At 45.7% G+C, this 288,358-nt stretch overlaps 2 protein-coding genes across 2 annotated transcripts in view; one reads left to right on the forward strand and one right to left on the reverse strand.

The window, feature by feature from the left end:
* Positions 1–35,997: 35,997 nt before the first annotated feature.
* fndc4a (fibronectin type III domain containing 4a) lies at positions 35,998–235,304 on the forward strand (the record flags this gene model as incomplete). Its single annotated transcript, XM_084314153.1, has 6 exons — positions 35,998–36,113; positions 84,207–84,322; positions 102,117–102,321; positions 203,990–204,079; positions 230,842–230,981; positions 235,263–235,304. Exons 1-6 carry the CDS (start codon positions 36,035–36,037, stop codon positions 235,302–235,304), a joined length of 672 nt encoding a protein of 223 aa, XP_084170279.1. The 5' UTR covers positions 35,998–36,034.
* A 25,191-nt stretch (positions 235,305–260,495) lies between these two features.
* Positions 260,496–288,358, reverse strand: part of LOC311229059 (low density lipoprotein receptor adapter protein 1) — a 262,157-nt gene continuing 234,294 nt past the window's right edge. The window contains exons 7-10 of the mRNA XM_084315069.1: positions 284,139–284,266; positions 275,457–275,491; positions 268,770–268,807; positions 260,496–260,606 (exon numbers count right to left, since the gene is read on the reverse strand). Coding sequence (XP_084171195.1) covers positions 268,771–268,807; positions 275,457–275,491; positions 284,139–284,266 — 200 coding nt within the window. The 3' untranslated portion in view covers positions 260,496–260,606; position 268,770. The remainder of the gene's footprint in view (positions 260,607–268,769; positions 268,808–275,456; positions 275,492–284,138; positions 284,267–288,358) is intronic.

Here is a 288,358-nt window from a genome sequence, read left to right on the forward strand (position 1 = left end):
ATATTTGAATACCGCTTATGTCACAAATGTATCAGTACTAAATACCTATATGTCCCTATGCCATAAATGTCATGTATGTTGTGTATGTCATAAATGTCTATATGAATTGAAAATGGGGGACCCTGATGGAAACAAGACAAACGTCTTTCTCAGGTCTGCATCCCCTTAACAATTGTATGTATTGAGCCGTACTGTATTGTACCCATTCTGCAATCTGTTAAATAAAGTTTTCATTAATTCATTCATTCATCCATTCATTAATTCATTCATAACCATCTTGCAGCGTTGTTTAAGATATCAATCAAAGCATTGCAACGTTAGAATAGTTAGGATATCAATTGTGCATGAAAGGACTATATTTATATTGTTTGATTAGTATTATGAGATTCCCTGGCAGATTTCGTACAGTCAAAATCCGTTGATCTTGAGTTTCAGTGAACACATTGCACTCACCGTCACCAGTCTGCGGTGGTCGAGATGTAACGTTAGTCCAGTTGACTCCAGCAGCCCTTCAAACATGTTCTTTATCTCGTTTCCATGTTGTATATTAATTATCTCTCCAAGTAGTTGCTAAATGGTTTGTTAGTTCGTTATTATTACTGCGTTCTTATTATGTAGATTCATAGCGAGCGTCCTCTTGTTGTTTACTGTAGAGAGCGTCTATTTCTTTCAGAACGTCAGTGGCCAATCAGAAGTGCGAAAACCAGAATGAGGCTACGGAAAGAAATAATAATAATAATAATACTTCGTTTTATATAGCGCCTTTCAGTCTACAGTAAACAAAACAAACGCAGGCGAAATAAGGACGCTCGCTATGAATCTACATAAAAAGAACGCAGTAACGAACTAACAAACCATTCAGTAACGTAAGTAGCGTTACTGAATTTCAAAAGTAATGCGTTAGAGTACTAGTTGCGGCAAAAAGTAACTTCGTTTCTGTAACGCGTTACTTTGTAACGCGTTAGTCCCAACACTGATTCTCTCATTATGAACCGTTCCTCTGTAGAGTGTTTTGGGAGTTTCCTGGTCCCACGGCCTGGAATATTGGGCGTGTGCACCGCAGAAATTCCCCCGCCATAGAGTACGTCACCGTGCGCGTCTCTGTTGGTAGGACTTCCGTGTGCTGTTCAGGTCCATGTGATGGATCTGTTTCGGGGGGGTGGTCAGGGCTCCTCCTCACCAAGCGCCTATTCGGGCCTTCTGTGAGTTCGGACTCCTCCTTCCATGTGAGGGAGCCTCCACCAGAGTACAGAGCCTTCCTCCTCAGATTGTCAAAGTGAGTGGACCCTCTAGAAGGAGTCCTTTTCTATTGTGTATGTATTCCATTCAATTCGATTATTGAGTGTGTATGGGTTCAGTGCCTCTTCCCCGGAGAGCCCTAAAAACAAATTTTTTACATGGCTCAAGGTGCAATATATTCTTTTCAATCTGTACAGCTCGCGTGGGAAGTCTCTCTGGGGATTCCCGTCTCCTTCCTATGGGAGGGTGGTGGGAGGTAAAAATGTGAAAAATGTTTCCCCCCGGCTGTGTAGACTGGGATACATACTGTTGGTGCTTCCTTCTTTTCTATTCGAAAAGTGTTGGAGTTAGCAAGCATCACACCCCTCTTGTCGTTCCCCTGGGCGCCTTGGGGATTCAATGACAGGTCTAAATAGCCTGTTCATTGATGGGGGTGTGTCCCGACGCACGTATAGTGCTAGCTCGCTGTAAATAGGCGACTGACTGGCACGCCTTGGTTGCTTGAGGTTAAAACGGCGTTTTTATAGAGCAACTGAGATGGAGGTTTTTCCTCTTCCGACGACCACATCCCACGACCTGGGTTGGTTGTCGACGGATTCTCGTTCATGTCTGGGGGATGATGACGGAATGGATCTGAACATATGTAGAGGGGTCTCCTCCTCTGGTGACCCTGTGCTTCCCGTATCGCCAGGCCCGGTCCGAAGTAATGTTTCATCGACCCGTAGGCCTGGGTTAACCCTTTTTGAAAACTGAAACACTTGTACTGCGGTATAGCCGGTGTATACCCGCAGGTGTGTTTTGGAGTTTTTTCTTGAGGGGTTATAGGAACAACCACCGCATTGGGTAACACCAAGGTGGTTGATTCCCTGGTGTGTTGGAGCAGTGTCAACTCCCGGGTTCACCGGTTGAGGGTGCCCCTGCACGTTCATGACGTCTGCCAATCGTGTCAGCCCTCTCTGCCTCAACCCCTCTGGGTGGGGGTTTTTAAATGGAGGCTTGGTCATACAACAACGCCAGCATACGCCCCTTCCGCCGGGGCGGCTGTGTTCAGCTGTCCCCTCTGGCGCCTGTCTCGTCCGCAGTCTCCAGGCTAGGGTTAACAGCCTGTTGCCTGGTTTTTCCCCGGTGCGCTGCCTGCTTCCGTTGGTTAACCTTTTTTGTGTGCTTACGGCCATGCTGACTGCCTGTTCTGCAGGGTCAGTGTGCCAGGCGGTGTACTATTGGGGGGACAGGGCCCGCTCGGCTGAGGGGCCTTTGTCCGAATACGCTGGCGATGTGGGGGGCGGGGTCACTAAGTGCCCACCTGGTGGGGTCTTGATGCTGGCATCATGGACTTCTCCGGGCCCCAGTTCCAGGGGGTCCAGTCCCTTTGGTGGGTCTGGGTCTTCCTTCGCGATCCGCTGCTGCGGCCTTGCCACAGGGTTGGGTTTGCCCTTGACCCCGTGATTCTGGGGGCAGTAACAAGGTTGTTTCCTCCGTTCGTTCCCGGGTGGCATGCGGGTTGTGCGTGTGTGTAGTCGTGGGGTCAAGCCACGGTCTGCTCACCCTGTGCGTTGAGTTACTTGAGTGCCTCTTCGCACGGTCGGGTCCGTCACCCTCCCGTGAAGCCACCAATAGGGGGGGTGCCCTCCATTAGGGTGGGTTGGGGGGGCTCGGCCCTCCCTGATCTGATGGCTGTGGGGGGCCTCAGCGGGGTGTATTTGTCGAGCTTCTAGCTCCCGCTCAGCTCCTATTATGCAACAGACGCAGAGCGGGAGCTAGTGTGATACAGAACGTTAGGTTATGAATATAACAAAGTTCTGTTAACACTAGTGGACGCTCTGCGTCTAGACGCCGCTGCGGCCCTTGATTTTTCATTGTGGTGAAATTTGTTGGGAAGGAGATGAGTGTGTGGCACCATCCCTGCTTATATAGGTAAGCGGATGGGGGTGTGGCCAGATGAATGCTGGCATTTTAAAGGTACATTTGTGAAATTATTCAGTGTATATATGCTGAAGCGAGATATATGCAACAGACGCAGAGCGTCCACTAGTGTTAACAGAACTTGGTTATATTCATAACCTAACGATCTCACCTCTGACTCCAGTGTCCCTGGGGAGGGCTCTAAGTTAATTACTTATTGTTATTTATTATGCCCCAGATGGAGAAGGGAAATAGAAAAATCCTCCATCACTATTGTTTCATTACTTCACTCCTTCTCTTACTAAAAAGTATTGTGGTAGTTAATTTGATGGTCATTTCTATCTTACCATGGTACTTGCCCATTGTTTGAATCATTTACCATGATACTGCCATGGTAAATGTCATAATACCATGGTGCAATCCAATTCAAACCGCGATACCAATCGTAATGATATCGTTTATTTCCATCTTTCTTTTTGGTCACTACCATCATCATAGTGACCATACCGGGGTCTTATTTATCAATAATTGTATTCGCTCCATATCAACCCTAACATACACTGTGCTACTAAATATTTTGAGTGGTCTCTCCCTAGTGAAACATTGCAAAACCTTAAAGGGGCATTTTGCCTTGACCTGAATCCTATTGTTCTGTTGCGAGGAGGGCATGCGATAATTGGACATTTATTTAAACTTACCAACATGTCCTGTGTTGCGAGAACTTGTTCAACCCCCCAAACCAGCTGTCAGACTAAAAACCCATATCTCCAAATGGCTAAACCTTTCAGAAACTTCCGAAAATATAACCTCATGAGCGGCTAAGTGGCGCAGTGGGCAAGGCGCTCGCCACTAACGCAGGAGATGCTAGGTTCGAGCCCAGCTCTCGGCGTTGCTACCGGCTTGGCTGGTCGTTCATATAACACAATTGGCAGTGTTAGGGGTGGGTAAGCCGGTGGGTGGGGATTGGACGTTGTGGACAGCGACTCCTACAGGTCGGTTGGTGCGCCTGTACAGCAGAATCAGGAAGTATCGGGTGCAGCGTGAGCCTCCCATGCGTTACTCCTCGCCACTGAGAGATTGCGCTGTACAGGTGAAAAAAATGCAACAGCTGCCTCCTTGTGTACCGGAGGGGACACGTGATGCAAGGCTTGGTCTTCACTGCAGCCGACCAGTGGGAGGCATGGTCTAGCAACGTTCGAGACAGGGGGGGGGGAATTGAAGGGAGAATTGGCGAGGCGAAAATTGGGATGGGAGAAAAATAAGGAGAAAAAGTGGATAAAAAAAATATATAACCTCATTTTAAGATTGACACTTGCGTATCTTTGACATTGGGGTTTTGACATTTGAACATCAGGATTCGAATGGGTTTCAAAGGGTAAGCAGACTTTCATTTCAAGTAAAAACGACAACAACAACAACATGAAAATCACCTAAACCAGAGATACGAGGTCCTTGGCAGACAGCAGTGATATATGAATCCCACAGCCAGACGCCAGTGTCCTTGAGGAGGGCTCTCTCTAGAGAGTATGTAATATTTCACTCCCAGGTGGAGCTTTTAAAAAGAAATCCACCATCACAATTACTTACTATTCCGTGGAGGCCTTGAACTATTTTCTCCAAGTCATCAGCACTGAGTGAGTGAAGTGAATGTCAAGTAGGGACCAAATGGAAAAAAGAAAATCACTGGAGAACAGACCTTCCCCCATACTGTACAGACACATATACATGTATACATCATCCGTCCACTTGACCAAAACATGAGGGGGGGGGGGGGGGGGGGCACTAATGGAGTTTCCTTTAATGAAGCCAAAACATAAGGATAAGTATATAGGGGGGGGGGGGGGGCGGGGGGGGGGGGGGGCTGTCACGATTTATGGGTGACCAGCAACCGTCTCCTATTTCTTGGGTTCTCGGTTGGGAGGGGGGAGGGGGGGGGGTTGTATTCATGAATCCATCTGCTGGATTAACGCTTACTCTTGATATACGAGTGTGACATATCAGTTAATTTACTGTGCCTTACAATGTACAGTACTGTATGTGTAACTGAGGGGTACAATTCCCTGACTGTATTACTAGATATGATACTTACTACCACTACCTTTGTACTTAATATTCGGCCACCCAGTACTCGGCATAAATATATTATGATGAACACTGTCACGTAGATGAAACGGATCCAACACAAATGTACGAATTAGAAATAGGTCTTTATTTCTACACAGCGATGGTGTGTAGAGCAAGCACTTAATCAAATCAATCACATTTATGAATGGGAATTAGTATGCACTTTTATGGCAAGTGAGTATTCGTCGGTATATCAATAGAGAATGTCCAATCTCTGATGGCGCAGGTGGTAAATATATGACCTGGAATAGTTAAGGAATAACAGCAATGATACTTTAATGATTATAAGACTGGATACACTAGGGGGGTTAATCCGGTCGCTTGTAAGACAACTGGAGAAGGGGGGGGGTGGTAGAGTCTGGCTGTATCCGTCTGGCCGAGGGTATCCTGGGAGAACCCACGGTTGTGCGGCTCGGTGCCTCAGCGATCCTCGATCCACAGATGAAAGCAGTTGGACTCTCTGTGGGCCGGCTTCCTTCGGTCCACGAAGGAGAGACGTGAAGCGACCTCGTCTTGCAGAGCGCCTCCTCACCTTGCGTCCTCTCCAGGGGGGGGGGTTCCAACACACGGCAGTGTCGGGGGTCTTTATCCATGGAATAATCACTGTACACAAAGCATAATCCGTGCCTGGGAAGGCGGGCTGTCGTCGGTAGAATAATCCGGTATACAGGTCCACTCGCTCGTCGGCTCTGGGGCTCCTCGGGTGCAGCCTCACATGGGGTCGGCCACCCTGGATAAGCAGCCAGTTCTCTGCCCGAAACGATGGGGTACTGACTACGATAGTATTCTCACCGCACGAAGCACTACATATGAATAGACTATTATTAGCTTAATAGACTACGTCCAACTCGACGATATAGTGCCAAATATGACTATTCAAATATTAATATACACGATGTCTCAATACCGATGGTAGGCCGAACTTGGCCTTACTCCCACACGTGGCGTCGCGGGGAGGCTTTACGTCTGTCACTCTATTGGAGGGTAAGAAACTGGACTAAAAAGGGAAGTCCTACTTTCGTAGCGCAGTATATATACGCACTATGAACAAATAGTACCGTTAGTGGTGCGGTAGCCAGATTCCTACGCGGAACTAGGACTTGTTCGTACATGTTGAGCGGTACGTTTGAACTGGGTCTGGGGGGTATGGCAGCCTGGCACCAAGGTCTCGACCAATAGTAGAATGGAGACTATTATGGGATGTTCAGTAGGCTAGAATGGATATTCAATGCATATTGTATAAGGAATATACAAGGGATATCAAGGAATATTAGAGAATATACAAATACAATTAAATATATATATATAATAAATATATATATTCGGTTTAATCTGGCCCTTCACAACAGCCACCCCCTGATTGGTCCCAGACCTAATCAGTTAAGCAGAGACAGATTAATCGCGTTGTCTATTTACACATAAGGGTTTGCTGTAGGGGTCAGTCAACTTCACAAAGTCATAGGGTTATAGGGTCATGGTCATCATCGATTGTGTCTGGGAGTCGGGGCAGTTCTATGAGCCTCGCCACGGGACGGGTGTAAGTGCGACCCTGGACAAGCACTTCAGCTGCTCGGACCTTGCCGTCGGCACCGGTGATCACTTTGCTTACGCGGCCGGCCGGCCACATAGCTCTGGGCAGTGATTGATCAATAATCATGACGACTGTTCCTTCTGTCAAATTGTCTCTCTCCTTTACCTACTTCTGGCGGGTCTGTAGAGACGGTAGGTAGTGCAGTAGGAATGTCCTTTGTTGTGCACTCTCTATGGTAGTGCAATCATCTATGTTGGGGTCTGCGGAGATAACAGTGCTCAATCCACAGAACACAGGCTTCTTATTCTCAGCCTCCTCCTGACTGGCCTCCCTCGGGATAGGCGTGGGCCACTCTCCTTCCGGGAGCTTTAGGAATGCTGGGCCGTCACTGTAGACATTGCGACGGGTGAGGTCATCTAGGGGCATTCCCCGGGTGATGACGTCAGCTGGGTTCTGTTTTGTATCAACGTAGCGCCACTCTGTTTCTCCGGTTAACTCTTCGGTTAAGTCTTGAATCTCGGTGACTCTGACTCCCACGAAGACTTTGTACTTGCATGAGTCCGATTTGATCCAGGCGAGTACTGTCGTGGAATCTGACCACAGGATTGTTCTAGACACCGGTATGGTGAGCTCACGTTGGATGAGCGTGGCTAGGTGCGCTCCGGCTAGGGCTGCGCAGAGCTCTAGGCGTGGGATAGATTGTTGCTTACGTGGGGCTATTCTCGAGCGGGCGAGGACAAATGCTGTGTAGATCTCTCCCCCCTCTTCTTGGGCCCGCAAGTAGGCTACTGATCCGTATGCGACCTCTGAGGCGTCACTGAAGACGTGTAAGTCCATTTTACATGTCTCTGGCCTCACCGTGGGTGGGAAGTAGCTTCGGCGCATATTAACGCCTGGGAGTGAGTGGAGCTCCATCTCCCACTCTCTCCAGGTGGATGCAAGGTGTGCGGGAATGGGGTCGTCCCAGCCCTGGTCCTTGTCCCACAATGCTCGTACAATCATTTTTGCCCTGGTGGTGTACGGTAGAATACATCCTAGCGGGTCATATTGTCGGGCGAGTGTTGTGTACACACTCCGTCTGGTGGTCGGCGCCGCCGCCGGCCTTCCCTGCTCCGTAGTCAGGGGCTTGTGTCTGTAGTGAAGCGAATCTGTTTTGAATCGCCACACCAATCCCAGGGTCATCTCCTGGGCTTCTCCCGGGATTGTAGCCATCCAGGTCTCGCTGCTGGCTGCCTTGTCCTCGGAGGAGAGGCTGCGCAGTACTTGCGGATCGCTGCTGGCCCACTGCCTGAGATCAAAGCCCCCTTTGATCAATGAGGCGCGGAGTTTAATCAGGAGAGCCTCGGCTTCTTCCTGGGTTGAAAGGCTTTGTAGACAGTTGTCTACGTAGAAGCTGTTCTTTACGCTGTGTCGGACCTCTTCGTCCGCTGCTGGGTCCTCTGCTACATGTTTCTGTAGTGCAAATGTAGCACAGCAGGGGCTGCACGTCGTTCCGAAGGGGAGGACTTCCCATTGGTAGATGGCTGGGTGCTCATCTCCTGGCTTCTCTCTCCATAGGAACCGTAACAGGGGCTTGTCCTCCTCTACTAATCTCACCTGCAGGAACATTCCTTTAATGTCCCCGCTGATGGCCACCTTTTCCTGGCGGAAGCGGAGTAGAACGCCGAGTAGGGAGGGGCCGAGTGTGGGACCGGGCAGTAACTCTTTATTCAGATTTTGGGATCCGATCTGGTAGCTGCAGTTAAATACTATGCGGTCTTTACCGTTGTGATGGACCTTGTGGTGAGGCACGTACCACGATTCAGTGGTCTGGTCAGCCTCTTTAATGTCCATCTTTGTGACGTGTCCCGCTGTGATGAGCTTCTCAATCTCAGCGCGGTATACACTCTCTTGGGCGGGGTTCTTGGCTAAGCGCCGCTCCGTGTTCAGCAGGTACCGTTCTGTGGCGTCTGTCTTGGCGTGGAAAGTAGGCATTCCTTCTCGCCGCAGGAGTGGCGTGGCGTATCTCAACACGCCGTTGACCGGGACTCTCTTGGTCCCTGTCTCGAGGAGGTGAATGGCGTAAATGTCATCTTTAGAGCGAATGTCTTTCTTTCCGTTCTTAAAGGGCATTTGTTCCAAGGTCCATAGCCGCTCTACGTGTTGCAGGAGTGCGGTTTCTCCCTCTGTGACTCGGGAGTGGAGACATCTAGTGGCTGTACTTCGGTTGAGAGATTTGGCGAGCGGGCCTTGGAGAGTCCATCCCAAACGGGTCTCGACTGCTGCAGGACAGCCTCGGGGTCCGGTATGAACCCGGTCTATCGGGACAATGAGGTCTGCATGGTCGGAGCCTATCAACAGGGTCGGCATAGCATTGTCTATGAGCGGGATCGGTAACTTGCGCAGATGTGCATATTTCTCCATCAGCTTGGCAACGGGGTATGTGTACCGCGACAGTCCTATTTCTTGGCTGGTGAAAGCGTCTGTAATCTGGTACCGTCGCTCAGGCTGGCCGCTTGCTGCGATAGAGAATGAGACATTCTCGCCCTTTATCGTCTTCAAATCTCGTCTTATTGTCCGAATTGTCATTTGGGTTTCGCTTCCCCGCAGCCCTAGCTGGGCCGCAGCGGAGGCGAGCAGAAGGGTCTTCTCTGACCCGTCATCGAGGACGGCGTAAGTGTCCAGGACTTTATTCTGGTAGCTTAGTGTCACACGCACTACTTTTAGGAGTACTCGGGCTCCACTGCTGCTGGCGGGATCGATGTACATGACGCTCGCTTTGCTGCTGGATGGTGCGGGTGAAGGGCGCCGTCTGTTACTGTCGTGAAGTATGTCCAGATGGGCTCCATCGCACTTGGTGCACCTTTTCTTTAAGCGGCATTCGACTGCCATGTGTGAGCGCGCACAGCGAAAACAGCGCTTGTTGGACTTTATCCATTGACTTGCTTCCTCCGCGTTCAGCTTGGGGAAGGAGTCACATTGCGCTAGCCAGTGTTCTTTCTCACAGTAGGGGCACACTATCTTCCACTTCTCCGTTCTGGAGGGGGTACTGTGGCTCCTGCTGCTCGGTACTGACTCCGATTGGTGCATCACAGTCACCGATCTTCTTCCATCATTTAGTCGTCTGGTTCCTTCTCTGGAGCCAGGGGTGCTCCGTCCGAATGTATCTAGCCGTAGGCTGCTGACTTCTCTCGCCAGGAAGTCTGCTAGATCGAGGAGGTTCGGTTCGGGGCCATTCGGGTCTCGGTGGTCTCTCTGCCGCCTAAAACGCTCCTGTCGAGCGGGCGGCAGCTTCTCCAAGATCCTTTCCACATTTGAGTTGGCGTAAAGTTCATGCCTCCCCTTCTCTCTCTGCGCTCCCAACATCCCTACCAGGGACTGCACTCTGATGGACAGGTCGTCCAGTGCTCGATTGTCTATTGCTGGGGGTAAGCGGTCGATGTGTCGGATCTCCTGGATCACGTAATCCCATATACGCCCATACCTCTGGTCCAATGCTACCAGCGCTGCTGTGTATGGGGTGGTGGAAGTCGCGTAGGCGAGCGCTATATTATGTGCGCGGGATACCTTTAAGTGCTTCAGTAGGATGGCGTATTTATGGCGTTCATCCAATACATCCACCAACATGGTCTCCAGACACATGCGGAGTTCTGTATACTGGGCCCGGTTCTCTTGGGTGAAGTCGGGTACCATAGGCGTGCCAATGTATGACGCTGACTGTGGATACATCGGCGAGCGTTGGGGGAGAGGCCTCCTAGGCGAGTCTCCTCCCGCTCCTTGGTATGGGCTGGTACCGGCAGTGTACCATGGCCCGCTTGTCCAGGTGCTGTTCCTCGGTGCGGGTCGTGCGTCGTGCTCACCCGGGTATAGAGTCGGGGGTCTGTAGCGCAGCTCCGTGGGAGTATAGCCTGGGCTGTACCGGACCTCCTGGTCCGGTAGAGTACTGTGCTGTCGTCGGGCGTGGTTCTCCTCCTCTTCCTCTTCGTCTTCAGTTAGGTCATCCAGTGCTTGTAGTCTCTGGTTTAGCCTCTCCACAGGATATGCTGCTCCTTCCCGGTTGCTAGGTCTCGCTTGGACCGGTGGGGGGAGGTGGTCTGTGGGGGGTATAGACCTCGTCTGTTGGTCAAGTTCAGGGTTGTTTACTCGGCTAGGGGATGCCGCCCTGGAGGTGTGTCTAGACGAGTTCCTGGAGCCTCTGGCGGAGGGAGAGGGTGTTGTCCGTCTGATCAGCTGTTCTATTAGTTGCGCTTGCTGTCTGTCGCGCTCTGCGTCCCGTAGAGCACCAGCAGCTGCTCGCTGGCTGTCTGCTCGGTCTCGGGCCACATTCTCTTCCCTCTGAATGCGTCTTATTTCTAGACGTATATGCTCTTCTTCGCTCCGCTGCTGGATCTGCAGTCGGTCGCGTTCAGCAGCGGCGTTCAGGCTGATGAGGAAGGCCTGCTGTAGGGTCCTCTCTGCCTCGCTGGGAGAAGGCGGTTGTATAGGGGAGCCTTCCCTCGGGGTACTCCTTGCGGAGCCTTGGAGCTCTATCTCCACGGTGCTCTCCCCGTCTTCTTCCGTGCCGAGTTCTCTCTCGGTAGCGTTGTATTCCTCCCGGGACTCATCGGGGACTACTTCTTCAGTACTGGCGGGGTGTGAAGTCATGTCTGGTTCCCACTGGTCCCCACTGTGAACTTGGTCAGTTACATTAGAACCCGTAGGGGCCTCTATGGTCGGGGTAGTCTGGGCGTTGGGGTTAGACATACTTTTACTTTCTAGTTTTACCGCGTTTACTGTTAGTAGAAGACTAGGTTGTTGACTGACAGCGTAAGCCTCTAAGTACTGAGGGAGCCGTCGTTCGCGCTGCGGGCGTTGGTTAGGAGGATCGTTTCGTGGAGTGTTCATCATAGGCCATTTCAATATTAATAACACTATATTAATATTACACTAATTACCATCCGGCTCGAAGGACCAATTGTAACTGAGGGGTACAATTCCCTGACTGTATTACTAGATATGATACTTACTACCACTACCTTTGTACTTAATATTCGGCCACCCAGTACTCGGCATAAATATATTATGATGAACACTCTCACGTAGATGAAACGGATCCAACACAAATGTACGAATTAGAAATAGGTCTTTATTTCTACACAGCGATGGTGTGTAGAGCAAGCACTTAATCAAATCAATCACATTTATGAATGGGAATTAGTATGCACTTTTATGGCAAGTGAGTATTCGTCGGTATATCAATAGAGAATGTCCAATCTCTGATGGCGCAGGTGGTAAATATACGACCTGGAATAGTTAAGGAATAACAGCAATGATACTTTAATGATTATAAGACTGGATACACTAGGGGGGTTAATCCGGTCGCTTGTAAGACAACTGGAGAAGGGGGGGGGGGTAGAGTCTGGCTGTATCCGTCTGGCCGAGGGTATCCTGGGAGAACCCACGGTTGTGCGGCTCGGTGCCTCAGCGATCCTCGATCCACAGATGAAAGCAGTTGGACTCTCTGTGGGCCGGCTTCCTTCGGTCCACGAAGGAGAGACGTGAAGCGACCTCGTCTTGCAGAGCGCCTCCTCACCTTGCGTCCTCTCCAGGGGGGGGGGTTCCAACACACGGCAGTGTCGGGGGTCTTTATCCATGGAATAATCACTGTACACAAAGCATAATCCGTGCCTGGGAAGGCGGGCTGTCGTCGGTAGAATAATCCGGTATACAGGTCCACTCGCTCGTCGGCTCTGGGGCTCCTCGGGTGCAGCCTCACATGGGGTCGGCCACCCTGGATAAGCAGCCAGTTCTCTGCCCGAAACGATGGGGTACTGACTACGATAGTATTCTCACCGCACGAAGCACTACATATGAATAGACTATTATTAGCTTAATAGACTACGTCCAACTCGACGATATAGTGCCAAATATGACTATTCAAATATTAATATACACGATGTCTCAATACCGATGGTAGGCCGAACTTGGCCTTACTCCCACACGTGGCGTCGCGGGGAGGCTTTACGTCTGTCACTCTATTGGAGGGTAAGAAACTGGACTAAAAAGGGAAGTCCTACTTTCGTAGCGCAGTATATATACGCACTATGAACAAATAGTACCGTTAGTGGTGCGGTAGCCAGATTCCTACGCGGAACTAGGACTTGTTCGTACATGTTGAGCGGTACGTTTGAACTGGGTCTGGGGGGTATGGCAGCCTGGCACCAAGGTCTCGACCAATAGTAGAATGGAGACTATTATGGGATGTTCAGTAGGCTAGAATGGATATTCCATGCATATTGTACAAGGAATATACAAGGGATATCAAGGAATATTAGAGAATATACAAATACAATTAAATATATATATATAATAAATATATATATTCGGTTTAATCTGGCCCTTCACAACAGTATGTATGTATGGCAGTCCAGGTGCATCTCATAATTGACTGCCCACGTTGGACTCAATGATGAGTCAAGGGCACCGGTAACTATGGGAACATTTCATTACATGTTGTGCACCGGAGCAGTTCAGAGTATTGTGGGATGTTGCTGTGAGACGTTGGCTGAAATGTGACCACTCAAGGCATGTGTGAATGAAGGCGAGAGAGTGGTCGCTCCTTGATGGCTTCATACTGTGAAGAGGAAAGCGTCCATCTGTCCACTCTGGCAGTCAAATGGAAGACCATCTTCCCTATCGCTGCTATGAAAACAGGAGAACATCTAATTGGGAAAACTACATTTCTCAGACATATATATATCACAACGAAAAACCTATTTAACACTTTAATCGCCGATGACGTGTTTAGACGTCATTCCTAGCCATGCTCATTCTGCCGAAGACGCCGTAACTCGTCTTTGGTGCAAAAAAAAAAAAAATCTGTGATCGAAATCATATTTCTCCTCCGGAGCCATGAGATGTACTGGTGAGCTCCACTCAACTGTCTAACGGTTCGAGAGCGCCATCTGGTGGCCGATCGGCAGATCGGCCAAGAGGGAGGGGCGCGCCAAACAGGAAGTGCTCATCCATATGTCGTCCGGGCACTCGCGATCGGTAGCCGGACTCCATCTCAACACACTGGATGATCAATCACTCGCCCTAACTCAATAAACAACGTTATTTGGACGTATATAGTATTATACAACCTGGAAATGGTTCATCAGGATCAACATCCCATAATCGAAAACGGTCTACTCCACGCTGATCGTCCAACGGCGCGAGGAACATACGGTAAGATCCAGCGTTATTTTCTAACGTATTCCATATAAACTGCTCTGATGACCATATGACACACACTAGACGAATGGTATAATGTTGCCCACGGAATTATAAACGCCCCCTCGCCCATCCGGTCAATATCAGATGATACGTAGTAACTTCTAGAACCACGTCCAGTTGAAATGTTTTATCTCGCGCCGATTGCTATCAAACTGTATTTCATCATCAATATAATTTATAGCATTTGGAGCTATAAATCAAGTTCTGGAGAAAGCTGCAGAAAACGATAAAAACATACTTATACTTTAGACCATATTTTAGTATGAATATGTGAATGAAAAAGTATATCGTTGCCACACCCTGAACAATGGATATAGGACATTGAATGGGCCATAATAATGGCAATCTAGCAATAGAATTTAAAAAGTTATAGCCCTGCAAAGAAGGGGAACTTCTCCATAGAATAAAATGTCAAGTTAGACCGCGCTCTCAAGATACGACACTGGGTGCTGAAATCCCATTAAGTATTATATAAAAGAAGCAGTGAAGCCAGAGCCCTGTTCCCCGTACCTGGTTCAACTAAGTCGATCAAGATGTCATTATCCAGATTCAGTTAACCCGATGTTTGAAGCCGGGATTTTCCTGTTCCTCGAAGGTGGATTCAGTCTCGTTAACTCAAACCAGACTTGAGACCCAGGATTAGTGCGCGCGGCCGCTCCAGTTGAAAAGCCAGCACGTATCGATAGCAGAGATCCTGATTCTCTAGCGGCATTGATTGATTAATTGATTTAAAACTTTATTAACATATTGCAGTACGGCTCAATCGCCTCGCCGACAAGTTAAATGCGTTATCTATAGGCTAATTTTAAGTCCCTCATAACCTCAATCAATCAGATTATATTTCTTTAAACTTGCCTGCTGGATTGAATAATCAAATGAGATCTTGCTAGCGAAAATAATTAGTTAAACTGTTATACAGAATAACGATACGGCTCTCTTACCCATTGATTGATGTAAGGTCGATCTTTTACTTATCTCCACTGTGGTGTAACGGGTTCTTCTTTTGACTTTCACGCAGACGACCGGGGTTCGAAACCTAGTCTTTCCCTTCTTTTTGCGATGTAGGAATAATTCAATTTGGTGCACGTTGAGAGCTATATAAAGAATGACATCCTCAATGCATGTAGATTTATAATATTTTAACTTAAAACTAGGCTACTTTGGCGTATAATCATTAATATTATATTCCAAAAAATTATATTGGAAACACAGGGTTTCGAACACCGGTCGCCGGGTTGCCAGGATTGAGCACTACCGCTGCGCCACTGTGCCAGATGGGATAAATTCATTGTTTATACATTAATGAACGAGAGACCCGTGTTTAGAATATTCTTTATTTTGAATGAAGTTTTATCTCTTTATGCTCATTCATTAATGTGACGTCAACGGCTCATTCAATTTCTCAAATCCGTCAAACAGCGCATCTCATCAGACATCTTAATCCCAGTTACAATTAGAATAACCACATAATGTGTACATCGCACCGAGCGAGCGCCACGGTATATAACGTGCATTATTTAGGACAAAGTGAATTTAGTATCAGCATTTTGGGTCTATTTTACATTTCAAAAGACCCCTCTGGAAGAATGGAGCACAAAAACGTAATTCAGAATGGTATAACGCAGATCCTAGACTGTGGGAATAATTTCAGGAAACGCGCTGTCACTTCTTTGCGGGGGCGTGGCGATGGTTCATCCGGCTAACTTGAACTTAAACCCTGCTTTCGACCAGGCTCAAACTTTTGGATCTGTTGTCATGGTGATTTGGACAATCCAGGTTCGGGGAACCGGAAAGTCCGGCTTAAGTCAGACTTCACCGAAAGTTATCCGGCTAACTCAGTTATCCAGGTACGGGGAACGGGGCCCAGCACTCTCAGGTTCAAAATTTAATGGCAGCCTGAAACAAACATGTTTCGGAATTACATATTCCTTCGTCAGTGTTATAGCTTGCCTTCTCCATAGACAAATAGAGCTGGCTAGGGATGGTAAATTATGAATTTAACCCATGGCGATCAAAGTGTTAACAGCTTAAAGCTATTAGCTTTCAGCGACTTTGGGATACTGAGAAGTGCTTTATAAATTAAATGAATTATTATTATTATTATTTAAAGGCCCAATCCTCATCGAAATGTAAACAAATGGGGTAAACGTTTTTTTTTTTTTTTTTTTTTACTGCATTTAAAGGTGCTATAGATCAAATGTGTAATCATTAAAAAGATTAAATACATCCACAGAGCTTATATAAAGGTGCCAAAATAAATGTATTGCTTTTCCCCCAAAAAAGTATTGATTAATGAATTTATTATTTAAAAGATATAATCCAAAATGAATGTTCTTGTTTAATTAAGAGACCATGAATCTCATAACTGTAATGTGTAAATTGGTGACAATTTAGAGTATGTTTGGCAACAGTGACAGGCCTGTAAACAAACGTCATGATGATTGATAATCCTGTCATATCAACAACGTGAACATAAAGTACAGTAGTCTTTTACTAAAACGTGAAGCAAAGACTATATTATTTGGATTATATAGCACCTGCACAGGCTTTTCTCCCCCCACAGTGTTGTAAAAACATGGCCAATAAATAAACAATAGATTTCTCACATTTTGTACCCATTGGTCTAAGTCTGTGTGATGCAATTGAGTACATCAGATGAAAAACCATGTAACTCCATTTTAAGTATTCAGAGGAGCAACGTTTTCAAACTTAATTATCTAAAGAAATAATAAATAAATAAATAAAATAATAATGTTAAGTTAGAGTGATGTGTTCACTCATAGTTAAAGACAGTAAAGGTTGAGTACTTTATTATCTAAAGAGGGTGAGTTAGTGTTGTGTTCATTCATAGTTAAAGACAGTAGAGGTTGAGTACTTTATTATCTAAAGATGTTAAGTTAGATTGTTGTGTTCACTCATAGTTCAAGACAGTAGAGGTTGAGTACTTTATCATCCAAAGATGGTAAGTTAATGTTGTGTCCATTCATAGTTAAATACAGTAGAGGTTGAGTACTTTATTGTCTACAGGTGGTTAGTTAGAGTGTTGTATTAACTCATAGTTAGAGACAGTAGAGGTTGAGTAGTTTATTATCTAAAAATGGTAAGTTAAGAGTGTTGTGTTCATTCATAGTTACTGTAAAGTTGACAAAATGGCGCTGCACCGAACGGCTGCCTTTCTGATCGCTCCGTCGAGACTGTGCTTTCTTTTGTTAATTTTTATAGTATTAAGAGTTTTATTTGCACCTACTGTTGGTGCATTATATGTGTATGACCGTCAGTCAATCATTGACATTGGATTAAGGAAAATTTACCGATTGGATTGCTCTCTGGATCGGATTGCTGAACAGCAGCAGTGGCCCGCTGAGATCCTTTGTTGTGGCCGTGGCCAAAGCCAGGAGAGGCCGCGACGACGTGGAAGAGCAGCCGGGGTCCGGAACAGACTAAGGTCCAAACGACACAGAACCACATTGCCCAGCATATTGTTGGCCAATGTGCAATCGATAGGAAATAAACTGGACAACATCAGAGCACGGATCCAATTCCAGAGGGACATTCGGGACTGTAATGTCCTCTGTTTCACAGAAACTTGGCTGTCTCCAGATGTCCCGAATCATGCAATAGAACCGGCAGACCACTTCTTTGTCCTCCGCAAGGACCGGACGGCGGAGTCACTAAGGACGAAGGGAGGCGGCATTGCCTTCATGATAAACAAGGAGTGGTGCGATATAGGCAACGCAAAGGAATTGTCTAACCACTGCTCCCCAGACCTGGAGTTTATCGCGATCAAATGTCGACCCTTCTTTCTTCCGAGAGAGTTGACGTCCATCATCCTCATCGGAGTGTACATCCCACCACACGCGAACACTGGGACCGCACTTTCAAAACTTCACGACGAGGTAAACAAACAACAGATAGCTAGCGTTGACGCTGCCATTGTGGTTCTGGGCGATTTCAACAGCGCGCGTCTTAAAAAGGTGTTGCCGAATTTCTATCAGCATGTGACCTGTCCCACCAGAGGCGAGAACATATTAGACCATGTATACTCGCAATTTAAGAATGGGTACAAGTCACGGGCTCTTAGTCCATTCGGTAAGTCCGATCACGCCGCCATCTTTCTTTTGCCAAAGTATAAACAAAGTCTCAAGCGAACGCCGGTGGTCTCGCGAGAGGTTAAGCGTTGGACCGTGACGTCAAAGGAGACACTCCAAGCTGCACTTGAATGCACAGACTGGAGTGTATTCCGTGATAACACAGCCAATATTAACGAATACACTGAAACGGTGCTTGACTTTGTCTGTACTCTGGTAGAAGAAACAATCCCCTCTACGACAATTAGAATCTACCCAAATCAAAAGCCCTGGGTAGATAAATCCGTCCGTGAGGCTCTGAAAGTGCGCACATCAGCATACAACACCGGGCTGGTGACAGGCAACATGGAAGAACACAAGACGGCAAGATACAACGTCAGGAGAGCAGTAATAGAGGCAAAACGGCGTACAGGGATAAAGTTGAACTTCAGTTTGAACAGGCTGACTCTAGAGGCATGTGGCAGGGCCTCAGAACAATGACAGATTACAAAGGCACCTCCCTCAAACTGAACAGTGACATCTCCTTAGCAAATGATCTCAATTCCTTCTATGCGAGGTTTGAGGCTGTGAATAACAACACCAGCCTACAAACCACGGCAATGGGGGGGGGGGGTCTGCTGATGGAGACTCAGTGTTCAGGGTAACAGAGCATGAGGTGAGACGGATCTTTAAAAAAGTGAATATCAGGAAGGCAGCAGGACCGGACGGCATCCCCGGCCGCGTCCTAAAAGTCTGTGCCGACCAACTGGCCCCGGTATTCACTGACATCTTCAACCTGTCCTTGGAACAGGCTGTCATCCCCACCTGTCTGAAGAAGTCCACCATCATCCCTGTACCCAAAAAATCTATGCCCGCTTGCCTCAACGACTACCGCCCTGTAGCCCTCACCTCCATAGCCATGAAGTGCTTTGAGAAGCTAGTGAAGGGCTACATCTGTTCCTCCCTCCCCATCAACCTGGACCCCCTGCAATTTGCATATCGCCCCAACAGGTCCACGGAGGACGCCATAGCCCATGTGCTGCACACAGCAGCATCACACCTGGACAAGAGGCAGGGGAACTATGTGAGAATGCTGTTCATCGACTACAGCTCAGCATTCAATACCATAGTCCCCTCCAAACTCATAGCCAAGCTCAGGGACCTGGGCTTGAACTATGACCTCTGCCAGTGGGTCTTGGACTTCCTGACGGGCAGACCCCAGGTGGTAAGAGCAGGCAACTGCACCTCCTCATCCATCACGCTCAACATAGAGGCCCCCCAGGGCTGTGTTCTGAGCCCCCTCCTCTACTCCCTGTACACACATGACTGCGTAGCACAGCGGAACAACAACACAATCATCAAATTTGCTGATGACACAGTAGTGGTGGGCCTGATCTCTGCCAACGACGAGAGGGCCTACCTGGAAGAGGTAGAGAATCTGTCACAGTGGTGTCAGGAGAACTGCCTCTCCCTGAACGTCAGCAAAACAAAAGAGATGATTGTGGACTTCAGGAGGTCGGGGGTCAAGGACTACAGCCCCCTCAGCATCGACGGGGCACCGGTTGAGAGAGTGAACAGTTTCAAGTACCTCGGAGCCCACATATCCGAGGATTTGACATGGACCACACACATTGACAGTGTTGTGAAGAAGGCACGACAACGCCTCTACTTCCTCAGGCGCCTAAGGAAGTTCCAAGTCAGTCAGAAGATCCTTAGGAACTTCTACTCATGTACAATAGAGAGCATCCTGACTGGCAACATCACCTCCTGGTTTGGGAATAGCACTGCACAAGACCGTAGCAGACTACAAAGAGTGACACGTTCAGCCGAACGCACAATTGGAGGGGGGCTTCCCACCCTCCAGAACATTTACAACAAGCGGTGCAGGGGGAAGGCTAAGAGAATTATTAAGGACTCGAGCCACCCGAACAACTGCCTCTTTGAACTGCTGCGGTCAGGCAAGCGATACCGGAGTCTTAAGGCGAGCACAGAAAGACTCAGAAGAAGCTTCTATCCCCAAGCCATCAGGCTGCTAAACGAACAATAAACACTATGCAACAACCATCAAATGCACACAGCACACACACCCACACGCACACACTCACTTAAACAAACAACACACTGCAGCACCCACTCTCCACACTTATATATATATAGTATTGTATATTATATGGTAACTCAGTTACGTCTATTCTGCATCGAACATTGTACATATGTCTATACTGAACACTGTGACCTCATTTTCTTACTTCTAATTTACATGCTATACTATGTTATTTTATTTTATTTTATTTTATTTCATACTTATCTTGTCTTGCACAGTCTCTGGAGCGTAACAGTAAGAAGCATTTTGTATAAAAGTATTCTGTACTTCTGTATGACAACTATTAAAGAAACTTGAACTTGAACTTAAAGACAGTAGAGGTTGAGTACTTTATTATCTAAAGATGGTAAGTTAGTGTTCTGTTCACTCATAGTTAAAGACAGTAGAGGTTGAGTACTTTATTATCTAAATATGGTAAGTTAGTGTTGTGTTCATTCATAGTTAAAAACAGCAGAGGTTGAGTACTTTATTATCTAAAGATGGTAAGTTAAGAGTGTTGTGTTAATTTATAGTTAAAGACAGTAGAGGTAGCAATAGAACTCAAACAGTCAAGGTAAACAATAAATCACCCCGCCCTCTGACACTCAGCACTGGGGCCCCCCAGGGCGGCTCCCTTTCCCCCTGGCTCTTCTCCCTCTACACCAACCAGTTCACCCCCCTGGACAGTTCAGTCAAGGCCTTCAAATACGCTGACGACACCACCATCCTGGGCCTCATCTCCAACAACGACGAGTCCATTTACCGGCAGGAGGTGGACAGAGCAGTGAGGTGGTGCTCATCCAACAACCTCCTGCTCAACACCTCCAAAACCATGGAAATTGCCATAGACTTCAGGACTTCAAAAAAAACACCCATACTCCCAATAACCATCTCAGACCAACCCATAACCCTAACTGAATCATTCAAGTTCCTCGGCACCCACATCAGCAATAAACTTAAATGGGACATTAACACCACTGCCATCATCAAAAAGGCCCAGCAGCGCCTGTACCCACAACCACAATCAATGTTAGTTCGACTCCCAGTCACGCTGTTTGTTTTGGACTTTCGCCAATACAAAATGTAAATATATTGCTTATATAATAAGTAAACATGTTACTTGGCTATAACATAACGTACATTATGTAGCCTACTATTATGTAGCATGGTCGATTAGTACTTTATTTATGTTTTTTGATGATACCGTGTTGGTCTGTCTGTCTGTCTATCTGCCTGTATGTATTTGTGTGTCTGTCTGCCTCCACACAGTATGTGTATGTGTGTGTGTGTGTATGTGTCTATGCGTGCGTGTGTGTGTGTGTGTGTGTGTGTGTGTGTGTGTGTGTGTGTGTGTGTGTGTGTGTGTTCGTGTGTGTGTGTGTGTGTTCGTGTGTGTGTGTTCGTGTGTGTGTGTTCGTGTGTGTGTTCGTGTGTGTGTGTTCGTGTGTGTGTGTGTTCGTGTGTGTTTGTGTGTGTGTGTGTGTGTGTGTCTGTGTCTGTGTCTGTGTCTGTGTCTGTGTGTGTGTGTGTGTGTGTGTGTGTGTGTGTGTGTGTGTGTGTGTGTGTGTGTGTGTGTGTGTGTGTGTGTGTGTGTGTGTGTGTGTGTGTGTGCATATGTCCCTCAGCCACAAGCCTAATGAACTGTGAACAAGCCGACAGGCCAGGACCTATTAAGCCTCTCTGTTGTTGCTCTAGCGAACACTTGTGAGTTTACAGGGCTTTACAATGATTTGCTGTCCCCCACCCCCACCCCCACCACTACTACTACGCCACAACCCCACACACATACTGTATTTCTGTCTTCTTCTCCTGCCAAGTAGCCACTCCCTTCTTCTGCATTGTAATACAGTAGCAGGACTAGATAAATAGGGACAAACAAGAAACAAACATATTGTTCACCTGAAACATGCATGGAGGATTGGGATGATGGAAGCACCGAGGGAGGGCCCATCCGAGGACGACCTAGATGATGCAATGTCACAGAGGTGCATGTTGTTAAAACTCTGAGAAGAAAGATGATCAGTCACAGGACCAGCTGTGCTCCAGAGTCACTAAAACATACTGTACAGAGCCTGGATGAGGTAATTTGATAAAAAGGTGACTTGTAAACATGTAAACTGCGATACTTGATCAAAGAGCATTCTAACGTCTTTGTGTCTGTTTGTTGTTTCTACACCCACTGTTTTTCCTGTGGCGTGGTTACTTTAGACCGTTTTGTATAACATAAAGTCATAAGTATTATATGTATGTGTTGTACCATTGTAACATTTTGTACCGAAACTGTCTCATATTTGTACTGTAGCTTAACTCTCATTTTGTTATCTGCCAGGAAATGCTAAGAAAAGTCATGAAATGGTACCTATCTGGATTCAAACTAGGGATGCTCGATATTGGCTTTTTTTACCGATACCGATATTCCGATATTGTCCAACTCTTAATTTCCGATACCGATATATGCAGGGTTTCACCCCAAAGAAACTGAATAATTTCAGGTAACTAATAATTTCACTGGATGCATTCAAAAGGCTTTCTAAATGTAAGCATTATCTGTGCAAAATATGATCATTAAAAAAGTAAAGATTAACATTACATATCTCTTGTTGTTGAATTAAACCAACATGCATAATTTTGACAATAAATTAAATAAGAATTGGTTCTTACTTGCTTGCCTGGGTAAATAAAGGTTAAATAAATGTAAAAAAAAAAGAAAAAAAATTATTGTTTTTTTTGTTTTTTTTACAGATACCGATATTTTCCGATATCACATTTTACTGCCGATATCGGCCGATAATATCGGTCGGCCGATAATATCGGACATCCCTCATTCAAACCCATCATTTGTGGATTGTGAGACTGCTTTAAGAAGCCTGTAGGTAGACACTTGACTAGCTGAGCTTGATAGCTTATATGGATGTTTTCTTATATTTAAAGTTGAAATACATGGAACCTGAAATTCTAAAATGTATCCCATCAAATCTCTTATTGACATCAATATTGTGCTGTAAAACTGTCTCTTGTTTGGAGCTTAACTTAATCTTGTTATCTGCCAGGAAATGCTAAGAAAAGTCATGAAAGACATGGTACCTGTCCGGATTCAATTTCAAACCCAGAATCTTTGGATTGTGAGACTGTTTTATAGCGCTTTTATAGACACTCAATGGCTGCCATACACTGGCACCAGGCACACATCACACTACGCAATGGCTGAACGGCTCAGGAGATGTCACAGGTGTGTGTGTGTGTGTGTGTGTGTGTGTGTGTGTGTGTGTGTGTGTGTGTGTGTGTGTGTGTGTGTGTGTGTGTGTGTGTGTGTGTGTGTGTGTGTGTGTGTGTGTGTGTGTGTGTGTGTGTGTGTGTGTGCGTGCGTGCGTGCGTGCGTGCGTGCGTGCGTGCGTGTGTGTGTGTGTGTGTGTGTGTGTGTGTCTGTCTGGTGTGTGTGTCTGTCTGGTGTGTGTGCTGATGTACCTGCGGGACCCTGAGAGGAGGACACGCCCAGCGATGGTCCTGATGAGGACCTAGATGCTTACCTGGCCGTTTTAACAGGCAAGTGAATGAATGAATGAAAACTTTATTTAACAGATTGCAGAATGGGTACAATACAGTACGGCTCAATACACACAATTGTTAAGGGGATGCAGACCAGAGAAAGACGTTTGTCTTGTTTACATCAGGGTCCCCCATTTTCAATTCATATCGACATTTATGACATACACAACATACATGACATTTATGGCATAGGGACATACAGGTATTTAGTACTGATACATTTGTGACATAAACGGTATTCAAATATACAGTACAGTTACCCATAGATCCTGACAGAGTATATACATATGATGGGGAGGGGACTGTACATTAGGAGGGGGTGGGTGGGTGGGAGAGAAATATACATACGGTGGGGTGGAGACTGTACATTTGGAGGGGGTGGGTGGGTGGGAGAGAAATATACATACGGCGGGGAGAGAATATATACATGCGGTGGGGAGGAGACTGTCCATTAGGAGGTGGTGCATATCCGACTGTTATATGTATTGGAATCTCCTATTGCAGTACTGCGCCATGCTGTCCCTTCTTCCCTGCTTAGATGAGGTCCATGGAGTCCCGGTGAGAGCGTGGGGAGCCGTCCTGTGGGGATGGTGATATGTGCTGGGGCCAGTGACAGCAGGCGAGTGCGGGCCCGCCAGATCTATTTCAGTCTATTTCAGTCTTGAAGTCTACACATGAAGTCCCTCTTTCTTACGCAGCCGGGATGTGCCGCTGGAGGGAGCAGGAGATTGATTGGCTGGCTGGCCTCACATTTATGGCATAGGGACATACATGACATACAGGTATATAGTACTGTTACATTTGTGACATATACGATATGCAAATATACAGTACTGTTACCCATAGATCCTAACAGAGAATATATACATATAATGGGGAGGAGACTGTACATTAGGAGGGGGTGGGAGAGAAATATACATACGGTGGGGAGAGAATATATACATACGGTGGGGAGGAGACTGTACATTAGGAGGGGGTGGGAGAGAAATATACATACGGTGGGGAGAGAATATATACATACGGTGGGGAGGAGACTGTCTATTAGGAGGGGGTGGGGGTGGGGGGGGTTGGACATTAAGGTGGCCAGTTTCGAATTGCAGCCTCCCGTAGGTGCTCTTTAAGAGCGGTTTTGAATGTGGGTAGGGATTCACATTCCTTTACAGCTTTGGGTAGGGCGTTCCACATTGATGTGGCATAATTGCGAAACGTGTTTAGTCCCTTGTTTGAGTCGAATCTGGGTTTAACATGATTTGTTGAGCTCCCTCTGGTGTTGTGGTCGTGGTATTCACTGACCTTTGGGAAGTATTTTGACATGTACAAGGGTACCTTAGTCGTATAGTGTATCTTGTAGACCAGGCCCATTGCAAGTTGCTGTACTCTGTTGTCTACTCTAAGCCATCCTAGGTTGTCAAAGTGGGCACGGGTGAGGTGGGTTCTAGGAGTAAGGTCAAGTAGTAGTCTGACCAGTTTGTTTTGTTTGTAATTTTGTTTTTAGCGCCTTTGAGGTGCTTTGGTACCATGAGGTGCAAGCATAGTCGTAGTACCCTTGAATGAGTGCTCCTGCCAGAGTCTTCAGGGTTTACCAGAGAGGAGATCCGGTACAAGAATCTAGTTCGTTGGTTGACTTTTTTTTATTACATTGGATGCCATTTTGTCACAGGAAAGATTTGCCTCTAGGATGGAACCTAGGTATATATATATACATGCAGTAGCTTTAGCTAACGCTATCATAGCCATCATGATATGTAATGTCAACTGGACAACGCCAGCCCCATATTTGAGATATTTGCGATTGGCACTTGAAGTTCTCGTTAACAGAAATACAGATAATCTATTTCAAGCTTTTACATTTTCCAGAGCCATAGAGCTTTTACCCCTCTTTCCCGAGCTTGGAGGTTCTCTGAATAGGACCCCTCTTTTCCCGAGCTTGGAGGTTCTCTGAATAGGACCCCTCTTTTCCCGAGCTTGGAGGTTCTCTGAATAGGACACCTCTTTTCTAGACTTGGAGGTTCTCTGAATGGGACCCCTCTTTTCTAGACTTGGAGGTTCTCTGAATAGGACCCCTCTTTCCTGAGCTTGGAGGTACTCTGAATATAACCCCTCTTTTCTGGTCTTGGAAGCTCTCTGCTGCAGCAAACTCTCTTGAACTAAATTAACTAAATGTCAGAAAACTGTCTTTCTACAAATAGACAGCGATCATGGTAACTCAATAATCGAATAGCATGGTGTCTCGTTTCTTTTACAAAAGGTTCTCAAACTGCTCCAATATGAAGATGGCTGATGAGCCCATAAAAACCCATAGCAACTGGGTGCCAGGGTGGCGCACCATGTAGCTGCGCTGCAGTGCAACACAGACGTCTCGGGTTCGACTCCCCGACCCGGCGACCTTTGCCGCATGTCTTCTCCCAACCTTCCTCTCTTTCTGGCCTGTCCGGAATAAAGCAGTAACAATGCCAAAAAACGAATCTAAAAAAATTGAAAATAAAAAACCATAGCAACGCAACCAGATGGTGGGGAACAATTTACTTGACTGCTAAATTATTCTGTATAGGCTCAAATAAATCCTATTAATACGAGTGACCTAGATACGCACACCTACACCACTTTCCATCAATGGAATTGATCGGACTGCTTCAGAACACACCAGTTACACTCTAAACAAACAATCTTCCTGCCACAGGCTGTAGGTACACCTTGTCGGAGAGTAAGGATCGCAATACCCGGTTCTGAAGACAATGGAGATGATCACAGTGTGCCAGACAAAGGGTAGATGAGAGCAGGTCACATGTCAATGTCCTTGATCTTGCGGAAAGTTATGGAGCGCTTGGTTCGAGACGCTGGCGGAGGAATAATGGTGTCCACCAGCACCACCTGGTGGTCAGAGATGCCGAGCTCTTGAACCTGGGTGTTAGCAACAGTAACATCTCCAGTGATGGCGAGATCGAGGGTGTGTCCGCGATAATGCATTGGTCCTTTAACATGTTGAATAAGCGGAAGGCAGTCCAGAAGGTTAAGGAAGTCGACATCCAGTGTGGACTTTGGGGCATCGACGTGGATGTTAAAGTCACCAAGGACTACCCGTTTGGAGAAGGTGGGGCACAGGGTTGAGAGGAGGTTTGAGAAGTCAGGTCAGGTATGAAGGTTGACTTGGCCTTGGGGGGTTTCTGTAGATGGAAATGATTAGGAGGGGCTCAGGCGTTTGGCGCCTAGCTGCAAGGCATTTGAATGATGGAAGATTTGGAACCTGCAGCTCAACCAAACTGAACGCGTCCCGATAAAACATATTGATTAATCATATTGGATGCCTTAATTTGAACAGTTAATTTGCACTATATATTAAATGAGTTGGGCTCGCTGTAGTAGCCTAGTGGGTGTGCATTGTATGAATTCAGAACCATGGACAGCACCGTTTGTAGGTGCACGCAGCATGCGCAAGCAAAAAAGAAAAGAACTACCAGTCGACTATCTGCACATTTTGGCCAATCAAAGTCGACTATACAAATCCTTAGTAGGGGACAGGCCTATAGCATGTACAATAATGCTGTATATATATTTACTGTATATATTTGTCCACATCTGTCTGTATATAACTGCATGTATAATCCTTTTTACATACCTGTAGAGATACTATATATATATATATACATATCTTTTACCTAATCTTACTAGTTATACCACTGGCCAGTATGACTTACACTGGCTCCCCATCAACTACCGAATCCCCTACAAGATCCTCCTCCTCACCTACAAATCCCTGCACGGGTTGGCCCCTCCCTATCTGACCAACCTACTCCACCCCTACACTCCAGCACGAGGCCTCCGATCCTCCAACTCCGACCTCCTCACCATCCCCCGCACCAGGCGTTCCACACTGGGAGACCGAGCTTTCGCTGCAGCTGCCCCCAGACTGTGGAACTCCCTCTCCCCCCTCATCCGAGGCTCTGACATCATCAACCTCTTCAAAACCAAGCTAAAAACCCACCTGTTCACACTTGCCTTCACGCAACACGGCCCCGCTCCCAAGTAGCCCACCCCTGACTTTTTTTTAAAGCCACAGATTCCGTTGTTTTGTTTTGTTGTTTGTTTGTTTGTTAATTTCAACCACTTCATCCAATTGGACAGAACTTGCCTCCTTTTTTATTTTTTTGTATCTCTTTTATCTTATTTGTTTTTTCTTGTTGTTACTATACACAGATCTTTTATGTATTTTATTATATTTTTTCAATTTTATTTCTTGTTTTTTCCATCCTTTCCTTGTACAGTGTCCTTGAGTCTGAGAAAGGCGCTTCTCTCTTAAAATCCAATCTATTATTATTATTATTATTATTATTATTATTATTATTATTATTATTATTATTATTATTATTATTATTATTATTATTATTATTATTATTATTATTATTATTATTATTATTATTATTATTATTATTATTACCACCATAGTGTATTTATACCAATAATACTATAACACTGTACATACTGTACATCTTATTAGCAGTAGTACTCATTTATATATCTTATTTTATATCCAGTTTAATCACCTGTACATTGTCTATTGCACTTTACTGTTACATTTATGTTTTTAATCATTTGTTCTTATTATTTTCTTAACTGTGACAAGCTGAAGATGGTAATGATGCCCTTTACAGGCAAGGAGTAGCTCTTCATCTTTCATGTGCAATATTGTTTTTTTCTTTCTTTTGTATGATATCTTTTTTTGGATTGTAATAAGTTAAGTTGTTGTATTGTGTACTGAATGTGTGTGTGTGTGTGCATGTGTATGTGTATATGTATATAGTGTGTGTGTATATGTGTATGTATGTGTATGTATTAGGGCTGTCCCCGACTAAGGATTTGGATGGTCGACTAGGATTGGCCAAAATTTGCCGTTAGTCGACTATTGGTCGACTTAAAAAAAAATAAAAAAAAATAAAGTATAATATTTAATTTAATTTTATTTAATAAATTTTTTTTAAATGTTTTATCATTCCATTTGGGCTGTGGGGGTGCTTAATGTCTGAAGGAGTCGACTGAAGGCTTCTTGTCCTCTGCAAAAGCATGCAATGGGTCCACTGATGGACACATCTTGATATTTGTCTAGTCTAGTGTGTTCATTAGACGGGTGAAATCCTCTTTCAGTGCCTCTGTGCCTGTTTTCGTAGGCAGTTAGCCTCTGGTATGCATGCCATTAGCGTTAGCCACGCTTCTATGCCTCTTTTCTTTTGGAAAGAATGATTTTTTTTTAATTTTTAATTTTAATTTAATTTTTTTTAAATTATATTCGACTAAGAGGTTGGCCAGTCGACTACGGCTCCTTTCGACCGATTAGTCGACTAATCGATTAATAGGGGTCAGCCCTATGTATGTATACGTGTATATGTATGTGTGTGTATGTGTATACAGTACATGTATATATGTGCGTGTGCGTGTGTGTGTGCGTGTGTATGTATATTTGTATGTGTATATATTGATATGTGGGACTTCGTTCGGACCCCAGGGAGACTAGCTGGTGCCATTGGCATCAGCTAATGGGCCTCCTTTTTAATAAACAATAAACTGTTACATTTGCACTCTGGTTGGATGCCAAACCTCTTTTCATTGTACTGTAGGCCTATGCTGTATGATGACAATACATTTGAATCTAATCTAATCTAATAAATAGGTCTCTTACTGTTATCTCCTCAACTCTGAACTCAATAATTTCAAACAACCGGTATCTTCTCAGATGGGGGTCTCTAGAATAATTTGTTATCGGTTTGGTGGTCCTTGACAGAATCTTTTTTGGGAACCAGCGATCATGTAGGCCAGATTAGAAGGACGTCATCCATACCAAGCAGCAGCCTGGAATGCGCCCATGTGTTTTATGTGATTTATTCATTTAGCTGACGCTTCTATCCAGAGCGACTTACAAATTGTGTACAACAAGTCAGCAGGAGGGGTCCATCTCTGGCAGCTAAGCTTTGTTTGGCTAGCAGTTCCGAACTTGAATGATTCACTCTGAATACACAGTAGACACACATTAGCATGGTAGTAGCATAATAGCGTAGTATTAGTAGATATAGTAGTATAGACAGAATATAGTAGGCAGTAATATAGGCATAGTAGCATAATACATAGTAGATATTAGTATAGACATAATAGCATAGAAAAAGACAGTAAGAATTTTCTTTTCAGATATTGATTGAGTTGCCAGCAGTAAATTGGGAAGGTTTTCTGCTGTCCTGTGGTGCAGTCCCGTTTTATTTTCAAATGTAGCCAAGAGTAAAGACCCTAACCCAGTCAAAACCGCAGTCAAAATGTATAATTTTCAGCACTACGTTTGTTTACCAATGATTTTTAAGTGTTATTACTAGTGAAATATGAGTATAGAAATCACGCCAGCCCCTGTCAATCATCTGACTTCTAGCGTGTCTTTCTTCTTTCTCATATATACATTTATAAAAAAGTAACTGTACTTACAGTAGATTTCATTCACGGTTTTTGCTGCACAGGGGCGCCTTGTGATACTAAATCCAGATTGAACTTTGCCATTAATTGGAAAGGAGAGATTTGGCCCGATCTATAGATGTGTGCCATAATAAGGTTATTTATAGGCCTGCTATTCTATATTCTATAATCATATCGATAACGATATCATATCACTCGATATCGCTAATTATCGATATTGTTATAAGTATTAACAACAGATGTATGTTTATTTTGCAGCAATTCTTTGTCGTTGCCACCATCTTTAGTGTTACAGCCCCTCACACTCCAGTTCTCAGGCTGCAGCTGGTTTAAAAGCGAAAGTAAACAGACTTCTCTGCTGGCTGTGGCTCCAGGGGAGTTGAACAGTTCTGGCTCTGCTAGTTTCTTTTCTATCTTTTGGTGCTTTTTTGGTGGACAAACCACCGCACATGTGCACCGTGACTCGTGACTGGAGACTAGCTCTGCTAGCACACAGTTTACTGTGTACAGACTGTTTCAAACTGTATTTTAAATTAGAAAGCAAACAAAATAAATGGACAAGAGAAAAATAAATCTCAATTTGGTCAGTATTGTCATTTGGACAAGCAAAGCCATTGCAGGCAAGAAAGACAAGGCTGTCCACTGTCTCTGGTTTTAAAACTGCCCTGTTGCAGGTCACAAAAAATAAAAGAATAATAATAATTTCGATTTTTTTTTTTATATATATATATTTTCCGATATCGATTCATATGAAAATATGGCTAGAGAGAAATTCGATTTTTCAGTTGCCTCCCTGCTGTTTAGTTCAGCACCGTGGGCAGCGCCAAGCAAGCCACAGCGCCGCTGTCCCAGCTGAAACAGTGCCCCCCCCCCCCTTCAGAACATTTAATGCCCCCCCCCCCCCCACTTGTTTCTGCAGGCGGGCCGCGTGTATATTTTCCCCAACAGAGTTTCACTTCCGCGTTCGGTTTGCGCGATCTGATTGGCCACTGACGTTTTTTCAGCGCCAATCGCGTTACTGTATATCTGTATGTCATGTGTGTCATATATGTCCTGATGAATTGAAAATGGGGGACCCTGATGTAAACAAGACGAAAGTCTCTCTGGTCTGCATCCCCTTAACAAAAGTTGTATTGAGCCGTACTGTATTGTACCCATTCTGCAATCTGTTAATAAAGTTTTCAATCAATCAATCAAAAAACTCCTAACAATCGCGCCAGCAGGCTGTTACCCTAACCCTAACCTTAACCAACTAACCCTAACTTAACAAACTTCGAAAGAGAGCGACTTCGAAAGAGTCGCCAAGCTTAACCAGTTTGTTAGGAGTAACGCGATTGGCGCTGAGAGAAACGTCAGTGGCCAATCAGATCGCGCAAACCGAACGCGGAAGTGAAACTCCGTTGGGGAAAATATACAGGCAGCCGGGTCTGCTTCACTCACATGTCAGGATTTCGTTCTTTATGTCTTTTGAGGGGGTGAGCTGCATGGCCACGAGCCACGAGCCACGAGCCACGAGCAGTGTTAGAGCCACGAGCAGTGTTAGAGCCACGCTGTATACACTATAGGCGTTAAACCGATTGGACATCCAATGATGACCCACCCAACCCCCCCCCCCACCTACCCAACATCCTCCAATGTACAGTTTCTACCTCAAATGTACTCTCTTTTCTGGACTCTTTTTGTATCACAAACAGTACTGTATTTGTAAATCTGGTATGTCATAAATGTATAGATGTAGCAGTACTGTCTATCTGTATGTCATGTATGTCATATATGTTATGATGAATTGAAAATGGGGGACCCTGATGTAAACAAGACGAAAGTCTTTCTCTGGTCTGCATCTCCTTAACAATTGTATGTATTGAGCTGTACTGTACTGTACCCATTCTGCAATCTGTTAATAAAGTTTTCAATCAATCAATCAATCAAACAGAACTTGTGCCAAAAACCTGGGGAGACAATAAGGAGCTTGTGGTCGTTTTGGGGCACAGACACGCGGGACGCCTATTCTTTATTCCCAGCGGAAGAGTGCTGCCGAGTGCTTCCGCGTTTTCCCTGATTGGCTGCGCGTCTGCGACACGCCCCGCGGAGCGGCAGAGCTTGCGGCCTTATGTAGCCGTAATCCCAGATGTTTTTCATTTGACGCTTAGCTCAACTGGTATGCCGCCGTGCTGTGGAGCCTGCGGTGCGGTTGGTCACAAGTTTGAATCACTTCAATTAAATTTTTTTTTCATCTCTCGCTATAAACGTGCATTATAAACGTGCATTCTTCCGCTGGTTAAGTTTAGGCATTCTTTCGGAGTTGGTTAAGGTTAGGGTTAAGTTAAGGTTAGGCATTATTTCGGAGTTGGTTAAGGTTAGGGTTAAGTTAAGGTTAGGGAGGGTTAAGGTTAGGCATTATTTCGGAGTTGGTTAAGGTTAGGGTTAGTCACAGAGAATGCCTGTCTGCATAGGCGGCGCGTATATTAAGGCTAGGGGGGGCTATGCCTACCCAGCATATTATGCTCGGAATCTTGAAATGTATATAATATATATGCGCAGGCTGCTGGCTATTGTGTGTGTCTTGTGCTGCAGCCGGCTGGCCGAGGTGTCAACGACGAAGGTGTCAATCGGTGGCAGCGTTTAACATTCCAGGTACAGGCAGTAACCAATCACGCATAGGCTCAGGTTAAATAATGTGGCCAATCACATCATTCACATGATCATCCTGATCCCGCAGGCAGAGTAAAGCAAACATCTGTGTTCTGAATTTCAGCCCGCCGATCGCTTTGTAGAGAAGCAAGGAGAGGCATACCGATCACCTGAAGCTGTATGTTGTTTTATCTTGGCAAACAAGGGCTTGCTCTAAGAGGACATGATGAGAGTCCGAGTTCATCAAATCGTGGAAACTTTTTAGAGCTACTGTATGTACATTGTTTTCAAAGCATGATCAGATCTAAATTACGAAAAACGTTCACTTCATTGCAACTTGTGATTCAATTCTCACCAAGACGAAACGTCGCATTTATCTGCATTAAGGTAAGACAATGGTTCATATATTATTGGATGCCTTCATTTGAACACTTCATTTGCACTATATATAAATGAGTGGGGCTCGCTGTAGTATAGCCTAGTAGTGTGTGTGTATATGAAATCAGAACCTGGACAGTTTGCGTGCAACCAAAAATAAAAGGTCACATTTTTCGCGCTGCGCGCGAGGGGCCTTCCCTATACAGTCTACCTAGACCTGAAGCCCATCCGCCGCCTATGGCCTGTCTGTCTTTCTTGACGTGGAGGATGCAGCCTATTTCCGCACTGCCGCCCTCTCGCGCTGCCGCGGTCACATGGGCGTCATGGCGGACAACACGCTCATCACAGACAAGCTGGATGTAGCCAATTACTTAAACATCTTCTTCACAAACATAGCCACAACACTGGTAAACAAACTACCCTCCCACTCAGGGCATTATGGGGTAGAACACATAGTAGCATACTACAAAAACCTAGGGGTCCACAAAGACGACTTCAAACTTGAAATGGTAACAACCGATGAGGTACTCAAAAAACTGAGCGCCCTCCAACCGAACAAGGCCACTGGCCATGACAACATCCCCTCCAAATTCCTCAGAGACGCAGCAGCCGCCATCACCCCAGTCATCACACACATAATAAACCTCTCTATAAAACAGGGGCACGTCCCCAAGGACTTCGAAATTGCGAGAGTGACCCCTCTACACAAAAAGGGCAGCAAATTAGACCCAGGCAACTACCGCCCTGTTTCTATTCTTACCTCCATCTCGAAAGTCATGGAGAAAATAGTCTATGAACAGGTCGAAAAGTACTTGGCGGAAAAAAATCTAATCTACGAATTCCAATCTGGCTTCAGAACGTCCCACTCCACTGACACATGCCTCCTCTATTTGAACGACCACATCAAACAAGAGGTGGACGCGGGCAAATACTGCGGCATGGTCATGCTGGACCTACAAAAGGCCTTCGACACTGTCAATCACTCCATTCTAATGGACAAGCTAAAAGCAATTGGTTTTGATAGCTTATCAGTGAGCTGGATGCAATCCTACCTGGAGGGGAGAGAACAGATGGTAGAGGTAAACGGTACTCTATCCCCCCCCCCTCACAGTGAGCTGTGGTGTTCCACAAGGAAGCATACTAGGACCGCTACTCTTCCTAATTTATGCAAATGACATGTCGTCAGCCTGTGACTGCAACTTGTTCCTGTTTGCGGACGACTCAGCCCTGCTGGTCTCTGACAAGAACAAATTGCAGGTTGAAAAAACCCTCAGCAAGGAACTAGGCAAAATCTGCATATGGCTCGCTGATAACAAACTATCATTACACATGGGCAAAACAGAGTCCATTCTCTTCGGTTCAAATAACAAACTCAGCAAGACCGACGGATTCTCAGTTACAGTGGGTGACAATATTGTCACAAGGAAAGACGAAATTACCTACCTGGGTTCCATCCTAGAGGCAAATCTTTCCTGTGACAAAATGGCATCCAATGTAATAAAAAAAGTCAACCAACGAACTAGATTCTTGTACCGGATCTCCTCTCTGGTAAACAAGAATACCCTGAAGACTCTGGCAGGAGCACTCATTCAAGGGTACTATGACTATGCATGCACCTCATGGTACCAAAGCACCTCAAAGGCGCTTAAAACAAAATTACAAACATCACAAAACAAACTGGTCAGACTACTACTTGACCTGAACCCCAGAACCCACCTCACCCCTGCCCACTTTGCCAACCTAGGATGGCTTAGAGTAGACGACAGAGTACAGCAACTTGCAATGGGCCTGGTCTACAAGATACACTATACGACCGGGGTGCCCATGTACATGTCAAAATACTTCCCAAAGGTCAGTGAATACCACAACCACTACACCAGAGGAAGCTCAACAAATCATGTTAAACCCAGATTCGGCTCAAACAAGGGACTAATTATGTCACAAATGTATCAGTACTAAATACCTATATGTCCCTATGCCATAAATGTCATGTATGTTGTGTATGTCATAAATGTCTATATGAATTGAAAATGGGGGACCCTGATGGAAACAAGACAAACGTCTTTCTCAGGTCTGCATCCCCTTAACAATTGTATGTATTGAGCCGTACTGTATTGTACCCATTCTGCAATCTATTAAATAAAGTTTTCATTCATTCATGGCCAATCAGAGAAACGCGACGCACTCTTCCGCTGGGAATAAGCTACACGCAGACGGGACTCTCTCGGGGCTGCACTGCGGAACGACAAGTCTGCTCGAGTGAAGAAATAAAGAAAGAAATAGGCAGCAGCCGCGAGAGTCCCGCTGATAAAAAAAAAAGGCACACTGGAAATTCCCTGCTACTGTACCTGTGAGTGTGACACCACGAGCACGCGCGCACGCACCAGTTCCTTGCTACCTGTATGCACGCGCACACCGCACGAGCACGCGGAGTTTTGAGGATGGCACTCGTTTGCGATTAAACCAACTTTCAGTCGGTGGCTGGATGAGTTGCGCACCGTGCCAGCGCACCGATGATGACCGAGATGGCGCTTATTATATAGTTGGTCATTGATTTGAACGAAGGACACATAATGGAATTAGTATCGAAACGAAGAAACCTCATAATGGACACGTTGGCGAAATGCTTATAAGATTTTGTCACATACCGATACATGCATAATTGACCGACTCTCTATACATTTAAATAAATAGGCTATACCTGGATTCGGTCACACTTCGTCGCTCGATAATGATTATTGGAAAAGGATTGATTTCACCATGCTATAAAAACGACGAGCTGGGTACCATTTTTACGGGATTCACGTTTTAATCTTTGGAAGAGAAGAGGAACAGAAGAGGAACACGACGATGGCTCGCCCGCTTGTGTTAGTTAATAACTCCGTGGTCCTGATGCTGTTCGGCAGCGGCATGTTCTTGGTCGGAGCAAGTGAGTATAAACACCAAGTCGAATATTTTGTACTTTTAGATTCCATGTCCTTCTGTATTTAGTCACATTAGGAGTTTTCAGAACTTTCATGAAACATGTTCTGAACATGAATTGAAAATGGGGGACCCTGATGTAAACAAGACGGAAGTCTTTCTCTGGTCTGCATCCCCTTAACAATTGTGTGTATTGAGCAGTACTGTACTGTAGTCTGTAGTCTGTAGTCTGTAGCCATTCTGCAATCTGTTAAATAAAGTTTTCATGCATTCATGCATTCATTCATTCATTCATTCATTCAAACATGTAAAGAAGATCACCGCTTACTTTTGAAAGCTTTATGTAGTTTTATTTATGATGGTGATGCTGGTTATGATGATGATATTGATGATGGTGGTGGTGCTGATGGTTATTATTATTATTATTATTATTGTTGTTATTATTGTTGTTGTTATTTGAAGCTCATGCTCTATTTTGTGCCTCAACTTTACACCCATAACCTTACTTTAGAATCGTACTGTCTCTCTCATCGGGTCTACTCAACTTAAACATGCTTATTTAGTGAGGATCAAGTTACAGCTATATTTCATGTCTTATGTCGCTCATAACACCGCAGGTATTATCGGCTGTAATTCTACCAAGGTAGTAGCCCATATTGTAGAGATCATATCATATTTGAATTTAGAACTCATAGCCGTCTTGTCTTACCTGTACATTCGATTATTATGTAATGCCGTTGCTGTATGTCCTAATCATTAATGCTATAGCAAATTACTAGATGAGAATAATTGATATGTCCACAGGGCCGCCTCAGGGGGTGTGCGAGCAGTGCGGTCGCACAGGGCCTCGCGGGAAGGGGGGCCTCGCAAAAAAAAAAAAAAAAAAAAAAAAAAAAAAAAAAATTATTTTTTTTTATTATTTTTTATAATTTTTTTTTATTTTTTTTTTATTTTTTTGCGAGGCCCCCCTTCCCGCGAGGCCCTTTTTCATCACAGACCTAAAATCTAGTTTTGCTTATATGCTTATATATTTCACATTAGACACGTTTGTAGAATGACATGTTCCTGGGTCTGCACCTGGGTCACTATTGGAGCTCTGGTGCTCTGCAGCAGGCATTGGTTTCAATGAGGGGAGGGGTTACACTATTCTAAAGCGTCTGACTATTCCGCGCGGCGCGCGTGCAGCATTGTAGTTTATCCGAGCCAAGGTGAAGAGGACATCGTTCGGCAGATGGACTGAAGATGAAAGTTGTTGCATGTTAGACAGTTCAGTCAGGCTAGCCATCCCGGCTAAAGACAGGGACAGCTAGTTAGCTTTAGCTACGTTATAATATTGAGTGCTATCCCGTGTGGTTCAGTCGGGATAGCCATGATGCGGCGAGGCGAGTGGATGTCTTTTCAAAAGAAGCAATACGCCGAAAGGTGTCCAGTCTGCCGGAAAGTACTCGAAGAAGAAGAAGAAGAAATTACACCGTGGGGCCAAGAAAGTTTCCTTCCACGTTGATACTGCGTTATGGTGAGTGACCGTGAGTCAACATATGATTATATACCCGCCGTGGATCTGTCTTTCTCTATCTGGAGCCAAACTGGTCGACGAGCTAATACTACTAGTAGCTAACGCTAACGGTGTGTGCCTGGTGCTGGTGGTGAAAGCACCTGGCTGTATGCAGCTACATAGAGCCACGTGCCTGATTGAGCTAACTGTTAGCCAGACGCCATGTGTGGGCTGGCTGGCTGGCTGTCGGCCCACCACGTCCTCCCCACACCCAGTCTCCTCGGCCGGAGCCGTGGCCCCCCGTACTATACCAGGAGGGAGGGGTGGGGAGCGAAGGTGGAGGGAGGCGCGCTGAGGCCTTTCGTCAACGTGGAGACCTGTGTTGCGGCCTTTCGACCTGCGCCCTCGTGCAGGTAACTAAGATTAATGAAAATGTCATGACATTACCCCACTCTTACTTCCTTCCCCTCCCGAATGTTTTGTTAATAACGATGTTTTTTTCCAGGCAAAACATATGCTACTTCACAACATTTGGAGATACGACATGTGCTGTGTGTGAATGGTGTAGCTTGTGTAGCTTGTGTAGCTTGTGTAGCGTTGGGCCATTGGCCAAAGCTGTGTGTGGCCTGGTGTCACAGAGTACCTGGCTAGCCTATTTAGCTGATGTCGGCCATTGGCTCCTTGCTTTGGTTTCTCTGGTATACCCTGCTCTTCTTGTTGGATTTAAGTGTTGATCTTTGTCCTTTTGAATCTGTCATACATGCTCTAGTCTCTAACACACACACACATGACAAACACACATGTTCTCTCTCTCTCTTTCTAACACACACAGTCTGCCTATGGCGGCCTTTCTCGATGGCTAGGCTGTGCTCAAGGATCTTCAGTCACAGTGCTCAGGTATTCTGCCACTGTGTACTCTCTGTTTAGGGCCAAATAGCATTTCAATTTCTTTCCAATGTGTCTCTCTCTCTCTCTCTCTCTCTCTTTTGATCTTTGTCCTTTTGAATCTGTCATACATGCTCTAGTCTCTCTCTAACACACACACACATGACAAACACATGTTCTCTCTCTCTCTCTCTCTGTACACTGTATATTGACTGTAGAACGGGAGCTCTCTTTCGCTCTCTCTTTTGCTATATGTTGACTGTATCATGCCCCGCCTCGGGCAGCGCTATTATTTAAGAATATGTTGACTGTATATATAAAAAAAAAAAAAAAAAAAAAAAAATATATATATATATATATATATAATTTTTTTTTTTTTTTTTTTTTTTTTACCTTTGGGGGGGGGGGGGGCCTCGCATTAAATCTCGCACAGGGCCTCGCATTTCTCCCAGGCGGCCCTGTATGTCCATGTCCTACCCCTTATGTTATTGTTAAAAACAAATGTTTACTGCGTTGTGCTGTGCGGTCTTTGAATCAGGAGACCCGGACGCCTGTATCAGTTCCGCAACCGTTCCTATTTCCGGGGTAGGCCTGATTGGCCGCGACAGGCACGTGACCCGCCGCGGCCACGCCCCGCGGCAGCCCCAGGACGCGCAACGAGGCTGCTGTGTTTCACCGCCGCTTTCCGCCTTCAACGCCGCCCGCAGCAGCAAATTTGCGCGAGCGCAGGATTATTTCAGTGTGTATCATGCAATCATTTATCATTTAAAATTTGAAAGGCATACATTGTTGTATGAAATAAAATAGTATAGAGACATATGTACAGCGTTCGATGCAGAATAGAAGTAACTGAGTTACCATACAATATACAATACGCTATAGTGCAAAGCAGAAATGGGATGAGGTACAATTTACAGTAAGGTGATACTATGCAATGTACTAATATACAATACGGCTCACTTTTCCCACTTCAATGACAGAGCCGCTGTTTAATAATATTGTCGCGGCGGAGCTCCGTCGCGGCAGCATTATGTAGCAGTAATCCCCCCTTTTTTTTTACTATCGACAACTAGCTCAACTGGCAGCGCTGCCTTGCTGTGGATCCTCCGGTCCGTTGGTCACAAGTTCGATTCCCTTAAACTTTTTTTTATTTTTTTTAACGTGCATTCTTTCGCCGGTTAAGTTTAGGCATGTTAACTTTAAGCATAGTATATTGTATGGTACAGTAACAGTCTCTGGAGTGCAACAGTAAGAAGCATTTGCACTGCAACGCATACACCTTACTGTAAATTGTACCTCATCCCATTTCTGCTTTGCACTATAGCGTATTGTATATTGGTACATTGCATTGTATATTGTATGGTACAGTAACAGTCTCTGGAGCGCAACAGTAAGAAGCATTTGCACTGCAACTCCGAAACAATGCTTAAAGTTAACATGCCTAAACTTAACCGGCGAAAGAATGCACGTTAAAAAAAATAAAAAAAGTTTAAGGGAATCGAACTTGTGACCAACGGACCGGAGGATCCACAGCAAGGCAGCGCTGCCAGTTGAGCTAGTTGTCGATAGTAAAAAAAGGGGGGATTACTGCTACATAATGCTGCCGCGACGGAGCTCCGCCGCGACAATATTATTAAACAGCGGCTCTGTCATTGAAGTGGGAAAAGTGAGCCGTATTGTATATTAGTACATTGCATAGTATCACCTTACTGTAAATTGTACCTCATCCCATTTCTGCTTTGCACTATAGCGTATTGTATATTGTATGGTAACTCAGTTACTTCTATTCTGCATCGAACGCTGTACATATGTCTCTATACTATTTTATTTCATACAACAATGTATGCCTTTCAAATGTTAAATGATAAATGATTGCATGATACACACTGAAATAATCCTGCGCTCGCGCAAATTTGCTGCTGCGGGCGGCGTTGAAGGCGGAAAGCGGCGCTGAAACACAGCAGCCTCGTTGCCGCATCCTGGGGCTGCCGCGGGGGGTGACCGCGGCGGGTCACGTGCCTGTCGCGGCCAATCAGGCCTACCCCGGAAATAGGAACGGTTGCGGAACTGATACAGGCGACCCGGACTCATCTGTACATCTGGCTCATTGTAGCACTGCTTGCTGTTTGAAGGTGTCCTTGTGGACAGAACCCGGTAAAACTCTGCCCGTTAACCTTTTCACTACCAGACTACTACAGAAGGTTAACCCTTTCACTACCACACTACTACAGAAGATTAACCCTTTCACTACCACACTACTACAGAAGATTAACCTTTTCACTACCACACTACTACAGAAGGTTAACCCTTTCACTACCACACTACTACAGAAGATTAACCTTTTCACTACCACACTACTACAGAAGATTAACCCTTTCACTACCACACATACAGAAGATTAACCTTTTCACTACCACACTACTACAGAAGATGAACCCTTTCACTACCACACTACTACAGAAGATTAACCTTTTCACTACCACACTACTACAGAAGATTAACCTTTTCACTACCACACTACTACAGAAGGTTAACCTTTTCACTACCACACTACTACAGAAGGTTAACCCTTTCACTACCATACTACTACAGAGGATTAACCCTTTCACTACCACACTACTACAGAAGATTAACCTTTTCACTACCACACTACTACAGAAGGTTAACCCTTTCACTACCACACTACTACAGAAGGTTAACCTTTTCACTACCACACTACTACAGAATGTTAACCTTTTCTCTACCACACTACTACAGAAGATTAACCCTTTCACTACCACACTACTACAGAAGATTAACCGTTTCACTACCACACTACTACAGAAGGTTAACCCTTTCACTACCATACTACTACAGAGGATTAACCCTTTCACTACCACACTACTACAGAAGATTAACCTTTTCACTACCACACTACTACAGAAGGTTAACCCTTTCACTACCACACTACTACAGAAGGTTAACCTTTTCACTACCACACTACTACAGAATGTTAACCTTTTCTCTACCACACTACTACAGAAGATTAACATTTTCACTACCACACTACTACAGAAGGTTAACCCTTTCACTACCACACTACTACAGAAGATTAACCTTTTCACTACCACACTACTACAGAAGATTAACCCTTTCACTACCACACATACAGAAGATTAACCTTTTCACTACCACACTACTACAGAAGATTAACCCTTTCACTACCACACTACTACAGAAGATTAACCCTTTCACTACCACACTACTACAGAAGATTAACCTTTTCACTACCACACTACTACAGAAGGTTAACCTTTTCACTACCACACTACTACAGAAGGTTAACCCTTTCACTACCACACTACTACAGAAGATTAACCCTTTCACTACCACACTACTACAGAAGGTTAACCTTTTCACTACCACACTACTACAGAAGGTTAACCCTTTCACTACCACACTACTACAGAAGATTAACCCGTTCACTACCACACTACTACAGAAGGTTAACCTTTTCACTACCACACTACTACAGAAGATTAACCCTTTCACTACCACACTACTACAGAAGGTTAACCCGTTCACTACCACACTACTACAGAAGGTTAACCCTTTCACTACCACACTACTACAGAAGGTTAACCCTTTCACTACCACACTACTACAGAAGGTTAACCCTTTCACTACCACACTACTACAGAAGGTTTTGATTGATTGATTGATTGATTGAAAACTTTATTAACAGATTGCAGAATGGGTACAGTGCAGTACAGCTCAATACATAGAATTGATAAGGAGATGCAGACCAGAGAAATACTTTCATCTTGTTTACATCAGGGTCCCCCATTTTCAATTCATCATAACATATATGACATACATGACATACAGATAGACAGTACTGCTACATCTATACATTTATGACATACCAGATTTGCAAATACAGTACATTATATTATTAGTATTCCTATATCATTCCTTTTAGTCCATTGATTGATAGTAAGTGTATTCATGCTTTTTAACAGACATTGAAGGTATACGACTAAAGACACCTACTGATACTTAAGCCTTTCACAACCACACTAGAGACGGTTAACCGTCTAGTGTGGTAGTGAAAGGGTTAACCTTCTGTAGTGTGGTTGTGAAAGGGTTAACCATTTGACGCGTGGCAGTGAAAGGGTTAACCATTTGGTAGTGTGGTAGTGAAAGGGTTGACCTTCTGTATTGTTGCAGTGACAGGGTTAACCATTTGGTAGTGTGGTAGTGAAAGGGTTAACGTCCTATGAGCATATGGATGGACGATTAGGAGGTGACTATAATGCACAATGGGTATAAAACCGATTAGGAGGTGACTATACTATATGCATGATGAGTGTACAACTGCCAAATATGACACTCTCTTATCTGTGTAGGAGTTAATGGTGCACCTAATTTCTCTTCTGGGATCAATATAGTCAATCAATCAATCAATCGGCGTACATCAGGGATGCAATGGAGGGTAAACTCACCTTAACTCAGTTGATCTTTTCCATCCATAGCATATATACTACCGGTAACTAGATTATAGTAATGACATTGATGCAAGATATATGAACATTTTATTTTATCAGGAAATGGAGCAAATCAATGTAACTATGAAAAAACAGTATTGTGTACAGTCTCCAGTCTCCATGGCGACATTATCAAACTATAGAGCCATTTTGAGGTGTATCAAATCAAATGACCATAATACACAAATGGCCCTTTTCTAATTATTCATTGAACTTCCGCACTGCCAACCTGTTGTTTTACCACTCCATCACTGATTGACCGACTCCCATAAGCAATTGCCAATGCCCATGTATTTCCCCCCACAAAAACCAGAACTGCAATTCATTCTCTCTCTCCTTCTCTCTCTCTCTCTCTCTCTCACTCAAGGGAATTCAATCCCTTTATTGATAGCACCTTGAGAGGAATGAGATCGGTGCTCTGTGTTGCTGTGTCGTCTGTCTTGAGGGAGAGATGTTCTCTCTGTTCTGAATCCTGCGACTGCATCTGTCTTATCAGTGGCAAAAAGGAATTACTTTCAGAGGCTGACTCACAACAATGAAAACACGATTAAAATAGTAATTAGGATTATATATTATATCCATAAATATGAATTTGCCCACCGTGTTAAGCCTAAACGGTGAAATGAATGTGGAATTAATGAGAGCTATTCCCATGCATAGAGTCTCTGGGATTTACAGCAACACATAATTCGGAGGCAAATGGAGCCTAATTTAATTGGAAGCCTCCTTGGTTTTATTGTAATGTGGTCCGCATTACATTTTTCACAATGACACACAATGAGACATGGGAGAAGGGGATTTCAACTGTTAGGCAGACGGATTAATACAGGCCTGGAAACCGAGCTAATGTCATATGAGAACAGTGAAGGAATGGATAGATATACTGTCATGTAGGACTGAAACCGTGTAGGTCTGTCTGGTAGACTGTCAGTCTGTCACGTATGACTGGGAAACAGTGTAAGTCTGGCTGATAGACTGTCAGTCTGTCACGTATGACTGGGAAACAGTGTAAGTCTGGCTGATAGACTGTCAGTCTGTCACGTTACGTATGACTGGGAAACAGTGTAGGTCTGTGATAGACTGTCAAACCTGACACTGGGAAACGGCAAGGGCCTGGCTGTTGCTGTAACTGGCCGCCATCGCTGTGTATAAAGTCACATCACAAATCACATCCTATTTATCTAGTATGCAAAACACCCTTTCAGAGCTGTGTCACATGGTACGCTTGTCCCCCAATGAAGCAGGTCTCAGGAACACAGGCCAATTTTACATTATTGTAAAATACAGATGCATACAGTAAGATCCAAATCAAATCAAATACAATTTATTTGTAAGGCCCGACAACACACGTTAATGTCGCCATGGGCCGGACACGTCCCGTTGCAATGTCTGCTAATATAACAACCGACAGGAAATACACTTGTGTCCAAACTGTTCCCCTAGCAACAGTGTCCAAACTGTTCCCATAGCAACAGCATTCCTGTCCAAAACTTCTATATCTAAATCAAATCAAATTAATTTGTAAGGCCCGACAACACACGTTAATGTCCCATGGGCCGGACACATCTTCTTTAATTAGTCAAGAAGAAACATCACAATAAATCAAGAACAAAGACAATAACACCAGGAAATCCAAAATAAAATGTAAAATAAATAAATGAATGCAACACTCCCAGACATACCCCACGCGAAGGTAAGGAAAAACTCACTAAAAACCTAGCAATAGGAAAAAAGCACGACAGGCAATGTGGAGGGGAGAAACCTTAGAAGGGCCGTTCAAAGGGGGATCTCCCTTCTTAGATGTCGGTGATAGTAGTGTTGCAATAAAACAGGCGAAACAGTTGATAAGCATGTACATATACGTGTAATGAAACACAAATAAGTGCATGCAATAGCAACTGAACATGACATCCAGTTCAAAGGGTCATCTGATAAGGTCAGCATCAAGTCAGGGGCTAACATACCTAACTCAGCCAGCAACGCCTGCAATTAGGCCTGCCACGATAACACATTTTGCTGGGCGATTAATTGCCCCCGAAAATATCGCGATAAGCGATATTATTGCGACCGGTTAGAGAATTTTTTTGAGAAATTTATTTCCCAAAACTTTTATTTTGAAGCCCACCGCTCCGTCTTTTCCGGTGTTTAAGACTTTTATTTTGAAGCCCACCGACCGGACCGGAAGTATTGTTGTGATTATCCTAGCCGACAACTTGTCTCGTCCGGTTGTGTTTTTTAGTTTTAACGTTAGCTACTAACGTTAGATGCAGCTACTACATGCAATCAACGATGAGGAGGAAGCGTCAAAGCAGTATTATAATAGAATAGCTGTGGTGCGTAGGCACTGCAGCACGACTCGAAAACGACCCGTTATAATAAATTAATTCATGTTTAACTTGTCCCCGTCTCCAGTCCTTTGACTAGCCCCACCCGTTCATTGTAAACAATGATGCATGTAATTGTATTAACGTTATTCTGTGTTATTCTAACGTTACACTACAAATAACGCTACTTGGTTAAAAGGAGCAACACTATTGAGAAATGTAGTTAAGCTATGTGGCGTTGCTACTGCCCCACGGAGCTCCCGTGCTGTGCTCTGTAGTAACGCCAGCTGCCAACCCACACGGAGAGAGACTGCAAGGGGCACTGGTTCCGCCTCATTAAAACAAACGCGCAAATAGCAATTAATCGCGCCCGTCAAAATCATTGCATTCATTTTAATTATCACGGCAATTAATCGATTTATTGCTTATCGCGGCAGGCCTACCTGCAATGCTACCCCCCCAACAGAGAGGATTCCTGTGTAGCATACTAAACGAGCATACTAAACTAGCATAGGAGGATACAATTTAACCTTGACTCGATCCTCATCCACTCTGCGCAAAATGGGGAGAAATTGGGTGTATTGGCTCATATTCATTTACCCTCGTCTGAAAACAAGCATAATAACGTGTGAGCTGCAACACTTGGCTCCAGGAAATCAACAAATGTGTATTGCAATTTACTGCAGTGCCAGGTTCATATTGGTCCACTAAAATTGGCAATTTGATATTCATAAACATACTTCGAAGCTTTGTTCGATGGGCATGGGATTCGAATATGAAAATAAAATTCGATTATAAAAAATTTAAATAAAATAAATATGATTCTTTTATTATTTTTTTGCAAAATCAACTCTGCCTCTCTTTGTTAACTACAACAAGCAATGCTGTTTGTTATTTAAGATGAGGTCGGACTCGGCACTGACAGATTTGTGTTCATTGTGCTGCTTTTATAAAGCCTCAAATGATGGCTTACAATATTTCATGAAAGCAAAGTGTTTTGTTTGTCTAAGATTTAAAAAGGTTTAAACTTTACAGCACCGACAAAGTTGAACAAAGTGCTGTACAAGTCCCACAACATAATTATTTTTTTAATTAATAATTTTTTTTTTTTTATCTCAAAGCTTCGAATTACAATCGAATCTCGGCCCCCGAAGCTTGACCCTTAGGTGAACCCCTTGTACGCAATTTGTAAGTCACTTTAGATAAGATAAGATATTCCTAGCAGCATGGGGGAGGGGGGAGGGGAGGTACAGGTAGTAAAAGACATAAAGGTACAGGTCACATAATTATAGTACAGTGGAGAAGTAAAACAAGGTGCAAGATGAGGGTATGTATGCCCTCTCAGTTATATTGCCCTACAATAAATATAGTTACAATATATAATCTAAATCTAATCTAACATAATAATCTAAAAATTAAAAAATAAAAGCTAAATATATGCAATATATGTAAGGGATAATGTATAGCTACGAGGTCATTGTCGCAAAATAATTGACCGACACAGAGTTTAAAATACCGAGCCGCCTCGGCGAGGTGTTTTAAACGTCAGTGAAGGTCAATTATTTTGCGACAATGACCGAGTATAGCTATACATTATCCCGCTTATTACATGGCTAACTTACTAACAATATACCCAATTAATTTTACATCGACTCGCAACACTGGTTCTGGCTGCGTTCTGGCTCCGCTCGTCGCTCCGCCCCCTGTCATCGCCGGCAGCAGAACACCGGCAGTGTCTAATTGCACTGAAACAGTGTGTGTCAGTGGGCTTGATTGCGAACAGCTGCGCACAGCGGTCATTATTGTCCCACAGCGGTCATTATTGTCCCACAGCGGTCATTATTGTCTAATAATGACCGCTGTCGGGGGGCTATTGACCAATCACAAGCAAGCATTTCGGCGAATATGAAAACGCCATGTAATAAAATCTAATAATCCAATAGTCTAAATCTAATCTAATATATAATCTAAAAATGCTAAATGCTAAATATATGCTCTGATGAAGTATACAAGTATTTGGATAAAAGCATCAGCTAAATTACTAAATGTAAATGTCAGTCCTCACCTAGTGTCTCTCACCTAGTGTCTCTCACCTAGTGTCTCTCACCTAGTGTCTCTCACCTAGTGTCTCTCACCTAGTGTCTCTCAGTCCTCTAGTGTCTCTCAGTCCTCACCTAGTGTCTCCCACCTAGTGTCTCTCACCTAGTGTCTCTCACCTAGTGTCTCTAAGTCCTCTAGTGTCTCTAAGTCCTCACCTAGTGTCTCTCACCTAGTGTCTCTCACCTAGTGTCTCTCTGTCCTCACCTAGTGTCTCTCACCTAGTGTCTCTCTGTCTCTCACCTAGTGTCTCTCACCTAGTGTCTCTCACCTAGTGTCTCTCTGTCTCTCACCTAGTGTCTCTCACCTAGTGTCTCTCTGTCCTCACCTAGTGTCTCTCACCTAGTGTCTCTCTGTCCTCACCTAGTGTCTCTTACCTAGTGTCTCTCTGTCCTCACCTAGTGTCTCTCTGTCCTCACCTAGTGTCTCTCTGTCCTCACCTAGTGTCTCTCAGTCCTCACCTAGTGTCTCTCACCTAGTGTCTCTCACCTAGTGTCTCTCACCTAGTGTCTCTCAGTCCTCTAGTGTCTCTCTGTCCTCCTCACCTAGTGTCTCTCACCTAGTGTCTCTCTGTCCTCTAGTGTCTCTCTGTCCTCCTCACCTAGTGTCTCTCACCTATGTCTCTCCAGGGTAGATGGCAAATAAGCGAATTTCCCAAAATGTTGGAGTTTTCCTTTAATACAATTCAATTGGATTGGTCCTTGGCTGACACAATGTACACACACAATATACAGGACTATGTAACGTTTGGGGTTTTGCTCTCAGGGAGAAAAGCCCTAGTGTTATCTGGTGGTAATTGACCTGTCTATCTGCCCTGATTGCATTCATTGGCACCCGGTGTGTCTAGTTAAGGTGGCTTTATATGCTCTTCCGTGTTCCCGTAACACTGTCAGTCGAACACTGAACCTTGCCGTGAATAGTACTATGCATTCTTGTTAAAACCTTATCGCTCCTTGCCACGGAGGATACGTTTGTTCACTATCGTGCCACTTTGACTGTTGTGTCAACCTGTTATGAGAATATAATATATCGCTGTGAGTATATGCAGTATCGCCGTCAGACGTGTATTCAGTTTGTCGTGTTTATCATTTCGTGTATCCCGTTTTGGAGACAGTGTTTTCTCCCCTTTGTTTTCCCTCTTTATTATATAGTTCAGTTTATGTGATTGTGCTATAGCGTGTTTTGGAGACTTGTTTTCTCCCCTTTATTTTGGTCCACTGTGACGTGCGTGTCCTTATGCTTCTCCAATTAAAAGGAGCAGTGCTCAAACTCGAAGATCAACAACGGTCTCTCGTCGTTTCTTTTCTGCACTGCACCTGGGTCCAACAGGTAACCCAAACCGTAACAGGACTATATATACATTATAAACAGTAGCTAACATTTTTATAAATGGGCGAAATAAATATAGACTCTGACTTGCAACAAATAGCAAGTCATTTGGTCCTCTGTCTGTTCCACATCACTGTGATGTTCACAGATCAGACTAGGAGTAGATAACAAGGAGAAATCAATGCAGCATCATTAGTAGCGGAAGCCTTTCAGTATGTGTTTGACAAATCCATGGGACCGGTGAGGTCATCTGCCAGGGGGGAGTAACGCTGACGCCTTATGCTAGCAGGTGATACATCAAGCATCAAGGTGACTTTAGATAGATAGGCTAGAACTATGACGGTTATTTACTGCCAAAACCCACACACAGAAAAACCCAGGCCACATGCACTAAGGCTAAGACCACTTATCGATAATTATCGATAACTGCATGAAATCGATAAGTGGCGTCACTTATAGATTTGTTTGCATGTGTAAACAAAATATTTATAATAATAACGTTTTTCAAATACTTTTCTTAAAAAAGAAAAAAAAACATTATTTAATGTTAGTTTGTGTGTGTGTCGGGGTCCAACTACAGCATCGCAAAAACTACAGTGAGTGCACGTGACACACATACTAACATACAAACTAACGTTAAATAAGTAATTTAAATTTTTTACATGCAAAATAATAACCATAACCATAACCATAGTTATATGAGTATAGCGAGCGCTCTGCTCATAGTGGAACCTTATCCCTTTCAATCTAATTCTGAATAAAATTTCTCCACATGTACACACCCATCTGCCTGGCCACACCCACATCCGCTCCTCTACATAAGTGGGGACGTGGCCATACTAACAGCTCCTTCCCAAGTCTTTCACCACCGAAGGCGAAGACCACGGGGTCCTCAGTGAGTCCGAGCAGAGCGCTCGCTATACTCATATAACTATGGTCATAGGATAACCGTATGTTATATTATCGTATAGCTTACCAGCGGCGGCTGGTCAATAGGGGCGCTAGAGCGCCGCCCTCCCTGGTTAAAAGAGAGAAGAAGAAGATTTTAATTATTTTTTTTTTATTTAAGAGCCCTAGAAATCAAATAAACATGTTTAAAATGAATAATATTTACTCGTTTTAAGTGTTTGTGTTTCCAATGCACAATATAACGTTAATATATCAAATATAAATAATTGTTTTCATTAACAGGAAGTGACTGTCTGCTAGAGAATAATACCGCCTCTATACTTTCCATAGCCGCATTTCTCCTGGGCTAGACGCATAGCGCTTACAGTGGGCGTGCACTGGTTTCATCGCTGTACTGTCGCAGCCAATCAGTGCGTAATTCGCTGTGCGTTGAAATATGATGTATTATGATGGAAACCGGGCGCGTTTTAAAGCGATCTATTATCATCTAAATGTAGCAGGGTCACAAGGTAGCAGAGTCACAAGGTAGCTGGACACAGCAGAGCTCCGTCTGACTGCACCCTCGTCTTTGGGCCTGGAGCGTCAAACTGGGGCCCAGTAGTGGGAGTGAATGGGGCCCGGGATTTACCAACCTGGTTTGGTACTCTGGTCTTCCTCGCCTCTCCGGAGCGGTCAGCAGTACTCCCCAACTCGCTCTCACTTCCCTGAATACCTCCGTTAACCCCCCCACACCTAGTGACTGACATGCATAGATAGATTCGTTACTCCCGCAAGCAGTACCCTCCCTTGATGACCACTAGAAACCTTATAATGAAAAGGGGAGAGTTGGATAGGAAGGGGTTAATTGCATTAACGTTACCCACACCAAAAGAGTTGTTTATAGGCTCAGGAAGGGACACGCACACAGACCCCCTTTTCTTAATGTTAATTGTACTGTTCAGTTACAAAGATTTAATAGGAATGGGTCAAATAGAATGAAGTCCTACTATTACTCAATTTGTAACTCAATACCTTATAGACACTTATATTATACACCCACCTCTGGGTTAGTACCAGGGATAATATACTTCAATGTGCTTGACTCATCACCCACGTCTGGGTTAGTACCATGAATAATACCTTTCTCAGGCTTTAATTATATGGTATGGATAATACCTCTCTAAGGCTTTACTTATGATTCTACAGGTCTGTAACCTCCCCACAGGGAAAGGGTTAATTAGATGGGAAAATATTATTAAAGAACAAACACGTTATCACACTCAAAGAAACTGAAAAGGTGGGCCCACTTTACCAAAACAAAAGTCCTATGCTAATGCCGGCATGTAATGTTTATGGGGTACCCCTATGAACTGTAGTTAGCAACGTTAGCTTCACCTGCAGGCCGCATCACACTGTGTACTGTGCAATAAGATCCTGAGCATCGAAGCTCTATTGTACTCAACCAAGATGGCGGCCTCGCCGCGCCACCCCTGTCCGGGTAGCAAGATGGCGTCGAACGCTCTCGTCACAGGCGCCAGCCAGCGGGGCTGGAGCAGAGGGAGCAGTAGCGGGCTGAGAGAGCGCGCTGGGTGATGGCGACCTCTGCTGGTCGGGGCGAACTCCCGTGTTGGCTGAAGACAGCCGGTGCAGAGCAGCTGTCGAACGCCGGCGAAGACTGGTTGTTGACAGCCGGCGCTGGGTCGACGCGCGACGATACTGTGGGTCCCAGACAGCCCTCCTGCTATTCGGTTATACTGTTACGCAACGTGGCTGGCTACACCACCGGTCTCTTCAGCGCCTCGCGCCCGGTGTATACTGGAGTCAATATAGCCGTTAGCAGCATGCTAAATATACCGCACACACTGCTACTATAACACGTTTCTATGGACGTTAGTCCTTGGGTTCGGTTTCTCTTACTCACACACTATCACGGATACTTCTAGAATAACCCGTCATATACTCAAGTTCAATACGTTCGCCCGTGTGGTCCACAACGGGGGCTCTGTCAAGACACGACCGACCAGGTCCAAGTCCACACTCGAAGAGGGGGAGCATGTCTATGTTCCCCGGGTCCTATGTTCCCCGGGTTCTATGTTCCCCGCTTTGATTGATTGATAGATTGAACATTTTAGACCACCAGCCCTGATTCCAAACTCTAACCTTAACCAGTTCGAACAAGGGCCTAAGCTTAACCGTTCAAAACAAGGCGGACATTAATAATTAATAAAATAATAAAAATTTATAAAACGTTCAATCTATTAATCAATCAAAGCGGGGAACATAGAACCCGGGGAACATAGGACCCGGGGAACATAGGGATGATCCCAGAAGAGGCTGGCTCGCCTCACTTCCGTTCCCGTTTACTTGCTTCTCCTGCTCTCTCTCTCTCGTGCGCTCTTGCCTGCCACAGCCGCCCCCTGCTGGTACCGCCAACTAGCCCCACAGGAAGCACTGGGGTGAAAAGAATATGATCCAATTTACTGTTTATAATCCATATTCCAGCCGGTGAAAGAAGGAGAAGCCCGCGTCATTGTTCGAGGGAATATCAATGGAAACTAGTTAATATGTCTTGGTGCACCAAGGGGAGATAAAAGGCAAGTCAGCACTTCTGAATATATTCAGGGTGCTACATAAGCAAGCAGCGTCAATAATTTCCGTAGCCACATTTCTCGGAGACGCTCTCCGATTGGCCGACGCCAGTTTCTACACTGGGAAAGCTTAGCCACTCTTCGTTCGAAGTAGGTTAAGGTAACGTTAGAGTTTGTCTTAGAGCGTGACGGCAAGTTCTTTCGACGGTTAAGCTTAGGCACTCTTTCAAAGTTGGTTAAGGTTAGAGTTTGTCTTAGAGCAGGGCGATAGAACGCCAGGTAGTTTGCAGGCTGTTAGACACAGCTCGTCACTCACAGTACTTGTTGCCTAACTTGGCTAACAAGAAGCTATATATGGATGCAGTGAACATGGATGGACATCAACACAGTCTGGAAAGTGGATATACTTTAACAAGCCCTTCTGCCTGCTGGACAGTGGTGCGTTTCAACTTAACAAGTGAGAGTTGCGATATCTCTCTCTCTCTCTCTCTCTCTCTCTCTCTCTCTCTCTCTCTCTCTCTCTCTCTCTCTCTCTCTCTCTCTCACTCTCTCACTCTCTCTCTCACTCTCTCACTCTCTCTCTCGCTCTCGCTCTCTCTCTCGCTCTCTCTCTCTCTCTCTCCCTGTTAGAGCGATGCTGTGTTGTTGTTGAACTAATTAATTTCGCTAATTAATTAATGACCTGGACGATGAATGGTAACTTGTTAAAAAGGACAAGATATACATAAGTGATTATTTTTGCATTTTGCATGGATCAGAGAGAGAGTGAGAGAGAGAGAGAGGGGGGGATAGGGAATAGAGAGAGAGAGAGAGAGAGAGAGAGAGAGAGAGAGAGAGAGAGAGAGAGAGAGAGAGAGAGAGATGTGCGCGTGTTTGTGTAGGGCATATTGGAAGCGTGGCTGCATTTGACTGACTGTGATCATATATTGATTGATGGCAATGGTGATAGTTGTACCTACTTAAATATTCGCCAGTGCGTGGTACATGTTTGCAAAATGTTTGGTATAGCGCCCCTCATGGAGAAGAATGCACCGGCCGCCACTGTAGCTTACGCTCTGCTCGTAGTGGAACACAGGAGCTGAGCAGAGCGGAAGCTCGACAAATGTACCCGCTGAGGCCCCCCACAACCATCAGAACCGGGGAGGACCCGAGCCCCCGGACCCCCCTAGAGGGGGACGGGAGGGAATCAGATCCGACTGTGCGAAGAGGGTTTAGCAACTCAAACGCACAGGGTGAGCAGATCGTGGGACTTACCTTCACACAGAAGAACCTGCGACTCCCTCCCACCCCCCCCCCCCCCCCCCTCTCCCTACCCTGTGACGCGCTGACCCAACAGCGTGACAGGAAGCCCGAAGGACAGGAGGTCCAACCCCCTGACCAATCAGAAAAAAAGGGGAGGAAGGGTTTATCAGATCACCCCCTCATGACCCCACACCCCGGATACGATGAAAAACAATAAGCAGCGATGATACCCGTGTACCTAGCATGCTACATGAAAAGCGTATATCCACTAGGATAAGCTAAACCAAATGCACGCCAGCCACAGACGACAACTTGTTTGCGAACAGGTTTTATATACAAGGCTTTAGGCTCATGTGCGAAACACGTCACCCGTGTTTATGTCTAAAGAAAAACACAGACGTTTAAAGAGAGGGACAAAGACCTCGGTACAAGCTACATATATACTTCTGTAGGCAACACTCTAACCAAGTTGTGGACTCGATGCCATGTTTCCAACGTAACAGAATACACACAACCCCCTCAGATAAAAAACGGTAAAGTTTACCATTGCAAGAAGAACACATTCATGATGAGGGAAGACAAGTCTTTCGACCGAGTGCTAGCCACAGGCCTTGCCAAGCACACATATATATAGCCACCAGAACGATTTACAAGAAACTGTCCTACTCTCAACACACAACCCCACAGCTAGGTGAGGGTTTACACATCGTATCCCCAATATATAACAGTGAATAAACACAGTTTGTAACAAAAAAACAGTCCCCCACCAGGAGGGACCTTTTATTTAGTAACAAAATTATATGTTGGGGAGGGGAAGGGGACAGGGGTAAACGGGGAGAGTCACTAGCGGTGCCTGCCGCGTGCAGCGTGGTGCTTGCCCCCACGGGGAGCCGGCCCGGGCGGCTGGCTGCGGCGGACGAGGCACTCCCTCCACTCCTGGCCTTCTTTGATGAAGGCCCAGCAGCGGTGGTACCAGAGGCAACGGTCGCGGTCCTCTGCCGGCGTTGTTTTCATCGGCCATCACCGGCGGCATCGGATCGTCAGGCTGCCGTCATCTGTTGCATGGCCGACCCGAACAGCCCAGCATCGGAGAGGGGGGCCGTGAGCAGGGGAATCCTCTTCTGTTCCGGCACCCGCGCCTGCTCCAGCCAAAGGTGGCGCTGGGATAGAGTGGCCAGGGCGCGCCCCTTCCCGGTGGCTATCGCCTGCAGCTGGGTAAGGTGCAGGATGGCTCCAGCCGCCTGGGCGTGAAGGTACTGTTGATGGTCATCCAATACCGACCCGCCCGCCATCATCCCCGACATGTAGCGCGCTAGCTGCGCGATATTAGACGTCGCAGCTAGGCTCTGAGTCGCGGCGATGTACGCCTGGTCACTCCAATTAGCCATCTGCCTAGCCGATTTCCCTTGGGGAACCGGCTTCCGCAACGGCTCCCACACCACTTCGGGACATGAGCTCGGGGGAACAAGGCAAGCAACTCCCCTTGCGTACCTCCCTCCACGTCACTCGTGTCCCTCACGTACTGGAGGCTGCCATGTCGGGCGCCACCATCCGACGCGGCAGATAGCTGGGCATCTTGTCTCACGGTCGGAGGTTCTAACCCAACACCGGAGAACAAGGGACCCCAAGGAGACGCAACACTCCCTGCCACACCCCGAGGGGGAGAATGATACGACTCCATTGGGGCATCAAACAAGAGCGCTCTCGCCCCCTCTATGTGATCCTCAGTTTTCATCAGAAACGGAGACAGGGCAAGAGCACTCTCGTCCGGCTCCAGCACAACCCCAAAGCCAGGCCGTTCGCCCCTGCAGCTCGTCGCCCTACGACGGGAGCAAGCAGAGGCGAAGAGTCTGCGGCTCAACGGCCCCTCGGAGAGGCAGACTCACCACCGGGTGCCGCCCGGGCGTATCTGACTGCCACGACCGTGGAGTCAGAGCAGCCCCACGACGCACGGCGGACGCGGCAATGGAGAAGCGCTGGTGAAGGGTGACGTTGTGAGCGCTCACAGAATATTAATCTGCTTCTTTCTTCAACAATGTCATTCACTTTCATGAAACTCACAGCACTGACGAAGCCTCTTTCGCTCTCAGTCGAATGTTACTTTTCAGAAACGAACGCCGCCATTGTCGTGGTTAGCATGATATTCTCTCAGACACGAGGGTACTTGTCGCATAACACTCACGTTACGATAACAATGCGACCACACACGGTTATTAGACTGTCCGTTCTAATGTCCGTTACTTCTTTTTAGAAGTCGTGTTGGCTTAACGTCAACTTCTAGTAGTTTCGTGAAGAGACAGTATTTTCCGTGCTTCTCTCATGGGCAACGTCTTGTTCCAACATCCCGTCTTGTTCCAACATGCCTGGACACGCCCGTCACTGTGGGACTCCACTCAGGTACTCCATTCTGATAGGCTGGTTCTGAAAACTCCCGCCCCGCTTGTGATAGGACCATGTACCTGTTCATAATGATTCCACTATGTGTAGAATTACGATGGTAGGATAACCTAACCATCTATTTGCATCCCCTACAATACCTCGGCTATTTTCCACAACTGACAACGGTCCAGAGCGATGTACTGGGTAAGTGTTGCTCCACCGCACACCGCGCCCACCTGCTCCCAATTGATCTAACGTTACGTTGCACATGGCACGTCGCCGTGAAGTGGTATCAGCCAGCTGTCGTGAGATGTATCGGGCAAGTACGAGTACAGCAACATAGGGCGGCACCCGATACTAGGGACATCCCTAGAGATAACAGAGGAAAGTGAAACCTACGATGAGAATAGTCATTTCTAGACACTTTCTTTCACTTCTAGAAATTATTAGTGATGGTAAAATCCCCCATTTTTCTGGGTACCCCCTGGAACTCCGCCAAGATCCCCGCTTTGTGAACCAATGCGGTTATAGCATCAAAGGAGAAGGAGAGGCAGACTCTGGTTTGCCTCCTGATACTAAGCTGAAGCGGGAACTCTTTGTAGGGATGTTGACGGAGCAGCTGGCTTTTCCAAGATAGGACGGGGAGAGGCTGAGACATTGCTGAGGCTGAGATAAAAGCATGATATTGCTAGGGCTGTACCGAATAGTTTGAAGCTTTGAAGCTTCATTCTTAACATGCAAAGTCTAAATCAACATTCGAAATTTTTTTATTGTTATTTTATTTTATAATTTTTTTTTTTTTATTCATTCTGTTTAAACCAATGGGGGTTTTCTTCACAGTTGCAGATAAAGATTAGGCTACACTAATATTATAGTATTATACTATTATAGTATATGACTCTTTAATCAGATTAGTCACTTTATTCAAATAATTTTTTTATTATGATTAAAATTAGGGATGTCCGATATTATCGGCCGACCGATATTATCGGCCGATATCGGCAGTAAAATGTGATATCGGAAAATATCGGTATCGGTTTAAAAAAGAAAAAAAACAATAACAATATTTGTTATATATATATCCAGTGAAATTATTAGTTACCTGAAATTATTCAGTTTTTTGGACGGGGAAACCCTGCATATATCGGTATCGGTTGATATCGGTTGATATCGGTATCGGAAAATTAAGAGTTGGACAATATCAGAATATCGGTATCGGTAAAAAAGCCAATATCGAGCATCCCTAATTAAAATATAAAATATGACGAAAGACATTCGAAGCTTCATCCGAAAACTTCAATAGAAGCTTTGAATGTAATTTACATTTTTAAAAAGACATTCGGTACAGCCCTAGATATTGCTTAAAGATCCATTGCCACACAATTTGCTATTATGGGGCCTCACAGCAGCGATATCACAATCCCCTGCTCTGCAGAGGCATAGATATGGACTTCCCAGAGCGCATGTTAACAAAGATCAGGCTGTCTGAAAGGGTGAATACATTTAAATTGGCTACATCAATTAAAGCCTACAAAAAGAGCTGACTTGAGAGCACTGCTCGAGATTAGCAAGGTGTCTGCGTGTGTGTGACTGCTGTGTTTTTATATTACAAATGGCAGACTGACCTTCAAATCGTCACACGCCTCAAAAGATCACACAGAGGGTGATTGGGGTTGATATGCGCTCGACGACGCGGCCATCACCTCTGTGAAGCCATGGCGCTGTGGCCTCTGGCGCCGTAGGAAGCGAGAGGAATTATGTGCCCGAGGGACTTCGCTTACGACAATGTTGGTGAGCCGATCAATCACTTGCAACTTTTACGCCCTGAATAAAGTCCTGAGTACCCAATTCACGACAGGTTTGACACTGGAGTTGGTCAATTCTAGCGACAGCAGCCATCTCCGCCCCTCTATCTATTCTAGGGTGTTTGCTGTGGGCGGAAAGCATTTGACAGTGTTTTACATCTCATGTGCGTATTAGAGGTAAAACGTACATTACATTTTCAAAGTTAAGGTATCAGAGAGTTTTATATTCTCATAAACAACAAACAATGGTTCCATTAGGGCTTGTTAACTTTCAACACACACCAACGTCTCCATCTGTTAGGTGGTAACATACGCGTATATATATACAAAAAAAGATTAACATTTTTCAATAAAGTTTCATAAAAATCTTAGTCAAACCTTTAGTATTATGATATTAAACATGCTGGCAGAGTACATGCATCCATGTTGTTGTGAACATTTTAATTAAATAAAGAAATTCCCTATCCATAGTCGCCGTGGGATTTTTTTTAATAAAAAATAAAATAAAATAAATTCCCTACCTACCCATGGCCTTAACTGACAACCAACAGGAACCAAACAATATTTTCTTTTATGCCTAGGCGATACAATTAGATCTGAATATAAACAACAGTGTAAACAATATAATTAACTGTTAACTGTATTTATCAGTTTCAACTTATTCAGGTGAATCTTCTGAGTTGTATAAGGTGCAGTTAGAGGTTGTCACTGTCAACACACCTGGGTGTCAGGTTGAGGAGACTCAGCATTTTAAAATCACAAATGCATCAGTACAGAGAATATAATTAAATATAATATTTTTTTTCAATAGCTTTCAATGCTGAGTTTCAGTTACTGAGAGCCTGGAGCCCATTCCATTCATACCACTATGATTTCTGTTGGGCATCCAACAATTCATCTACAATGCTCTTTAAAGCCACAATAATATTTTTACCATATCGATGTGGGGTATATTCACTAGGGGTGTGAATCACCAGAGACCGTGCAACATGATATTATTACGATGATAACGTCACAATATTAATAATATATATATAATATTAATATCACAATATAGCGTTATATTGCGATTTTCAATTTTTTCTTTTAACAGAAATCCATGTCAACATCTGCATCATCTGTTTTTTCTAATAAGATAATGTTTTCAGTCTGTTCACCTCATTCTAATCATTGCAGTAAAATGGGATTGTCAAGCAAAACAAAACAAAAAACACTGTACCGTGATATATTGCCTTATGGCTCTTCCCCCCACCCTTAATATTCACATACATTCTTCAATAATTTGATTTGTAGTTGAAAATAACTTTCTTAACAAATGGCAAATTCAACTTCACTTCAAGTTCAAACTACTTTATTTTCCTTTCGGAACTTCATTTGTGCAGTGGTTAAAAGACAAACATACAGTCACAATACATAGACACTCACCACTATAAAAAACACCAACTACATTACAACTACAGTAAAAAACTGCACTATAAAAACACCAACTACATTAAAACTACAGTACTTAAAAACATGATATATTAAAATCCAGTCCGGCCTCCACCAGACCTAGGTGTTCAGCAGTCTGATGGAGGTAGGCATGAAGCTAACTAAGCCCCTTTTATTCAGTGTTGAAGCTCTGTATCGATGGCCTGAGGGCATTCGTTTGTAATGGGTGTGAAGGGTGTGTGTGTTGTCCTCAACTATTTGAGAGGCCTTTTTAACTGTCCGTTTCTTGTGGATGCTGCTGAGTGGCTGCTGGTCCTTCCCAATGATCTTGCCGCTGATCTTAACGACCCTGTCGAGAGGTTTCCAGTTGATGGCACGCATCACCCCAAACCATGATGTGATGTTAAGACATTATTGATTCCACAAAGGACTTGTAGAAAGCCTGCAGGATTAATGGTCGGACCTGTAGCTTCCTCATCTTCCTGAGGAAGAACAGTCGCTGTTGGCTGTTGGAGTGAATATTCTCTGTGTTGGTCTTAAAGGTGAGCTTGTGGTCGATGGTAGTGCCAAGGTATTTATACTCCTCAACACGCTCTATTGTCTGGCCATTTATCTCCAGAGCCGGAGATAATTGGAATTTACTGCAGTGTTTAAAAATTACACCAATGTAGACAAAATACAGCAAATATAATTAAAAACTCATATTTGCCTCTGTATTCTTAGTTATTTTAATGAAAAGCTCAGTCAATCGACAAAAGAATGAAATCATGTCTGGATCACGACTGGGCCTTGAAGAAATCCTTGAAGAACTATGAAGGCCTGGTATGATGCTGCTCTGAACCTAAAGTCTGCACACTTGTGGTTACCATGGAAATAGTATCCATAGTGTTCTCACAATGTGTCATGCCTTTCCTTTTTATTTTTAAATTATTATTATTTTTTTTATTTGGACAAAATTAATGGACACAGTGAACATAAAGCAAATACAGTCACCTGGGACATGGTAAAAGTGTAAAAATGGCCGGATTTAGCACAAGGCAAATTTCCATCCGTTGTCCCCAAACATAAAGACAGGATATATAAAACAATAAGAAATGTACATAAGTGACAGAAGCACTCAATGATGCATAAGTAGCAGCAATGCACTCAGAAATGCCAATATGGCACAATGCCATAAACACAACTCATTGGCCACGGTTGTCATTTAAAGGTAGAATCTGCAATGCCGTCAAACAGCGACTTCTATGCAAACTAGCCCCTCTGGGTAGTGTACTTTGTTTTCATTATTTTGTCTTGGTCCAATGCATGGGTTGGAGTTTAGTGGGGATAGGGGAGGGGTTGCTATTGCTGGCCACAACTCCAAGAGAGGTCTGGAGAAATTCACACAATAATAATAAGTTACTATATAGCTGTAATATATTTTTTAAATGTATTAGATCTATCTTATCTAGATACTAGTTCTCCCAGCATGGTCTACCCGCTGGGCTGCAGCTAGATACTATTGTCTCAACCAATGAAATTTTGATTGACAGTCGATTCTGCCAATTACGTCACACACCGCTTGCACCCGCCTCTGCTGTTACCACCAATCGGCAAGCGCGTATACATTTTTTACTTCGGCTTTTGTCCGCCATTGATTTTGACAAGAGCTTTTCTACAACAACAACAATGGCGGCGCGGCTGACGTTTAGCTTTTAGCTCCGCAGGATGACTTAAATGAGGCATAATGATTTTACTGCAACTAATGTTATAATAAAACAAAGCCTTTCTATACATGTGTCTGATTGAAAACGTTATTAACAGATTGCAGAATGGGTAAACCTCAGGGCTCTGTGAGCAACGGAAGGAACTGAGCTAGTATGAACGCTTGCTACGTTCGGGTAAATAATATGCTGATGTTATTGAACGTGTAACACTAACTATATAACGTTAATGCCACAAAACGAATGCCTTGTTAATCATAAGTAGTAACTTTGATGCAGTAGCTTGTGTGTGTGTGGGGGACTGGGGACGGCGTTGTGCAGGTCGCGAGTGAACTTTTTTTTGTCTTGACGCTACACAAATTGATGGATATTTATCAGCTACTGCCATCGGCACATTCAAGCTTATCGGCCGATAGGCCGATTGCAGTCAACAAGGCACTTATCGGCCGATACCGATACCCGACCGATACATCGGTGCACCCCTACCAGAAGGTATTCCAAAAATATTTGTGGCATGTCTTCCCCACATCTCCTCCGGTTCTCCCTCTCCTCCATCGGTCCTGTGTGACCGGAAAGAACTGTAAAAAAAAAAAAAAAAGCATAGGCCTTTTGAGGGAAGGGGGGTTATGTACATGTATACAAGTTAATAAAATACAAAATAACAGTAGCAATAGTATACAAGGACAACAATAAATAAGGGAGAGAGAAGGAAAGAGAGAGAGGGAAAAGAGAAAGGGAGAGAGAGAGAAGAAAGGGAGAGAAGGAGGGAGGTAGGTGAAGGGGCCTATAGGGGGAGGAGAGACGAGTCTGAGGGCTATGCAGTCAGCAGGTGCAACAGTCGGTTATGATTTGTTGCAGATTTTGTTTAAAAGCAGTGAGCGATGTGAGGGCAGGGAGCTTAAGGGTGTTTTGTAATGTGTTCCAGTCAGATGCAGCAGCAAATCGGAAGGCGTTGCATAATATAGCTATATAGTAAGTTATTATACTGTGACAGGGCTCGGCAGTGCGAGCGTTTCACTAAGGGCTAGATCCACAGAGAATGGATTGCACAGTGCTAGTTGCACCCTTACTTACAATTCATTATGAATTGAAAATGGCGGACCCTGGTGTAAACAAGACGAAAGTCTTTCTCTGGTCTGCATCTCCTTAACAATTGTGTGTATTGAGCCTTACTGTATTGTACCCATTCTGCAATCTGTTAATACAATTTTCAATCAATCAAATTACACCTGTCTGTGAATCGATACCGGTACCCAACGGTACCTTTTTTTGGTACTTTAGTCTCTAAAAATGTAATCTACCTACCTCAGTTGTAAAAAACGTATAATTATTTATTATCATTATTATTTATTTAGAAAAAGTTGTTAATAGAATATATAATATTGCAGCGAGCGTTGTCTGCATCTATCTTTGTTAAAGTGTAACCACACTTGCTACCGTTTTCGGCTTGCCAGTGCCCCGACTGCTTTGTTGTTGAATCAAGTCAAATCCTAGGTAAGCGCGGATTGTGCGCGTGAACGTTGACGTGAACGTGTGGCACACTTCATAGGTTTCGTTTCGCGGTAAACGAAGCGTTGACGTTTTTTTTTTTTGTGCATTACCGAAATGTGGCACCGGTGGATCTCACGTGAATCGGTACTCGGTAGTACCGACGTGATTCGGTCGATACCCTTAAAAGTACCGGATTCGAGGGGGAGCTCCAGTAGCTCACCGCGTACCTCGAGCGCTATTTCGGCGCCGGGGACAACCGTGCTCGTCACGGATCTGGGGTAGCAAGTTCGATTCCCGGACAAAGCCGTAACTTTCTCAGAGTGTCTTCCCCCCATCTGTACCCCCATTCAACCTGTTTCTGTTGGTCATTCTTGACCAGAGAAAAAGCGATAAACGCAAGAAGAGCCAGCGGAATGGCCAAAGTTAAAAAAAAAAAAAAAAAAAAAAAAGTACCGGATTCGGTACCCATCCCTATAGGTGCGACCAAAATAGAGGTGTGGCGATCAAAATTATGTGCAATTGACGTATTGTCTTATGCTTGACAGACATGTTATGTGAGAGGCCGTATATCCATTGCATTTAGAGGCGATGAAAGCACAAGGACACAGAAACCATTGGTGTAAATCTTGAATGTCCAGTATGTAGGGCTGGGCGATATGGCCAAAAACGTTATCGCGATAAAATGATAAAATTATTTTCATATAACTCGATATCGATAATTATCGTCGATATAATGTCTGTCAAGTTTAATTAACTTCTTATGCCCGGCGGCGATGGACGGGCTATTAATAGCATAGATATATATAATAGACTTGTTTTGCTGCTGCGAATGTTGATGTCGTCATCAGTCCGTGCACGTTAGCAGTTAGCCGACAAGCGGAGTATCTCATGACAATGTACTAAATATTACCCTAAAATACTCTCTTCCGCCCCAATATATTGAAACGACGTCCACTGTATACCCCACACTACTATAAACGTGGCCTCAGAATTCATGCCACACACATACTCGGCATGTAAATATATAAAATAGCGCTGTGCAAGCTAGTTATCCTAGCCAGCCTGTTGTTTCTAAGCGGTGTATTCCATGACAATTAGGGGTGTAACGGTACGCGGATACGTACTGTACCGCGTCAATGTGGTCCTCCGGTACAGTACGGGCTGTGCACCGTACGATTGCAACGGTATGGTCAACCTTTTTTTGCGGAACTTAAATCCCCCCGGCCCCCGTAATTTATCAACAACACTGCGGTCTGCTGTGAGCATTATAAAACAAACGTGTGTGTAACCGACCGTGAATTAAAGTGTCAATGCTGTTTGTCATTTTAACAGCAGAACTTAAATGCCATCCTCCCGACAGAGCGGTGTTGATGGGGAGCTCAGATGGGTTCGCTTGCTGGTGTTATTAGCATTAGCTGAAGAGCTAACCGAAAAGCTAGTTTTAGCTTTAACATTACCTTGGCTAAAGTTGGGGCTATTCATAATCCAGCAATAATGGCTGCAGACCTGCAAGCAAAGTACAGCAAGTTGGCACAGGAGTATTCCAAGGTAAATCACTTTTTCACCAGTAACGTTATATTGTCTTGTTTCCATCTAACGTTAGCTAATGCTAGCTAACCTAGCTCACGTTAGAGTCATCACTGATCGACCTCTCGCACACAATTAATGACATGTTGCGGACAGCCATATCGGTGACAATGTTTAGCTTTTAGTGCCAAATGATAAGAGTCTGAGGCGGAGTCTCAAAAGAGAATGTTGAATATTTATTGTGCAAAAATCACAACAGATCCTCTGCTACTTCACCGGAGCCAGCATTGTAGACTGAGTAGGGTATATCTGCAGAGCCACTGGGTAGCGAGTGCAAAGTGACTGAGTGGATCATTGGAGTAGGGTATATCTGCAGTGCTGCAGCCCCATAATACAGTATCATTAATCAATCACCTGTTGTTGAATAAATACCATTACTTTCTAGTTATTACTAAAAAAAACAGTATATATAAAACAGTAGCTGTATATATATATATATATATATATATATATATAAAAAAAAAGTATAATTTATATAATTTTTTTTTAATAATTTTTTTCAATGTATGCACTGGTATCGCCCCCCCCCCCCCCCCCCCCCCCCCCCCCCACTGTACCAAAAAAATACCGAACCGTGACTTCAAAACCGAGGTACGTACCGAACCGTGGATTTTGTGTACCGTTACACCCCTAATGACAATGTACTAAATATTACCCTAAAATACTCTCTTCCGCCCCAATATATTGAAACGACGTCCACTGTATACCCCACACTACTATAAACGTGGCCTCAGAATTCACGCCACACACATACTCGGCACGTAAATATATAAAATAGTGCCGTGCAAGCTAGTTATCCTAGCCAGCCTTGTTTACTACTAGAGTCCTACCTCTCTACCCAGAGGTGCACCGTGGGTCTCCTTCACTGTCGGCCATCTCCTTCACTGATTGGTTGTTAGTGCGTGTGTTCATATCCAAGCTTGGAAAATCGATATATCGAAACTTTGCGACCACGTTTCATGTTTATTTCGAGGAAATAATTTATCGCGATAGTTATCGTTATCGTTTTATCGCCCAGCCCTACCAGTATGACTCGTTCACCTCAACCCTTATTCCAATGACAAACTGCGAGCCACCTCTCCTCCCTCCTCCTACATCAATCTTTACACATGCTGCCATAGTAGATGCTTCTCAGTAAAGGACCAATCTGTAATCCAAACATTAACAAATGGGTAAAATGTGAAAAGAAATTATAATAATAATACGAATGAAGATACGCGTTTTCATTCTCTAGTTGATTGACAAGCTCTCGATACAAGGATCAACACTGGACAACAAGTACGTTTCTAATTGTAATGTATGTGCTGTATTTTGTGGCTATGAGAGGTTTGTTATAAGTGTATAATAAGCATCAGAGTTAAACAGACCCAAATCATTTCCATATAAAGTGAGTAAAAGTGTATCAAGAATGTATGCAAATAAACCCCACATTTTACAAGGTCCTTTAAACAGCCAGAATGAGATAAATGTGTCCTCTTGGCCTCATGATATCAACATTGCCAACAGCCCCCCCCCCCCACACTCCTACAGAACTCTCATCTCCCCCTACTCATTCCATCATTGATAGCCCATTAATCTGACGCTATCCTCACCTCCATCTTTCACCTCCACATACCAATCCATATGTGTGTCATGCCTGTACTTGACCCTGACCCCCCGAGATGTATAACCGGGGGGGGGGGGGGGGGGGGGGGGGGGGGTGGAGGGCTGAAACAGGGACACCATTCATATAATTAGCTATCTGTGGCCTTGATGGAAATACCTGGTGGTGGTTCGACCTCCGTCAGCAATAAACTAGGCAACAAACACGTGCTCCGCTAGCTGACTCAGCCGTTAGCAAGGCAACAACACCACACAGCAGCACCACACAGTAAGGCTGTCCCCGAACCCGCCAGGGTTTTTCGAACGTTCGTTTTTTTTATTAATTAATTGTATTATTATAGATTTTACGGGGGGCGGCATTGCATAGTCTATCAGTGAAAACAATTTTGTTTACAGTGGTGGCTGTTCATGTAAACATGTAAACAAGCTTGAAATAATAAACAAACCTGTTCAGCAATAAAGAATGAGAGTACTCGAACAGTGTTAAATTCAAAGTGTTGTATTAAACAAAAGGAGGATCAAAATAAATGGGGCATCCCATAGCAACGCATGGTACAACAAAAATCATCTCAAACCAATAAGAACAGTCCTGTCAGCTTTACAGTCCATTAGCACCAACATAATGTTACCATGTATAATGTTACCATGTATAATGTTACCATGTATAATGTAACCATGTATAATGTTACCATGTATAATGTTACCATGTATGTTACCATGTATAATGTTACCATGTATGTTACCATGTATAATGTACCATGTATAATGTTACCATGTATGTTACCATGTATAATGTTACCATGTATAATGTTACCATGTATGTTACCATGTATAATGTTACCATGTATAATGTACAGTGTATAATGTTACCATGTATAATGTAACCATGTATAATGTTACCATGTATAATGTTACCATGTATGTTACCATGTAATGTTACCATGTATGTTACCATGTATACTGTAACCATGTATAATGTTACCACCATAAATGTTCAGGCCTACCAGACCATGCAGCCTGCATGGTAGAGCTAGTAGTGTCCAACAACCCTCAAACCTTTGAGTGTCCAAAAGGTGATAAGTCCTGAGTTGATCCACATCTTAAAAAAGGAAAAGAAAAAGAAGTAATCCACTGGGAAGCACCACTGCAGCTGAACTGTCCTTGGTTAATGGAGAATCTTTTAGGAGGCCTGGAAAAACCCCTCCTTCATCTCACAATAGCAGTAAGCAAACAAAATTCCATGAGGCCATGATTCCAATCCAAGATGGCCCCCTGATGGTTAGGACCGCCCCTAACCACACCCATACCTGGAATCTTAAAGGTCAAGTGACCCAAATATGCTGACATTGGCATATCCTAACATATTGGGATATTAATTTATCAACACATTGACATCTTCTTCATAAAGTAACGCATGTTACAAAGCACTCAGAAGAAAATAAAGGGAAAAGACAGCAGTCAAACATAATATCATATAACGCACTCACTTTTTGTTGGGTATGCCATACGCGCCAGCCACTTCACCCAGGCGTGGCGTGATGTTTACTCCAGAATGTTTTATCTCCAGTTATTTTGTTTCCAAGACATATTCCAGTAGTTCCCACTCGTTGGAAATAAAATGACAGGTGACTGCCATGTACGCCTCCATCGCCACCGAGGTCCAAGTGTCTGTTGTGAATGCCACAGCTGTGGCATGGTCAATGGAAAAGGAGACTTTCTCCCGCACGGCCCCGTACTTCAGAGTTAGGTTGTTGGAAACGGTGGATCTTTTGGGCATGGTGTAACCTGGCGCCATCATTTTTAAATGAGCAGCCAGGTTGGATGTGCCACCGTGGAATGCCAAGTGCTTGTCGCACATTTGACACACAGCCTTTGCCTTATCCTCCGTTAATTTAAAGTGTTTCCACACAGGTGACGTCTTCCCACTTCTTGCAGCTGCCATGATTGAATAATTGAGCGAGCGCCGCGGGGACGCGCCTCCTCACCTCGACTCAACCCCGCGTGCCTCTTTTTTTTGCGAACGTTCTAACCGTTTCATTAAAATCCGAATGCCAGCGTAACAAACGAACGTTCGGGCTCAGCCTTACCACACAGCAGTCTACAGCACCACACAGCAGTCTACAGCACCACACAGCAGCCTACAGCACCACACAACACCACACAGCAGCCTACAACACCACACAACACCACACAACACCACACAACACCACACAACACCACACAGCAGCCTACAACACCACACAACACCACACAGCAGCCTACAACACCACACAACACCACACAACACCACACAACACCACACAACACCACACAACACCACACAGCAGCCTACAACACCACACAACACCACACAGCAGCCTACAACACCACACAACACCACACAACACCACACAGCAGCCTACAACACCACACAACACCACACAGCAGCCTACAACACCACACAACACCACACAGCAGCCTACAACACAACACCACACAACACCACACAACACCACACAGCAGCCTACAACACCACACAACACCACACTACACCACACAACACCACACAACACCACACAACACCACACAACACCACACAACACCACACTACACCACACAACACCACACAACACCACACAACACCACACAACACCACACAACACCACACAACACCACACTACAGTCTACAACACCACACAACACCACACAACACCACACTACAGTCTACAACACCACACAACACCACACTACAGTCTACAACACCACACAACACCACACTACAGTCTACAACACCACACAACACCACACAACACCACACAACACCACACAACACCACACAACACCACACTACAGCCTATAACACCACACAACACCACACAACACCACACAACACAACACCACACAACACCACACTACACCACACAACACCACACAACACCACACAACACCACACAACACAACACCACACAACACCACACTACACCACACAACACCACACAACACAACACAACACCACACAACACCACACAACACCACACAACACCACACAACACCACACAACACAACACCACACAACACCACACTACACCACACAACACCACACAACACCACACAACACCACACAACACAACACAACACCACACAACACCACACAACACCACACTACACCACACAACACCACACTACACCACACAACACCACACAACACCACACTACACCACACAACACCACACAACACAACACAACACCACACAACACCACACAACACCACACAACACCACACAACACCACACAACACAACACAACACCACACTACACCACACAACACCACACAACACCACACTACACCACACAACACCACACAACACCACACAACACCACACAACACCACACAACACCACACAACACAACACCACACAACACAACACCACACAACACCACACAACACCACACAACACCACACTACACCACACAACACCACACAACACCACACAACACCACACAACACCACACAACACCACACTACACCACACAACACCACACAACACCACACTACACCACACAACACCACACTACACCACACAACACCACACAACACCACACAACACCACACAACACCACACAACACCACACTACACCACACAACACCACACAACACCACACTACACCACACAACACACAACACCACACAACACCACACTACAGCCTACAACACGACACAACACCACACAACACCACACAACACCACACAACACAACACCACACAACACCACACTACACCACACAACACCACACAACACCACACAACACCACACAACACCACACAACACCACACTACAGCCTACAACACCACACAACACCACACAACACCACACAACACCACACAACACCACACAACACCACACAACACCACACAACACCACACAACACAACACCACACTACAGCCTACAACACCACACAACACAACACCACACAACACCACACAACACCACACAACACCACACAACACCACACAACACTACACAACACCACACAACACCACACAACACCACACAACACCACACAACACCACACAACACCACACCACACAACACCACACAACACCACACAACACTACACAACACCACACAACACCACACAACACAACACCACACCACACAACACCACACAACACAACACCACACAACACCACACTACACCACACAACACCACACAACACCACACAACACCACACAACACCACACAACACCACACTACAGCCTACAACACCACACTACAGCCTACAACACCACACAACACCACACAACACCACACAACACCACACAACACCACACAACACCACACAACACCACACAACACCACACTACAGCCTATTACACCACACAACACCACACAACACAACAGCACACAACAGGTTAATATAATATTGTTATTATATATTTTTTTTACTATAGTGTAATTACTATGTTTCGGTAGTGAAATTTTTTGGGAGAGGAAAAACATTCCAAGAGTCTGAAAATACAATAAAAAAAATTACGGTACGTTTACTAGATATATGTACTTTAGATATGGTACAATATATATATATATATATATTCGGACGTTTTTGGGAATAAAACATACACAATTTCAAAATATTTCCAACCTGACTTTGGTAGAATGGCCCATACAGATGAAGCCCTTCAGATGCAGGTCCCTTCTGCCACTCCTCTGTCACTTTAGAACTAGCACTCAGGTGTTAATTTTCGGGGGCTGGTGGCTCGGTATAAACTTAAACAAAGGGAGGGTACTTGATTGATTGATTGATTTTTATTGTGGAGTAAAGGACAGCATCCAAGGGATACAAACATGAGAAAGTGCAAGCACTTATTTCCATCATGGTCCCTGATTTTGGACATGGACAGACATCATAAAACATAGAGCACCATAATAAAATATAATAAAACAGAGCATCATAATAAAACATAGAGCATCATAATAAAACATAGATCATCATAATAAAAAACAGAGCATCATAATAAAACATATAGCAACCCCATAAAAAACACTCCCTACCCTCTCCTTCCTATACGTGGCTAATTCTATATTTCACTGGCTAGCCATTTCTTTGTGGCACGTCTAAAGCTTCCCCCCTCTTCGATGTTTTTCAGGGCCACTGGAAGCTACTTAACTTACGTGCTTCCCCAGGGAGGGGGTCGGGGGCTACTGCCCTCAGACCCCCAAGATAATTTTTATATGGGCAGTCTGACTTGGGGTACTGACCATATATTAGTGTTGCAATGCATGATAAATAAACAGTGAAAAAAGCTAAGAAATCGGATGGGGCTGGGACATTTGGGACGAATAAAAATGTACGGTGAAAATCTCCCCAGCCTGTGGGAGGCAGTGGAGGTGTGAAATCTGGCCCGGTCCAGAACAATAGGAGTCACAAAATCAGTTTGGAGTGGAGTGGTGGAGTAGTGGTAGAGGAGCAGTAGATGCTTGATTTTTCAGGGCTTTATCTGTATATAGGCCCTATTCACAGCAGCCTTGTATCATTACCTTTTCACAACAACCATTTTGACTTGGTCTCCTTTATCTAGGGTTACTAGACCTGTGTTTACCCCGAAGAGTCATATTGGCTGCTGTGAAAGGGGCATATTCCTTTCTGTCACACGAAGGTCCTCAGCGGAGTTTCCTCCTGGCACAGACTCCAGAGCCTCTCCTCGTTCAACCTCCATGTCCACGTTCTCACCGTCACCTCTCGCTACCTGCTGCCGCAACACACACGAGTCCTTTAGAGCCACGTTAAAGACGGACTCCCACCACCCCCCAATCCCATTACCTTTCCATCCTAGCCAAGTGTTTGGATCTGTCACCCTCTGTTTCTCCTCCGCGCTTTGCTTCGTGGGCCTTTGTGCCTCTCCTTAATCAGCTCGTCCACCGGCCACCGAACCATGATAGATGGCTAGAAAGTGAAAGCATCCAAAAGAAGCTGGACATAACAATTAAATGGACACCCGGGCTGCTTTTAAAAGACTGTCAGTTTTAAGGACTAGGCTGTTTTTTGAGAGGACAGGGGAGGGAAAGTGGGAAGAGTTACGATACAAGCTGTGGTTTGGGGTCAGGGATGTGGCGGAGGGTCAACAAGCCTGAGTTTCAGTTTACCCACCTGTTTATTTATGGAATAAGCGTTTACCCATCTTAACACATTCCCTGCCACGCTTATATCCATCAATGTTTGATCACTGCCACCAGTCTAAGCCTATGGAGATGTTTACCTTCTTTGCAGGGCTATAACGTTTTAAATTGTATTGCTAAATTGACATTACTATGGCCCATTCAACATCGATTATCTATCGTTCAGGATGTAGGAACGTTTTACTTTTTCATTCTTAGATTCATACGAAAATACCGTCTAGAATATAAATATGTTTTTATCGTTTTCTGCAGAAATTCCTAGAACGTGAGATATAGGCATAAACACATATATAGATTATCAAATGCCGTTTGTTGGCGATACACGCTATATTACAAATTTCAACTGTACATAATCCTAAACGTTATGACTTATCATGCGCAGATGAACAGGGGGGGGGGGTCGTTTATAATTCCGTGATCGTCAGTAAATGCTTTATGTAGTATGGGTGATATATTGATCAGAGCAGTTTGCATGGATAATAATAAACAAACGCGCTGAAAATGACGTCAGCGTCCTCTTACCGTTCGACGATGAGACTGGAGGAAAAAGATACCACTTATTTGACAGCGATCTCCTAAATCCATTTCCGGTTTGTATAATCATAATAAACGCCCAAATCGTATTGATTATTGCGTTATGGCAGCGATCGCTACACACGGACGTCTGTCTAGAGTCCCGCAACAATATGCGAGTGCCGGACGCATTTGCCAGATGCACCGGAGATCTCCAGAGATCCACTTCCGGTTGCAACTCGCCGATCATCCACCAGGCGGCAGTATTGAAGCGTTGCAGAGTTGTGCAGGCTCCCACTGCATCAGACCAGGCTCCGTGAGGGAATTATGAATAACATGGCAAAAAAATTAAATATGATCTCAATAACGTCGTACGCCGTGGAATGGCAGAATTTGCATAAACTTGAAACACGTCGTAAGCCGTTTCCGGCGTGGGATGTGTTAATGCTGATATAGATATTCAAGATTAAAACTCACGGTATAGATTAGGTCTATACTACAGGGGTGTGGTCCTGGACATTTCTCGATTTTAAGATGCATCGCGATGCGGACGTGGACGATTCAGCATTGATGCAGTGACAGAACATAATCGATTATTAAAATAAAAATTTTTAAATAAAATAAATATTAGATCCATACCTCATGCAATTGACATGAGAATATGGCCTATAATCAAATAGAAACCATGCATACTATTGTGAATTTTCTTTTGCCTATTGGTGATTATTGGTATCATCAACTAGAGTTTATTGTTTACCCATTTATTATATTACCACTGCATGATTTTTCACAACATGTAATGCATGCTATTTTGTGGATGTTTTGATCAAAGAGAAGACGTTCTCAGATGTCTTTCAACTAGAACCCCTTTTATTATCCAGACACTTGCAGTAAAGGTCCCTCAGGTCTGTTACTTCTTTGTCCTATATTTATATGACACTATATGTCGTATAGTGTTTTTTCTTAGATATGTGCAGTAGATGACTGCTTGGTGGATACTTGGGATGCCACGGTTCTCAATATAATATTGTACTGCACCGTATGCCATCCACGGTTCAATATGCACTTGTGAATTGTGTCAATTTCGGTTTTGCAATACAATTTAGTGTTACTAGTTTCCATGCATTTGCATACATTTTCTGCACCAAAGTAATTTCCGACCTCTATGAAACTACGTGCAAAGGTATTGAAGATGAATTGGCAAGAACACAGCACCTTGCACCTTGGATATTTGGACCTCTCAGGCAACAGAGAGTTACCTCACACTTGGGAGATGAAGAGCGCAGCACTCCTCCCCCGTGTGAAGGTCATAGAAGCGCTCACTTGGCAGAGGAATTGACAAATGCAGTGACTGAGTGGAAGTTGGAGAGTCCAAACATGACACTCCCAGTAACCACAGATAACGCAGCAAATATTGTGACATAAATATAGAACTTATTTTTGTGTTTATTTATATTATACAATACACCAGGAATGTGTCTGAATGGAAAAATATAAAACATTTGAATAAGCAAAATAAAGAAATTATTTGGGAATAAACAAATCTGCTTATGCACAAAATGCATATCGATACCAAACGGAAACCATGACCCAGGTATGAATTGAACCATGGGCTAACTGTAATGTTGCATCATCCCTAGTGGACACTTGTATTCAAAGGGCCTCACAGGACCACAAGTGGAGCCTGGTTCCCAGCTGTATATGTGCCGCGGCCCGCTACGCTTTGCTAGCTTCATATCACAGCCACGTCAGCCAGCCAAATTAACATGAGCTTTAGATCATTCTCCCTGAGCCTTCCTGTCCTGGGCAGTGCAGTTGCCAAACCAGGCAGTGATGCTCTCCACAGCCCCAGAGTAGAAGGACTGGAGTATCTTCCCTGATTTCCTGAGTTGTCTCAGGTGGTAGAGGCTAGAGCCATATGAAATCCGCGTTCACGGAATCGCGGAATTAACCAATAAAAATTGAATCAACTGCAAAACGTGGAATATTGCAGAATTTGGCCTAATCTGGACTGAAATTTCGTTTTTGGGTGGAACGTTTGGTGCACACACGACCGGGGAGGCGGGGACGCTACAGCGTGTTACACACAACACAGCGGTGCTCAAGCGTCTTGCTGCTTCAGTGTTAACATCGTCAAGAAGCTAAAAAATTCCACAATAAGCCCTCAATTCAGAGCAGAACAGTATCCTAATGACTTTTATGCCTCCGGTGATAAGGTGTTTTGCTAATTCTGTCAACGTTCCGTGGACTGGACCCGCAAAAACACTTGCTACACTATTGTGATTAAATAGCTATAACGTTAGGACATGATAGCTTCTAGCTAACACTGTCCTTTATAAACGAAATAAACTAAACTAAAGGTGCCTAAATTATGCATTACTATATTTCATCACAATATAATAGATATAGCTAGGTTACTGACATTGTCATTGTGATAATGTCAGTAGTAGCTAGCTGTATCTATTGTTTACACTTGAAATATGTATTTTTATTTTGTCACAATATTAATTGAAAAATATTGTGTAAAATTGAACTGTATTTCTGAGTTGCAGCACTTAAAAACATATGGACTGTTATATCTTATTCAATTGTGGACATTTATTCATTCCCACTTATTAGACACTATTTCTGATGGTAAAATGAGCATAAAAAGCAAAATACAGAATTCTGAAATATTTAAACGGAAAAAATGGAATTTGGGAAAAAATAAAATGGAATTTGGAAATGAATAAAACGGATTTCATATGGCTCTAGTAGAGGCGCTGCTTCGCCTTTTTTTTTATCCACTTTTTTCTCCTCTTTTTCTATTTTTCTCCCATCCCAATTTCGCTGTGCCAATTCTCCCCTCCCCTGTCTTGAACGTTGCTCGCATATGCCCCCCACTGGCCGGTTGTAGGGAGGATAGAAGCCTTGCATCACGTGTCCCCTCCAATACACGAGGAGGCAGCCTGTCACATCTTTTCACCTGCCAGCGCGGACTCTCAGTGGCGAGGTGTAACGTGTGGGAGGCTCACACTACCCCCGCCATTTCCTGTCTCTGCTGTGCAGGCGTCCCCCAACCGGCCTGTAGGAGTCGCTGTCCACAACGTCCAGATTACCACCCGTCGACTTCCCACCCGCTAACTCTGCCAATTGAGTTAGTATGACGGCCGGCCCAAGCCGGAGGCAACGCCGACAGCCGGATTCGAACCCGGTGTCTCTTGCGTTGGTGACGAGTGCAATGTCCGCTGCACCACCCAGCCGCTGCTTCGCCTTTCTTAACACAGTGTCTGTGTGTGTTGTCCATGTCAGGTCCTCTGTGATGTGGACTCCCAGGTACTTAAAACTGCTCACCCTGTCCACGATAGCCCCATTAATCCACAGTGTGTCCCCTGCTGTATGGGTGAGGCCGTGTTCACGGTGTGAACGTATCTATGTGGTGCATAGAGGGGTACAATATATTGTATATTAAAGCTGTTGCCAGATATTCTGTGGACACAATTCCACATGCATTGAATGACTTAAAGGGCCACTTCGCAGAAAAACAACGCTGATTTATTTCGCACATAATCTCACACATTATAAACTCTCTAAACTGTTTTGTACACATTAATTTAGTTTGTAGTTATTATGAGAGTTAATGAATTTGAATATCTCCTCCTGTGATGTCACCAGAGGACACGGAATGTTATGGTTTGTAACCGACCCCAAACGCAACGGCACAGAGAGAGTTGTTTTCAGAGTTAGCCAAAAACAAGGGCGTGTTTATTCTCAGAGTCACAAGATTGAATTAGGTGGAAAACAGAACAAACGGGGAATCTGGCATGTGAAGAATGTCTTGCGGCTCTGCAGATTCTCCCAGACGGTGTTGGTGAGGAATTTGCTTGTGACGTCTGAGCCGCTCTGCAGATCCCCCCAGCATACACTCCAGATGGAACACGGAGGGAGAGAGAGAATCCCAGTTAGCTCAGCGCACAACAGATAACAGAGAGGTGACTGATCCAAATTAATATCCAAGTGACTTGATCTTCGGTGTGATACACACAGTTAGCAGAGTCCAGAGAAAAAACAATACGGTAATCCAAAGAGTAAATCCAACAACAAAAAATAGGTGAGAACAGTATAACAAAAACGGGATCTCTTCGGTGTTTCACAAACACACAAAAAACTGGTGATCCAAAAAGACTGTTTCAAAAACTCACCAAAGCGCAACGCGTAAAGCGGGCAGATAAACGAGGCGTAGCTTCGTACGGGGAATCAGGTTCTCCAAGGGATACTTCACGAGAGTCCTGGAGAGCAACAGACAGCGAACGGGAAAGAAAGGCAGATGCAGGGAATATTCAAAACGATCCAACCTCGATATTAGGGGGAAAAGAGTATATAAAGCCCTCTGGGGCGCTGATTAGAACACACATCAGGTGCGTGATGGTAATTGATACTTGACTTAGAAGTGTGCGTTCGGCCACGGACCAATCATCACAGAATCCTCACAGAAACCTTAAAGGAACGGAGCGTGGCGGGGAATGCAATTAATCAACAAAGTACCTTAAAGGAACCGAGCGTGTGGGTGGGGAGCGGACAAAACCTCACACGGAATCCTTGTGTTGTGTTAATTAAAGCTCAATTAGCCTAATGATAGAGATAAGGATTGCTTTTTTTTATCTACATAATTTCATTGAGCTATGATTAACACAAAGCAAGGATTCAATTTCCTCCGATGACATCACTGACATCACATTGAGATATTCAAACTCATTAACCACTAAATGCATCAGGCAAAAATGGGGCTAGTTTTGCATAACACGCCTGACAATTGCATACCCAAAGTAATTTGTGATTCATTATAATTATAGCACATGCATGAGTCTGGTCTCTTTTGAAAGGAAACATTCTGAACTTTCTTCCACAAAAAAAAGAATCACTCTGAGTGGTAATGAAATAGAGTTACAGAGGTTTGAACACACTGAAATACAAGTTATATTATCGTACTTGGCCATCGCGTCCCGCTCTTAAGCCATTCCGAGATATACCCTATCTCATGTACCTACAGTACACCATCAACGAAAAAACAAATACGCCCATCACCTGCCGGGCCCCGCCCCTATAGAGGCGTACTCTATAAGATACTAGGCATGGTCACCAAACACTCTTCCTCTATTTCGTTTCCATCATAACGGTCGCAAGACGCCTTATGTAACTAGTGCTATGAAAAGATTAGAGAAATTGCGTAATGTTGAATGCTTACCGGAGGTTTGCTTACCCCTGGAATCTTCGGGGCATGTTTCAGCGACACGTCGGGCCTATTCTGATGTTTCCTCGTCTGGTGGCAGCAGATCAAGGAGCAGCGTGCAAGGTTGGCTATCGAGCCGGCTTGTACACAGGTAGGCCCTGTGTCATCAGGCATTGATACCAGTGTTAGTAATGCTAGTTTGTTTTGTTACACAACCATGTTGTGTGTCGGCGCCAGGGGCGGGATGGTTTGGTGAACGTTTCACTGCGGTGGACGGGTTCCAAGCGGTCCTGGAAGCGTGCTGCTAAACAACTAATGCTAACGCTACATGCTAATGCTAATGCTATATGCTAACACTACTGCTACGCTGTTCTAATGTCTCCGCCGTGGGATGTTGCCGCTTTTCCCTCCTCTTGCCCGGTTCATCAATGAAGGTCAGTCGGTAGCTAATGTGGGGGTTTTGCTGAGTCCTATTTTACCCTTTTTACGGGTAAATGGGTTGACAACAGGGTGTGCCGTGACTAGGTAGCCTAGCCAGGTAGCGTTAATCCTGTGCCCCGGCGGGGTTTGAACGGTGTTCCCACCCGGAAGCCGATGCTTGAGGCTCGGTGGGTGGCAGTAGAGCTATACTACTGCAGGATGGGACTTAACGGCGGCCCGTTTTGTGGCTCAGCTGACTGTTTTCTGTCCATAGTAGCGTTGACCGCTATGCTATAGTGGGCTACTGTTTTGTTCTGTCTCTCTGCTACGAGAATGTTTGTCTATGCTACAGTTTTCTCTCCTCTCAACCATTCATGCTGACGGTCAATCGGTGTCTATTGGGGGAGTAGTGCGGGGGGGGGGGCTTTGTTTACCTTTATGGGTAAATGGGCTAAAGTCTGGGGCTGGTGTGCTGTTGTGAATATTATGAATGAATGCGGGACTGGTTCTCTCTGGTCCGCCTCCCCTTAACGTTGTGTACATGGGCTTGCTCATTCTACAGTATTTTCGTGGTGTTAGTTATTTTATTCATTTAACCCCTTCATGGTGCACACCACAGTGGAGGTTGCTGTTTGCAGTCCTTTGCTTTTGACATATTGAAACAGTGCCCCACCCGGCCGACGCCATGAGGTGGGTCGGCCTGGCGAGTGGCTGGTGGGCTGCTAAAGCCTGTACCGCCACGGTATGGAATTGGCAGCGATTAGTAACTGTGTTCGAATTGCTGTTTTTTCTATCAAAAAAATGGTGTCTGGTGGCGGGGCCTTGAGGGCCAGCCGACGTCGACACATCGCGCAAGGTTGTTGACGTTATTAGCTTTGACCTAGCCGCAAGCTATAACCGCTCAGGGTAAAATCCCTCTCCGCAGAGGATTTTGGTCTTCTGCTGGAGCGCGGGCGGTATTGTCCTAGGCCCCACGCCACCTCACACCGCACAGCCAGAAGAAGAGAGAGCACGGTCTCGTCAGCGGCGATGACGAGGCCCTCGACAGGCGGCCATGTTTTTCCCCCGCCAGAGGTATCCTGGACGTTGAGTCGACAGGTGTCCACAAGGCCGACAGCCTTGGCGGCCGAGGGATAGGCCATGTTGGATGGGCTCGGCTTGAAAGACAAGCCGTCGCCGTCCTGCCGCAAGCAGCCCGCTCTCCGATCACTCCCTCCCCCAACACCAGTGGAAAAAGGGGGTTCTGATTGTTTCCTTTGGCTGCGGGCCGCGTGCCTTCGTTGAAGCGCGGACGGCCCCACTTTTCGCTTCTCATGGGGACAGGGGCTGACACCCAGTTGATGGCTGAGCCTGGGTCTGTCCGTGAGAATGTTGTGCTGTCAAGCGGCTCCCACACCATAAGCTGTGTTGGTTGAGCCTGGTGTTACGTCTGTCAACTATAAGTGTTGTCAGCAGGGGGGCTCGAAACCTTTACAGTGCAGGCTTCCCCGGCCTCGCCTTCGCCAGGCCAGGTATCATGTTGGTGCCTCCCACTCCTGAAAGATTGGCAGTGGTCTCGCAGGCGCGCGCGTGATTTGGGTGGTAGTAATATCACTGCAGGGCTACGGTGTGTAGGAACCCATGGGGTCCTCACGCCTTGCATGTCCGGCTGCAGAACAACTCCTCAGCATGTTCTGGAGGGGTGTTCAGTGGGGGGGGGGGGCTTTTGTCACCTAGATTGATGTCAGCTTCCCCCGTATCAAACCGGCCCTTTCTGTCGGGGTCCCCCCCTTGGGTGCGATTGCCTCGTGGGTAGTGTCAGGTTCCGACCCGACTCCACGGAACGCTCTGCTCGCAAGGGTCCAAGGTTGGCTACGCACAGCGGGTGGGACCAGGCCGACTATCTACAGTTCCTGGCGGACCTGCGCCACATGGCGGCGGGTGCGTTGGGAGTGTCATCACATATGACTACGGCAGTACCGTATGTCGAGGTGGATGGAGAGAACGCTGAGGCGGGGACTTGTGTTTACACAACCCCACCCGTTTTCAGGTTTGGTACAGACCCTATTGGCAGGGTCACCAGCAGTGACAGCTCTGGTCAACGAGATCCAATCTCTGTGGACGAAGCAAGCCATCGTCGTGGCGTTCTCCTCCCGGTGTTCTCTGGTGCCTGAGAAATCGGGAGGGGGGGGGGGGGTGTCAGACCCATGCTGGACCTGTCCCATGGGAAGGTTCAGCATTTTTTGGATCGTCTCCTACCTGTTGAACACTGTCAGGTGGGGGGCTGGTTCTCCTCCATAGACCTGTAGGATGCGTATTATTCCTAGGACGGTTACGGTGCTGTCTCACGTCACGTTTTTCACCGACGCCTCCCTCACTGGAGACGCGTCGGGCCAACGCAGTAGGGGGCAGCTGGCAAACCATGCTGCCCGGTCTGCGCTATGTTCAATGTGTTGGTATTGAAAGCGGTCCTTCTGGTCCTCAAACGGTGTTGATCAGGACGGACAATACGACGTCGGTGTCGTATATCGACAGACAGGGAGGAGTGCGCTCCCCCGGTCTGCACCACGTGGCGGGCGGCTGGCTATGGGCTTCCTTCATCTGCGCGGCCTGAGGGCTCCCCACATCCCCGGCAGGGTGAATGTGGCTGCAGGTGTACTGTCGCGGGGCGGTCCTCATCCTGACGGGTGGGGATTACGTCCGGACATAGCCAGGCAGGTCTGGGACCGATGCCGTGCCGCCTGGGATTCTTTCCCCATACATCTGTTAGGTCAGTTGTTGGGACGGGTATGCCACTGTCGCGCTTACGCGGGCAGATGGCGTATGTTCCAAGAGTGGTGTAAGGCGGGGGGCAGGTACCGGTGTCCTGCCCCCTGGATACTGTCCTTGTTACCTCCAGTCTCTCCTTGATAGACTGTCGGCTTCGACGGTGAGGGTATATGCAGCAGCTATATCCTCTTATCATGAGGGATTTGAGGGTGATGTTTTGTTCAGCCACCCTCTTGTGAAGCGTTTCCTGCTTGGCGCCCGACGCGTTAAGCCGGTAAAACGCTCTTTGGCTCCGAGTTGGGATCTTCAATTGGTCCTCGGTCGGTTGTCCTTGGCCCCGTTTGAGCCTCTTGAGCAAGCGCCGTTGGAACAGCTGTCGTTCATGACCGCGTTCTTGCTGGCCGTCACCTCCGCTGAACGCGTGGGTGTGCTTTGTGCTCTCTCGGTACGACCAGAGTGCCTGTCTTTCGTTCCGATTGCGGTGCCACTCTGCGGCCTAATCCTGCCTTCGTGCCTATAAATATCCGGAGTTCCTTCCGCTCCAGGGATATTGTGGTTCAGGCGTTTCATCCACCTCCTCACGCTAGTGAGTTGGAGGCGGGCCTTCACCTGTCATATCCGGTCCGTGCTTAGGGATTTACCTCAGCCGTACTCAGGGCCTCAGGGCTACCGATCAGCTTTTTGTCTGTCACGGTGGTTCTCGTGCCGGTAAGGCACTATCGAAACAGCGCCTGTCCCATTGGTTGTGCGAGGGCATTGCCCTCTGCTACACGTTGGTCGGGCTGGATCCCCCTGGGGGCATCAGGGCGCACTCCACTCGTGGGGTGGCAGCCTCTGCCGCTCTGCTGGGTGGGGCCTCGGTGGAGGACATCTGTGCTGCAGCTTCATGGTCCTCCCCGGGCCCCTTTTTTTTTTTTTTTTTTTTGATCTTTTTCCCCCTCCATTTTCCTCCGATTTTCTCCCATCCCAATGTTAGTCGTATGCCAATTCCCAGTCCCTTCCTGGTCGCTGCGCACTTACCCCCCACAGTCAGATCATCTGGGAGAGTGGAGGCTACCACGTGCTTCCTCCGACACACGTCCAGCCAATCACCGCTTCTTTTCACCTGGCAGCGCGGATTCTCATCGAGAGGGCGTAGCGTGTGGGAGGACCACACTATCCTCCTCAAGTCCTATCCGCGCTTAGCTGGCGCCCCGACCGAACTGTAGGAGTCGCTGTTTACAACGACCCGGACCCACCCCGCCAGCTTCTCCCACCCTCTAATACAGCCAATTGTATTAGTGCAGACGGCCAGCCAAGCTGGTGACAACCCCGGAGCTGTGAGCTGGATTCGAACAGGCGAATCCAGCTCACAGCTCCGGGGTTGGTGACGAACGCAATCTCCGCTCGGCCACCTAACCGCCCCCCCCGGGCCCCTTTGTAAGGTTTTACCTCATGGACATGACCGGGGGTTCTGTCTCCCAGGCGGTTCTGGGGTCTGTGGCCTTTCCTGCTTCCCGTCCTTTGGTAGGGTAGCAGGAGTGTGTGGGTATGGGCCACAGTGTGTTGGGTCACACGTGGTTCCGCCTGTGCTGTGTGTTCAAGGGGTTCTAGTTCCCTCTTGCTCGCACTCGGGTAGAGTTGACTGCGCTCCCCCTTCATTAGGAAGGATGGGGTGACGGGACTCCCCAACCCCTTGATGTGGACTTACGGGTCCTCAGGGGGTGCATCTGTCGGGCCTCGCGTCCGCTCTACCCCATATCTTGGAATGGCTTAAGAGCGGGACGCGATGGCCAAGTATGATAATATAACGACAGGTTATGTATATAACCTAGTTATATGAGTACTGGCTAAGCGTCCCGCTCTTAAGCGGCCCTGAGTTCCCTTGAGGAATCTTTTCCTGGAAACAGTTTTTTTGCGAGGAAGAGTGTTTGGTGACCATGCCTAGTTTCAAGTTTCAAGTTTCAAGTTTCTTTAATAGTTGTCATACAGAAGTACAGAATACTTTTATACAAAATGCTTCTTACTGTTGCGCTCCAGAGACTGTGCAAGACAAGATAAGTATGAAATAAAATAACATAGTAAAATTAGAAGTAAAAAAAATGAGGTCACAGTGTTCAGTTTAGACATATGTACAATGTTCGATGCAGAATAGACGTAGTTACCATACAATATACAATACTGTGCAGTGTACTAATATACAATACTATATAGTGCAAGGCAGAAATGGAGAAATGGGATGAGGTACAATTTAGGTGCAATTTACAGTAAGGTGTACGAGTTGTAGTGCAAATCCTTTACCAATAAATATAAAGTGTAAAGTGTGTTTAGGTGATCTAAAGTGTGGAGAGTGGGTGCTGCTGCAGTGTGTTGTTTGTTTAAGTGAGTGTGTGCGTGTGGGTGTGTGTGCTGTGTGCATTTGATGGTTGTTGCATAGTGATTATTGTTCGTTTAGCAGCCTGATGGCCTGGGGATAGAAGCTTCTTCTGAGTCTTTCTGTGCTCGCCTTAAGACTCCGGTATCGCTTGCCTGACCGCAGCAGTTCAAAGAGGCAGTTGTTCGGGTGGCTCGAGTCCTTAATAATTCTCTTAGCCTTCCCCTTGCACCGCTTGTTGTAAATGTTCTGGAGGGTGGGAAGCCCCCCTCCAATTGTGCGTTCGGCTGAACGTGTCACTCTTTGTAGTCTGCTACGGTCTTGTGCAGTGCTATTCCCAAACCAGGAGGTGATGTTGCCGGTCAGGATGCTCTCTATTGTACATGAGTAGAAGTTCCTAAGGATCTATCTTATAGAGTACGCCTCTATAGGGGCGGGGCCCGGCAGGTGATGGGCGTATTTGTTTTTTCGTTGATGGTGTACAGTAGGTACATGAGATAGGGTATATCTCGGAATGGCTTAAGAGCGGGACGCTTAGCCAGTACTCATATAACTAGGTTATATACATAACCTGTCGTTTTGTTTATTCACGTTTTTGTTTACTTGTTGTCTGTTTTTTAGTTTCAGCTGAGAGGTAGGAGCTGGACAACATAGCGGTTCCATAGCCTGAAGTCTTATCTAGTACAGGTCCAAAGTTGAAACAATCCCACGGAAGATCTGTGTTTTACACGTTTTTGTAACGTGTGTACCGGCGTTAATTCGGCATGATTATCCTAAATGGCCATCCGCTGCCATTGGTTCAGAGGTGCTAGTTAAGACAAAGAACTTCCCCTGCTTCTTCTTTGTCTTTCTCATTGAAATCAGCCCTCAGTGTGGGACACCCCTGGCTCCAGAATTGAATTGGCTACAAAGGTGGTCAATAATTTTCGCCATCAGAGGTGTGACGGGTCCGTTCAGGACCCGGCCAAACCGGACGTGGGTCACTTGTCCGAATGGCTTGTCAACAAGGTGGCAAATTCAACTTTCCAACAATGTATTGGTTGATGGGCAAACGCGCAGCCCGGAGCCAGCAGACGAGGGCAAAATGCCACAATGCTTAAGAGGTTAACTCTCAATAACTGTCAAACTAAATTAATGTGTGCAGAACAGTTTAGAGCCTTGGGATATGGGTGAAATTATGTGCCACATAAATCTGGGTTGTTTTTCGGAGAAGTGCCTCTTTAACTGGACATAGCATTGCGTTGTGTATTGGGTTCTCACTGGAATGTTCCCCCGTAACTTAAGCATTCTCAGCCTCTGACATGTATCTGATTGGTTCTCTCCAGACCGCCCACCTGCTCCTGTCAACGTGTCCGTCACGCACCTACGGGCAGACTCTGCAACCATCTCCTGGGAGGTTCCAGAAGGCGACATCATCATTGGCTTCTCCATCTCACAACAGGTAGTTTACAGCTTTCAAAAGTAAACTAAAAGCAGTGCTGTGTAAACAGCAGAATATGTGGAACTTCATGGTACACACGTCACGGTTCCGTACATCCAGCCATACAACGAATACGTCTCATACCACGACACTAGGTGAAACTAGGGTTGCACATTTTACAAATTAATGCTCAATATCCTTTTTCTTTTTTTTTATTGTCTTTTTCCTCCTTCTTTTTCCGTTTTTCTCCCCTGCAAATGTTAGTCGTTATGCCAATTCCCAATCCCCTACCGTCGGTCTGGGAGGGCGGAGACTATCACATGCTTCCTCCGACACATGTCCAGCCAGCCCACCTGTAGCTGTTCCGCAACCGTTGCTATTTCCGGGGTAGGCCTGATTGGCCCCGACAGGCACGTGACCCGCCGCGGCCATGCCCCACGGCAGCCCCAGCGGCAAGCGCGCTACTGCTGGAGTTCGCTTCGCCTTTCACATCGCTGCCGTTGGCGAAAGCAGGATGAACATATGTTGGATTATGAATATGTCTTTATAGCTACAAATGAATGACTAATTCGGTCAGAAAGCAGTAACACAACACTGCTGTTCTCGGCATAAGCCCCAATAAGAATCAGCGATGCCGCTCGCGTGAGCATATTCTCCCCGCTATTTTATTTCATACAACAATGTATGCATTTCAAATGTTAAATGATAAATGATTGCATGACTGCCGACTGCGGCGCGACGCTGTACATATGTCTCTATACTATTTTATTTCATACAACAATGTATGCCTTTCAAATGTTAAATGATAAATGATTGCATGACTGCCGACTGCGGCGCGATTATTATGACTGATGACTGCGATGTGAAAGGCGCCGCGAACTCCTTCCTAATGCTGCGGGCGGCGTTGAAGGCGGAAAGCGCCTGTGAACCACAGCAGCCTCGTTGCCGCGTCCTGAGGCTGCCGCGGGGCGTGGCTGCGGCGGGTCACGTGCCTGTCGGGGCCAATCAGGCCTACCCCGGAAATAGCAACGGTTGCGGAACAGCTACAGGCAGCCAGCCCACCGCTTCTTTTAACCTGGCAGCGCGGACTCTCACTGAGAGAGTGTAACATGTGGAAGGTCACACTACCTCTCTTAGATCCTTCCCTCGCTGTGCAGGTACCCCGACCGAACTGTAGGAGTCGCTGTCCACAACGACCCAGACCCACCCACCGGCTTCCCTCCCGCTGACTCTGCCAATCGAGCCAGTATGACGGCCGGCCAAGCCGGAAGCAACGCTGACAGCTGGATTCAATACCAAATGCTCAATATCTTTACTTGACTTTACACTGGCTTACTTGAATATTAAGCTTGTATTGCCAAATGTAGATGATTTAGACGTCTAAAACGTTGAAGCTTGACATAACAAATTAACCACCGCACACTCTGCACTGGGCTGTTTCTCCCCTCCTCCCCTCCCCTTTACTACAGGTGTCCCTGAAACAAAACCATGAATGAATGATATGTTTGTAACACAGCAGGGTCATTACAATAGGCTGAAAATGTTCAGCCCAATAATGTTAAACAATGGAAAGACACACACACACACACGCACGCGCACACACATCAACCTTCTCCCGCAGACTTTCAGTCACAGCTGATCAGAGAGAAAAAAAGATTAACGCACTACATACTTTTGCCGGACTGATAATCTGAGCTCCTCTCCAAAATCCAAAATATTGATACATCCACTGCCGTTGTTGTGTAACGTGTCATCTCTTCTCTAGAGTCTTCTTTCTCTGCTTCACGTGAAGTTAAATCTACTCTACAAGTGAAACTGAAACGTAAAAAGCTACACCGTGGGGGGTGGGGGCAGTAGGCAATTAATCTACTGAGTGGATGCCTGAACACAGAATGACACCGTTATCACTGACTACCGCGGCAAGCCTAGGTGGAACTAAGTATAACTTAATAGAAAATAATTATATTTAATAATAATTATTATAATAATTATTATAAATATATCATGTTCAAAATATAAATAACTTATATCTTAAACTACTATTCAGGACTCGACGGTGCGCTTTCGCTTGCATTTGATAACTTCCGCGTTTCACGTCAACTCCAGCTGGAAGGGAGGGGCTGAGCCCGATACCCCCACCTTCAATTTTAGAAGCTATATGGCAGCTCTTCAGCCCTGCGTTCTACAGCCCTGTGACAACTCCTCTCGCGAGTCGCGCTGTTTCTATGTGCATTGAAAACTCAGCAAGCAACGGGGTCCAATGCATCTAACATGCTTTACATCCTCGCCCATTCCTGTATGCCCACGTTGCGGTGAAACCTTACTAGCGTTAGCTGCTTACGCTAATGATAACTAAGCTAAGCTAGCCCTGGAAAGAGTTACTATAGTGAGGAAGGGGGGGGGGGGCTGAGCCTGTCTCTCTCTCCCTCTCTCCCTCTCTCTCTCTGTATGTGCTAATGATTTGAAATAGTGTTACACTATAAAAATGAACTGGATAGTTGATGATAATAAATATTTCACTTCATTAGCAAAAATCATTAAGTCTGCTATAAGCTATTCTCCCTCTCTCTTGTGTTTGTGTGTGTGGATACATTTACTATAGGCTACTCTTTTTGACATGGATGAGGCTAATTCGTTTTAACAATCCTGATTCCTGAGCCTATTTTATTCAAAATGAAGATATTGATTTCAATATGTTTATAGCCTATATATTGTATAACAAATAAATTGTAATCTTATCTCCTGTGCTGGCACAAGCACTACCATAGTGTGGAGTGGAGAGATAACACACAATACAATAATTGCTATTATACATTATAATAAAAGCTATTTATACTTTTTGGCCGGTAAAAAATCTCTCTGGCTGGTGTTTTTTTTTTTTTATCTAAAGCTAAAAAGTAAATGTTGTTCCCTGTTTTTCAGTATTTAGCTACAGGCATGGATACATTGTATGTAATGATAACCAATGTCATAGTAACGGGTGTTATATTATTTCAAGATAATAAAGTAGCTATAATGAGTCAATAGATAAAAAAAACAGTAATGGCATGTACAGTAGGTTACTCACCCTACTCAGTACTCATGTACAGTAGCTATCCACACTACACAGAATTTACAGACATAAATAAACTTCATGGCTCATCTCCTACTCTGGGTATTCAGTAGGTGGTGTCAGAGAGGCCATGTGACCTGAGGATACTAGTAAAACATTTTGAAATATTCAATTGCAAATAGAATCAATTGTTGATTTTTCTGGTCAATTAATCGTTTAAAATGAATCGACTAATCGATAAAATAATCAACAGATTAATCGCTAACAAAATAATCATTAGTTACAGCCCTAGTGTTTGTGTCTGTGTGTATATATTATATATAGGCGGCTAGGTGGTGTAGTGGGCAAGGCGCTCGCCACCAATGCAGGAGACGCTGGGTTCGAGCCCAGCTCTCCCCATTGCTACCAGCTTGGCCGGACGTCATACTAACACAATTGGCAGCGTTAGGGGTGGGAAAGCTGATGGGTGGGGATCGGACGTTGTGGACAGCGACTCCTACAGGTCGGTTGGTGCGCCTGGGCAGCAGAATCAGGAAGCGACGGGGGCGGCGTGTCCCTCCTACGCAGACCCCCGCCGCTGAGAGATCGCGCTGTGCAGGTGAAAAGATGCGACGGCTGCCTCCTCGAGTACAGGAGGGGACACGTGATGCAAGGCTTCGTCCACATTGCAGCCAGCCTGTGGGAGGCATGGCCTAACAGTGTTCGAGACAGGGGAGGGTAGAATTGGACGATCCGAAATTGGGATGGGAGAAAAATAGAAAATGGGAGAAAAAAGTAGATAAAAAAAAATATATATATATATAGAGATTTCTTTTTGGCACACCCTCCATCATACTGTACAGCATACATGAGTGAAATGCTTAGTTTCATCTTGCAGCAGCGACATCAATACAATAGGACAAGAAGAAAAAAACAACAATAGAAATAGCATTTTTTTTTGTGCAGCAGCAGCAGAGACCCAATATGAATTGACAGTAATCACGGTGTGTGGGTGTAGTGAGTGGCGATGAAACACAATGAAACATAGAGTGGCTCTACACTATAACACTCAATGGTAAAGATAGTATATAAATATAGTGTATATATACTGTATATTAATATACTATGAATAATATGAATACTACTATGACTTTATATACTATATTTAGTATATACATATAGTATATAAATGTTTCATATGTGTCATAATAAAAGGAGATGTATAATTATTTTGCCCATGGCCACGGTGCTTTTTGGCAGTGTGTCCCACTGACTCATAGTTGATTGATTGATTGATTTTATTGATGGATTAAAAACACACAACACGGATCCAAAGGATAACATGAGAAAGAGTAAAACCCTTATTTCCGTCATGGTCCCAGGGCTGTTAGGCCACAACAAAACACGACAATAACACAAAACACATACATCCTTTTATAATCTTTATAATCCAAATAAAACCTGGCATGCTTGATTCATCAAGAGAAAACAAGGGGGCAGGGTGAACACGCATACCTGCCAAACCCCATGTTCCAGGATGCACGGGATTCAAAGGCTTGGAGTTGTCAAATGGCCGGCTGGATATCGATGTTGAATGCGACAGAGTAACGACAACAGTAATGTTTAGGTGTTTATGGCCTTCGTTATTATGCATGCAGGCCAGAGCACTGGAACGTGGGCGACACACGACGACCACCTCGCTCTTCATCACGCAATACGTCGGGTCTGGTAATTGCCTCGAGTGTATCTGGCGGTTCAATCATTACATTATTCATTTGTTTTAACACGTTTCAAGTTTGTTTTTTTATTTGTCACAACAAAATACAGAATACTTTATGATGAAATGCTTGTTTCTGTATGCATAGTCAGTCAGAAGATCCTTAAGAACTTCTACTCATGTACAATAGAGAGCATCCTGACTGGCAACATCACCTCCTGGTTTGGGAACAGCACTGCACAAGACCGAAGCAGACTACAGAGAGTGACACGTTCAGGCGAACGCACAATTGGAGGGGGGCTTCCCACCAACAAGCGGTGCAGGGGTAAGGCTAAGAGAATCATCAAGGACTCCAGCCACCGGAACAACTGCCTCTTTGAACTGCTGCGGTCAGGCAAGCGATACCGGAGTCTCATGGCGAGCACAGAAAGACTCAGAAGAAGCTTCTATCCCCAGGCCATCAGGCTGCTCAACGAACAATAAACACTATGCAACAACCATCAAATGCACACAGCACACACATCCACACGCACACACTCACTTTAAACAAACAACACACTGCAGCACCCACTCTCCACACTTTAGATCACCTAAACACACTTTATATTTATTGGTAAAGGATTTGCACTACAACTCGTACACCTACTGTAAATTGTACCTAAATTGTACCTCATCCCATTTCTGCTTTGCACTATATAGTATTGTATATTAGTACATTGCATAGTATATTGTATATTGTATGGTAACTCAGTTACTTCTATTCTCCATCGAACATTGTACATATGTCTATACTGAACACTGTGACCTCTATTTTTACTTCTATTTTACATGCTATACTATTTTATTTCATACTTATCTTGTCTATCACAGTCTCTGGAGCGTAACAGTAAGAAGCATTTTGTATAAAAGTATTCTGTACTTCTGTATGACAACTATTAAAGAAACTTGAAACTTGAAACGTAATGAGATTCTTTATCTATGATCTCACAGTCAAGCGGGGGCCATCAAAGCATATAGATACATAAGGAGACATCTGGGGAGAAACGGCATAGGATGCAGATAGAGACCAAGGAGCGCTGTGGCTGAGATGAGAGCTGCATGCAAACAGGACCAATATTAATAATAATAACTTTATTTGTATAGCACTTTTCATACAGAAATTGCAGTTCAAAGTGCTACACAGCAGTAAAAAATACAGGCATAAGCGAGCATAAAAAAGATAGAGAGGTGGCAAGGTAAATCACAGTGTTTCACATTAGGATCTAGCATCCCAATAGGCCTCTCTGTTTACGGTTTCATTCAGTAATAAAAATAATAAAATAGAATAGACAGAGTAAAAAATTGCGGTTTGATTCAATTTAAAAATAGGCAATACTAAAAATAATAAAATAGAATAGACAGAGTAAAAAGTGTGATAAAATAGTTCAATAAAAATATACAATAACATTTACAATAGAGCATCGCTCTGGATCGATATTAGTCCCACCACTTGTGGGTTTTTATAGCCTCGATAACATTCACAAAGGTCGTAAACAAAGTCTGAGACACAAACCTTACGTCTCGGGGTGGAACTCTAGCAGAAAACACCACAACTATCCAATTATTGCTGATCTAATTTGGGGTAAAGGAGCAGGCAGTCGGCTTTCAGGGGATCAATAATTCAGTCTATACAGTACTACATATAATGTATTCAGTCTGTACAGTACATATAATGTATTCAGTCTATACAGTACATATCATGTATTCAGTTTATACAGTACATATAATGTATTCAGCCTATACAGTACATATAATGTATTTATTCAGTCTATACAGTACATATCATGTATTCAGTCTATACAGTATGTTGTGAAGGGCCAGATTAAACCGAATATATATATTTATTTGTATATATATATTTAATTGTATTTGTATATTCTCTAATATTCCCTGATATTCCTTGTATATTCCTTGTACAATATGCATTGAATATCCATTCTAGCCTACTGAACATCCCATAATAGTCTCCATTCTACTATTGGTCGAGACCTTGGTGCCAGGCTGCCATACCCCCCAGACCCAGTTCAAACGTACCGCTCAACATGTACGAACAAGTCCTAGTTCCGCGTAGGAATCTGGCTACCGCACCACTAACGGTACTATTTGTTCATAGTGCGTATATATACTGCGCTACTAAAGTAGGACTTTCTTTTTAGTCCAGTTTCTTACCCTCCAATAGAGTGACAGACGTAAAGCCTCCCCGCGACGCCACGTGTGGGAGTAAGGCCAAGTTCGGCCTACCATCGGTATTGAGACATCGTGTATATTAATATTTGAATAGTCATATTTGGCACTATATCGTCGAGTTGGACGTAGTCTATTAAGCTAATAATAGTCTATTCATATGTAGTGCTTCGTGCGGTGAGAATACTATCGTAGTCAGTACCCCATCGTTTTCGGGCAGAGAACTGGCTGCTTATCCAGGGTGGCCGACCCCATGTGAGGCTGCATCCGAGGAGCCCCAGAGCCGACGAGCGAGTGGACCTGCATACCGGATTATTCTACCGACGACAGCCCGCCTTCCCAGGCACGGATTATGCTTTGTATACAGTGATTATTCTATGGATAAAGACCAACACTGCCGTGTGTTGGAAACCCCCCCCCCCCGGAGAGGACGACAGGTGAGGAGACGCTCTACACGACGAGGTCGCTTCACGTCTCTCCATCGTGGACCGGAGGAAGCCGGCCCACAGAGAGTCCAACTGCTTTCATCTGTGGATCGAGGATCGCTGAGGCACCGAGCCGCACAACCGTGGGTTCTCCCAGGATACCCTCGGCCAGACGGATACAGCCAGACTCTACCCCCCCCCCCCCCCTTCTCCAGTTGTCTTACAAGCGACCGGAATTCCCCCCTAGTGTATCCAGTTCTATAATCATTAAAGTATCATTGCTATTATTCCTTAAATATTCCAGGTTGTATATTTACCGCCTGCGCCACCAGAGATTGGACGTTCTCTATTGATATACCAACGAATACTCATTTGCCATAAAAGTGCATCCTATTTCAAATCATAAATGTAATTAAGTGATTGCTCTACATACCTTTTGCTATGTATTAATTATTATTAAACGCAGACCTTCGACTTCGTACATTTGTGTTGGATCCGTTTCATCTACGTGAGAGTGTTTATCATAATATATTTATGCCGAGTACTGGGTGGCCGAATATAAAGTACAAAGGTAGTGGTAGTAAGTATCATATCTAGTAATACAGTCAGGGAATTGTACCCCTCAGTTACAATTGGTCCTTCGAGCCGGAGGGTAATTAGTGTAATATTAATATAGTGTTATTAATATTGAAATGGCCTATGATGAATACTCCACGAAACGATCCTCCTAACCAACGCCCGCAGCGCGAACGACGGCTCCCTCAGTACTTAGAGGCTTACGCTGTCAGTCAACAACCTAGTCTTCTACTAACAGTAAACGCGGTAAAACTAGAAAGTAAAAGTATGTCTAACCCCAACGCCCAGACTACCCCGACCATAGAGGCCCCTACGGGTTCTAATGTAACTGACCAAGTTCACGGTGGGGACCAGTGGGAACCAGACATGACTTCACACCCCGCCAGTACTGAAGAAGTAGTCCCCGATGAGTCCCGGGAGGAATACAACGCTACCGAGAGAGAACTCGGCACGGAAGAAGACGGGGAGAGCACCGTGGAGATAGAGCTCCAAGGCTCCGCAAGGAGTACCCCGAGGGAAGGCTCCCCTATACAACCGCCTTCTCCCAGCGAGGCAGAGAGGACCCTACAGCAGGCCTTCCTCATCAGCCTGAACGCCGCTGCTGAACGCGACCGACTGCAGATCCAGCAGCGGAGCGAAGAAGAGCATATACGTCTAGAAATAAGACGCATTCAGAGGGAAGAGAATGTGGCCCGAGACCGAGCAGACAGCCAGCGAGCAGCTGCTGGTGCTCTACGGGACGCAGAGCGCGACAGACAGCAAGCGCAACTAATAGAACAGCTGATCAGACGGACAACACCCTCTCCCTCCGCCAGAGGCTCCAGGAACTCGTCTAGACACACCTCCAGGGCGGCATCCCCTAGCCGAGTAAACAACCCTGAACTTGACCAACAGACGAGGTCTATACCCCCCACAGACCACCTCCCCCCACCGGTCCAAGCGAGACCTAGCAACCGGGAAGGAGAAGCATATCCTGTGGAGAGGCTAAACCAGAGACTACAAGCACTGGATGACCTAACTGAAGACGAAGAGGAAGAGGAGGAGAACCACGCCCGACGACAGCACAGTACTCTACCGGACCAGGAGGTCCGGTACAGCCCAGGCTATACTCCCGCGGAGCTGCGCTACAGACCCCCGACTCTATACTCGGGTGAGCACGACGCACGACCCGCACCGAGGAACAGCACCTGGACAAGCGGGCCATGGTACACTGCCGGTACCAGCCCATACCAAGGAGCGGGAGGAGACTCGCCTAGGAGGCCTCTCCCCCAACGCTCGCCGATGTATCCACAGTCAGCGTCATACATTGGCACGCCTATGGTACCCGACTTCACCCAAGAGAACCGGGCCCAGTACACAGAACTCCGCATGTGTCTGGAGACCATGTTGGTGGATGTATTGGATGAACGCCATAAATACGCCATCCTACTGAAGCACTTAAAGGTACCCCGCGCACATAATATAGCGCTCGCCTACGCGACTTCCACCACCCCATACACAGCAGCGCTGGTAGCATTGGACCAGAGGTATGGGCGCATATGGGATTACGTGATCCAGGAGATCCGACACATCGACCGCTTACCCCCAGCAATAGACAATCGAGCACTGGACGACCTGTCCATCAGAGTGCAGTCCCTGGTAGGGATGTTGGGAGCGCAGAGAGAGAAGGGGAGGCATGAACTTTACGCCAACTCAAATGTGGAAAGGATCTTGGAGAAGCTGCCGCCCGCTCGACAGGAGCGTTTTAGGCGGCAGAGAGACCACCGAGACCCGAATGGCCCCGAACCGAACCTCCTCGATCTAGCAGACTTCCTGGCGAGAGAAGTCAGCAGCCTACGGCTAGATACATTCGGACGGAGCACCCCTGGCTCCAGAGAAGGAACCAGACGACTAAATGATGGAAGAAGATCGGTGACTGTGATGCACCAATCGGAGTCAGTACCGAGCAGCAGGAGCCACAGTACCCCCTCCAGAACGGAGAAGTGGAAGATAGTGTGCCCCTACTGTGAGAAAGAACACTGGCTAGCGCAATGTGACTCCTTCCCCAAGCTGAACGCGGAGGAAGCAAGTCAATGGATAAAGTCCAACAAGCGCTGTTTTCGCTGTGCGCGCTCACACATGGCAGCCGAATGCCGCTTAAAGAAAAGGTGCACCAAGTGCGATGGAGCCCATCTGGACATACTTCACGACAGTAACAGACGGCGCCCTTCACCCGCACCATCCAGCAGCAAAGCGAGCGTCATGTACATCGATCCCGCCAGCAGCAGTGGAGCCCGAGTACTCCTAAAAGTAGTGCGTGTGACACTAAGCTACCAGAATAAAGTCCTGGACACTTACGCCGTCCTCGATGATGGGTCAGAGAAGACCCTTCTGCTCGCCTCCGCTGCGGCCCAGCTAGGTCTGCGGGGAAGCGAAACCCAAATGACAATTCAGACAATAAGACGAGATTTGAAGACGATAAAGGGCGAGAATGTCTCATTCTCTATCGCAGCAAGCGGCCAGCCTGAGCGACGGTACCAGATTACAGACGCTTTCACCAGCCAAGAAATAGGACTGTCGCGGTACACATACCCCGTCGCCAAGCTGATGGAGAAATATGCACATCTGCGCAAGTTACCGATCCCGCTCATAGACAATGCTATGCCGACCCTGTTGATAGGCTCCGACCATGCAGACCTCATTGTCCCGATAGACCGGGTTCATACCGGACCCCGAGGCTGTCCTGCAGCAGTCGAGACCCGTTTGGGATGGACTCTCCAAGGCCCGCTCGCCAAATCTCTCAACCGAAGTACAGCCACTAGATGTCTCCACTCCCGAGTCACAGAGGGAGAAACCGCACTCCTGCAACACGTAGAGCGGTTATGGACCTTGGAACAAATGCCCTTTAAGAACGGAAAGAAAGACATTCGCTCTAAAGATGACATTTACGCCATTCACCTCCTCGAGACAGGGACCAAGAGAGTCCCGGTCAACGGCGTGTTGAGATACGCCACGCCACTCCTGCGGCGAGAAGGAATGCCTACTTTCCACGCCAAGACAGACGCCACAGAACGGTACCTGCTGAACACGGAGCGGCGCTTAGCCAAGAACCCCGCCCAAGAGAGTGTATACCGCGCTGAGATTGAGAAGCTCATCACAGCGGGACACGTCACAAAGATGGACATTAAAGAGGCTGACCAGACCACTGAATCGTGGTACGTGCCTCACCACAAGGTCCATCACAACGGTAAAGACCGCATAGTATTTAACTGCAGCTACCAGATCGGATCCCAAAATCTGAATAAAGAGTTACTGCCCGGTCCCACACTCGGCCCCTCCCTACTCGGCGTTCTACTCCGCTTCCGCCAGGAAAAGGTGGCCATCAGCGGGGACATTAAAGGAATGTTCCTGCAGGTGAGATTAGTAGAGGAGGACAAGCCCCTGTTACGGTTCCTATGGAGAGAGAAGCCAGGAGATGAGCACCCAGCCATCTACCAATGGGAAGTCCTCCCCTTCGGAACGACGTGCAGCCCCTGCTGTGCTACATTTGCACTACAGAAACATGTAGCAGAGGACCCAGCAGCGGACGAAGAGGTCCGACACAGCGTAAAGAACAGCTTCTACGTAGACAACTGTCTACAAAGCCTTTCAACCCAGGAAGAAGCCGAGGCTCTCCTGATTAAACTCCGCGCCTCATTGATCAAAGGCGGCTTTGATCTCAGGCAGTGGGCCAGCAGCGATCCGCAAGTACTGCGCAGCCTCTCCTCCGAGGACAAGGCAGCCAGCAGCGAGACCTGGATGGCTACAATCCCGGGAGAAGCCCAGGAGATGACCCTGGGATTGGTGTGGCGATTCAAAACAGATTCGCTTCACTACAGACACAAGCCCCTGACTACGGAGCAGGGAAGGCCGGCGGCGGCGCCGACCACCAGACGGAGTGTGTACACAACACTCGCCCGACAATATGACCCGCTAGGATGTATTCTACCGTACACCACCAGGGCAAAAATGATTGTACGAGCATTGTGGGACAAGGACCAGGGCTGGGACGACCCCATTCCCGCACACCTTGCATCCACCTGGAGAGAGTGGGAGATGGAGCTCCACTCACTCCCAGGCGTTAATATGCGCCGAAGCTACTTCCCACCCACGGTGAGGCCAGAGACATGTAAAATGGACTTACACGTCTTCAGTGACGCCTCAGAGGTCGCATACGGATCAGTAGCCTACTTGCGGGCCCAAGAAGAGGGGGGAGAGATCTACACAGCATTTGTCCTCGCCCGCTCGAGAATAGCCCCACGCAAGCAACAATCTATCCTACGTCTAGAGCTCTGCGCAGCCCTAGCCGGAGCGCACCTAGCCACGCTCATCCAACGTGAGCTCACCATACCGGTGTCTAGAACAATCCTGTGGTCAGATTCCACGACAGTACTCGCCTGGATCAAATCGGACTCATGCAAGTACAAAGTCTTCGTGGGAGTCAGAGTCACCGAGATTCAAGACTTAACCGAAGAGTTAACCGGAGAAACAGAGTGGCGCTACGTTGATACAAAACAGAACCCAGCTGACGTCATCACCCGGGGAATGCCCCTAGATGACCTCACCCGTCGCAATGTCTACAGTGACGGCCCAGCATTCCTAAAGCTCCCGGAAGGAGAGTGGCCCACGCCTATCCCGAGGGAAGCCAGTCAGGAGGAGGCCGAGAATAAGAAGCCTGTGTTCTGTGGATTGAGCACTGTTATCTCCGCAGACCCCAACATAGATGATTGCACTACCATAGAGAGTGCACAACAAAGGACATTCCTACTGCACTACCTACCGTCTCTACAGACCCGCCAGAAGTGGGTAAAGGAGAGAGACAATTTGACAGAAGGAACAGTCGTCATGATTATTGATCAATCACTGCCCAGAGCTATGTGGCCGGCCGGCCGCGTAAGCAAAGTGATCACCGGTGCCGACGGCAAGGTCCGAGCAGCTGAAGTGCTTGTCCAGGGTCGCACTTACACCCGTCCCGTGGCGAGGCTCATAGAACTGCCCCGACTCCCAGACACAATCGATGATGACCATGACCCTATAACGCTATGACTTTGTGAAGTTGACTGACCCCTACAGCAAACCCTTATGTGTAAATAGACAACGCGATTAATCTGTCTCTGCTTAACTGATTAGGTCTGGGACCAATCAGGGGGTGGCTGTTGTGAAGGGCCAGATTAAACCGAATATATATATTTATTTGTATATATATATTTAATTGTATTTGTATATTCTCTAATATTCCCTGATATTCCTTGTATATTCCTTGTACAATATGCATTGAATATCCATTCTAGCCTACTGAACATCCCATAATAGTCTCCATTCTACTATTGGTCGAGACCTTGGTGCCAGGCTGCCATACCCCCCAGACCCAGTTCAAACGTACCGCTCAACATGTACGAACAAGTCCTAGTTCCGCGTAGGAATCTGGCTACCGCACCACTAACGGTACTATTTGTTCATAGTGCGTATATATACTGCGCTACTAAAGTAGGACTTTCTTTTTAGTCCAGTTTCTTACCCTCCAATAGAGTGACAGACGTAAAGCCTCCCCGCGACGCCACGTGTGGGAGTAAGGCCAAGTTCGGCCTACCATCGGTATTGAGACATCGTGTATATTAATATTTGAATAGTCATATTTGGCACTATATCGTCGAGTTGGACGTAGTCTATTAAGCTAATAATAGTCTATTCATATGTAGTGCTTCGTGCGGTGAGAATACTATCGTAGTCAGTACCCCATCGTTTTCGGGCAGAGAACTGGCTGCTTATCCAGGGTGGCCGACCCCATGTGAGGCTGCATCCGAGGAGCCCCAGAGCCGACGAGCGAGTGGACCTGCATACCGGATTATTCTACCGACGACAGCCCGCCTTCCCAGGCACGGATTATGCTTTGTATACAGTGATTATTCTATGGATAAAGACCAACACTGCCGTGTGTTGGAAACCCCCCCCCCGGAGAGGACGACAGGTGAGGAGACGCTCTACACGACGAGGTCGCTTCACGTCTCTCCATCGTGGACCGGAGGAAGCCGGCCCACAGAGAGTCCAACTGCTTTCATCTGTGGATCGAGGATCGCTGAGGCACCGAGCCGCACAACCGTGGGTTCTCCCAGGATACCCTCGGCCAGACGGATACAGCCAGATTCTACCCCCCCCCCCCTTCTCCAGTTGTCTTACAAGCGACCGGAATTCCCCCCTAGTGTATCCAGTTCTATAATCATTAAAGTATCATTGCTATTATTCCTTAAATATTCCAGGTTGTATATTTACCGCCTGCGCCACCAGAGATTGGACGTTCTCTATTGATATACCAACGAATACTCATTTGCCATAAAAGTGCATCCTATTTCAAATCATAAATGTAATTAAGTGATTGCTCTACATACCTTTTGCTATGTATTAATTATTATTAAACGCAGACCTTCGACTTCGTACATTTGTGTTGGATCCGTTTCATCTACGTGAGAGTGTTTATCATAATATATTTATGCCGAGTACTGGGTGGCCGAATATAAAGTACAAAGGTAGTGGTAGTAAGTATCATATCTAGTAATACAGTCAGGGAATTGTACCCCTCAGTTACACAGTACATATCATGTATTCAGTCTATACAACTCCTGCTATAACATTATAATTGTGGATCAATCCCTGTCTCCCTCACCCCCCATCCCCACCTTCACACACACACACACACACACACACACACACACACACACACACACACACACACACACACACACACACACACACACACACACACACACACACACACACACACACACACACACACACACACACACACACACAGGTCCATCCATCCCACCCATATACATATATCTATCCATCCATCTTTCACCCACCCATCCATCCATCCATCCTTCCATCCATCCATCCATCCATCCATCCTTTCATCTATCCACACACCCATCCATCCACCCACCCATCCATCCATTCATCCATCCACCTATCCATCCATCCATCCATCCATTCATCCATCCACCTATCCATCCATCCACCTATCCATCCATCCATCCTTTCATCCATCCATCCACCCATCCATCCTTCCATCCATCCATCCATTCAATCCTGACCTCCTTCTGACCCCCAGGGTAATACTAAAATGCAAATAGATTCAAGTCCTGTCTAAAAACTATTGATTATAGGTGACTTTTAAAAGGGTTCCACTGTGTGCCTTTTAGATAGAATTTGTTTGTATTTAATGTTTTTTAACTCATTCACTGCCAACAATGATTATACTCATTATTGGCCACCAATCGTTGAACGCCAACAACGAGTATACTCCCCGATACCTGTCTGATCTCCTCCACCAGCACACTCCATCCCGGAACCTACGATCCTCTGCTCTAGGTCTCCTCTCCATCCCTAGGCCTATTTTTTGTCCTGATTGTGAAGCGACCTTGGGTTCTATGAAAGGCGCTATATAAATTTGATCTATTATTATTATTATTTATTATTATACTCGTTATTTGATCGTTATTTCTTTTATTCAATATTTCTATTAATTACAGGCCCACTGACTCTGGGTTAACATTGGGAATCGCATTGAGAATGCCTAGGTGCAATACCGGCCGCATCACGCTAGGCGGCGGTATCGAGCACCCTTTCTAACATTGTATCCTGGGCTGTGGGATGGCAAAGGGTTTCGGGTTACATTTTTCCTTGTCGGGCAAGACGAATGGTTCTGCCGGTTACATTGAAGCCCGTCAAATATGCCCGATCCATACAGTATGTTATGGTGGATTATGCTGTCGAGCAAATGGACATGGGATGTACCAGATGGCGATCAAGAAATTGGAATATTGTTTTTTGAATACTCCCGGTCGCAGGTAAAGACGATTTGACGTACATTTTTGCTTGATCCTGCAAGGCTTTTGTACCAATCGGGCTGATAAATGTTTTTAGTGTTGAATACTAATCCGTTGCGGTCAATGAGTTAATGGTGATGTTGTTGCTGCTGCTGTTGTTGTTGAGGTGTTCTTGGTGATAGTGATGATGATGGTGATGATGATGAGGTATATTTGTAGGTATTGATACTGGATAAAGATATTCAGGGTTATACTATTAATCCTCAGCCTGATATATATTTGTAGATACTATAGGTGTTTTTGATGTGTTGTTGTTTACATTGTTGTTGATGTTATAGGTGCTGTATTGTAAATTATACAACGGCATGCAAATTTCTCTATTCTGATTGGCTGAAACAGTCCATTTACACGTATGTATCCTTCATAATCCACGCTCCTGGTCCCAGGACCCGCCCACCACCGAATCACATCACTCCGCCGGATCACTCCGTCGGAAAAAACAAGATGGCGGACAATAATCTTTAACAAATGGATATGTTGATAGCGTCATAACGACTAAATATAAAGCGATTCTGTCAAGGGGAACGTGTTAGTATTTTAAACAATGTTGGATGATGTAATTGATGGGTCTTGACTCAATCTAGAACAAAAGAAAAATCGCGGATTGATTGATAGATTAATTGATTGATTTAAATTTCTTCCTTCCTACTTTCCGACTGCAGCGTTCTCTCTCACACTGTCCGACGCTGGCGGATTGATTGATAGATTAATTGATTGATTTAAATTTCTTCCTTCCTACTTTCTTGCAGCGTTCTCTCTCACACTGTCCGACGCTGGCGTACCCACAAACACACACACACACATACACACACACACACACACACACACACACACACACACACATACACACACGCACACACACACTGTGACACACACACACACACACACGCACACACACACACACACACTCCTGTCTGCAACAGCGGGGGAGTCAGACTGAGAGAGAAGCAGCGCTGTTTTAAGTGAGCATGGTCTATTGAATTGATTGATTGATTGATTGCTAATTTTATTACTGTACCCCTGGTTTCCAACTGGTTAAGTTTAGGCTAAAAGAAATAAATAAAAAAATAGGGCGAAGAAAACGTTTTTTTCCTATAGGGCAAAGAAAACGTTTTAATAAATTTTCAATCAATCATTCCAATAATACACAGTTGGATGTGTTAGTTGGTTGGATGCACTTCAAGCTGCTTCCACATGAGGCAACTTCTCTCAATCATTCCAATAATACACAGTTGGATGTGTTAGTTTGGTTGGATGCACTTCAAGCTGCTTCCACATGGAGTTGTGGGAACTACTTTTTCTGGCGGATGGTTTTTTCAATAAATCTTCGATTAATGTGTGTTTATTGTATAGAAATAAGGTTGGATGAATCTGGCAGTTGTATAAAAGCTTTACACCACGTGCAGTCGTGATTTGTGACCAATAAACCATGCCTAGGGGGGTCTAACGACCCTCGGCTGCGCCTCGGGCCTAACAACCACCCCTAGGCATGGTTTATTGGTCACAAACCACTCCTGCGTGTGATGTAATGCTTAAATATGCTGATCAACCCCCCTCCCCCAGTAAGGACTATACTGGAGATATTGTGTTTATCTGATGCTTCTTCTTAACCCTTTCACTACCACACTACCAAAGGGTTAACCCTTTCACTGTGACACTACAGAAGGTTAACCCTTTCACTACCACACTACAGACGGTTAACCCTTTCACTACCACACTACAGACGGTTAACCGTATGTAGTGTGGTAGTAAAAGGGTTAACCTTCTGCAGTGTGGTAGTGAAAGAGTTAAGAATGTGTATGAGAAGCTTGCCAAATAAATTCAATCAATCAGAGGCAGGACGGTCACACACAACGCTTCAACCCTAACCTCCTTCTGACCCCCAGAGGCAGGACGGTCACACGCAGCACTTCAACCCTAACCTCCTTCTGACCCCCAGAGGCAGGACGGTCACATGCAGCGCTTCATCCGGGAAGTGAACACCACCAGCCTGGCCTGTGTGCTCTGGGACCTGGAGGAGGAGACGGACTACACCATCCAGGTCCAGTCCATCGGCCTGTACGGGGAGAGCCAGGCCAGCGAGAAGGTCCACTTCTGTACCCTGAAGAAGTCAGACCATTTCCCCACCAACAGCTCCAACCAAGGTACTGTAGGCGTTCAAAACAAAACTCTTTAGTTCCAGTGCAGTGGTAGAGTAGGTAAAACACTGTAAACACATGACATTACTGTTCTACTGTGACATATTGTATATGTATATTTCTCATATCAACATAACAACCATCGTTTTTTAAACATCAAAATTCAAATAAAATATTTGTTATACAGTATAGGTTTCCAAGATGAAAGTAAGAGGAATGCTTTTTCATTGTGTATTAGTTTGTGTGGGGCTGCACAAAATGATGAATGTGTAGATTAATGTATGTATTTTATATACATACTGTATAATATACTGTATATACTTTTTTTCAAATAGAAATAAAACCATTTGTAAGACCTTTTTAAATGGTTAATAATAAGAAGAACATGGGATTCAGGCAGACGAGATACACAGGAACTGCTGTGCCAGCGTGATTCTGGTGTTTGATGTCAGGATCTATAGCACGTTTTTTCTTGCATCAGGAACGATAGCAGAAACGCAGGTATCAGCCATCAAGAATTCAATCTAACATTATCTAATCTGACGTTAGACATATCCACCTGACGGGAAGTGAAATCGGCTTGGTTAACCCTTTGTCGTGTGGCAGTGAAAGGGTTAACCTTATCTAGTGTGGTAGTGAAAGGGTTAACCATTTTGGTAGTGTGTTAGTGAAAGGGTTAATGGTATGTAGTGTGGTAGTGAAAGGGTTAACGATAGGTTATGTATATAACCTAGTTATATGAGTACTGGCTAATATATGTGTATTAAAAGACGGAGCTGTCTTTTATTGTATTATAATAATTATTAATATTAAAAATAAATTAAGAAAGGCATTCTTATTCCAGCATGCATTAATGACACTAACGGGCAACAGCAAAACAGTGGTTAATGGTCTTTATTAGTGTTTGCGGTGTCCAGGCAGCAATGGTCTTTTAGGAAGTTAATAGATATAATATCCGACAGTGTACAACACCCTCGGTTTAGTCCATTCTTCCACATTTCATGGGGGTGTCCATTACCGTATATGGTTAATCGGGGCGGTTTTGGTATGCAAATACGTGAAAGTGTGCACGAGCCTCGGCGCAGGGCCAAGGTGATATTTATCATGACAGTTGTGCGTAGAACCTGCGTATGCACGTGTGGTAAATCCTGTTTCTTTTGTGCGTGCACGCATTCTAAATTCTCTGCTTACGTGTGGAAATAGAACATTTTCTACGTCACGTTGATGAATGAGGGCCCAGGACAGCCTGGGAAACGTCCACCTCTTAGAGGGACGTTTACCCAAACATCCTGCCCCTGGCGCAATATACAACTCACAACAAGCAGCATTTACTAACACCAGCGATAATGCCTAGTGGCGTAAGTCCTACCTTGTGCGAGGTAGCTCGATAGCTACACCTCACACGCTGTGCCTCTGTCTGCTGTCAACAAGACAAGGAGACTACAGAACTCGACGCTGAGATGCATCGAAAATGCATCCCGCTGCAGAGTCGCAGAACCGCCAGAACATGCCACGAAGATTTCAGGGGTAGGCAAATCTTCGGTAAGCACTCGAACCTAATTTCTCTAAACTTTTCATATCAACTAGTTGCATAGGGCGTCTTGCATCCGCTATGATGGAAACGAAAATAGAGGAAGAGTGAGTGGTGGCCATGCCCAGTACTAAGTAGCACGCCACTAGGGGTGGGGCCTGGCAGGTGAGGGGTGTATTTTGGTTTTATTCGTTGATTGAGTACAATAGGTACATGAGATGAGGTATATCTCGGTATGGCTTAAGAGCGGGACGCGATGCAAGTACGATATATAACCTTCTGTATTGTGGTAGTGAAAGGGTTAACCATTTTGTAGTGTGGTAGTGAAAGGGTTAACCATTTTGTATTGTGGTAGTGAAATGGTTAACCATTTGGTAGTGTGGTAGTGAAAGGGTTAACCGTATGTAGTGTGGTAGTGAAAGGGTTAACCATTTGGTAGTGTGGTAGTGAAAGGGTTAACCTTCTGTAGTGTGGTAGTGAAAGGGTTAACCATTTGGTAGTGTGGAAATGAAATGGTTAACCATTTGGTAGTGTGGTAGTGAAAGGGTTAACCATTTGGTAGTGTGGTTGTTACAAAGGGTCAGATTAAACCGAATATATATATTTATTACTTGAGATATATTGTATAATATTTGTATATCGTCTGATATCCCTTGTATATTCTTTGTACATATACACGGAATATCCCTTTACCTAGGTACAGGCCAGACCATAATATTCGTTCTCCTATTGGACAGCGACCCCTAGGCGCCAACGGCCATACCCCCAATGTCGAGTTCAAAGCCACCGCTAAGACATGTCTCAACATGCCCAGGTTTGCGCAGTAATACGAGACAGAACTGAGGTTGGCACTAGATTATTCACCTTACGTATAAATACGGCGCAGGTGGATACAGCAGTAGTCTTAACCCAACAAGTTGAAGCCTTCACCACGATACAACGTGCCGTGAAGTGGGCCCCTTTTGCCCCTAAATAGAGCCTTGAGAACCGTGTGCGAATTGATAGCTAAAGTGTCAGAGTTTAACGCTGTATCGTCGAGTTCGACTTATTCTATTGTAAAGTAATAGTCTATTATGTATAGTGTATCGTGCGGCTACCGTTCTACAGTGACCAGCATTACCACCGGTTCGTCGTACCGAGCTAGTGCACTTATCCAGGCTGGGCGGCCTAACCTCGTGCCGCCATCCGAGGAGTCCTAGACGAGAACCGTGTGGATATGTACACCGGAGAACCTACACCGACGAATGCAGAGCCTTTTCCGGCTGGATTATATTGCTTTGGTACTGTGGCTGCTGGAGCAGAGAACCGTCTACCCCACTGCTGTGTGGGATCTACCTTGTGAGGAGCACCGTCGAGCCCGCCTCTAGGACCCACAGAGGCTGGCTAGCTTTCATCCATGCTGCCATGCATACCGGAGTATAGCTGTTGCTTTGTCTACGGACCAAAGGATTATTGCACCGTCTCCTGTATCTGGAGTCTCTTTATTCCTCGTTGACCCAGACTTTGCTCCCGACAATTCCTCTCCCCTGCTGGCTTACAACCGGAGGGAACCCCCTTAGTATCTCCAGCTGACTACGAGTGTGCCTTATATAATTCTTATGCTACAGGTGGTATTAATTATACCCATCGTAATATGCTCATGGACTTACGCTCTTGACCTACTTAAGTGTTCTTCGCCATATAAGCGCAATTCATAATTCTCAATATTGTAACCTACTATTGCTGCTCTGCTAATAAATACTTCTAAATATGACTTTCTTTGTTAAGCCGTATTATTGTGTGGGTGTTCACCATATATACCGTGTACTGTATGGCCAGTAATTAAAGTACATAACTAAGTAGTGGTTTAATGATACCATACTCTCAATACAGTCATGGAATTGTACCCCTCAGTTACAATTGGTCCTTTGAGCCGGAGGAATATCAGTGTAATATCTAAATATAATATTGATATTAACCATGGCCAGCGGTGAACACTCCACAAACGGCTCTCCTAAGCTAGAACGCCCGCAGCGCAGACGTCAGCCACCTCCTTACCTAGAGGACTACGCTGCCAGTCTAATACCTAGCTTTATACAGACGTTAAATGCGGGAAAAGCGGATAGTATAAGCATGTCAAACCCTACCGACCAGGCGACCTTGTCAGTAGAGACCCTAGTGGGTTCTAACGTAACTGACCAAGCTCACGGGGGGGACCAGGAGGGACATGACATGACTATACCCCCCGACAACGTCAACGGGACGGTCCCCGGAGAGCTCCAGGATGGAGAAAGCGCTCCAGGGACGGAACCCGACCCACTACCAGAGGAGAAGCGCGCCCAGGAGATGGACCTCCTTGGGGCGCGCCGGGAGAACGGATCTCCAACGAGCACTGTCAGAAGCCGATCACCTCCATCAGTGTCTTCCCCCAGCGAGGCGGACAAGATGCTGGCGCAGGCATTCATCGCCACCCTGGCAGCCTCCACTGAACGCGATCGACTCCAAGCACATTTCATTCCAAGCGAAATGAAATCGGCAAGAGTTATTCCTCTCCACAAAAAGGGAAACAAATTGGAACCGGGTAACTACAGACCCATTTCCATCCTGGGCGTTCTATCAAAAACCATTGAGAGGCTAGTATATGAGCAAATAGACGGGTATTTCTCCACTAATAACATCATGTACAAATACCAATCTGGTTTCAGGAGGTCCCACTCCACAGACACCTGCCTGCTGTTCCTCACAGATTACATCAGGAAAGAGGTAGACGAGGGAAAGTTCTGTGGAATGGTAATGTTAGACCTCCAGAAGGCATTTGATTCAGTGGATCACAACATCTTGTTAATGAAGCTTAGGGCCCTAGGCTTTAATGAGGCAGCTCAGAAATTAATTGGTTCCTACCTAACAGGGAGACAACAGGTGGTAGATATAAACGGAGTACTCTCCAGTCCTCGGACAGTAGAGTGCGGGGTCCCACAAGGGAGTGTTTTGGGTCCGCTCCTCTTTCTACTGTATATAAATGACCTGAAAGCAGCTTGCTCATGTGACCTTTTTTTATACGCAGATGACTCAGCCCTACTAGTGTCTCACAAAGACAAAAAAGTGGTTGAGCAGACATTGAGTGCAGAACTAGAGAAGGTTAGCGACTGGCTAGGCCACAACAAGCTGTCCCTCCACGTGGGGAAGACTGAGTCAATTTTATTCGGGTCAAAGGTCAGGCTCAGAAAATCGCCAGGTTTTAACATTAGAATAGGAGATACTGTTCTCACAGACAAAACATCTGTGAAATATCTCGGTTGCGTCCTGGAAAACAGCTTATCAGGGGAAAGCATGGCTCACCAAGCACTTACAAAGATAAATAACAGGACTAGATACCTAGCCAGAATCTCAAATTTTTTAGATCAGTCAGCGATGAAGATTCTTGCTGGAGCTCTCATACAGTGTCACTATGACTATGCGTGTGGCTCCTGGTACAACAGTGCCCCCAAAAGTCAGAAAATAAAACTACAGACATCACAAAACAAGCTAATCAGGGTAATACTAAGGCTACCTGCTCGAACCCACCTTGACCCATCTCACTTTGAGGTCATGAGATGGCTTAAGGTGGAAGACAGAGTAAACCAGATAGGGATGTGCCTAGTTCACAGAATAGTGCATGGGGTAGTGCCAGTGTACTTTAACAATTACTTCAACCGAATCAGAGACACCCATGCTTACCAAACAAGGCGCAGCTCAACTGACTTTGTGCCAGTCAGATTCAGGAGCTGTATGGGGAAGGAGTCATTTTTATATTCAGCAGCTGTCTATTGGAATAGTCTGCCCAGTGAACTGAAAACCATAGACAGTGCCGTTAGATTCAAGTCCAGCCTGAAGACATGGCTCAAAAGGGACTATACCTAGACACTTAGCTTAAGGCACCCTTGCATGTTGTATGAGTCTGTATGTATATAAATGTTAAATGGTATATGTGATGTGTTGTGATGTCACGTTTTGTATGATGCATGTGTTAAGCATCACATTCCCCCACCCCCCTACAAGGACCACAATGGAAATAAGCTCTGAGCTTTTTTGTGTTACATCCTTGGCAGTATATCCCGACTGTGCTCTTCTGTCACATGTTTATTTTTTTATATTGTCAAATAAAGTCATTCATTCATTCACAGACGCTTAGCGAGCGCGAACATTCTTCCATGGAACAAGAGCGCCTCCGGGCACAACAGCTAAGTGAGCGCGAACACTCTACCATGGAAAGAGAACGCCTGCAGGCTCAACAACTGAGTGAGCGCAAACAATCTGCAGACCAAAGAGAGCGCCTTCACGCGCAACTCCAAGCGCAAGCCCTTAGTGAACGCGAACACTCTGCGACCCAGCGAGAGCGCTTCCAGGCGCAGCAAAGGAGTGAAGACGACCGCATACGCCTGGAGACCAGACGCCTCCAGACGGAAGAGAATATTGAAAGAGACCGCGCCGATGCCCAGCGCGCCGCCGCCGATGCACAGCGCGACGCCGCCAATGCACAGCGCGACGCAGCCCAAGCCCAGCGCGAAGCAGAGCGCGACCTCGCTCACATCAAGCGCGAAGCAGAGCGCGACCGACTACAAGCGCAGATAATGGAGCAATTGATTGCCAGGGCGACACCCCCTCCCTCCGCACGGAGCTCCAGGGCATCGTCAAGACAAGGGTCTAGGGCACCTTCCCCTACCCGACCAAGCGACCCGGAGCCCGGCCAACAGAAAGAGCCTATCCACGTCTCCGAACCCCCTCCCCGACCGGTCCATGCGAGACCCAGCAACCGGGAAGAACCGGCCTATGCCACCGAGAGACTGAATAGACGACTTCAAGATCTAGAAGACCTAGCAGAGGAAGAGGAAGAGGAGGAAAGTCAAGCCCACCAGCAGCATCGTACTCCACAGGACCAGGAGGTCCAGTACAGCCCAGACTTTACCCCCGAGGCCCTGCGTTACAGACCCCCGACTCAACTCAAGGGTGAGTTTGACGCACCGCCAGCCCCGAGGAACAGCACCTGGGTACCCGGGCTTTGGTACCCACCAAGTACCAGCCCACGACGACACGTACGGGGAGACTCGCCCAAGAGGCCTCTCCCCCAACGCTCACCGATGTGCCAGCCATCCATGGCATCGTACCTTGGCACACCGACGTTCCCGGATTTTACACACGAGGACAGAGCACAGTACACGGAACTACGGATGTGCTTAGAGACTATGATGTCCGACATCCCCGATGAGACGTACAAATATGCTATCCTCCTCAAGCACCTGAAGGTGCCCAGAGCGCATAATATAGCGCTGGCATATTCGAACTCAAGTACCCCATACACCGCGGCTCTAGTAGCCCTTGACAAACGCTATGGACGCATATGGGACTACGTGATACAAGAGATAAGGAATATTGACCGTCTCCCCCCAGCCACAGACAATCGCTCATTGGATGACCTCTCTATCAAGGTACAATCCCTGGTAGGGATGCTGGGGGCACAAAAGGAAAAGGGTAGACACGAACTGTACGCTAACTCTAATGTAGAAAGGATATTAGAGAAGCTTCCTCCCGCCCGACAAGAGCGCTTCAGGCGGCAAAGAGACCACCGTGATCCCAACGGTCCCGAGCCATCCCTCCTAGACCTGGCCGACTTCCTCGCGAGAGAAGTCAGCAGCCTACGACTGGATACGTTCGTGCGGAGTGGACCAAGCCCCAGAGATGGACCTCGGAGATCCAACGATAACCGCAGGCTGGTGACCGTCATGCACCAAGCCGAATCAGTACCGCGGAACAAGAACCACAACACCGCCTCGACAAAAGAGAAGTGGAAGATTGTATGCCAGTACTGCGAGAAAGAACATTGGCTGTCACAATGTGACACTTTCAAGAAGATGACCGCAGACGAGGTGAGTCAATGGATAAAGTCCAACCGCCGCTGTTACCGCTGTGCGCGCAGCCATATGGCAGCCGAGTGCCGCTTGAAGAAGAGGTGCAGCCGGTGTGACGGCGCCCACTTGGACGTCTTGCATGACAGCAACAGGAAGAAACCCGCACCCCCAAGCAGCACCAGAGTAAGCGTCATGTATATTGACCCCGCCAGAAGCGGGAGCTCCCGAGTGCTCTTGAAGGTGGTCCGAGTGACATTAAGCTACGAGGACAAGGTCATGGACACTTACGCCATCCTTGACGACGGGTCAGAAAAGACTCTCCTCCTCGCATCCGCTGCAGCCCAGCTGGGTCTGCGGGGGAGCGAAGAAACGATGACGATTCGTACTATAAGAAGAGACCTGAAGACAATAAAGGGTGAGAACGTCTCCTTCACTATCGCAGCAAGCGGGCAGCCAGAGAGGCGGTATAGGATCACTAACGCTTTCACCAGCCAAGACATAGGCCTGTCGCGGTACACCTACCCCATCTCCAAGCTGATGGAAAAATACGTGCACCTGCGTCAACTACCTATACCGCCCATCGACGGCGCCACCCCGACCCTGCTCATAGGATCCGACCACGCACACCTCATCGTCCCGACGGACCGGGTCCACATTGGGCCCAGAGGCTGTCCAGCAGCAGTCGAGACCCGCCTAGGATGGACACTACAAGGCCCCCTCTCCAGGTCTCCCAACCGACCAGCAGCCACTCGCTGCCTCCACTCCAGAGTGACAGAAGAAGACACCACCCTCTTACAGCACGTCGAGAGGCTATGGACACTAGAGACAATGCCCTTTAAGAACGAAAAGAAACACATTCGTTCCAAGGAAGACATTTATGCCATAGCCCTCCTCGAGCAGGGGACAAAGAGAGTCAAAGTCAATGGAGTGATGAGATACGCAACTCCACTCTTGAGGCGAGAGCGTATGCCCACCTTCCACGCCTCAAAAGAAGCGACGGAGCGATATCTACTGAACACCGAGCGGCGCCTAGCCAGAGACCCCGCTCAAGCCACTGTGTACCGCGCTGAGATTGACAAGCTAATCACAGCGGGACACATAAAGAGAATTGACATTCAAGAGGCCGATCAGACGACCGAATCATGGTACGTGCCCCACCACAAGGTCCACCACAACGGCAAGGATCGTATTGTGTTTAACTGCAGCTACCAGATCGGATTACAAAATCTGAATAAAGAGCTCTTGCCCGGCCCAACACTCGGCCCCTCTCTACTAGGCGTGTTGCTACGTTTCCGCCAGAACAAGGTGGCCATCAGCGGCGACATCAAAGGGATGTTCCTGCAGGTGCGACTAGTGGAAGAGGACAAGCCCCTGCTGCGGTTCTTATGGAGAGAGAGGATCGGGGATGAGCAACCATCCATCTATCAATGGGAAGTCCTCCCTTTCGGAACCACATGCAGCCCATGCTGTGCTACGTTCGCACTGCAAAAACATGTCGCAGAGGACCCAGCAGCTGACGAGGAGGTCCGACAAAGTGTAGAGAAGAGTTTCTACGTGGACAACTGTCTGCAAAGCGTCTCGACGCCAGAAGAGGCCGAGGCCCTCCTACTCAAGCTCCGCGCCTCCCTGATCAAAGGCGGCTTTGATCTCCGGCAGTGGGCCAGCAGCGACCCTCAAGTACTGCGCAGCCTCTCCCCAGAGGACAAGGCAGCAAGCAGCGAGACCTGGATGGCGACCATCCCAGGTGAAGCCCAAGAAATGACATTAGGACTAGTCTGGCGCTTCAAAACAGACTCGCTCCATTATAGACACACACCCCTGACCAAGGAGCAGGGAAGGTCGATTTCACTACCGACCACCAGACGGAGTGTATACAGAACACTCGCCAGACAATATGACCCGTTGGGATGTATTCTACCTTACACCACCAGGGCAAAGATGATTGTACGAGAGCTGTGGGACAAGGACCAGGGCTGGGACGACCCCATACCCGACCACCTTGCTTCCACATGGAGAGAGTGGGAAACAGAACTCAGCTCGCTCCCAGGTGTCAACATACGCCGCAGCTACTTCCCACCCACAGTGCGGCTGGAGACGTGTCAGATGGACCTGCACGTCTTCAGCGACGCCTCCGAAGTAGCCTATGGTTCGGTGGCCTACTTGCGGGCCCGAGAGGAGGGAGGAGAAATACATACCGCCTTCATCCTGGCTCGTTCAAGAATAGCCCCCCGCAAGCAACAATCGATCCCGCGTCTAGAGCTCTGCGCAGCCCTAGTAGGAGCGCAACTCGCCACGTTAATCCAACGTGAACTCACCATTCCGGTGCAAAGAACAATCCTGTGGTCAGACTCCATGACCGTACTCACATGGATCCAGTCCGATTCGTGTAGATACAAGGTCTTCGTGGGAGTCAGAATCACAGAGATCCAAGATTTAACAGAATCAGCATGCTGGAGGTACGTGGACACAAAACAGAACCCAGCAGACGCCATCACACGGGGAATGTCCCTGGATGACCTCACACGTCACAATCTCTATAGTGACGGTCCCGAGTTCCTCAAGCTCCCGGAAGAAGAGTGGCCTAACCCCACCCCACGGGAGGCTAGTCAAGAGGAGGCAGAGATGAAGAAATCTATGTTCTGTGGGTTGACGCACACACCAGTCCCCACAGACCCCAACATAGACGACTGCCCCACCCTTGAGAGTGCGCAGTTAAAGACATTCCTGTGGCACCACCCTGAGGTTCCCTCCACTACTGACATTAATGCAGCTAATTACGAAGAAGCAGAACTCCTTCTGCTACAGCGAGCCCAAAGAGACTCGTTCCCCGACGAGCTAGACTGTCTGCAGGGATCAAAGCCAGTCCCGTCAGACAGCAGACTGCTCCACTTGGCCCCTGAGCGCGACGCCCATGATCTCATCAGAGTGGGTGGTCGTCTGAGAAGGGCCCCGGACTTAACGGATGACGTCAAGTTCCCGATAGTTCTCAACAGCCGACACAAGGTCACAGAGCTCATCATAAAGAAATACGACGAGGACGTGCACCACGCTGGGGCAGAGAGAGTCTTCGCTGAGATCAGACGTCGCTATTGGATACTGCAAGGAAGAGAAGCAGTACGACGCTTCCAGCGGACCTGTCTAGACTGTCGCAAGTGGCGAGCACAGCCCAGTATACCCAGGATGGCTGACCTACCCCCCTGTCGCCTCCGACTCGGCGACAAGCCCTTTCACTCCACCGGTATGGACTGCTTCGGCCCGCTGTATGTGAAGAAAGGAAGAGGGACGGAGAAGCGGTGGGGTATTGTATTCAAATGCATGACCACCCGAGCGATACACATAGAACTCCTTCCAACCATGAGTACGGACTCATTCCTTATGGCCTTCCGGAGATTCACAGCACGGAAAGGAAAACCGTCTATATTATTGTCTGATCACGGGACAAACTTCAAAGGCGGAGAAAGAGAGCTGAGAGAGAGCTTCCAAGCTATGGGCCCAGAACTTAAGACCCACCTCGCTCCCTCTCAGATTGATTTCCAGTTTAACCCCCCGAATGCCCCTCACTTCGGGGGAACCTGGGAACGAGAAGTACGTTCAATAAAGACAGCCCTGTACGCCGTGCTTAGGGCCCAGACCGTGGCGGAAGAAGTCCTCACGACAGTCCTCACGGAAATCGAGGGAGTATTGAACTCAAAGCCCCTCGGTTACGTCTCAAGTGATGTAGCAGATGTCGACCCAGTCACCCCCAACACTCTCTTTATGGCGCGGCTGGACCCCGCGCTCCCACAGACAGTGTACAGACCTGAGGAAGCGAACGGCCGAAGAATGTGGAGGTACAGTCAAGTATTAGCTGACAAGTTTTGGAACAGTTTCCTCCTCCACTATCTACCGTCTCTACAGACCCGCCAGAAATGGGTAAAAGAAAGAGACAATTTGACGGAGGACACAGTCGTCATGATTATAGACCAGTCACTACCCCGAGCTATGTGGCCGGCCGGCCGCGTAAGCAAAGTGATCACTGGTGCCGACAGAAAGGTCAGAGCGGCAGAAGTGCTCGTCCAGGGACGGACATACACCCGACCCGTGGCGAGGCTGATAGAGTTGCCAAGGCTACCTGATTCCCTTGATGACGACCATGACCCACTGACTTTGTGAATTGCCCTACTCCTCACAACGGACATTGAGTAGTGGACAAGACGGTTAATCTGTCTCTGCTTATCTAATTAGGTGCGGACTAATTAGGAGGCGGCTGTTACAAAGGGTCAGATTAAACCGAATATATATATTTATTACTTGAGATATATTGTATAATATTTGTATATCGTCTGATATCCCTTGTATATTCTTTGTACATATACACGGAATATCCCTTTACCTAGGTACAGGCCAGACCATAATATTTGTTCTCCTATTGGACAGCGACCCCTAGGCGCCAATGGCCATACCCCCAATGTCGAGTTCAAAGCCACCGCTAAGACATGTCTCAACATGCCCAGGTTTGCGCAGTAATACGAGACAGAACTGAGGTTGGCACTAGATTATTCACCTTACGTATGAATACGGCGCAGGTGGATACAGCAGTAGTCTTAACCCAACAAGTTGAAGCCTTCACCACGATACAACGTGCCATGAAGTGGGCCCCTTTTGCCCCTAAATAGAGCCTTGAGAACCGCATGCGAATTGATAGCTAAAGTGTCAGAGTTTAACGCTGTATCGTCGAGTTCGACTTATTCTATTGTAAAGTAATAGTCTATTATGTATAGTGTATCGTGCGGCTACCGTTCTACAGTGACCAGCATTACCACCGGTTCGTCGTACCGAGCTAGTGCACTTATCCAGGCTGGGCGGCCTAACCTCGTGCCGCCATCCGAGGAGTCCTAGACGAGAACCGTGTGGATATGTACACCGGAGAACCTACACCGACGAATGCAGAGCCTTTTCCGGCTGGATTATATTGCTTTGGTACTGTGGCTGCTGGAGCAGAGAACCGTCTACCCCACTGCTGTGTGGGATCTACCTTGTGAGGAGCACCGTCGAGCCCGCCTCTAGGACCCACAGAGGCTGGCTAGCTTTCATCCATGCTGCCATGCATACCGGAGTATAGCTGTTGCTTTGTCTACGGACCAAAGGATTATTGCACCGTCTCCTGTATCTGGAGTCTCTTTATTCCTCGTTGACCCAGACTTTGCTCCCGACAATTCCTCTCCCCTGCTGGCTTACAACCGGAGGGAACCCCCTTAGTATCTCCAGCTGACTACGAGTGTCCCTTATATAATTCTTATGCTACAGGTGGTATTAATTATACCCATCGTAATATGCTCATGGACTTACGCTCTTGACCTACTTAAGTGTTCTTCGCCATATAAGCGCAATTCATAATTCTCAATATTGTAACCTACTATTGCTGCTCTGCTAATAAATACTTCTAAATATGACTTTCTTTGTTAAGCCGTATTATTGTGTGGGTGTTCACCATATATACCGTGTACTGTATGGCCAGTAATTAAAGTACATAACTAAGTAGTGGTTTAATGATACCATACTCTCAATACAGTCAGGGAATTGTACCCCTCAGTTACAGTGGTAGTGAAAGGGTTAACCATTTGGTAGTGTGGTAGTGAAAGGGTTAACCATTTGGTAGTGTGGTAGTGAAAGGGGTAACCATTTGGTAGTGTGGTAGTGAAAGGGTTAACAATTTGGTAGTGTGGTAGTGAAAGGGTTAACCATTTGGTAGTGTGGTAGTGAAAGGGCTAACTTCAAAAGGGAATATCGCTCGATGTCTGATCTCCGACGGCAATCTCGGACACATTGGCCTTGCTCACATATTCACTCAAAACACATGCTGCTACGTGTATGTAACCGGTGTCGTATTGCTCTGCGTTGTGTTTCGATTCAACCCCTGTTAAGGGATCGCCCTGAGTGGGAGTTGAACCCCGGTCTCGCGCGCCGCGGGCGGCATCACAGACCACTATACCAAGAGGTGAATTCACTTCTTGGTAATGGGTCTGGATGCCCCTGGGAGTGAGTTTACTTGCAGTACCGCTTAACGTCCACAGCCACTTCACTAACTGTCCATCGTGACTGTGGATAGACATGCGGTACCTCCGTTACACTCACCCCCCTAAACTCACTCCACCCAGGGCATCCGGGTGCACATGTCACATGACCAGAAACGTCAGTGGCCAATCAGATTAGCAAAACGCATGAACCGTTTGGGTAAAGCATAGACGCATCCGGGTCACTGGGCACCACTGTAACCGGTCTCATTTGACATGCCCTGAGTGGGAGTTGAACCCCGGTCTCGCGCGCCGTGGGCGGTAGGCTTGGGCGGTATCATTTTTTTCACACCGTCATACCTTGATGACATAATACCCCGGTATACGGTATATGACGGTATGACTTCCATTTTCATCAGCGGGGGGGAGGGGGGGAGCAACCTGTGTTACCAAGTAAACAAATCATCGTTAGCTCTCAGAATGGTAGTCAGAAGCCTGCACCGTTAGCGTTAGCATGTAGCCTAGCCATGGCAGACTATTTGATTCCTTAAGGGCTCGAAATTGCCTGGGTTTTGGTCATATGCTCCCGAAATGCTCCCGCTGTTTGGCTACTTCTATGTGCAGTGAAAACTACTCGAATGCTTTATAACCTTGTCATTGATTTAGTTCAGGGTAATCTAAGATTATCCGCAGAGCTAACGCTAGTTAACGTGAGCTAACGCTAGTTAATCAAGCTCACAGAGAGAGATAAACAGCTGACAGCGGATAGTACAGGACTGCAGCCGCTATTTCTCCGGCCGCTGGCAGCAGTCCATGCCCAGTTTGCCCACGGTTGTGGAGCCTGATGGCCACTGGCACAAAGGACTGGCCAAGGCGGTTGGTGGAGTGTCAAGGGGGTATGCGTTTTTGGCTGAACGTGCTCCTCATCTTAGCTAGCTCCTCATAGAGGGGGTGGGAGGGGTTCTCCAGTCAGCTTCCTTCTCACCCTCCTCTCTGTCACCACCTTTAGTCTGACCAGCGTGACTCCGACCACACAGCTAGCCTTCCTCGGCTAAATTTACAAATCCAGACATGTTATTCCTATGGTCTAAGACAATGGACAATAGGACACATTTGTGAAAATGGACAACTTGGGATCTAAAATTCAAACTTGTGATGTCATCAAGTATAAAGTTTGGAGCTGCTCCATAGACTGTGACTAGTGAAGGACAAACGGTGACACCCAGGGGAAGGTTCTGGATATATGGGTACATTTTCTCTTTCAGGACTCAGAACACTACTAAAAAGCTAAAAAGCTAATTTAGGTATAAACATGACTATTACTTCTCTGGTTTCTGGCTTTATGAGAGTATAGCTCAATAGCTCATGTTCACAAATATTGATTGAACTTTAAGCTTTAACTCTTTCAGTGCCGCGCGTATCACTTATCTTTACCGCTAGATTGCATTGTCTCATGGGATTATGCCCCCCTGCGGCGAAATTAATTAGTATCCCCCTCAGTCTCTCTCTATCTCTCTCTGTGCCAGTTGCAGACTGTGTGGATGACTGTCACTCAAAGTGCTTATGGGTGGAGCCAGGCCAACACAGCCTGAAATCCAAAGGGAGAAAAATTTGGCGTTTCAGTACTTGATTAGAAATATAAAACAATGCATCTTTTTAACAAAACCTTACAGATGTGTTTAATAGACTCACAGGAATTGTGTAAAGTTGCCCAAATAGTGCTAGGAATAGCAATGCATGTCCCCTTTAACATTCATTTATCCAAGCCCTCTGTAATAGAAGTTGCATCAAGGGGTACTGAATCTGAGTTAAAGTACAGAAGCAAACTATTATATATATAAAGAAAAACTCATTTCCATATATTCCTCTGTAGGAATTTCTGTTCTTAACCACTTTCTAGTAATGGCTTTCCTGCCAGCAGCACTTCTGAATCTGAAATACATATCTATCCTATGAGGTACCATTTTCTGATGGCAGAGCGCCCAAATACAGACACTCCAGCTTAAAGGGAAGGTCCACCTGGAGTACCTTTAGCAACATGTTATGAACCTCCCTCCAGAAAGGTATCAACTAAGGACAAGACCAGAATAGGTGATATTGATTTGTCTCGGAGAATCCACACTGTCTCCAGTAGTTGCAAGATTTGTTATAATGACTCTTTTGAGCTGGAGTAATGAAGAACCTAATGAAGATTTTCCAACAAAATTATCTCCATATGGGTGAACTTGATGTTTTCAATTGTATCTCACATAAATTCTCCCATTCCTCTTCCGTTATACTTAGGTTTCCCTCTCCTTCCCATTTTTGTTTTACATCCAATGAATTACCTTTTGTCTGTTGTAGTCCCCTATAAAGTCTAGAGATGTTTTTTTGGTTTGAGTTCAAAACATGAGCATATCTGAAGACTTTTAGTAGAATATTATCCAAAGACAGGAAAAGATAAAAATGGATTTCATAGGGCCCTAAATTAGAGAATCTCTTGGCTCTTGCTACTCCTAAACTCATTGGAATTCAAAATGAGGTCCAATTCATTATACAGTATCCACAAGAGGACAGTATCCACAAGAGGACAGTATCCACAAGATGACAGGATACACAAGATGACAGGATACACAAGAGGACAGTATCCACAAGAGGACAGTATCCACAAGATGACAGGATACACACGATGACAGGATACACAAGATGACAGGAACCACAAGATGACAGGATACACAAGATGACAGGACACACAAGATGACAGGATACACAAGATGACAGGATACACAAGATGACAGGATACACAAGATGACAGGATACACAAGACGACAGGATACACAAGATGACAGTATGACAGGATACACGAGATGACAGGATACACTAGATGACAGGATACACGAGATGACAGGATACACAAGATGACAGGATACACAAGATGACAGGATACACGAGATGACAGGATACACGAGATGACATGATACACGAGATGACAGGATAGACGAGACGACAGGATACACAAGATGACAGGATACACAAGATGACAGGATACACAAGATGACAGGATACACAAGATGACAGGATACACGAGATGACATGATACACGAGATGACAGGATACACAAGATGACAGGATACACAAGATGATAGGATACACAAGATGACAGGATACACAAGATGACAGGATACACGAGATGACAGGATACACGAGATGACATGATACACAAGATGACAGGATAGACGAGACGACAGGATACACAAGATGACAGGATACACAAGATGACAGGATACTCAAGATGATAGGATACACAAGATGACAGTATGACAGGATACACGAGATGACAGGATACACAAGATGACAGGATACACAAGATGACAAGATACACAAGATGACAGGATACACAAGATGACAGGATACACGAGATGACAGGATACACGAGATGACATGATACACGAGATGACAGGATAGACGAGACGACAGGATACACAAGATGACAGGATACACAAGATGACAGGATACACGAGACGACAGGATACACAAGATGACAGGATACACAAGATGACAGGATACTCAAGATGACAGGATACACAAGATGACAGTATGACAGGATACACAAGATGACAGGATACACAAGATGACAGGATACTCAAGATGACAGGATACTCAAGATGACAGGATACACAAGATGACAGGATACACAAGATGACGGTATGACAGGATACACGAGATGACAGGATACACAAGATGACAGGATACACGAGATGACAGGATACACAAGATGACAGGATACACGAGATGACAGGATACACAAGATGACAAGATACACAAGATGACAAGATACACAAGATGACAGGATACACAAGATGACAGGATACACTAGATGACAGGATACACGAGATGACAGGATACACGAGATGACAGGATACACTAGATGACAGGATACACGAGATGACAGGATACACGAGATGACAGGATACACAAGATGACAGGATACACAAGATGACAGGATACACTAGATGACAGGATACACGAGATGACAGGATACACGAGATGACAGGATACACAAGATGACAGGATACACTAGATGACAGGACACACAAGATGACAGGATACACAAGATGACAGGATACACAAGATGACAGGATACACAAGATGACAGTATACTCAAGATGACAGGATACACAAGATGACAAGATACACAAGATGACAGGATACACAAGATGACAGGATACACTAGATGACAGGATACACAAGATGACAGGATACACGAGATGACAGGATACACTAGATGACAGGATACACGAGATGACAGGATACACAAGATGACAGGATACACAAGATGACAGGATACACTAGATGACAGGATACACGAGATGACAGGATACACGAGATGACAGGATACACAAGATGACAGGATACACGAGATGACAGGATACACAAGATGACAGTATACTCAAGATGACAGGATACACAAGATGACAGGATACACAAGATGACAGGATACACAAGATGACAGGATACACAAGAGTCTTCACGCTTGACCAAGTTTCAAGTTTCTTTAATAGTTGTCATACAGAAGTACAGAATACTTTTATACAAAATGCTTCTTTCTGTTACGCTCCAGAGACTGTGCTAGACAAAAAGATAAGTATGAAATAAAATAAGTATAGCATGTAAAAAATAGAATGTAAAATATGTACAATGTTCAATGCAGAATAGAAGTAACTGAGTTACCATACAATATACAGTACTATGCAATTATACTAATATACAATATACTATATAGTGCAAAGCAGAAATGGGATGAGGTACAATTTAGGTACAATTTACAGTAAGGTGTACTGAGGTATGGGTGGTAGTGCAAATTCTTTGCCAATCAATATAAAGTGTGTCTAGGTGTTCTAAAGTGTGGAGAGTGGGTGCTGCAGTGTGTTGTTTGTTTAAGGAAGACATTTTGTGAATTTATGCAACTCTATATCACTTGCTGTCACGGGTGTTGCAGGAGAGAGGACCCGAGTGCAGAGTAGACGGAGTCGGAGGCAGGTAGTTGAAACAAACAGGAACATTACTGGAGGGAAATCAGGAATTCAGGACTACACTCTGGTGTTATAAACTAGCATAGTCTAGACTCTAGGGGGTTTGTTTATTTTGACCATTCGAATACTAGCCCTAGCCTGGAATGCAGTATAGGGGAAAGGCAGACTAGTAAACAGAAAACAGAATAGATGGTCTGGTTTTCTAAAAAGAATGAAAAGTAACAGTAACAGGGTTAGCTTACCAACTTAGTACACAATACCACACAGGGTTCGCACAAGGTCCTTGAAGTGGTGCTTGATTTTTGACAAAAGAAAGTCAAGGCCTGGAATTCCTTGAAAGCAGCCCATTTCTTTAACAATGTGCTTAAAAAGTAATTGCAATTCAAATCAACCATTCGCATTGAAATATTTGTTCATCCATGATAAAATTGTTCTGAATCAAGAAATTGAATTTTTCCATTTAAAGTGTAACTAATTGTCGGAAATTGGTTTTGAGCCATAAATATTAGATTTTCTATTAAAAAAAACAGCATTTAAAAAAAATATATAGTAAAAAATAGTGCTTGGAAAAGTACTTGCAAGTCCTTGAATTTTGTTTTGCAATGTCTGTGGGAACCCTGAGTACACAATATCACAGCCTCAGCTCCGTCTGAGCTCCCTGGAGTGGCGTGACCTGTTCATCCCATAGTTTGTTCACATTTTTTGTAGGTTTTGGATGGTTGGTCCGGTGACAAAACAAACAGCCTACCGGACCTGGGAAGAAACGTGAGGAAACACTAGGGGCAGGGGAAGAAAGAGAGAGAGAAGGAGAGAAACAGAAAGAGTTGAAAGTCACAACCATGACAGGACTTCTCTGGGGATTCTCCTGACGTGGGGCGGCGTGGCTCAGGGGTAGAGCGGGGCGTCCAATGATCGAAGGGTTGGTGGTTCGAATCCCGCTCAAGCCCATGTCCATCCCATTGCCGTTGTGTCCTTGGGCAAGACACTTAACCTACTTGCCTCGTATGAATGTGTATGCATGTGAATGAATGTTGGTGGTGGTCGGAGGGGCCGTAGGCGTTGATTATTCGCCACGCTTCCGTGAGTCTGCCTCAGGGCAGCTCTGGCTGCAATTGTAGCTTACCACCACCGGGATGACTGTGTATGAACGAATAATGGACTCTGTGAAGCGCTCTGAGTCAGAGCAACAGTCAGTCAGAGAAGAGCGCTATATAAATCCAATCCATTATTATTGTCAGTGACACAGGCTGGGGGTTGACGGGGGTGGATGTGGAGGTCTAGGAGTAGGGGCCAGGGAGGGGGAGACAGGCTCACACAGGAGACTGGGGAACAGGCAGGGGGACAGGATGGTGGGACTACAGCCCCTCGGGCCAATGCTCCTCTGATACCTGTCAGCCTAGCTGTTACGGTTTGGTCGGTGTGTTGGACCCAGGTGCAGTGCAGAACAGAGACGACGAGAGACTTGATGTTGATTTTAGAATAAAGCACTACGTCTTTAATTAGAGTAGCTGAATGAACACACACACGATGGTGATAAACAAAAGGGGAGACATCTCTGTCTCCAGAACACACTAAATCTGAATCACAATACATAGGATCTCATCACAATAATTGGGGAAAACAAAGAGGAGAAAGCAAGGTCTCCAAAACGCACTAAATAGTAATTCCGTCAAACGACGGCGCTGCATATACATAGGATAAGAATAATCCCTTAACAACGAAATTTAATCGGCAATCAAAAGTGGCACAGCGATTCAAAACGTCGCGAACAAACGTATACCTCCGTGGCAAGAGGCGATAAGACTAAACATGTAGGCGTACAGTTTCAGTGATCGACTGACAGTGTTTGTGTGACACGGAAGAGAATATAGAGAGACATTTCATGAGTCACACCGGGTACAAATGAGTGTAAATAGGACAGGTAGACAGGGCAATTACCCACCTGGTAACGCTAGAGGTTTGCTCCCTGAGGAGAGCGAACCCCAAACGTTACACCAGCACCGTCGGCTCCTGTCGGAATGCAATCAGGCAGCGGCGAAGACAGCTGAGTGACACGGGGTAACCCAGGAAGCATGACGTCAGCGTAGACATAGATATCTATAGAACACTAGATAGCTTAAGGCGGAGTCACCAGCGTCACTGAACCGCCGCCATCTTGCTCCAGTTAGCCTTGAGTGAGTGAGTGAGCTGCACAGACAAAAATACTCATAACTCGCTGAAATATTGACGGATTTACAAACGGGTTGGTTTGCTATAAACATCAAAGATGTAGTTATGATACTGCATACTTATAATTTTTTTTTTTTTTTAGAGATGTTTTTTTTTACAAACCGCTTGAATCATAGCCACGTTAATAATGCTTGTAATAAACCAAACCGTTTGTAAATCCGTCAATATTTCAGCGAGTTATGAGTATTTTTGTCTGTGCAGCTCACTCACTCTCACTCAAGGCTGACTGGAGCAAGATGGCGGCGGTTCAGTGACGTCGCTCTCCATTGGCCGGCAGCGCGGGCAAGCTATCTAGTGTTCTATATATATCTATGAGCGTAGAGGCAGGAACAGACAGGGCAGGAACAGCCTGGCTGACTACACTCAAACTGGTAACAGAAAATAAGTAACACTAAGAAAGACGGACAAGGGGAGGAACAGGGGACAGAACGGGGACAGAACCAGTACGACACGACCAGGGTCGGGCACCGCACTCTATTTTTAAGGGTACCAACCGAATTACATCGGCACTACTGAGTACCGATTCACGCTAGATCAATCAGTGCCACATTTTGGTACCTTGAGAGTACTGTATGGTTTAATATTTATTTTAATAATAATGAATCGATAAAAACTCTGTGAAATTAACCAAAGGGGCAATAGTGTAGCAACAGGAATGAAAGTCTTCAGTGAAAAACGTGTGTGTGTGGTGTGTTACTTACAACAATAAATAACTAAATGTTCTAAATAGATAATTACATTGTTGTTATTACAGAGAGAGAGTCAAGTACAGACAAAAAGGTATCGAATACCAGGTACTGGTACCGGTATCGGTTCAAATGTTAACAGTACCTAACCCTAGACACGACACTGTATTGTGTTGTGTGTGGACTGAGAGACATTTTAAAACACAGTTTTCAAAAATCACAGTTTTACGTGTGGACTAGGTCACAGACTTCAGGTGAGGAAAACACAGGGGACATTAACTGGACCTGGGGAGGAACACAAAGAGACATTATAGCGAGGTGTAGTGGTTACGTCATTGTTAAAAAAAATATTTGCAAAAATGGAAAGCTTGCCAATGTTCATGAGGCATAATTATTACAATAGCCGATAATCCATTTTCCCAATGATAAATCCCTAAACGGGTGGACCGTGAGGGCAGTCCAAAGTGACGTCAGACTACACCTCCTTATAGGGCAGGGAGAAAAAGAGACAAGAGACACAGAGGCAGAACAACTGAACCCGGAACAGGAGCTGGAAGTAACAACCGTGACAGGGAGTTGCCTAATCAGAATTCTGACACACACACTCTTAAAAACACTTAACATTCAGTTCCTGGACTCCTGCAGCGGGTGGAGGTGGTGGGGTAGGAGACAGAGCCCCCCGGGGCATCAGTGCAAAGGCTGTGACCAATTGAGTGCAGATGAGAGGAAAATAAGAAAGAGCTACTTACAGTATATTCAGTGGTGAAAGGAAAGTACATTTCAGAGGCTGGACTCTGCAGGCGAGGCTCATAAGTGATGGGCTGAATAATAAGTTAAAGCCCTGACACAGATTTGACTTCAGTATACAGTATATATACATGTCTGGTATATTCACACACATTCCTGAAGACTCACTTTTATGGAAAATACTTATTCAATCATAGTCGAGAATAGCTCTCTTTTATTCCCTTTACATATACTGTACATATACTGTACAAGTCACATTTACCTGTCTAGTGTTAGTCCTTCTATCTCAAAAGTCAAGTCAAGTATTCCTTTATTGACAATCTTTGGAGAAATACAGGTGTCATAACAGCATGGGGGGGTACCGGCAGGACAAAAGATAATAATAGAAATAGTAATAATAATAGAGTAGAAAATAATAATAATAGTGGACTGGTAGTATATCCTATCAATAATAATAATAGTACACATGGTATATAGTAGTAACACACAGTCAGTGTGTTCTCAGTTCTCAAGTTCACTAATTAGAGGTATACTTTTAACAGAGGTATACTTTTACCAGAGGTATACTTTTACCAGATGTATACTTTTACCAGATGTATACTTTTACCAGAGGTATACTTTTACCAGAGGTATACTTTTACCAGATGTATACTTTTACCAGAGGTATACTTTTACCAGATGTATACTTTTACCAGATGTATACTTTTAACAGATGTATACTTTTACCAGAGGTATACTTTTACCAGAGGTATACTTTTACCAGAGGTATACTTTTACCAGATGTATACTTTTACCAGAGGTATACTTTTACCAGATGTATACTTTTAACAGATGTATACTTTTACCAGAGGTATACTTTTACCAGAGGTATACTTTTACCAGATGTATACTTTTAACAGATGTATACTTTTACCTGAGGTATACTTTTACCAGAGGTATACTTTTACCAGAGGTATACTTTTACCAGATGTATACTTTTACCAGAGGTATACTTTTACCAGATGTATACTTTTACCTGAGGTATACTTTTACCAGAGGTATACTTTTACCAGAGGTATACTTTTACCAGAGGTATACTTTTACCTGAGGTATACTTTTACCTGAGGTATACTTTTACCAGAGGTATACTTTTACCAGAGGTATACTTTTACCTGAGGTATACTTTTACCTGAGGTATACTTTTACCAGAGGTATACTTTTACCTGAGGTATACTTTTACCAGAGGTATACTTTTACCAGAGGTATACTTTTACCTGAGGTATACTTTTACCGGAGGTATACTTTTACCTGAGGTATACTTTTACCAGAGGTATACTTTTACCTGAGGTATACTTTTACCAGAGGTATACTTTTACCGGAGGTATACTTTTACCTGAGGTATACTTTTACCAGAGGTATACTTTTACCAGAGGTATACTTTTACCAGAGGTATACTTTTACCTGAGGTATACTTTTACCAGATGTATACTTTTACCAGATGTAAAAGTTTAGACAGAAGTTGACCCATCATCAATTCGATCTTATTTCCAACCTGCAAAGGCCATAAGCGCGAAGCGACAGAGGGACATTGGATCACTAAGCTCAGAATCTGGGACCAGCCCACCGGTAAAGAAGCGGGGCTGATGACCAGGAAGATATTCAACAGCCACCTGACCAACAACAAAGCCTCCAAGTCTCAACCAAAGAGCAGGTGCCATGCCAGAGATGGCCAGCAGGCCACCAGCAGGTGCACATGGTGTGACAGGAGGGGCGCTCAGTAAGCCCCAGGCGACATCAGAGGAACAGAGCGCCCACCCAGTCAACTCTGGGGGTCCCTGCCCCTGATCAAGTGGGCCTTCCACAGGGTTCAAGACCGAAGAGTGATCATCCATCATAATGCCATAATGACTTTACAACTACCGAAGAAGGGACTAAGAATTGCCCATCTAAATATTTGTAGTCTAAAAAAACAAGGTACAAGAACTGAGTTCTGTCCTATTTGAAAATGCTTTACATATTACAGCCCTATCTGAGACACATCTAGACACATCAATAGATGACAATCAGGTTGCAATACAGGGGTATAATTTATACAGGCTTGATAGAAATAAGCATGGAGGAGGTGTTGCTTTTTATATTCAAGAACATATACCTGTTAAAGTACGAATAGATCTAAGTGCACCTGGTGTGGAAATGCTATGGCTACAGGTTCATCTACCTCACCTGAAACCAGTTCTAATAGGCTGCTGCTACAGACCACCGGGCTACAGGTTCATCTACCTCACCTGAAACCAGTTCTAACAGGCTGCTGCTACAGACCACCGGGCTACAGGTTCATCTACCTCACCTGAAACCAGTTCTAATAGGCTGCTGCTACAGACCACCGGGCTACAGGTTCATCTACCTCACCTGAAACCAGTTCTAATAGGCTGCTGCTACAGACCACCGGGCTACAGGTTCATCTACCTCACCTGAAACCAGTTCTAATAGGCTGCTGCTACAGACCACCGGGCTACAGGTTCATCTACCTCACCTGAAACCAGTTCTAATAGCTGCTGCTACAGACCACCGGGCTACAGGTTCATCTACCTCACCTGAAACCAGTTCTAATAGGCTGCTGCTACAGACCACCTGGCTACAGGTTCATCTACCTCACCTGAAACCAGTTCTAATAGGCTGCTGCTACAGACCACCGGGCTACAGGTTCATCTACCTCACCTGAAACCAGTTCTAATAGGCTGCTGCTACAGACCACCAGGCTACAGGTTCATCTACCTCACCTGAAACCAGTTCTAATAGGCTGCTGCTACAGACCACCGGGCTACAGGTTCATCTACCTCACCTGAAACCAGTTCTAATAGGCTGCTGCTACAGACCACCGGGCTACAGGTTCATCTACCTCACCTGAAACCAGTTCTAATAGGCTGCTGCTACAGACCACCGGGCTACAGGTTCATCTACCTCACCTGAAACCAGTTCTAATAGGCTGCTGCTACAGACCACCGGGCTACAGGTTCACCTACCTCACCTGAAACCAGTTCTAATAGGCTGCTGCTACAGACCACCGGGCTACAGGTTCATCTACCTCACCTGAAACCAGTTCTAATAGGCTGCTGCTACAGACCACCGGGCTACAGGTTCATCTACCTCACCTGAAACCAGTTCTAATAGGCTGCTGCTACAGACCACCGGGCTACAGGTTCATCTACCTCACCTGAAACCAGTTCTAATAGGCTGCTGCTACAGACCACCGGGCTCAAACATACAGTACCTTGAAGATATATGCAAGATGCTACAAATAGTCACTGATATTGACAGAGAATATATATTTTGTTGGAGACCTTAATATTGACTGGTTCTCCAAAACATGTACATTAAAAAAGAAATTAAGTGATGTGGCCAATGTGTGCAATCTATCACAGATTGTGAATGCACCAACCAGAGTTAACGTCAGGTGCACAGGAAGATCTTCAACTTGCATTGATCACATTTTCACAAACTCTGTGGAGATGTGTTCAAAAGTAGTATCTGTGCCAGTAGGCTTTAGTGATCATAACATCATTGCAGTAGCAAGGAAAACTAAGGTGCCAAAAGCTGGGCCTAAAGTTATATACAAGAGAATGTACAATAATTTCAATTAAAATGTGTTTGTTGAAGACTTGAACGAGATACAATGGGATAATTTGACTGAACTAACGAGTACAGAGAATGCCTTACAATTATTTATGAAACTGTTCTCATCCATCTTAACAGTCAAAACAACTAAAGCCTCTTGGCTTGATTTGGAGTTGAGAAGCTGTATGAAAGAGAGGGATCAATTGAAAAAGGATGCTATTGCATCCGGTGGCTCGGATGATTGGCAGGCCTACCGTTTTCTGAGAAACAAAGTCACGAAAATGAATACACAGAAGAAAAAACAATACTATAAATCCAAGTTTGAAGAAATTAAAGGTGACAGCAAAAAGTTATGGAGAACCTTAAATGAGGTCATGGGAAAGAATAAAACAAATACGATGCCCTCGTTTATAGAAGCAGCTGGTGGATTTATTACCAAACCTCGAGATATAGCCAATCATTTTAATGATTATTTTATTGATAAGGTGGAGATGATAAGGAATCAAATGCTGCCAGTGGATGGTAAGCTGTCTGAATCAATAATTAAACAGCATATTATGCATACAAAAAAATTTGAATTTGATTTTATGGATATAAATCTAGAGCAAATGGAAAAGCTTCTCTTGTCCATACAGTGTGACAAACATTGTGGTCATGATAACTTAGATGGTAAACTGCTCCAGCTGGCAGCCAGAATTGTAGCAAAGCCACTGTGTCATATTTTTAATCTATGTCTAAGTGAGGGTGTTTTTCCTCAAATGTGGAAGATAGTTAAGGTCACTCCATTCCAAAAAAAGCTAAACAGCCTTTTAATGGAGCAAATAGTCGACCTATTAGTATCTTGCCAGTTTTAAGCAAAATCATGGAAGGTGTTGTTTTTAAACAGATTCAGCATTACCTCTCAGAAAACAGTATCAATTCTCAATTCCAACATGCATATAAGGAGGGTTATTCTACATGTACAGCTTTAACACAATTAACAGATGACTGGCTACAACAAATTGACAGTAAGCGAATGGTGGGTACTGTACTACTGGATTTCAGTGCAGCTTTTGACCTCATAGATCACGAGTTGCTGCTCATAAAACTAACTGCATATGGATTCAGAACTGCAGCTGTTAACTGGATAAAAAGCTATCTATGTAACAGACAGCAATGTGTTGTGTTTAATGGTACCCTGTCCAACTTTAAATCCCTACAGTGTGGAATTCCACAGGGAAGCTGCCTGGGGCCCCTCTTCTACGCCATTTTTACAAATGATTTGCCATGGGTAATAGAAAATACATGTATGGTTATGTACGCCGATGATACTACAATGTATGCATCATCAGACAAGACAGAAGAGCTTAATGAAGTCCTTCAGAGAGATTTGAACTTAGTGTCCACTTGGGTGTCTGAAAACAGGCTGAAGTTAAACATCTCAAAAACCAAGAGCCTAATATTGGGATCCAAGCATACTATAAGAAAAGACGTGAAGCTAAGTATATCTTTAGACGGAACAGCTATTGAGCAAGTTAGAGAGGCAAAGCTGTTGGGTGTCACACTTGATGGAACACTCTCATGGTCAACTCACACCAACAATGTGGTTGCCAAAATGAGCAGAGGTATTTCAATTATCAGAAGGTGTAGGTATTTTCTAGCCGATCTGATATTGAAGCAAGTGATACAGTCATTAGTTCTTTCTCACCTTGACTACTGTCCAGCTGTCTGGTCTAATGCCTCAAGACAAGAGCTCAATAAGATCCAGCTCACTCAGAACAGAGCGGCCCGTCTGGCCCTGAACTGCTCAATGAGAAACAGTGTGGAGGGGATGCATACCAAGCTGTTGTGGTTGAAGGTGGAAGACAGACTGGATTGCAGCCTGATCTTGTTCATGAGGAATATATATATCTCAAGAGAACCTATCTGTTTGTATTCACAGCTAACATGTGCACATGATCGACATAAGTATAATACTAGGCATGCCTGTAGGGAAACGTTCACACTGCTACTACCAAAAACCAATGCAGCAAAGAAAACTGTGTTATATAGAGCCATGTCATATTGGAATAAACTGCCAGTACATCTTACTCAGATAACCAGTAAGATAAGTTTTAAAAATAATTTGAAAAGAGCATTGAGAGAAAAAGAAATTAGTTTACATTAAAGAAAAACACAGATACTGTAGTTTACACTGTAAAGATATGACTGTCTGAGAGTTTAATCCCTTTTATTGTATTTTCTGTGATCTGATACTCTGTTTGTGTACTGTAATGCTATTTGGAAGTATTTTTATATTTTTATATGTAGGAATATTGGAATATATTTTTAAATGTATGCTACTATAATGTTATGTATGTATGTACTGTTTTTGTTGTGTGTGGACCCCAGGAAGACTAGTTGTTGCTGCGGTGATGACTAATGGGGATCCGTAATAAAGATAAAGATAAAGATGTATACTTTTACCTGAGGTATACTTTTACCAGATGTATACTTTTGCCAGAGGTATACTTTTACCAGATGTATACTTTTAACAGAGGTATACTTTTACCAGATGTATACTTTTACCTGAGGTATAATTTTGCCAGAGGTATACTTTTGCCAGAGGTATACTTTTACCGGAGGTATACTTTTAACAGAGGTATACTTTTACCGGAGGTATACTTTTAACAGAGGTATACTTTTGCCAGATGTATACTTTTGCCAGATGTATACTTTTGCCAGAGGTATACTTTTACCGGAGGTATACTTTTAACAGAGGTATACTTTTGCCAGAGGTATACTTTTGCCAGAGGTATACTTTTACCGGAGGTATACTTTTAACAGAGGTATACTTTTGCCAGAGGTATACTTTTGCCAGAGGTATACTTTTACCGGAGGTATACTTTTACCGGAGGTATACTTTTGCCAGAGGTATACTTTTACCAGAGGTATACTTTTACCAATGGTCCTTGTATTTTATAAGGAGCACACACACACAGGGACAATGACCCTCATGCCCTGAGCCAAGGCCATGCCCGGGCCCCCTTCTCCCATAGGCCATAATACCAAGTATGGAAATGTAGTAGGAAATGTATATAGTATTATTAAGTACCTATTCTACCCTATTAAAAAAAAAGAAGAAAAAATAGCTATATTTACGACTCAGCATTAATCATGAGTTGTAAAGCCTCTTAAATCATCCAAGTGGGTCAGAGAAACAGTTCTGTTTCGTTAAGGCTTCGCTCAGCACCAGTTGCACTGTACTTCACTTCGTGTACATACACTGAATAAAAAAATTCCACCATGTACCTTTACATCCCCATATTCGTCTGACCACACCCCCTTCCGCTTACCTTCATAAGCAGGTGTGTGGTCACCTACTCGCCTCCTTCTTCACTTTCACAACAAGGAAGTGCCTCGGTAGATCCTTAGAGAGAGGTTGTTAGCTGAAGAAAGTTGAGACGTGTTTACATTGTGCTTATTTTTTTCTTCTCTCATATATATTCGATAGAAAAACCTAAGTCATAATGTCTACTCCGGAGGGTCGTGTTCGCAGCGCCACTCTCCACCAGCGATTCTCCATTTCCGCCTCCGCTGTACGTCCTGGAGCGGGGCTGTTGCCTCTCTCGTGGTTGACAGCCACGCCCGGTAGGCGTCCGATGGGTAGTTCGCCTCTCCAAGGAGCTGGTCCACCGGTGCCGTCGCCTATGCGATGGCCTGGTTCTGGCTCTGGTTCCTCTGTTTCCGAGGAATCGTCCGCTGTTGGGCGGCCGGTTCCTTTGGTTCCAGGAGATTTGAGACGCAAACTTTTTGTGTCGGCTCGATCCCGTCGCAAGATGGTGGCTTGCAGACGCGAACGGCCAGGGTTTGGCGAGTTGCTGGAGCCCAGTGAGGATGCGTCGGTCTCTACATGCCCGATGGAAACAGAGGATTATATGGTAGAGGCGGACGGGTTCTTATTTGAAGGCCCGGTGGAGACAGGTATCCCGCCCATCCAGGTAACACTGGAGGGGGGTGAGATGTCTCCTTGGGGCGCCTCGTTTGAAGACGTTGGAGAAGAACCTCTGACTCGTCGGCAGGATGCCCTGCTATCAGCCACATCGGAGTGTGGCTCCTTGACCAGTAGCAGCCTGCTGTATGTGAGGGATGCGGGCTCGGTGGAGGAAAGTCTGCAGGGGGAGCTGCGGGCGTTGTTCCCCGAGCTCATGGCGGTGGCGGCAGTCGCAAACGGCGTGCCGCTGCCGCAGCCACTGCCTGTTCCTGTCCCTGATGATCTCATAGGTCATTTATGGCAGTGTCGCCCGGTGAGAGGGGTGGACGTTGTCTATCCATTCTTCCCCTCAATGGGGGCCTATGTTCGTCAGGGCCAGGTGGTGTCCCACATCATAGGCCTCACCCCCGCCTACGTACAAGTTACGCGGGTGGCGGGTTTGGTCGACGGTATGAGAGAGGGCATGCCACGGCTTGATAGGCCGATGGCCGCGCTCCTCTGTCCGGAGGTGGTGTGGGAGCCGTTACGGAAGCCGGTTCCTCAAGGGAAATCGGCTAGGCGGTTGGCTTACTGGAGCGACCAGTCATTTATCGCCGGAACACAATCTCTAGCTGCTGCGTCTAACATCGCACAGCTGGCAAGATTCATGTCCGGGATATTGACGGGCGGCATGGAGCTGAGTGATGTACAACATGACCAGCTCTCCCAGGCGGCAGGAGCTGTCCTGCATCTGACTCAGCTGCAGGCCATAGCCGCTGGGAAAGTGCACGCCCTGGCGACTCTGAACCAGCGCCACCTTTGGCTGGAGCAGGCGCGTGTGCCAGAGAAGAAGAGGCTTCCACTTCTGACGGCACCCCTCTCCGACGCTGGACTGTTCGGGAAGGCCCTACAGTTGATGACCTCGACCTGTAGAGAAATGCAGGAGGAGCGCTCCGTGCTTCAACCTCATTTTCCCCCTCCCGATGTTGCCGGTGGTGTCAGACGGCTGCCACGACGTCGAGCGTCTTCCGCCGTGACTGCTGCTACCACCACCGCCACTGCTGGTCCTTCAAGGAAGAAGGCCAGGAGGAGAGAGAGCGCCGCCGCTACAGCCGACCCATCTACGCCCAGAGGTGACGGTAGGGACCGTCGAGACCAGCCGCCGATTGCTTACCGTCCCTCCGGGGCTCCACGGGGTGGCAAATCCCGGGCGGCTCGTGGCGGCAGGCGCCGCTAGACACAGTGACTTTTTTCCCCTGTGGTCCCCTCTGTTTTTCCCTTCCCGGCCCTAACATATTATGATTTGTTCAAAAATAAAGAGTCCCCTCTAAAGGGGGACTGTATTTTTTGTTAACAAACTGTGTGTTTATTCACCAAACATATGATGGGGTTGCAAAGTGTGAATCTTCACTAGTATGGGTTGATAGGAGGGTTACGTTCATGTTAAGGGCTTTAAGCAAGGTCTGCAGCCTACACTCGGTTGAAAAAGGTTTTTTTCTGCCTCGGCCTGAGTCTCTACATAAGGTAGAGGTTTCTTGTATGTTCTGTTGCTTGCACAAGTAATGTTGAGCTACAACACTGTTGTGTTGGTTGCAGTAATGCTCGTATGAACACGTACCACGGCTCAGCCGTTCTCGCTCTCTCTATAAGTGTTTTTCTATGTACAACATGGATGCGGGTGTAGGATTCACACACACACGCGACTTGGTTTTGTTGTAAACCCTGTTCACAGTTGACTGTGGTTAGCATGCATTGTATTAGCTTGCGCTATTCATTAGCATTACTATTAAAGGTATCGTGTGCTAAAGTTGTTGCTGTGTGCACGGGAAGGGCTTGTGAGGGGGTACCGGATAAACCCCTCCTTTCCTCTTCTGATTGGTCAGGGGGTTTATTCATCTCTTGTTGGTCCAGTCAGGGCCAAGTCGTTAGGCGACTTGGCAGGGAGGGGGGGAGGGGGGGGGAAAGGGTTCCCTAAACTCTGCTCCTATTACACAGGTGTTGAGTATTGGGTTTCCCCCCGTCATAGCACACGTCATTACGCACGTTGCTATTTGACGATGGCTTCCGTGAGTTAGGCCGTATGATGGTCTGTTGTTGTCAAAGTGTCGGGATAGGGCGTGGGTTCCACTACGCTCGATATATGTGTAACTTGAGTCGGTTGGTCACCTGACTCAAGATTGCCATGGCTTTTTCACTCTATGACTCACGTGGGAAGCCTCCCTGAGGAGCTCCGTCTAATCCTCTGTGGTGGGGGTGATTGGATATAAAAATGTAAACAGTTTTATCCTCAGCTGTGTCAAATGGGGTTCATACAGTCGGTGCTTCTTTTCTTTTTTAATAAAAGTGTTACGACCCCTGTGTGTCTAAGGGTAAAGGGCTGTAACATAACAGTTGGTTGACAGAAAAGATGGACCAGGTTTGTAAACAACAATGATATTTATTGAATAGAGGCAAAGGAAGCACATGTAGCTCAGGGGTGAGCCCAGGCCAAAACAACAAACAAACACCACTATACTCCAAATAAACGCAATCTAATCTATGGTAAAAGAGATTACATTACCTAAACTACTCTTACCTAACCAAAACAGGAGAAAACAATGTCCAAAGGAAATGGCAGCTCACCCCATCTGTGCTTCCTGAGAAAGAGAGAAAAACACATTAATTATACAGAAACAAAAGCAGAATATATACAAAAACAAACTATAACTAACAATGCTCTCTCTGTGGCCATACACACACAAGGAAATTACTACTAAGCACCAAAGGCCAATAAACGAAATGCAATACTGTCAAAGTTACAGGTTTACCAAAAACACAACAGGCCTAGCCTCATGCCAGAGAGAGAGAAAGACTGAAGTGAGAAGCCATGTTTTAACAGGTGTGGGGTGATCCATGATTGGGTGGTGTGGATTGAGTGTTGGAGTCTGGAAAGCCATCCACCAATCGGTGCTGTGTTGCAATAATGGAAGGATTGGCCTGGCAGGGACCAATGGTGAAGGGAACAATGGCTGGGGGGAGGAAACAAAATGGAGAACACACACACATGGAGACACACACTGGGGAATATATACATTGGGATGTAACACCCCCATACATAAGTGTAACTGAGGGGTACAATTCCCTGACTGTATTGATAAGTATGGTATCATTAAACCACTACCGCTTGATGTACTTTAACTTCTGGCCATACAGTACACGATATCTAAGTATGAAATCAGGTCCACACAAATATAACAGTCGAAGGTTTAATATAGCAAAAGGTATATACAACATTCACTTAATTACATTTATGATTTGAATGCACTTGTAAGGCAAATGAGTATTCGTAGGCAAATCAACACTGAATGTCCAATCTCTGGTTACGCAGGAAGCAAGTATACAACCTGGTTCTTTAGGGAACTATAGCGATGGTACTTAAGGATTATAGCGGGATACTAAAGGGGTCCTGCTGGTTGTAAGTCAGTAGGGGGGGGGGGGGGGTTTGGAGAGCCGTCAGCTGCATCCCATCTGGCCAACGATTCCTGGGGAGAATTCAGGTACAGAACACAGTGCCCGCAGGATCTTGATCCACAGATGAATACACTTGGGCCCTCTTGTAGACGGTAGCTGTAGGCTGTAGGTCCACAACGAAGGAGAAGCGAGGCGGCCTCGGTCTGGGTTGAGCGCCGTCTCACCTGGGCTCCTCTCGGGGGTAATTCCAACACTCACCGGCGTTGGCTGTTATCCGCTCCACAAATCAAAGCACCCAAAGCAAATAGATATTCCATGCCGTATAGGCTCAGCAGTCGTCCGGGTAGGTAATCCAATGTGCAGGTCCACTCGTCCTCGCCCAGAACTCCTCGGATGAAAGCACCACGCGTGGTCTGCCCAGCCTGGTTAAGACTCTAGATAACGCGAGGAAACGATGGGGGTGCTGCTCACTTTAGAACTCTAACCGAACGATGCACCATACATAATAGACTATTATTAACTTAAGGCGAGACACTGCAGGTGAATAGTCAAATATACTTTTTTTGTTGATTTTGAGATTTTGTTATATTTTGCTTCCTAAACATGTCTTCTATGAAACTAGTGACAATAAAACGTCAATAACACACATTTAGTTGTTTATTTTACATCATTTTGCCTTATTGCATCCATAAATGTGCACATATTTAATGGGGAAGTGCCTCATTTGCATATATAAACATACATTTCAGAAAACTTGCAATATATTTTTTCTTAGTTTATATGTACATAACAAATTGGGAAAGTTTCATAGTGATATCTATTCAAATATTTTTTGCCTATTAGGGGGTACTACACTGTACTACACTGTTTGTAGCCTGTGTGTAGTTCTGTTCAGTTCAATAACATCATTATTATTATTATTCAGTTATCAGGCATGTGTTTAGGTTGTCTATTACTAATGGTTTGATTAGGTATTGTGTTTGTAAATATCTGTTTAAAAAAAAAAGTATGGCATTTTACAATACAGAACTTTGAAGGCGTTTTCCCGAAAATGAGTTTTAAGAGTTTTTCCTCATACTCTGAGCCAGAAATCTCCACTTCAGTAGCACTCACATACACCAAACCTTCCAGTTCTATTCATATCTATGGTCTGAAGGTATTTACAGAAGGGTTTGTTGATATCACATTCATACCCTGATTTATATCACATTTTATTCCTAAAAACATGGCGAAATATGGAATTTTACCATAAAAATGGACTGAATGGAGTATTTTCTGATTTATGGAGTGATAAAAAGAGATATCCAAAATCCCCTCTGTAATAACCTTTGGCTCTAATATGTCAACAAAATGAAACTATAATTTTGAAAATGGCTTTATCCAATGTTCAGATTTCTGTCCTGGAATTATATGCAAATTAGTGCATATTTAAGTAGATCATGCCTCATTTGCATATTTAAACATACAATTTCAGAAAACTTGTAATACAAAAAAGTCTTGTCTTAATATAAGTAATCAACTGGGGAAGTTTCATTGTGATATCTATTAGTTAATTTTTTTACCCTATTCACCTGCAGTGTCTCCCCTTAATAGAAATACGTCCCACTCGACGGTACAGTGCCAAACTATGACAATTCAGCTATGAATTTACACGAGGTCTCAATGCCTATTCTGGGGCCAAATAGGCCATACTGCACCACACGTGGGTCGTGGGTGAGGCTTCACGTCTGTTACTAGGTTGGAGGGTAAAGGACTAATGGACTAAAAGAAAGTTCTACTTTACTTGCGCCATATTTATATGCACGGTGAACAAATAGTACCATTCGTATTTCGGTAGCCGCATTCCTACGCGGAACCGGGGCTAGTTGGGACATGTTCGTCGGCACTATTGAACTTGACTCAAGGGGCTTGTCTGCTGGCGCCAGGTTCTTGTCCAATGAGAGAATGAACTATTATGGGCTGTAGTAGACTAAAGGGATATTCAGTGTATATGTACAAGGAATATACAAGGGATATCAAACGATATACAAATACTATTAAATATATATCCATAAATAAATATATATATTCGGTTTAATCTGATCCTTCACAACAGCCGCCCCCTAATTAGTCCCACCTAATTAGCTAAGCAGAGACAGATTAACCGCACTGTCTACCACTCAAGGTCCGCTGTAAGGGTCAGTCAACTCACAAAGTCGTGGGGTCATGGTCGTCATCGATAGTGTCTGGGAGTCTTGGCAGTTCTATTAGCCTCGCCACGGGTCGTGTGTAAGTCCGCCCTTGGACGAGCACTTCAGCTGCTCGGACCTTGCCATCGGCACCGGTGATCACTTTGCTTACGCGGCCAGCCGGCCACATAGCTCTGGGTAGTGACTGGTCGATAATCATGACGACTGTTCCTTCTGTCAAATTGTCTCTCTCTTTTACCCACTTCTGGCGGGTCTGTAGAGACGGTAGATAGTGGAGTAGGAAGCTATTCCAAAACTTGTCAGCCAGTACTTGGCTGTACCTCCACATTCTTCGGCCGTTCGCTTCTTCAGGCCTGTACATTGTCTGGGGTAGCGCGGGGTCCAGCCGCCCCATCAAGAGTGTGTTGGGGGTGACTGGGTCGACATCTGCTACATCACTTGAGACGTAACCGAGGGGCTTGGAGTTCAATACTCCCTCGATCTCCGTGAGGACTGTCATTAGGACTTCTTCCGCCACAGTCTGGGCCCCAAGCGTACAGGGCTGTCTTTATAGAACGTACTTCTCGTTCCCAGGTTCCACCGAAGTGGGGTGCGTTCGGGGGATTAAACTGGAAGTCAATCTGGGATGGAGCGAGGTGGGTCTTAAGTTCTGGGCCCATAGCTTGGAAGCTCTCTCTCAGCTCTCTTTCTCCGCCTTTGAAGTTTGTCCCGTGATCAGACAACAATGTAGACGGTTTTCCTTTCCGCAATGTGAATCTTCGGAAGGCCATAAGGAATGAGTCTGTGCTCATGGTTGGAAGGAGTTCGATATGTATCGCTCTGGTGGTCATGCATTTGAATACAATACCCCACCGCTTCTCGGTTCCTCTTCCTTTCTTTATATACAACGGGCCAAAACAGTCCATGCCTGTGGCGTGAAAGGGCTTGTCGCCGAGTCGGAGGCGACAGGGGGGTAGGTCAGCCATCCGGGGTATGCTGGGCTGCGCGCGCCACTTTCGGCAGTCTAGACAGGTTCGCTGGAAGCGTCGCACTGCTTCTCTCCCTTGAAGTATCCAATAGCGACGTCTGATCTCCGCGAAGACTCTCTCTGCTCCTGCGTGGTGCACATCCTCATCGTATTTCTTTATGATCAGCTCTGTGACCTTGTGTCGGCTGTTCAAGACTATCGGGTACTTAACGTCATCCGGTAGGTCGGGGGCTCTCCGCAGACGACCACCCACTCTGATGAGATTATGGGCGTCACTCTCGGGTGCCAGGTGGAGCAGTCTGCTGTCTGATGGGACGGGCTTTCCTCCCTGTAGACAGTCTAGCTCATCAGGGAACGAGTCTCTCTGGGCTCGTTGTAGTAGAAGAAGTTCTGCTTCTTCGTAGTCAGCTGCTGAAATGTCAGTGGTGGGCTGAATCTCTGGGTGGTGCCACAGGAATGTCTTTAGCTGCGCACTCTGTAGGGTGAGGCAATCATCTATGTTGGGGTCTGTGGAGGCAACTGTGCTCAATCCACAGAACATAGGTTTCTTGTTTTCAGCCTCCTCTTTACTCGCCTCCCGTGGGGTGGGCGTAGGCCACTCTTCTTCCGGGAGCTTGAGGAACTCTGGTCCGTCACTGTAGATGTTGTGACGGGTGAGGTCATCTAGGGACATTCCCCGGGTGATGACGTCAGCTGGGTTGTGTTTGGTGTCCACATACCGCCAGCTTGCTGCTTCTGTTAACTCTTGAATCTCTGTGACTCTGACTCCCACGAAGACCTTGTATCTGCATGAATCAGACTTGATCCATGTGAGTACTGTCATAGAGTCTGACCACAAGATTGTTCTTTGCACCGGGATGGTGAGTTCACGTTGGATTAACGTGGCTAGATGCGCTCCTGCTAGGGCTGCGCAGAGCTCTAGACGCGGGATAGATTGTTGCTTTCGTGGGGCTATTCTTGAGCGAGCCAGGATGAAAGCGGTGTGTATCTCTCCTCCCTTCTCTTGGGCACGCAAGTAGGCCACAGATCCATAGGCTACTTCGGAGGCGTCGCTGAAGACGTGTAGATCCATCTTGCATGTCTCTGGCCTCACTGTGGGTGGGAAGTAGCTGCGGCGTATGTTGACGCCTGGGAGTGAGCGGAGTTCCGTCTCCCACTCTCTCCATGTGGAGGCAAGGTGTGCGGGTATTGGGTCGTCCCAGCCCTGGTCCTTGTCCCATAGTGCTCATACAATCATCTTTGCCCTGGTGGTGTAAGGTAGAATACATCCCAACGGGTCATATTGTCTGGCGAGTGTTCTGTACACACTCCGTCTGGTGGTCGGTATCGCCGTCGACCTTCCCTGCTCCGTGGTCAGGGGTTTGTGTCTATAGTGGAGCGAGTCTGTTTTGAAGCGCCAGACTAGTCCTAGTGTCATTTCTTGGGCTTCTCCTGGGATGGTCGCCATCCAGGTCTCGCTACTGGCTGCCTTGTCCGCGGGGGAGAGGCTGCGCAATACTTGCGGGTCGCTGCTGGCCCACTGCCTGAGATCAAAGCCGCCTTTGATCAGGGAGGCGCGTAGCTTGAGTAGGAGAGCCTCGGCTTCTTCTTGGGTCGAAACGCTTTGTAAACAGTTGTCCACGTAGAAACTGTTCTTCACACTGTGTCGGACCTCTTCATCTGCTGCTGGGTCCTCTGCGACGGGCTTCTCCTCTGGAGAGAGGCTGCTCAATACTGGGGGGTCGCTGCTGTCCCGCTGCCGGAGATCAAAGCCGTCTTTGATCAGGGAGGCACGGAGCAGCGCACAACGTCGCCAGTCTATTTTCTTTATGTGTCCCGCTGTGATTGGTTTGTTAATCTCAGCGCGGTACACAGCTTCTTGAGCGGGGTCTTTGGCTAGGCGCCGCTCTGTGTTCAATAGATACCGCTCCGTAGCTTCTTTCGTGGCGTGAAAGGTGGGCATTCCCTCTCGCCTCAGGAGTGGAGTTGCGTATCTCATCACTCCGCCGACTGTGACTCTCTTTGTCCCTTGCTCGAGGAGGTTTATGGCGTAAATGTCTTCTTTAGAATGAATGTCTTTCTTTTCATTCTTAAAGGGCATTGTCTCTAGTGTCCATAGCCTCTCGACATGCTGCAGGAGAGTGGTGTCTTCTTCTGTCACTCTGGAGTGGAGGCAGCTAGTGGCTGCTGTTCGGTTGAGAGATTTAGCGAGGGGGCCTTGTAGTGTCCATCCTAGGCGGGTCTCGACTGCTGCAGGACAGCCTCTGGGTCCTGTATGGACCCGGTCTATCGGGACTATGAGGTCTGCATGGTCGGAGCCTATCAGCAGGGTCGGGGTGGCGCCGTCTATGAGCGGGATAGGTAGTTGACGCAGGTGCACATATTTATCCATCAGTTTGGCGATGGGGTAGGTGTACTGTGATAGTCCTATTTCTTGGCTGGTGAAAGCATTTGTAATCCTATACCGTCTCTCTGGCTGCCCGCTTGCTGCGATAGTGAAGGAGACATTCTCGCCTTTTATCGTCTTTAAATCTCTTCTTATTGTCCGAATCGTCATCTGGTTCTCGCTCCCCCGCAGTCCCAGCTGGGCCGCAGCGGATGCGAGGAGAAGGGTCTTCTCTGACCCGTCATCAAGGACGGCGTAAGTGTCCATGACTTTATCTTGGTGGCTCAATGTTACACGGACTACCTTCAAGAGCACTTGGGCGCCGCTGCTGCTGGCGGGGTCAATGTACATGACACTTGCCTTTGTGCTGCTCGATGGTGCAGGTGCAGGCTTTCTTCTGTTACTGTCGTGTAGGACATCTAGGTGGGCTCCGTCACACCGACTGCACCTCTTCTTTAGGCGGCACTCGGCTGCCATGTGACTGCGCGCACATCGGTAACAGCGCCTGTTGGACTTTATCCATTGACTCACTTCTTCTGCATTCATCTTCTTGAACAGGTCACATTGTGACAGCCAGTGTTCCTTCTCGCAGTACGGGCACACCATCTTCCACTTCTCTTTTCTCGAGGGGGTACTGTGGTTCTTACTGCTCGGTACTGATTCTGATTGGTGCATGACAGTCACTGATCTTCTTCCATCGTTTACTCTCCTAGGTCCCTCTCTGGAGCTTGGTGTGCTCCGCACGAATGTATCCAAGCGTAGGCTGCTGACTTCTCTCGTCAGGAAGTCGGCTAAATCGAGGAGGGATGGTTCGGGACCGTTAGGATCACAGTGGTCTCTTTGCCGCCTAAAGCGCTCTTGTCTGGCGGGCGGCAGCTTCTCTAAAATCCTCTCGACGTTAGAGTTGGCGTATAGCTCGTGCATACCCTTTTCCCGTTGCGCTCCCAGCATCCCTACCAGGGACTGCACTTTTATAGACAGGTCGTCTAGTGAGCGATTGTCTGTTGCTGGGGGTAGGCGGTCAATATGCCTTATCTCTTGGATTACGTAATCCCATATACGTCCATATCTCTGGTCCAGCGCTGCTAGAGCCGCGGTGTATGGGGTCGTAGAGGTGGCATAGGCTAGCGCTATATTGTGCGCTCGGGGTACTTTCAGGTGCTTCAGTAATATTGCATACTTGTGGCGTTCGTCAACGACATCCACCATCATTGTCTCTAAGCACATCCGGAGCTCCGTGTACTGTGCTCGATTCTCATGGGTGAAGTCTGGAAACGTCGGTGTGCCAATGTATGACGCCGTGGATGGCTGGCACATCGGTGAGCGTTGGGAGAGAGGCCTCCTAGGCGAGTCTCCTCTTGCGCCTCTCTGTGGGCTGGTACCGGCAGGGTACCATGGCCCGCTGGTCCAGGTGCTGTTCCTCGGGGCTGGTCGTGCGTCATGCTCACCCGTGAATAGAGTCGGGGGTCTGTAGCGCAGCACCGCGGGGGTATAGCCTGGGCTGTACTGGACCTCCTGGTCCGGTGGAGTACTGTGCTGTCGTCGGGCTTGGTTCTCCTCCTCTCCCTCTTCTTCTTCTGTCAGGTCCTCTAGATCCTGTAGTCGTTTATTTAGCCTCTCCGCAGTGTATGCTGCTCCTTCCTTGTAGCTGGGTCTCGCTTGGACCGGTCGGGGAAGGGGGTCTGCGGGGGGTATAGGCTCTCTCTGGTGGTCAAGTTCAGGGTCGCTTGGTCGGTTAGGGGATGCTGCCCTTGACTGTTGTCTCGACGAGGCCCTTGAACCCCTGGCGGAGGGAGAGGGTGTTGCCTTGGTGATCAGCTGCTCCATTAGCTGCGCTTGTAGTCTGTCGCGCTCGCCCTGTAGTCTGTCGCGCTCGGCTTCGCGCTGGATGAGAGCGATGTCGCGCTCTGCTTCTCTTTGGGCACCGTCAGCGGCGCGCTGGGTGTCGGACCGGTCTCTTGCCATATTCTCTTCCGTCTGAAGGCGTCTCATCTCCAGGCGTATGTGCTCTTCTTCGCTCCGTTGCTGTGTTTGGAGTCGATCGCGTTCACCCTGAAGTCGATCGCGTTCACCCTGGAGTCGATCGCGTTCGGTAGAGGCTGTCAGGCTGACGAGGAACGCCTGTGACAGCATCCTCTCCGCCTCGCTGGGGGAAGACGCTTGTAGAGGTGAGCCGCTCCTGGCTGTACTCGTTGGGGAGTCCTGGAGCTCTATCTCCTCGGCGCTCTCCTCATCTTGTTCCGTGCCGGGTTCCACCTCTGGAGGGTTGTCTTCCTCCCGGAGCTGGTCGGGGACTACTTCTTCGGTATTGGCGGGGGGTAAAGGCATGTCTGTTCCCTCCTGGTCCCCACCGTGAGCTTGGTCAGTTACATTAGAACCCACTAGGGCCTCTGTGGTCGGGGTAACCTGGTCGTTAAGGTCAGACATAATTTTACTTTCTACTTTTACCGCGTTTACCGTCTGTAGAAGGCTAGGTAGTTGACTGACAGCGTAATCCTCTAAGTACTGAGGTGTCTGTCGTCTGCGCCGCGGGCGTTCTACGTTAGGAGGACCGTTTCGTGGAGTGTTCATCATAGGCCATTTCAATATTAATAACACTATATTAATATTACACTAGTTACCATCCGGCTCGAAGGACCAATTGTAACTGAGGGGTACAATTCCCTGACTGTATTGATAAGTATGGTATCATTAAACCACTACCGCTTGATGTACTTTAACTTCTGGCCATACAGTACACGATATCTAAGTATGATGAACACTTTCCCACATATGAAATCAGGTCCACACAAATATAACAGTCGAAGGTTTAATATAGCAAAAGGTATATACAACATTCACTTAATTACATTTATGATTTGAATGCACTTGTAAGGCAAATGAGTATTCGTAGGCAAATCAACACTGAATGTCCAATCTCTGGTTACGCAGGAAGCAAGTATACAACCTGGTTCTTTAGGGAACTATAGCGATGTTACTTAAGGATTATAGCGGGATACTAAAGGGGTCCTGCTGGTTGTAAGTCAGTAGGGGGGGGGGGGGGGTTTGGAGAGCCGTCAGCTGCATCCCATCTGGCCAACGATTCCTGGGGAGAATTCAGGTACAGAACACAGTGCCCGCAGGATCTTGATTATCCGCTCCACAAATCAAAGCACCCAAAGCAAATAGATATTCCATGCCGTATAGGCTCAGCAGTCGTCCGGGTAGGTAATCCAATGTGCAGGTCCACTCGTCCTCGCCCAGAACTCCTCGGATGAAAGCACCACGCGTGGTCTGCCCAGCCTGGTTAAGACTCTAGATAACGCGAGGAAACGATGGGGGTGCTGCTCACTTTAGAACTCTAACCGAACGATGCACCATACATAATAGACTATTATTAACTTAATAGAAATACGTCCCACTCGACGGTAGGGATGGGTACCTTTCACATCTGAACCGATACCGGTACCGGTACCGGTACCTGTGAATCGATACCGGTACCCAACGGTACCTTTTTTCGGTACTTTAGTCTCAAGAAATGTAATTTACCTACCTCAGTCAAAAAAAAATAATCCAAACTTCAAATAACTACAATTTCGACAGTTTTCGGCTTGTCATTGCTCCGACTGCTTTGTTGTTGAATCAAGTCAAATCCTAGGTAAGCATATATTGTGCGTGTGAACGTTGACATGAAAAGAAAAAAGTAAAAAAAAAAAAAAAAAAAGTAAAAAAAAAAAATTAATAAAAAAAAAAATTTTTTTATTTTTTTTTTGGTTTCTCACTTGATTCGATACTCGGTAGTACCGACGTGTTTCGGTTCGGTGCCTCAAAAGTACCGAATTCGGTACCCATCCCTACTCGACGGTACAGTGCCAAACTATGACAATTCAGCTATGAATTTACACGAGGTCTCAATGCCTATTCTGGGGCCAAATAGGCCATACTGCACCACACGTGGGTCGTGGGTGAGGCTTCACGTCTGTTACTAGGTTGGAGGGTAAAGGACTAATGGACTAAAAGAAAGTTCTACTTTACTTGCGCCATATTTATATGCACGGTGAACAAATAGTACCATTCGTATTTCGGTAGCCGTATTCCTACGCGGAACCGGGGCTAGTTGGGACATGTTCGTCGGCACTATTGAACTTGACTCAAGGGGCTTGTCTGCTGGCGCCAGGTTCTTGTCCAATGAGAGAATGAACTATTATGGGCTGTAGTAGACTAAAGGGATATTCAGTGTATATGTACAAGGAATATACAAGGGATATCAAACGATATACAAATACTATTAAATATATATCCATAAATAAATATATATATTCGGTTTAATCTGATCCTTCACAACAATAAGACAAAAACATGTGTGACACCTAACACCAACTAAACATGTTTTTTTTTTCTAACAACGAGATCACATCCCCGAGATAACATGTACTCCAAAACAAAGAGCTATGAAAAACTAGCAGTTGGTACAACCACCACTCGGGTCAACAATGACAGAACGAGTTGACGGCAAGAGAGACTGAGTCGACAGCAAAATAGAACAAGTCGACAGCAAAATACAGTAGAACGAGTCGACAGCAACAGACAACGAGTCGACAGCAACAGAGATTTAACTCCGAGATAGAGCATCCGCCAACACATTCTCAGACCCCTTCTTATGCTTTATGCTGAGGTTATAATTTTGCACTATGAGCGCCCAACGCATGAGGCGCTGATTGTGGTTGTACATCCGCGACAGAAAAACCAATGGGTTGTGGTCGGTGTATACTACCACTGGTAATACGCTCGAACCGACATACACCTCAAAATGTTGCAACGCATACAACATAGCCAAAGTCTCCTTTTCAATAGTGGAATAGTTTAGTTGATGTTTGTTAAATTTCCGGGAGAAATAACAAACCGGGTGACTGACACCATCGTGATCTTCCTGTAATAACACCCCTCCAGCTCCCACCCCGCTGGCATCCACCTCCAGCTGGAACGGCAGGGAGAAATCTGGAGCAGAGAGAACAGGGGAACTGCATAAGAGAGCTTTAACACCATCAAATGCATTTTGACAATCAGCTGTCCAAATGAATGGTTTGGACGGGCTACACAGGCTAGTGAGAGAAGTGACGACAGAAGAAAAGTTCCGGCAAAAACCACGGTAATACCCAGCCATCCCAAGGAATCTACGCAATTCCCGCCTAGTAGTAGGCACTGGAAAAGTTGTGATTGCAGATATTTTTGCATCCACCGGACGCACTTGGCCTTGTCCTACCTGCTTACCAAGATAGGTAACCGTAGCCTTGCCGAACTCACACTTGGCAAGGTTAAGGGTCAGGGAGGCTCCAGCTAAGCGGTCAAAGACAGTTTGCAAGGTTGTCATGTGGTCACGCCAGTTGGTCGAATAGACAACCAGGTCATCGAGATAGGCATTACAATTTGGAACACCAGCCAGGACTAGGGTCACCAGTCGCTGGAAAGTGGCCGGGGCATTACGCATTCCAAAAGGCATTACAGTATATTGCAAAAAATTGTCAGGAGTAACAAACGCCGAGATTTCCGAGGCACGGGGGGTCAAAGGGACCTGCCAGTAACCCTTTAACAAATCTAGTTTGCTAACATAGGTGGCAGATCCAAGGTTGTCAATACAATCTTCCATGCGGGGCAGTGGGAAGGAATCAGGCACGGTGACAGCATTTACCTTTCGGAAATCAGTACAAAATCTAGGAGTTCCATCCGATTTGGGAGCTAACAAGCAAGGTGAACTCCAGGGACTGCAACTTGGCTTGGCTAAACCATGTTTTAACAAATAGTCAACCTCCTGTTGCATCCTGGCCCTCTTGGTGATGTTAACACGGTATGCATGTTGCTTGATAGGCACAGCATTGTTAACTTTAATATCATGGGCCAATACAGAAGTACAGGAGGGAACATCACCAAACAGAGCCATGTAGGCCTGAATCAAATTTGTGATGTCCTCTCGCTGCTCCTCAGGTAAGTGTGCTAAGTGAGTGGGCAGGTTCAATAACATCTCAGTGTTGGACAATCTAGCACCCTGATGGGCTGCATTGCGCAACTCCAAGCCATCTACATCCTCACCACTAACGTCAGGAGAGTCCGGAACTATTGGAGTTGAGGCAACAGCAGAGACGGCCAGTCCGGCTGTCTGGTCTGAGGTCTTCACCTGCACACTATCTCTGGAAAAATATGGTTTAAGCATATTGATGTGGCAAACACGAGAGTGACGTTTACGATCAGGGGTGCGAACCACATAGTCTGTATCACTTATCTTCTTGTCTATTGCATACGGTCCGGAAAAACGAGCGGAAAGAGCAGAACCAAGGATAGGTAACAGGACTAGAACCTTATCACCTGGCTGGAAAGATCGAGAAACAGCTTTCTCGTCATAGTGCCGTTTCATAGTTCTCTGGGAAGAAGAGAGCGCTTCTTTTGCGAGAGAGCACGCCTGATGCAGTCGCTCTCGAAACTGGCTAACAAAATCTAGAACATTAGTGGGTGTGCTGGCACCCTTTGACATGAACCGTTCTTTAAGAACTTTCAGAGGCCCTCTAACAGTGTGCCCAAAAATGAGCTCAGCAGGACTGAAACCAAGAGACTCCTGTATGGTCTCTCGCGCAGCAAATAGAACAAGGGGGACACCCTCATCCCAATCTTTCTCTGTGTCTAAGCAATATTTACGCAGCATGGACTTTAAGGTCTGATGCCAACGTTCTAGAGCCCCCTGAGTTTCAGGGTGGTAGGCACTGGACACTATATGTCGGATACCCAGGGACTGTAACACTTGCTCAAATAACCTAGACAGGAAGTTGGTGCCTTGGTCCGTTTGTACTACCTTAGGCAGTCCAAACGTGGAGAAGAACTTCGTCAAAGCCTTAATTATTACAGGCGCTGTAATTCTGCGAAGAGGGATAGCCTCAGGGAAACGGGTGGCGGTACACATTATTGTCAACAAAAACTGATTGCCGGCTTTGGTCTTTGGCAACGGACCAACACAGTCAACTATGACATGTTCAAATGGTTCACCGACCGCTGGTATAGGACAGAGGGGAGCAGGTGGAATTACCTGGTTTGGCTTTCCGGTGATCTGACAAGTACTACAGGTACGACAGTACTGTGCTACATCGGACTTCAAACCGGGCCAAAAGAAATGTTGAAGTATTCTGTTGTATGTTTTAGTGACTCCCAAGTGTCCAGACCAAGGGTGGTCATGGGCCAAGAACAGTACATGCTGACTGTAACTGAGGGGTACAATTCCCTGACTGTATTACTAGATATGATACTTACTACCACTACCTTTGTACTTAATATTCGGCCACCCAGTACACGGCATAAATATATTATCATGAACACTCTCACGTAGATGAAACGGATCCAACACAAATGTACGAATTAGAAACAGGTCTTTATTTTCCTACACAGCGATGGTGTGTAGAATAAGCACTTAATCACTTAATTACATTTATGAATTGAAATAGTATGCACTTTTATGGCAAGGAGTATTCGTCGGTATATCAATAGATAATGTCCAATCTCTGAAGGCGCAGGTGGTAAATATACGACCTGGAATAGTTAAGGAATAACAGCAATGATACTTTAATGATTATAGGCTGGATACACTAGAGGGGGTTAATCCGGTCGCTTGTAAGCCGACAGGAGTAGGAAGGGGGGGGGGGGGGTAGAATCCAGCTGCCTCGTCCGGCCAAGGGTATCCCAGGAGAACCCACTGTAGTGCCGTTCAATGCGCCGGCGATCCTTGGACCACAGATGAAAGCAGGTGGACTCTTTGTGGGCCGGCTCTCTCCGGTCCACGGGGGAGAGATGTGGAGAGACCTCGTCTTGCAGAGCGTCTCCTCACCTTGCTTCCTCTCCAAGGGGGGGGGTTCCAACACACGGTAGTGTCGGGGGTCTTTATCCATAGAATAATCAAAGTATCCAAAGCATAATCCGTGCCTGGGAAGGCGGGCTGTCGTCGGTAGAATAATCCGGTATACAGGTCCACTCGCTCGTCGGCTCTGGGGCTCCTCGGGTGCAGCTTCACATAGGGTCAACCACCCTGGGTAAGCAGCCAGTTCTCTGCCCGAAACGATGGGGTACTGACTACGGTAGTATTCTCACCGCACGAAGCACTATATATTAACAGACTATTATTAGCTTAATAGACTACGTCCAACTCGACGATATAGTGCCAAATATGACTATTCAAATATTAATATACACGATGTCTCAATACCGATGGTAGGCGAACTTGGCCTTACTCCCACACGTGGCATCGCGGGGAGGCTTTACGTCTGTGACTCTATTGGAGGGTAAGAAACTGGACTGAAAAGAAAGTCCTACTTTAGTAGCGCAGTATATATACGCACTATGAACAAATAGTCCCATTAGTGGTGCGGTAGCCAAATTCCTACGCGGAACTAGGACTTGTTCGTACATGTCGAGCGGTACGTTTGAACTGGGTCTGAGGGGTATGGCAGCCTGGCACCAAGGTCTCGACCAATAGTAGAATGGAGACTATTATGGGATGTTCAGTAGGCTAGAATGGATATTCAATGCATATTGTACAAGGAATATACAAGGGATATCAGGGAATATTAGAGAATATACAAATACAATTAAATATATATATATAAATAAATATATATATTCGGTTTAATCTGGCCCTTCACAACAGCCACCCCCTGAATAGGTCCCAGACCTAATCAGTTAAACGGAGACAGATTAATCGCGTTGTCTATTTACACATAAGGGTTTGCTGTAGGGGTCAGTCAACTTCACAAAGTCATAGGGTTGTAGGGTCATGGTCATCATCGATTGTGTCTGGGAGTCGAGGCAGTTCTATGAGCCTTGCCACGGGACGGGTGTAAGTGCGACCCTGGACGAGCACTTCAGCTGCTCGGACCTTGCCGTCGGCACCGGTGATCACTTTGCTTACGCGGCCGGCCGGCCACATAGCTCTGGGCAGTGATTGATCAATAATCATGACGACTGTTCCTTCTGTCAAATTGTCTCTCTCCTTTACCCACTTCTGGCGGGTCTGTAGAGACGGTAGGTAGTGCAGTAGGAAACTGTTCCAAAACTTGTCGGCTAATACTTGGCTGTACCTCCACATTCGTCGGCCGTTCGCTTCTTCAGGCCGGTACATTGTCTGGGGTAATGTGGGATCTAGCCGCCCCATCAGGAGTGTGTTGGGGGTAACTGGGTCGATATCCGCCACATCACTGGAGACATATCCGAGGGGCTTCGAGTTAAGTACTCCCTCAATCTCCGTGAGGACTGTCATTAGGACTTCTTCCGCCACAGTCTGGGCCCCAAGTACTGCGTACAGGGCTGTCTTTATGGAGCGCACTTCTCGTTCCCAAGTGCCACCGAAGTGGGGTGCGTTTGGGGGGTTGAATTGGAAATCAACCTGTGCTGGAGCGAGGTGGGTCTTAAGTTCTGGGCCCATAGCTTGGAAGCTCTCTCTCAGCTCTCTTTCGCCGCCTTTAAAGTTTGTCCCATGATCGGACAATAGGGTAGACGGTCTTCCTTTCCGTGATATGAATCTACGGAAGGCCATAAGGAATGAGTCTGTGCTCATGGTCGGGAGAAGCTCGATGTGTATCGCTCTGGTGGTCATGCATTTGAATACAATACCCCACCGCTTCTCGGTTCCTCTTCCTTTCTTTATGTGCAGCGGGCCAAAGCAGTCCATACCCGTTGAGTGGAATGGCTTGTCACCGATTCGGAGGCGACATGGAGGAAGGTCAGCCATCCTTGGTATGCTGGGCTGCGCGCGCCACTTGCGGCAGTCTAGACATGTTCGTTGGAAGCGTCGTACCGCCTCTCTTCCTTGTAGGATCCAGTAACGACGTCTGATTTCCGCGAAGACTCTTTCTGCTCCTGCGTGATGTACATCCTCATCGTATTTCTCCATAATCAGCTCTGTGACCTTGTGTCGGCTGTTCAATACGATCGGGTATTTAATGTCATCCGGTAGATTGGGGGCTCTGCGTAGGCGACCACCCACTCTGATGAGGGTGTGAGCGTCGCTCTCGGGGGCCAGGTGAATTAATCTGCTGTCGGATGGGACGGGCTTTCCTCCCTGTAGACAGGCCAATTCATCGGGGAACGAGTCTCTCTGGGCTCGCTGCAGTAGAAGCAATTCTGCTTCCTCGTAGTTAGCTGCTGACATATCAGCGGGGGACTTGCACTCCGGGTGGTACCGCAGGAATGTTCTTTGTTGTGCACTCTCTATGGACGTGCAATCGTTTATGTTAGGGTCGGTGGAGGCTACGGTGCTCAATCCACAGAACACAGACTTCTTAATTTCCACCTCCTCTGGACTTGCTTCCCTCGGGATAGGCTTGGGCCACTGTCCTTCCGGGAGTCTTAGGAATGCGGGGCCGTCACTGTAGACATTGCGACGGGTGAGGTCATCCAGGGGCATCCCCCGGGTGATGACGTCAGCTGGGTTCTGTTTTGTATCAACGTAGCGCCACTCTGTTTCTCCGGTTAACTCTTCGGTTAAGTCTTGAATCTCGGTGACTCTGACTCCCACGAAGACTTTGTACTTGCATGAGTCCGATTTGATCCAGGCGAGTACCGTCGTGGAATCTGACCACAGGATTGTTCTAGACACCGGTATGGTGAGCTCACGTTGGATGAGCGTGGCTAGGTGCGCTCCGGCTAGGGCTGCGCAGAGCTCTAGACGTGGGATAGACTGTTGCTTGCGTGGGGCTACTCTCGAGCGGGCGAGGACAAATGCTGTGTAGATCTCTCCCCCTTGGTCTTGGGCCCGCAAGTAGGCTACTGATCCGTATGCGACCTCTGAGGCGTCACTGAAGACGTGTAAGTCCATTTTACATGTCTCTGGCCTCACCGTGGGTGGGAAGTAGCTTCGGCGCATATTAACGCCTGGGAGTGAGTGGAGCTCCATCTCCCACTCTCTCCAGGTGGATGCAAGGTGTGCGGGAATGGGGTCGTCCCAGCCCTGGTCCTTGTCCCACAATGCTCGTACAATCATTTTTGCCCTGGTGGTGTACGGTAGAATACATCCTAGCGGGTCATATTGTCGGGCGAGTGTTGTGTACACACTCCGTCTGGTGGTCGGCGCCGCCGCCGGCCTTCCCTGCTCCGTAGTCAGGGGCTTGTGTCTGTAGTGAAGCGAATCTGTTTTGAATCGCCACACCAATCCCAGGGTCATCTCCTGGGCTTCTCCCGGGATTGTAGCCATCCAGGTCTCGCTGCTGACTGCCTTGTCCTCGGAGGAGAGGCTGCGCAGTACTTGCGGATCGCTGCTGGCCCACTGCCTGAGATCAAAGCTGCCTTTGATCAATGAGGCGCGGAGTTTAATCAGGAGAGCCTCGGCTTCTTCCTGGGTTGAAAGGCTTTGTAGACAGTTGTCTACGTAGAAGCTGTTCTTTACGCTGTGTCGGACCTCTTCGTCCGCTGCTGGGTCCTCTGCTACATGTTTCTGTAGTGCAAATGTCGCACAGCAGGGGCTGCACGTCGTTCCGAAGGGGAGGACTTCCCATTGGTAGATGGCTGGGTGCTCATCTCCTGGCTTCTCTCTCCATAGGAACCGTAACAGGGGCTTGTCCGCCTCTACTAATCTCACCTGCAGGAACATTCCTTTAATGTCCCCGCTGATGGCCACCTTTTCCTGGCGGAAGCGGAGTAGAACGCCGAGTAGGGAGGGGCCGAGTGTGGGACCGGGCAGTAACTCTTTATTCAGATTTTGGGATCCGATCTGGTAGCTGCAGTTAAATACTATGCGGTCTTTACCGTTGTGATGGACCTTGTGGTGGGGCACGTACCACGATTCAGTGGTCTGGTCAGCCTCTTTAATGTCCATCTTTGTGACGTGTCCCGCTGTGATGAGCTTCTCAATCTCAGCGCGGTATACACTCTCTTGGGCGGGGTTCTTGGCTAAGCGCCGCTCCGTGTTCAGCAGGTACCGTTCTATGGCGTCTGTCTTGGCGTGGAAAGTAGACATTCCTTCTCGCCGCAGGAGTGGCGTGGCGTATCTCAACACGCCGTTGACCGGGACTCTCTTGGTCCCTGTCTCGAGGAGGTGAATGGCGTAAATGTCATCTTTAGAGCGAATGTCTTTCTTTCCATTCTTAAAGGGCATTTGTTCCAAGCTCCATAGCCGCTCTACGTGTTGCAGGAGTGCGGTTTCTCCCTCTGTGACTCGGGAGTGGAGACATCTAGTGGCTGTACTTCGGTTGAGAGATTTGGCGAGCGGGCCTTGGAGAGTCCATCCCAAACGGGTCTCGACTGCTGCGGGACAGCCTCGGGGTCCGGTATGAACCCGGTCTATCGGGACAATGAGGTCTGCATGGTCGGAGCCTATCAACAGGGTCGGCATAGCATTGTCTATGAGCGGGATCGGTAACTTGCGCAGATGTGCATATTTCTCCATCAGCTTGGCGACGGGGTATGTGTACCGCGACAGTCCTATTTCCTGGCTGGTGAAAGCGTCTGCAATCTGGTACCGTCGCTCAGGCTGGCCGCTTGCTGCGATAGAGAATGAGACATTCTCGCCCTTTATCGTCTTCAAATCTCGTCTTATTGTCCGAATTGTCATTTGGGTTTCGCTTCCCCGCAGCCCTAGCTGGGCCGCAGCGGAGGCGAGCAGCAGGGTCTTCTCTGACCCGTCATCGAGGACGGCGTAAGTGTCCAGGACTTTATTCTGGTAGCTTAGTGTCACACGCACTACTTTTAGGAGTACTCGGGCTCCACTGCTGCTGGCGGGATCGATGTACATGACGCTCGCTTTGCGGCTGGATGGTGCAGGTGAAGGGCGCTGTCTGTTACTGTCGTGAAGTATGTCCAGATGGGCTCCATCGCACTTGGTGCACCTTTTCTTTAAGCGGCATTCGGCTGCCATGTGTGAGCGCGCACAGCGAAAACAGCGCTTGTTGGACTTTATCCATTGACCTGCTTCCTCCGCGTTCAGCTTGGGGAAGGAGTCACATTGCGCTAGCCAGTGTTCTTTCTCACAGTAGGGGCACACTATCTTCCACTTCTCCGTTCTGGAGGGGGTACTGTGGCTCCTGCTGCTCGGTACTGACTCCGATTGGTGCATCACAGTCACCGATCTTCTTCCATCATTTAGTCGTCTGGTTCCTTCTCTGGAGCCAGGGGTGCTCCGTCCGAATGTATCTAGCCGTAGGCTGCTGACTTCTCTCGCCAGGAAGTCTGCTAGATCGAGGAGGTTCGGTTCGGGGCCATTCGGGTCTCTGTGGTCCCTCTGCCGCCTAAAGCGCTCCTGACGAGCGGGCGGCAGCTTCTCCAGGATCCTTTCCACATTTGAGTTGGCGTAAAGTTCATACTTCCCCTTCTCTCTTTGCGCTCCCAACATCCCTACCAGGGACTGCACTCTGATGGACAGGTCGTCCAGTGCTCGATTGTCTATTGCTGGGGGTAAGCGGTCGATGTGTCGGATCTCCTGGATCACGTAATCCCATATGCGCCCATACCTCTGGTCCAATGCTACCAGCGCTGCTGTGTATGGGGTGGTGGAAGTCGCGTAGGCGAGCGCTATATTATGTGCGCGGGGCACCTTTAAGTACTGCAGTAGGATGGCGTATTTGTGGCGTTCATCCAATACATCCACCAACATGGTCTCCAGACACATGCGGAGTTCTGTATACTGGGCCCGGTTCTCTTGGGTGAAGTCGGGTACCATAGGCGTGCCAATGTATGACGCTGACTGTGGATACATCGGCGAGCGTTGGGGGAGAGGCCTCCTAGGCGAGTCTCCTCCCGCTCCTTGGTATGGGCTGGTACCGGCAGTGTACCATGGCCCGCTTGTCCAGGTGCTGTTCCTCGGTGCGGGTCGTGCGTCGTGCTCACCCGTGTATAGAGTCGGGGGTCTGTAGCGCAGCTCCGCGGGAGTATAGCCTGGGCTGTACCGGACCTCCTGGTCCGGTAGAGTACTGTGCTGTCTTCGGGCGTGGTTCTCCTCCTCTTCCTCTTCGTCTTCAGTTAGGTCATCCAGTGCTTGTAGTCTCTGGTTTAGCCTCTCCACAGGATATGCTGCTCCTTCCCGGTTGCTAGGTCTCGCTTGGACCGGTGGGGGGAGGTGGTCTGTGGGGGGTATAGACCTCGTCTGTTGGTCAAGTTCAGGGTTGTTTACTCGGCTAGGGGATGCCGCCCTGGAGGTGTGTCTAGACGAGTTCCTGGAGCCTCTGGCGGAGGGAGAGGGTGTTGTCCGTCTGATCAGCTGTTCTATTAGTTGCGCTTGCTGTCTGTCGCGCTCTGCGTCCCGTAGAGCACCAGCAGCTGCTCGCTGGCTGTCTGCTCGGTCTCGGGCCACATTCTCTTCCATCTGAATGCGTCTTATTTCTAGACGTATATGCTCTTCTTCGCTCCGCTGCTGGATCTGCAGTCGGTCGCGTTCAGCAGCGGCGTTCAGGCTGATGAGGAAGGCCTGCTGTAGGGTCCTCTCTGCCTCGCTGGGAGAAGGCGGTTGTATAGGGGAGCCTTCCCTCGGGGTACTCCTTGCGGAGCCTTGGAGCTCTATCTCCACGGTGCTCTCCCCGTCTTCTTCCGTGCCGAGTTCTCTCTCGGTAGCGTTGTATTCCTCCCGGGACTCATCGGGGACTACTTCTTCAGTACTGGCGGGGTGTGAAGTCATGTCTGGTTCCCACTGGTCCCCACCGTGAACTTGGTCAGTTACATTAGAGCCCGTAGGGGCCTCTATGGTCGGGGTAGTCTGGGCGTTGGGGTTAGACATACTTTTACTTTCTAGTTTTACCGCGTTTACTGTTAGTAGAAGACTAGGTTGTTGACCGACAGCGTAAGCCTCTAAGTACTGAGGGAGCCGTCATTCGCGCTGCGGGCGTTGGTTAGGAGGATCGTTTCGTGGAGTGTTCATCATAGGCCATTTCAATATTAATAACACTATATTAATATTACACTGATTACCCTCCGGCTCGAAGGACCAATTGTAACTGAGGGGTACAATTCCCTGACTGTATTACTAGATATGATACTTACTACCACTACCTTTGTACTTAATATTCGGCCACCCAGTACACGGCATAAATATATTATCATGAACACTCTCACGTAGATGAAACGGATCCAACACAAATGTACGAATTAGAAACAGGTCTTTATTTTCCTACACAGCGATGGTGTGTAGAATAAGCACTTAATCACTTAATTACATTTATGAATTGAAATAGTATGCACTTTTATGGCAAGGAGTATTCGTCGGTATATCAATAGATAATGTCCAATCTCTGAAGGCGCAGGTGGTAAATATACGACCTGGAATAGTTAAGGAATAACAGCAATGATACTTTAATGATTATAGGCTGGATACACTAGAGGGGGTTAATCCGGTCGCTTGTAAGCCGACAGGAGTAGGAAAGGGGGGGGGGGGTAGAATCCAGCTGCCTCGTCCGGCCAAGGGTATCCCAGGAGAACCCACTGTAGTGCCGTTCAATGCGCCGGCGATCCTTGGACCACAGATGAAAGCAGGTGGACTCTTTGTGGGCCGGCTCTCTCCGGTCCACGGGGGAGAGATGTGGAGAGACCTCGTCTTGCAGAGCGTCTCCTCACCTTGCTTCCTCTCCAAGGGGGGGGGTTCCAACACACGGTAGTGTCGGGGGTCTTTATCCATAGAATAATCAAAGTATCCAAAGCATAATCCGTGCCTGGGAAGGCGGGCTGTCGTCGGTAGAATAATCCGGTATACAGGTCCACTCGCTCGTCGGCTCTGGGGCTCCTCGGGTGCAGCTTCACATAGGGTCAACCACCCTGGGTAAGCAGCCAGTTCTCTGCCCGAAACGATGGGGTACTGACTACGGTAGTATTCTCACCGCACGAAGCACTATATATTAACAGACTATTATTAGCTTAATAGACTACGTCCAACTCGACGATATAGTGCCAAATATGACTATTCAAATATTAATATACACGATGTCTCAATACCGATGGTAGGCGAACTTGGCCTTACTCCCACACGTGGCATCGCGGGGAGGCTTTACGTCTGTGACTCTATTGGAGGGTAAGAAACTGGACTGAAAAGAAAGTCCTACTTTAGTAGCGCAGTATATATACGCACTATGAACAAATAGTCCCATTAGTGGTGCGGTAGCCAAATTCCTACGCGGAACTAGGACTTGTTCGTACATGTCGAGCGGTACGTTTGAACTGGGTCTGAGGGGTATGGCAGCCTGGCACCAAGGTCTCGACCAATAGTAGAATGGAGACTATTATGGGATGTTCAGTAGGCTAGAATGGATATTCAATGCATATTGTACAAGGAATATACAAGGGATATCAGGGAATATTAGAGAATATACAAATACAATTAAATATATATATATAAATAAATATATATATTCGGTTTAATCTGGCCCTTCACAACACTGACGATAAACTGCAGGGACAACAATCTGATAAACAGTGCTCCAGTCTGGTACCTGATCTGGTAGCCCTATCTCCGATTGTGCATGCTCTGCCAGTCTAGTACCATGGGACCTCCATGTACGCATCAAAACTCCTTCATCCACAAAATAAGAATGCAACTCTCTCCTCTGTTCTGTTTCAAGAGAAGAGAAACATTTTGCAAGAGAAGGGTCAGCCTTCTGGGCAGTAATTAGCATTTCACGAGCACCAATCGGTGCTGTGTTGCAATAATGGAAGGATTGGCCTGGCAGGGACCAATGGTGAAGGGAACAATGGCTGGAGGGAGGAAACAAAATGGAGAACACACACACATGGAGACACACACTGGGGAATATATACATTGGGATGTAACAAAAAGGGTGTGGAGTATAGGAAGCACCACACCCCTCTTGTCGTTTCTCCCAGGCGCCTTGAGGATTCAATGAAGGGTCTACATTAGCCTGTTCATTGATGTGGTTGTGTCCCGACACATGCATGGTGCTAGCTCGGGGTGTTTCTGATGGGAATCATGCGGGTAGCTAGTACGCCTTGCTTGTGGTTAAAACAGCGTTTTTATAAAGCAACTGGGATGGAGGGTTTGTCCTCTTCCGAGAACCTGTTACTGGTTCTCGATGGGTTCTCGTTCATGTCTGAGGGATGTTAACGGAATAAGATCTGAACATCACGCCCTTGGGGTGGGCCACCGAGCACGGTTCACACCGGCCCGTCTGGGTGGCGCCCTCTTTTCATGTTTTTGATCGACACGCATATCTGTCCCTTCTCACGGAGTAGGCTGGTTAGGGCACGGGACTGGTTCTGGTCACGCTGGTCCAGGTCAGTTAACCCGTTGTCCGCCGGGGATGCAGATCTGCTGTTCTGGTACCCTGAGGGACTTAGGCTTTTTTCGGGGGGAAAAATGCCGGGTCGGCCCGGGGTGTCACAAGGTTAGGCATTATGGAGACCCTTGTTGGGTACTCTTTTGTACCTGGCACTATCTTAAGGGGCTGGTTCTCTTTTCTTCGCTCCTCTCTCACGCATGGCGGAGAGAGGGCTGTTGGGGTGGTCTTCTGGACCTCCTCTGGTAACCCTGTGTGCTTCCCGAGCCGCCGGGCCCGGTCCGAAGTAAAGTTTCGTTGATACCGTAGACCTGGGATAGCCCTTTTTCTTGAGGGGTTATAGGAACAACCACCGCATTGGTACCAAGGGGGTGGTTGATTCCCTGGTGTGTTGGAGCAGAGTCAACTCCCGGGTTACCCGGTTGAGTGTGCCCCTGCACGTTCATGACGTCTGCCAATCATGTCAGCCTTCTCTGCCTCAACCCCTCTGGGTGTTTTTTTTTTTAATGGAGGCTTTGTCATGGTGATCAACAACGCCAGCATGCGCCCCTTCCGCCGGGGGGGCTGTTTTCAGCTGACTCCTTTGGCGCCTGTCTTGTCCGCAGTGCTCCAGGCTCAGGTTACAGCCTGCTGCCTGGTTTCCCCAGTGCGCTGCCTGCTTCCGTTGGTTAACTTTTGAGTGCTTACGGCCATGCTGACTGCCTGTGTTTCAGAGTCAGTGTGCCAGGCGGTGTGCTATTGGGGGGAAAGGGCCCGCTCTTGGAGGGGCCCTATCCGTATACGCTGGCGATGTGGGGGGCGGTGTCACTAAGTGACCACCTGGTGGGGTCTTGATGCCTGGCGTCATTGACCTCTCCAGGCCCCCTTTTTCCGGGGGATCCAGTCCCTTCAGTGGGACTGGGTTTTCCTTCGCGCTCCACTGCTACGACCTTGCCACAGGGTTGGGGTTGCTCTTGACCCCGTGATTTTGGGGGCAGTAACGAGGTTGTTCCTTCTGTTCGTTCCCTGGTGGCATGCGGGTTGTGCGTGTGTGTAGTCGTGGGGTCAAGCCACGGTCTGCTCACCCTGTGCGTTGAGTTGCTTGAGTTCCTCTTCGCCTGGTCGGATCCGTCGCCCTCCCGTAAGCCTCCACTAGGGAGGGTGTCCTCCATTAGGGAGGGTCGGGGGGGCTCGGTCCTCCCCGGTCTGATGGTTGTGGGGGGCCTCAGCGGGGTGTATTTGTCGGGCTAAGGCTCCCGCTCAGCCCCCGTTGTGCTACTGGTGCTGAGCGAAGCCTTAACGAAACAGAACATAAGGTTATGTATATAACCAAGTTCTGTGAGTTATGGTGCGCTCAGCACCAGGACGCCGCTGCTGCCCTTGATCTCGCCTTGTGGTGAACGTTTGGGAAGGAGGCGAGTAGGTGACCACACACCTGCTTATGAAGGTAAGCGGAAGGGGGTGTGGTCAGACGAATATGGGGATGTAAAGGTACATGGTGGAATTTTTTTATTCAGTGTATGTACACGAAGTGAAGTACAGTGCTACTGGTGCTGAGCGCACCATAACTCACAGAACTTGGTTATATTCATAACCCTACGTTCAGTCAGTAAACAGGCTTCATTAGCAAGAGTGTGTTTTTGGGTTCTAGCAAAGCAATCAGCGTTGACTCTCCATGAATGAATGAATTAATGAATGAATGAATGAAAACTTTATTTAACAGATTGCAGAATGGGTACAATACGGTACGGCTCAATACATACAATTGTTAAGGGGATGCAGACCTGAGAAAGACGTTTGTCTTGTTTCCATCAGGGTCCCCCATTTTCACATTCATATAGACATTTATGACATACACAACATACATGACATTTATGGCATAGGGACATATAGGTATTTAGTACTGATACATTTGTGACATCGGCATGACCATCTCCCGGGATTTGAAGTGGGAGCTCAACATCACGGGCCTGCTCAAGAAGGCCCAGGGGAGGATGTTCTTCCTCCGGCAGTTGAAGAAATATAAACTGCCGAGGACCATGATGGCCCAATTCTACACGGCCATCATTGAGTCCATCCTCACCCACTCCATCATCTCCTGGTTCCCTGCTGCAGCGGCAAAAGATCTTGCCAAGCTGCAGCGGGTGATTCGCTCCGCGGTGAGGGTGATCGGCTATCCCCTGCCCTCCCTCAGGTCCCTGCACGACTCCAGGGCGCTGAAGAGGGCGAGAAAGATCATGGCCGACCCATCCCACCCCGGTCACAGCCTCTTCACCCTGCTCCCCTCTGGGAGAAGGCTGAGGATCCCAAAGGCTGTGAAAGCTCGACACAGACTGAGCTTCTTCCCCTCAGCCGCCAGGCTGATCAATGCCTCAGGCCAACCCCCCCCCCCCCCCCCCCCTCTGCCCCCAAGTGACACTGGCACAATGACATTGACTGCACTGCACTAGTCCGTACTGGATCTCTGCACACTTCACTTTATATATATATATATATGTATTTTATTTATTGATTAATCCCCCACTGTACTGTTTTCGTTTCTTGTCTGTGTTGGTGTTTGTTTACTGTGAAAAAAGAAAGAATGCATACACTGTATTGCTGCAACAATGTGTTTTACACAAATGGCTCAATAAAGGAATCTGAATCTGAATCTGAATAAACGGTATTCCAATATACAGTACTGTTACCCCTAGATCCTGACAGAGTATATACATATGATGGGGAGGGGACTGTACATTAGGTGGGGGTGGGTGGGTGGGAGAGAAATATACATACGGCGGGGAGGGAATATATACATGCGGTGGGGAGGAGACTGTCTATTAGGAGGTGGTGGGGGTTTTGGGCATTTACGGTGGCCAGTTTCGAATTGCAGCCTCCCGTAGGTGCTCTTTAAGAGCGGTTTTGAATGTGGGCAGGGATTCACATTCCTTTACAGCTTTGGGTAGGGCGTTCCACATTGTTGTGGCATAATTGCGAAACGTGTTTAGTCCCTTGTTTGAGCCGAATCTGGGTTTAACATGATTTGTTGAGCTTCCTCTGGTGTAGTGGTTGTGGTATTCACTGACCTTTGGGAAGTATTTTGACATGTACATGGGCACCCCGGTCGTATAGTGTATCTTGTAGACCAGGCCCATTGCAAGTTGTTGTACTCTGTCGTCTACTCTAAGCCATCCTAGGTTGTCAAAGTGGGCAGGGGTGAGGTGGGTTCTGGGGTTCAGGTCAAGTAGTAGTCTGACCAGTTTGTTTTGAGATGTTTGTAATTTTGTTTTAAGCGCCTTTGAGGTGCTTTGGTACCATGAGGTGCACGCATAGTCATAGTACCCTTGAATGAGTGCTCCTGCCAGAGTCTTCAGGGTATTCTTGTTTACCAGAGAGGAGATCCGGTACAAGAATCTAGTTCGTTGGTTGACTTTTTTTATTACATTGGATGCCATTTTGTCACAGGAAAGATTTGCCATAACTCTCTCACGTGTCTCTGCCGCCTGCAGACACTCCCTGTTCTCCAGCTTTTAAGGCCAATCCAGTCGTTTACCGCGGAGCTTCCGAAGTGCTTCGTAATCGTTGTGCAGTTCACTACATAGTTGTTACAACAGAGTTGTAAACTCCTAATTTTCCCCGTTCGCTAATGACACCATGTCATAATTTTTCCACGTTATTAGATTAGATTAAGATTATATTAAAATGTGTTGTCATTATACAGCACAAGTACAGCACAGAGAAAATAAGTTTGGCATCCAACCAGAGTGCAAATGTAACAGTAAAGTGCAACAGCAATATACAATGTACAGGTGATTAAAACTGGATATAAAATCTTTTTTGTTTGTTTATTTGAACGGATCCCCATTAGCTGACGCCTAAGTGGCAGCTAGTCTTCCAACAACATACATACACAAGATAACATACACCGATAGAACATATGAAAAGCATACATCGCAAAGAAAATGAATCATATAATAGATAAAAAAAAAACTTGTATCATAGAATAAAAATAAATATAAAACAGGAGATTATGTTATGGCTCCTCTTACTCCTCAATGCAATTAAGGCACGGCTCGTACTGTTATGGTAATAATGCCACTCTTTTGTGTGGCTCCTTAGCCTCCGTAGCCTCACAGAATAATTCCAGATATCCTTTGTCACATCCAAGCGCTCCCCATTCAGAGTAAATGGATTTTCCAAGGATATGCGGCTAAAAGTAAAGCCTTTGATCCTTTGGGCAGATTCTGAAATGCACACAAAAGCAAACAAGCAACGCTTGAAAACATGCTGTATCATCACGTATGGATGTTGAATTTGCGTATGAATACTACCCCCGTGGAAGGATGTTGTGAGGATCGATGAGTCTTTTGAAAGACTAAATCCGATTTCACTACTGTAGCTTGCTGGCTTTTGATTGGAACGTGTGTGTGTGTGTGTGTGTGTGTGTGTGTGTGTGTGTGTGTGTGTGTGTGTGTGTGTGTGTGTGTGTGTGCGTGTGCGTGTGTGTGTGTGTGTGTGTGTGTGTGTCAAGGCCAGATTAAGACTTCAGAGGCCCCTGGGCCAGATTCTTGTGGAGGCCCCCCCACACACACGTGCACACACGCACAGTGGCGTTTTTATATGTCACTTTAAAAAATATATAGAATACCGTAATTCCTCTAATAGTAACCCCGGCTTGTATTTGTTTCAACTGTAGTGGATACCAGGCTTGTATTAGGAGGAGGCCTGTATAAGAGAGAGGCCTATATTTCTAATTTTCGTATCTCTTTTATTTGTTTTACTGAATGAATGAATGAAAACTTTATTTAACAGATTGCAGAATGGGTACAATACAGTACGGCTCAATACACACAATTGTTAAGGCAGGGGATGCAGACCTGAGAAAGACGTTTGTCTTGTTTACATCAGGGTCCCCCATTTTCAATTCATATAGACATTTATGACATACACAACATATATGACATTTATGGCATAGGGACATATAGGTATTTAGTACTAGTACTAGTGTGTAGTGTGGAGGCCCCTAGTCGCGTTATTTCTAAACCTAGCCGCATTTCTGGCAAGACGCTCTCTGATTGGCCGATGCCTGTTTCTACACTGGTTAAGCTTAGGCACTCTTTCGAAGTTGGTTAAGGTTAGAGTTTGTCTTAGAGCATGGCGATAGAACGCCAGGTAGTTTGCAGGCTGTTTGACGAGGAAATGGGCAAAGACACAGCTCGTCACGCGATTGGGCAAACATGTCAGTGGCCAATCAGAGAGCGTCAGTCAGTGCCAATCATTCAGTGTCACAGTATGACATCGATCTCCAAAATAATAAGAAAAAAAAAATTAAATGTGGGGTGACGAGGGGCCTCCAAAAATGTTTAAAATAAAAGTAAAAAAAAAATAAACAAATATTTGGGGCCTCTAGTGACGAGGGGCCTCCAAAAGAAAAGAAAATAAAAGTAAAAAAAATAATAATAATAATTTGGGGCCTCTAGTGACGAGTGGCCTCAAAAAATTAAAAATTAAAGTAAAAAAAAAATAAAAAAAATTTGGGGCCTCTAGTGACGAGGGGCCTCCAAAAAATAAAAATAAAAAATAAAAAATAAAAAATATATATATATATTTTTTTTGAGGCCCCTCATCACTCGAGGCCCACGGGCCGCGGGCCGGTCGGCCCGGTCGGTAATCCGGCCCTGGTGTGTGTGTGTGTGTGTGTGTGTGTGTGTGTGTGTGTGTGTGTGTGTGTGTGTGTGTGTGTGTGTGTGTGTTTGCGTGTTTGCGTGCGTGTGTGCGTGTGCGCGTGCGTGCGTGCATGCGATGGCGTAGGTTCGGTTTCAACATTGGGGGGGGGACATTTTCCCAGGACATGTTTACCGTCAAACACTTCATTTCCTGCATTCTGGCTTTTCTGCACCAATTTATGCCTTTTCTGCATCAATTTATGGTGGAAATGCCTTTATTTATGTAAAGGAAAATACAACATTCAGTTACCCGCTGACACAAATATAATGGAATATAATCAGGGCCGCCTCAGGGGGTGTGCGAGCAGTGCGGTCGCACAGGGCCTCGCGGGAAGGGGGGCCTCAAAATTTTTTTTTTTTTTTTTTTTTTTTTTTTTTGCGAGGCCCCCCTTCCCGCGAGGCCCTTTTTCATCACAGACCTAAAATCTAGTTTTGCTTATATGCTTATATATTTCACATTAGACACGTTTGTAGAATGTGTCTGACTTGTTCCTGCCTCTGCGGCTCTGCAGACTGCAGTGTTCCGGTTTCTGCGGCTTTGCTGCTCTACAGATTTTAGGATAGTGTTTCCGGGCTCTTCTCGGACACACGAGGTACAGGGATGATCTAATTCAGCGCTATTCAGAGGAGCGAGGCGAGTGGATGTCTTTTCAAAAGCAGCATGGATCAGAAGAAATTACACCGTGGGCCAAGAAAGTCTCCTTCCAACTTTACCATTGATACTGCGTTATGGTGAGTTCATGCAACCTATTATATTCCCGCCGTGGATCTCTCTCTCTCTCTCTCTCTCTCTCTCTCTCTGGAGCCAAACTGGTCGACTAGCTGTAGCCTGTTGTAGTATGGAGTTAGTAGCTAACGGTGTGTGGCCTGGTGTCAGCGCCTGTATTGCTTTTCTCATGTTGTAGTTTCAGTGGTAGTGCGTTAGCTAATGGTTAGCGATAGCCGGGTTGAGCTAACTGGCTAACTGATAGCATCAAAGTAACGTGCGCAGCCGGTAGCTAACGTCGTAGCTAGCTGCCGGCTAGCTGCCGGCTGCGCACGTTACTTTGATGCTATCAGTTAGCCTAGGCTAGAGTTAGCTGTTAGCTTGTGCTACGAGTCGACCATTGACATTAGCCGTGAGAATAGCAGGGGGTTCTGGCTTATTTTTGTCCCGCCAGCGAGAGGCCTTTCGTCAACGTGGAGACCTGTGTTGCGGCCTTTCGCCCTGCGTTCCTTGGTGCAGGTAAGATTAATGAAAATGTCATGACATTACCCCACTCTTCCTTCCTTCCCCTCCCGAATGTTTTGTTAATAACAATGTTTTTTTCCAGGCAAAACATATGCTACTTCACAACATTTGGAGATACGACATGTGCTGTGTGTGAATGTCTTGGTCGTTTGTGTAGCTTGGGTAGCGTTGGGCCAAAGCTGTGTGTGGCCTGGTGTCACAGTACCTGGCTAGCCTATTTAGCTGATGTCGGCCATTGGCTCCTTGCTGCTTTGGTTTCTCTGGTATAGACCCTCTTCTCTTTGGATTTAAGTGTTGATCTTTGTCCTTTTGGATCTCTCATACATGCTCTCTCTCTAACACACACACACATGCTCTCTCTCTCTCTCTCTCATACATGCTCTCTCTCTAACACACATGCTCCCTCTCTCTCTCTCTCTCTCTTTCTAACACACACAGTCTGCCTATGGCGGCCTTTCTCGATGGCTAGGCTGTGCTCGCTGAGTCTGTACATAGTCAAGGATCTTCAGTCACAGTGCTCAGGTATTCTGCCACTGTGTACTCTCTGTTTAGGGCCAAATAGCATTTCAATTTCTTTCCAATGTGTGTCTCTCTCTCTCTCTCTCTCTCTTGGATTTAAGTGTTGATCTTTGTCCTTTTGGATCTCTCATACATGCTCTCTCTCTAACACACACACACATGACAAACACACATGTTCTCTCTCTCTCTCTCTCTCTCTTTCTAACACACACAGTCTGCCTATGGCGGCCTTTCTCGATGGCTAGGCTGTGCTCGCTGAGTCTGTACATAGTCAAGGATCTTCAGTCACAGTGCTCAGGTATTCTGCCACTGTGTACTCTCTGTTTAGGGCCAAATAGCATTTCAATTTCTTTCCAATGTGTCTCTCTCTCTCTCTCTGTACACTGTATATTGACTGTAGAACGGGAGCTCTCTCTCGCTCTCTCTTTTGCTATATGTTGACTGTATCATGCCCCGCCTCGGGCAGCGCTATTATTTAAGAATATGTTGACTGTATGAAAAATAAATAAATAAATAAAAAAATATATATTATATAATATTTTTTATTTTTTATTTTTTTTAACCTTTTGGGGGGGGGGGGGGGGGGGGCTCGCGTTAAATCTCGCACAGGGCCTCGCATTTCTCCCAGGCGGCCCTGAATATAATGCTGTAAGGTTGAACAAGAAGGAGGGCTGCAGTGTTATTTTAGTGTGAATCCAGTGTTTAGGAGGTGCTCTTTGGATATAGGGGAGCCAGTTGAAAACACGAACAAGTTCCAGGCACTCTTCATGTATAAAAATTAAAAGCTTTAATAAAATGCTTGGTTCATATTAGAACAAAAAAACAACAAAAAAAAACATGTTTCGGCCTCTTTATTGGGGATCAGAGAGGCCAAAACATGTTGATTGTTTTTTTATTGTTCTAATATGAACCAAGACATTTATTAAAGCTTTTTATTTTTATACACGAAGAGTGCCTGGAATTCTTCATTTAAAAAAAAATGCAGTACGGCTCTGACATTTTTGGCTAATATATAGTTACAGGTAAGAAGGATAATATAAATGTTTTGACCCCCTTACCTCTTGTGGGGAGGGGGTTGTCTTTAATATTAGCTATATTTTTTGAGGGGGACAAAATGACCCCTTCTCAATATTGAGCGGGACATGTCCCCTGCAACCCCCCCTAAAATGACTTCTTCCCAAGGATAACATGTTGGGCAGAGCGACTTCAGAAACTTCAGTGTGTTTTTCTGGGCTCTGGCAAAACAGGCCCCAGGATCGCCGTGAAATCCACCCTAGAATGGTGTTTTATTTACCACAGCATTGTTATGGGAACAGAGGAACGGGACCCGTAAAAGCAACACAACAGATTCAAAGGGGGAAAAAACAAACGCCAACCGTATTTATTTACAAAATAAATAACAAAATAACAGAACAAAACAAACAACGGTGGTGGTGTAGTGTGTTTATAGATTATTTTATGTATGATTTTACAACCTGCTTTGATGCTACCTGGAATATGATGTATGTAATTGATCAATATATGTGAGTGGGTTTAACAATGTCAATGGGGTCTTACCGTGTTGCGTTTATGTGGTGCGCCAAGGCAGTCAAAAACAACTCCTGGGAATGGTCGGGGGTCCGGGGTCTGAATACGAGGGGGCAGGTGAGTAAGAGAGAGAAAAAAACAGGGGCAAGCGAGTGGGTCCGAAAATACGGGGGAGTCTAGGCGAGTGAAAAAAGTCCTCACATGTTCCTGGTAGAACGAACTGGCGCTGTCTTCAGGGCAGGTCAGCATTTATACCCCCAATCAGCAGCTGGCAGGGAGACAGGAGTCCTAATTGGTGATTGGCGCCAGGTGCCTCGCTGACAACTCCTGAGGCAGCGTGTGTGTCGAGGTGGTGTAATAGCGACAGGTGACCTCCGGGGGGAGCTCCTGAGGCAGCGTGTGTGTCGAGGTGGTGTAATAGCAACAGGTGACCTCCGGGGGGAGCTCCTGAGGCAGCTTGTGTGTCGAGGTGGTGTAATAGCAACAGGTGACCTCCAGGGGGAGCTCCTGAGGCAGCGTGTGTGTCGAGGTGGTGTAATAGCAACAGGTTTGATTGATTGATTGAATGACCTCCGGGGGGAGCTCCTGAGGCAGCGTGTGTGTCGAGGTGGTGTAATAGCGACAGGTGACCTCCGGGGGGAGCTCCTGAGGCAGCTCGTGTGTCGAGGTGGTGTAATAGCGACAGGTGACCTCCGGGGGGAGCTCCTGAGGCAGCGCGTGTGTCGAGGTGGTGTAATAGCAACAGGTGACCTCCGGGGGGAGCTCCTGAGGCAGCGTGTGTGTCGAGGTGGTGTAATAGCAACAGGTTTGATTGATTGATTGAATGACCTCCGGGGGGAGCTCCTGAGGCAGCTCGTGTGTCGAGGTGGTGTAATAGCGACAGGTTTGATTGATTGATTGAATGACCTCCGGAGGGGGCTCCTGAGGCAGCTTGTGTGTCGAGGTGGTGTAATATCAATCACCGGTACCGAGTACCGATTCACGTGATATCCACCGGTGTCACATTTTGCACAAAAAAAAAACAATGACGTCAAAGCGAGTGGGTCCGAAAATACGGGGGAGTCTAGGCGAGTGAAAAAATGTGCGTGGGGTGTCCTCACATGTTCCTGGTAGAACGAACTGGCGCTGTCTTCAGGGCAGGTCAGCATTTATACCCCCAATCAGCAGCTGGCAGGGAGACAGGAGTCCTAATTGGTGATTGGCGCCAGGTGCCTCGCTGACAACTCCTGAGGCAGCGTGTGTGTCGAGGTGGTGTAATAGCGACAGGTGACCTCCGGGGGGAGCTCCTGAGGCAGCGTGTGTGTCGAGGTGGTGTAATAGCAACAGGTGACCTCCGGGGGGAGCTCCTGAGGCAGCTTGTGTGTCGAGGTGGTGTAATAGCAACAGGTGACCTCCAGGGGGAGCTCCTGAGGCAGCGTGTGTGTCGAGGTGGTGTAATAGCAACAGGTTTGATTGATTGATTGAATGACCTCCGGGGGGAGCTCCTGAGGCAGCGTGTGTGTCGAGGTGGTGTAATAGCGACAGGTGACCTCCGGGGGGAGCTCCTGAGGCAGCTCGTGTGTCGAGGTGGTGTAATAGCGACAGGTGACCTCCGGGGGGAGCTCCTGAGGCAGCGCGTGTGTCGAGGTGGTGTAATAGCAACAGGTGACCTCCGGGGGGAGCTCCTGAGGCAGCGTGTGTGTCGAGGTGGTGTAATAGCAACAGGTTTGATTGATTGATTGAATGACCTCCGGGGGGAGCTCCTGAGGCAGCTTGTGTGTCGAGGTGGTGTAATAGCGACAGGTGACCTCCGGGGGGAGCTCCTGAGGCAGCTCGTGTGTCGAGGTGGTGTAATAGCGACAGGTTTGATTGATTGATTGAATGACCTCCGGAGGGGGCTCCTGAGGCAGCTTGTGTGTCGAGGTGGTGTAATATCAATCACCGGTACCGAGTACCGATTCACGTGATATCCACCGGTGTCACATTTTGCACAAAAAAAAAACAATGACGTCAACGTTTCGTTTACAGCTAAACGAAACCTATGAAGTGTGCCGCACATTCACAATACACGCTTACCTAGGATTTGACTTGATTCAACAACAACAAAGCAGTCAGGGCGATGGCAAGCAGAAAACGGTCACAAGTGTGGTTACACTTTACAAAGCTAGATGCAGACAACGCTCACTGCAATATTATATATTATATATATATTAACAAATTGTTCTAAATAAATAATAATGATAATGAGTAATTGTATGTTTGGATTTTTTTTTTTTTACAACTGAGGTAGGTAGATACAATTTTTAGAGACTAAAGTACAGAAAAAGGTACCGTCGGGTACCGGTATCGATTCACAGGTACCGGTGAACGGTACCCAACCCAATGTGAACGGTACCCAACCCTACCCCAGACCAGTAGAGTAGCGCAATGACCAGGAGGGAATTGTCATAACGACAAAAATTGGGTGATGGTAGAGAAGGTGAAAAGCCAAAAGAAATTAAAAAGATTGAAGGTCAGAAAAATATTGTGGAACGGCCAATAAAAGTGAAAACAATATATAACAATAACTGTTACAAAGGATCAGATTAAACCGAATATATATATTTATTGATTGATATATATTGCATAGTATTTGTATATCGTTTGATATCCCTTGTATATTCCTTGTACATATACACGGAATATCCCTTTAGCCTACTACAGACCATAATATTTCATTCTCCTATTGGACAGCGGTCCACAGGCGCCAGAGCCATGCCTCCGGAGTCAGGTTCAAAGTCACCGTCAAGACATGTCTGTGCATGCCCGGCCTTGCCCAGGGATACGAGACAGAAATGTCGTTGGCACTAGTTTGTTCACCGTGCATATAAATATGGCGCAGGTGAATACAGAAGCACTTAGTCAGAAGTCTAAGAGTTACCCAATAAGTTGAAGCCTCACCCACGATACTCCGTGCGGTGAAGTATGGCCTGTTTGGCCCCAGAATAGAGCATTGAGACCGCGTGCGAATTAATAACTGAATTGTCAGAGTTTGGCGCTATACCGTCGAGTGCGACATATTTCTATTAAGTCAGTAATAGTCTATTTGTGTATAGTGTATCGTGCAGCTAAAGTTCTACAGTGACCAGCATCACCAACGCTTCCTCGTACCAGCTAGAGTTCTTATCCAGGCTGGGCTGCTTTCATGGCGCTTTCACCCGAGGAGACCTAGACGAGAACCGTGTGGACATGTACACTGGATTAATCTACCCGACGACTGCATAGCCCTTTGCGGCTGGATTATATTTGTTTTGGTCCTGTGATTTATGGAGCGGAGAATCGCCGACGCCTGCACGTGTTGGATTTACCCTGTGAGGAGCCAAGTCGAGTCCGCGCCTCAGAGAGCCTGAGGCCGGCTAGCTTTCTTCACTGTGGAGCTACAGTCTACGGAGAACAGCTGTATTCGTCTGTGGATCAAGAGGCTATTGCACCGTCTCCTGTACTTGGAGTCTCCTTAGTCATCGTTGACCAGACTCTCTACTACCGACAGATCCTCTACCCCCGCTGGCTTACAACCAGGGGGACCCTTCCAGTATCTCCCGCTATATATTACTAGTGTACCATAGATATAATTCCCTAAGATTCAGGTTGTATAATTACCTCCTGCGTAACCAGAGAATGGACATTCATTGTTGATTTGCCTACGCACATTCCTTTGCCTTACAAGTGCATTCAAAGTATAATAGAGAAGTATTATGTACCTTTTGCTGCAATAAATACTTAAAGACAACTTTGTGTAGAACCGGTTCATTGTGGGAAGTGTTCATTATATTTATATATCATGTACTGTATGGCCAGTAATTAAAGTACATAAAGCGGTAGTGGTTTAATGATACCATACTTATCAATACAGTCAGGGAATTGTACCCCTCAGTTACAATTGGTCCTTCGAGCCGGAGAGTAACTAGTGTAATATTAATATAGTGGTATTAATATTGACATGGCCTATGATGAACACTCCACAAAACGGTTCTCCTAAAGTAGATCGCCCGCAGCGTAGACGGCAGACACCTCAGTACTTAGAGGATTACGTTGCCAATATACTACCTAGCCTTCTACAGACGGTAAACGCGGAAAAAGTAGATAGTAAAATTATGTCCGACCCTATCGCCCAGGCTACCCCGCCAATAGAGGCCCTAGTGGGTTCTAACGTAACTGACCAAGCTCACGGTAGGGACCAGGAGGGACCTGACACGACTTTACCCCCCGCCAAGACCGAAGAAGTAGTCCCCGGAGAGCTCCAGGATAAAGACAGCCCTCCAGGGATGGAACTCTACCCGCTACAAGAAGAGGAGAGCACCCCGGAGATGGATCTCCAGGACTCGCCACAGGAGAACAGATCTCCAACGAGTACTGCCAGGAGCGGATCACCTCAACCAGCGTCTTCCCCAAGCGAGGCGGACAAGATGCTGGCACAGGCATTCCTCGCCAGCCTAGCAGCCTCAACAGAGCGCGATCGACTCCAAGCACAGACGCTTAGTGAGCGCGAACATTCTTCCATGGAAAGAGAACGCCTTCAGGCGCAGCGAAGGAGCGAAGAAGATCGTATACGTCTAGAGATTAGACGCCTTCAGACGGAAGAGAATATGGTAAGGGACCGGGCCGAAGCCCAGCGCGCCGCCGCCGGTGCCCAAAGAGAAGCAGAGCGCGACCTCGCTCTCACCAAGCGCGAAGCCGAGCGCGACCGATTACAAGCGCAGATAATGGAGCAGCTGATCACCAGGGCAACACCCCCTCCCTCCGCACGGGGTTCCAGGGCCTCGTCAAGACAAGGGTCAAGGGCACCCTCCCCTACCCGATCAAGCGACCCTGAGCCCGACCACCAGAGAGAGCCTATACCCCCCTCCGAACTCCTTCCCTGACCGGTCCACGCGAGACCCAGCTACAAGGAAGAAACGGTCTACACCGCGGAGAGGCTAAATAGACGACTACAGGATCTAGAGGACCTGCCAGAGGAAGAAGAAGAGGGAGAGGAGGAGAGTCAAGCCCGACAGCAGCACAGTACTCCACAGGACCAGGAGGTCCAGTACAGCCCAGGCTCTACCCCCGCGGCTCTGCGCTACAGACCCCCGACTCAATTCACGGGTGAGCTTGACGCACGACCAGCCCCGAGGAATAGCACCTGGATACGCGGGCCATGGTACCCAGCAGGTACCAGCCCACCAAGAGGCGTAAGAGGAGACTCGCCTAGGAGGCCTCTCTTTCAACGCTCACCGATGTGCCAGCCATCCATGGCATCATACATTGGCACACCGACGTTTCCGGACTTCACCCACGAGAACAGAGCACAGTACACGGAGCTACGAATGTGCTTAGAGACAATGATGTCCGATGTAGCTGATGAACCGTACAAGTATGCTATCCTACTGAAGCACCTCAAGGTGCCCCGAGCGCACAATATAGCGCTGGCCTATGCCACCTCTACTACCCCATACACAGCGGCTCTAGCAGCACTCGACCAAAGATATGGACGCATATGGGACTACGTAATACAAGAGATAAGGCATATTGACCGCCTACCCCCAGCCACAGACAATCGCTCACTAGATGACCTGTCTATCAAGGTACAATCCCTGGTAGGGATGCTGGGGGCGCAAAGAGAAAAGGGTATGCACGAACTGTACGCAAACTCTAATGTCGAGAGGATTTTAGAGAAGCTTCCGCCCGCCCGACAAGAGCGCTTCAGGCGGCAAAAGGACCACCGTGATCCTAACGGTCCCGAGCCATCCCTCCTAGACCTAGCCGCCTTCCTGGCGAGAGAAGTCAACAGCCTACGGTTGGATACGTTCATGCGGAGCACCCCAAGCTCCAGAGAGGGACCTAGGAGAGCAAACGATGGCCGAAGATTGGTGGCCGTCATGCACCAATCAGAATCAGTACCGAGCAGCAAGAACCACAGTACCCCCTCGATGAAAGAGAAGTGGAAGATGGTGTGCCCGTACTGCGAAAAGGAACACTGGTTGTCACAATGTGACACGTTCAAGAAGATGACCGCCGACGAGGTGAGTCAATGGATAAAGTCCAACCGACGCTGTTACCGATGTGCGCGCAGTCACATGGCAGCCGATTGCCGATTAAAGAAGAGGTGTAGTCGGTGTGACGGAGCCCACCTAGATGTCCTACACGACAGTAACAGAAGAAAGCCTGCACCCTCAAGCAGCACAAAGGCAAGTGTTATGTACATTGACCCCGCCAGCAGCGGGGGCGCCCGGGTGCTCTTAAAGGTGGTCCGCGTAACACTGAGTTACCAAGATAAGGTCATGGACACTTACGCCGTCCTTGACGACGGGTCAGAGAAGACCCTTCTCCTCGCGTCCGCTGCGGCCCAGCTGGGGCTGCGGGGGAGCGAAAACCAGATGACGATTCGGACAATAAGAAGAGATCTAAAGACGATAAAGGGCGAGAATGTCTCCTTCACTATCGCAGCAAGCGGGCAGCCAGAGAGACGGTATAGGATTACTAATGCTTTCACCAGCCAAGAAATAGGCCTGTCGCAGTACACCTACCCCATCGCCAAGCTGATGGATAAATATGTGCACCTGCGTCAACTACCTATACCGCTCATAGACGGTGCCACCCCGACCCTGCTGATAGGCTCCGACCATGCAGACCTCATCGTCCCGATTGACCGGGTCCACACAGGGCCCAGAGGCTGTCCTGCAGCAGTCGAGACCCGCCTAGGATGGACATTACAAGGCCCCCTCGCTAAGTCTCTTAACCGAACAGCAGCCACTAACTGCCTCCACTCCAGAGTGACAGAAGAAGACACCACCCTCCTACAGCATGTCGAGAGGCTATGGACACTAGAGACAATGCCCTTTAAGAACGAAAAGAAAGATATTCGTTCCAAGGAAGACATTTACGCTATAGCCCTCCTCGAGCAAGGGACAAAGAGAGTCAAAGTCAATGGAGTGATGAGATACGCAACTCCACTCCTGAGGCGAGAGGGTATGCCTACCTTCCACGCCCCAAAAGAAGCGACGGAGCGGTATCTATTGAACACAGAGCGGCGCCTAGCCAGAGACCCCGCTCAAGAGACTGTGTACCGCGCTGAGATTAACAAGCTAATCACAGCGGGACACATAAAGAAAATTGACATTAAAGAGGCCGATCAGACGACCGAATCATGGTACATGCCGCACCACAAAGTCCACCACAACGGCAAGGATCGTATTGTGTTCAACTGCAGCTACCAGATCGGATCACAAATTCTGAATAAAGAGCTCTTGCCCGGCCCGACACTCGGCCCCTCTCTACTAGGCGTGTTACTACGTTTCCGCCAAGACAAGGTGGCCATCAGCGGCGACATCAAAGGTATGTTCCTGCAGGTGAGACTAGTGGAGGAGGACAAGCCCCTGCTGCGGTTCCTATGGAGAGAGAGGATCGGGGATGAGCAACCAGCCATCTATCAATGGGAAGTCCTCCCTTTCGGAACCACATGCAGCCCATGCTGTGCTACGTTTGCACTGCAAAAACACGTCGCAGAGGACCCAGCAGCTGATGAAGAGGTCCGACAAAGTGTAGGAAATAGTTTCTACGTGGACAACTGTCTGCAAAGCGTCTCGACGCCAGAAGAAGCCGAGGCCCTTCTACTCAAGCTCCGCGCCTCCCTGATCAAAGGCGGCTTTGATCTCAGGCAGTGGGCCAGCAGCGACCCGCAAGTATTGCGCAGCCTCTCCCCCGAGGACAAGGCAGCAAGCAGCGAGACCTGGATGGCGACCACCCCAGGAGAAGCCCAAGAAATGACATTAGGACTAGTCTGGCGCTTCAAAACAGACTCACTCCATTATAAACACACACCCCTGACCAAGGAGCAGGGAAGGTCGACTGCACTACCGACCACCAGACGGAGTGTATACAGAACACTCGCCAGACAATATGACCCGTTGGGATGTATTCTACCTTACACCACCAGGGCAAAGATGATTGTAAGAGCGTTATGGGACAAGGACCAGGGCTGGGACGACCCCATACCCGAACACCTTGCATCCACATGGAGAGAGTGGGAGACGGAACTCAGCTCACTCCCAGGTGTCAACATACGCCGCAGCTACTTCCCACCCACAGTGAGGCCGGAGACGTGCCAGATGGACCTGCACGTCTTCAGCGACGCCTCCGAAGTAGCCTACGGTTCGGTGGCCTACTTGCGTGCCCGAGAGGAGGGAGGAGAAATACATACTGCTTTCATCCTGGCTCGCTCAAGAATAGCCCCACGAAAGCAACAATCTATCCCGCGTCTAGAGCTCTGCGCAGCCCTAGCAGGAGCGCAACTCGCCACGTTAATCCAACGTGAACTCACCATTCCGGTGCAAAGAACAATCTTGTGGTCAGACTCCACGACAGTACTCACATGGATCCGGTCTGATTCGTGCAGAAACAAGGTCTTCGTGGGAGTCAGAGTCACAGAGATTCAAGATTTAACACAAGTAGCAAGCTGGAGGTATGTGGACACAAAACACAACCCAGCTGACGTCATCACCCGGGGAATGTCCCTGGATGACCTCACCCGTCACAACCTATACAGTGACGGGCCAGAGTTCCTCAAGCTCCCGGAAGAAGAGTGGCCTACACCCACCCCACGGGAAGCGAGTAAAGAGGAGGCCGAAAACAAGAAATCTATGTTCTGTGGATTGAACACACTCGTCTCCACAGACCCCGACATAGACGATTGCCTCACCCTAGAGAGTGCGCAGCTAAAGACATTCCTGTGGCACCACCCAGAGGTTCAGCTCACTACTGACATTACAGCAGCTGACTACGAAGAAGCAGAAATTCTTCTACTACAACGAGCCCAGAGAGACTCGTTCCCCGATGAGCTAGACTGTCTACAGGGAGCAAAGCCCGTCCCATCAGACAGCAGACTGCTCCACCTAGCCCCCGAGAGAGACGCCCATGGTCTCATCAGAGTGGGTGGTCGTCTGCGGAGAGCTCCAGACTTACCGGATGACGTCAAGTACCCGATAGTCTTAAACAGCCGACACAAGGTCACAGAGCTGATCATAAAGAAATACGACGAGGATGTGCATCACGCCGGGGCAGAGAGAGTCTTCGCGGAGATCAGACGTCGTTATTGGATACTGCAAGGGAGAGAAGCAGTGCGGCGCTTCCAGCGAACCTGTCTAGACTGTCGTAAGTGGCGAGCGCAGCCCAGTATACCCCGGATGGCTGACCTACCTCCCTGTCGCCTCCGACTCTGCGACAAGCCTTTTCACTCCACCGGTATGGACTGTTTCGGCCCGCTGTATATAAAGAAAGGAAGAGGAACCGAGAAGCGGTGGGGTATTGTATTCAAATGCATGACCACCCGAGCGATGCATATAGAACTCCTTCCAACCATGAGCACAGACTCATTCCTTATGGCCTTCCGAAGATTCACATCGCGGAAAGGCAAACCGTCTATATTATTGTCTGATCACGGGACAAACTTCAAAGGCGGAGAAAGAGAGCTGAGAGAGAGCTTCCAAGCTATGGGCCCAGAACTTAAGACCCACCTCGCTCCATCCCAGATTGACTTCCAGTTTAATCCCCCGAACGCACCTCACTTCGGTGGAACTTTGGAACGAGAAGTACGTTCAATAAAGACAGCCCTGTACGCCGTGCTTGGGGCCCAGACCGTGGTGGAAGAAGTCCTAATGACAGTCCTCACGGAGATCGAGGGAGTATTGAACTCAAAGCCCCTCGGTTACGTCTCAAGTGATGTAGCAGATGTCGACCCAGTCACCCCCAACACACTCTTGATGGGGCGGCTGGACCCCGCGCTACCACAGACAATGTACAGGCCTGCAGAAGCGAACGGCCGAAGAATGTGGAGGTACAGTCAAGTATTGGCTGACAAGTTTTGGAACAGCTTCCTACTCCACTATCTACCGTCTCTACAGACCCGCCAGAAATGGGTGAAAGAGAGAGACAATTTGACAGAAGGAACAGTCGTCATGATTATCGACCAGTCACTACCCCGAGCTATGTTGCCGGCTGGCCGCGTAAGCAAAGTGATCACCGGTGCCGACGGAAAGGTCCGAGCAGCCGAAGTGCTCGTCCAAGGACGGATCTACACCCGACCCGTGGCGAGGCTAATAGAACTGCCAAGGCTCCCCGATACTATCGATGACGACCATGACCCCATGACTTTGTGAACTGACCGACCCCTCACAACAGACATTGAGTAGTGGACAGTGCGGTTAATCTGTCTCTGCTTAGCTAATTAGGTGGGACTAATTAGGGGGCGGCTGTTACAAAGGATCAGATTAAACCGAATATATATATTTATTGATTGATATATATTGCATAGTATTTGTATATCGTTTGATATCCCTTGTATATTCCTTGTACATATACACGGAATATCCCTTTAGCCTACTACAGACCATAATATTTCATTCTCCTATTGGACAGCGGTCCACAGGCGCCAGAGCCATGCCTCCGGAGTCAGGTTCAAAGTCACCGTCAAGACATGTCTGTGCATGCCCGGCCTTCCCCAGGGATACGAGACAGAAATGTCGTTGGCACTAGTTTGTTCACCGTGCATATAAATATGGCGCAGGTGAATACAGAAGCACTTAGTCAGAAGTCTAAGAGTTACCCAATAAGTTGAAGCCTCACCCACGATACTCCGTGCGGTGAAGTATGGCCTGTTTGGCCCCAGAATAGAGCATTGAGACCGTGTGCGAATTAATAACTGAATTGTCAGAGTTTGGCGCTATACCGTTGAGTGCGACATATTTCTATTAAGTCAGTAATAGTCTATTTGTGTATAGTGTATTGTGCGGCTAAAGTTCTACAGTGACCAGCATCACCAACGCTTCCTCGTACCAGCTAGAGTTCTTATCCAGGCTGGGCTGCTTTCATGGCGCTTTCACCCGAGGAGACCTAGACAAGAACCGTGTGGACATGTACACTGGATTAATCTACCCGACGACTGCATAGCCCTTTGCGGCTGGATTATATTTGTTTTGGTCCTGTGATTTATGGAGCGGAGAATCGCCGACGCCTGCACGTGTTGGATTTACCCTGTGAGGAGCCAAGTCGAGTCCGCGCCTCAGAGAGCCTGAGGCCGGCTAGCTTTCTTCACTGTGGAGCTACAGTCTACGGAGAACAGCTGTATTCGTCTGTGGATCAAGAGGCTATTGCACCGTCTCCTGTACTTGGAGTCTCCTTAGTCATCGTTGACCAGACTCTCTACTACCGACAGATCCTCTACCCCTGCTGGCTTACAACCAGGGGGACCCTTCCAGTATCTCCCGCTATATATTACTAGTGTACCATAGATATAATTCCCTAAGATTCAGGTTGTATAATTACCTCCTGCGTAACCAGAGAATGGACATTCATTGTTGATTTGCCTACGCACATTCCTTTGCCTTACAAGTGCATTCAAAGTATAATAGAGAAGTATTATGTACCTTTTGCTGCAATAAATACTTAAAGACAACTTTGTGTAGAACCGGTTCATTGTGGGAAGTGTTCATTATATTTATATATCATGTACTGTATGGCCAGTAATTAAAGTACATAAAGCGGTAGTGGTTTAATGATACCATACTTATCAATACAGTCAGGGAATTGTACCCCTCAGTTACAATAACAATACAGACTTTCATGAACGCCACCCTGGACCCTGTGAGTGGCCTTCCTTTCTGCAGCTCAGTGACTCATATAGTAGCATTGGCTCCATTTGAAGCATCACAGAGTATTGTTCCACAATATTTTTCTGACCTTCAATTTTTTTTTTTTTTTTTTTGTTGCTTCTTCATTTAGGAGGTCGAGATATAGTGTATAAAGAAAATGCTGACTCAGACAGTACACATCACTGTTGATCTATGATCTATTGATTATTCATTACAAAAGCAGGATGCATTAGGGACTTTGAAAAGGACAAGTGATTTCATATCAAGTAGGGTATTTAATCCTGATGAAACCTGAACGTTTTAACAAGAGATAATGTATGAACCAATGAGGAGCGACAACAGCATGAGGTGACATGGCTTCCGTACACAGTGCATCGTCACACACAAGACCCTGGGGTTCGAGACGAGCAGACACAGTAAAACACACACTCATCTGAGTGCATATTCAGTCCCATGCGTGGGACCTAGGCCTGTCCCCGACTAAGGATTTGTATAGTCACCTTTGATTGGCCAATTTTTATTTTTTTTATGTATCATTCCATTTGGACTGTGGGGGGTGCTTAACACTTTGACTGCCACGCTATTCGGTTATCTTTACCCTTAGAATGCCAGTCTTCTAGTCGTTTCCGTGGTTGTTGCACTATGTTTGCGAAGCTGTGTGTGTGTTCTGTATTATAGCTGTAGAGACACGGTGTGGCTCATTTTGACAAACATTACTTGTAGTCACGCGGGGGCATTTTCATAGGCACAGGGGGGCAGCATAAAAAAAAATAAAAAAAAATAGTTTTTTTATTATTATTTTTTTTTTGCTTTGAAATATTACAGTGAAATATTTTGCACTGTTGTCGCATTTATCTTGTTGAAATCCTCCCACAGGTTCTTTTTACTACCACATATTTAATTGAGACCCTTTATTTGTTTATTATTTCAATTTAGCTGGAAATACATTGCTACATCATTCAGTAACATTTGCAGAGCCTTATAACAAAAACATTATTACGGTCACCATTGTGACCAGTGGGATTAATCAACAAATTTTATTTATTTTTCTATTTCATTGAACATTGCATATGTTAAAAGCATTTTTTTTACTCAAAATGTGAGTATTACCAAGTCAACTTGTGTTCTTAAAACAATGACAATAAACATAGTTTTATTAGGTTGAAATAATGTGGTTGTGTACTTATTTTTCTGTTAACTTATTATGGATTGAAAACTGAAAACCTTAATGCACAGTATATGAACTCAATTATTAGGATGCACCGATATGAAAATTTGCCACCGATACCGATACCGATTGTTCAACTAACACAATCGGCCGATACCGATACCGATATTTGTTCATCCTAGTAATAATACAAATATTATCCAGTTGTGCAACTATATTCAGCTATGTGAATGTGATCCCTTCAAAATGTCAACACTGTTATGTAAACAATACCATTTGTTAGGATCATGATCAAATCATATTTGTAAGGTCCTACAATACCTTAATGCCCCCTTGGGTTAAACACATCATATTTAAACAATTCAATAAGAAGTATCACAATCATAAATAAACCATAAAATACCATAAAGTCCACAAAATTTTAAATTAATGAATGTAGCACAGTCATACATATCCTTGCAAAGGTATGGAAAAACCTATCAATAGGACATAAATGCATCTCAGATCCTTCTTAAATGCCGGTGACAGTAGTGTTGCACTAAAAACAGTCAAACAGTTACAATAAAGCATACCAACACATTTGCTATGTATAGAAAAAGGTGTTATTCCCATAGCAGGAGTCGAACCCGCGCCTCCCTGTTGAAACCAGGGCATCCTTACCGCTAGACCATATGGGATTTGCATATGGTATACTGTACAGAACCTGTATACACTCTGACAGGGCTCCGGGGGGTCGGATATTTATCTTTCTGTACAAGTTTTTTAAGTGAAATATATTAGTAGAACTCTTTTTCCATCATTCTGACTTGTAGATATATAAGAACATCTTATAGAACATAAGACATGTTTTGATATTATAAAATATTATAAAAACAAAATATAATCGATCCACTATACCCCTGGATTCACCATACAATGAATCAGTGCAGATATTATACATAATTTTTCATAAACAGCATATTTATTGTGTGAATGAAGCAAATCTTTCATGTACAAATAAGACATGTCGACCATGTAGCTATCAACCAGGCCATCACTGAAACAATATGAATTGTTTTTGCTAGTAGCGGCAAGTAGCCTATGTAAAACCCTGCATAGTGCAGGGAACTTTCGCAGAGTACATTTCACAGAGTAAATTTGACTCAAACAGAGTACATTTGGATAATTGAATGTGAATGATACATTCCTATCTGTGAACACTATAATCACGGTAAAACCTAACATTGCATTATTTTCATGGTTATAATGAATAAAATACATCTTTGTATTAAGATGTTTCATGGTAAATAGTTCTTAAAATTAATTTCCTTCAATCATCGGGACAAAAATCAAACAACCTCGCCGGTAATACTCTGTATTTAGCTTTTTTCTGCAAAATTATTATGAATTATAATATTGTATCAACAACTCTAATAACGGCTTTATGTTACTTTCATACATGTTAGCCATACTATACACTAACTATGGTGAGTGAGTTAAAATGTATTTGCCTTAGAATTATCATCTTTGAGCTGTTTGAATATTTCCTATCATGTGTAGGATTTAATGCATGTCGCGATATTGAGAGCATAAAACTCTGGGGGCTTTCTTATTGCACCTGAAAAAACTAGACACTGCAAAGTAATTCAGAAATGAGTTGTATAATGTACCTTAGATCAGGTTAAAGAAAATACCTTTGGGGCTTGAGCGTACTAAAAATACATTTGTATTGAAGCACTTTGTTTTTATACCTTATCATTATGCAAACAGGTAAAAAAAAACTATGTTGACATGTCTGTTTTAAGTGTATCGGTCAGTTTCATGGTTTTAGATGTTTATAATTTATGTGTATCCTAGGACCAAGCTACAAATCTTCAACTCAGTTGGCTGAAAGGTGACTGTAATTAAGGGTATAGATTATAATAAGTATGATCGGATTGATGCAAGTTACATGAACATGTCTGTTTGAGGAAATAAAACAAAATAATGTATTAAACTATTGCAGTATTACACACTATTACACTATTGCATGATTACACATTTGCACAATATTACACTATAACACTATTACATACTATTATATGACTACACTATGACAATATTACACTATTACACATTATGTCCCTATACACTATTAAACACTAGCACACTTAGATAAGATAAACCTCATCCCTGTGGGAAAATTCTATTAATTCACTACATTATTCCTCTATTTAAATCTGGGGACAAACACAGCTTTACCAACTACAGACCAGTGTCTTTGCTTTCACAATTTTCCAAGATTCTTGATTCTTGATTCTTAGATAGTTTTATTGAAAAGAATAACCTACTGAGTGAGAGTCACTATGGATTCAGGGCAAATCGATCAACAGCCTTAGCCTTAGCCTTAATGAATATATATGAAGAAATAACCACAACCGTAGATGAGAGGAATTACACAATAGGGGTGTTTATTGACTTAAAAAAGCATTTGATACGATTGATCATCACATTTTAATTTCTAAATTACAAACATACGGTGTGAGCGGGGTGACGATGAACTGGTTAAGTGGCTATCTTGAAAATAGACAACAATATGTTTTCAGGTGACCATTATATAATTGCATATTGTCTACATTAGCTACAAAGATTTTGTAATACACTGTTTAGAAGAATACTATTTGCAAATATTATGGCTGAATTACTCGTGTGTAGCATATTAGAAGTGCATTCTTGCATGACAATTGGTAGACCTTTTTACCATGTATTCATTTGCGATCATTGACCCCTCTTTTAGCTAGACCTGGTTCCAATTGACAGCAACAACAAACACCTAAAAATACATATTTTTTTAACATTACATTTGAGGTGGAACAAACTATATTGAATGGGTTTTTGAAAGTCCTTTACAGACATAGCTACCATAGAAGGTCTAGCTATCACATAAAGGCCTTTTCCCCATACTCTGAGCTATTTTCAGTGGTACTGTGACATAAATTGGGGGTGGTGAGGTTTGAACCGTGCTAAAAAGGGGAAGTTGACCTAAAAAATTTAGGGTGTTATGTTGGATGAGAAATTGACATGGAAGCCTCATATAATGTACATAAAAAATAAGGTAGCCAAGAGTGTTTTTGTTTTGAACAAGGCAAAGAATGTGCTTGATTATAATTCTATGCGAATATTATATTGTTCACTCATCGTAGCATATTTGAGTTACTGTGGGGTAACCCGTATGAAAGCAACATAAAGCCCTTATTTATATTACAGAAGAGCGCAGTAAGAATAGTTCACAATGTAGATTCAAGAGAACATACCATCGATTTATTTATTAAATCCAGACTATTGAAACTTAAAGAGTTAGCTGAAATACAGACTTTATTAGTTTTGTTTAGAGTAAAATGCAGAGTATTACCATCAAATATACAGAGGTTGTTCGTTCCCTAAACTTTCACACCCCCCATGCAGTGTTTTGACACCTAACCGGGCCCCTACACACACACCCCCTCGAACAGAGACACAGACCCACATAGATGGATCTTTTCAACACTTTATATTTTCAGGACACTATCACGTATAACTTTTTATATAATTATTTGTTCAAAGCATGCTCAGATAGAGAATCACAGATTCTCAGAACAGTAAGTTAAGGAGGCCAGTTTGCTTGGAGTTATAATAGATGAAACAGTCTCTTGGTCAACTCACATTAACAATATTGTAACAAAAATGAGCAGAAGTATTTCAATTATTAGACGGAATGCCTATTTTTTAACAGACACATCTACCAAGCAAGTCTTACTAGTTTTGTCACATCTGGACTACTGTCCAGCATTCTGGTCAAATGCATCCAAACAAGACTTAAAAAACAGTGTTGAGAAAACTTAAGACAATGTTGGTGAATGAGAGTCAATGAGAGACTAGTGTGTAGTCTTATTTTGTTTATGAGAAATATTTATACTTTACATAAACCTGTGTGCCTCTTTTTTCAGCTGGTGCTTATTAGTGATGGTTTTGGCTATGGCACTAGACAAGTCTTGAGGGGTCGGTTCGCCCTACCGAGACCCAGAACTGAAACCTTAAAGAAAACTGTAATGTACAGGGCAGTGTCCTACTGGAATAGACTTCCACAATATTTGGTTTCAATTACCAGTAAGGGAGGAGACTACGAGTGGCTGTAATGCAGAAAGAGATTGATTTTGGGTGGGTCTAATCTATGTCTAATGAATGGGTTCTTGTGTTGGGTTATGTGTTGTTTTGGAATGTGTTTGTCTAGTGGTTATGAGGAGTATTAGAGTATGAGTGTATGGAATGTTGTGCTGTTTTTGAGCACGTTTTAGTTTTCTCAGAGATGTATTTGTTGTTTTATTGCTACACGTTAACAATTCTAATGATTTTATGCTACATTCATAAACATTAACCCCTAGCCCCTTAACTCAGATATATATGTGTGAATTAAATGGATGGAATTGAATGTCCATTGTACAAGTGCCCTTATAGGTTAGAATAATAGAACGTTTTATTAACCATAGCCTTTGTGAGTAGACTTAAGGTTACAGTGGATTTGGGATCTGATCCGTTAATTCTAGTACCTGTTTTAAATTCTGTTCATGTAACCCCTTCCATTGTGTGAACTAAAAATATGCTATGAGTAAAATGTTGTACACTAACTTTCATGTTACAAAGATATAAACCATTTGTATTTGAATGATGACTGTAAATGTGACTATAGTTGAGTTTGCATGTCCCCTAATCTTCACGCCCCCATGCAGTGTTTTAGCACCTAAGAGGGGCCCTGTTCGCACCCCCGAACAGAGACACACACCCTCACTGACACACAGACCCAGATAGACAGATCTTTTCTGTACTTTATATGTTCAGCCCAACTCTTTAAGCTATCATATATAGTGTAATATATGTGTAATAATTAATGTGAATAATACAAAATACTGTAATGCAACCTTTTTAAAGAATCTATTTTAAATAAAAACACTTCACAGGACCGTATTAATGATATATTCAAACCCTAGACCCTTGCAGGCTAATGAAATGGTGCACTTTGGCACCCAAAGAGCATTAAGGGATACATTTGTAATTTTATTTTGCTGAACACAATTATCTAAAGATTGTGACATTGTATTTTACATTTGGCATTTGGAATACACAAAATGTATTTTATTCTTAATTCTGTAACTTAGACCTCATACACACACAGACACATACCCACACCTTGGGGGCCGTTTTTTCTACAGAAACGGGAAGTCGCAGGGTCATAAATCTGCTTTTGGCAGAAGCTGCATCTAGTAGTTTTAGGCTTCCCATTGGCCCTAGTCATTCTCCCTCCTACTATGACAGCTACGGGGGCTGTCACTATCAGAATTTTCAGAGAACCTGCAGCGCTTCATTTCAATCTGCTGAGAGACACTTGAGAGAACACACAGCCTACAGAGTGGAGACAAACAGAGCTTGGGGAGTATTCTTTCTACACACCAACAGCAGACAGACAGAGAGGGTATTGAACAACCACTTGGAAGAAAACACACATTCTTAAGAAATACACAAACACCACTTGGAATAAATGCACTTTCTGAAGAATAATACATTCTTAAGAAATACACAAAATGTATTTTACATTTGGCATTTGGAATACACAAAATGTATTTTACATGTATTCTGAAACTTTATTCTTAATTCTGTAACTTAATTCTCCATGCAACCAATTTCTGAACACATTCACACACATACACACACATTTTTATTCTGAAGATACACACACAATCTTAATTCTGTAACTTAAACCACACACATTTATTCTTAAGATTGTTGTGAAATTATATTCTGAAGATACACACGTTTATTGTGAAGATACACATAAAACATATTGTGAAAACCTTGGAATACTTATTGTGAAGATATTGTATTTTTCTTAAGACTTTTGGAATACAGAAATACATATTGTGAAAACCTTGAAATACACACAATCTGAAAATTAAAAAAAACTTTTGAATCTAAAAAAAAAATAAAAAATGTAATCTTTTATTTCTGACAATAAAAAAAACTTATTTTGAAAAAAAACTTGGAATACACACAATCTGAAAATAAAACGTTTGAATCTTTTATTTTGAAGGACTTTTTTTTTTTGAAAAAAAAATAAAACTTTTATTTAGAAAAACATCTGAAAACTCCTCCCCTTCCGTAACCAGATGTCCCTCCCCTTCCGAAACCGGATGTCCCTCCCTCAAAACCGGATGTCCCTCCTCCTTAAACCTCTCGACCAATCAGAGAAGCCCTAGGGGTCATAAATCATCCAAAAAAGGGGGCGTGGCTACAATCCATCAAACTTTGCTATATGCCCTTATAAGGTATGCCATACCCCTAAGCCCCGCCCCATTAAACATCTCGACCAATCAGAGGGCTCCAAAAGGGGCGTGGCTACAATCAAACTAAACGGGGCGTGTTTTGCATAATGTGACACATACCGCCTCTGTATTCTCTCTCTCATGTTTTTAGTATTTAATTTTTTTCAATAAATGCATGATGTTTCCAAAGTCAGTCAATAATCGTGTTAAATAATCACGATCTCGGGGCGCCCCAGTGGCGCACCGCATACTGCCTCGCAGACCCACACGGCCGTGCCGGGTTCGCCTCCCACTCCCGGGCTGATTTGTCGCATGTTCTCCCCACATCTTCTCCCGTTCTCCCTCTCCTCTGTCGGTCTTGTATGGCCAATAAAAGCTGTACAAATGCTAAAATAAATCTTAAAAAATATGTAATATTCGTGATCTCAAAATCTACCAAAATAATGGTGATTATGTTTTTTGCCATCATCGAGCAGCCTCAGTTCTCTCTATATTATGTCCAGTGACGATGCTTCTCTGCCCCTTGGCCTCTTCACTGGTCGGGCTGCTGTTGTTTTTGGGTCTGAAGTTGCAGATCAGTCTTTACCCTTTAGCCCAGATGTTTCCTGTTGGTCGGGGGGATCAAACGGGCGACTTTCTGGTCACAAGCCCGCTCCTCTAACCTTCAGGCCACCGCTACATGTAATCTTCCATTAGACATGAAACAAGAATTGTCACACCAGTCAGATTTTCCACCACACTGCACCATTAGCCAACCCCCCCCCCCCCCCCCCCCCCCCCCCAAGAAGTGGCAATACAAGACACCCCTCTTGATGATTGCCATTGTGTGGAGAGAGCTGACAGTTTGCCAGTCATGTCTTGATGACTCAATTCGCTAAAGAGGAGCCATTGGGAAGAGTGGTGCTCTGGAATACTTCCATATGCGCAGGTTAAAATATCATCATCATCATCAACCTTTATTTATACTCAATTTTCAATGTTGTCGAGACTTTACAGACATTTCAATGCACACATTTCTATTCTACAATATAACAATAACAATAATAAATATTAATAACTATGTATAACATAGGTATAAATCAGCACACAGATTGACAGAATAAAAAAACAATGCATAAACTGCAGACATAAGAATAGGTATAAAAGACAATAAAAGTAGTGCAATGTAAACGTGCAGATTTAATAAAATGGCATAAAATAAGTACACAAAAGTGGCTCGAAGGCATGTGAACCCCCCCCCCCCCCCCCCCGGAACAGTCAGTCCCCCCAAAACACCCCACACATCAATCCCTACCACATCCCCATCCAAGACGCACCCCCCGATAAAGCACGCCATGACTGAAGGAAAACACAAAACAGCCCTGCGCTGGTGGTTTGGTGTAGAGAGGAAAACAGGCCTGTCGTCAATCCTTTTACAGGAGGATTAAGATTGATAACGTTGGGTTATGACTATAACCAAGTTCTGTTAGTATAGCGAAGCTCGGCATCGCTCTCTGCACTATCTCGCATATGTGCACGCGCACTGAATAAAGACCACAATGTACCTTTAATCCCAATATTCGTCTGACCACACCCCTATCAGCTTACCCATATAAGCAGGGGTGGGGCCACCCACTCGCCTCCTTCCCAAGCTTTCGCCACAAGGCGAGGTCAAAGGCTGCAGCGGCGTCGGATGCCGAGCTTCGCTATACTAACAGAACTTGGTTATAGTCATAACCCAACGTTCTGTATCGTATCGCTCTCACTCGGCATCGCTCTCTGCACAAGGGAGGCCGAGCGAGAGCCAACGGCCGACAAATACACCCCGCTGACAGCCCCCCACAAACCATCAGAACAGGGAGGGCCGAGCCCCCCCGACCCACACTAATGGAGGGTATCCCCCCTATTAGGGGCTTCACGGGAAGGCGACGGACCCGACCGTGCGAAGAGGCACTCAAGCAACTCAACGCACAGGGTGAGCAGACCGTGGCTTGACCCCACGACTACACACACGCACAACCCGCATGCCACCCGGGAACGAACGGAGGAACAACCTCGTTACTGCCCCCAGAATCACGGGGTCAAGGGCAAACCCAACCCCGTGGCAAGGCCGTAGCAGCGGAGCACGAAGGAAGACCCAGACCCACCAAAAGGACTGGACTCCCTGGAATGGGGGCCCGGAGAAGTCCACGATGCCAGCATCAAGACCCCACCAGGTGGGCACGTAGTGCCCCGCCCCCCACATCGCCAGCGTATTCGGACAAAGGCCCCTCAGTTACTGCACCTGGTATTCCCAGGCGGTATCCCAACCAAGTACTAACCAGGCCAGAACCTGCTTAGCTTCCGAGATCGGACGAAATCGGGCGTGTTCAGGTCGGTATGGCCGTAAGCCGAGCGGGCCCTGTCCCCCCAATAGTACACCGCCTGGCACACTGACCCTGCAGAACAGGCAGTCAGCATGGCCGTAAGCACACAAAAAAGGTTAACCAACGGAAGCAGGCAGCGCACCGGGGAAAAACCAGGCAACAGGCTGTTAACCCTAGCCTGGAGACTGCGGACGAGACAGGCGCCAGAGGGGACAGCTGAACACAGCCGTCCCGGCGGAAGGAGCGTAAGCTGGCGGTGTTGCATGACCAAGCCTCCATTTAAAAACCCCCACCCAGAGGGGTCGAGGCAGAGAAGGCTGACACGATTGGCAGACGTCATGAACGTGCAGGGGCACCCTCAACCGGTGAACCCGGGAGTTGACACTGCTCCAACACACCAGGGAATCAACCACCTCGGTGTTACCCAATGCGGTGGTTGTTCCTATAACCCCTCAAGAAAAAACTCCAAAACACACCTGCGGGCATACACCGGCTATACCGCAGTACAAGCGTTTCAGTTTTCAAAAAAGGGTTAACCCAGGCCTACGGGTCGCAAACATCACTTCGGACCGGGCCTGGCGGTACGGGAAGCACAGGGTCACCAGAGGAGGTCAAAAAACCACCCCCACAGGCCCCTCTTCGCCATGCGTGAGAGAGGAGCAAAAAATATAATGGAGAACCAGCCCCTAAGCACACCGTACTTGGTATTCCCAGGCGGTCTCCCAACCAAGTACTAACCAGGACCAACCTGTGTAGCGGCCGAGATCCGATGAGATCGAGCGTGTACAGAATGGCATGGCTGTAAGCCATTACGACAGTGCTGAGTAAAAACATACCCAACCAGGGTCTCCATAGCGCTTAACCCTGTGACACCCAGACCGACCTGGCATTTTTCCCCCTGAAAAAAGCCCAAGTCCCTCAGGGTACCAGAACAGCAGATCTGCATCCCCGGCGGACAACGGGTTCAACTGATCTGGACCAGCGTGACCAGAACCAGTCCCGTGCCCTAACCACGCCGACATGCCTACTCCAGGAGAAGGGCAGATATGCGTGTTGATCTTAACATGAAAAGAAGGCGCCACCCAGACGTTCGGGCGAACCGCGCCTGGTGGCCCACCCCAAGGGCGTGAGACCCCTCTACATATGTTCAGATCCATTCCGTCATCATCCCCCAGACATGAACGAGAATCCGTCGACAACCCACCCAGGTCATGGGATGTGGTCGTCGGAAGAGGAAAAAAAACCCATCTCAGTTGCTTTATAAAAACGCTGTTTCAACCACAAGCAACCAAGGCGTGCCAGTCAATCGCCTGTTTACAGCGAGCTAGCACTATACGTGCGTCGGGACACACCCCCATCAATGAACAGGCTATTTAGACCTGTCATTGAATCCCCAAGGCGCCCAGGGGAACGACAAGAGGGGTGTGACACTCCCTAACTCCAACACTTCTGGAATAGAAAGAAGGAAGCATCAACAGTATGTATCCCAGTCTACACAGCCGGGGTAAAAAAATTTCACATTTTTACATCCCACCACCCTCCCATAGGAAAGAGACGGGGATCCCCAGAGAGACTTCCCACGCGAGCTGTACAGATTGAAAAGAATATATTGCACCTTGAGCCATGTAAAAAACTGGTTTTAGGGCCTCCGGGGAAGAGGCACTGAACCCATACACACTCAATAAACGAATTGAATCGAATATACATACAATAGAAAAGGACCCTTCTAGAGGGTCCACTCACTTTGACAATCTGAGGAGGAAGGCTCTGTACTCTGATGGAGGCTTCCTCACATGGAAGAAGGAGTCCGAACTCACAGAAGGCCTGAATAGGCGCTTGGTGAGGAGGAGCCCTGACCACCCCCCCTGAAAACAGATCCATCACATGGACCTGAACAGCACACGGAAGTCCTACCAACAGAGACGCGCACGGTGACGTACTCTATGGCGGGGGAATTCCTGCGGTGCACACGCCCAATATACCAGGCCGTGGGACCAGGAACTCCCTCCCCCCCCCCCCCCCCCCCCCGTAACGTGCCGAACCGCCACGTGACGGGAACCTTGAAGGACAGGGGGTGTACCCCTGACCGACAGAACAATGGGGAGAGGAAAGGTTACCAGTTCACCCCTTTACGACCCCACACCCATGATACGATGTAACGACAAAAAGAGAATATGACACAGTCATAGTCAGCTCTATGAAGCGTTTCACAGCTCCACACAGCGCATGAGCTAACCTGCTATCTGATTTTTACTAAGGAAAAACACAGAATAGAGAGGGCTCTAAGAACCCCGGTCCAACATACACATGTGCTTCTGTGGCCAGTACAACCCAGTTGTAGGTCACATGACACACACAACCCATCATCACCTACAAAAAATGGCAAAAACACTCAACAGAGGAACGCCGTTTTTTTCACAATGAGAGAATACATCATTCTTGATTAGTATCGACCACAGGCCTTGCTAAGCACACATGACAGCAACCAAACCAATTTCCCTTTAGGAAATAAGTTTCTCCAGCAGATTTAGCACAACCTCAGCAATCAAGCTAAGAGTTACATCGTATCCCTACCACACAAAAGACACAATTAATGCACAACATGTCTGATAGGAGGATGAAAAAGTCCCCAGGGAACCGGGGGGGAAACACAATCCTCCTATTTTACCCTCAATACGGCCAGTTAAAACAGGAAAACCTGTTAATGTGTGAACACACTGTTCATTGTCATTACAGTCTGAGAAAGAACATTCTTTTACTCACTTGTCACCAAGCATAGCTTCATAGGTTAGTTACCTTAGTTGTGAGTACACGGTGCATATAAACACCATGATGTTTCTCACACAACAACCAGATCATTCCCCGATTTGCACGGAGAAGCTAACTGCCAGTGACAAAAACAGCTCACACATAACCCGCAACGTATCCTAAATGCATCGTAGCAACACACGTTTTGGGAAAAACACCGTTATTCACAATACATTTAGCAAAGTAAAACCAGAAGACGTGTTATGAGGTCTGGTCAACCCCGTTCCTACCCGGAACGCAGATCAGCGAAGTGCAGTCACAGACACCGTAGGAACACAGCCGCTCCTGTGTTGTCCGAACTGGGCAGCGTCACCGCCCCAACCCGCACTACAGTCCCCTGTTGATGCAACCTTGCCGTCCTGGCTCAGGGCAGGGTCGACGAAACATCCCCTGTCAAGGATGACGTCGTGGTCAAGAGTGTAAAACATGTTAAAATCAAAGCACGTTCAACAGAATAGCATCAAGCTAACAGCCGCTCCAACCGTTCGGGTGCTACTGCTTCTGCTCGCGACACGCCGAGCTAACGACGCACGCGATCAGAAGCGAGCTCACGGCGGCGCGTGAGAAGCTAAGCTACCCCGCGCCAGCCATGGCCCATAGCAGCAAGCCAACGTTACCTAGCGACCACGACATGCTAGCCCCGCAGCTAACAGCTGACTGGCTAATAGTAGGCCCTAAGCAGGCCATGCAGCGATCCAGCAGGCTAACGCAGCAGTTAACAGCTGACTGGCTAACCGTAAGCTATGAACATGTAAACAATGACATAACACTCACCCAGACAGGCCGCCGTTCTGAACCTCTCCTCACTTTTTAAGAGAAAAGAGAAAACAAGATGTCAACACCGCTTCACAACGGTGATTTTACCAACACCCGACGGAATCAGCACAATACCAACTGGCCTGTGTAGCTGACTTTGAACATGAATCTGCCGCTATCGCACATTCATGCACATATCCCCTCGTGAAGGAATACTCTCATTTGGATATGAAAGATGGGGCCTTAACACGGTGACAGAGAGAATCCACTCGTCCAAAACACACAGGGATCACCAGTGTTGATGGTCGCGGCCCACTAGTTAAAACTATAATGGTCTTCAGACCAAGGCCTTCTGTCGCCTAGGTGGCTGAACAAAGGACCCTAGCCTGGGGCCGGTTTCCATAAACATTGTCAAGTAGCCCCCATAGCACTAACAGACAAGTGGAGCCTGCCAGCAAAACACTACTCACCCAACCTGGAACGCACCGCTTCTCACAACAGCGGCATGTCCGACAGTTCAGCTGTGGCCTGACAGGTTTCACCCCAACAAACACAGCAAGGAACTGCAGTTGAGAAGCATGCAGCGGCGTGCTCCCAATACGAAAACCGGTGGAGGATTTTTAGAATGATCAACATCTTCCAGACACTCCAGTACGAAGACAATATCGCTGTATTTTCTCGAAAATAGTGAGAGAGAAAATAAAGATATGATGTCAACGTATCCTTGTTTCCCAAAGCTGTTCCTAATCCAATTTCTTCCATCATGGTGTCAAGTGTGGGGATCTACCGAGGCACTTCTTCCTTGTGGTGAAAGCGAGAAGGAGGCGAGTGGGTGGCCCCACCCCTGCTTATATGGGTAAGCTGATAGGGGTGTGGTCAGACGAATATTGGGATTAAAGGTACATTGTGGTCTTTATTCAGTGCGCGTGCACATATGCGAGATAGTGCAGAGAGCGATGCCGAGCGAGAGCGATACGATACAGAACTGGTTCTGCGCACCACTTCCTCTTCCTGGTGAGATGGTGAGATGGTGTGATGGTCGTCAGAGATAAACGGGCTCTTCTGCTGCCCCACAACTGACTGACAGGGAGACTTAAATAGGATCGATATGAGCGGGTTGTCCGATGGTTCTTTGGATGTGGCGAAAGCTTAGTGTCAAGAGGAATTACAATGAATTAAACGGGACATGTTGAGGAACATAGTCTCTGTATGGATGTGTCAGTCTGAAATGTTATTTAGGCTCTGGGGGGGAAATTACATTGTACTCCTTGCCGTTTGGCCGCAGTGTAATCTGAAAGTAGATGAAAAGATATTTAACCCTTTCACTGACACACGACATCCGGTTAACCCTTTCACTGTGACAATACAGAAGGTTAGCCCTTTACTATCACACAACCGACGGCGATGCTCCATCATTAGCATCATTAGTTCCGCGGATGCAAAAAAAAAAATTTGCCCTGAAAAAAAACACTACCCTTTGGTCAAAAAACTTCCCTATTGACTCCCATGTTAAACACGTTTTTTGAAAACGACGCCATTTTCAAGATGGCCGCATTGCGTCATCTATTTCCGGCGGCCACAGCTTGTGTGTTTACTGCTTGTATCCTGCAATGCCGTTGTTACATCCCAATGTATATATTCCCCAGTGTGTGTCTCCATGTGTGTGTGTTCTCCATTTTTCTTTCCTCCCTCCAGCCATTGTTCCCTCCACCATTGGTCCCTGCCAGGCCTGCCCTTCCATTACCCAGCACAGCACCGATTGGTGGATGGTTTTCCAGACTCCAACACTCAATCAACACCACCCAATCATGGATCACCACACACCTGTTAAAACATGGCTTCTCACTTCAGTCACTCTCTCTCTCTGGCATGAGGCTAGGCCTAGTGTGATTTTGTAACCTTGACTTTGACAATATTGCTTTTCGTTTATTGGCCTTTGTGCTTAGTGGAAATTGCCTTGTGTGTGTATGGCCACAGAGAGAGCATTGCTAGTTATAGTTTGTTTTTGTATATATTCTGCCTTTGTTTTATGTATCATTAATGTGTTTTTCTCTCTTTCTCAGGAAGCACAGATGGGGTGAGCTGCCATTTCCTTTGGATATTGTTTTGTCCTGTTTTGGTTAGGTAAGAGTAGTTTAGGTAATGTAATTTCTTTTACCATAGATTAGATTGGGTTTATTTGGAGTATAGTGGTGTTTGTTTGTTGTTTTGGCCTGGGCTCACCCTTGAGCTACATGTGCTTCCTTTGCATCTATCAATAAATATCATTGTTGTTTACAAACGTGGTCCATCTTTTCTGTCAACCAACTGTTATGTTACAGCCCTTTACCCTTAGACTCACAGGGGTCATAACATAAATGGGGGCTCTGCCTGGATCTTGTAACCCGTGTTCAATTGTTGGTTGATGGATTTGGTGAACTGTGTTTGTTTACACTTGTATAGTAATTTGTGTGTAAAATGGCATTTGTGTAAAAGAAATGGCAGTTAGTACTTTTGATCTGGGGAAATTCTTGAGCAATCCTACTTGGGAAGCGCTGGATAGCTGCCGCAAGGCAGACTTAGTGGAGATTGCCACACATTTTAAACTCTCGGTTCAACAAAAGCATCTTAAGCAGGATATCAGGTGTCTTGTGGTAGATAAGCTGTTGGAGCAGGGGACGCTTGTTTTACCTGTGGTCTCTGATGAACATGCAAGTCCTCCTGGTGAACCTACGGAAGCACAGCCTCCTGAGGAGCAAGCTCATGGTGCTGAGAAGGCAGGTGTGAAAGTCACATTGCCACATTTTCACTTGGCCTCTCCTGTGTCATCTGGGTCTCGAGAAGGGGCCCAGGTCAAGGTTAGAATAGCCCGTCTCCAGATGGAGGCTCAGGAGAAGGCACAAGCACGTGAGGCAGAGTATCGGCTTCGTAGAATGGAGCTTGAGGTGGAAAATGAAAGGGCTGTTAACATTCGTAGGTTGGAGCTGGAGGTGGAAAAAGAGCTCAGACTGCGGGAGTTGGAGCTGGGAGACCAAAGGAGTGGATCCAACTCTGCTACACCGACTCCTCCACAAGGCCCGGGTATGTCCTCGTCCACAGCTTATTCATCACACACTTTTGATATAAGTAAACACATTGCTTTGGTGCCTCCGTTCCGAGAGACAGAAGTTGATACTTATTTTAATGTGTTTGAGCGTATTGCTGCTTCATTGCGCTGGCCAAGAGAGGTCTGGCCTTTGTTGCTTCAATGCAAATTGACTGGTAAAGCCCAAGAGGTTTGTTCAACACTTTCCCTAGAAAGTTTACTGTATGATACTGTGAAGGCTGCCATCCTTCGTGCATATGAGCTTGTGCCCGAAGCTTATAGGCAGAGGTTTCGCAGTCACAAGAGAGCTGTCAACCAGACCTTTGTAGAGTTTGCTAGAGAGAAGGGAACTCTCTTTGATAAATGGTGTGCAGCAAGCAAGGCCTCAGATCTTAACTCTCTCAGAGAACTCATTCTATTAGAAGAGTTTAAGAATCGTTTGCCAGAGCGTATTGTCGTTTACCTGAGTGAGCAGAAAGTGTCCACTCTGCAGCAAGCTGCTGTATTAGCTGATGAGTTTGCGCTAACCCATAAAACTGTGTTTGTAGATAGGCGTGACTCGTTTCTCCCCCATGATTTCTCTCAGAGACATTCTGTCCCCAACCATCCAGAATTCACACACCCCGACCAAAAATGTCACCTCCACGCTCAAAAGAGGAGCGGACATGTTACTACTGTCATAAATCTGGCCATGTTATTTCTGACTGTTTAACATTGAAACGTAAGCAGCAACCGTCCTCTCAGAACTTTAGGCAACCCAAAGGGGTTGGTCTGATTAAAATGGCACCTGATTCCGATCAACAGATGCACAATGATCAGGATGTTCTCGATCCTTGTTTCAGGCCATTTACTTCCAAGGGTTTAGTTTCCTTGACAGGGGATCCAAAAGATCAGTGTACAGTTCAGATCTTACGAGATACTGGAGCCTCACAATCCTTTATCTTCTCTGATGTACTACCTCTGTCTGAGAAATCTTCCTGTGGTTCTAGTGTCCTAGTTCAAGGTATTGAGATGGGTTTCGTGCCAGCCCCGTTACACTGTATTCATGTACAATCTGATTTGGTCACTGGTTTCTTTAAAATAGGGGTGAGACCTTCCTTGCCAGTTAAAGGCATTTCCTTTATCATGGGAAATGATTTAGCTGGAGGACAGGTGAACGCTGTGCTGGAAGTGTTGGATCACCCAGACACAGATTCTCTGCCTGATGACTTGTCACAGAACTTCCCTGAAGTTTTTTCTGCAAGTGTTGTCACTCGGGCTCAATTGAAAAAGAGAGGTGATGAAATTAATTTGTCTGACTCTGTTTTTGCTTCAGCCTTTGTCAGGGAGGAGTTGCTGGCTCCAACTTCTGATACCGCTGACAAACCACAGACTCATAGTAAGGTACCCCCACAGACAACTGTAACTAGTTCCGACGCATTGAAGTTACCCGTTACTCGTGAAATGCTAATTACTGCCCAGAAGGCTGACCCTTCTCTTGCAAAATGTTTCTCTTCTCTTGAAACAGAACAGAGGAGAGAGTTGCATTCTTATTTTGTGGATGAAGGAGTTTTGATGCGTACATGGAGGTCCCATGGTACTAGACTGGCAGAGCATGCACAATCGGAGATAGGGCTACCAGATCAGGTACCAGACTGGAGCACTGTTTATCAGATTGTTGTCCCTGCAGTTTATCGTCAGCATGTACTGTTCTTGGCCCATGACCACCCTTGGCCTGGACACTTGGGAGTCACTAAAACATACAACAGAATACTTCAACATTTCTTTTGGCCCGGTTTGAAGTCCGATGTAGCACAGTACTGTCGTACCTGTAGTACTTGTCAGATCACCGGAAAGCCAAACCAGGTAATTCCACCTGCTCCCCTCTGTCCTATACCAGCGGTCGGTGAACCATTTGAACATGTCATAGTTGACTGTGTTGGTCCGTTGCTAAAGACCAAAGCCGGCAATCAGTTTTTGTTGACAATAATGTGTACCACCACCCGTTTCCCTGAGGCTATCCCTCTTCGCAGAATTACAGCGCCTGTAATAATTAAGGCTTTGACGAAGTTCTTCTCCACGTTTGGACTGCCTAAGGTAGTACAAACTGACCAAGGCACCAACTTCCTGTCTAGGTTATTTGAGCAAGTGTTACAGTCCCTGGGTATCCGACATATAGTGTCCAGTGCCTACCACCCTGAAACTCAGGGGGCTCTAGAACGTTGGCATCAGACCTTAAAGTCCATGCTGCGTAAATATTGCTTAGACACAGAGAAAGATTGGGATGAGGGTGTCCCCCTTGTTCTATTTGCTGCGCGAGAGACCATACAGGAGTCTCTTGGTTTCAGTCCTGCTGAGCTTGTTTTCGGGCACACTGTTAGAGGGCCTCTGAAAGTTCTTAAAGAACGGTTCATGTCAAAGGGTGCCAGCACACCCACTAATGTTCTAGATTTTGTTAGCCAGTTTCGAGAGCGACTGCATCAGGCGTGCTCTCTCGCAAAAGAAGCGCTCTCTTCTTCCCAGAGAACTATGAAACGGCACTATGACGAGAAAGCTGTTTCTCGATCTTTCCAGCCAGGTGATAAGGTTATAGTCCTGTTACCTATCCTTGGTTCTGCTCTTTCCGCTCGTTTTTCCGGACCGTATGCAATAGACAAGAAAATAAGTGATACAGACTATGTAGTTCGCAGCCCTGATCGTAAACGTCACTCTCGTGTTTGCCACATCAATATGCTTAAACCATATTTTTCCAGAGATAGTGTGCAGGTGAAGACCTCAGACCAGACAGCCGGACTGGCCGTCTCTGCTGTTGCCTCAACTCCAATAGTTCCGGACTCTCCTGACGTTAGTGGTGAGGATGTAGATGGCTTAGAGTTGCGCAATGCAGCCCATCAGGGTGCTAGATTGTCCAACACTGAGATGTTATTGAACCTGCCCACTCACTTAGCACACTTACCTGAGGAGCAGCGAGAGGACATCACAAATTTGATTCAGGCCTACATGGCTCTGTTTGGTGATGTTCCCTCCTGTACTTCTGTATTGGCCCATGATATTAATGTTAACAATGCTGTGCCTATCAAGCAACATGCATACCGTGTTAACATCACCAAGAGAGCCATGATGCAACAGGAGGTTGACTATTTGTTAAAACATGGTTTAGCCAAGCCAAGTTGCAGTCCCTGGAGTTCACCTTGCTTGTTAGCTCCCAAATCGGATGCTGTCACCGTGCCTGATTCCTTCCCACTGCCCCGCATGGAAGATTGTATTGACAACCTTGGATCTGCCACCTATGTTAGCAAACTAGATTTGTTAAAGGGTTACTGGCAGGTCCCTTTGACCCCCCGTGCCTCGGAAATCTCGGCGTTTGTTACTCCTGAAAATGTTTTGCAATATACTGTAATGCCTTTTGGAATGCGTAATGCCCCGGCCACTTTCCAGCGACTGGTGACCCTAGTCCTGGCTGGTGTTCCAAATTGTAATGCCTATCTCGATGACCTGGTTGTCTATTCGACCAACTGGCGTGACCACATGACAACCTTACAAACTGTCTTTGACCGCTTAGCTGGAGCCTCCCTGACCCTTAACCTTGCCAAGTGTGAGTTCGGCAAGGCTACGGTTACCTATCTTGGTAAGCAGGTAGGACAAGGACAAGTGCGTCCGGTGGATGCAAAAATATCTGCAATCACAACTTTTCCAGTGCCTACTACTAGGCGGGAATTGCGTAGATTCCTTGGGATGGCTGGGTATTACCGTGGTTTTTGCCGAAACTTTTCTTCTGTCGTCACTTCTCTCACTAGCCTGTGTAGCCCGTCCAAACCATTCATTTGGACAGCTGATTGTCAAAATGCATTTGATGGTGTTAAAGCTCTCTTATGCAGTTCCCCTGTTCTCTCTGCTCCAGATTTCTCCCTGCCGTTCCAGCTGGAGGTGGATGCCAGCGGGGTGGGAGCTGGAGGGGTGTTATTACAGGAAGATCACGATGGTGTCAGTCACCCGGTTTGTTATTTTTCCCGGAAATTTAACAAACATCAACTAAACTATTCCACTATTGAAAAGGAGACTTTGGCTATGTTGTATGCGTTGCAACATTTTGAGGTGTATGTCGGTTCGAGCGTATTACCAGTGGTAGTATACACCGACCACAACCCATTGGTTTTTCTGTCGCGGATGTACAACCACAATCAGCGCCTCATGCGTTGGGCGCTCATAGTGCAAAATTATAACCTCAGCATAAAGCATAAGAAGGGGTCTGAGAATGTGTTGGCGGATGCTCTATCTCGGAGTTAAATCTCTCGTGCGGTCGACTTGTTTGTTGACTGGTTCATTGTTGTACCGACAACTTATTTTTGTTTTTTTCATAGCTCTTTACTTTGGAGTACCAGTTATCTCGGAGATGAGGATCTCGTTGTTAAAGAAAAACATGTTTAGTTGGTGTCAAACATGTTTTTGTCTTATGTATGGGGGTGTTACATCCCAATGTATATATTCCCCAGTGTGTGTCTCCATGTGTGTGTGTTCTCCATTTTTCTTTCCTCCCTCCAGGCCATTGTTCCCTCCACCATTGGTCCCTGCCAGGCCTGCCCTTCCATTACCCAGCACAGCACCGATTGGTGGATGGTTTTCCAGACTCCAACACTCAATCAACACCACCCAATCATGGATCACCACACACCTGTTAAAACATGGCTTCTCACTTCAGTCACTCTCTCTCTCTGGCATGAGGCTAGGCCTAGTGTGATTTTGCAACCTTGACTTTGACAATATTGCATTTCGTTTATTGGCCTTTGTGCTTAGTGGAAATTGCCTTGTGTGTGTATGGCCACAGAGAGAGCATTGCTAGTTATAGTTTGTTTTTGTATATATTCTGCCTTTGTTTTATGTATCATTAATGTGTTTTTCTCTCTTTCTCAGGAAGCACAGATGGGGTGAGCTGCCATTTCCTTTGGATATTGTTTTGTCCTGTTTTGGTTAGGTAAGAGTAGTTTAGGTAATGTAATTTATTTGACCATAGATTAGATTGGGTTTATTTGGAGTATAGTGGTGTTTGTTTGTTGTTTTGGCCTGGGCTCACCCTTGAGCTACATGTGCTTCCTTTGCATCTATCAATAGATATCATTGTTGTTTACAAACGTGGTCCATCTTTTCTGTCAACCAACTGTTATGTTACAGCCCTTTACCCTTAGACTCACAGGGGTCGTAACAGCCGTTCAAAAATATTTTTATCTAAAATGATTTGAGAATGTTTTATGGAGGTCTTAGTGTGGTGTGCATGCATGTGTTGAGAAATTAATGTGTGTGCATGTGGTCATTTGCAGCCATTATGTGAAAACTAGCCATTACTGTACTAGCATTACTAGTACAGTACATTACTGTGTACTAGCCATTTTCACATAATGGCTGCAAATGACCACATGCACACACATCAATTTCTCAACATGAAGTCTCAAGATGAAGTCTGCATTTTTTTTTAACTCTATAGTTTGCTCTGCAAATAAACACTGCACACGGTGTACCCTTTGGTCAAAAAACTTCCCTATTGACTCCCATGTTAAACAAGTTTTTTGAAAACAACGCCATTGCAGATTGAATATAAAAATAAATAAAAAATTTCATCTAGGCCCCTTTATGTGCATTTATATATGCATGATTACTAATTATTTTTCAAGATGGCCGCATTGCGTCATCTATTTCCGGCGGCCACAGCTTGTGTGTTTACTGCTTATATCCTGCAATGCCGTTAAAAAAAAATTTTTTATCTAAAATGATTACACACATTACTGTGTACTAGCCATTTTCACATAATGGCTGCAAATGACCACATGCACACACATTAATTTCTCAACACACGCATGCACACCACACTAAGACCTCCATAAAACATTCTCAAATCATTTTAGATACAAATATTTTTTGAACGGTATGCAGGATATAAGCAGTAAACACAGAAGCTGTGGCCGCCGGAAATAGATGACAGCCTACAGTCAGTCTACTGAGCACATCACAGCACAGAGACCGCCCTCATCAAGATCACTAATGACCTCCTCCTTGCTGCAGACTCCGGACACATCAGCCTCCTCATCCTTCTCGACCTCTCCGCGGCGTTCGATACAATATCCCACTCAGTCCTCATCAAATGCCTCTCCGACAACCTTGGCATCACCGGTACAGCTCTGTCTTGGTTTCATTCATATCTCACAAATAGATCTCAGTTTGTCAGCGTCAGCGGCTCATCCTCCCCCCCGGCCCCAGTCAACCACGGTGTCCCCCAAGGCTCCGTGCTGGGTCCCCTACTATTCACCATTTACATGCTCCCCCTCGGTCAGATTATACGTCACTACGGACTCAACTTTCATTGTTATGCTGATGATACTCAGCTCTATATCAGCACCTCACCATCCTCCCAGCTCCCCCCACAGTCTGTAGTCAACTGCCTCCATGCCATAAAAACATGGATGTCAACCAAATTACTGAAACTGAACAGCAAAAAGACAGAGCTCATGGTTGTGGCACTGCTCTGGAAGGTTGGAGATCTCCTCCTCCACGTTGACGGCTGTTCCATCTCCCTGTCTCTTGAAGTCCGTAACCTGGGCGTCACCCTTGACTCCACACTTTCATTTCACTCCCACATCAAATCCGTCACCAAGTCTGCCTTCTACCACCTCAAAAACATCTCCCGTCTCCGACCCTCACTCTCAGACTCTGTGGCTGAGACCCTGATCCATTCATTCATCACCTCCCGGTTGGACTACTGTAACGGAGTCCTGTTCGGGGTACCCAGCAAAGCCCTGGACAGGCTCCAGTATGTTCAGAACTCAGCTGCCAGGGTTCTCACTCACACCAAGCCCTGGCAGCACATCACCCCCACCTTCATCCACCTCCACTGGCTCCCAGTCAAGTTCCGCATCACCTGCAAACTCCTGCTCCTCACCTACAAGTCCCTCCATGCCCTCGCCCCCCGATACCTGTCTGATCTCCTCCACCAGCACACTCCATCCCGGAACCTACAATCCTCTGATCTAGGTCTCCTCTCCATCCCTCGCACCAGGTTACAGACTTTTGGGGACAGAGCCTTCAGCGTGGCGTCCCCTACCCTCTGGAACTCTCTCCCCCCCGAAATCCACAATGCCCCAACCCTGGACACCTTCAAATCTGCTCTAAAAACACACCTCTTCACCAAGGCTTTTCCCCATCAGTTAGTTTAGTTTAGATTAGGTCCATTATCCATTATCCCTTACCTTCCCTCATCCCCTTTTTCCCCCTATTTCCCTAGTCCTATTTTTTTTCCTGATTGTGAAGCGACCTTGGGTTCTATGAAAGGCGCTATATAAATTTGATCTATTATTATTATTAGATGAAAAAAATTATAAAAATCTAAATTCAATCTGCAATGGCGTCGTTTTCAAAAAACGTGTTTAACATGGGAGTCAATAGGGACGTTTTTTTACCAAAGGGTACACCGTGTGCAGTGTTTTATACACTGTCACTGCACAAAACATTTTATGTATCAAACTTATTTTTTTTGCCAATCTTCGACACTCCAATTACATTAGCATTTATGGGATGGAAAATAATGAACCCTTAGTGTTTTTTGTCTTGAAAATAAGCCACGCTTCAATCACACAAACTGGTATTTAAGGGGTTAAAATCCTGAAAATGAATGAATATTTTATATGTATGTTGAGGACTGAAGTTAATAATGGTATTCATAATTTTATTTTTTTAAGAAATTCATAAGTAAATATATATATATATATATTACATGTAAAGTACATGGGAAAGAAAACGTCCCAAAGGGTACACCGTGTGCAGTGTTTCAGTGGGGTGCACAAAGGGAAAAGTACATTTAGAGACCTCTCCGTGAGAGCTGCCAAGACCTGGAACTCCATTCCAAGTTACATCCGCAATATAGAAACACACAGATCATTCAAACACACTTTCAAAACATGGTTAAGAAATAACTACACATGTGTGAACACAACAGCCCTGCAGAACTCTAACCCCATATGCTTGCCTGTACCTAATATGTACATGTCTGATGTAAATATTTTGCATGATGTGTTTTAACCTGTTCTTAATTACCTGTATGCCATATATGTTATGCTTTATTTTTTAGCATCTTTGTTAGCGTCTTTTTAACACCAGGCCCAGGGACAACAGTTGAAAATGAGCTTTGGCTTAACACTGTGTCACACATTTACTTTATGTTCATTATGTGTGCTGTCCCTGTTCAAATAAAGTCTAAACTGAAACTGAAACTATAATAAACTCAACCAATATGGTGGCAAAGCAAGGCCAATGATTCCAATGAGAGGTCAAGTATGAGGGTTTTCATGTATCTGTATAGACATTGGGTCTCATTCTCCAACATTTCCCAAAGACTTCTCTTAGGGCAACCATCTTGGGACTGACTAAGATAGAACCGACGACAAGATCACTCTGATTCCCCGACACGTGGGCAGGCTGTCTTAAGTGGCCCAAACAATCCCAGCTGGGATGCCGGCGATGAGGAATGTCACTATGATGAACACGCGTTCCCGTCTAGGTCATTTGCATACAAGACACGCCTCCGAGAGCTCCTTATAAGCCAGGCTCTGTGCCGTGTGCAAATGAAATCGCAAAAAGTTGAGAGTTTAGACACACCTGTCCAGCTCATTAAATGCAACTGATGCGATGCAGCCGTGTAAAAATGGTGGCGGAAGCGCTTTAGCGACCGATCAAAATGAGATTTGATTAATGTATTGTCATCATATATACAGGCTACTAAAGCACAACCGGCCCTAAGATGTCTCAAATGGCCCTGAGAGCAAATTTCTTGTCGTAAGTCCGTTGGAGAATGAGACCCATTGTCCTGTGTCTCTTTGTCCCCCAGATGACCCCACTGTGCAGGGGCTGGAGCATTCCAGGCATCTACAGACTGGCGAGATGGTCATCATCCTGGTGGTTCTTCTCATGTGGGCAGGTGAGACTGCCATGTAGACTGCCATGGTAAACTGAGGTTTATTCTGTATTGTACTCTACTAGTACTAACTGCTGTGGTTTCAAATAGTTTTAATTGAGCATCAGAATGTGCTGGAAAGCACTGGATCAGTCTAGTCTTATCACCAAGCCACACCAATATTGTAGAGGTTATGAGGTAATTTTTTTTTACCTTGATTACTTTGTAACTTCATGATAATTAATCCTTTTGGGACCTTGGCTTGTTGTTGTTGTGGGAAGCTACAGTACAATTTTAAATAAAACTGTACTGTATCATGTATTTCTGGATGGGAGATCCAGGAGAGAGTCCTTGCCCCACAATGGTGGAGCAAACTCCCCACCACAGTTAGGACAGCCGAAACCCGTCCAATATTTCGCCGTCGACTAAAGACACACTTCTTCAACCAATATCTGAAAAAAATAATAATAAAAAAAAAAATGGGGGTACTGTAGGTAGGTAGGTACTGGAGGTAGATAGGTATGTAGGTATGTAGGTAGGTAGGTGGGTACTGGAGGTAGGTAGGTACTGGAGGTAGGTAGGTATGTAGGTAGGTAGGTAGGTGGGTACTGGAGGTAGGTAGGTAGGTATGTAGGTAGGTAGGTATGTAGGTATGTAGGTAGGTAGGTAGGTAGGTAGGTAGGTGGGTACTGGAGGTAGGTAGGTATGTAGGTAGGTAGATAGGTAGGTGGGTACTGGAGGTAGGTAGGTACTGGAGGTAGATAGGTATGTAGGTAGGTAGGTGGGTACTGTAGGTAGGTAGGTAGGTACTGGAGGTAGGTAGGTAGGTAGGTAGGTAGGTAGGTAGGTGGGTACTGTAGGTAGGTATAGAGGTAGATAGGTATGTAGGTAGGTAGGTAGGTAGGTAGGTAGGTAGGTAGGTAGGTAGGTAGGTAGGTAGGTAGGTAGGTAGGTAGGTAGGTAGGTAGGTAGGTAATAGGGGTGGGACGATACGCATTCGAACCGTGTACCGTACGGTACGACCCCCACGGTTCAGGGCATCTGTGTATCGTACGGTTCAGATGACGCGCAAATAAAAAAAATTCATTTGGCGGAGCCGGGAGAGGTGAGCACTGGCTGCAGGCAGCAGCAGCAGCACTGCAGCCAGGTGCTAGTCAGTTTGTGGCAAGCACAATATAAATCAATCTTCATTAAGACTTTAAAAACATAACCATTAACATTACATAGGCCTACACACATCTTGCCATAGCGTTAGCAGTTTGTACAACACAACGCACGTTTTAACTATGGTAGCCCGCCAGCTAATACAGTCAACGAAATGTTACCGTAGCTACTAGCTAGCAGAGGAGGAAATGGGAGTCTGAGAGGCGGGGTGTTTAAAGACAATGATAGGCGTTTATTCAACATCCAAGAAGGCTAACATATGTAGCACCCTGAATATTCAACTATTATTCAGAAGTGCTGACTTGCCTTTTATCTCCCCTTTGTGCACAAAGACATCTTAACTAGTTTCCATTGATATTCTCTCGAACAATGACGCAAGTTTCTCCTTCTCTCACCGGCTGGAATATGGATTATAGACAGTAAACTGACTCATATTCAATCCACTCAGTTCTTCCTGTGGGGCTAGTTGGCGGTACCAGCAGGGGGCGGCAGGTGGCAGGCGGAGCGCACAAGAGAGTGGGGAGAGCCAGTCTCTTCGACGTTGGACTTGGACCTGGGTGGTCGTGTCGTTTAAAGAGCCCCGTAGTGGATCACACAGGTGAACGTATTGAACTTGAATATATTACGGGTTATACTAGAAATATAAGCGTAGTAGCGTGTTGAATATCCCCACTGAATAACCCTAGTGATACAACGAGTTATCCTAGAAGAAGGCGGTATAGCCAAGAGTTGGCTTATGTTAACATTATCCCCTCCAGCGAGGTGCCCGGCAAGCTTGCCTGAAGAGAACTGGGGCTTAGAGGCACCATGCGTTGTTGCATGTTTCGGCTAGCAGGAGGGCTGTCTAGGACCCACAGAGTAGCTTCAGTTAAGGTAGCCCCAGATTATTATTGCGCGTCAACCCAGCACCGGCAGCCAGCAGCCTGTCTTCGCCGACGGTCTACATCTGCTCTGCACCGGCGGTCGTCAGCCTAGCACGGGAGTTTGTCCCGTCCAGCAGAGGTCGCCATCACCCAGCACGCGCCTCCAGCACGCTACTGCCCCCTCTGCATAACACAGCTTGCTAGCGCCTGAGACGAGAGCGTTCGACGCCATCTTACCACCCGGAGGGTGGTGGTGCGGCGAGGCCGCCATCTTGGTTGAGTACACTGGCGCTTCGGTGCTCAGGATCCTATTGCACAGTACACAGTGTGGCGTGGCCTACTGGCGAAGCTAAGGTTGCTAACTACAGTTCATAGGGGTACCCCATAAACATTACATGCCGGCATTAGTATAGGACTTTTGTTTGGTAAAGTGGGCCCACCTTTTTCATTTTCTTTGAGTGTAATAACGTGTTTGTTCTTTAATAATATTTTCCCATCTACTTAACCATTTCCCTCTTGGAGGTAACCGACCTGTTATTATATAAGTAAAGCCTTAGAGAGGTATTATCACTACTATATAAGTAAAGCCTGAGAGAGGTATTATCCCTGGTACTAACCCAGACGTGGGTGATGAGTCAAGCACATTGAAGTATATTATATTTGGGTCGGCAATACCTGGTTCTATACAGTGTGGTTGTATTTTACAAGTGTTACAAGAGATGGAATTACAACTGAAGTAGACATAGAACCACCCTTTACTATTGACTATTTGTAACTGCACAGTACAAATAAGGATAAAGAACGTAGATGGGAGTCTTGTGTGCGTGTCCATTCCTGAGCCTATTATTAACCCTTTTGGTGTGGGTAACGTTAACACAATTAACCCCTTCCTACCCAACTTCCCCCTTTCCACTATTAAGGTTTCTAAGGTCCCCGAGGGAGGGTACTGCTTGCGGGAGGAACTAGGTTATTTATTTACAATTCAGTCACTAGGTGTGGGAGGGTTAAAGGAGGTATTGGGGGAAGTGAGAGCGAGTTGGGGAGTATTGCTGACCGTCCCGGAAGGGCGAGGAAGACCAGAGTACCGGACCAGGTTGGTAAATCCCGGGCCCCATCCACTCCCACTGCCGGCCTCCAGTTGACGCTCCAGGCCCAAAGACGAAGGTGCAGTCAGACGGAGCTCTACTGTGTCTCGCTACCCAGTGGCTGTGCACACCCGTTCCCACGAAGCAGGGATAATCCACCCTGCTACACATACAACTGTGTTTTACTAACTCCAACCGGGACTATTGCCGCTTTCGTGCTGCTTGTTGATGTTATGAACTCCTCCTAACGTTACCGGAGCTGAAGGTCCCACACGCTAAAATATCTGTGGGGACCCGCCAACCCATAGATAGTTCCAACTCACCGAATTACGTAATCCACCACAGTTGCACTCAATATTTAAATAATGTTAGTCTAAATAAATGTAGACAGATAATGTACATATTTAAAAAATAGAATGAACAGAGCAGTGTTGTTTTTAAACAGTATAGTGTGTGTGTGTGTTAGTTTGATGTATGCTGCCATTTATATTGATGGCCTTCTAATTTGTTTATTTATTTATTTTAAATAACAGTGACACTTTTCCCTTTGATAAGAAATCCAGCCATATTCCTTTCATTGTATTTCAAATACTGCACTTTAATTTCAAGCAGAAAACTAACCTTTCCATTAAGAACTGACCATCAGGGAATTTAAACATGGTTGCCATTGTTTTTTTGTGTTTATATTAAAGAAAGGAAAGTCTAGTGCTGGCTGAGCATATTGTTTGTTTGCACAAAGTTAATACTTTGACAAATGTAGTCTGTTGTGAAGGGCCAGATTAAACCGAATATATATATTTATTTATATATATATATTTAATTGTATTTGTATATTCTCTAATATTCCCTGATATCCCTTGTATATTCCTTGTACAATATGCATTGAATATCCATTCTAGCCTACTGAACATCCCATAATAGTCTCCATTCTACTATTGGTCGAGACCTTGGTGCCAGGCTGCCATACCCCTCAGACCCAGTTCAAACGTACCGCTCCACATGTACGAACAAGTCCTAGTTCCGCGTAGGAATCTGGCTACCGCACCACTAATGGGACTATTTGTTCATAGTGCGTATATATACTGCGCTACTAAAGTAGGACTTTCTTTTCAGTCCAGTTTCTTACCCTCCAATAGAGTCACAGACGTAAAGCCTCCCCGCGACGCCACGTGTGGGAGTAAGGCCAAGTTCGCCTACCATCGGTACTGAGACATCGTGTATATTAATATTTGAATAGTCATATTTGGCACTATATCGTCGAGTCTATTAAGCTAATAATAGTCTGTTAATATATAGTGCTTCGTGCGGTGAGAATACTACCGTAGTCAGTACCCCATCGTTTCGGGCAGAGAACTGGCTGCTTACCCAGGGTGGTTGACCCCATGTGAAGCTGCACCCGAGGAGCCCCAGAGCCGACGAGCGAGTGGACCTGTATACCGGATTATTCTACCGACGACAGCCCGCCTTCCCAGGCACGGATTATGCTTTGTATACTTTGATTATTCCATGGATAAAGACCCCCGACACTGCCGTGTGTTGGAACCCCCCCCCCTGGAGAGGACGCAAGGTGAGGAGACGCTCTGCAAGACGAGGTCGCTTCACGTCTCTCCCCCGTGGACCGGAGAGAGCCGGCCCACAAAGAGTCCACCTGCTTTCATCTGTGGTCCAAGGATCGCCGGCGCATTGAACGGCACTACAGTGGGTTCACCTGGGATACCCTTGGCCGGACGAGGCAGCCGGATTCTACCCCCCCCCCCCTCCTACTCCTGTCGGCTTACAAGCGACCGGATTAACCCCCTCTAGTGTATCTAGTATATAATCATTAAAGTATCATTGCTGTTATTCCTTAACTATTCCAGGTCGTATATTTACCACCTGCGCCTTCAGAGATTGGACATTCTCTATTGATATACCGACGAATACTCTTTGCCATAAAAGTGCATACTATTTCAATTCATAAATGTAATTAAGTGATTAAGTGCTTGTTCTACACACCATCGCTGTGTAGAAATAAAGACCTGTTTCGACTTCGTACATTTGTGTTGGATCCGTTTCATCTACGTGAGAGTGTTTATGATAATATATTTATGCCGTGTACTGGGTGGCCGAATATTAAGTACAAAGGTAGTGGTAGTAAGTATCATATCTAGTAATACAGTCAGGGAATTGTACCCCTCAGTTACAATTGGTCCTTCGAGCCGGATGGTAATTAGTGTAATATTAATATAGTGTTATTAATATTGAAATGGCCTATGATGAACACTCCACGAAACGATCCTCCTAACCAACGCCCGCAGCGCGAACGACGGCTCCCTCAGTACTTAGAGGCTTACGCTGTCAGTCAACAACCTAGTCTTCTACTAACAGTAAACGCGGTAAAACTAGAAAGTAAAAGTATGTCTAACCCCAACGCCCAGACTACCCCGACCATAGAGGCCCCTACGGGCTCTAATGTAACTGACCAAGTTCACGGTGGGGACCAGTGGGAACCAGACATGACTTCACACCCCGCCAGTACTGAAGAAGTAGTCCCCGATGAGTCCCGGGAGGAATACAACGCTACCGAGAGAGAACTCGGCACGGAAGAAGACGGGGAGAGCACCGTGGAGATAGAGCTCCAAGGCTCCGCAAGGAGTACCCCGAGGGAAGGCTCCCCTATACAACCGCCTTCTCCCAGCGAGGCAGAGAGGACCCTACAGCAGGCCTTCCTCATCAGCCTGAACGCTGCTGCTGAACGCGACCGACTGCAGATCCAGCAGCGAAGCGAACACGAGCAGATACGTCTAGAAACAAGACGCATTCAGATGGAAGAGAATGTGGCCCGAGAACGAGCCGGTGCTCAACGGGACGCAGCGCGCGACAGACAGCAGTCGCAACTAATAGAACAGCTGATCAGACGGACAACACCCTCTCCCTCCGCCAGAGGCTCCAGGAACTCGTCTAGACACACCTCCAGGGCGGCATCCCCTAGCCGAGTAAACAACCCTGAACTTGACCAACAGACGAGGTCTATACCCCCCACAGACCACCTCCCCCCACCGGTCCAAGCGAGACCTAGCAACCGGGAAGGAGCAGCATATCCTGTGGAGAGGCTAAACCAGAGACTACAAGCACTGGATGACCTAACTGAAGACGAAGAGGAAGAGGAGGAGAACCACGCCCGAAGACAGCACAGTACTCTACCGGACCAGGAGGCCCGGTACAGCCCAGGCTATACTCCCGCGGAGCTGCGCTACAGACCCCCGACTCTATACCCGGGTGAGCACGACGCACGACCCGCACCGAGGAACAGCACCTGGACAAGCGGGCCATGGTACACTGCCGGTACCAGCCCATACCAAGGAGCGGGAGGAGACTCGCCTAGGAGGCCTCTCCCCCAACGCTCGCCGATGTATCCACAGTCAGCGTCATACATTGGCACGCCTATGGTACCCGACTTCACCCAAGAGAACCGGGCCCAGTATACAGAACTCCGCATGTGTCTGGAGACCATGTTGGTGGATGTATTGGATGAACGCCACAAATACGCCATCCTACTGAAGCACTTAAAGGTACCCCGCGCACATAATATAGCGCTCGCCTACGCGACTTCCACCACCCCATACACAGCAGCGCTGGTAGCATTGGACCAGAGGTATGGGCGCATATGGGATTACGTGATCCAGGAGATCCGACACATCGACCGCTTACCCCCAGCAATAGACAATCGAGCACTGGACGACCTGTCCATCAGAGTGCAGTCCCTGGTAGGGATGTTGGGAGCGCAAAGAGAGAAGGGGAGGCATGAACTTTACGCCAACTCAAATGTGGAAAGGATCCTGGAGAAGCTGCCGCCCGCTCGTCAGGAGCGCTTTAGGCGGCAGAGGGACCACAGAGACCCGAATGGCCCCGAACCGAACCTCCTCGATCTAGCAGACTTCCTGGCGAGAGAAGTCAGCAGCCTACGGCTAGATACATTCGGACGGAGCACCCCTGGCTCCAGAGAAGGAACCAGACGACTAAATGATGGAAGAAGATCGGTGACTGTGATGCACCAATCGGAGTCAGTACCGAGCAGCAGGAGCCACAGTACCCCCTCCAGAACGGAGAAGTGGAAGATAGTGTGCCCCTACTGTGAGAAAGAACACTGGCTAGCGCAATGTGACTCCTTCCCCAAGCTGAACGCGGAGGAAGCAGGTCAATGGATAAAGTCCAACAAGCGCTGTTTTCGCTGTGCGCGCTCACACATGGCAGCCGAATGCCGCTTAAAGAAAAGGTGCACCAAGTGCGATGGAGCCCATCTGGACATACTTCACGACAGTAACAGACGGCGCCCTTCACCTGCACCATCCAGCCGCAAAGCGAGCGTCATGTACATCGATCCCGCCAGCAGCAGTGGAGCCCGAGTACTCCTAAAAGTAGTGCGTGTGACACTAAGCTACCAGAATAAAGTCCTGGACACTTACGCCGTCCTCGATGACGGGTCAGAGAAGACCCTGCTGCTCGCCTCCGCTGCGGCCCAGCTAGGGCTGCGGGGAAGCGAAACCCAAATGACAATTCGGACAATAAGACGAGATTTGAAGACGATAAAGGGCGAGAATGTCTCATTCTCTATCGCAGCAAGCGGCCAGCCTGAGCGACGGTACCAGATTGCAGACGCTTTCACCAGCCAAGAAATAGGACTGTCGCGGTACACATACCCCGTCGCCAAGCTGATGGAGAAATATGCACATCTGCGCAAGTTACCGATCCCGCTCATAGACAATGCTATGCCGACCCTGTTGATAGGCTCCGACCATGCAGACCTCATTGTCCCGATAGACCGGGTTCATACCGGACCCCGAGGCTGTCCTGCAGCAGTCGAGACCCGTTTGGGATGGACTCTCCAAGGCCCGCTCGCCAAATCTCTCAACCGAAGTACAGCCACTAGATGTCTCCACTCCCGAGTCACAGAGGGAGAAACCGCACTCCTGCAACACGTAGAGCGGCTATGGACCTTGGAACAAATGCCCTTTAAGAACGGAAAGAAAGACATTCGCTCTAAAGATGACATTTACGCCATTCACCTCCTCGAGACAGGGACCAAGAGAGTCCCGGTCAACGGCGTGTTGAGATACGCCACGCCACTCCTGCGGCGAGAAGGAATGCCTACTTTCCACGCCAAGACAGACGCCACAGAACGGTACCTGCTGAACACGGAGCGGCGCTTAGCCAAGAACCCCGCCCAAGAGAGTGTATACCGCGCTGAGATTGAGAAGCTCATCACAGCGGGACACGTCACAAAGATGGACATTAAAGAGGCTGACCAGACCACTGAATCGTGGTACGTGCCCCACCACAAGGTCCATCACAACGGTAAAGACCGCATAGTATTTAACTGCAGCTACCAGATCGGATCCCAAAATCTGAATAAAGAGTTACTGCCCGGTCCCACACTCGGCCCCTCCCTACTCGGCGTTCTACTCCGCTTCCGCCAGGAAAAGGTGGCCATCAGCGGGGACATTAAAGGAATGTTCCTGCAGGTGAGATTAGTAGAGGCGGACAAGCCCCTGTTACGGTTCCTATGGAGAGAGAAGCCAGGAGATGAGCACCCAGCCATCTACCAATGGGAAGTCCTCCCCTTCGGAACGACGTGCAGCCCCTGCTGTGCGACATTTGCACTACAGAAACATGTAGCAGAGGACCCAGCAGCGGACGAAGAGGTCCGACACAGCGTAAAGAACAGCTTCTACGTAGACAACTGTCTACAAAGCCTTTCAACCCAGGAAGAAGCCGAGGCTCTCCTGATTAAACTCCGCGCCTCATTGATCAAAGGCGGCTTTGATCTCAGGCAGTGGGCCAGCAGCGATCCGCAAGTACTGCGCAGCCTCTCCTCCGAGGACAAGGCAGCCAGCAGCGAGACCTGGATGGCTACAATCCCGGGAGAAGCCCAGGAGATGACCCTGGGATTGGTGTGGCGATTCAAAACAGATTCGCTTCACTACAGACACAAGCCCCTGACTACGGAGCAGGGAAGGCCGGCGGCGGCGCCGACCACCAGACGGAGTGTGTACACAACACTCGCCCGACAATATGACCCGCTAGGATGTATTCTACCGTACACCACCAGGGCAAAAATGATTGTACGAGCATTGTGGGACAAGGACCAGGGCTGGGACGACCCCATTCCCGCACACCTTGCATCCACCTGGAGAGAGTGGGAGATGGAGCTCCACTCACTCCCAGGCGTTAATATGCGCCGAAGCTACTTCCCACCCACGGTGAGGCCAGAGACATGTAAAATGGACTTACACGTCTTCAGTGACGCCTCAGAGGTCGCATACGGATCAGTAGCCTACTTGCGGGCCCAAGACCAGGGGGGAGAGATCTACACAGCATTTGTCCTCGCCCGCTCGAGAATAGCCCCACGCAAGCAACAATCTATCCCACGTCTAGAGCTCTGCGCAGCCCTAGCCGGAGCGCACCTAGCCACGCTCATCCAACGTGAGCTCACCATACCGGTGTCTAGAACAATCCTGTGGTCAGATTCCACGACGGTACTCGCCTGGATCAAATCGGACTCATGCAAGTACAAAGTCTTCGTGGGAGTCAGAGTCACAGAGATTCAAGACTTAACCGAAGAGTTAACCGGAGAAACAGAGTGGCGCTACGTTGATACAAAACAGAACCCAGCTGACGTCATCACCCGGGGGATGCCCCTGGATGACCTCACCCGTCGCAATGTCTACAGTGACGGCCCCGCATTCCTAAGACTCCCGGAAGGACAGTGGCCCATGCCTATCCCGAGGGAAGCAAGTCCAGAGGAGGTGGAAAATAAGAAGTCTGTGTTCTGTGGATTGAGCACCGTAGCCTCCACCGACCCTAACATAGACGATTGCACGTCCATAGAGAGTGCACAACAAAGAACATTCCTGCGGTACCACCCGGAGTGCAAGTCCCCCGCTGATATGTCAGCAGCTAACTACGAGGAAGCAGAATTGCTTCTACTGCAGCGAGCCCAGAGAGACTCGTTCCCCGATGAATTGGCCTGTCTACAGGGAGGAAAGCCCGTCCCATCCGACAGCAGATTAATTCACCTGGCCCCCGAGAGCGACGCTCATACCCTCATCAGAGTGGGTGGTCGCCTACGCAGAGCCCCCAATCTACCGGATGACATTAAATACCCGATCGTATTGAACAGCCGACACAAGGTCACAGAGCTGATTATAAAGAAATACGATGAGGATGTACATCACGCAGGAGCAGAAAGAGTCTTCGCGGAAATCAGACGTCGTTACTGGATCCTACAAGGAAGAGAGGCGGTACGACGCTTCCAGCGAACATGTCTAGACTGCCGCAAGTGGCGCGCGCAGCCCAGCATACCAAGGATGGCTGACCTTCCTCCATGTCGCCTCCGAATCGGTGACAAGCCATTCCACTCAACGGGTATGGACTGCTTTGGCCCGCTGCACATAAAGAAAGGAAGAGGAACCGAGAAGCGGTGGGGTATTGTATTCAAATGCATGACCACCAGAGCGATACACATCGAGCTTCTCCCGACCATGAGCACAGACTCATTTTTTATGGCCTTCCGTAGATTCACATCACGGAAAGGAAGACCGTCTACCCTATTGTCCGATCATGGGACAAACTTCAAAGGCGGCGAAAGAGAGCTGAGAGAGAGCTTCCAAGCTATGGGCCCAGAACTTAAGACCCACCTCGCTCCAGCACAGGTTGATTTCCAATTCAACCCCCCAAACGCACCCCACTTCGGTGGCACTTGGGAACGAGAAGTGCGCTCCATAAAGACAGCCCTGTACGCAGTACTTGGGGCCCAGACTGTGGCGGAAGAAGTCCTAATGACAGTCCTCACGGAGATTGAGGGAGTACTTAACTCGAAGCCCCTCGGATATGTCTCCAGTGATGTGGCGGATATCGACCCAGTTACCCCCAACACACTCCTGATGGGGCGGCTAGATCCTGCATTACCCCAGACAATGTACCGGCCTGAAGAAGCGAACGGCCGACGAATGTGGAGGTACAGCCAAGTATTAGCCGACAAGTTTTGGAACAGTTTCCTACTGCACTACCTACCGTCTCTACAGACCCGCCAGAAGTGGGTAAAGGAGAGAGACAATTTGACAGAAGGAACAGTCGTCATGATTATTGATCAATCACTGCCCAGAGCTATGTGGCCGTCCGGCCGCGTAAGCAAAGTGATCACCGGTGCCGACGGCAAGGTCCGAGCAGCTGAAGTGCTCGTCCAGGGTCGCACTTACACCCGTCCCGTGGCAAGGCTCATAGAGCTGCCTCGACTCCCAGACACAATCGATGATGACCATGACCCTATAACCCTATGACTTTGTGAAGTTGACTGACCCCTACAGCAAACCCTTATGTGTAAATAGACAACGCGATTAATCTGTCTCTGTTTAACTGATTAGGTCTGGGACCTATTCAGGGGGTGGCTGTTGTGAAGGGCCAGATTAAACCGAATATATATATTTATTTATATATATATATATTTAATTGTATTTGTATATTCTCTAATATTCCCTGATATCCCTTGTATATTCCTTGTACAATATGCATTGAATATCCATTCTAGCCTACTGAACATCCCATAATAGTCTCCATTCTACTATTGGTCGAGACCTTGGTGCCAGGCTGCCATACCCCTCAGACCCAGTTCAAACGTACCGCTCCACATGTACGAACAAGTCCTAGTTCCGCGTAGGAATCTGGCTACCGCACCACTAATGGGACTATTTGTTCATAGTGCGTATATATACTGCGCTACTAAAGTAGGACTTTCTTTTCAGTCCAGTTTCTTACCCTCCAATAGAGTCACAGACGTAAAGCCTCCCCGCGACGCCACGTGTGGGAGTAAGGCCAAGTTCGCCTACCATCGGTATTGAGACATCGTGTATATTAATATTTGAATAGTCATATTTGGCACTATATCGTCGAGTTGGACGTAGTCTATTAAGCTAATAATAGTCTGTTAATATATAGTGCTTCGTGCGGTGAGAATACTACCGTAGTCAGTACCCCATCGTTTCGGGCAGAGAACTGGCTGCTTACCCAGGGTGGTTGACCCCATGTGAAGCTGCACCCGAGGAGCCCCAGAGCCGACGAGCGAGTGGACCTGTATACCGGATTATTCTACCGACGACAGCCCGCCTTCCCAGGCACGGATTATGCTTTGTATACTTTGATTATTCCATGGATAAAGACCCCCGACACTGCCGTGTGTTGGAACCCCCCCCCCTGGAGAGGACGCAAGGTGAGGAGACGCTCTGCAAGACGAGGTCGCTTCACGTCTCTCCCCCGTGGACCGGAGAGAGCCGGCCCACAAAGAGTCCACCTGCTTTCATCTGTGGTCCAAGGATCGCCGGCGCATTGAACGGCACTACAGTGGGTTCACCTGGGATACCCTTGGCCGGACGAGGCAGCCGGATTCTACCCCCCCCCCCCTCCTACTCCTGTCGGCTTACAAGCGACCGGATTAACCCCCTCTAGTGTATCTAGTATATAATCATTAAAGTATCATTGCTGTTATTCCTTAACTATTCCAGGTCGTATATTTACCACCTGCGCCTTCAGAGATTGGACATTCTCTATTGATATACCGACGAATACTCTTTGCCATAAAAGTGCATACTATTTCAATTCATAAATGTAATTAAGTGATTAAGTGCTTGTTCTACACACCATCGCTGTGTAGAAATAAATACCTGTTTCGACTTCGTACATTTGTGTTGGATCCGTTTCATCTACGTGAGAGTGTTTATGATAATATATTTATGCCGTGTACTGGGTGGCCGAATATTAAGTACAAAGGTAGTGGTAGTAAGTATCATATCTAGTAATACAGTCAGGGAATTGTACCCCTCAGTTACATAGTCTATATTTTTCAGTCAGTTCGGTCTTTGTGTGCCAAACATTATTTAAGGCTGTAAACACTGTAACACTGTAAACTTTTATATATATATATATATATATATATATATATATATATATATATATATATATATATATATATATATATATATAAATGAAGCATGTTTAGATTTTTGAGTGTTACACTTTTTTTTTAATAAAAATTTACGTATATCGAACCGAACCGAAAACCGTGACCCCAAAACCGTGATACGAACCGAACCGTCCATTTTGTGAACCGTCCCACCCCTAGTAGGTAGGTACTGGAGGTAGGTAGGTAGGTAGGTAGGTAGGTAGGTAGGTAGCAGGGGTGTAAAAAGTACCCAGAAATTATACTTAAGTGAAAGTATGGGTACTGTCTCAAAATCTGACTCAAGTAAAAGTCAAAGTATCTGGCTAAAAACACACTTGAGTAAAAGTAAAAAAAGTCCTACTTTTAAATGTACTTAAGTACTAAAAAGTAAAAGTAAATTTATTTTTTAAAGGGATAGACCAGGGGTCTCAAACTCATTCCATTGTGGGGCAAGTTTTCATTTTAACTTGCACCAGGTGAGTTAAGGTGAGCCAATTAGTGAAATCATCAGCTGGTGTTTAGGCAAGGCTGGAATGAAACCAAGCATACACTCTGCCCACAATGGAATGTGTTCTGCGATAGACAATGCTGAAATTAAAGAACAGAGGACACTTTTTTTGCATTACAATTATTTAATGCACTTCTCCATTGAAGGTAAACTAACATGGACGGCATTCACATCACAGCATGAATAATATCACAATATTAAAGACTGAATACTGTAGTATCCTGAATAATATGACAATATTAAAAACAGAATGGTGTATCCTGAATAATATCACAATATTAACCACAGCATACTGGATTATCCTGAATAATACCACAATATTAAAAGCAGAATACTGGAGTACCCTAAATAATATCACAATATTAAAGACAGAATACTGGAGTACCCTGAATAATATCACAATATTAACCACAGCATAATGCGGATCTGACTGTCTATTCTTCTGATAGCAGGTATTTAATCAAAGATCCCCGCTTTCTAGTCTTGCACAAGGACCCAATCAGCAAGGGTATGGGCGGGTTCATTTTCCATTGATGGGGATTTGATTGGCTGTTTACCTGCGGTCGCAGGATTAATAACGTTAACGTTAGTTCGGCCAGATAAACAATTAAAATATACTAATTAAAATGATTGGACCTGTGAGATTTGTACTTTGTACTTTGTAGGTCTGCATTTTAAATGTAAGGAGTAAAAAGTATGTTTTTCTTCTCTGAAATGTAATGGAGTAAAAGTACAAAGTATACAAACCTAATAATACTAGAGTAAAGTACAAATCCCCCAAAACAGTACTTAAGTATTGTAACAAAGTACAATTACTCAAGTACTTTACACCCCTGGTAGGTAGGTAGGTAGGTAGGTAGGTAGGTAGGTAGGTAGGTAGGTAGGTAAAATGGTTAAATTCATAATTTACCATCCCTCGCCATCTCTATTTGTCTATGGAGAAGTTCCCCTTCTTTGCAGGGCTATAACTTTTTAAATTGTATTGCTAAATTGACATTATTATGGTCCTATATCTATTGTTCAGGGTGTAGCTACGTTATACTTTTTCATTCACATATTCATACTAAAATATGGTCTAAAGTATAAGTATGTTTTTATCGTTTTCTGCAGCTTTCTTCAGAACTTGATTTATAGCCCCAAATGCATTATATTGATGATCAAATACAGTTTGGTAGCGATCGGTGCCAGATAAAAAATTTCAACTGGAGGTACTTCTAGAAGTTACTACGTATAATCTGATGTTGACCGGATGGGCGGGGGGTCGTTTATAATTCCGTGGGCAATGTTATATCATTCACCTAGTGTGGGTCATATGATCATCAGAGCAGTTTATATGGAACACGTTAGAAAATAACGCTGAAACTCACCGTGGCTTCTTCGCGCCGTTGGGGGATGAGCGTGGAACAGAATTTTTTCTATTATGGGATGGAGAAATACCGGATCCATTTCCAGGTTGTATAATAGTATATACGTCCAAATCATGTTGTTTATTGAGTTAGGGTGAGCGATCGATTATCCAGTGTGTCAAGATGGAGTCCCGGGAGCTATAGCGAGTGGTCGGACCGAATTTGGATGAGCACCAGTTTCCTGTTTCCGGTTTGCTGTTTGGGCGATCTGCCAATCGGCCACCAGATGGCGCTCTTGAACCGTTAGAGAGTTGAGAGGAGATCAGCAGTATATCTCAGGTCCCCGGAGGAGAAATATGATTTCGATCACAGATTTTTGAAATATTGATATCAAAGACGAGTTACGGCGTCTTCGGCATAATGAGCATGGCGGGGAAAGACGAGTTCCAGCGTTTTCGGCGATTAAAGTGTTAATAACAAATAATAATAATAATAATAATATTAATAATAATAATAATAATAATAATAATAATAATAATAATAATAATAATAATAATAATAATAATAATAATAATAATAATAATAATAATAATAATAATAATAATAATAATAATAATAATAAAAAATCTTACACCACAATAGGCATCCAATATTTGCATAACATTTTCAAACAATAAATCTTACTGAACTTATGAACACCTACAAATCACATCATCTTTCCTTTCTCTTCCCATCTTTTTTTTTCTCTTTTTTTTTTTCTTTTTTTTCAGAAACAATTCACATTCTCCGATCATCACAATACTTCATTTACTGTTTTTTTTTTTTCAAACAGTCTTTCACATATCCAATCTAACTGGAGGATGTGACACTCTGCCAGAGAAAGTCACATAGGGCACTTTGGTGTTATCAGAATGTCTGTCATTTCTAATGTCACTGCCACATCGAGCTGGCTGGCATGTGTGTGTGTCTGAGTTACCTTGTTCCACAGTCGGCTCAGGTACCTCAGGTGTTGTTGTCTGTGGAGCCGGTTGTTGAAGAGTGCACAGGTGAGCACGATTTCTTCTCAACTGTCCTTCGTCCGTCTGTACGCTGTATGACAGACCCTCCTCCGTCCGCTTTGGAGAGCCACACCTTTTGGCCACACTGCAGTGTAGGTAAGGGACGGGCTCCCTGACGCAGATTGTAGCGACGTCGTCGCTCTTTTGCCTGCATCTCCGACTCCCCGAAGTCCCTGAGGTTTGGCCCGCGAGGGAGTAGAGACTTTGGGAGTTGTGGTATGTTGGAGCGAATCTGTCTCCCCATGAGGAGCTGTGCAGGGGAATAACCGCTCTCCAGGGGCGTGGCGCGGTATACCAGCAGCGCCTTTGCCTTGTCGCCTCCCCCTTTCCACAGTCTTTTCACCGTAGCCACGGCCCGCTCAGCCTCTCCATTTGCCTGCGGATACCGTGGACTGCTGGTCACATGGGTGAAACCATACTCACTAGCAAAGTTCCGGAAGGGCAACCCACTGTATTGGGCCCGATTGTCCGAAACCAGGGTCTGTGGGGTCCCGTTACGGCTGAATACGTCTTTCAATGCAGCCACAACCGTCTCAGCTGAAGCTACCTTAAGATGGGCAACCTCCATGTAATGTGAGAAAAAATCCACAACCACCATATAAGTATTTTTCTCCCATAAGAACAAGTCTGTAGCGACCCGCTGCCAGGGCCTTTCTCGCACTGGTGTGGGGACTAAGGGCTCTCTGCGTTCTGCCCTGTGTTGTGAACATGTGCCACACAGTTCCGCCCTCACCGTCTCTCGCAGGGGCAAGGGACGTGGACTTGACAGGCCGTATGGGACAGCATCAGGCTCTAGCCCAATTTTGTAGGGCCCGTTTAGCTTCCCTAAGCCTGAGCATACTTTGGTGTATTGAACCTTGACATCACCTCGCTGGGCTGATACTGTGTGCAGCCGCTTTATGAGTCCAAGCGCCTCTATTGCAGGAAGGCCTAGGAGGGGCCTGGTTAGCTCTTCTACAACATAGATTAATTGTGCTGTTGTTCTCTTCCTAATGGTTAGTTCACCACTGAAGCAGCCTCTTGTATTTAACTTGTATTTCCCTGGTCCATACAGTACTTTTTGTGGTGGCTGTAGATGACCATGTTTTTCAACTGAGTGCATGCTACTTGGCACCGCTGTGACCTGGGCACCTGTATCCAGCTTGAATATGGCCTCCTGTCCATTCAGCTCTAACAGTTCCAGCCATTCATCTTCAGGTTCCTCTAGGTTTACTACATTCAGGAACGCAAAGTCCTCCTCTTCATCTTGAGAAGGCACATCTGGAGAAGCCCCTGTGTGTGCCAGTGTGATGTCATGGACCCGTTTCTCTGTTCTGCATGTCTTTGCAAAGTGTCCTATACACCCTACACACAGCATCACGGGCAGGGCATTCTCTCCACATATGTCTTCTAATATTTCCACATCTGCCACATCCAAGAGACTGTGTGTCAGTCCTGTACTGTTGTACCTTCTGCCATTCATATTTTTGTATGGCCTCTACATGTGCAGCTGCCTGCTGCTCAAGGCCAGATTAAGACTTCAGAGGCCCCTGGGCCAGATTCTTGTGGAGGCCCCCCCACACACACGTGCACGCACGCACAGTGGCGTCACTTTAAAAAATATATAGAATACCGTAATTCCTCTAATAGTAACCCCGGCTTGTATTTGTTTCAACTGTAGTGGATACCAGGCTTGTATTAGGAGGAGGCATGTATAAGAGAGAGGCCTATATTTCAAATTTTCGTATCTCTTTTATTTTTTTTACTGAATGAATGAATGAAAACTTTATTTAACAGATTGCAGAATGGGTACAATACAGTACGGCTCAATACACACAATTGTTAAGGCAGGGGATGCAGACCTGAGAAAGACGTTTGTCTTGTTTATATCAGGGTCCCCCATTTTCAATTCATATAGACATTTATGACATACACAACATACATGACATTTATGGCATAGGGACATATAGGTATTTAGTACTAGTACTAGTGTGTAGTGTGGAGGCCCCTAGTCGCGTTATTTCTAAACCTAGCCGCATTTCTGGCAAGACGCTCTCTGATTGGCCGATGCCTGTTTCTACACTGGTTAAGCTTAGGCACTCTTTCGAAGTTGGTTAAGGTTAGAGTTTGTCTTAGAGCATGGCGATAGAACGCCAGGTAGTTTGCAGGCTGTTTGACGAGGAAATGGGCAAAGACACAGCTCGTCACGCGATTGGGCAAACATGTCAGTGGCCAATCAGAGAGCGTCAGTCAGTGCCAATCATTCAGTGTCACAGTATGACATCGATCTCCAAAATAATAAGAAAAAAAAATTAAATGTGGGGTGACGAGGGGCCTCCAAAAATGTTTAAAATAAAAGTTAAAAAAAAATAAACAAATATTTGGGGTCTCTAGTGACGAGGGGCCTCCAAAAGAAAAGAAAATAAAAGTAAAAAAAATAATAATAATAATTTGGGGCCTCTAGTGACGAGGGGCCTCCTCTCGTTCCCTGCTGCGACACATATTTTTTTTTCTCTCGTCTCCTTATATTAAGTTATCCCACTTCTGACACCATGTTGTGTAAACCTCGTACTCTTTGGTTCACATATAATAACGAGACGGAGAGCGTGTGTTCACGTTGACTGTTTACTAGCTTCCCCACCAGGAAGTACTGTGCCACATATATACCTGTCCGTGTAGCAACACGAGCCAATACCTTACATGACAGTAGGTAGGCAGGCACTGGAGGTAGATAGGTGGGTAGGTAGGTAGGTAGGTAGATAGGTAGGTAAGTAGGTAGGTAGGTAGGTAGGTAGGTAGGTAGGTAGGTAGGTAGGTAGGTAGGTAGGTAGGTAGGTAGGTAGGTAGATAGGTAGGTAGATAGGTAGGTAGGTAGGTAGGTAGGTAGGTAGGTAGGTAGGTAGGTAGGTAAGTAGGTAAGTAGGTAAGTAGGTAGGTAGTTACTGGAGGTAGGCAGGTAGGTAGGTAGGTAGGTAGGTAGGTAGGTAGGTAGGTAGGTAGGTAGGTACTGGAGGTAGGTAGGTAGGTAGGTAGGTAGGTAGGTAGGTAGGTAGGTAGGTAGGTAGGTAGGTAGGTAGGTAGGTAGGTAGGTAAGTAAGTAAGTAAGTAAGTAAGTAAGTAAGTAAGTAAGTAAGTAAGTAAGTAAGTAAGTAAGTAAGTAAGTAAGTAAGTACGTACGTAAGTAAGTAAGTAAGTAAGTAAGTAAGTAAGTAAGTAAGTAAGTAAGTAAGTAAGTAAGTAAGTAAGTAAGTAAGTAAGTAAGTAAGTAAGTAAGTAAGTAAGTAAGTAAGTAAGTAAGTAAGTAAGTAAGTAAGTAAGTAAGTAAGTAAGTAAGTAAGTAAGTAAGTAAGTAAGTAGGTAGGTAGGTAGGTACTGGAGGTAGGTAGGTAGGTAGGTGGGCACTGGAGGTAGGTAGGTAGACACTGGAGGTAGGTAGGTAGGTAGGTAGGTAGGTAGGTAGGTAGGTAGGTAGGTAGGTAGGTAGGTAGGTAGGTAGGTAGATAGGTAGGTAGGTAGATAGTTAGGTAGGTAGATAGGTAGGTAGGTAGGTAGATAGGTAGATAGGTAGGTAGATAGGTAGGTAGGTAGGTAGGTGGGCACTGGAGGTAGGTAGGTAGATAGGTAGGTAGGTAGGTGGGCACTGGAGGTAGGTAGGTAGGTAGGTAGATAGGTAGGTAGATAGGTAGGTAGGTAGGTAGGCACTGGAGGTAGGTAGGTAGGTAGGTAGGTAGGTAAGTAAGTAAGTAGGTAGGTAGATAGGTAGTTAGGTAGGTAGGTAGGTAGGTAGGTAGGTAGGTAGGTAGGTAGGTAGGTAGGTAGGTAGGTAGGTAGGTAGGTAGGTAGGTAGGTAAGTAAGTAAGTAAGTAAGTAGGTAGGTAGGTAGGTAGGTAGGTAGGTAGGTAGGTAGGTAGGTAGGTAGGTACTGGAGGTAGGTAGGTAGGTGGGCACTGGAGGTAGGTAGGCACTGGAGGTAGGTAGGTAGGTAGGTAGGTAGGTAGGTAGGTAGGTAGGTAGGTAGGTAGGTAGGTAGGTAGGTAGGTAGGTACATAGGTAGGTAGGTAGGTAGGTAGGTACATAGGTAGGTAGGTAGGTAGGTAGGTAGGTAGATAGTTAGGTAGGTAGATAGGTAGGTAGGTAGGTAGATATGTAGATAGGTAGGTAGGTAGATAGGTAGGTAGATAGGTAGGTGGGCACTGGATGTAGGTAGGTAGGTAGGTAGGTAGATAGGTAGGTAGGTGGGCACTGGAGGTAGGTAGGTAGGCACTGGAGGTAGGTAGGTAGGTAGGTAGGTAGGTGGGCACTGGAGGTAGGTAGGTAGGTAGGTAGGTAGGTAGGTAGGTAGGTAGGTGGGCACTGGATGTAGGTAGGTAGGTAGGTAGGTAGGTAGGTAGGTAGGTAGGTAGGTAGGTAGGTAGGTAGATAGGTAGGTAGGTGGGCACTGGAGGTAGGTAGGTAGGTAGGCACTGGAGGTAGGTAGGTAGGTAGGTAGGTAGGTAGGTAGGTAGGTAGGTAGGTGGGCACTGGAGGTAGGTAGGTAGGTAGGTCGGTAGGTAGGTGGGCACTGGAGGTAGGTAGGTAGGTAGGTAGGTAGGTAGGTAGGTAGGTAGGTAGGTACTGTAGGTAAGTAGATACAGTATGTACTCACTGTATATATTCAAACCTTTATTCTCGAAAAGGACAATTGAGGTCACCCTCATTTTCAATGTCGTCGAGACATTTCAATGCATACATTTTTCTTTTACAATATAATAATACTAAATAATAATAACTATCTATATAAAGTAGCACCTTTCACATTGCATCTTTTGACAACGGACTCAAATTGGTCAAAGTGGTGAAACCTTTAGTATATTTGGCTCAAAACACATACAGTATGAGACTATTTTTAACATTCCCCAAATGAGCTTTTCCTATCCAGATGCTCTCTGCTCGAGTAATGAGTAATGCTCTCCGCTGGCCTGCCTGCTCGGATTAAGGAGTCACTGAGACACAATGGGAACTGGCAGACCTGACAGACTTTCACAAAAAGGGTTTCCCATTTTGGCTATGGCGTGGGGTAATACCAATCACGTTGGGGATGGAGAGAATGAGAGAAGAGTGGTAAAGGACGGTGGAAAAAGAGGGATAGAGATGGAGGGTGAAAAGTAGTGTAGAGGATAGAAAGAGGATAGAAGAGAAGAAAGAGAGTGGGTGGAGAGAAGGAGATGTTGGGCGATAGCACCGTAGAGTTGTGGTTCTCTGCCTTTTTGGCTTGTGACCCCTAAAAACAGTGGGATGTTTGCGACCCCCCACCCCCCCTACATAGTCAAGCATTGACAGAATGGTGAACTTTGATACTTTGAAACTTAAAAAGATGATGAAATCATTTTGCAACTCACTTGGAGGTCCCGACCCCCAGCTTGAGAACCTCTCGCTTAGAGGTTAGTGATGCAGTGCTTGTGACTGAAAGGGTTACTGGTTCAATTCCCTGGTTGGACCCGGAAAAATCTGAGTAGTGTCGCTCTCCCCTACCTCAACAGCTATCGTTGATGGTCCCCCTTGAGCAAGGCACTGGCCCCCCTAAACATTACCAACAGTAGAAGACTGGTTGTGAATGTGTGGGTGAAAAGGGCACTTCAGAAAAACCACAACCTCCCTCAATAGATGAATATTAAAAGACACAGAAAGATAGTTAGTCTAGTCAATTAATTCAACACAAAACATATGTAGGGTAGAGAGAGACACAGAGAGACACATTACATTAAACTGAAATAAATCTGTAAACAGCCACCTGGAGGGCTTGAAGTCTTGACATACGGTTTTCAGATGAGATACTTGTTAGTTAACATTCATACATGTCCCTCTCTGCTCCCGACGCGTGTTTCCTTGTCAGTTATAGCCATCGCTCTCATCCTGAGGTCATGTTTAGACGGAGAGAGTCAGAACAGACACAGCCAAAGTCGTCTTGCAGTCTCACTTTAAATTGTGCATTTAGACTAGTGTTTTGGGAGGGAATTCTGCGTGCAGACGAGTGTGAGAGTGAAGAGTGAGAGTGAACGCTGCAGTCAGTGGGAAGGAAGTAGAAATTTAAATCAATCAATTAATCAATCAATCAATCCGCGATTTTTCTTTTGTTCTAGATTGACTCAAGACCCATCAATTACATCATCCAACATTGTTTAAAGGACTAACACATTCCCCTTGACAGAATCGCTTCATATTTAGTCGTCATGGTGCTATCAACATATCCATTTGTTGTCCGCGATCTTGTTTTCTCCCGGAGTGAGCCGGGGAGTGATATGTGATTCGGTTGTGGGCGGGTCCTGAGCCCAGGACCGTGGATTGTTGCCAATAAAGACGTGTAAATGGCCAATCAGAATCGAGAAATTTGCATGCCGTTGTATAAAAAGTAATAATCATCTGTATCATTTGAAATTATGTCATGGTTATGGATATTGCTCAAAAGCTCTCATTACTAGGATCGTTATGTCAGTTCATGGAGAGAGGGATATTAATGAACATCATAACCGTAATGAAAGGAGTGAGCTAATTGACTGCATACCCATCAACTCTGAGGGCTGCAGATGGCACAGTCTTAAGTAGCATATAGAGAATGTATCATCATCAACCTCCCAGCTTCAATATAAAGGCACTAGGATCATTAACCCGTTGATGAGCTGAATGATGCCATCCACGTGGCATTTCAACGTGCCAGTGATGGGTCTGTGAGTGAAACACAAAGTGAAACAATCCCATAGAGACACATGAGATTCAATCAATCAATCAAATTGATTTATATAGCACATTTAGACATGACACTTGTCAACCAAAGTGCTTCACATAGCTAAGAACAAAGAAACGTATAGAATAAACAGAAAAAACAACACGTCAACAAGCAAGGCGAGGGTCAAAGTGAGTCAGGGAAGGCCAGGCAGTATAGGTGGGTTTTGAGTTTAGATTTAAAAGACTCGATGGAGGAGGCAGATTGAATGGACATGCGGATGCTGTTCCAGAGGTCAGGGGCTACGATCGCAAAAGCATGCCCCCCCCCCCCCCCCCCCCCCCCCCCCTAGACTTGAAATTATACCTACGGGTGGTTAAGAGACCCTTCTCAGCCGATCTGAGGGCCCTGACGTTGGTATAGGGTGAGAGAGAGAGAGCACTCGCTTATCTACACAATACAGCCAAAGTTCTCTCACTGCTACCACGACGCCAGAGGCAAGTTCAGAAGACTCAACCCGTCAATCGATCAACCAGCGCTGCTTCTTCTTCATTAGAATTGTCCGCATTACTGCCACAAACAGTGATCGGGATCTGTAACTTTCCAAAAACAAACCAAAGCCTCTAGAATCAAAATCAGAATCAGAATCAGAAAGGTCTTTATTTGCCAAGTAGTTTTCACATACAAGGAATTTGCTTTGGACATTATCGGTAAGACATTAGCGGACAGACATTAACAGACAGATAATACAATAAAGAGGTGGGATAAAATCAAATGAAATATGAGCCAAGTTAAGCACAATAGAATAATATAATTATGAAATAAAATATAGGCCAGGGCTGTACAACTGTAAATAAGAGGTTGAATAAAATGAGATGGGATATAAACTAAATTAAATATAGCACAATAGAATATAGTACAATTTTAAGTAAAAAATAAAATAGGAATAGGCTAGGGCTGTACAACTGATCAGATGTGGTCACTTATAAAAACGAATTAGAATGAGGTAACAATACAATACTCTAGGTGGCGGTATACACGGTAAACATCACAAAACAAACAGACTACTGCTTGACCTTACTCCTAGAACCCACCTCACCCCTGCCCACTTTGACAACCTAGGATGGCTTATAGTAGATGACAGAGTACAGCAACTTGCAATGGGCCTGGTCTACAAGATACACTACACGACTAAGGTACCCATGTACATGTCAAAATACTTCCCAAAGGTCAGTGAATACCACAATCACAACACCAGAGGGAGCTCCACAAATCATGTTAAACCCAGATTTGGCTCAAACAAGGGACTAAACACGTTTCGCAATTATGCCACATCAATGTGGAACGCCCTACCCACAGCTGTAAAGGAATGTGAATCACTACCCACTTTTAAAACAACTCTCAAGGAGCACCTACGGGAGACTGCAATTCGAAACTGGCCCCTGTAAATGTCCTAACCCAACCCCCTCCAATGTACAGTAAATGTCCTAACCCAATAATACACAAGACCCTCTTCTTGGGACCAAGTAAGGTTTCGTCGATAATCCAATGTACAGTTACCCCCCCACCCCGCCTACCCCCCCCCCACCCCAACCACCTCCAATGTACAGTTTATTTGCCAAATGTATATACTCTCTTTTTGTATCACAAACAGTACTGTATTTGTAAATCTGGTATGTCATAAATGTCTGTATGTCATGTATGTGACGTCATATATGTTATGATGAATTGAAAATGGGGGACCCTGATGTAAACAAGACGAAAGTCTTTCTCTGGTCTGCATCCCCTTAACAATTGTGTGTATTGAGCTGTACTGTATTTGTGAGGGCTGTGGGTGTGTGTGTGGGTCATGAGCAGATAATAGGGACTCTTAAAGTTATACGTGAAACGAATAACCACAAAACTGCTTACGCTGACGTTTTAGGAGAAGGGGAAAAATAAACAACACAAAACAACCTTTACAGGTGAAAGCCTCAAAGTGAGTATTTAAGAAAATAAGTTAAAAAAAAAACAGGACGACACTCATTAAAAAGGTATTGTAGAAAGAATAAATAAGCCACAAAGGCAACTCCTAAAAACAGAGTTTATATTGAAAACATAAAACAATAAACCTCTGTGGTAATATTGAGTTGAATTTCATAAACAGCCTTGTATACTGTTTAGCAGAAGTGGTGGCAGGGATAGTTGAATAGACAAAGGTCACCCCCACTAGGTGATCAGATTAGTACTGTATGGTAAATAAGGCCCAAAGGGTCAAAGCGATCATGTCACACCCCCCCTCGTGAGACAAGCCAGGTCCCTTCATCTCAGCAAAAGATCACACGGACGTGGGCCACCGATGGGCCCCTTCTGTCCCATCACGTCCCCACAACCCCAAGGGGGGGGGGCTGCCAGCGCCCACAAGGACACCCCCCACAAGAGATCAACCCCCACAAGAAGACGCTGGATTGGACCAGCCATATGTATTATTGGCTAGAAATGATAGGATATAAGGGCCTACATAGGGTTATTCTGGAGCTCTCAGGCCGGACCCAACCGGGGGTCTGGGGGCTCCCCCACCGCTTCGAAACCACCCAGAAACTACTGTGAGCTGATGCATTTTACGTGAGTAAATCATGGGAAAACCAATGGTTGTTCATAGATTAGAGTAATGTTGTACAGATCCCTGATCTGTAAACCAGATTTACTCATGTATAATGTGTACAGTAAACCATGTATGTTCAAATTATGTTAACCAAGTGACTGTTTGATGTGCAGTATTTAGGTTTGAGATGCAAACCTGATTGTGATATTTCTGTACAACAGACAGCTGTTAATATTCTCTGATCATCTGTTGTATGTAGAAGTCAACCTTCTATTCACCTTGGACTCCTGGCTCTGATCAAATAAATCAGCTGAGTTGAACTACAATTCTGGTTTGTCTGGCGTACACGTTTTATTCTTCATCTGCATTAAGCCAGATGAGGAGACCAACCATTCTATCAAGTATGAATCTTTCCTCCTCCGTCCAGATAATCAATCTCATTGTATTGTACTACAATAACCTCAAATTATTGTAGAAAGTCTGTGGGAATTTACTACACCTCCACCAAGGGAGTTTATGTCCAAAGGACAGTTCCAAAAGAACAAAAGAAAACACTACCATAAAGGACTCAGCCTCTATAAAGTAAAGTGTAAACTAAGTGTAAACTAAGTGTAAAACAAGATGGCTACAAAAGAAGGCTAAATGCTGAATAGGGCAGCACTACACTTAAATATAAGAAGCCTGACCAAACGTATAGCCAGCACAAGGAAATGAATTAGCAGTTGACACTGCGAGATCCAAACATAAATAGACTCAACATGGCCATAGGCACAGCTGCACTGATCAGGTGCAATCAAGCCCACACACCTGCCAACCCATGAGGCAATTAACCACAGGGACCAGGGATTGACGCGTGATTTTTTTCCGTAGCCGCATTTCTCTGAGACGCTCTCTGATTGGCACTGACTGACGCTCTCTGATTGGCCACTGACACGTTTGCCCAATCGTGTGATGAGCTGTGTCTTTGCCCATTTCCACGTCAAACAGCCTGCAAACTACCTGCCGTTCTATCGCCACTCTCTAAGACAAACTCTAATCATAACCAACTTCGAAAGAGTGCCTAAGCTTAACCAGTGTAGCAACAGGCGTCAGCCAATCAGAGAGCGTCTCTGAGAAATGCGGCTACAGAAACAAATCACTCGGGATTGACAGCTATCCCTCACAGAGAGGTGAAATAAAGCAAAAATAGACAGCTGTCCCTCACAGAAAGGTGAAATAAGGCTAAAATCATGACAGTATTGTACCCATTCTGCAATCTGTTAATATAATGTTCAATCAATCAATCAACCACGTGAGTGCTCACTCTATGTATCTCCATGATGCATCTCACTCACTGTGTGTGTGTGTGTGTGTGTGTGTGTGTGTGTGTGTGTGTGTGTGTGTGTGTGTGTGTGTGTGTGTGTGTGTGTGTGTGTGTGTGTGTGTGTGTGTGTGTGTGCGTGCGTGCGTGCGTGCGTGCGTGCGTGCGTGCGTGCGTGCGTGTGCGCGCGTGTGTGTGTCGGTCTGTATCCACGTCTCCACGGCAGCCGTCATCGCCCTGTTCTGCAGGCAGTATGACATCATCAAGGACAACGACAACTTCACCAGCCACAGCAAGGAGAAGGCCAAGCCGCTGTCGGAGAGGAGCACACCAGAGCACCACGGTGGGGGTCCGGTGAGGAGCAAGGTGAGTTTGGGGGTCTAATCACCTTCCCGTTTACATTTAGTCATTTAGCCGACGCCTTTATCCAAAGCCACTTACAAATTGTGAACAACAAGTCAGCAGGAGGGGTCCATCTCTGGGAGCTAAGGGTCAGACTTGAGTGCTACACCCTGAGTGCATAGTGGTGTAGACATTAGCATGGTAGGTAGTAGTATATGGATAGTAGCATAGTACATAGTATAAAGTTGAAGATGGCGCGACTGAAGTCATTCGCCGTCTGGCTAGCTCCGCAGCGAGTGTGCGTTATTGTGTTTATTTTGAATACCTTTTTTTTTATCAAAACAACACTGGCATGGACGTCATACGACCCCCAGTCACTTATGGACATAAACTCTGGACTGAAAGAGGAGTTTAACGACACTTTAGACCAGGATTGGCCAACAGAGATATGCCAAACAAAATGGCAGAGCGTTTCCAAGGAGACCGAAACGTAAACGCAGGGGAAAGAGAGGAGGCATATGGAACAGACTAAGCAATGCCGCTTACCGTCCACCTCTGCCAAGCATTCTTATTGCCAATGTCCAGTCGCTGGAGAACAAGATGGATGACCTCAGGGCGAGGATCAGATTCCAACGGGACGTGAGAGACTGCAACATCCTTCTCTGTTTTCCGTGCGGACAGAATGGAGGAGTCTGGAAAATCCAAAGGCGGTGGGGTCTAATTATTTCAGCTGAGTAACAATGCTCATCAAACAGTGCTGAAACTTTGGTTTGGTTTGAGTGCATAGTAGTAGTAAATACATATTAGTATAGTTGGAGAAGTGCCTGGTAGGACAGTAACTAAGAAGGATAGTGTTTTTTTCTTTTCTTTTTTTTTCATTTCAGATATTGATTGAAGAAGCGAGTTTTTAGTCGACAGTGAAAGATTGGTCAGGTTTCGGCTGTCCTAACTGTGGTGGGAAGTTCATTCCACCATTGTGGAGCGAGGACCTAGAATAGGTTTAGTTTCTAGTTTCTAGTTTCTTTAATAGTTGTCATACAGAAGTACAGAATACTTTTATACAAAATGCTTCTTACTGTTTCGCTCCAGAGACTGTGTTAGACAAGATAGTATGAAATAAAATAGTATAGCATGTAAAATAGAAGTAAAAATAGGTCACAGTGTTCAGTATAGACATATGTACAATGTTCGATGCAGAATAGAAGTAACTGAGTTACCATACAATATACAATATACTATGCAATGTACTAATATACAATACTATATAGTGCAGAGCAGAAATGGGATGAGGTACAATTTAGGTACAATTTACAGTAAGGTGTGCGAGTTGTAGTGCAAATCCTTTACCAATAAATATAAAGTGTAAAGTGTGTTTAGGTGTTCTAAAGTGTGTAAAGTGGGTGCTGCAGTGAGTTGCCCGTTTAAAGTGAGTGTGTGCGTGTGGATGTGTGTGCTGTGTTCATTTGATGGTTGCTGCATAGTGTTTATTGTTTGTTGAGCAGCCTGATGGCCTGGGGATAGAAGCTCCTTCTGAGTCTTTCTGTGCTCGCCTTAAGACTCCGGTATCGCTTGCCTGACCGCAGCAGTTCAAAGAGGCAGTTGTTCGGGTGGCTGGAGTCCTTGATGATTCTCTTAGCCTTCCCCCTGCACCGCTTGTTGTAAATGTTCTGGAGGGTGGGAAGCCCCCCTCCAATTGTGCGTTCGGCTGAACATGTCACTCTTTGTAGTCTGCTACGGTCTTGTGCAGTGCTATTCCCAAACCAGGAGGTGATGTTGCCAGTCAGGATGCTCTCGATTGTACATGAGTAGAAGTTCCTAAGGATCTTCTGACTGACTTGGAACTTCCTTAGGCGCCTGAGGAAGTAGAGGCGTTGTCGTGCCTTCTTCACAACACTGTCAATGTGTGTGGTCCATGTCAAGTCCTCGGATATGTGGGCTCCGAGGTACTTGAAACTGTTCACTCTCTCAACCGGTGCCCCGTCGATGCTGAGGGGGCTGTAGTCCTTGACCCCCGACCTCCTGAAGTCCACAATCATCTCTTTTGTTTTGCTGACGTTCAGGGAGAGGCAGTTCTCCTGACACCACTGTGACAGATTCTCTATCTCTTCCAGGTAGGCCCTCTCGTCGTTGGCAGAGATCAGGCCCACCACTACTGTGTCATCAGCAAAATAGGCGGCTTCTATTTGATGACCCTCCCGGAGCTCGGATAGGAGTAGGTCTGAGGCAGGAGGTAGAGCGGAGGGGTCTTGAGGGTGTGTAGTTAGAGACCATTGACCGGAGGTAGGCAGGAGCCGTTCCCTTCGCCACGCGATATGCCAGGTCGAGGGCTTGAAGCGGATTTGTGCAGCAATGGGGAGCCAGTGCAGGTCCCTGAGAAGTGGGGTGACATGGGCTGACTTTGGTAGGTTGGAGATCAAACGGGGGCTACGTTCTGGATGAGTTGAAGAGGCTTGGTGGAGGTGGTCGGCAGGAGCGGATTTATGATTGTAGAAGATCCGGGGCTTAGCCCAGATAGGTGCCCGCGTGAGCGGGCCCGGATTTTTTTTACTTCAACACCACAACCTTTAACTTATACCACCACCTTAAAGCAGACAAAAGGCACTAGAGAACACTTAAATTCACACCCTTTAATTAATGAAGCAAACTATAATAATTTATTATAATAATAATAATAATAATAATAATAATAATAATAATAATAATAATAATAATAATAATAATAATAATAATAATAATAATAATAATAATAATAATAATAATAATAATAATAATAATAATAATAATAATAATAATTAATAATAATAATAATAATACACTGTGTTTGTATAGCACCTTTCATACAAGAATTGCAGCTCAAAGTGCTTCACAGCAGTACAAAAAGACTCATAAAATGAGCACAACATTGGCAGATCAAGAGCAATGCATAAAGTGCAGACATAAAGCATAAAATAGATAGCAGTAAAATAGACAAAGTCAAGGTAAGACATAGAACATTAAATCACATCGTTTTTCATATTAGGATCTAAGATCTAGGGTTAACTCGCCGAACGTTGAGCGCCAGGACCCCCGAAAACCAGAGTATAGTCGGGTTTTCATCGTTGTTTCTTTTATTTGATATTTCCATTCATAAAGACATGCCGGCAGCCTGTGTTATCACTCGGGATGGGTCTGAGATCTCAAAAGTCCAATACCGCCGCCTAACACCTTACGGCCGCTATTGCACTCCATTTGAAACGATGTGGCTTGGAAAATGACACCAGACCACCCTGAACCGTACTTTAGCTATCTTTTTTAAGGTGGAAGAATTATGTTTTTGTCAACTTGTTGATTGTGATTTAAAGCTTAGGTCTGAGTCTACCATAACACCAAGACTTAACTGACTCAAATACAGTTAGCAGCTGGATAGACTACAGATGGAAATTAGCTTCTGCTAAATCTGGTGCAAACATATTTTCATGTAACAATGATTAATTGTCACACAAAACATTTTTTTTATTTAAATTATTATTATTATTTTTTTAAATAGATTCAGGGCTTTTCAGAAAACATTCGGGGCTTGAACCCAAGTAGCCACCCCCTAGCCCCGACCTGGTGGTCGGTAACCCAGCGAGCAGTGCACTAATTAAGGAGACAAGGCCAACCGTGATCAAATAGCTGTGGTCAGATTGTGTCTAAGACTCATGTCATGAGATATTACCTTTTCTTAAAATGTAAACAGTTTACATTGTTTGAATATGTAATATACATACTGTCTGTAGGTGTAGGGTTAGGGGGGTTGCAGGGGACATGTCCTCCTCAATATTGAGAAGAGTTAAATTAGTCCCGCTCAAAAATATAGCTAATATGAAAGACAACCCCCTCCCCAGAGTAAAAAGCATGTATATATCCTTCTTACATGTAACTATAATTAACCAACTATTTCAGACACCCCTACACAGGACCATACCATCTCAACATTTCCACCATAAATCATGCGGAAAAGCCACATATTGGTGTAGAAAAGTACACCAGAATGCAGGAAATTAAGTGTTTGATGCTCAACGTTTCCTGGGGGAAGACCCACAGACCCCCCTGCTTAAAGGCCCTTGGTAATATGTACTTATTTGTAACACGTACACATTGTACATTGCAGATACGTAAATGTATTACTCTAATGTATTTTCCTGTGGTCAATTAGTACTTTATTTAAATTTTTTAACAGACTGTACTTTTTCACAAGGGCTCTTTTACGGTATCTTGAAATTATAACTAAAAAGAAGAAGGTGTAATTAAAATAAATAACGTATCGTTTCATTTCTTTTGCAGTTTCATCCGTCTGTGCCGTCCGTCAACATCATCGAGCTTTGAGGGGCAAGAAGCGGACGTCGGTTCTATCCTTCCTTCCTCCTGTTCTATCATTCTCTTACCTTTCTCCCTGATGAGAGAAGCAACCGTGGGCTGAGACCAGACCAGCCATTAGCCATGAGACCAGACCAGCCATTAGCCATGAGACCAGACCAGCCATTAGCCATGAGACCAGACCAGCCATTAGCCATGAGACCAGACCAGCCATTAGCCATGAGACCAGACCAGCCATTAGCCATGAGACCAGACCAGCCATTAGCCATGAGACCAGACCAGCCATTAGCCATGAGACCAGACCAGCCATTAGCCATGAGACCAGACCAGCCATTAGCCATGAGACCAGACCAGCCATTAGCCAGGCGCCCATCGCCGATGCAGGTCGGCCAAGTCAATCTAGCAAAAGACATTCATTAAACATGAATGGTAACAGAAAGTCACCACACACACACACACACACACACACACACACACACACACACACACACACACACACATAGACGCCTGCGTAATGGAGCATTCGGAGCATCTGCTCTCCCACTATTGAACTTGGGGGAGCAAAGGTATGCTCTTGCTCCACCACTTTTTGATCATATGAAAAATATGATATATCCCCCCCCAATATATAAATGTAACCATAACTACGTAATTTCAATCAAATTAATAATACGCAATGACGCTTAATAGCAAGTTTTTAAGTTTCCAAAGATTGTGACCCCCCCGTGCCCCCCCATATGGTTTGATCCAGTGCCTCTCCCACCCCCAGCAGAGCAGACAGTGGCGCACGGCGCTGGCGCTGCAGGTAGGCTGAGTGTAAATATCAAAGGCCACCAAGTGTGTCATTTGGTGGCAGGCAGGATTTTCCAGTAAGTTGTTTATTATTTATTATTTATGTTAGACATGTCTTTACTATTGAGTATTACCTTTAAAGTTGAACTCATTACTCATTACCAAGTAAATTGTTCTTTTTAAAAAATGATTTATATTGGCGGCTGGGTGGCGCAGCGGACATTGCGCTCGTCACCAATGCAAGAGACACCGGTCTCGAATCCAGCTGTCAGCGTTGCCTCCGGCTTGGGGCGGCCGTCATACTGACTCAATTGGCAGAGTCAGCGGGAGGGAAGTCGATGGGTGGTAATCTGGACGTTGTGGACAGCGACTCCTACAGGTCGGTTGGGGACGCCTGCACAGCAAAGACAGCTGGCAGGGGCAGTGTGAGCCTCCCACACGTTACACCTCGCCAATGAGAGTCCGTGCTGGCAGGTGAAAAGAAGTGGCTGGCTGCCTCCACATGTATCGGAGGGGACATGTGATGGGCTTCTACCCTCCCTACGACCGGCCAGTGGGGGGCACATGCGGGCAATGATCAGGGGAGGGGAGGGAGAATTGGCACGAGAGGAAATTGGGATGGGAGAAAAATCACAGAAAAAGGGGGAGAAAAAGTAGGTAAAAAAAAAGAAAAAAATTATATTACAAGGGTTTGTGATTACTGTATGTCTGCTTACTAGGGCTCATGACATGGTAAATAAAGCCTGTGAAAATAACCCATATATTTCCATTGTATTCCCATTAATTCCCATATATTTCCGTAAATTCCCATAGAAAGTTTCCACCTTTGAATATTCCAGAATATTTTGCAATCCTACTGAGGGTATTTGAGTATTGTGTCTCGGAATTGGCATATAAATGCTACTTCCTGTTGACAATGGCCGGGGTAAGGTTAACCCACCTCCCCTGTATGGGAGACCAAACATCTAGCGGTCAGCCAGAGGGGAAGGGAGATCTTCAGACGAGGCTACTTTGCTACATAAGATCATATCACGACCACCATGACAAACCTGAATGATAGCAGGGATAGATGCTTATGAGCTGGGATATGGAGGCAGCAGTGCCATTGGTTATAAAATTATTGTAAATAAAAGGCTCTGATTTTATGGTCTGTGTACATTTTGTTTCCATGGTAATATGTATCATTCATATTAATTTATGTATACATGGATAGTGTTTTTTTTCCCTGACCTTAACCAAAATATTATCTTGCATGTAAAAACACTCATTGTTTCAAATGATTTTGATGTTGAAAATGTTTCGACCCCTTCATACCAGCTACTGAAGACTTTGGTTGAACTCACTCCTCTGGATGAAATACTACTGTATTATGCTCTCTCTAATTTAAGAGCTAGTTTTTATATATAGTTTGATCAGGGAGAATGTTTATCTCGGGTAAGTACTGTATAGAACACATGGGTTTAAAGGCCCACTCTGTAAGCAGAAACGTAAACAATTGGGTACAGGTATATAAAATGCACCCTTTATATAGTACCACCAACAGAAACACCAAATAGGAACGGAGGCATGTTTCCATTTTATAGTTGACTGACTAAAGCTTGTGATAAAAGGAACACGACAAAAGGCAAACATAATAATGTAATACATTTGCTTTACTGTAAAAACTGCAGGTAACAGACTTATATTCTAATTTATAATAGGTGCCAAAGAGCCTATTTAACATCTACAGATGAAATGCTTGAACAAATATACCACCACATGTTCAGTACATGGTAACAACGAAACATATACAGTATACTGTATATTTATAGCCTGACACGTCAGACCCATGGAACGTACGCAAGCTAGCTCCATAGGGTCTGAAAGCACCAAGCTAGCTCCATAGGGTCTGAAAGCACCAAGCTAGCTCCATAGGGTCTGAAAGCACCACGCTAGCTCCATAGGGTCTGAAAGCACCACGCTAGCTCCATAGGGTCTGAAAGCACCAAGCTAGCTCCATAGGGTCTGAAAGCACCAAGCTAGCTCCATAGGGTCTGAAAGCACCACGCTAGCTCCATAGGGTCTGAAAGCACCACGCTAGCTCCATAGGGTCTGAAAGCACCAAGCTATCTCCATAGGGTCTGAAAGCACCAAGCTAGCTCCATAGGGTCTGAAAGCACCAAGCTAGCTCCATAGGGTCTGAAAGCACCACACTAGCTCCATAGAGTCTGAAAGCACCAAGCTAGCTCCATAGGGTCTGAAAGCACCAAGCTAGCTCCATAGGGTCTGAAAGCACCAAGCTAGCTCCATAGGGTCTGAAAGCACCAAGCTAGCTCCATAGGGTCTGAAAGCACCACACTAGCTCCATAGGGTCTGAAAGCACCAAGCTAGCTCCATAGGGTCTGAAAGCACCAAGCTAGCTCCATAGGGTCTGAAAGCACCAAGCTAGCCTCATAGGGTCTGAAAGCACCAAGCTAGCTCCATAGGGTCTGAAAGCACCAAGCTAGCTCCATAGGGTCTGAAAGCACCACGCTAGCTCCATAGAGTCTGAAAGCACCAAGCTAGCTCCATAGGGTCTGAAAGCACCAAGCTAGCCTCATAGGGTCTGAAAGCACCAAGCTAGCTCCATAGGGTCTGAAAGCACCAAGCTAGCTCCATAGGGTCTGAAAGCACCACACTAGCTCCATAGGGTCTGAAAGCACCACACTAGCTCCATAGGGTCTGAAAGCACCGAGCTAGCTCCATAGGGTCTGAAAGCACCACACTAGCTCCATAGGGTCTGAAAGCACCACGCTAGCTCCATAGGGTCTGAAAGCACCACGCTAGCTCCATAGGGTCTGAAAGCACCAAGCTAGCTCCATAGGGTCTGAAAGCACCACGCTAGCTCCATAGGGTCTGAAAGCACCAAGCTAGCTCCATAGGGTCTGAAAGCACCAAGCTAGCTCCATAGGGTCTGAAAGCACCAAGCTAGCTCCATAGGGTCTGAAAGCACCACGCTAGCTCCATAGAGTCTGAAAGCACCAAGCTAGCTCCATAGGGTCTGAAAGCACCACGCTAGCTCCATAGAGTCTGAAAGCATCAAGCTAGCTCCATAGGGTCTGAAAGCACCAAGCTATCTCCATAGGGTCTGAAAGCACCAAGCTAGCTCCATAGGGTCTGAAAGCACCAAGCTAGCTCCATAGGGTCTGAAAGCACCAAGCTAGCTCCATAGGGTCTGAAAGCACCAAGCTAGCTCCATAGAGTCTGAAAGCACCAAGCTATCTCCATAGAGTCTGAAAGCACCAAGCTAGCTCCATAGGGTCTGAAAGCACCAAGCTAGCTCCATAGGGTCTGAAAGCACCAAGCTAGCTCCATAGGGTCTGAAAGCACCAAGCTAGCCTCATAGGGTCTGAAAGCACCAAGCTAGCTCCATAGGGTCTGAAAGCACCAAGCTAGCTCCATAGAGTCTGAAAGCACCAAGCTAGCCTCATAGGGTCTGAAAGCACCACGCTAGCTCCATAGGGTCTGAAAGCACCAAGCTAGCTCCATAGGGTCTGAAAGCACCAAGCTAGCTCCATAGGGTCTGAAAGCACCAAGCTAGCTCCATAGGGTCTGAAAGCACCAAGCTAGCTCCATAGGGTCTGAAAGCACCACGCTAGCTCCATAGGGTCTGAAAGCATCACGCTAGCTCCATAGGGTCTGAAAGCACCACGCTAGCTCCATAGGGTCTGAAAGCACCAAGCTAGCTCCATAGGGTCTGAAAGCACCACGCTAGCTCCATAGAGTCTGAAAGCACCAAGCTAGCTCCATAGGGTCTGAAAGCACCACACTAGCTCCATAGGGTCTGAAAGCACCAAGCTAGCTCCATAGGGTCTGAAAGCACCACGCTAGCTCCATAGGGTCTGAAAGCACCAAGCTAGCTCCATAGGGTCTGAAAGCACCACGCTAGCTCCATAGGGTCTGAAAGCACCAAGCTAGCTCCATAGGGTCTGAAAGCACCAAGCTAGCTCCATAGGGTCTGAAAGCACCAAGCTAGCTCCATAGGGTCTGAAAGCACCAAGCTAGCTCCATAGGGTCTGAAAGCACCAAGCTAGCTCCATAGGGTCTGAAAGCACCACACTAGCTCCATAGGGTCTGAAAGCACCAAGCTAGCTCCATAGGGTCTGAAAGCACCAAGCTAGCTCCATAGGGTCTGAAAGCACCAAGCTAGCTCCATAGGGTCTGAAAGCACCAAGCTAGCTCCATAGGGTCTGAAAGCACCAAGCTAGCTCCATAGGGTCTGAAAGCACCAAGCTAGCTCCATAGAGTCTGAAAGCGGTACATCGATAAATAAACAAATAGCTCGCCGGCGACAATGGTCATTGATAAAGTCAATTTTACTTACCGTGGTGATGTGATGGTGTCTCGTTTTCATGCCATGGGGGAATTCCTGGTGCTGTGATCGCAATAAAGATGATTTTGAGCCCCTCTCTGTACACACACACACACAAAACTTGTCTGATTGCAGACCGACAGCCGTTGCCTTGGTAACACACGGATACATGGAGAAATTGTCTTTTTCCTGTACTTTAATTGAATCACAGTGGCATGAGAGACAACAATGGTATTTCCATCATTTTTATGACCAAAATAATTATGGAAATACCCTGATATTACCATCAGTATTGTGGTCTAAATGAGATTATCCCATGGTATTACCATGGTATTTAAGTACCAAACTGGAATCCTTTAACTTTTAACAACTTTTAACATGGCAGTACCATGGTCAATTATTTATACAATAGCTAGTACCATGGTAAACCTGAAATCACTTTTGGTCACACTTTTCTTTTTCTTTTGTACTACATTATTTGGATACTGATATTATTTATTTATTTGATGTTGTTTTCAATGTTAAGAATGAAGAATTATTGGTAATGTGGATATTCTCCATTATATAATTTAAGTATTAATGAATGTTCCCACTTGGAAGTGGCGGATAGGGTAAGGGCATGATAAGCTTAGGCTTCTTCCTACTCCTTTTCGAACAGTGATATGTATATTTTTTGTTGTTTGTCTTTTTGTCTTTTTTTATGTTTTAATCATGTTTGAAATAAAAATGAATTCATTCACCATCAAACTACTTTCTAAGGGATGCTTGTCTGTGTGGTGGGATAGCAGCACGGGATCTGTGGGGTCAGGGCCTGAAGAATGTTCACTCTGAGTGAAAGTGGTATAGTTTGAGTGCTAGGCAGGTATTCGTTTTTTTTTATATGTACTGTATTTTGTGCTCGATTCTGACACTGAGTTAAGAAGGTTTCACAAAAGCTGCAAATCAAAACTCAAGAATGTATGAGACTATACCCCACATTTATCTGGCCTTTAAATGTTTAAAAATGGTTATGGCTTTACATACTGATATATGCCACGCTAAATCTCAGGTCAGATTGATAACTCCATAACTCATTGGTCTGCTCATCTCGACATCAAGCAGCGTCCTGCAATGTCTTTGACATTCAAAATCCAATGGGTCTCAAAATGTGTTGTTATCAAATTACAACCGACCTGCAAAAATAGCGAATGCACCGTTCCGACCCCCTCAGTCATTGACCAGGTCAAGTGATTGAAGTTGCGAAATCTCTTATTTTATTTGATCACCGGGAAGGATTTATCTGACCAGTATGACCCTGTCGTTAATCAGATGATATCCATTTCCCTAATCCGTCACACGGCAACTAGGAGAGAGTTACTCTACGAAGTCACAATACAACGCTTATTATCCAGAGTCAAGATTCTATATAATTTTTAATAAGCCCATATTATCTACTTCTTTTTTTAGGTCTCTGTGAGAAGAAAGACATATGTGATCATTACCACTAGAGTTTTTACATCATAAATCATGTGCGGACGGGGCAGTGTTTCTGCCGATTCTCCTTTATCATGCAAAAATGGGTAAAGTTACAAGTGCAACATATTTTAAAGCTTACCAGGATGGTCAGAAGGATTTACACAAAGTAGGTTCCAAAAGGTTTTAATTTAAAAAATACAAGCGTACAAAGAAATGCAAAATCAGGTTACAGGTACAAAAGGTTCCTCTTAAACATGTCAGAATGCAAAATCCAAAAATATCTCTTGAGATGGAGCGAGTTAGCCCTTATAAAGGAACTCAAGATCTTTTTGCCATTGGTTTAAATACAGTGATGTAATTTCACTAGCCAATCAACGTTTAACACATCAGTACATATTATCCAATCATTGTACTGTACGTGTACAGTAAGTATCATCCCTTTTCCCCTACTTGCGTTACATGTAGTTACATAACAATTCAAGTATGAAAAAGTCCCTCCACACACTATTTAACAGAGCATGCAAGGGTCTGCCGGTGCAGCGAGGCCATCTGGGAAAACTCCCATCTTGACTCTCTTCAGGGTTGCTTTCAGCCATTGTGAACACAGCATGTATACAGTACATATTATTACAGTATAGTAATATATAGTATTACACACTTTCTTTTTAAGCATAGAATTATGAAACATATAATCAATTCAGCATTATATGTATACACCTTTATACCAACATTCTGACTGTAGCATAACATTAACATTTAACTATAATATAGTTTTAAGAGTGTATAAGTTTATTACACAGGTGGCACTCGTTGACTTGTGGCACTTAACATGTGTTTACACATAACGTGTTTCTTCTCAACTCCTTCAGTTATTTGTTACTTTGCAGTTATATATCAGATAAAGTGATTCATAAGAATAAAATCCCCTCCTCTGAGGAAGGAGGCCCTGCTCCTCTTCCAACATTCCAATCGTTAACTCCTTTTCTGCATGTTGCTCTTACAGTGAGAGAAGCAGACACATCAGTACAGACCAGGCAAATCATTCTTTTAAGCATAGAATTATGAAACATATAATTAATATAGCATTATATATATATACCTTTATACTAACAGTATATATATGTTTCCATAATTATTACATGTTAAAAACGGCTATAACTACGGCTATAGTGGCCCCTCCCTTCTCCATGGCCTCACATGTATTACATACACAAAAGGGTAGAACATAATCACTGTCTTCCAACCAGAGTTTAGAAAACAGGGCGTTGCTTTTGATTATATTTTTACCAACATTTCTTTTATTGATAAGGCTTGCTGTTTGTGTAACTGGCTGTCTTTCTTGTTTTTTTTTGGTTTTTCATAATCAGACCAATATCTCGTCGTGGGGGGGAAGAATATACAGACATTCCTCATAATCATATATAATAAATAGGGATGTCCGATATTATCGGCCGACCGATATTATCGGCCGATATCGGCAGTAAAATGTGATATCGGAAAATATCTGTAACATTTATTTTTTATTTTTTTTATTACATTTATTTAACCTTTATTTACCCAGGCAAGCAAGTAAGAACCAATTCTTATTTTATTTATTGTCAAAAGTATGCATGTTGGTTTAATTCAACAACAAGAGATATGTAATGTTAATTTTTACTTTTTTAATGATCATATTTTGCACAGATAATGCTTACATTTAGAAAGCCTTTTGAATGCATCCAGTGAAATTATTAGTTACCTGAAATTATTCAGTTTTTTTGGGGGGAAACCCTGCATATATCGGTATCGGTTGATATCGGTATCGGTATCGGAAATTAAGAGTTGGACAATATCGGAATATCGGTATCGGTAAAAAAGCCAATATCGAGCATCCCTAATAATAAACATAAGAACAGGATGTCATTATACAATGTGTCACTCGTTGACTTGTGGCACATAACACATACCATAATAGATGGAGTCATTAAGCCATTTACTGTATGAATGATTCAAATGTTTCATATTTCATTTAAACTTCAAATGAAATTAGCAGTTGATAGTAAAACAGCTTTACATTTATAGTAGTTATTATAATGTATTACCACAATTAATATAGCCTAATGGGAGTATACCTCCATCCAGGTTTAGTTGCATGCGTAGTGAGATTTATTTTCTTTTTCCTTTTTTTGGGGGGGAGGGGGGGGTTGAGACCCCCTGAAAGAAACAATAACACATTGTTTATCTATAGTAGCCCACTGATCGCCTTTAACAAAAGAGCCCGCCCCAAATTACTTGGTATAATCCACCCACTGGTTGCATGCATTAGTTAACTCCAAAAGATGACTTGTTTTTTGTATTATTTTTTATAAAATGAATGAATTGAAGGATGATGACGGTACTTGCTTAATTATGACGCAAAGTTTGGAAAGTTATGATTGTATTCTTATTTACTCATGCTAATAAATAGTGCCAAAACATTCCTTTTGTCTCAATGTGCCGTGTTGTTCATTAGAACTCTATCTATCTATCTATCTATCTATCTATCTATCTATCTATCTATCTATCTATCTATCTATCTATCTATCTATCTATCTATCTATCTATCTATCTATCTATCTATCTATCTATCTATCTATCTATCTATCTATCTATCTATCTATCTATCTATCTATCGCACACGTGGGAGGAGGGAGGGATGTCCAGCGTGAATATTTTAGGCAACCAACTTGTGTTTAGCGTTTCTCTGATTGGCCAATACGCCCATGTGACCACGGCAGCGCGAGAGAGCGGCAGCGCGGAAATAGGCTGTCTATTGCCATTCTCTAAGTCAAACTCTAACCTTAACCAGCTCCTTAACAGCGCCTAAACTTAACCCTTCTAACCTTAAGGAACTCCGAAACAATGCCTAACCTTAACCAACTCCGAAACAATGCTTAAAGTTATGCCTAAACTTAACGGCGAAAGAATGCGAATGCACGTTAAAAAAAAAAAAAAAAAAAATTGAAGGGAATCGAACTAGCGAGCAACGAGCCGTAGGATCCACAGCCATGCAGCTTTGCCAATTGAGCTATTTCTGGATACTGAATAAGGGGCGGTTACTGGCATATAATGAGCTCCGCTCTGCCGCTACGCTCCGCGGCAGAGCGCTCTGCTCTGCTGCTGCCGCGTCGCCGCGGGGGCGTGGCTAGACGCAAGTTGGGCGTGGTTAGACACAAGTTGGTTGCCTTTAATATTTAGGCGTCCCGCGTGCCGGGTGGTGTGTGTGTGTGTGGGGGGGGGGGCAAGCTGTCAATCTCGCCTCAGGGCCCGTGGGGCATTCCAACCGCCACTGGGTCAGTATATTGCGGTATGTGATGATGACATGACGGTAATAATTATTTGTATTTTCAGGCTGTATCTGCGCCTATACAGCCTGAAAATACATATAATTATTACCCTCATGTAGCATACACGTCGGCCCACATACTACAATACTGAGCACACATTAGCCAGCCAGCAACTGTGTTCCCAGGAATGAGGAAAAGTCCAACCACATCAAGTACGTCTACACAAAATATAGGACTATAAGTGTAGGAAAAAGATGTTTATATAATAGTATATTAATTGTTACGGTTGCAGTGCAGGTAAGCAATTGTGAGTCCAGTAGAGGAGGAAATAATACGATCAGGAGAATGATTGCTCTTTCTTAGTGGTGCCTTTTTAATGTAAGAACACAGAGCACAGGGAATCCAGAGAAAGACGCCGGGCGTCAACTTGAGAGCAGCAGTATCTCCAGCTCCTTCCACACGAAACACGGTCTGAAGCCTCGACAGGGATAGAGAGGACAACAAGTGAATATATAGTCAAACACCAACATTCCAATGCGTCAATTAGTGACAGGGTAATTGACAGCAAAGTGACAGCGACCAGTGGTGACAGAACAGGGAGTGACACATCAGGAATGGGGCGTGACCAACAGTGAGTGCAGATACCAACCACCAGGGGAAATAACTCCAGAATGACAGTTGGGTTCCTAAGACAGAACCCAGAACGTTACAGTATCCCCCCCCGACGAACGGCACCTGACGTTCACCTAGGGGCCTCGGGATGCAGCCGCCGGAAATCATCGGTCAAGCTGAGGTCTAAAATATCCCTTTGAGGCACCCAAGAATGCTCCTCTACCCCGTATCCCTCCCAATCCACCAAGAACTGAAACCCCCTACCCCTCCGCCTACAACCCAGGATCCTCTGCACCGTATAGACAGGTTGACCATCAATAATGCGAGGCGGAGGAACCGCAGGAAGTGGCGGGGACCAGGGCGATGAGAGGAATGGCTTCAACAGGGACACATGAAACGTCGGATGAACCCTCATAGAGGCCGGAAGGCGTAGCTTGTAAGCCAAAGGATTCACTCGATGAACCACTTTAAAGGGGCCAGCTTCCTGGATTCCACCCGGAGAGGGAGATCACGGGTGGAAAGCCAAACCCGCTGTCCAGGACGGAAAACCGGAGCCGGACGACGCTTGCGGTTAGCTTGCCGCTGAGCCTTAACCGAGGCCTTCTGCAGCGCCGTCCGCACCCTGTTCCACGTCCTGCGACAGCGAGCCACATGTGCCTGGGCCGATGGCACCTCAGCCTCCTGCTCCTGTTCGGGAAACAGAGGAGGTTGAAAACCATATTGACACTGAAAGGGAGACATACCGGTAGAGGAGGAGAGGAGGGTATTATGCGCGTACTCTGCCCAGGCCAACCTCCTACTCCAAGTTGCCGGACACCCGGTAACGTAACACCTCAGGACGCCCTCCAGATCCTGGTTGACGCGCTCCGTCTGCCCGTTCGACTGCGGGTGAAACCCAGATCACAGGCTGACGGAGGCGCAGAGGCTGGAGGCAAATGCCTTCCAGAACCTGGAGGCGAACTGAGGACCCCGGTCAGACACAATATCCACTGGCAACCCGTGGACCCGAAAGACGTGCTGCACCACCAGGTCAGCAGTCTCTCGAGCCGAGGGAAGTTTGGGGAGGGGAATGAAGTGGGCCGCCTTAGAAAAGCGATCCACTACCACCAAGATGGCAGTGAACCCATCTGACAGGGGAAGGCCAGAAATAAAATCCAGGGATATGTGCGACCAGGGCCATTTAGGAATAGGAAGCGGTCTGAGGAGACCCGCTGGTACACGGCAAGAGGTCTTACTGCGCACGCACACCGGACAGGCCGCCACGAAGTAACGCATATCCCCCACATCTGTAGGCCACCAGAACCTCCTACGGATAAACTCCAGGGTCCTGGTGGCCCCAGGGTGGTCGGTGAGTGAAGAGGTATGTGCCCACTGCAGCAGTCGTGAGTATGCAGCCTTGGGCACATACATCCACCCCGGAGGACCCCCACCGGGATCAGGCTCCCGTGCCAGAGCCGACCTTACCACCCTATCTATGCGCCATGACACGGGTGCCAAAATCAGGGCCTGTGAGGATTCGGAGTTAAGGAGAGGTGTAGGATTCAATCGCAGGACGAGGGTAGAGAGACAGGCAGGACACAACGGGATGTAGTTGACAAAGGCTTTACTTGTTCCTTCACAAGGCTTTAACTACAACAAAACGATAACAGTACCTCAGCATAAGCTGGCAGATTTACACGATACCAAACGTGGAGAGCACAGCACGGAAGGGTGCTGTGTGGAATCACAACCACAACATTGATAATGATAACAAGATAGGATATGACAAGATAGGAAGAACAGCACAGGAAGGTACTGACGGGGTAACCTCAGATTCAGATTCAGATTCCTTTATTGAGCCATTTGTGTAAAACACATTGGTAATTGTTGCAGCAATACAGTGTATGCATTTTCTTTTCTTTTTTCACAGTAAACGACAACACCAACACAGACACAGGACAGGAAGAAACAGTGCAGTGGAGGATTAATCAATAAAATACATATATATATAAAGTGAAGAGTGCAGAGTTCCAGTGGGGACTAGTGCAGTGCAGTCAGTGTCATTGTGCCAGTGTCACTTGGGGGCAGAGGGGGGGGGGGGGGGACCTGAGGCATTGATCAGCCTGGCGGCTGAGGGGAAGAAGCTCGGTCTGTGACAAGCTTTCACAGCCTTTGGGATCCTCAGCCTTCTCCCAGAGGAGAGCAGGGTGAAGAGGCTGTGACCGGGGTGGGATGGGTTGGCCATGATCTTCCTCGCCCTCTTCAGCGCCCTGGAGTCGTGCAGGGACCTGAGTGAGGGCAGGGGACAGCCGATCACCCTCTCCGCGGAGCGAATCACCCGCTGCAGCTTGGCGAGATCTTTTGCCGCTGCAGCGGGGAACCAGGAGATGATGGAGTGGGTGAGGATGGACTCAATGATGGCCGTGTAGAATTGGGCCATCATGGTCCTCTGCAGTTTATATTTGTTTAACTGCCGGAGGAAGAACATCCTTCCCTGTGCCTTCTTGAGCAGGCCCGTGATGTTGAGCTCCCACTTCAAATCTCGGGAGATGGTCATGCTGAGGAATCCACCTGAGTGCCTCCCAGTATGATGGGAGGGGGCAGGGCTGCTTTCTTCCTGAAGTCCACTACCATCTCCACTGTCTTTTGAGCATTGAGCTCCAGGTTGTTGCATCTGCACCAGCTCTGCAGCCTCTCAATCTCCCTCCTATAGGCCGACTCGTCCCCCCTGGAGATGAGACCCACCAGGGTGGTGTTGTCAGCGAATTTCAGAAGTTTGACGAGGGGTGGAGAGAGGTACAGCTGTTGGTGTACAGGGAGAACAGTAGTGGGGACAGGACGCAGCCCTGCGGGGAACCGGTGCTGGTGGACCTAGAGCTGGAAATGCTCTTCCCCAGCCTCACCCGCTGAGACCTGTTGGACAGGAAGTCCGTAATCCACCTGCGAGTGGAGGCCGGCACCTGCAGCAGGGATAGCTGGTGCTCCAGGATGGGTGGAAGGATGGTGTTGAAGGCCGAGCTGAAGTCCACATACAAGATCCTGACATAGTTGCCCGCGCAGTCCAGATGTTCCAGCGTGTAGTGCAGAGCCATGTTCACAGCATCCTCTGTGGATCTGTTGGCTCTGTACGCGAACTGCAGCGGGTCCAGCACAGGATCAGTAATGAGCTTCAGGTGGGCCAGGACAAAGCGCTCCAGGACCTTCATGACCACAGAGGTCAGGGCGACAGGTCTGTAGTCATTAAGGCCCGTGACCTTGGCCTTCTTGGGGACGGGGATGATGGTTGAGGCCTTGAAGCATGCTGGGACGTGACACAGCTCCAGTGATGCATTAAAAATGGTGGTAAACACCGGTGCGAGCTGGTCAGCACAGTGCTTCAGGGCAGAGGGGGAGACAGAGTCCGGGCCGGCCGCGTGAATATTAAAGGCAACCAACTTGTGTTCGGCTTTTCTCTGATTGGCCGCGACCCCCCGCCCCCACTCGCAGGCAAGCGGCAGTCGTCCCACGTCCCAAATTAAATCCAAGGAGCAAGCGAGCGGCAGCGCGGGCAACCAACTTGTGTACCAACCAACTTGTGTTCGCTGTTCCACCCAACTTGTGTTCAGCTGCGGTAGCAGTGGAGCGCTATGAAATGCGCTGAACTAGAAAGCGTAACGTTATTATGTTTCGCGTTTTTAACAACCAACTACCAGATTCACTCGTACCAGATTCACTCGTGTATAAACAAAGCCCATACAGTTATGAAATGCGCTGAACTAGAAAGCGTAACGTTATTATGTTTTGCGTTTTTAACAACCAACTACCAGATTCACTCGTCACTGTACATCACCTCTGAAGTATAAACAAAGCCCATACAGTTATGAAATGCGCTGAACTAGAAAGCGTAACGTTATTATGTTTCGTGTTTTTAACAACCAACTACCAGATTCACTCGTCACTGTACATCACTTCAGCTCCAGCAGCAGCAGCGGCCGCGCTCCGTTGTAGGAAGCCCTTCAATGACAGCGCTCTCATATTTAGCGAATGCATAAACTGTACATCACTTCAGCTCCAGCAGCAGCACCGTTGTAGGAAGCCCTTCAATGACAGCGCTCTCATATTTTGCGAATGCATAAACTGTACATCACTTCAGCTCCAGCAGCAGCACCGTTGTAGAAGCCCTTCAATGACAGCTCTCTCATATTTTGCGAATGCATAAACTATATCTTAAATTATGGCTATGTGTCTAATATGGCTGTCGCTTATCAATGACTTCGCGACAGCCATATTAGACACATCGCCATAATTTAAGATATAGTTTATGCATTCGCAAATATGAGAGCTCTGTCATTGAAGTGGGTGGTGGCACTAACAGTAGCGATTTTTATAGTTTTGTCATGACCAAACATAATCCCAACATAGATAGGAGGTGTACTGTATGTCAAATGTCAGTCATGTGGTGGAAGAGTTTAGTACAGTCACACAACAGAACACCAGTGTTTCTAGTAGATATGTTTATTAATATAAATAAACACCTCTGTCTGAACTGGTTCGACCAGCGCGTTGGTTCGACCAGCGCTTCTGGCGCGTCTCTCAGTGGAAAAGCGTGTGTGCTAGGGCGGTCACGTGGCCGTGTGGCCAATCAGACTGAACGAAAAGCTGAACACAAGTTAGTTGCCTTTAATATTCACGCGGGCCGGCCGCCTTTCGGGGATTCTGACTAGAAAACAGCCGTTTCACCTCTCTCACACTGACAGAGAGAGGGGAGGGGGGGTGTGGGGGGGGGGGGGGGCACTGGGGTGGGGGGATGGAGGTTGTGGCTGAGTGGGTGAAGGAAGAGGGCGGGGGGGAACCTCTTTCTCAAACCTACAGTAAAATTCGTTGAGCTCGTTCGCCAGGGGGAGGTTATCAGGCGCCTGTGGTGACTTCGGCTTATAGTTTGTAATGGTCTTGAGGCCTTTCCATACGGAGGAGGAATTCCCCTCAGAGAGCTGCTGCCGCAGTTTCTCTGAGAAGCGAAGTTTCGCCTCCCTCACCTCTTTGGCGAATTTGTACTTGGCCTGCCTGAACCGATGAGCATCACCACTGAGCCTGGCCACCTCCTTCTCCGACCTCAGCCGCCTGAGTTGGGCTGAAAACCAGGGCTTGTTGTTGTTGAAGATCTTCCTAGTGCCTAACCTAACTACAAACAATGACGCAACACTGGAAACAGGGAGCGGCACGTATATATACAGGAGGTAATGATAATGAGCCACACAGAGTAAGACAGAGACTGGACCAAATACCAATACACACACTGAGACAACACTAGACTAGATCACAATACAACATACTGGGGAGCACACAGGACAGATGGCAGATACACAGGGAGTACAGCAATACAGAGGGAAAGGTGGATCAGGGATAACATGTGTAGGAGTGGCAGGACTGTCCAGAACGGCGTAGTACCGCCGATGAGCAAACGATGGTGCCAGAGGATACTGTCCAAAAAGTTCAGATCCTGACAGGGCCTGTGGAATAATAGGATGGGGCTTCTCCTCCCGGTCCGGAGTATCAAACTGACGAGAAAGAGCATCAGGTTTGACGTTCTTGGAACCAGGCCGGTAGGAGATGGAAAATCGAAATTGTGTGAAGAATAACGCCCACCTGGCCTGGCGAGCGTTAAGACGTTTAGCCCCGTAAGCCAAGTTCTTATGATCAGTCCAAACAATGAAAGGATGTGCCGCACCCTCTAACCAATGTCTCCATTCTTCCAGTGCCAACTTAATTGCCAACAACTCCCGATTACCCACGTCGTAGTTGCGCTCAGCCGGCGCGGGGAAAAAGCGCAAGGATGCACTTTCCCGTCCTTTAAACATCTCTGAGAGATCACCCCCCCCACCGCGATGTCAGAGGCATCCACCTCCACAATAGATTGAGCCTCCGAATCGTGGTGGATTAATACAGGGGCGTAGGTAAACCGACGTTTGAGGTTGCAGAAGGACGACTCTGCCCGCGGCGACCATTCAAAGCCAGGGAGAGAGGCCTTAGTGAGAGCTGTCAGAGGATTGACTAAGGCGCTGAAATTGTGAATAAAACACCTGTAGAAATTTGCGAAGCCCAAAAAATGTTGTAATTCTTTGAGCGACGAAGGACGTGGCCAGTCCAAGAGTGCGGTGGCGTAGCGGAGATTGCGTTCGTCACCAACCCCGGAGCTGTGAGCTGGATTCGCCTGTTCGAATCCAGCTCACAGCTCCGGGGTTGTCACCAGCTTGGCTGGCCGTTCACACTAATACAATTGGCTGTATTAGAGGGTGGGAGAAGCTGGCGCGGTGGGTCCGGGTCGTTGTAAACAGCGACTCCTACAGTTCGGTCGGGGCGCCTGCTAAGCGCGGATAGGACCTGAGTGGGATAGTGTGATCCTTCCACACGCTACGCCCTCTCAGGGAGGATGCGCGCTGCCAGGTGAAAAGAAGCGGTTGATTGGCTGGACGTGTGTCGGAGGAAGCACGTGATAGCCTCCACTCTCCCAGATGATCTGACTGTGGGGGGTAAGTGCGCAGCGACCAGGAAGGGGATTGGGAATTGGCATACGACTAACATTGGGATGGGAGAAAATCGGAGGAAAATGGAGGGGGAAAAAGATCAAAAAAAAATAAAAAAAATAGTGCACTCACCTTGGCCGGATCCATGCGAAGATCACCTTTTGTCAACACAAAGCCCAGGAAAGACACAGTGTCAGTGTGAAACACACACTTCTCTGCCTTAACAAATAGTTGATGCTTAAGGAGACGTTGAAGCACCTCACGAACGTGCAGTTGGTGTTGCACCATATCGCGAGAAAAAATTAGGATGTCATCTAAGTACACAAATACAGACACCCCAATTAAATCCTGCAGCACGTTGTTGACCAGGGCTTGGAAAACTGCTGGAGCATTAGCTAAACCAAAAGGTATGACTAAATACTCATAATGCCCATTAGGAGTATTAAATGCAGTCTTCCACTCATCTCCTTCTCTAATCCTGACCAAATTGTATGCATTACGTAAGTCAAGTTTAGAAAAGACCTGCGCCCCCTGTAAGCACTCAAAGGCGGTGTCCATGAGAGGTAAAGGATACGAAGCCAGTGTGTGAGGGTCCGCCTGTCTCCTCTCCTCAACAGCCTTGCAAAGACTTTTCTCCTCTACTCTTCACCAGCCCCCACCTTTGGACAAACTTTAACTTTTGGCTTTTGTATTGTCTCCCATGTGTTTTAACCTTGTGTTATCTTTAGTCTTGTTCCCTTTGTAATTGTTTTATTTGTCCCTTGTTTGGTTTTTACTCTGTCTAGTGTTCAGTCTTTTCTTGTGTGGTTAGTTTTTTTGTTTCCCTGTTATTTCCCCAGAGTGTTTGGTCTTGTGTTTTCCCCATGTGTGCCTCGTTGGTAATTAGCGTCCCATGTCTTAATTAGTCTCCCTATATCTGGTGTGTGTTCCCTACCCTCCTGTGTCGGTTCATTTTTGGAGTTCATGTTTCGGTTCCTTGTTGATGCTTTCGTTTGTTACTGTTGTGTTTCATGTCCACTGTTACTGATTCTGTCGCTCTCCAGTTTAATAGTGAGTGTATTCTAGTGTTCCATGTTTTGTTGCTGCTCATCTTTGTTTTCACGGCACAGTTCGTTTTTTGGTTAGTGTTTATTTGTAGTTAGTTTTGCAATAATTTTCCTGCCAGCCTTGCTGAGTTTTTGTGCTTGCCCTTGGAGAATCCTTTGTTTGTTGCTACTGCCTATTTTTGAAGTAAAGACCTTTTTGTTACAATTCACCCCTGGCTCCACGTCTCATCTGCCTATCTGCCTGTTCTCCCCTCGTTCTGTTCCGCGATTGGGTCCTCAGACAACACTATCCCTAACACAGTGCCTGCAGGGGATGTGGACGGTCAAATATGCCCCGTGGACAGTGCCTCTTCAATATAAGTGTTCATGGACACAGTCTCGGGGCGAGAAAGAGAAAACATTTGCCCACGGGGTGGAGAGGTACCAGGTAGAACATTAATGGGGCAGTCGTAAGGTCTATGAGGCGGTAGTGCGTTAGCACGCGTCTTACTAAAAACGTCCGCCAGGTCAAAATAGACCGCAGGTACTCCTGCCAAATCGGGGTTGGGAGATAAGACGGAGTAAATTGCCCACTGCTCCCGAATCCACCAAGGCCATGTTATTCATAATCACGTCCCCCCACCCAATAGTAATGTTCAAGAAAGTACGATTGTCATCAGTAACCGTGGAGGAATGCCCACCGGCTATCACTCCCCCAGAGTTTAGCGGGCCCCCTCGTTTCCCGAATATCCCAGACAACTGGAAAACCGATGCCCCGTGCGGCCGCATCGGAAACAGCGCTTCTCTTCAATGCGCCTCAGCCTCTCTGCCTCGGAGAGGCTGAGGGCACCCAGTTGCATCGGTTCGTCACTCAGGCTCTCTCTTATGTGCGAAGGTGGGGGGTGTTCGATACCGGAAGAGGGGCGGAAGAGACCTTGAGATGAGGCTCTCCTCTCGCGCTCCCTCTCCCGATGCCTATTATCAACTTTTATTGCCAGGTTGATGAGGAAGTCCAAGTGCTCGGGTAGCTCACAGGTAGACAGCTCATCCCGCATGCGCACTGGGAGCCCCTGTGCAAACAGTACGCAGCAAGGAATCTCCGGCCAGGCCGCCTCCCGAGCCACAATGCGAAAATCAATAGCATAATCTGCAACAGTGCGAATGCCCTGCCGGCAGGACATGAGTCGACTGCCGGCCTCATAAATGGAAATCACCCGGGAGGTGTCAAATACATGACGCATCTCCCGGGTGAAGGTATCCACACTGTTACAGATTTGCGATGCATTCTCCCATTCTGCGGTGGACCAGGAAAGAGCCCGGCCAGTAAGCAAGGTGATTATATAAGCTACCCAAGACACATGTGTGGGAAAAGTGCGGGGTTGTAGCTGAAAGATGAGAGAACACTGAGTGACAAACTCACGACAACCTTCTGGAGATCCTCCATACCGGTCCGGAAGTGGTAGTCTCGGTTCGCGGATCTCCTCTCTCCTGTCTGGAGGTCCCAGCTCTCCTTCCCCGCTGGCTGGCGGCGTTCCAGATGCAACTCCCCTCTCGGCAGCGGTGGACCGAGTGTTGTTGACTGCCGCTAAGGCCGAATTCGCCGTCTCCTGGGAGGATAGGGTCAGGTCTCCTAGCCGACCCAGTTCCACGTTGACTGCCGACTGACAGTCGCGTACAGCTCTCAGCTGTTCCCGCTAGGCGATCATTTTGTTTCTTATTTCCTCCATGGAGCTCATGATGGTTGAGGCTTCTGTTACGGTTGCAGTGCAGGTAAGCAATTGTGAGTCCAGTAGAGGAGGAAATAATACGAGTCGGAGAATGATTGCTCTTTCTTAGTGGTGCCTTTTTAATGTAAGAACACAGAGCACAGGGAATCCAGAGAAAGACGCCGGGCGTCAACTTGAGAGCAAGGTAGATACATGAGAATAATCAAGAGCGAGAAGGTCAGCAGTATCTCCAGCTCCTTCCACACGAAACACGGTCTGAAGCCTCGACAGGGATAGAGAGGACAACAAGTGAATATATAGTCAAACACCAACATTCCAATGCGTCAATTAGTGACAGGGTAATTGACAGCAAAGTGACAGCGACCAGTGGTGACAGAACAGGGAGTGACACATCAGGAATGGGGCGTGACCAACAGTGAGGGCAGATACCAACCACCAGGGGAAATAACTCCAGAATGACAGTTGGGTTCATAAGACAGAACCCAGAACGTTACAATTAATAGTTATTATAAAGTGTTACCGAAAACATTGTTTCTGATGAAACACTGGTGAATGTATTTCTATACTGGTATTGTGTACAGGTTCATTGTATATTCATTATAGAATGAGTTTTTCCTTTCTCGACTCTGTATCTGTAACGTTTGGGGTTTGCTCTCCTCAGGGAGCAAACCTCTAACGTTACCTGGTGGGTAATTGACCTGTCTACCTGTCCTAATTACTCATTCGTAACTGGTGTGACTCGTTAAATGTCTCTTTATATTCTCTTCCGTGTCACACAAACACCGTCAGTCGATCACTGAAACTGTCCGTGAGTACACCTACCTGTTTAGTCTTATCGCTCCTTGCCACGGAGGATGTTTGTTTGCGATGTTTTGAATCGCAGTGCCACTTTGATTGCCGATTGAATTTCGTTGTTAAAGGATTACTCTTATCCTATGTATATGCAGCACCGTTGTAAAGGCCATATGAGTGTTTTGGTTATTATTATTATTATTATTATTATTTCAAATAGAAGGATATGATTTATGTGAATGTTATGATTTCTGTGTAGCCTAAAGGGGAATGCTTGCCCACTGTTGGCCTATTCTCAGTTGTATTGTGGTGGTTCACCTGGCGAGGCGGACCAGCCTCGCCAGCTGAGAGCATGAATTGGTGATGGGAATCAGCTGGGGGGTGTAGAACGGAGAAAGGGCACACAGTTTTCTGACCGCTTAGAACCTCGCTTCTGATAGTTTTGGATCGCTTTGGTTCCATCTTCAATGTAAAGATACTTTTCGAAATAAATCAGATATGTGGTATCTGACAACGGAACTGAAGGTGTGGAGACTATCATTGAAACGAAAGCGCGTACGGAATACCTCCTCAACTACCACTAGAAGTGGACCCAGGCAGAGGCCGCTACAACCGTTGTTTGACAGAGTTACTATTTAGTGTGTTTTGGAGACCTTGCTTTCTCTCTTTTGTTTTCCCCCATTATTGTGAAATAGATTTAGCATGTTTTGGAGACGGAAATGTCTCCCCTTTTGTTTATCACCATCGTGTGTGTGTTCATTCAGCTACTCTAATTAAAGACGTAGTGCTTTATTTGAAAATCAACATCTGTTTCTCATCGTCTCTGTTCTGCACTGCACATGGGTCCAACACACCTACCAATGAAACCATAACAGTATCCATTCATATTCATACAACACTGATACGACGGCAGGAGAACAGGCTCATTTGGAGCGTATCCAAAGTTTGACAAAGGATCAAAACCTCATATGTAACCCATACTAGCTTGTTCTCGACAAAAATCTAAGTATAAATAAATGCATGACTCGTCAGGTAACATGAAGGAAGCTTCATGGCAGGTTCTGCTGCATTGCTGGCTGCTGCCGATGACTCTCGAGGCTTTAGCTGCTACTCTACTGAGCACGAGCAGACTGGGAAACTAGAGGGATTCTGCACATTTTGAACGAGAAAGAGAGAGGGAGACAGAGAGAGGGAGAAAGAGACAGAGAGATGAAGATCGGATGTTTACTAATTCTGGCTGGATGTTGAGCGGCTCTTTGTGGTTCTAGTGTGATGGCAGGTGTGGATTTTGTTTATGTATTTGTGGGAATGGGTAATGCTTTATTTAAAATAAAACTAAAAAACAAAGGAAGTGGTTTGGCCAAATTTATATCCTAGAAAAATGAAACATACAAGAAATAGATTAAATACAGAAGAGAAGAAATAATGTTTTTTCTTTTTCAATTCACATTACAAAATAAAAAAAAATCCCTGGAATTCAAATAAACATCGTAAAAGTGTCTACATTCGATACCACAGATCGGATTACAAATAAGACTGCCTTCGATCAAATAGATCTAAATATTTCATTCATATTTAGAACGGAAACAAAAATAATTCACTTCCCGCGGCAACTTCCAAGGGTGTACGTCGTTAACTCCGACCCCGATGTTGCTGCGGTGGGAACTCAGCCGGGTGCAGCGTGTCTCAACTGACAGCGGTGGTTTGTTTGAGTAAACGTCAACCTCATTTGTCCGGCAGCGGGCGATTGTTTACACTCCCTGTTGTACCAGTCTGGGTGGACATCACTATGTTTTGGATGGTAGGAGACGGCTGTTTCCACACCAGTGGAACGCTTCCACCGGCAGGCTGATTTGCAGGAACAGTAGCTTAGGATAATAACAAGGTTTTTCTTCCGGCTGGCGTGTAGCAACTACAGAACATCACACGGGTTAGGCTTCTGGTCCGGAGTAGAGAGGAGCCGTCTTTTCCGCTCATAGTATCTCAAGTGTCGAATCTCAAATTTTGTAAATTTTTATGTTTTTTTTATACATAAATTGTACGTTTACATGATCCTCATTGTTTCAAGCACATTTCATAACCCTCTGGCCTAAGAATCCCAATCGTAACCCAGTGTATGACAACAAAAATAAATACACAGGTGAATTTTTCCCTGTGTATGAAAAAAAATTCTTTGTTTTTCTTTGTTTTTTCCTCCACGTTGTGTACAACATACAACTACGGCACAGAGTTGACACCTAATATCATTCATTATTGAGTCAGGTGTAATGTCTACTGTCTGCTCTCTGAAGATATGCCATGCATGGTCCTCTTGCACAGTTCTGTGTGTTCTGTATATCTTTGTATCACGTACATGTCAGGAGTCCTTCATCAGATAGTTTAGGGACCGGACACTAGGCTTGGGCGGTATCATTTATTTCATACCGTCATACTTGCTGACATAATACCCCGGTATAGGGTATATGACGGTATGACTTTCATTTTCATCAGCGGGGGGGGAGCTAACAATATACTCGTTATCACCATACACAACGCTTATATTGAAACACCAAGTTTCAAATCACAGAACGATGGCCAGTTAGTTAGCTTAGCACCAGCCGGGTACCAGTGTTAGCTCCCGGAACGATTAGCCAGTTAGTTAGCCAGCAACCAGCCAGGTACCGACGTTAGCTCCTGGAACGATTAGCCAGTTAGTTAGCCAGCAACCAGCCAGGTACCGACGTTAGCTCCTGGAACGATTAGCCAGTTAGTTAGCCAGCAACCAGCCAGGTACCGACGTTAGCTCCTGGAACGATTAGCCAGTTAGTTAGCCAGCAACCAGCCAGGTACCGACGTTAGCTCCTGGAACGATTAGCCAGTTAGTTAGCCAGCAACCAGCCAGGTACCGACGTTAGCTCCTGGAACGATTAGCCAGTTAGTTAGCCAGCAACCAGCCAGGTACCGACGTTAGCTCCTGGAACGATTAGCCAGTTAGTTAGCCAGCAACCAGACAGGTACCGACGTTAGCTCCTGGAATGATTAGCCAGTTAGTTAGCCAGCAACCAGCCAGGTACTGACGTTAGCTCCCGGAACGATTAGCCGTTAGTTAGCCAGCAACCAGCCAGGTACCGACGTTAGCTCCCGGAACGATTAGCCAGTTAGTTAGCCAGCAACCAGCCAGGTACCGACGTTAGCTCCCGGAACGATTAGCCAGTTAGTTAGCCAGCAACCAGCCAGGTACCGACGTTAGCTCCCGGAATGATTAGCCAGTTAGTTAGCCAGCAACCAGCCAGGTACCGACGTTAGCTCCCGGAACGATAGCCACGTAACCCTCTGCTGGCGCGTGCTGTGCAGTGCACTACAATCAACTCTGTGTCAGTGTAAAATAGCAGTCTGTGACGTCACGGTATTGAGAATCATACCGGCGGGATCTCGAAATATCCTGGTATACCGTAATACTGTCATACCGCCCAAGCCTACCGGACACCGAGACAGACTCCCTGTATGGAACTCATACCAAACAATAAAGTGTTTCTGCTTCTGACTCTGTGGTCTTCCCAGTCGGGTTCAGACAGGGACGTGCAGACATTACTGGAGTTGGGCTTTGTAACACTGGATAATGTAATAAGTTAATAACTTTTTGAAAATGTAATGTTTTTTTTCTTTTAGAAGGACTCAAATGTAATAAAGCTGGATAATGTAATAGCGTTGCAGAATAATGTAATAAGTTATTACATTATCCGGATTTTTTTCTTCTCAGTATCCGCATATTTATGAAATGATCCGGCATGTTATTACATTATCTGGTTTCATCACATGTTAAAAAAAGGAAAAAGTTATTACATTTTGAAAAGTTATTACGTATTATCCAGTGTTACAGGCCTCTTGCACACGCAGTGGCAGTACATATATACATACCGGCATGCTCTTTTGAACCATATGATCATATCAGTAGACATCTGCTTTTGGCAGTGGGCAGGCATTAGCTAGGAGAGAATATTCTAATTGTCTACTAGATATATGCAGACTGACTAGATAATCGTAATAACGTGACAGGCTTGCAGACAGACAACTTTTTAAGATTAGATTCAAATGTATTGTCATTGTACAGCACAGTACAGTACATTTGCACTCTGGTTAGATGCCAAACTTCCTTTCGTTGTACTGTACCTGTGCTGTATAATGACAATACATTTTAATCTAATCTAATCTAATCTTAAAAAAACAAAAAAAAAACAAGTGTATCATGGAAAAGGGGAGCTTGGACCAATAGAGGCTTTGCACAGAATGTTCAGAATGCCCTTTTGTCTTTCCATGCTAGGAGAGACAATGGTCGCTATGTGCAAAACAAGTTGTTATGTGTTGATATATGACCCATATTTCAATAAAAATGTAATACTGTACGTTTATGTTTTATTAGTGGATCCTGTACACAAGTCACAGTGGAACAGTGATATAATGCTTCTCCAACGTTACCACTGCCCATAAGTTTCAGGCATTTTCTTTCAAAAGTGGTTACCAACGGTTACAGGAAGCCATGTTGGAAGAAACAGAACTTTACAGAACATTCTGTGCAAAGCCAAAGGGGCCGTAGGCTCAAGCCCTCGGAACCCCCCTCTGGCGCGCTGGTGTCAGGGAAGGTTCTCGGATGTTGTGTTGGTTTGTGGAGACTTGTGGTGCCACGTGTTGGACAGCCTCTGTCGGGTGTTTCAGTCGGAGTCGGGACTCAGAGACGAGAGATCCTCAAAGACCACCTCCTGGGGACTCACAGCTCCATCGTCAGAGACCGGGTCGGAGCGGGACTCTGCCAGTCTGCGTGTGTGTGTGTGTGTGTGTGTGTGTGTGTGTGTGTGTGTGTGTGTGTGTGTGTGTGTGTGTGTGTGTGTGTGTGTGTGTGTGTGTGTGTGTGTGTGTGTGTGTGTGTGTGTGTGTGTGTGTGTGTGTGTGTGTGTGTGTGTGTGTGTGTGTGTGTGTGTGTGTGTGTGTGTGTGTGTGTGTGTGTGTGTGTGTGAGAGAGACATAGAGGGGGGAGAGGGAGGGAGGGAGGGGGAGAGAGAGACACAGACAGACAGACAGACAGACAGACAGACAGACAGACAGACAGACAGACAGACAGACAGACAGACAGACAGACAGACAGACAGACAGACAGACAGACAGACAGACAGACAGACAGACAGACAGACAGACAGACAGACAGACAGACAGACAGAGGGAGAGAGAGAGAGAGAATACATATTGTAAAACACAGTAGGTATATACTCCATTAGGGCGGGCCATACTTTTTTTTTTTTTGGAAAATCAATCGAGTGGGGTGTCTAAAATACGTGTTTTTTTGTGGGGAATTCAAATATGGGATTATTTTTCTAATCGGATAACTCCTACCTACATTGTTTTGGATTTCAAAATGGCCGATTTGACCATTTTTCACCCCTTGGCCATACATGGATGCCAACATGAATCTGAAGGAAATCCTAACATGCAAGGTGTCTAAATGATGTGTTTCTTAATGGGGAATTCAAATATGAGGTCATTTTTGGGATAGGATAACTCTAACCTGCATAATTTTGGATTTCAAAATGGCCGATTTTACCATTTTTCACCCCTTGGCCATACATGGATGCCAACATGAATCTGAACATTAACTGTTGCTGCAGCAAAGACAAAAAGATTCCTGTGAAAGATATTGCCTACATCAAGGGACAGAGGGAAAAGGTTGGAAGTAAAGGACCACACCAAATGGCTGGAGCTGATCTGCCTGAGCACAAGAGACAGGTGAAAACATTGGAAAGGCAGGGGATGGAAAAAGAAGGCAGAGAAAAGGAGAAGGGGCAAAGAAGAAAGCTTTGCAGCAGCAGACAAGGTTGCCAGGAAGGATTTTGAGAGCTTCCTTACAGTCCCTGAAGTTGAGCTCATTCCTGAAACTGACCCTGCAGCTTCAGCAAAGCTACGGAAAAATTATGATGAGATTCCAAACATCGCCCTTGCTAGTGTAAGGTATGGCATAGGTCTAAGGCCAACTGCAGCTATAGCAACTGCAGCTCTGATTGATGCAGGACTCATCTTAGAAGATGACACAAGTAAAGTGATTGATAAGAACAAGGTTAAGAGAGCACAAGAAAAGTTGATGCAAGAGCTGGGGGAAGAGTTTGAGGAGAAGTGAGGAGAAGTGCAGGGAAGAGGGGGGGATCTCCTGTATCCTCTTTGATGGGCGGATTGACATGACCAATGTGATGATGGAAGCTGAGGGCAGTGACCAATATTTTCCTGCAAAGATCAAGGAAGAACACTATAGTGTTGCTAGTGAGCCTGGCAGCAACTATCTGTTCCACTTTACACCAGAGAAAGCAACTAAAGAGGAGTCCCATGCAGAGAGGATTGCTAAGGTCCTGTTTGCCTGGCTGAAAGAGAGAGGTTCTGATAAGACCTTGTGGGCCATTGGAGGAGACTCGACCAATGTCAACACTGGAGTGAAGGCAGGTGTAATGCGGAAGCTGGAGCTGCACCTGGGGAGAAAGCTGGTCTGGTTGGTGTGCAACCTGCACACTGGTGAACTTCCACTGCGCCGTCTCATTGTTGAAGTTGATGGGGCTACTCTGTCAGACAACAAATTGTCTGGGCCAATAGGACAGCTCCTTGATTCTGTTACAGACTTGGAGATCAATCCTAACTTCACCAGGATCTTTCTTGGCCCTCCGCTGATCAAGCTGCCTGAGAAGATCATTCAAGATCTCTCAACTGATCAACACTATGGCTATAAGCTGGTCTGTGCAATCAGGGATGGAGTGCTTTCTGCAAGGCTGGCTCTGCTGGAGATTGGACCGGTAAACCACAGCCGCTGGCTCACCACAGCAAACAGGCTCCTCAGGCTCTGGGTGTCAAAGCATCAACTTAAAAGAAAGAACCTGAATAATCTACAATGCATTGTGGAATTCATCATTGGAGTGTATTATCCATGTTGGTTCAACATGAAGGTCAAGCACTCCTGGATCGAAGGGCCTAGGCACATCCTGTTTCAGCTGGACTGCCTCAAGTCTCAGAGGAAGGAGGTGCTGGATGTTGTGATGCCAACTGTGAGAAGATCTGCTTGGTATGCCCACAGTGAAGCCATCCTCCAAACACTGCTGTGCTCTGAGGATCAAAAAGAGAGAATTGAGGGGGTGGAGAGAATCCTGGCCATCAGGGGAGAGGGGGATCCAGACACTCAGCTGGGAGACTCCTGTGTCAGGATCAGAAGAACACCTCACATCAATAGTGACGCTTCCAGCATTGGTGGCTTAATCAGCTGGTCAGAAGATGTGTCAGAGCCACCTCTCACCTGCTCCCTAAGCACCTCCGAGGTGAAGAACTTCATCAACACCCCCATGGAGGTTCTCGACTGGCCTTGCCACACACAAAGCATCGAGAGGGTTGTTAAAATGGTGACTGAGGCCTCTGCTAAGTACTTTTCATAAGAAAAAAGGGATGGAGGGATCAGGGCTCAGGAGACCAGCAGGAGGCTGATGTCCAAGAATGAATCCAAGCAGGACTTGTGCAACCTGATCAAATTTAAGAAGATAGATGATTGATGGAGCCCCATGGATTTTCTCAATAGGCTACATTGAGACGTTTGTTAAAATGGTTACAGAGGTTTCTGCTGAGTAGTTCTGGAAAGAGCTCACCTATTTATGGCTGACGTTGACTTTAAGTTTGTGTTTGTAGGTTGGTGGCTAAAGCAGTACAGTAGGAGATCTTGCCATCCAAGAATGAGTCCAATCAAGATATTGGAACCTGGCAAAGTTCAAGAAGTCAGGAAATCGAGATTTAGCACTTAGGTGTTTGTGTGCATTACAAATACAATTTATTATTGTTAGTATTATTATTATTGATCTTTGGAGTTGTATCCAGTTATATACAGTTCACTTGTTAATAAATTTGATGGCTTTGTCATTATAAATGATTTCCCATATATTTTTTATCTTTGCAATTTTGTAATACAATACCAATGGGTTCAAATGGTAAAATCAGCCATTTTGAAATCCAAGATTATGCAGGTTATATTTATCCTATCCCAAAAATGACCTCATATTTGAATTCCCCATTAAGAAACACATCATTTAGACATATTGCATGTTAGGAATTCCTTCAGATTCATGTTATCATCCATGTATGGCCAAGGGGTGAAAAATGGTAAAATCGGCCATTTTGAAATCCAAAATGATGTAGGTTAGAGGTATCCTATCCCAAAAATGAACTCATATTTGAATTCCCCATTAAGAAACACATCATTTAGACACCTTGCATGTTAGGATTTCCTTAAGATTCATGTTGGCATCCATGTATGGCCAAGGGGTGAAAAATGGTCAAATCGGCCATTTTGAAATCCAAAACAATGTAGGTAGGAGTTATCCGATTGTAAAAATAATCCCATATTTGAATTCCCCACAAAAAAACACGTATTTTAGACACCCCACTCGATTGATTTTCCAAAAAAAAAAAATATGGCCCGCCCTAATACTCCATGCCCCTGTATACACCACACTGTGGTTCCCTGCTTCTCCTAAGTAGTAGTTAGGACAGGTCAAATGCAAAAGACAAATCTTCCCAAGGAGATTAATAAAGTATAACTTAAAACTTCAGAGGTTATGCGGCGGGAGGGGTCATATATTTCTTCATGCCATCAAGATGGTTTGCATAAAAAGCACAAGAAACACTGAGGTCAATGGAAGCAGAGAGAATGAGAGAAGACAGGAGACAATGGGCGAGAGGGAAAGAGGCAGAGTTCTGTTGGAGTGGAATGACAAGCAGCAGCAGAGAAAGTTAAAGAGAGAGAGAGAAAGAGAGGAAAGTGAAAGAGAGCTAGAGAGAGAGCGATAGAGAGCGTGAAAGAGAGCTAGAGAGAAAGAAAGAGAGGAGAGTGAAAGAGAGAGAGAGAGAGAGAGAGAGAGAGAGAGAGAGAGAGAGTGAAAGAGAGAGAGAGAGACAGCAGTTCTGAAGGCAACATGATCAACAGGCATCATGTCCACGATCAGAAGCATGCACACACACACACACACACACACACACACACACACACACACACACACACACACACACACACACACACACACACACACACACACACACACACACACACACACACACACACACACACACACACACACACACACACACACACACACACACACACACACACACACACACACACACACACACACACACACACACACACACACACACACACACACACACACACACACACACACACACACACACACACACACACACACACACACACACACACACACACACACACACACACACACACACACACACACACACACACACACACACACACACACACACACACACACACACACACACACACACACACACACACACACACACACACACACACACACACACACACACACACACACACACACACACACACACACACACACACACACACACACACACACACACACACACACACATACTGAGACAACAGCCGCTGTCAAAACCATTGGCCACACAGACAGACAGAAAGCCAATGGAGCTAACTTGTTGTTCTCCATGAGACCAGAAAGCAATGGGCTGCTGTGGAAAATAATGGTTCTGGTATCAGAGAGAGTGTGACAAGCGTTAAATCAAAACAACAACATGATACGAACACACTCTGTGCTCGTTCTCATCACTTTAATCACAGCGTGACGATAAACCACAGTGCTGAATTATTACCCCGGCTCTGATTGATGGTAATAATTACTATAATGACTAGAATTCATTTTGAACGGCGTTTGAACTTTTTAAGTGGAACTTTGACGGCAAAACAATGCTGATTTATTTTGCATGTAATTTCACAGTTTTGCACGCGTCAGTTATTGTGCTCGGCCGGTTATTGTCGAGTTAATGAGTTTGAATATGTCCTCCGGCGATGTCATGAGAGGATACTGAATCCTTGTATTTTGCTAATTACAGCTCAATGAAATTATGTGAATGAAGAAATTGTGATATGCATAAAAAAATTTCATTGAGCTGTAATTAACCTCTTAACCCTTTTTACTGCGACAATACACAGGAGGTTAACCCTTTCATTGCCACACAACAGCCGGTTAACCCTTCCACTGAGAAGTCGTGTGGCAGTGAAAGGGTTAACTGGCACCGACTCGGCCCCGGGAAGTGGATTTCGAATTAACCCCTATTTGTTGCCGTCGCCGTTTCAGGCGACAAAATCCATTCAGCGCTTCGAGTTACATGCCGATATGTGAGGCGTGCGCCAAAGTACATGGCACCGTTTTTTTCCCTTCCGAATACCACCCGCGACTCCCGAGGCTCTAGCTCCGTCAATCATTTGGCGATCTCGAAAATTATTGGACATATTGAAATGCCTGAATAACTGTCAAAGTAAATGAATGTATGCAATCAGCATTGCTTTTCGGCGAAGTGTCCCTTTAAACTCTTGTTTTACCACGATCCCAATCAATACCAGTTAATTGATGCTAATGGTGTTCCAACGGTCAGGGTTCAGTGTTTCACAGCCGCATACTTGACTTGGAATAAATCATGAGTTTATCATCGTCTGAAAAATACTGACAGTGCTGTTTACGGTCATCTGACCTGCCTGACTCTCATCGGTCATCACTGACCCCCAGACGGCAGCAGTACCTTCACCTTCGCCCTTTGACCCCACAACTGTAGTACTGTAGCAATGCAATAGGGCTGATGGGCGATATGGCCAAAATATGATATGACAATATATGTTCATGGTATAACGGTAGTTGACAGTATTTAGTGCAAAAGTACACATTGTAATGTGCATACATCTTTTTGATGTCTTGTATTTATCTTACAGTACATTTGGCCAAGGTGCTACTTTATCCATCACAGATTCTTTATAATACTACTGCAATGCAGTTTTTATATGTATTGGAGGTGCTATACGTAGATAGCACTAGAGCACCAGCACGTCATTTATCCAATCAGGTGCATTCCACGTGGGGAAATGGGAAGTAGGGAGAGGATACATGCAACATTTAAACAACAACTTTCATTTTGGACCCACACATCTTTTTTTCAATGATAAATGAATGAATCAATAATGTTTGGGGAAAAGCAATACTTTTATTATCCCACACCTTTCTAGAAGTTCTGTGGGTGTATTCTTAAAAAAAAAAAAAAGGACAAAAATAAATAATATACATACATATATGGTTGATGAGAGTAAAAAGCAAAAATGCATACCTTTGCAATGGCCCCTCCTCCCTCAGCCCTGAACCCAACCTGCTGGGTGACCCGAGGGAAGCACCTGGGCCCTCATTCATCAACGTGTCTTACGCACAGATATGTGCTTACCCTGTGCGTACGACCATTTCTAAGCAAATAGTGGGATTCATCAATTTCAACTTGAACTTGACTTCGTGCTTATGTGTACGCACAGCTCGGAGCACACTTAGCTGATGCCCAGTGGTAGAATATATTATTACAACAAGGAAATTAGCTTCTGTGCATTAGTTTCAACACTGGCATGTTCTGTATGAACCGTAATTCATTATAGTTCATTGTAAAATAGCAACAGTAGTGTAATTATGGTCAAAACCCTATAAATAGCATTTGGAATAATAGATCTTTCTCTCAGAATGAATGCAGCATGGTTTATATAGCGTTATCGGAATATACGGGGTGTACTGACTGACTGCGCTCCGCGTAGCTCAACTTGTTATTATTTTGCGCACAGACCGCAGAAACACGGGAACGTTTTGATTATATTTAAAAGGCTTTACGTTAAACGAAACAAGTGGAATTTCGAAGCTGTAAGCAGAATACAAGTCATATGAACACCCACGATATAGTGTTCTTCCCCCTTTTTACTGTATAAGAAAGAATAAAAACGCATTGCAATGACACCAGATAGTGGACAGACTATGTATATGATGGGATTCAAGTTTGTGTTTTTGTTGATCATAGGCATGCTGTCAGAGTATGATATCTTAATCAAACATTCTAGAACATTTGTCGTCACAGATCATGTCCTAATAGAACATAGGCTATGGCATGGTCCATTGTGATATTGTGTAGACTGTTATTACTGTACCGGTACCACCCATTGTGACAACAGCCTTGTGAGTCCCGCACACAAACATGATGGAATTCAAGTTCATGTATTGAAAGGCAGGCTACATCATACATGCAGTGAGATTCATTGTTCTTGTATATGCTCTCGTATTATTGTTTATATAGGCTACCCAATACTGACATCAAAATAGATTGTAGTATGCCTCTAGAAATCATATGCAGCAGGTAGAAAATTGACGGAAAATCCATCGCGATTTGGAATAAAATTGAGGAGAACTTTAATCCCTGGGTATTAATCAAACAACACGGGAAAAGGCAGTCATATTACAGCACGGTCTTTATTAGTGTTTGCGCTGCCCATGCAGCAATGGTTAATAGATATCATATCCGACATCACCGTTCTCATAACACGCTTCCCTCGGCTTAGTCCATTTTTCCACATTTCATGGGGGTATTCCATTACCGTATATGGTTAATCGGGGCGGTTCTGGTATGCAAATACTTAAAACAGTGCACGAGCTCAAACGTACGATCAAAGTCATATTTATCAAGACAGGTGTGCGTAGAACCTGTGTACGCACGTGTGATGAATCCCGTTTTTTTCGTGCGTGCACTGATTCTAGATTCTGTGCTTACGTGTGGAAATAGAACATATTCTACGCCACGTTGATGAATGAGGGGCCAGGACTTTCTGAATTCTAAGAAGAGGATGGGTCAGCGTTGTCATAGAAACAGTTGTCTCCCTGCTGAATAACCTCTGTGAGAACATCAGGGGCTGTGAGACCCATCCTCTTATTACAATCCTAGACTGGTATGTATAGCGTTTTATGGCAGGTGTGATAGTGATTCCAAAAACACACAAAGTCTCATGCCACACACACACACACTGTAACCGTTAAAAAAAAACAATGCACCTCTCACCTCACTTACCAATGTCCATCTCCTCTACCTCCATATTTCTGTATGCCAGGCACAAGAGACAAAAGGGATGACAGCTATGACAAGGTAACACACATGCGGCATATTACAGATCTACTCCTAGAATAGTTAGATTTCATCACTTCAAAAGCCCAGTTTTTCTAAAAACAATAGGGCTTTTGAGGTGATGAAATCACTGTGCCCAGGCAGCATTGGTTCGGCTAATAGTTCAGAGTCATCTGCTTAGAAAAAACGAAAATGTCGAATTCTTTTTTCTTTTCTTTTTTCACGTGGTAAATACACAGGTCACAACATGTTTACAGGAATGTAGATGAATAGATGAATAGAAATACTTTTATTATCCCGTGGGAAATTTGACACTGCAAATCGCTCAACATTTAAACATTTAGACAGAACAGGTCACGAATTAGAATAATAAAACAAATCAAATCAAGTTGCCTAGGATAAGAGTAGAATAAAAATGGAATAAAATATACAGTAAATCAATACAGTAAAAATATACTGAGAGGCATCATAGCAGCATGGGGGAAGGGGGGGGGTACAGGTAGTAAAAACAACACAAGCAGTGTAAACAAATAGGTCAATATAATTTACTATCTAACTACTGTAACTGAAATATATATTCACAGTATTCACAGTGTCACATAAGGTGCAGTATGCATCAGGTAGTGTTATAATTTACTATCTAACTAACTGCGAGTAGCACTCTGCGAGTAGCACTCTGACAGAAACATGTCCAGTAGTGTCTAGCGATGTCTGAGTCTATACATATTAGAGGGAAAACTGTGAATTTGATAAATGTTTCACCATGGAAGGGATAGGTAGGCTATACTGTAGATTGACAGTCTGAACATTTTCCTCCCTTTTTCGTCTCCTTTCTTGTAATATATGTAACAAGTGCCTTGTTGCCTTGTATGGATAATTGCACCCCATCACAAAATATATTCCACTAATAATCCTTAACGTTTTATTTTATTGCTTTGGTTTTATTTTATTGCTTTCGTATTATTAATTGGCACTTTTGGGAGCTAAGTCTTTTATTTTGAAATCGGCACCTCCCTTCCGGAGCATGCATATTGTCTGGTTCCTGTTTAATGTGCCAGTGTCTCCGTGGATTGAGACAGGTGAGGTCTAGCTCCATGTTCAATAATAGATTTCAATCTAAAAGTTGTTAAATATTGTATATTATATTCCTAAACTGTGAAACGAGTTTGTAATGTAACTCATGTTGATAATGTGTACTTGTGCAGTTGTTTTGCGGGAGGTTTGACTGCGTTAGGGAACTTGATGAATGCACTTTAAGCTAGCATGAGTGGGGGGTCAACACACAGCACGTGGGCTGGTAACAGGCTAATGGACGTCACGTCTTTTCTCAACCGTAGCTCGTGCTGCAGAGCGTCATGACTGTGTCCCTAATGCTGCTGCATTTTGTGCCTTTGTAACCAAACAGGCTGAAAATAAATACAACCAACAGTCTCCCTGTCTGTCATCTTTAACACAACGCCGTCTAAGTACACCGGTCACACTTGGTGCCGATAGACCCGGATGCCCTGGGTGGAGTGAGTTTAGGGGGGTGAGTGTAACGGAGGTACCGCATGTCTATCCACAGTCACGATGGACTTGTATAGTGAAGTGGCTGTGGACGGTAAGCGGTACTGCAAGTAAACTCACTCCCCAGAGACATCCAGAGCCATTAGCAAGAAGTGAATTCACCTCTTGGTACAGTGGTCTGTGAGGCCGCCCGCGGCACGGGAGACCGGGGTTCAACTCCCACTCAGGGCGGTCCCTTAACAGGGGTTGAATCGAAACACAATGCAGAGTGAGATCACACCGGTTACAGTACATATATTTAAAACAAAGCAGCAGGCTCAAACAGGAGAGCAATGGGAACTATACGGAAGCGTATTGCTGCCACATCAGAAATACTGTATAACGTGAAATGTTTATTGTTATAACAAGATGTTTTTCTCGTAATAGCAATATATTTTCACGTTATTACGACGTACAAACTTTATATTTATAACAAGAAACTGTTCTTGTTATAACAATATACTATTTATCACCTTATAGCGTGAAACATTTTATGTTTTAACGAACTTATTGTTTTAACATAAAATGTGTTCATGTTATAATGTGATAACTTATTATATTGTTATAACAAGACAAGTTTGTTTGTTATAATGTGATAATGTGTAGCAGAGAGAGCGGTTAGCCTGATCAATTGGAGCTCAGAATAACAGCTAAACAAACAGAGTGGGCCAATCTGTCTCAAGGTGATTGATCACGGTCCACAAATGGGCCTTTGGCTGTTCTCTGTTCATTTGCTATTGAAGGGACAGAATAAATGGCATGGGCCCTTTGTCATCGGTGTGTGTGTGTGTGTGTGTGTGTGTGTGTGTGTGCGTGTGTGTGTGTGTGCGTGTGTGTGTGTGTGTGTGTGTGTGTGTGTGTGTGTGTGTGTGTGTGTGTGTGTGTGTGTGTGTGTGTGTGTGTGTGTGTGTGTGTGTGTGTGTGTGTGTGTGTGAAATTGGATCTTGCTGTGAATGTTTTATCTGTATTTTATTGTGATGTTCTTTTTTATGTTGAAACGTTCTGCTGCATTGCTTGGCCAGATCGCTCTTGAAAAAGAGATTTTAATCTCAATGATGCTTATGTGGTTAAATAAAGGATTTGATTGATTGATTGTGTGTGTATGCGTGTGCGTGTGTGTGTGTGTGTGTGTGTGTGTGTGTGTGTGTGTGTGTGTGTGTGTGTGTGTGTGTGTGTGTGTGTGTGTGTGTGTGTGTGTGTGTGTATGTGTGAGAGAGAGAGAAAGGGGGATAATGTATAACTACAAGTCAACTACAAGGTCTTGATCAAAACACGTGGTGTTCAGTACAATACAGACACATTTACATAGTGAAACTCTTTGAACAACAATATTAGGTAAGTAGCATAATTCCCTGATGGGAAACAAACACCTCTAGATGTGTACAGAGAGATGACAGAATGTCCACAGAGAAGACTGGCCAGCAGCCCTTTAAAGAGCAAATCCACCCTAAAATAGATCCCACGTATCATTCCTATGGTGATTATACGAAGCTATCGAAACTAATTTGACATTGAATCGATGTGTTTGTTCAAATTCTACACGTATAGTTGCTTTAAATTACATGATCAGTTTCTCAACAATTCCTCACTTTTACCTACAGTGTATAATGTCATATGTTTTCCACACAGTATGTCCGCTATAATCCCAGTTATGGATTCTCAGGTGTACACGCTACATTTTGAGAACTAAACATCCTAAAGACAATGTAATATACCAAATGGTTAACCCTTTCACTGTGACAATACAGAAGGTTAACCCGTTCACTGCCACACGGTTAACCGGCTGTCGTGTGGCAGTGAAAGGGTTAACCTTCTGTAGTGTGGTAGTGAAAGGGTTTAAAAAAAAAACTCAATACTTTAGTATCCATTGGTCAGTTTAAATCTACACAAACAATTTCACCTCAGTCTGCAGTTATATTCATCAATTAAAATGGTTTAATTGATTGACTTTTCTGTTTCTCTACATTTTAGTAGTTTTAGCTGGGTACCCAGCTAGCTAATTCGCAAGGACCATTTTGCGAATGAGCTAGCTACTAGCTGAGGCAAAATTTGGTGTAAAGCCTATGGGACAAAGCCGGCTAGTTAACTAGCTAAGACATGTGCTACCTAGCTAGCTGGGTACCCAGCTAGCTGACACATTTGCAACCTTGGTAGTGAGCTAGCTCATTCGCAAATGTGTCTTTGTGAATGAACTAGCTGGGTACCCAGCTAGCTAGGTCATGTTTGCGAATGAGCTAGTTGGGTACCCAGCTAGTTCATTTGCAAAATTGTCCTTGTGAATGAGCTAGCTAGGTACCCAGCTAGTTCATTTGCAAAGACACATTAGCTAGCTGGGTACCCAGCTAGCTAGGTCATCTTTGCGAATGAGCTACTTGGGTACCCAGCTAGCTCATTCACAAAATGGTCCTTGCGAATGAGCTAGCTGGTTAACGAACTAGCTCATTCACAAAATGTGTCCTTGCGAATGAGCTAGCTGGTTAACGAACTAGCTCATTCACAAATGTGTCCTTGCGAATGAGCTAGTTCGTTAATGAACTAGCTCATCCTCTGTCCTCACCATCCGCCCCCAAACACCCTCCACCCCCAAACACCCTCTGCTCTGCCCCAAAACAGTCCTCCGTTCCACGCCCAAACACCCTCCGCCGCCAAACACCATCAGCTAGCTGGTTAACCAACTAGCTCATTCACAAAATGGTCCTTGCGAATGAGCTAGCTAGCTACCCAGCTAGTTGATTCGCAAGGACAACCTAGCTAGCTGGGTAACCAGCTAGCTCATTCGCAAAGACATATCTGCAACCTAGGTAGTGAGCTAGCTCATTCGCAAATGTGTCTTTGTGAATGAACTAGCTGGGTACCCAGCTAGCTAGGTCATTTTTTGCGAATGAGCTAGTTGGGTACCCAGCTAGTTCATTCGCAAAATTGTCCTTGTGAATGAGCTAGCTAGGTCCCCAGCTAGCTAGAAAACGGGAATAAATGTTAAAACGGCTTGCCATACTAGTAGTATAGTGGTAACAATAGTAGTAGTAGTAGTAGTAGTAGTAGTAGTAGTAGTAGTAGTAGTAGTAGTAGTAGTAGTAGTAGTAGTAGTAGTAGTAGTAGTCGTAATAATAGTATAGTACAGGTATGAATATAGGAGTGAGTGACCTTGTCTTTATTCAACATTGAATAATGCATCATCATAACATCCACATAGAAACAGACACACTGAAATATCTGAAATATTTGAAACTATCTCAAATAGTATTGAGATCCCAATCAGCCCGACTGCCATAACTGCTTGCTTTGGTGTCTCTATTTCCCCTACTACTCTGTCTCTGCCACGATATAAAGCTGACCTGGTGGCATTTGTTACTCCCCTGGCTAGACGTCTCATTTTACTGCATTGGAAGTCACCCACTCCTCCATCTCACTCTATGTGGCTCAGGGATATTTTGCACTTCCTTAAGATGGAGAAAATAAGGTGTGTCATAAGGGGTTCTACAGCTAGATTTTATAAAACATGGGGTCGTTTCTTTACCTATGTTGGGGAACAAGGTTCAATCGACCCCCCCATAAATAATGCTCACTCCTAGCCTAGCACAGTCCAGTCGATTGACCTATCTACATGTGCAAATGTAACCGATGTCTACCTTCTCACTTAAAAAAAAAAAATAATGTGTTCCATTCCTCTATTCCTGCTGTACAGTGCTTGTCCTGAGTGTACATATCTGTTTAATTGACTGTATGTCCAAAACAATATCTATATTTATTTTGTGGTGTACTCTCTTTAGTCTATATATTCAACAGACCTATACTTTGACTACTTATACGTAGCCATGTGCAATATGTATATTATTTACATTCAACAGACCTATATTTTGTCTATTTATACATAGCTTTGTGCAATAGGTATATTGTTTATCCAACAGACTTATTTTGACTACTTATATGTAGATATGTGCAATACGTCTGGCACAGGGGAGGAAACTAACTTTTTGGCTTACCAGCCAACTGGCGAGTATCTGATTCTTTTTACCAGCCAAACAGATTTTTTACCAGACAAAAAAAATCGCTAATTGTGATAATTACTTCTTTGTATGTCAAGCCGCGTCAATGTTGTGTATGCATCTGGGTAGGCACACTGTGCCTTTAAGACAGCACGGTGGTCTTACGACAGTGCTGTGAAGTACCGTCAAGTGTTGTGGTAACGTCAGTTGGGTTGGTGTGCTGTTGACGTTGTGCACAGTGCACTGGTTGAGCTAGCCCCTTTCGTGACTGCGATGTGCAAGCCAGGGGCTTTTGAGCATGAAATAAAATGTTTAACCTTACGTCGTAGTCCGGTGCTTTTTTGGAAACATTATAGTCATAACAGATATACACCTAGCTGGCTGCTTTGAGCACACAGGGCTAACGTTAGCTAAAACGCTAACTAGAAGCTAACCACTGTATACAGTTCCAGTAGACAACATTACACCTCTGTGATTTAAATGTGTCCTTAGTAACTTATACTCGATGGTTGTACTAGGGTTGGATGCAGTTCCCCGTTGGTCAGTCTGTCTGTTTTCCATCTTCTGCTGTGTTTAACGTTATCTGTTTGCGAGTGCTCCTGATGGCTAGCCTAGTAGTACCGCGGGACTTTTATTATTATATGTCCGCGGGTTGGCCAGTACTGCGCAAACGTTTATTAAACATTATATGTCCGCGCGTGGTCTTGTGCAGTGCTCCCGTGGCACTGTCAACTAAAGCGAACACTCAGAAGACGCGCACCGTTTGCCAGTGCAGTGATTGCAGAATGTTTTATTTTTTTGTATACTCGCCAGACTGGCGAGTGGTCTTCATGAATCACTCGCCAAACGTAAAAAATACTCGCATTTGGCGAGTAAAGTGGCCTAATTTCCTCCCCTGGTCTGGCATATATGTGTACAATTTGACCTTGTGCTCATCTCATATTGCAACGAAAAAACTTCAATAAACAAAGTTTTGAAAAAAAAAAAACAGACACACACACACACACACACACACACACACACACACACACACACACACACACACACACACACACACACACACACACACACACACACTCGCTGCATACATTACCTTGAGAACGCATCATCAAGGCCATCCTCTGCATCCTGTTGAGACACAAACACGGTGAATCAATACACCTACTGGCATCACTGTGAACTACAAGCCTGTCTCAGAGATACACTGTTCTGCATCTCTGCACATCACTGTGAACAATAATAATAATAATAATAATAATAATAATAATAATAATAATAATAATAATAATAATAATAATAATAATAATAATAATAATAATAATAATAATAATAATAATAATAATAATAATAATAATAATAATAATAATAATAATAATAATAATAGATTTAATTTGTAATGCGCTTTACAGTTGCGGGGCAACTCTCAGAGCGCTACAGTTAAAGGAACTTAAAAGCTAGCGAGAATAAAGGAAAGAAAGAATAGAAAAATAGGCAAGACTAAAACATAAAATAACATAGAGAAACATAGAATAATAAAACTGATAAAAGAAATTGGTAAAAGAACATAAAATGTGTGGAGCAAAAAATTTGATAAAAGGTCAACAGAAGGTTCTACTAAAAAGGTGGGTTTTGAGGCCTTTCTTAAAAACATCCACAGTCTGTGGTGCTCTCAGGTAGTCAGGGAGAGCATTCCACAGACTGGGAGCGGAGGAGCAAAAAGCCCGATCTCCCATAGTGCAGAGATTGGTCCTTGGGCGCTGGAGGAGGTTTGCCTGGCCAGAGCGGAGATGTCGAGAGGAGGAGTGAGGGGTGATGAGTTCTTTGAGGTATAGGGGGGCGTTTCCGTAGAGGCATTTGTGGGTGAGCAGGGAGACTTTGAACTCAATCCTGAGTGAGACAGGGAGCCAGTGAAGGGACTTGAAGATGGGGGTGATGTGGTGGTATTTCCGCACTCTCATCAGGATACACTGTTCTGCATCTCTGCACATCACTGTGAACTACAAGCCTGTCTCAGAGATACACTGTTCTGCACATCTACCAGACCATCCGCTACTGTGTTCCATTGTAATCAATCAATCGGCAAGTAAATTAATTCATGAGCCACAAATAAATTGCAGATGGGTCCAATTATATTTATTTCTGATGAAGACCTCTCATTTCTATCTGTATATCAATACCACAGTCAATAATCAGACGCCGTTAGATGATTTATGAAAGACGCAGTCGATCTAACGCGCTGGAAATGGTAACTACAGATGAGGTACTCAAAAAACTGAGCGCCCTCCAACCTAACAAGGCCACTGGCCATGACAATATCCCCTCCAAATTCCTCAGAGACTCAGCAGCCGCCATCACCCCAGTCATCACACACATAATAAACCTCTCCATAAAACAGGGACACGTCCCCAAGGACTTCAAAATTGCGAGAGTAACACCCCTGCACAAAAATGGCAGCAAATTAGAACCAGGCAACTACCGCCCTGTTTCTATCCTTACATCCATCTCGAAAGTCATGGAAAAAATAGTATACGAGCTTCTCAGTTACAGTGGGTGACAATATTGTCACAAGGAAAGATGAAATTACCTACCTGGGTTCCATCCTAGAGGCTAATCTTTCCTGTGACAAAATGGCATCCAATGTAATAAAAAAAGTCAACCAACGAACTCGATTCTTGTACCGGATCTCCTCTCTGGTAAACAAGAATACCCTGAAGACTCTGGCAGGAGCACTCATTCAAGGGTACTACGACTATGCTTGCACCTCATGGTACCAAAGCACCTCAAAGGCACTAAAAAACAAATTACAAACATCTCAAAACAAACTAGTCAGACTACTGCTTGACCTGACTCCTAGAACCCACCTCACCCCTGCCCACTTTGACAACCTAGGATGGCTTAGAGTAGACGACAGAGTACAGCAACTTGCAATGGGCCTGGTCTACAAGATACACTACACGACCAAGGTACCCATGTACATGTCAAAATACTTCCCAAAGATCAGTGAATACCACGATCACAACACCAGAGGGAGCTCCACAAATCATGTTAAACCCAGATTCGGCTCAAACAAGCGACTAAACACGTTTCGCAATTATGCCACATCAATGTGGAGCGCCCAACCAAAGCTGTAAAGGAATGTGAATCACTACCCACTTTCAAAAACACTCTCAAAGAACACCTACGGGAGACTGCAATTCGAAACTGGCCCCTACAAATGTCCTAACCCAGTTGTACCTAAATCTAAAGACCCAGGAGATGATCGTGGACTACAGGAGGAAGAAGACAGACATACAGCCCCTGTATATCGACGGGGGATGTGTGGAGAGAGTCTCGGTCATCAAGTTCCTGGGTGTCCACCTGGAGGATGACCTGACCTGGAGAATCAACACCACGGCGATAGTGAAAAAGGCACAGCAGAGACTCTACTTCCTGAGAGTACTGAGAAACTACCACCTCAGACAAGACCTGCTTGTGTCTTTTTACCGCTGCTCCGTGGAAAGCATCCTCACCTACTGCATAAATGTGTGGTTCCTCAGCTGCACAGCCGCAGAGAGGAAGGCGCTCCAGAGGGTCGTCAACTAGGCCCAGAAGATCATCGGCTGCCCCCTCCCCTCACTGGAGGGACTATACAACTCCCGCTGCCTCAAAAAAGCAGTAAAAATACTGAAGGACCCACACCACCCGGGCAACAAGCACCTCGTGCGGCTGCGCTCGGGCAGGCGTTTCAGCGTCATGCCCACCCGGACAAACAGACTGAAGTTTAGTTTTTATCCCAGGGCCATATGTGCACTAAACTCAGCTAAATTTTAAAACAACAGTCTCCTTGCACCCCCCCCCCCCCCACGCACACGCACACACACACACAACATTAAGAGATAGTGCAATTATATTTTATACCCCCCTGTTTTATTAATGTTATTTACGCCCCACCCCTGTTTTTATATTTAACACTGTGTTTAGGACTGTTATTATTTTTTTACTAGCACTTCGGGTTGCATTTTTAAATTTCGTTGTAACAACTGTAACAATGACAATAAAGATCTATTCTATTCTTCTATTCTATTCTATTCTACAGTAAATGACCAAGTATGGCTTTGTCAGTATTCCAATGTACAGTGTACAGTGTCCCCCCCCCCCCACCAACCCCCCCCCCCCCCCCACCTCCAATGTACAGTCGTCGTCCCCCCACCACCCCCCACCCCCCCCACCCAACCCCACCCCACCTACCCAACCTCCTCCAATGTACAGTTTCTACGTCAAATGTATATACACTCTTTTCTGGACACTTTTTGTATCACAAACAGTACTGTATTTGCAAATCTGGTATGTCATAAATGTACAGATGTAGCAGTACTGTCTATCTGTATGTTGTGTGTGTCATATATGTCATGATGAATTGAAAATAGGGGACCCTGATGTAAACAAGACGAAAGTCTTTCTCTGGTCTGCATCCCCTTAACAATTGTATGTATTGAGCTGTACTGTACTGTACCCATTCTGCAATCTGTTAATAAAGTTTTCAATCAATCAATCAGCATAACTGTATCCATCCATCACACTCACTCAAAGATCCCCTTCAACCCAGAACTATGTGGGAGAAAATATTGCAGTTTCTCCAACATATAGGGGCAAAACGTGAAAGGACTATCAATTATAAGATCTAATCAATAGTAAGGTGTGAGAGAGAACATTTATGAGACGAGCCCTGAGGGACGAAAGGAGGTTTAATCAGAGAACATTCTTCCCCTGGAGAAGAAAGCCAATCAGAGGAGATGTTTAATATACAGAGCAGAGATTATCATCACTGTAGGTGAAAAAGATTCTAAGGTACATGCTGCCACCTAGTGTTGAGCATCTGTAAATGCACACAGTGTGCCTATGGTGTGTAACCCTTGTCAAATAAAATAAAAATGTAAGAAATACAAATAAAAAGGTATCATGGTAGTTTGATGGTACTTTCCGTTTTTACCATGCTTCTGGCCATTGTATAAATCATTTAACATGATACAAATTATTGAATACCATGGTATAAAATCCAATTTAAACTATGATACCAATGGTAATATCGTGGTATTCCCATTTGTTTTTTTGGTCACTACTCTCATGGCAGTGATGAAGAAATATAGTCAAGTTAGACCACACTCACAAGTTCTCACACTGGGTGCTGTAATCCCATAAAGTTCAGTATATCAAAAAGCAGGGTAGCCGGACCAGCACTCACAGGTTCAATGGTTTTTAATGGCAGCCTGAATAAAAAGCAGACATGTTTCGGACAATGTCCTTCTTCAGTGATATGGCTAGCACTGGAAATACATTCAAGGTGATAGTTAAATACACCTGGCAGGTAATTACATGACATGACACGGCAGGAAATTACATCACAACGCAGGTGTGCCTGTGCAATATGACCAAATGAATGACCTATCAAAATAGAGTCCAAACATAAATTATACCTATATATAGATATATCTATATCTAACACCAATCTATATTATAAACAATACAATACAAAACAAAACAAAATTACCAGATACTTGATAACATATAACATGCCCATTAATTTATAGGGCTAATTGAGCCACTTTACGTATTTAATTAATTCCTTTCAAATTATACATTGGGCATCTTTGTGAAGCATGCCTCTAGTTTAGCAACAAACAACAACTTTAATAAAACCAGAAATAACACTGTAGGAGTAAGGAGGTTAGAGGAAACAGGTTAAAACGTTCTCTTCATTCATTCCTCTAGGTTCGATGCAATTGAACAGGTGGATATAATAACATTCACGTTGCAACAGCAACTTGTGTCTGTCTCCACCTCGCGCTGGCCTGAGTACTAACTCTAGTCCCATATATTTGAGATTGTTGACGGTATGTTTACACTTAGAGAAATGTCGAGCTACCGACGACATGACATCTGAATTTCTCACAGCACATTTGTGTTCACTTATTCTTGATTTAAAGGCTCTCGTTGTCTTGCCCACATAAGAAAAATTACAAGGACATTTTAGCAAATACACCAGATTGGACGAATTACACGTAATCCGTCCTTTGACTGGGATATTTTCCCCCGTTTTAGGATGTGCGAAAAATTTATCTTTAATCATACCCTGGCACTGTACACAGGATTGGCAGGGAAAATTCCCATCTGGGATATTGGACGTAAAATGAGAAGGTTTCTTTAAGGGCAAATCAGTTTTGACTAGGAGATTAGATAAATTCACTTGTCTCTTGTAAAAATAGTTAGGCGAATGCTGAAACGCTGTCCCTATAAGAGGGTCGGTCTGCAGAATATGCCAATGTTTATTGACAATACTCCGTGTGTCTCTCGTGATAGGGCTGTAAGTAGACACAAAAGATACTTTGTCTGTTTTATCTTCTTTCTTTCTGGGGGTGAACAACGTGGCCCTATCGATATGTTTGGTTTTATTCAGGGCTTTGAGTGTCAAATCGGCACTGTAGCCTCTCTCGTGGAAACTGCCACGGAGGACCTTTGCTTGTGCAATAAATGTATCGTCAGTATCACATATTCTCTTATAACGAAGTATTTGGCTATAAGGAAGACTGTTCTTCAAGGCTGGGGTGTGATAACTGGAATAATGCAAGAACGAGTTACGGTCTGTCTCCTTTTTAAAAACCTCTGTGTGTAATGAGATGCCATCAGGGGCTTTCTTGATCAGAACATCGAGGAAGGGTAAATTATGCATATCAAACTTCAATGTAAACTTTATCGTTCTTCTACAGGAGTTCAGGTACTCAAGGAAGGCAAAAAGCTCAGATGATGAACCGGACCAAATAAAAAACAGATCGTCAATATAGCGCATATAAGATTTGACACATTTCTCAAACGGGTTATTATTAAAGATATGATCTACTTCATATTTGGACATATACAGATTGGCTAGGTTCACAGCGGCTGGAGAGCCCATGCTGAGGCCTCTGTTTTGCAAATAGTATTTATCTTGGAATCTAAAATAATTTCTAGTTAGAACTGGTCAGTTAAACTAACTAGCGCTTCTGTAGGGGGGAGTAATACTTCCCTCGAGTTTAAATAAAAACTCAGAGCGTCAAGCGCATCAGCATGTGGAATGCTGGGGTAAAGACTGACTACATCTATGGTAACTAGTAAGTCTGTAGGAGGCAGTTTCCACGAGAGAGGCTACAGTGCCGATTTGACACTCAAAGCCCTGAATAAAACCAAACATATCGATAGGGCCACGTTGTTCACCCCCAGAAAGAAAGAAGATAAAACAGACAAAGTATCTTTTGTGTCTACTTACAGCCCTATCACGAGAGACACACGGAGTATTGTCAATAAACATTGGCATATTCTGCAGACCGACCCTCTTATAGGGACAGCGTTTCAGCATTCGCCTAACTATTTTTACAAGAGACAAGCGAATTTATCTAATCTCCTAGTCAAAACTGATTTGCCCTTAAAGAAACCTTCTCATTTTATGTCCAATATCCCAGATGGGAATTTTCCCTGCCAATCCTGTGAACAGTGCCAGGGTATGATTAAAGATACATTTTTCGCACATCCTAAAACGGGGAAAAATATCCCAGTCAAAGGACGGATTACGTGTAATTCGTCCAATCTGGTGTATTTGCTAAAATGTCCTTGTAATTTTTCTTATGTGGGCAAAACAACGAGAGCCTTTAAATCAAGAATCATACCGTCAACGATCTCAAATATATGGGACTAGAGTTCGTACTCAGGCCAGAGCGAGGTGGAGACAGACACAAGCTGCTGTTGCAACGTGAATGTTATTATATCCACCTGTTCAATTGCATCGAACCTAGAGGAATGAATGAAGAGAACGTTTTAACCTGTTTCCTCTAACCTCCTTACACCTACAGTGTTATTTCTGGTTTTATTAAAGTTGTTGTTTGTTGCTAAACTAGAGGCATGTTTCACAAAGATGCCCAATGTATAATTTGAAAGGAATTAATTAAATACGTAAAGTGGCTCAATTAGCCCTATAAATTAATGGGCATGTTATATGTTATCAAGTATCTGGTAATTTTGTTTTGTTTTGTATTGTATTGTTTATAATATAGATTGGTGTTAGATATAGATATATCTATATATATGTATAATTTATGTTTGGACTCTATTTTGATAGGTCATTAATTTGGTCATATTGCACAGGCACACCTGCGTTGTGATGTCATTTCCTGCCGTGTCATGTCATGTAATTACCTGCCAGGTGTATTTAACTATCACCTTGAATGTATTTCCAGTGCTAGCCATATCACTGAAGAAAGTGATGAAGAAATACCATGATCAACAGACTTACATTCTGAGTTCTGCTTAAAGGGGTGGAATGGATTTACATTTACATTTGCATTTTGTAATTTAGCCAATGCTTTTATCCAAAGCAACTTACAAGTAATGTACAACAAGTCAGCATTGTTCTAGTTGGACCAATCCCTCGACCAATCCCTCGACCAATCCCTAAACCAATCCCTAGACCAGGGGTCGGCAACCCTAGGCACGCGTGCCTGCATAGGCACAGGGGGCAGCATTAAAAAAAAATATATATATATATATATTTTTTTTTTTTTTTTTTTTGCTTTGAAATATTATAGTGACATATTTTGCACTGTTGTCGCATTCATCTTGTTGAAATCCTCCCACAAGTTCTTTTTACTACCACATATTTAATTGAGACCCTTTATTTGTTTATTATTTCAATTTAGCTGGAAATACATTGCTACATCATTCAGTAACATTTGCAGAGCCTTATAACAAAAACATTATTACGGTCACCATTGTGACCAGTGGGATTAATCAACAAATTGTATTATTTATTTTTCTATTTCATTGAACATTGCACATGTTAAAAGCCATTTATTTTACTCAAAATGTGAGTATTACCAATACAAGTCAACTTGTGTTCTTAAAACAATGACAATAAACATAGTTTTATTATGTTGAAATAATGTGGTTGTGTACTTATTTTTCTGTTAACTTATTATGGATTGAAAACTGAAAACCTTAATGCACAGTAACTGAACTCAATATTTTTAAGTTCTGGTAACTTATTATTATATTTTTTTTTACAGTGTAGTCTTGCGATCAATCAAAACTTATTTACACGATATACCTCACATTCACCCTCCATTCACATCCTGGTGTTCTCCTGGTGTTCTCCATTAGGCCTGTAGGTGGAGCTATGACAGCACACGTACAGTACACACACCAATGGTGTGTGATGTGTCCAAAAATGAATGGGCAAATGTGAGTGAAATGGTCGCACTGTATGCAGCTGTTTGTCTGCATTGCATCCCCCCCCCCCCCTCCCCCAACTCAGATTTAGGGTTGATACAACCATCATAATAATATTGTTAATAATAACAATAACAATAATGATGTAATAATGTAAAAATTATCATTAAAAAGACCTGATTATGAGAAAAAAAATTACGATGCATGGAATATTGTTGAGGCACACTAGTTACAACTATATTTCAAACAGGCACTCCATGTCAAAAAGGTTGCTGACCCCTGCCCTAGACCAATCCCTCGACCAATCCCTAAACCAATCCCTAGACCAATCCCTAAACCAATCCCTAGACCAATCCCTACCAATCCCTAGACCAATCCCTAAACCAATCCCTAGACCAATCCCTAAACCAATCCCTAGACCAATCCCTAGACCAATCCCTAGACCAATCCCTAGACCAATCCCTAGACCAATCCCTCGACCAATCCCTAGACCAATCCCTCGACCAATCCCTAAACCAATCCCTAGACAAAAATACCAACCTACCCAAGAGTCGTGTTTTATTGGCCGTCGCCGGGTGGGGTTGCTGCGGGGCGAGGGTGAGCTGAGCAGGGCGGAGAAGATGGACCGTCGTAGCTTCTGCTCCACCCCCAGAGGCCTGTGTTTCTCTATATCTGAGAGAGAGAGAGAGAGAGGTAGATAAGATACAGTAGATGGATGGATGGATGGATGGATGGATGGATGGATGGATGGATGGATGGATGGATGGATGGATGGATGGATGGATGGATGGATGGATGGATGGATGGATGGATGGATGGATGGATGGATGGATGGATGGATGGATGGATGGATGGATGGATGGATGGATGGATGGATGGATGGATAGATGGATAGATGGATAGATGGATAGATGGATAGATGGATAAGTCTGTTCACAGCAGACGTCAACTCAAGCCTGTGTAGCTCACAGCTTCTCTCCGGAACAGATCAGTATCATTTAGATGAAAACATTTTTAATTTCTCACATGTTTATGTCCAGAATATCACAATCAAAATGCATGTTTCCATCTCATGTGTCTGAGTGTCCATCAAGTAGATAGATAGATACCTTTTTTTATTTGTCTACTTTCATGGAAATGTGTCTTTGGCTTCACCATGGTTACAGTCAACAAGACAACACAGTACAAACACCACACAGTCAACAAGACAACACAGTACAAACACCACACAGTCAACAAGACAACACAGTACAAACACCACACAGTCAACAAGACAACACAGTACAAACACCACACAGTCAACAAGACAACACAGTACAAACACCACACAGTCAACAAGACAACACAGTACAAACACCACACAGACAACAGGCCAACACAGTACAAACACCACACAGTAAACAAGACAACACGTTATGGTTATAACATGGTTAACATGGTTAAAATGAAAAGCTAAGAATTCATCAGAGCAATGGCATGTGGGATGAAAGACTTAAATATGTTTTTGGGGGGCTAGGGAAATGCGCCTTCCAGATGGAAGCTTGTCAAACTCACCATGAAGGGGATACTATTTTCTGAGCCTTGTCCCTATACCTGTAGTCTGACGTCACTGGTTGTTCCACCCGTATAGGGATTCATCATTGGGAAAATGGATTATCGGCTATTGTAACAATTCTGCCGCATAGATTGATTGATTGATTGATTAAAAATGTTATTAACAGATTGCAGAATGGGTACAATACAATACAGCTCAATACACACAATTGTTAAGGGGATGCAGACCAGAGAAAGACTTTTGTCTTGTTAACATCAGGGTCCCCCATTTTCAATTCATCATAACATGACATACAGATAGACAATACTGCTACATCTATACATTTATGACATACCAGATTTACAAATACAGTATTGTTTGTGATACAAAAATAGTCTAAAAAAAGAGTATATACATTTGACGAAGAAACTGTACATTGGAGGAGGTTGGGTTGGTGGGGTGGAGGGGTGGGGTAACTGTACATTGTATTATCGACGAAACTTTACTTGGTCCCAAGAAGAGGGTCTTGTGTATTATTGGGTTAGGACATTTACTGTACATTGGCGGGGGTTGGGTTAGGACATTTACAGGGGCCAGTTTCGAATTGCAGTCTCCCGTAGGTGCTCCTTGAGAGCGGTTTTGAAAGTGGGTAGTGATTTACATTCCTTTACAGCTGTGGGTAGGGCGTTCCACATTGATGTGGCATAATTGCTAAACGTGTTTAGTCCCTTGTTTGAGCCGAATCTGGGTTTAACATGATTTGTGGAGCTCCCTCTGGTGTTGTGGTCGTGGTATTCACTGACCTTTGGGAAGTATTTTGACATGTACATGGGTACCTTAGTCGTTTAGTGTATCTTGTAGACCAGGCCCATTGCAAGTTTCTGTACTCTGTTGTCTACTCTAAGCCATCCTAGGTTGTCAAAGTGGGCAGGGGTGAGGTGTAGGGTTGGGCATCGTTTGGATTTGAACGATTCCGATTCCGATTCTCCATTTCGATTCCTGTTCTAACCGATTCTCGATTCCGATTATTTGAGGTGCAGGTCAAAACAGGTCACAGCTTATTTCATACTATTCACTTCCAGAACCGGAAGTTAGGAACCGGTTCTCGGTGCCCAACCCTAGTGAGGTGGGTTCTAGGAGTAAGGTCAAGCAGTAGTCTGAAGGATGGCTTCCGGTTCCAATCAGCAACGCATGGCTGGCTGATTTTGTGGAGCTCAGCAACCAAGCCACATTAAGTCTGATTACCTTTTTATTTTTATACCATTTGATTTTATTTTACGTTAGAACCATGTCTAAACAGACACAGACCAGGATGGGAACGCTGAACGCCGTGGATAAGGAGCTCATTAGGTCGATATTCCGTGAGGAGATGGCTAAGCTAACCGACAGGGTAGATGCGCTCCAGGAGACGGTAGCCAGCATAGACACACGGTTAGCCATGGTGGAAGAGAGGCTAACCGCAGTCGTGGAGGTGGCTGATACCAACGCCACGGTGATATCGTCCTTGGAGGATAAGCTGCAGGCTTGTGAAATGAAGACTGCAGATCTGGAGGACCGTGGCAGGAGATGCAATGTTAGAATATACGGGTTACCCAATGAAGTGGAGGAGGACGCGCCGATTAAGTTCCTCGAGAAAATTATACCGAAGTGGTTCCCGAAGCTAGCCTGTCCCGAGATAGAGAGAGCTCACAGGATTTTCAGAGCCGCTACCCTGATGAAGAGCGAGCGTACAAACCCACGCACATTCAACTTCTGCTGCCTGAGGTTCCAGACAAGACAGGATATTCTAAAGGAAGCCAGGTTGAATCCTCCAGTGGTGAACGGCCGTACCCTGAGATTCGCCGCAGATTTCAGTGACTACACAGCTAGGTGCCGTAGAGCTTTCGCCAGGGCCATGGATCTCGCCCGTGAAAGGGCGGTGGAGGTATACCTACTGTTCCCGGCAACGCTGAAAGTAAAGACGGGACGAGGAGAGGTGTCGTGCAACCGTCTATTCAAGTCACCATCCGAGGGGAAGGACTTCATTCGGAAAAGCAATACAAACATCCCGACTGAGAGGAACAGACCGCCCCCGGTGGAGCAGACCTCGAGTGACGGAGAGTGAGAGGCCGGAGCAGGTACCGGAGGCTGGCTTCACACAAGGCCTGCTAGCATGCTAGCTATCCAAGCTAGCGGCCCTGAAGAGTGGAGCGGGCTTCACACGAGGCCTGCTAGCATACCAGCTAACCAAGCTAACGGCTCTGGAGCACGAGAGCTGTTAGCACACCAGCTAGCTATCCAAGCTAGCACTGTTGTAAACACAGCCGACCGCAGATTTTTCAGTCCTCAGAACGGTAACACTCGACTTCTCTATACAGTATTATCTCAGTTACAAGCATGAATATTGACTATTTGAAATGTAATTCAGACGTCCTTTATTCTTAGAGTATCGGTTTCTTTTTTTTGTATCGTCTGTCACTCGAACTATGCATTGAACTGCGCTTAGATTGTTATGTATATTATCTTTGTCCAGCTCTGCCCGGGCAAAATGAATATCACAAGTTTCACTCAAACAGACTGTATGGGCTTATGAACCGTTCAACCAAGGGGGGTGACCCCCTGGCAACGAGCTGTCTGCGGGTAGCAGGTCAAGACTCTCCTAGCTAACATTGCTGAGACTGCGTGCTTTTAGACTGCGGCTATCAGACTTTTAAACACAGACAGTAGTCATTTTAAGTAGCCTTTTGCACTTGGTTGTCTGTTTTTACTTTTACTTTGCTGGATTGTGTATCACATGGAGTGTTTCTCTTTTCTCTTTTTTTTGCCGTGCTGTCGTTGAGATGTTTTGTTTTGTTGTTTGTTTGTCTTTGTTGCGTATGAAGCTGCAAATATGAATTGCCCCACGCGGGATCAATAAAGTTGTCTGAATCTGAATCTGAATTTTAACCTTCTTTCTTATCACAGCAGTGCGGCAGTGCACATGGCCGCCACCGACGCTGCATTACCTCCACGATGGCAGCACGGTAATGCTCGAGGTTTATTACCACAGTGGTATTATTTCAACATGTGTTATGAGTACTTCACTTTACTCAAGTTTAACTCCTGTGTTTCAGGTGCTTTTATCGTCTGCACAATGTTCTATGCACTGAGCTCTATATAGATTTATCCTCTCTGTTGAGCGAAGGGGGGTTCCCCTAATTCTAAATCGTTACAATATACAATTTTTAGTATGGTTAAGTTACGTAATGTGG

Source organism: Notolepis coatsorum, assembly GCF_963971535.1.
Source record: "Notolepis coatsorum genome assembly, chromosome: 5".
Lineage (NCBI taxonomy): Eukaryota > Metazoa > Chordata > Actinopteri > Aulopiformes > Paralepididae > Notolepis > Notolepis coatsorum.